General features: G+C 42.2%; 2 protein-coding genes across 2 annotated transcripts; one reads left to right on the top strand and one right to left on the bottom strand.

Moving 5' to 3' along the window:
- The first annotated feature begins 3,944 nt into the window (after positions 1-3,944).
- Positions 3,945-196,968, top strand: vav2 (vav 2 guanine nucleotide exchange factor). The gene is made up of 28 exons (XM_078286765.1): positions 3,945-5,115; positions 57,365-57,481; positions 139,105-139,163; positions 150,969-151,037; positions 157,653-157,758; positions 160,334-160,432; positions 161,743-161,811; positions 162,097-162,197; positions 174,487-174,586; positions 176,275-176,370; positions 180,890-180,958; positions 181,168-181,254; positions 182,407-182,492; positions 182,588-182,720; positions 183,119-183,133; positions 183,447-183,556; positions 183,655-183,756; positions 184,842-184,930; positions 185,062-185,075; positions 185,246-185,264; positions 186,049-186,176; positions 186,748-186,819; positions 187,012-187,073; positions 187,691-187,807; positions 188,098-188,185; positions 188,298-188,421; positions 192,700-192,854; positions 195,440-196,968. Exons 1-28 carry the CDS (start codon positions 4,912-4,914, stop codon positions 195,485-195,487), a joined length of 2,538 nt encoding a protein of 845 aa, XP_078142891.1. The 5' UTR covers positions 3,945-4,911; the 3' UTR covers positions 195,488-196,968.
- A 1,691-nt stretch (positions 196,969-198,659) lies between these two features.
- Positions 198,660-211,649, bottom strand: vsig8a (V-set and immunoglobulin domain containing 8a). Its single transcript, XM_071926289.2, has 6 exons — positions 211,494-211,649; positions 209,532-209,736; positions 205,791-205,943; positions 205,386-205,508; positions 204,086-204,227; positions 198,660-198,861 (listed from the first exon to the last, which is right to left on the bottom strand). Exons 1-6 carry the CDS (start codon positions 211,647-211,649, stop codon positions 198,660-198,662), a joined length of 981 nt encoding a protein of 326 aa, XP_071782390.1.
- Positions 211,650-224,063: the final 12,414 nt, after the last annotated feature.

The following is a 224,063-nucleotide window of genomic DNA, read 5'->3' on the forward strand; positions in this document are numbered from 1 at the left end:
ATTTGAACGGGAATGACCGTTTTATCAATTCAAATTCTATGGCACTGACTCATATTGGGTCATGAGTACAGATAATGGAATCAACTAAGCGTAGAGGCAGGACATCAGGGGCTCAACATTGCTTGCAATTCAGTACTCAACCAAGAGATGGCCACCATGTACCATCTCATAAAGCTTGTTTTTTTTTTCTGTCAAGGTTTTAGTTTGGTCTCAGTGTGTTATTTATTTTAGAAGATAATACAGTGTCCCCACACATTATCCTCATTGATTGGAGAACTACCAAATGGGGGGGGGGGTGTCTCTATGGGTGCACTTAAATCTTCGGGATGGGTCATATACATTTGCATTTTCTTCTCAGGTCTAGTGTACTAGCACATAAATTCTCCAAGTTCCTAACCATATTTCAGTCCCTTTTTTTATGAAGCAATGGTTAAGGGCACACAACTGCTGCAACATTTATCACTTGTGCTGTGTATCAGTGCTGGGAGAGTAAAAAAAAGAAAAAAAAAAAAGAAGGAAGCTCCAACTGCATGCACACTGGGGCTATTCATCATTTACACTTTGTTTCCCAGCCCAGTTCGCTGTCCTTGCATTGAGCATGCTGCAGGGAGACGTGCTCTTTGTGACCCATCTTCCCATCGTGGCATATGGAACATGCCACCCCTCCGCCCCCGACAGCCTTGGGGCATGATGGATCAATGCCACAACTTCAGTGACAACTAGTCGTTCCGGCCTCTTTTGGCCATCACTCACTGTGCATAGATCCATTATAAAAACACCACACACATGCAACGCTCAAGACGGATCGCATGGGAGACTTTGTTAGCTCAGAAAATAAATTTATCAGTTTCACTCGTATTCATTTTCTTTTTATGACCTTGTAGAAAAACATGACTTGGGAACAGAATGTAGAGTACATGGATGTGGTTTCATCGTGTGCAGTTGAGTGAATGCATGTAGTATTCTTAATAAAGTGAATTCTACATGCATGTATTATTCAATAAAAGATATATGCTATACAATAAAAGACATGACATACAGCGAGAAACTTAATTGCAAATGAGCTCATAATACTATTCTCCTTTTGGGGTGAAAAGCCTCTTTTTGAATATACTTGCCCATATCCCCAATTCTAAAGGACATTTTATGGTGCTTGTTAATCTTTTTTAAACCTTTATTTATCCAGGAAGGGATTTCTTTTTTTGCTGAACATGTTCTTTTTCAGCACTGCACTGCATCGCATTCCTATATTTACATACATTCACTTCTGGAAGCTGCCCAGAACCACAAGCTTTTTCTATTACTCAGCAATACTGCTAGAGCAACTGGGGCGTAAATGCCTTGCTCATGGGTTCCTTGATGGTAGTTGTTTAATAAGGACCAAATAGAACTACTCATTCATATTCCTCACCCTGATTTTTGCAGCCAGTCCAGGGATTCAAACTAATGACCCTTTCTGGTCTGTACTGTAACTTTAGGCTACGGATGTCCCCCAATAGGCCCTTTTCACATCGTCACCGGTAACAGCTTCCATGTTGAGAAACAGGTGCATTACAACTATATCTAGTGCTAGTACCCATTACAATTTTGTTGTTTTTGTTGCCTTTGTTGGATTGGTTTGTCAATAAGTCGCAAAAAGAAAGTTGCCATAGAAATTTGTGATGCACCAGTTTCTCAACACGGAAGCTGTTACCATGACGACGTGAAAAGGGCCTATTGCATATGTTTGCCCCCCCTTGCCCCTGACCTCCCTTCCAACTGCACTAATGCTTGATCTGGACTATGTTGCACATGGATATTAACGCACTTCTTGACATTATCCTTGGACTCAATCTGACAAAGGAGTTATTTATTACACAGGACTTAATGTTCAACACCACTTAGACACTTGAGACACTTTTAATAGTTTTATATCTTTATCTTCATAGTTTTATGTGTATTCATATTGCCTTATATCTTTCCTGTACTTTTTTTTATTACCTTTCCTGTACTGCCTTGTCATTGTTCTGCCAATTGCTGCCATGACACCTGAATTTACAGGATCAATAAAGTGCAATCTTATCTTATCTTATCTTTATAAGTTGTTGTGAGTTCTTGAATGTGACCTGTTCATTTAAGATAGCTTTTCTCTAAAGTATATTCAGGAATTCATGTTAAATCGACCCTAAACGGTACTCACTGAGCTTGAAACTTAATTGAAGATGAGCCTCCTTTCTTTACTGTAGTATTAGTGGACTGTCATTATAGGCTGATATGTGCAGTGGTTCAGCAACATAGTTGAAATACATTTTTTTCTTTTTTATTTATTTATTTATCTATCTAGTGGAGCTTTGCAGAGCACACATGCATTTTTTAACAACATGGAGCTTCAAATTCATACAGTCCCACACATTCACACCCTTGAGCTGCAGTGAAACAGCTGGGGGTTAAGTAGGCTATCTTTCTCTAGTGCACCTAGTTGTTGAGGGAAGGGAGAGTGTTACTCATTCACTTCCCCCACTCAGATTTTTCCAGCTGATCTGGAGATTCGAACAGCCAAGTGGTTTCAAGCCCCCTTGTCTAACCTCTAGGCTACTGTCGCCCTTTTATGTATTTTACAACTTGTACTGGAACTGGTTGCAAGGATGTCATCACTTGATTTATAACAAGGAAGTAGCTTTGCATTTTTCACATACTGAAATACTTTCTGGCAGAGATGTAGCTCGTTTCCAGCCAAGAACAGGTGCCATAACAGCACTGTTTCCCCAGAATAGCCCTCCTTAAACATTTAATGCTTTTAATTTAGGTTGATGGGCCTGTTTAAAAGCTCTAACAAAGTTTAAGTGATCACATGGCTCCATCAGCCAAAATCAAAGACCATTTATGTGTCACAGCATGCATTGTGCAAAGGGAAATATCAATAGCTATTCCTCTGGCTCCAGCATTTTCACATGCCCCAAGACCACAGAGCTTTCTCAGGCTTTAGGCCAGGCTTTGGTTATCCATTTAAAAGTGTAGGCCTATAGATCACTTATCATACACAGACTGCAGTAATAGTCCTATACAAATGGTGCAGTAAGACACTACTTTGTCGCTTGTACACTGAATTTTCTTTCCTAGTTTAGTTTGATAGATTTTTGAAATACAACATACACAAATTCGTAAATAGGTATATTTGTTGTCTATTTTTATGTTTGTTGAGGCAACATTAAAACATTGTATATTTGATTCATTCTTATCTCTCTCAGGAGTAGAGCCATGAATATTGTAATTCTGTAAACACTTTAGGTTTACATACCAGAAGATTAATGTTTTATATTAATCATTCAAGGTTTCTGGCATGGCCCACCAACAATGCTCATGTATAAGTGTTTTATAGATCTGATTGTGCTTATTCTTATTTCCATTGCTACAGGACGGGGCTAACAAAATGTTCTCTCAAGGAACCTCATCTGAGACAATTTGTCTTATATATATACAGTATATAGGCTGAATTAGTGCAGAACTGGACACGTGTTTACACTGAATGTAAAGAGATAACGGTGGGGAGAGTGAAACATTTCATCAAAATAATCATTCCTGTATCATTCTCCTAGTGCCATTTCCTCAAATGAAATAAAAGTGACATTTTACTAGTTCTCTTTTTGGTGGAGGACCCCTGGAACCACCTCAAACCTCAGCCGATGCAATGTGCAGTTCATGCGTCAGAGGGCGCATACACAACTTTTAGTTTAAACACACTGTATTTCCCTGAAACGAACGTATTTTGTGCTTACAGACAATTCACGAGTGCAGTAATATATTCTAAGTTTCACTTTTGCATGATAAGGATCATTCCCACACATGAGCTTGTGCAATCGCCAGATCGCCGAGCGCGCGCCTTGACGTTTGCTCCTCAGATTCAGCTCGGCAGGGAGTTGGGACTGCTAAACATCGCCGTCCGAAAGGGAAACGAGGAGCGCGAGAGGTAGAGAGAGGACATGAACGGAAGGGAGGCAGAAATCACAGAAAAACATAACCAAAAACACGCGTAACCCTTTTGTTGGCGTGCGTAAAGGCGCAAAGCAAATCTAACCGGATTAGATAAATGTGAACATAGATTCTTTTTTCCCCTGGACATGTTTCGGCTGCCGGAGAGAGATGTTTAGAGTGTTATGGAGAGACTGAAGGATGATCACGGCGCTGTAGAAAGGCTGGTCTGTGTGATTTTTTGCTCTGGAGATTACTGGAATTGAATATACGCTTCGCGGTTAACTTCTGGGTCTACTTTGAGGACGAATAAATACAAATGCGGTAGGTCACTCCATGCTTAGCTGAACTACTGAACATACCAGACTCGCACCGCTGTATTTTCCACATTGTATCGTATACGTAGGCTGTGCTACTCAACGACGCTGAAATGTGATACAAGACACTAGTTAAGTCGATACAGGACCACGACCTGCAGCATTCAATGGTTTTATTCGTCACTATTATGACCTTATGGTAACGTCTTTTGGATATGCTGAGGAAACTTTTTTTGAGAATGAAGAAAAGAAAATCCCCGTAGCGCACAGGCTATTTTTTCTGCTTACATCGCCGCCGTCTACTACACGGAATATATCGGAACGAGTTTCAAAATTTCGTCTTTTACAAAACGTCAACATTCCCTTATATCCACTGCTACAAGAAGGAGAAGACAGAAGCAGAGCTGACATGAGTTGGAATGGGGATATAGTGCGGCAACCAAGCCCTTTCGTCCATAACGCGTAAAGTTGCAAAACAGCCTACTTGGTTTCCGAGCTGGTTTTAGTGAATGATTAAGATATCCGGCACCGGGAGGGAACGGACTGCCGTGATTGCGCGCTGGGAACCGCGGTATTCAGCCCCGTGAACCAGCTAGTGAACTTAGTGTGTGTGTGAGGAAACGCTCCCAGTCAACCCAAAGCCGTTATGGAGGAGTGGAGACAATGCGGGCGGTGGTTGATAGACTGCAAGGTCCTGCCCCCGAACCACCGGGTCGTATGGCCCTCGGCGGCCGTCTTCGACTTGGCACAGGCCCTACGAGACGGGGTGCTCTTGTGCCAGATGTTGCACAATCTCTCACCGGGATCAGTGGACCTAAAGGAGATCAATTTCAGACCCCAGATGTCACAGGTGAGTCAGTGCAAACTTGAGCCCACAGAACAAGCAGATAATGAATTTGAGCTCACACCTGTATTTATTCCGAGTGAACACACGTGCTGTTTTTCATCCATCCTCTGCTTCACATTCACACCTGGGAGTGCCCACTGCAACCACAGGCTTCTAGTATTGGTCACTGAGGTGTTCCAGCAGTTCGGGGGCCTTGCCTTAATTGTTAGTTGATAGTTGTAGCCTATTTATCATTCTGACCCCCCACCCAGATTTCTCCAGCTGGTCCAGGGACTCTAACCAGAAACCACCCAGGTCACAGAGCCTCTTCTTGGCCACAGCCCACCACATGGCTACCATGAATTCAGCTATGATAACTGATAATTAGGTTGTTACACAGGCGTTCACAATACATAGTGGGTGCTTTAACATGTGCAAGGCCTGTTCAGCTCTTCTCTGTGTCAATAAGCACGTGTCACCACTGCACACTATTGATGGTACTAGTATGCCTATGTCTCTAACACTGGCTTCTTGTAGGCTGCTGTTGTACTCATAGATGACAGTGTTTCATGTTATTACAAACCGTTTCAATAGTGCAGTACCACTCACCTCTCCATGCAGTTTACTACCTTTGTGTGTGCTTGCTGTCAGGTTATCTCTCCAGTGTGGTATATGAGATGTGTCAATGAAATTAACCGGCAGTTATTCAGTGACACTGAAAGCTACAAGGTCTATACAGTGGGTATAGATAAGAGGCCATTCAGTGATTTGTATTGAGCGAGTTCTTCTCCAGTCAGTCTAATGTCAAGGGGCAAAGGTGCAAAAAAAAAAAAAAAAAACGCTCTTCTGCTTGAGCAGGAAGGGAAAATGAAGCATTTTGAGTTAAATCATTTGCGAAGAATTCTTACTGTTTGTTTTGGGAGTACCAGATGGGTGTGGCTCGCTCCATCGTTCAATATAATAAGTGTCAGAAAGTTTTTAGACAAATAAAGGGAGAATTTTTGAAAGTCAGTGTAGTATGCTGCTTAGCGGTGATGGACAGCTTAATTGACACCCGCCAAATCGGTAAACACCTTCCATCTGGTCGCAGCAGTTTAAATCAAAAGCTGTGAATTATTTGCAAATATGATTTACCCCACATCAGGTATCACCATACAGCACAGTAGGGAGGAAAAGACAAGCTGAAGTTGCTCCTCTATTGTGGCCTTAAGTTTATGTCCTTAGCTGAGGTATTCGAGGGGAATCATCGTCCCAGTATATAATTAGACTTTATCATAACATGGGTCTATATGTTGGTAGGGTTGGGGGTTTGGGTCTTATTTGTCATATGTTTCACTGTCTATGCATGCCCCCTCCCCTTCAGTTGTCATCAAAACTGGTTTATGTTTTCAAAGCCAATATGAGGAAGTGTTTGGTGCCATAGGAAGTTTACATGACCGCAGCAGCGGAGGAAAAGTGGGCTGTGGCATACATTTCTATTGACTTTTTATTCATCCTGATGCCTGTCCTAAAATACTTGTGAGCCGCACTATTATGGTGAGAAGTCTGGGAATCGGCGTGATGAATAGATCATGGTTACCCACTCCGCAGAAATAGTTTTCTTTTCTGCTAGGCTCCATTCTCTGTGCCAGTCTCGGTCGAACGCTGCCTTGTTATGTTTCATAGCATGTAAACTAGGCTTAGAAGACAAACTAGCCAGATGTTGCTGCTAAGAAATGTTCAGATGATTATTGTTATGTCCAGAGTGGTTAGAGTGGCTGTCGTGCCAGAACGATTGCCCACTGACAGCACAATTGTCTGATATTCTTGGCACACCTTCCATGACCCCCTTCTGTCATAGTTGTGTGTGTGTGTGTGTGTGTTTGAGTCTGTGTGTCTGTCTGTCAGCCTTCCTTTCAATCTCTCTCTGTGTCTGTGTTGTTGAGTGTATTATTAGGCTGCCCCTTCTTTTTTGTAGACATTCCTTGCTTCTCCTACGTGGTTTCAGTCCTTCACACTCCTTCCTGGTTGCCACCAGTAGCCTTGACTGATTTGCTCCAGTAGCTACTGGCTTCCATGATTACAAGGAGAACGAGGTCTGGATGGCATGCTTTGATCCGCCCACTAATCCCGTGCTCCAGTCCCACTACGTGAAGCTGCAGCGGGGGTAGAGGTGGGGGAGAGGGGGTGTCCTCTGTGACAAATTGGGTTAAACAAAATCCTGGCAGCAGAACAGGGGTTTGTGATTTATGACAAGGAAAAGGTCGGAGCGCATGTGCTTTAACACTCAGAACACACTAATTCACTGGCTCAGCCAAACGAAACGGAGGTGAAGCAGGGTGATTACATTATTTGCTCTGGACAAAAGTCCTCTTCCCTCAACTGCTCCATTTGCTAGGCGATTGATAGTTTCTGAAATTGACTTGTGTCTCTGAACATGCTTTGCTATTAAAGCTTTGGTCATAAGATCCTCAAATATGTTTGGCAGTGAGAGTATGTTAAAATTGGTTGTAATGCTCTGTGACCTGGCATAGGAATGTAGCTTTTGGCGACACTATAACATAGATGATTACATTCAGACAAAATGATGTGGTTACCCCATTTCTAATGACACACCAGTTCTGTTCAGTTACATCTGCTGCTGTTAACACAGCAATTTGTACCGTCTAATTGCAACAATACATGCACGTTTGGCATTGACCCCTGGTTTGTATTCCAGGTCATTATCATGATCCTGTATAGTCAGTGGCATGGCACTAACACTGCCTGGGTTAGGGGTTAGATTCCCGCTGGGGCTACCCATGGTAAAAATGTTTGCACTCACGCTACTGTAAGGCACTTTGGATATATGTGTCCATTAAATGGCATATGTATTCAAACATTATTCTGTCTCCTCTCAACTGGATTTAATGCCACATGTTGAGTACATTCTCCTCACATTAACATAATGAGTTATTTAAGTGAAGACTCCACTAATCTCACTATAAAATGAATAGTTTGAGATTTTGATACAAGGGCTGATAGTATGTGAGAGCTCAACCTGAGTTTAACATGTATTTTGAGACTGTAAAACATTTGTTTGATTTACTGTACATTTGAATACATCACAGAATCAGAATCAGTTTAATCTGCTATCAAATTGAATGTAAAGTCAGTGGTCTTCAGGTCAAAGAAAGCGGTTTGTGACTGGAAGTTTGCTGGTTTTAGTTCCCGGACTGCTTGGGAAAATCTTGCTCGGAAAAATGAATAAGTAATGCTCTCCCCTAGCATGGCAGCATGATCACATAATTTTTAGTATCCTATTCATATCCTAATTAATATTCTAGGTCAATATTAGATGAATGTAAATATGTTAATGTAGTGTCTTGTAAGCCCATATGGGCTGGGCACCTAACTGGTGCATGACACTTAAATAAATCTAAATCAATCAATCAATCATACTAAATGCAATTTGTGGATTTGTACAACGCCTACAGATCAAACATAACTTACAATGGTATAATGTAGCTAGAATGCAGGTGCACATTTTTGTCATATTAATAACGAGAAACAAGCTGTCTTGATCACACACATACAGTACACTTCCATTGTTCTCTGTAGCTTGTGGTTCTAACGTTGAAAGGCTTTAGGGGCGCTCCGCAGGGTGGGAATCAGATCAAAGTAAGTGTGTGAACCGGAAAATGCCGCGGTAAATTCCAGCCCACCTACTATTTTGAAATGTCTGTGGCCTCATTTCTACTTAGTTTGTGACCGATGTGGGCAGGGGGTGCCCACAGTGCCAAAAGGATACAACTGAAATCATGACCCATAAGTTTTAATTAAACAAAAACTGAAAGCCGTAACAGTAAAAGTAGGGTTTTGTTTGCTGCCAAAAGGGTGTAACTGCACTTACGCCCTTTTGACACCAAGCAAAACCCCACTTTTGACACTGAACAAGCATTGTGGGTAGAGGATTCTAACAGCACTTAGGTCAACTCAAAATGCATGCTGACGTAAGTAATGCTAGCATGGCAGCATGATCGCATCATTTTTAGTATCCTATTCATATCCTAATTAATATTCTAGGTCAATATTGGATGAATGTAAATATGTTAATATTCCCATGAAATACTTAGGCCTATAGATTCAAAATGTTATTTTATAATGTTAGGAGTGTGAACTGGTCAAGATGAGCTCTGGTAGTAAGACTGCTGGTAGCTGAAGTTATCCCTCAGTGTTATGAGGAGTTTTACAGGTCTTTGAATGTGTCCCAGGACACATCAATAAGTGATGTGTCCTGGGACACATACAAAAATGTATTATACTAGCAAAAGGAAAAAAAAGTAGTAGTTTAGAATCAAAAGTAGTTTCTTATGTCTATAGAGGTTTATTAAAAAGGTTTATTTAAAGTTTTTAACAGAAAAAATGTATCAATCAATTTGATATGTTCCATGTAGCCTACAATTTTAAAGGCCTTGGTGAAAGTTGCTGAGCATTACTTCAAGATAAAGATATTCATTCTGATCTTGTTTTATATTTCAGTGTTGATTGAAGTGTAATTGCTAGATTTGTATTAAAATGAATGTGTTTTACAATTGTTTACTTACATACGCCCATATTCTGCATGGCTGTATTGGGACAATATTTGTGCCAAAAAGGCGTATTTCACTCTTTTGCCATTTTTAAAAAAGTTAACAAATATAATTCAACTTAAACTGTAGCAGTATTGTTTTTATAGTAATGCTCAATCTAATAGCACAAAAAGTTAAAATATTGTGCTTAGTATGTGGTAACGGCAGCTGATCCAATTTTGATCAAAATTTGTTTTGGCTCTCCTGTAAAATCTACTATAACACACTTACGCCCCTTTGACTCCAAGCCCTCGATATGTAACTGTATGAATGTGAAGCAGGCTGTTGCTGAAATAGAGCAAGCACACTCAGCAATCTCTCATTGAATAAATAAAGGCTAAAAAAATGTGCATTCAAGCAGCATCACATTCAGCACGGTTACAGCTGAAGAGGGAAATGCAGTGAGTGCCCAGTTGTGCATTGGTCCGGTGTATAATGAGGTAGATTTATACCGCATACAGCGAGATGCATTAAGTAAATTATGGGAACTGGTGTATACACATTTCTTAAGGCTGGCAAGTATTATAGTGTGCGAGATCTGCAGTTACAGATATTGTATGTAGTGGAGGTTGTGCAAAAACAATAATTAATATCAGGGGAACAAATAGTTGGTTTACAGTTCTATTAGCGCAGTCCAGAGATTGTGGTTTTGTGTGGGGGGGCGAGTCTTCTAAGTAGCTCTTGGAGAGAAGCTGTTGAGCTGACCTTTATTTAGACGGTCAAATAAATCCCTGATTGTATTTTTAAAGGCGAGGGAGGTATTTGTCTTTACCTCAAGGTTGTGCAAGTAACTGGATGCCTAATGAGCGCTGGTGTTCGGAGATGCTTCTGAACTCAAAGTGTATGTATCCTGAATGCAGCGCCTCAGGCTGTGTCTGAAAGACAAGACTGAGGTGTGCTCTCTGAAGCCTTTTGTGTGTTGTTCTGCAGTGTTTTTTTTGTTTTTTTTTCACTCAGTCTTCCTCGTTCTTTTTTTTTTTTTTCCCTGTTAGTGAGGTAGTTGTGAATGCCTTTGGGATGACTCAGGCGGATATGTATGTGTGTGTTGTGTGTGCTGCCCTGCTTTTGTTTGTGTATGTAGGTGAAGACTTGTTTGTGTATATCTGTAAGTGTGTGTGTGTGTGTGTGATGTACAGTACCTGTGTTTAGACTGCACTGCTGTTGGCTGGGCCCAAAGCTCTCCTGTCTCAGCTGCAGGAGAGTCTCAGCGCTCCGCAGGACTCCAGGACTCACACAGAGACTGCTGCTTCCACTCACAATAATTGAGTGTCTTCCTCTTTGTCCAGCTCCCAGCAGCAATATCGGTTACCAGCAAGTAACAGGAGATGATTTTCCTTTGTTTGGCATTAGCAAGAAAATGAGTTTTTTTATATTCATACTAGAACTAGTACATACTAGCACCCTGCCTCTGGCAACTGAGGTTGGTAGATTCAGAGGTGTACCTGAAGAACAGTGTTTATGTATTTTTCTGTGCGATTTGGGTGTTATTGAGGATGAATTTTGTTTTTTATTGTACAAGGTATAGTGACCTGAGGAACTCTTCGTTTGAAAAAATGCAAGAGAAAATTTCGGATTTATTCTGGTCTTGTGAAGGTAAAATGTTAAAATGGCTTTTCAAAGAAGAGGTCTTTGTTTTGACTACATTTCTAGAGAGAGCGTGAAAAAGAATACTTAAGCATGTGTAAATATTGTAACCTTGTGGATACAGAACTTGGTTTGTTGATTGTATGGTTCGCCATGTTGGACGTATGTAAGTGATGTCCTGTAGTGTCTTGTAAGCCCATATGGGCTGGGCACCTAACTGGTGCATGACACTTAAATAAATCTAAATCAATCAATCAATCATACTAAATGCAAGTTGTGGATTTGTACAACGCCTACAGATCAAACATAACTTACAATGGTGTAATGTAGCTAGAATGCAGGTGCACATTTTTGGCATATTAATAACGAGAAACAAGCTGTCTTGATCACACACATACAGTACACTTCCATTGTTCTCTGTAGCTTGTGGTTCTAACGTTGAAAGGCTTTAGGGGCGCTCCGCAGGGTGGGAATCAGATCAAAGTAAGTGTGTGAACCGGAAAATGCCGCGGTAAATTCCAGCCCACCTACTATTTTGAAATGTCTGTGGTCTCATTTCTACTTAGTTTGTGACCGATGTGGGGAGGGGGGGGGGGGGGGGGGGGGATGGTGAGTACTGTAGAAAACCACCCCTCCTTCCCTCGGGGGTAATTTAATCTCGGCGTTTGGTCTACTGTTGACCCGGTGACCCCGCGCCTGCCGGATGCAGGTAATACTGCTAATGGAGCTCGTTACCAACACTTCCTGGGTTGCACAGCTGAGACAGAGCCGCTGGAAGCTAATGGGATTGACAAGGAGGGAATGGGTCGAGGCCAGGGATTCCCCAACCTTCCCAACCAAGCAAAGAGACCCCCATACTGAGGTCACTAAAATCTTTTTAAGCATGCGAATTGTGCATTGACATGTCTGGAGTCGGCCTATAAAGTAGGGGGGGGGTGTCGAAATCCCTCTTGTGTAAACTTGTCAGTCACAATGCGTAGCAAAGCAGTGTGGCTTTCACAGTGACTTCTGTGCAGTTCAGGAGCTGCTGGCTGCAGTTTTCAATTTCAAAATTAAGATAAGCTATTACACACTACCAGTCAAGTTTGGACACACCTGATTGAATGTAATATGCTTTTCATTATCTTGAAGCCATTTTGATCTAAAGGCTTCTGCTTAAATGCTTGAAATGTGTTTCTTAGACAAATATAAATAGTGAAGTTGATCCTATGTATGAATTTCTTTCCAAAGCCTTTGCCTTTCCATCAAGGCAAAGGGTGGCTACTTTAAAGAACCTAAAATATAAGAAAGTTTTGATTTGTTTAACACTTTTTTGGTCACTGCATATTTCCATTTGCGTTAATTCATAGTTTTGATGTCTTTACTATTACTCAAAAATGTGAAAAATAGTAAGAATAAAAAAAAATGTGTGTGTCCAACGTTTGACTGGTAGTGTAGTGTAATCCCCTCTCATGGGGATTTGCTTGGTCTTTTTAATGAAAACTGACATGGAAATGACTCAATGAAAAAAAAATACACTTGCCAGAGGCTAGGTGGACGCTATAAGTCCTTCTGCTATAGTAATTGTATGCCACAATATTAATGTCCTCCATTCAGTGCATTTACCTGCCTTGATTATTTTCCATATACTCGCTGATGCTCTGGTTAAGGCCATGTTTGCAATAAGATGCTTACATGCCTCTTCATATCCTGTTAGCAAATATCCCTTTATTCATTAATTAACACAATATTTCATTGATCCCTATAGGGAAATTTTAATTAATTTAATCTTCCTCCCCTCCACATGGAGGTCAGAGTGCAGAGCCGGCTGCAGAGCAGCAGCCTGGAGCTGGTAGGGATTCAGTGTCTTGCCCAAGGACACTTCATTAGGGCGGATGTTTGCAGCCGGGGGAGCTTGAACCTGCTCCTCTGGTTGAAGGACAGTCTCCAACCGCTGCGCCCTGTGGCCCGCATATAAATATTCCGTCGGAAACAGAACGGACACAGACTGCAAAACCAACCGTGAATGGGAAAAGGGCTTTTACATGCTTTAATATCCCAGCTGTTAAAAATACAGATTATTAAAGTTTCTTATAATATCGCCTACTACTGTATCATGTAATTTACACCATTCACATCACCTGCATCTCATTTGTTATGTTGATACTACTATGCCATTTTTTGTTATCACTAAAAAAGTGCACAATAAAACATAAATAATATGCTTTGGATAAAATCCAGGCAGGAAATGTATAAGAAACAAAGAAGCTATACACTTAAAAAAAAAAAAAAAAAGTTTGTTATAATCAGTGCTTTAGTACTATGAAAAAAGACCTGAGGTATAAGGTAAGGCCTATATGTCAATTTCCACTTCACTGTATTACAATGTAAACCTTGGCTACAATAGGCTACAACAAATATTATGCTGCTGTCTTTCACATTAAAAATGATTTATTTTGACAATTTACATCAATGCACAGCAATACACAGCCCAAAACTAACGAGACAAGTGACAATTAAAAAAAAAACTTCCAGGTTTATAAAAACTGCCAAAGTGGATCTGGATCCCCAGTGCTTGTAGCCAAGTCTTAACATAGGACTCAGGACTCCAGTGCTTTAGTGGAGTCCATGTTGTTTTATAAACATCAGAGCAGATACATGCGGGATATGAATGTGTGAACAGAATGGAGTTAGAATCAGATTTATGTGGCTGAAGCGGTGCTTGCATTCAGCCAAGTACAGAGAACAGTTGATAAGGAGTTTATGTCCAGATGGAACTTTTTTCCCACTAGAGTCAATGAAGTCTAAATCAAAAGTTTGGAACTAAAAAGTAGAGAGAGCCCCCCCCACTGCATGCCTGCTTATAGCCTAATCGGAACATGAACTTCTCCTGTCTATTATAAATGAGATATGCCATTTACTTGTTCCAACCCTTAACGCAGAATACTTGAGTATGCTGAATAATATCACAAAATTAATTAAACATTGTGGCCTGAGAGCTGTCCCTTCCTGAGAGCTGAGTTTAGAGCAGCTAAGAGGTGCAGTCAGGCCTGTTTCATTCCTCGGTGTCGTCGTCGCAGAACTTGTCTGTGCAGATGTTGCGCGCCTCCCGCAAATGAGGAGGGACTTCTGGGAAAAGTCGGGTGGCCGACCTCACTTCCTGTCACAAAATCACAACAAACAAGCTTGGAGTGCTTTGAAGAGAGATCAGCAGAGGAGATCTGCCGCTGCTGGTCTATGATTCAGTCTCCTTCAAAATTGTGTATGCAGAAAATCTTGTAGTGGTCAAATTAGAAATATATCATATAAAAAATACAAAAAATCTATGCAAATGCAGTTAAGTAAATAGATAAAAATAAATGATTCAGTAATAAAATCATTGTAAAATAGTAAAATAATGATAATATTTCAATAATGGTGACTAAATGCTATTCTTCCGCCAAGCAATATAGTTCTCCAACCAGCATGACTGGTGACTTTTGGTTGGTCCATTCATTCATATATATATAAATGAAAAGTTATGTGATCACTGGTGTGTATTTTACAATGGCTTCACACATGACTCAGCCAATCAGAACTGAACACCGGAACTATTTATTTCATCGTGTGCCTTTAAACACACTCAGTAAAGCCTCAGGAACATTCAACTGTCTGTTCCCTCTTTCTTTCTTCTCGCCACATTCCTAAGGGAAATGCTGCTGCGAGTCTGAAACGTGAGCCCATGCAGTGTGTGTGTGTGTATGCAGTGTGTGTATGCAGTGTGTGTGTGTATGCAGTGTGTGTGTATGCGGGGGGAACTCCGAAATGAACGAATCTTTCAGGCTGTCAGGCAGGGAGAATTCAGGTGATGTCATGTAAAGGCAGCACACAGCGTCTCTGCAAATTCAATAAAGAGCGTTTCCTTGTCAGAGTGCTGAGCTGTTTTTGTTACGGAGGGTACAATTACCTTAGCAACAACACTGTAACTTCTTACAGTACATCCAGTGGATACTAGGATCAATCTGACATTATCCAATCATTACCTGACCAAAGTAAAGGCAGCGTACAAACAGCATTCTGCCACTTTTGCCGCTCCGCCAGATAGACAGACAGACAGACAGGCAGACAGAGAGATCATGGAGCCTTATGGACGCCGTCTGATTTCTAAAGAGGCTCCATCTGTACAGTGGTTGTTGGGGGTGATTAGCACGGGCATGCTGGGGAATGAAGCCTGACTCTTTTTGGAGCCAGCCATGCTCTGCTGGGCGCCGTCATTCCACAGAGAAAATGAGAAAGAGGAGGCTATGGTCCTGTCTCTGAGGAGGCGAGCCAAACAGATGGCAGCATCTCCCCCCCTGCAGTTTCCTCTCGCACTAGCCCGCTGAAAAAACGTATTTCTCTTGTTTACTGTTTTGTTTTTTGGGATTCTGTGGCTCTTTCTTTTTTGGGAAATCGGTAATCGGCTTTCTTCTCAGGTCTTGACTGGCATCCGTCTTCTCCAGCCACAACAGTCAATAATGACACTTACCCTATTACATCAACGCCTGTCATGTTGAGCGGTTGTCAGAACGGTATTGTTGCTGGGAGTCTAATTTGGGTTGTTGTGGTGGTAGACTGATTGTGGCTGTTTCCTGCGGTAGGGGACAGATTAGGATCTGGATTGTGCTCCGGGGAGAGGCACACAGCAGTTCCCTTCCCCCCCCCCCCCGAACACCTCCACTCCCAGCTGCACACACACACACACACACACATAACTAATACACTAGCAGCCTCTTGCTGGGGGAAAGATAAGCAGCTTCATATTTTCTCTATCTCTTTGCCAAAGGAAACAGATATTATTCACTCCTGTGACGCACTGCCTGGTGGCAACTAAAAAACACTGAGTATAGGAGTGTTTATGTGTTGCAGTAGCCATGGATTTTTTGCAGGCCTTGCCATAGCAGCGCCACAAGAAGCGCCGATATCCCATTACTGACGCGTATTGATCATATCACATAATTGGCTGCGGAATAGGAAGGGCACAAAGGTAGGGTTACAACATTAGACACAATCCCGTAAAAGGCCAGTGCTTATTGATCTTTTCCACGGCTCGCTCTCTTGTTAATCATGCAAACAAAGTGGAACAGCGTGTTGCGGGTAACAGAGGGCGGAAGGGATCATTTCCTCCTGCTCCACCTTTAGCTCAGTGTGTGCTGCCTTGTGATCCGTAGATTAAACTCTTCCCAGTTATAGGCTCGGTATTTTTATTGCAATCTCACTCAAACACATCTTCAATCAATTATTGTATTCACACGCGTTACGTTCTATTATTTCAGCCATATAATGTTGTGCTTTATACACTGCGTGACCTCTGGCCCGTGAATTTCATTTTGATGTGTGATTGAATCCGGTTATATCCACTGAATTCTGTAGCTGTAGTCTCTGTGTGCTTATGTACAGTTACACTTAGATTTAAAGGCATACTGAGCAGGATCTTCCCCCTTGAAATAGCATAAACTCATCCAAAAATTATCGTACTCAATCATTACTTATGACCCATTGGTAGTCTGTGACAGCATCTGCTTTCTGCTTGGATTCTCTTATTTCTGAATGTTCGGGACGTTTCTGGGTGTCAACCTTTTAGCAGTGGGTGTGTCCACTTGCAACCAAAACCACTGCTGAATCCTTTTATATCTAAAAGCCACGCTGGCTACTGTAGCGGTTCAAACTGAGTTCTGGTCAGAGCTAGTGTGTGTTGTGAGCTGGCAGCTAGCTTGTTAGTGTAGCTTTGTTGTAGCAGAAAAGCTGATAGCTAAGCTCGCCGGCAGCTACCTTTCCAACAGAAAACAGACCAAATCTGCGCCGCTCTTCATCCCCATCCTCTCCTTCAATACTCACCAAAAGGTGGAAGCCAACCCCAGATTCATTCTCGTTTAGGATCGAGCCTCGTCTGCTTGGCGTTTCACCTCACTGTACTTGCATTTTGTATCATTCTGGTAACCGCGTTCAGGGGGCGTGCGCTTCGCGTCTTGTTGAGCTAGGGAAGAAACTTTGAAAGTTGTGTTTACAAACCACAACCGGTAAAATCCTACTCAGCCTGCCTTTAAGGAAATCCCCACATGAAATTTATCTGAGGTCTCATCATAAATTAAGAAATTATGATAATAATAATGTTATCCTTTATTCATTGATGTAGGGAAATTTTCTTTCCACCCTCATCCCCCCACAGGGAGGTCAGAGGTCAGAGGTCAGAGGTCAGGTACAGAGCAGCGTCTGTGGAGCTGGTGGGGATTCAGTGTCTTGCTCAAGGACACTTCAGCAGGGCAGATGCTTACCAACAGGGACTGACCCAAAGTCGTGCAGTTGAAGGTCTCTCTAATCATTACGCTCTCCTGTTTCCCACAGAACAAAACCACGTAGTTAGGTGGTGCTTTGGTAGAAATAAATCTGTATTCTGGAGGGTGCAGAAAAACCCTGATACCACTCGCCCCCAGAGCCCTTAAAATTCTACGTCTAACTTTTTCTCATTATTGTATCTCTGAAATAAGTTCCCTTCTTGCATTCTAATGAAATTCTAATTGTCACAGTTAACAAAGGCCACGTCAGCTCGACTTCATGCTTTTATTTCATCTGCTTTGGCAGTTAGGTGGCTGACTTTGCCAAGAAATCTCACAAAATCCTTTCTGGTGGACAGGAAAGTCTAACGCATAAAAAGCTGTAGGAAGGAAAATAATGAAACAGGCCAATAGGAAACACTTGATCGCAGCTATAGAAAGCGGTGTTGATGATTGCTATCAGTAATTTTGGCAAGCGTTATACTACAACTGTGCCAGTGCTGCTCCACTGGAACAGTTCTTCAACTTTAAATGTATACTCGTATTGTGTTTATGTTTAGTCTGCTGTCACACAGCATGTCCAGTCTGCACTGCATGTGAGGTCCTGGTATCTTTCGTCATGCACTGAGTGTGTCAGTCCTGCATTGTGTAACTGTCTTGCAATGCGTCAGCACCAATGGACTAGTTCAAATTTCATGTGCACCCCTTGTACTTGGTTGATTACAATGATTCTAATTCTGATATTCAAAGGCAATCTTACATGGATTACATGGGTTAGAACAGAAGAAGCTGAAATTTGATGATGTTTACACCTCATTTCAGCATTTCCAGACAGGAGTCAGGCAAGTCTACTTTGCAAATTTCAGATGACCTGACATTGTTTATTTATTATATGCATGAGAGCAAGCAGGAAAATTGGCATGAGTTCTTGAGGTTTTGTGGCTGAATTTCATTTTTTGAAAGGTGCAATCTGTTGTTGATCATAGTCTTTTTTAGGGGGGGGGCCCATTGATCGGGCAAAACGAGTATCTGGTGCGGATATTGTGTTTTTTCCCCGAGTACAATTGTCATCCACTCATTTTGGGCTTACATCCGTGATTGGAGAAATTACATGTTTTCATTTGGTGTCCCGGGTACCTCTGCTGTTTGACATACAAAATTAGTGTGGAAAAAAATCCACACTGTTACCAAGATAGAAAGCAAAATGGGGATGGATCAAGGTGGTGTGTTCTCATTCTAGATTAGATTAGATTAGATTAGATGTTCTTTATTGTCCACAAGGGAAATTTGTTTTGTTCAGGTCAGTATCATACTAACAGACAAGACAGTAAATATATAAAATAAGTAAATAACATCACAGTAAAAAAGACACCACAGTAAAAGACAGGAGGTATGATTCTAAAAGATCTGCTAATTCTGGGAATGTGTGTGTGTGCGTGGGGTGTTAGCACAACAGTTCTTCCAGGCGGAGGGGGCAAGGGGGTTCCGGGGGGTTATGTTTGTTAAGAAGCCTGATAGCAGAGGGGATGAAGCTGGCCCTGCCCCTGTTTGTTTTGAATACAGGGGCAGCATATCTCCTACCAGAGGGCAGGATCTGAAAGCAGGTGCTGAGGTTATGAGTTGAGTCCCTCGCGATCTTACTTGCTTTCTTCACCGTCCTCTGGTCACAGAGCCGCTGGAGGGTTGAGCACTGCTTCCCGCAGAGCTTGGACCCCAAGGTGATCACCCTCCGCAGTTTGGCTTTGTTGATCTCTGAGAGCCCCTCATACCAAGCCAGAAAAGAAAAGGTGAGGAGGCTCTCTATATGGCAGATGTAAAAGCTAGTCTAGTAGGCTATTCTAGCCCACTGAGGAAGCATTTGGCCAAGTTTTACCATAGGCTACAGGATATGAGTGATAGCACTAGAATAGCTTGATTCAACGATGATGTTTTGTAATGTTTTGTACTGACGATAATGATGATGTTGTACTGCTGCTGCGGTCGCTGAATTGCTTGAAGTAGCTTATGTAGCCATTTAGCTACAATATTAATATTTAGGCAGTCATATGTTGTGAACTTCACTGTAACTCCTGTGTGTAAATGCAACGGTTTCTGATCTCCCATCCCTCTCTCTTCAGTGCATTGATCCATGCAGTGCCTTTCGTTGTCCTTAGGGAATGTAAGCCTTTCTATTTTTGAGAATGTGTTATCCTAACCCAGTCCTTAGAGAACATCCGACCACACAATAACACAAGCCAAAGGTTTTTTATCCATGATCTCCAGCAATCTGAAGTTGTTTTCACCTTAAAAACATCTTGCCACTTCCTAGTGACCAGATGTTTTCCCTCGTCTCCTAGCAACACGAAAGCGCTCAGATGAAACTGTCTGTACGAAATCAACCAATACAATGTACAATTATGCGCTATAATTTAAAGCAATCACATCCATACTAAATTAACTTTTAGGCCTATGTAATGCCGACAACACATAGCTTCAGCAGTACTGCCTATTTACGCGAGTCCAATCATACAATCACAAGTATTGAGACTAATTTTATGGATATGGATCCAATTCCGACTATGACGTGATCGGCCAAACCCTCGTCTTTTTTACTGGATGGCCATCTCACTTATTGTCCTTGTTAAACTGTAGGTGGTTCAGCATTTATCAGCACTCTCACTCCCTTAAGACTTATAACTGAGCTGGTGAGGAAAGGAAAGTGGATTTTTTTTCCCAGACAGTATTGACTATAGCCATGGTTTTCTGTTACACAGACAGGTTGTCCTGTCCGTCTTTGATTGATGGTATATCTAAAACCAATTTCTCAGAAGTGCCAGCTAGAGGAATGCAGCAGGTAAACTTGTGCAATCCCATTTTCCATCTAAAAAGGTGGGGAAAAACGTTAAACCTGCCACCAGTTTGGTGTTAGCATAATGAAAGCAACCAAGTGTGAAGAGAGGACAGCTAAACAATTTAGAATTAATGGTGGAAGCTCCCGGGAAAACAAAGGCAGAAACAAACAAAAAAAACAAAACAGAAGGTGGAGTCAAAGAGAGTCTGATTGAGAGGAAGCTTTTAGTGGCTTTCTGCTGTGAAATTGAGCATGTCCCTCAGACTGACGTACAATGCTCATCTGGTTCTCCACAAGTACTTACCCTCCATTAGCAGACAAGGATTTGCCTTAACTACAGAAGGCCTTGACAACAAGCAGGATTTACCGACACCATGGTGGTCTCTGGGTTAGCAAAGCTGTACACAAACCCACACAAACAGTAGTAGAAAGTAGACTACTTAAACCTTCTTTATGCTAAGTGCTAACTCCTCTATTGCCTATTGCCATTTAGCCTATTAGGAGACAATAGGCACATTGTTTTTACTATCAGTGGTCAATATGTAACACAGATGGACTTTGACAGGTTATTTAAAATGGTAAATAATTTATACACTAATCTCGTTCTTAACTTTGGAAATCAGCAGCAAGCACAGACTCTATCAGGGGCAGGAGGCAGAAACGCATAAGGCGAAGGAACTTTTAAAAACTGCTGAGGAGATTTGGAGTGCGCCCACCTCTAAAATTGATTTACCCTTCGTCAGAGTTGTTGCATCATGGTTGAAAAAAATTAAACAGAGTTTAGCTTATGGGGGGTGTAATATTCGCTTGATGAATGCTGGCAAAAAACCCCAAAACAAGCCCCTAACTGCATTTCACCCTGTGAAATGCAATTAGGGGTGACAGGTTTGATTTATCTGCCATTTTCTATTTCTGTTTATCCAAGTTTTCTGTTTTTTCCCTTTCCCTTGCTAAAGACGTTCACAGCTTCCCACTTCCTGCTTAGCCTAAGCACTTAGTGGGTTGGAGAGAGAGAGTTGTGTAATCCCCTCCCCTCCCTCTCCCTGCGCTTAGCCAGACAACAAGAAACATCTGGACGGAGAACAGAGAGTTCAGAACGCACCCATCCCCACCTTGGATGAGTTCAACAATGCCTGGCTCAAAAATATGCACTTGGAGTCTGGACACCCTGCCGTTATCCCGCCAAACCCACTGCATGTGCTGCATTCTTATCGTGACTTTGCTGGTTTTCAGAGAGGAATGTGTGGGTGTATGCTGTTGTCGAGTGCTCGCTGTGTTGTACAAAGTGCTGATGTGTGTAATTTGCTTTTCTCTGAGTCGGGCAAGGCATTATTTCGCTCTCAAGATTTGCATCATGTGCTATAAAAAGGCTTTCCGAAACTAGTTTTGCCAGGCGTTTTAAAATTTCATACCTCGGAGGAGAGATTTGTTCACAGCAATTGAGTGAGTGTCAGTGTGTGTGAGAGAGGGTGTGTGTGTGTTTTCACTTTCTGACTCTAATTTGCCAATCGTTTCCATGGCCATAGCTGTGTTATATTTCAGACCTAATCAGTTATTGGGTTATTGGGCAAATTCCATCCTTTATAGTGCCACTGGACCTTGCTTCAGATCAGCAACATGTCATGTAATGTGGCAGCTGGAGGATCTCCTCACCAGTTGTTGCCTCTCAGTCTGTTGAATTGAGTTTGGAAAGGCACGGTCACATTATATTTTTCTACATCATTGATCCCACATGATTATGCAATGCAGGTGTGCTGGCCGAAATTAGAATTATGGAAAAATAGAGGGGCAACTTCTGCTTTTATGAGTCTTGTATTTGCGTTCTCATTCAGCTGTGTCTGTTTCTGTTTGTGTTTGAGCAGTATGGTTGTTTCAGGCGAGTCCAGGTGCTCATTATCTATCTGCCATGCCAACTTAGGTTGGTGGTTGGATGCAGTGGAGACATTCCCTCTAAATTCAAGCTGCAAATTATTTAACATTTTCTGTTCTATTGGTGAAAGCAAGAAGCCTGATATTCAGACTGAATGTCCATTTCGTTCCCATTCCATTATTCAGCCTGAGATTGCCTCCTTGTTAGCTGTTTTCTGTGCGGGGGGTTGATTTTCCCCGAACCAATCACTAGTGACTGACGTATCCGGCTGCTCTGATGTTACTTCAGTCACACTGATGCTGCAGCCAGTTAGCCTCTACATTCATGGTTAGCCAGCAGATTTACCAGCTTTACCAAGAATGTTGGTCGATTCTGACAAAAATATAGTTTTTGCAAAGACAACATGTTGGTTAAGGGGGTGATTTCAACAAATCTATTCTGCCGAAACGCCAATGAAAAACCGTTGCAGGAATGGTTCAAACTTCAGCCCCGCCCACAAAGGCGCTGATTGGCTCGATTATTTCTCCGAGCGAGAACAAGCCGTTGAGTAGAGCAACACCAGACTCTCTGAATCGCTCGACAAAATCTGAAGAATGGGCGGGACGCGGTTCAGGAGTCTGGAACCAGGCTAGAAAGGCTAGTGTTCAGTGGTCCTAATTGCACTTGGAGCCAAGACAAACTTTACTAGTTGCTTGAAAATATCATTCCAAACTTACCCAAGCTTGCAAACACAAGGAGCTCTTGAGCCTGGGTGAAAATGTTTTAGTCATGAATTAATGTACACTGAACAAAACATTTTGTTCACAAATTTGTTTAAATCTGTGTTAGTGAGCACTTCTCCTTTGCCAAGATAATCCATCCACCTGACAGGTGTGGCAGTTTTATCTTGAAAAAAGACATTTATTAGGCACTGAAGTATGGATCTCACATGACTAGGGCTACAGATATGCATTTTTTGAAAACCAGTCAGTATCTGGTGTGACCACCATTTGCCTCATGCAGTGCGACACATCTCCTTCACATAGAGGTGATCAGGTTGTTGATTGTGGCCTGTGGAGTGTCAGTCCACTCCTCTTCAATGGCTGTGTGAAGTTGCTGGATATTGGCAGGAATCGGAACACGCTGTCGTACACGCCGATCCAGAGCATCCCAAACATGCTCAATGGGTGACATGTCTGGTGAGTATGCAGGCCGTGCAAGAACTGGGATGTTTTCAGCTTCCACGAATTGTGTAGAGATCCTTGCAACATGGGGCCGTGCATTATCATGCTGCAACATGAGCTCTGACGGACATTCCTGCAGTCAGCATGCCAATTGCACGCTCCCTCAAAACTTGCGACATCTGTAGCATTGTGTTGTGTGATAAAACTGCACATTTTAGAGTGCTCTTTTATTGTGACCAGCCCAAGGCACACCTGTGCAATAATCATGCTGTTTAATCAGCATCTTGATATGCCACACCTGTCAGGTGGATGGATTATTTTGGCAAAGGAGAAGTGCTCACTAACACGGATTTAAACAAATTTGTGAACAAAATTTGAGAGAAATAAGCCTTTTGTGTGCATAGAAAAAGTCTTAGATCTTTTATTTCAACTCATGAAAAATGGGAGCAAAAACAAAAGTGTTGCGTTTATATTTTTGTTCAGTATAATCATTTTGAACCTCCATGGAAAGCAAGTGTGCCTCACCACCACAGCAGTTGAGAGCCACTACTCCGGGCCAGTGTTTTGTAAACTCTGAGCTGTGACCCGAAATGGGTGGCAGGCTTGTTTTCACTGGGTTTCCACATGACTAGAACACGAGTATGTTTTAATGAGCCCGGGTCCCAGGATTTACTCAATTTGTGTACCGGGGTGAGACAGAGCATCTTTTTAGGGCATTCACAGGTTTGTCCATTGTTTTCAGAAAACAACAACAACAACATTTTTGTTCCCAGTCTTTAAATTTGCCTTCGGACAATGGAACTGGCCCTTCCTCTCGCTCTCTCTCGCTCTCTTGCGTTTTCCACCATGTAGTCAGTTATTCACTGACAAAAGTTGGCTGTATCCAATCTTCTCTCAGCAGAGAGGTTTTCATTTCAGGATGATTTATTTCCTCTACTTAAGTTTCCGCTGTCCCTCATCTTCCAGTAACCTCTTCCCCGCCCTTAAACAGTTTCCCTGCTAAGATTGTAGTCTCCGGTATACAGTGTATCGAGACAGATGGCTGTTGCCGCACTACTGGGCTACATGCGGTGGAGTGGTGAACGTATGTTTGAGCTTGACCTCCTATAGTCTCTGCCCTTGGCAGCACTCCCGGCAGGACTCTCTCACTTCTCTCTGTCCCACCTTTTTTTTTTTTTATATATTACTTGACCTTGAAGGAGGAGTGCAGGAGGAGTCTGGGATAGCGTTTGCCCTGACCGCCACCCTCAGACAGCCCCCTGAGATGATGAACTGCAAGGCCTGGCCACATTCATCTTCCCCCCCCCACCACCACCATGCACCTCCTCATCTCTCTCTCTCTCTCTCTCTCTCTCTCTTCTTCTCTTCCTCTACTACAGATTAGATGGGGAGGAAATGGAAACCTTTGAATGGGATAGTAATGGAACATGTGGAGAGATAGGATGCGTATGCGTATTTTGAATTAGAATGAATTGCAATAGAGTGGATACTGTTGGGAACAGCAGGGGAGCGTGACACATGCTCCAATAATGTTATCCAAGAAAAATAACTATTATGATGCTCTCTCTGTGTGCCTGTGTGTGTGTGTGTGTGTGTGTGTGTGTGTGTGTGTGTGTGTGTGTGTTTGGGTTTGTGTCTTCTACAAACATATTCTCCTCATGCAAACAGGGCAGTAAGACGTGATATGATATGATAATGTGCCCCATTAGAGGATTGCCCTCAGTTAATCACCCATCCACACATCATATTTGTTTAGAAGTAGTGCATAGACATATTGCATCTCTTAGGTATTTAATAGTGTTTAAATGTCAGCACAAGGGCTGTTACTATAGGGAGCTCATTATAACCGGCCTGGCAAGCCTAAATGAGCTCACTTTTATCCAGACAATTGACTGGCACTGATGACTGGCTGTTCAGCTGACAGCACTGATATATTTTCCTTGCTGGAATTTAATTTGTGTAATCATGGAAGCAACCTTTTAAAAAATCCACTGCATCGTTTAACACTGATTTGATTAATAACCGCAATCCTGCTTCCAGCTTTGGCCACATCACATGAACCTTCATCTGAAAATGATGTGTAGCTAGTGTGATTTCCCCCCCCCTTTCTAATACCCCTTGGCATGCATCTAGAACACATTGTTTCTCTTTGGACTGGTGGAGATATTGAAATATTTTTTGTCTGTCAGCTGTGCACGCTCCTGTGCTATATTAAATGTGGCTAATGGATTTCAGAGTTACTAGCCACTAGCCAAACCATGTTATTTTCTTACAATATTATCAAAGGATTGCAGAGAATGCAACTGCATGCATTTCATCATCTTTATTAGTAATGATAAGGTCGATTACAGAGTGATATCGGGCTTTTGATGTTGGACTTTACGTCAATATAAAATATTTATGATAACTATGTTTTTGTAAACAAGAACAAGAAACTCTAGGTTTGGATGGCAGCTTAGTGCACCAGAGCACCTGAAATGCATCTTAAAAAAATGTACTTGGACGTCTGTTCATTTTACGTGTGTGTGTGTGTATGTGTTTAATAGCCACCAGTTTGATTTTGATCATGCCGACAGCAAAATAATTTGTTTTAGACAGTGTAAATCTGTCAGTCAATTCAATTCAATTCAATTCAAATATGCTTTATTGGCATGACAGGAAGGAAACCTATGTTGCCAAAGCAATACAATATATGAAAGTCAGTCTCTATTTTGTTGTTTTCTTGGTCAGACACAAGTCAGTTATGACCTGCACACCATTTCAGCCCCAAATTTATATTTCGCCCCCTCCTCATGGTCACCGATAACTTCCTGCTTCCTGTGCTATTTTTGCACCAACAATGCAGCACCACATTCTAGCTTATTGTCTTTTTGTAAACTTTTTTGTCAGATCAGAGCACACACCAATCAGAGGGCGGGGCAGGGCACTTCCTCAACGAAGAACTCCATGAAACCTGACAGCCAGATGTTAGAGGCCTCAGGCCCCTCGCACCCCTACTGACACCCCTGTCTTCTGTGCTTCCACCTCCATTAATTAGAGGAGGCCTGGTTCCCCTTCATTGGCGCTGTCCAGTAGTAGAAAGAGCTGAAATACTTAACTTGAGTAGTAGTACTTGCTGGTTACGTACATCTAAGTGAAGGATATTTACGAATACTCCCAAAAAGATATGTTCTAAAAATCTACTCTTGTACTGTAACTGTTGTAGTTTAAGATTGATTGAGTGAATTTATATCATACTTAATATAACATTTATTTTGTTTTTAAGAATATGGACAGTTAGAGCAAAATAGATGAAACAATAGCATGCATTATATACTTACTGGACTTATCGTAAGTCGCTTTGGACAAAAGTGTTTGCTAAATGACATAATGTAATGTGATGTAATACATTAAAACATTGAGATAATACAATATAGCTCTGATGCTTGACTTTCAGGTGGTCCAATTTATAGCTGTTTTCCCCTCTGGTCTGTCCCAGGCTGAACCACCTGCTGGAAATTGAGCATAACATAAACCACTTTTTTTTGCTAAAAGTTTGATTTACTCTGTCCATTCAGTACTCATGTACTTATGTTCTACTTATGTTATGCACTTATGTATTCAGTGCTTATGCTGTTTATTGGAGTTACCTTGATAGAAGTGTTACAAGTGCATCGTGGGTTGTTCTTGAGGATATCACTCATCAGTTTACAAATAAAGCTTGAAAGCAAGCGGGCCTTCACACTTCTCCCTGATGTCAGCACAGTAAACAAACCTCAGAGATATCTCAAGACCGCTGGCAACACCGCTTCCTCTCAGCAACGTCTTTATCTGTGACAGTTGTACTTGTGTCAAGGTTAGCAGACCAAGACAACAGAAATAGATATCTGACCTACTTTTCACCTTATGCAGATGCAGAGGGAAAAAAACACACAGCGATAAAGTGTGGGAATGCAAACTTCTGCAAAGCCGCTGTAACCTTGAAGAGGTTTTTCCTAATTAAAACACAGTCCAAGGGGCTGTGGGAGCAAACAGGATCCTAAAGCGCAGCAGCACAATCAAATCAGCGGAATAAGAGAAGACAAGAACATTTTCATTTTCTCATCCACTTAACGACAGGTTCCCAGCGCCTCAGGACAAATGCGAGCGTAGTAATGAGAAAAAAAAACAATAGGATGGCTTGTTCAACAACCAAATTTGATGGGAACACGATTTTCTACCATTTGTTTTTTACCACGGACGCAAACTTTAACGATGTACTTGATTAATTAGCTACTTTCTTTTAACACAGTTTTAACAACATCTTTTATAGCAATAGCTTGGGGCGATGCAGTTGAAAACTTCTATCCATTAAGCATATGCTCATGAGAGGTCATACTCGGAACGTTTTCAGGATAGCTATCTGGCATGTTTGCGACAGCTGTATCCCCAAACGGTTGGTTGAACCGCAATGGGGCGAGAGTGGCCGACTAGAAAGTTGCCTTCCACACAACTTTACTCTTCACTACAGCATCTGCTTCTTGAATTATTCAACTGCCTGAGATCATTAGGTCTGTTTTCTGGTTTGCACAACAACAATCACAACTGTCACTCCAGCGCAGATACTGTGCTGTGTGACTTTTACTTGTTAATGGATGTTCTGCAATGATGAATGTGTATTGTTACCACTGGGTTGTTCCCCCACCCAGAGAGAGTCCAGGAAGCAGCTTTATGGATGGCTAGGCACACACACACACACACACACACACACACACACACACACGCACACACACGCCCAAACCCTAGTTTACTCACTACAGAACCGGGCAGCTGTGTGCTGTGAGAAAGAATAGAAGAGGAAAGACAGAAAGACTAAAGTCACAATGTTTTTACAGTTGATGAAGACACTCAGAGAGATAATGGGAGTTCTTTATGGGTTTCACTTTGTTTTTGACTGGTTTTGTTTCCTCATCAAACTGGGAGATGGGTGATGATCTCCGTAACACCTCAAGCACAGCAAACCTGATTCAATCAATCCGTCTAGCGCACTTTGCAAGCCAAAGAGCGAGGGCTGCATCGCCTAGTTTGCATTTCTATCTCATTTGGCGCATCCGGAGCGCTCGTGTGAAAGATCTGACTGTTCATTTGCTGAATATTAAAGCCATCTGTTGGTGTTTGCTTCCTCAGGACATGCCCCTGATGTGTCTTGTGTTTGCCATTCATTACAGAGCATGTAAAGCACCCAACAGTCCAATTAGATTAGGAATACAGACAGACAAGACAATGAGCACACGTTGAACACATCAACGACGAAGGGTGGGAGGAGAGATTTCAGTTGTGCTCACCCATGCACACAAGAGTGTGCACGCAGAGTTGGGCGCTTATGCAAATGCATGCACTCATGCCATCCATAACTCCTGCCAGAGCTAACACATTTTTAAAACCCCTGCCTACCATCTTATTTATCTCATTTATTTTAGTTACTTTGATGTATTAATTACTGTAATGCAACAAATCGTCCCTTCTACTGCAAATTTACCGCATTTGGATTCAAATTTGTTCAGGGAAATACTCTCTTTTGCCAGGACTAACAAAAACACACTGGTGCAAATAAGGGATGGAAATGTTGGTTTGTTTTGCACAGCAGTCGCTTGAAAAACAGACCTTGGACATTCTGTAGCATAAGCCCATTTCAACAGTATGCCGTCATATTTACTGACTATTCTTCTCACAGCCATCTGCATACATTGCCAGATTGTGATGGATAGTTTCCAGGCAGAAAGCAAACATGGTGATTGGTTGTTGCTGGCGGAGGAGGGAAAGTGTGAGTAGACTGATCACGGCACTATTACACTGAGAAATTGATCAGAAAGCCTGAGCGGGTGGATCTGGCTGGAGGTTTAATGAATAATTTAAATGTGGATGATGACTCAGCACCAGCATATGTGTTTGCCTTGCTAGAAATGAATACAATCCAATATGGTGTGTTTTGTTTAAGGGTGAAGTGTCATAAAGGAATGGACAGTAATGCTGATTTCTGTAGTATTAAAATATAGCCATTCCCTTCCCTTTGTGAGAGATTTGAGATTTTACAGAATGAATACTACGCATCCAGTCAACTTGGCTAAGGTGCTAGACGTACAGTAAAGTCCATAGGGGAAAGAAAAACGTCTTCACACTGAGGTCTAGGTAATTATCATATTTGTAACTGAGGTATTGATCTAGATGACTTTCAGCAGAACGTACATACACTGTAATAAAGAATGTTTGCAGTACTTGTTTGAAAAACTGACAGTTAAAATGTAGTTATAAATATTCAAACAGTTTAAATGCATTCGTAAACATTCAAAATGCGTATAAATGCATTGATTTAGCACCATTGATTTAACATGCCCCATTACTCCAGGCTTGTATGGGACGGGATGGTAAAGGGAATTCGAATTCTAAAGGGAATTGCGTTTTGCAACTTCCCCGGATTGTTCCTCCGCTGCTATCAGTTTTATGACCACAGGGATGTTTGGGGAAAAAACGACTTCATCACTCTTCATTGTGGCATTCGGATGTTTTCTTCAGCCTACAAAAAGTGTTATTTATCTTTCCTGGGCCAGATGCTAAAGGAATGTCAGTGTCTTACATATTGCGATGCAGCATGCTGTAGAAATAAATCAACAGCTTACATAACGTCTGCTTGCAGTCGTCGGCCAAAGCAACAAAGCAACTTGCCCAATACTGTCAGATATGTCCAGAGCAGAGAGAGCACTTACAGCTAAATATCAATCTGGCATTCCTGGCCCGCACCGATCCCTTTTAATGAGGGTGACTGCCTGAAAGTTTTCCAGGAATAAAATGGACTTGTGGGCATTACACACCACTCACTAGCGGCTGCTCACAGACTTAAGATCTGGTCCGAGGAATTAGAGAAGGAGCTCGAACACATCCAATACTCTTCCCTGTTCCCAGTGTAGCCTTCCCCCAGGTGTTGAGAGGAGTCAGATCCTTACAGACAAGTGCACAGCCCCAGATCCTTGCATTTCTATTAAGAGCTATGAATTATGGAGTTCCCACAATGCGTCTGCTCTGATTTAATGCTAGGCGCGTAGACGCAGCGTCTATTGGATGTGTGGAGAAAACAATAATTTCCACCTAATGGCCAGGCTTCTAATTTAATGCTAAAGTCACTTTGGCATAGGGGGAGTAGAGATAAAGGCCCTGATTTGATTGGGAGGAGTTTCCAGAGGTTGGTGTATTGTTGCAGGGGCTTGGGATCCCTGGTGACCAAAGGGGACTGCTGACCCTGCCCTCAGGAAGCTGTGATGTAACTCCACAGGGACGAGCACTAACAGCCAATTAGATCTTATGTTGATGAATATAGATCTGAGGGGTTTTTTGGTTGTTAAAAAGAGACCTTAGTATTTTTCTCTTTGAGCTGGGAAGCTGAGATGAGCAGAGATTAGAGGAGACACAACAGAGAAGGTTTCTGGTGTTTTTTTTTATCCTTGGCCAGGAAGGTGCATGTGGTTCTAGAGGTGAGGACTCAACCTCTACACCACCGCAGGGTACAAAAGGTTAGAAGTCTAGATCTGATGTTTAATGCCAGGGCTGAAACTTTGGCCTCATATTGCAGGAGTTTATAGAACTTGTTCGGTGCACTAGGACTCCGGCCAAGTTTCTTTACAGCCCTTTCATGAGAGGTGAAGACAGATTGTAAGTCTGTCCAACTGGTGTTGTTCTTTGCCCTTAGATCTTAGTTCAGAATGTGATTAACCAAGCTTGTCCTCAGAGTTATATAAGTTTATTGGTCAGCCATGATTTTCAGGGCCCTAGACGGGTCTCGTAATACTGTGTTGAATCGGCCCAGAGGAAGTCAGCAGAGCCCTGTTTATTTATAGGGCAGGGAGGTCTTTCCCTGCGCTGTATGACTCTCAGACTCAACCCACAGCCAGTGGAAGCCTCATAAATGATTTAACGTCTAGGCCTATGATTCATTTCAGAGATACAAAGAGTAGCTAGAATAGTAGAATCATGCCAGTAAAGTTTGCATGGCTTCCTAGCTCTGGGAAAACCCCCGTCTACAATTGCGGTCTTTGGCAAATATAGAGAGAAACCCTGGCTGGATTTTCAATTGGCGTTTTGTGATGACACTGTTACAGCTGGCCTAAAATTGGTATCATGTTTTCATGTTTTTAATGATAATGAATTTCAGACTGTATTTGTCATTATATATATAAAGGCCTCATTAAGACTGGAAACGATACCCTCACGTGACTCATATAAAAATATAGCCATCTGCAGTCGTGTGTCCTGTCTGAATTGAGAAGTCTGGAACAGTTACAAGGCAATGAGTGAATTAGATTAGCTTTTTGTATGCAATGATGAGATCAGGGAGTTCACATTGGCAATTCTGCATGTTTAAATTGAGGTTACCACATAGGCAGTCACGCCCAGAGAGGACTGCTCCACAGCCATCACCGTGACAACAACACCCACAATGTTTACAATTAGCATTCAGTCAATCACTGATTAGCGACAGGGTGTGTAGTGGACCACAGAGACCCCTCTAAAAGACAGACAGACAGAAACACACACACAAACACACACACACAAGCACACATAAACATGTATCTGATGGTTTGATTTATTCCCCTCCATGGCATTTTGGTAAAGTGCACTATGTATTGATAAAGCAGGTGTGTGTAGTCTATAAACTAAATCAGGCAGAAACTATTTGAGCATGGCTCCATATTTTGGACCACACTGGCCTTTATTAAACCATTTACTCTGCTTTATTGCTTTGCCAATTGTGTGTTACACACAAATAAACACACACGCACACACACTAATAAATACACATATATACACATGGACACTAATAAACACACATTTGCACAAACACACACATGCACAAACAAACAAATGCTCCATGGGGACTCCTGCCTATGGGATATAACAGATGATATTTACATCGGGGTTTGGATAAGAGAGTAGCGCCATTAGAAAGATGGATAGGTGGGAAGTGGATGGGGGTTTATCACAAAGCCAAAGCCTTGTGTGAAAAATGAGGGGTGTCTCTTTTTCTCTCCTCATCTTTCCTTTCTCTCTCTCTCTCTCTCTCTCTCTCTCTGCATTTTGCATAAGCTTGTTCCTGGGTGTGGCTTGCTGCTCTGCTCTGTCACGCCTGGGCTCGGGGTCCTTCCTCTAGCAGATGGAAAAGCTATTCTATTATCACAGCTCCACCATACCTCAGAGACTCCATCATCCTCATATCTCCTGCCTCATATGGGCTCACACAGCCCCTGTGTTGTGCTGCTGCCAGGCTCTTTGCATCTTTAAGATCCTGTGTGTGTGTGTGTGTGTGTGCGTGTGTGTGTGTGTGTGTGCATGTCTGTGTGTGTGCATGTCTCTCTCTCTCTCTCTGTGTGTGTGTGTGCACGCGTATGTCTGTGTGTCTGAGTGAGTGTGTGAGGTTATCACTCTAATGCTTATCTGGTCGTTTGCATTATCTGGGCACAGCGGCTGCATTGTGTTGGATTTACTGATTGCTGGTAGTGAGATGTTACTGTTATTATTCCACATGGCTGAGTACAGTGCGGAGCGGGAGGAGGGACAGGGAAAGGCCACGCTATTGTCATGGATCAAAGATCAAAGATTGGCTATCCGATGATGGAGACGCAGTAAAAGAAAACAGGCGCATGAAAATTCAGGGAGCAGCTTTGCCTTGCCTGGGGCTTTGACAATACTGTGTGTGTTCTCCTAAATGCATATATAAATCAGGCAGAGCCTCTTCAAATGCTTCTCTATCTGATTTGGTTTTATTCTTTGTCCAAATCCTATTTGCATGGACTGAATGGTCGATTTCAAAGCAGGCTGGTTAAAAAAAAACCAACTGGCTAATTTATTCCCATTACGCTTCACTTGAATCTATTCAGTAGGTTGTTCTCGCCACAGAAAAGAACTAAGTTTATGTAATAGTGTGCCAAACAGCCTTTTCTGGGATAGGAGTGCTTGTTCAAAACGGCAAACATGAGTCAAGAATTCCACGTTTTAGGAAGACAGAAACTCCCAACTTGCTAAATATGCTTCTCCTGCAACCAAGCTGAAAAAAAAAAGCGAACTGTATATTGTTCATGAACCTTAGCCTTATTTTCCCCAGACTAATGGTACGACCGATAGTAATGATGCTGTTGACCCTTGGGCCTGAATTGCTTGCCGATGCTGATCCACCACCCTGTCAATGTGTGTATTGATAACGCTGAAAGGCAGCTCTAGGACTAGATCTATTTTTATTGATCAACCGGTTGAATAGAGACACAGCAGTAGCTTCAGCTACCCGGAGGAAATATAATATGGGAGAGAACAGAGTGAAGGAAATCTCTTTGTTGTAGAACTTGTCATCTTTGCCTGAACCTGGCAGAACCCAGCCAGAGGCAATGAGTTCAGGTCAGGTTGGGCTGAATATACAAATTTTGGTTTTGTTATATAATGTTGCCAAAAAATACTGTTCTTTGCAAATGTTTTTAAGTTGTTTTAATTTTAGATTTGTTTTAATTTCCTAAAGGTTTGGGCTAGTATCCCTCAATCTTGGTTTAGGTTTTGGGCAGGTTTTTTTTTTTTTGGGGTTCAGATCAGTCTTAAAGGCTTAAATCTTCAGCTCTACATCATTCTAGCCCTGCTTTATTTCCATTAACCTCTCTGCTATTTCAGTTGCACTGGGCCAAACGAAGCCTTATAGCAACGTGAACATTGAGCCGCTCTGTGAGTCTCCTCTTGTCCTTGGCCCGGACTGTCATCTTTGCTCATGTCCCCTTTGAGGCGGAGCAGGAATGGGATCATCATGTCCTATCATTTACACAAGCATCACTAAGGAGCGCTGGTCACGTGACGCTGTGTCCCTCGGTGTCAAAAGCCTTCTCGTCTCTCTCACTCTTCCCCTTGTCTCCTGTTCACCTCTCCACACTTCTGGTGGAGTGATGCTGTCAAGAACGTCTCAGGGCGGCAGAGAGGAAAGTGTTCCGCCGATGTTACCTGAGGTACTGAGTTACCCTACATGTGATGGTTGCTATTTTTACCCCCCTACCTCTCAGTGTTCCCGTAGCCAGACAAGAACACTGCCGGAGAAAGGACTTTGACCAGATGGGGAAGATGTGGCACTGAGTTGGCTTAAGAGCCTCTTGGGGGCTTCTTCTTAAAAGCTCTCTGGAGTGAATTGTACAAATTCTCCTTGTCTCTAGAGCTCCTTTGATCTAACGCTGGCTAATCTTTAAATGGCTATAAGAGGTGGATGATGTTGGAAAAAGAATGGGATGAGGCAGGGGTTTTGCTATATGAACACACAGAAATCTATCAGCTTTTATTTAATAACATTGACTAAGAAGGCATTTTTTTTTATAGCACCTGCCTGGGGGAGTTGTTGTCGGGAGGAGGGAGGGTTACACACATTCACACACACACACACACACACACACACACACACACACACACACACACACACACACACACACACACACACACTTGCACGTAGGAGCTGCCCAGTGTGATTGACCACTGAACAGTTCCACTCACACATTAGTTTGGGGTTCAGTGCCTTGCTCTTGGGCACTCTAGTGGTAATCGTTAAAGGAAGGAAGAGTGTCACTCACTCACTTCCCACCGCACCCAGATTTTCTCGGCTTGCCTGGGGATTCAAATTGATAACCTTCTCGTCACACTGCCTTCTTGTAAAAAGCAGACATAGCAGTTAGGGCGGAAAGCACCGGCAGAAAACAAGCTACCAGCAGAGAAGCAGGATTGCCAGCAGAAATCATGCTCCAGGGTAAAAGAGTAAGGTTCTCCGCTGAGTAAAAGAAGTAGCTGTTTGACCAGAACATTTTCCATCGCTGGCTGCGTAAATGCATCAAATATGCCTTTCCCTCGCCCTCTGACACAGGACTGAAGCAGTCCAGCCGGGTGGCAGAGAGAGAGATTGGGAGAGACAGGGAAAGAGGGGAGTCACGGCAGTGCACATGGCAATTTAAATTTTAATTGCCTAGATTTATCTTCCCCATACAGTGTGACGGGCTGATAACTAGGGCTGATAGCTCAGAGAGCCTGTTTGTTAAAGCTTGGCACCATCCAGATATCTGGGCAGGAGCCACGAGGAAGAGTGGAACGGATTTACTGCAACACTTCTTAACCTCCAGCAAACACCCACATTCACAGTACAATGCACCACGCAGCCACGTCTTTAAGTGCCGGCTATCCCCTGAAAGCCTAGCAGATTGGCCGATTTCAGTCTGCCTGTGACAATACATCGACTTCGTACACTCAGGAACATAGTATATTAATGTTTCACCTCTCAGCCCACACAGCAAACGGTAACAGTGCACTGAGGCAACATCTGTCCTCAGTCTGCCCAGTTGAATCTTGTAAAACTTGTCATCAGTCATCGCTCTTTAAATCGAGATAGAGAGGAGGAAGAAGTTTTACTTTTGTTTGTCTGACAGCTCATATAATTTCTGTAATCATGGGAGGCAATTCGCAGTTTGCTTCTCTGTGGTGAAGATCTCCAGTGTAACAGTCAGCTGCAGTGTTGAACCATCAAGTTAACGTCCAAACGAGCTGCCACACTGACCTACATCTCCAACTTCTTCTCAAATGTAGCGTAATTAAACATTAAAAGGTCCAAAGTTTTTAAGTTTTCCAAGTGCATGCCTGCTCCACTGGTTTTCTTAAGTTAAGAGCAAAAAGCTAATAATTTAGTGATCGTATGGCTGCCTTTCTTTCCCCAAACCCTGAGAGCCGGTTAATATGCCGAGGCCAGTGCAGATCCAGTCCATAGTTAAGTGCATGGTGCCATGAAGTACTGAGAAATGGAGATCCACGGCTTGTCACACAGCACAAACTTCATCATTTAGACCCCCCCCGCCCCTTTCATTCCTCTGCCACTTTCACTCTCTCTCTCTCCATCTCATCCGTCCATCTCCCCTTATCATCCTCCAGCCCTTTCTGCAAGTGTCTGCCTCTCACTTATTTTTCCTCATCTTCTTTCACCATGTTCTGACTCTCATCCTTTATTCAGGTCATGTTTTATAATAACTCTACATCAAAATAAAGACTTCTCATCTCCAACTCTGCCTTGCTTATTTTGCTCCTCTCTCTTTCCACCTTTTAATGCTCTATTCCCAACAGCCATTGAGAATCATTTTCAGGCAAACTCGTATCAACAAATGCAATGAAACTGTAATTGAATAATTTTCTTATGGGACACGGCGGCATAATGTGTAATTTCCTCAGTAAACACTGTGCCACCATGCTGTTTTGTAATATGCTAGCGCTCAGTAGGCATCGTGCCCTGGAGTTGCATCTCAAATTGCACAATATGAAACAACACACCCAAGTGGGTGATGGTGATGAATATGAACAAACATATCTGTTGTTTCTCTTCACATCCCCCCTCCTTTTTTACTTCCTCTCATGCCAATATTCTAACAATTAAACCTTACAAATGTACTTAATTAACTACAATAATATGCACTTAACTATCTGTTATTGGATGTTAAATGAACCTTGTCTGTGCTCCAAAAAAGGGAACAAAAGCAGGTCTAATGCATCAATTATCTCCACCTTTTGCTCCTGGGGAGCTAAGCAAGAGGGGAGCGGAGGGAAGCAAAGGAGAGAAGAGAGAGGGATTGTGGCGGGTTCGGATGACAGCTGCATGCGCACGTCTGGTGATTGAGGGTTCATCAGGATAGTTAATTTGCTAGTGAACAGTGGGACTTCCCCTGAGTGATGGCGTTTGGATGATAGCGCAACGCTGAGCGGAATAACGACCATCGCTGCTGAGGAGAAAGCTTGTTATCTGACTGTCACTGGATGGATAGACCTCATTTGTAATTAGAATCGCACTGGAAATTTATGAGACTGCTACAGGAAAAAAATCTGACTAATGTTATCTTGCAGCGCTGGTTGGTACAGTATATGGTTGTGAAGGCCGACTGGTGGCTTTACTCATTACCTTTCATGTGATGGTGGGAGTTTTACTTGCAGAGGGACAGAAAGGATGGTAGGATCAACTTTATGAGGTTAGTATAAATCCATAGAAAACATTTCGCCTCAGGCATCAAAAGATGTGTCTTTTTTTATGGTGCCCATCGGCAGCTCAGGCTCAGCACCACCATAGGAGTGTAATCATCAAAATTTGTTGCCTTGATCCAGGCATTATCCTCCTACTGTTTTCCCTCACACACGCACACACACACACACACACACACTTTATGAGATCTTTGTGTATGTGTGTGCATGCGTGTGTGTTTGTTCGTGTGTGTTTGTGTCTTAAGGAAATAGGAAACACTCTCATAAAGGGCTCAGTGTTTCACTCCCTGCCGTGTGATGGATGACTGGACAGTATATGTCTAATTATCATTAGCCTCCTGGAGAGAAAAGCCTGTTGTAATGGGGACTCTTATTACTGTAACACCTTTATCAGCAAACTTTATCAGTCCTCCTGCTGTTATGCTAAACCAGTGCGGAGATGACCGTCTGTCATTCACAAAAGTCCTGAAACAAGCTTTGCCAGGTTGCTACTCCGTTATTACTCAGTATTTGTTGCTTGTAATATTGCCAATCTAAGAGTTGAAGCTCAATCCTCTGTTGCACTCATTGTTAGTCACTCTGGACAAGACCATCAGCTAAATGATTAAACTGTAGTGTAATATTAATGTGGGTTTGTGTGTGTCTGAGTGTGGTGTTTTTGTTATAAGACTTACAACCACCATCACATACTGCAACTGCCTGTAATGTATCACAGTTTGTAGCTAATGTTTCATTAGCTGCACACATATCGGACACCGAATAGTGCTGAATATTAAGCCAGGAAACCTTGAACTACTAGGCAGGTTTTCTAACCAACCTGTCGTGTGTGTGTGTGTGTGTGCACATGAATGCATGTGTGTTTTGTCTGCCTGTTATATTAAAGTAATAATTATGAGCTTATGAGCTGTCCAGCTTTCTCTAGATAGTTTTGATTCACTTCTGCTGTGTGGAAAAGTGTCCATACCCGACACTAGAATTTCATTTTGCTAAATAGGGCGAATCTACAACGTCTCAATTAGGGGGATGGGACGCTCTTCACTGTTACAGCTCCACTTTGTGATTTAAGCTGATGAGACGGGTGTATTTTTACATAAAAGTCTTGCCTAGTGCAGCTTTAAAATACAAAACTGCTTATATGCTGATCTGATTTGAGGTGATCTTTTTGCAGTATTCTGCCTCCACCTCAGGTTTTGCTCCATTAACTACCAGAGTGAGAACTACAACCCTTAGCGCTGTGTTCGGCATGCCAACTCAGCTCACCTGAGTGTGTGTGTGCCTGCTATATCGACCATTGTATTGAGTCATTAAAGTAAGGAGTGGAGTCGCATTGAGGGTGGAGAGGGGGCGGGGGGGGGGGGGGGGGGTGGTTGTCTAGCTGAATAGAGATAGTATCTAGGTCTTATTTGCCTGTATATATTTTCTCTTAGTGCAATAACTACTGTGATAAGACTAAATGAACTGTTTGTCTCTTATGTTATCTCAGTCATATCAGAAAGGCACACATACACACGTGCACAGATGTACATACAGATACAATCACACACTTGTGCAGGATTAAAAAAGCAAGCACACACACAAAAACAGGCACACACATGTAGACACACCTGCGCACACACCTGTGTTTCTCATATAATGTTAATATCTATAACTCAGGGATGCAGTGGAGGGTAAAACCCCCTTACTCGGTTTACCCACCTTTTTATTTGCATACAGTTTCTAGTGTGACATACATTTTTCTCATCTATATTCATAGTGTATATCATTGTAATCATTGCATCTAATTGATCTAAGTTATATAAGGATAGGGTCTTTTAAAAGGACATGAATTAGTTATTTTCTGAAAATAGAATAGAATAATTTTTTGTTAATATTGGTAGATGTTTGCATTATGATGAACACTGACCGGAGCTCACTGTTTACCCTTTTTATTTACTTTTTTAATTAGCAGAAACTAAATAGAAAGGCCTACTGAGAAGGAAGCTTATTTGTAATTAGCTACATTTTCTTCTGTAAAGCAGTGATAATCAGATGGGAGTATAATAATCAGCTGGTAGCTAATTCCTCATTACTTTATACTAAGTACACTGATGCTGTGCTCGCTAAAAGAAATGCAAATAGCGATTCAGCCTCCAACACCCCTGTCCCCACCCCCAACCCCCCTTCCAACCTGTGGGACACACTGCACACACATAAAAACACACACATGCACACACATATATGCACACACAATATCACACAGAGATACGCAGAAATATGGAAATTCCACCGACTTTGTTGTGAGGGTTGAGGAGATAAGACAGTATGGGAAGAAAGAGATAGGTGTGACTTTAGAAGAAAAAGATCTGTCCTTTTTTTTTTATCCTGAAGAGCCGGAGTTGAGACTTGTGATCATTGGAGAGGCTTAATCTGAATGAATGAATAACTGCTAGTGTTCATAAAGCTATGTCAGCTTGTCCGTATATGTGTGTGTGTGTGTGTGGTCTGTGCATTTGTGTGTGTGTGGTGGGGAGGTGGGGGGGTGGGGGGTGGATGCACTCAGATGGAGTGTGTGTGATTGGAAGCAAACTAACTCTCAGCAGCTCAGGAGCCATGTGCACGGTTCAGATGTTTTTGGACAGCTGTCAGCATGTCCCATATCCGCTGGAAAGAGTCAGAAACAACTTAACTGTCTCTTCCCAGCCCAGTGTTTTCAAAGACTCCCCCAGGATCTTGGAGGTGTGTCCGCCAACATAAATAGTCATATATAATACCGATCATTTACAACATGATTTGGTCCAAAGTCTTAAGCGTTCTTATTACCCTACGGATCTGACCGGGGGAAAAAAGTATTGTTTCTTATTTCGTCATCCTCGTTGCGTACTGACTGTCACATTTATTTTCCCCTTTTCGTCTCCACGTAGCATGCTAATGAAAGAATGACAGTTGACTTGTCTGACATCCAGATATTAGGCCAACAGTGTTTGAGCTGTTGTGTGTCTGTGCTGATCAAATATTCCATTACTCTGCCAGCCTCGCTGCATGTAATAGAGTGGACCAAATCCGTGTCCAAATACTGTTAGATTCCCAGCACTCCCACTCTCTCAACACCATCCAAATAATTACTTTTCCCCACATCTGTTTGCAGCAACTAGCTACAGTCCTGGCCAGCCCTGTGACACCTAATGTGTATACAGGGCTGATAGAAATGATTGTTCCATTCTGGTATTTTTACACAAAGCCAGCCTCCATCTGCCAGAGCCTGAGTAACAACGTTGCATTGCATCATTTCTCCCTTTTTATGATCATGTGTTGACGTTGTGCCACGCGGTTTGTGTTCAAGTAACAGCTCAGAGGGAGCTGCTGTTCCTCGCTGAGGTTTGATCATCACAGTGAGGATGGGACTAAGTTAGGTAGGAATGGGATGATATGCTTATCTCACGATACGATTCGATATGCAATATGGGGTTCACGATTCAATACAACCACAATACAATGTAATAAATAAAAGCTCAATGACAACAAAGTCTGACTGTGCAGAATTATGTTTATTTCTGAGCCACAAATCTTTCTAGCGATGGCATTGGCTTGCCAGAATGTAAACAACAATTTAAAAATGTCATCCCAAAGTGTAAATAATATAATTTCGATGGAGAGCTTGTGAAATTGTGATGAGCAAGCTGTCTCATTTGTGATTACTACAGCAGAATAAAATGTAGCTAATATCGCAATTCATTTTTCACATTTTTGTATTGCAATATATTGAATTTCGATGTATCTTCCCATCCCTAAAGTTGGGATCTGTGGAGGGTGGGCGTCTGTGTGAAAATGCTGTAGTAGTACACAATAATGTGATGCTTTATTGATCTCCGTAGGGAAATCCTCTTTCTCTTGTCGCCCTTAACAGGGAGGTCAGAGGTCAGGGCCATTTACAGAACAGCTGCTAGAGATTCAGTGTCTTGCTCAAGGGGCTTGAACATCGGTCCTCATGTTGAAAGATGGTCTCTCTACTCTGTACGCCACCCTGCTGCCCATGCATGTACATTAACACAACATTATACTGGGCATTACAGTGTGTAAACCTGCCTGCTTGCTTACTGCCTGTTGGTCTCCTGCCTCGGAGAGCTGGTTCCCTCCTCTTTAATGATGATGAGTGGTGTCCTGGCCTCGGAGACAGTGATGTCATGTCACTGGCTTGTTAGATTAGTTAGAGAGGGGAGTTCACTTGGCTCCGTTAGGCCAACTAGAGACAAGCAGCCTGATTTCTCCTCTTCTCCTCCACCTCTGCCCTTGGGTGCACTTTCTTCCCTCCATCTCCTCCCCTTTCTCCTCACCCGTCCCTCTGTCTGACACGCACCCTCTCTCAGCAGTGTCTGACAGTAAAAGCTGACACGCTTTAGTGGTTTTTCGAAATGGACCGGTGAATACATGAGGAAATTCCCATATGGGTGTTAGCGTTGATACCACTGTATGAAGCCTTTGGAGAAGCTGTTAAGCCTATAATGCAAGCCGGCAAACACGTTACAAAAATGCCTCAAGGACATCGGTCATGATGGCTGATCATGTGATTAATGATTGTCCTTGAGGACAAGTTGTTTGTGGCATGATTTAACAAACTCACGCTGTGCATTAGTTGAATTCACAATGGGTTTGCATGTTAATTAATTACAGATAGATTGATTGCAGTTAAGCGGATTGCCTCACCTTGCTTGCAGCTTATAGGATTGCTAACAGCTTTATCAGTGCTGCTTAGGATTGTAAGGTCTTTACAGCAGCGCTGTTTAGTGTGTGTTGGCAATTTCACTTGGTCTGCAGGGAATGTTTACATTGTAGTATAGAGCAGTGGTCCTCAACCTTTTTAGCTCATGACTCCTTAAAATGATGCAAAGCCTACTTGCGACGCCCCATCACAGGCTGCATGTAGAGTGGTGAGCAGTTCAACCAAAGAATGATTTTCCCTTTTCAGGTTGTTTCATTCGATTAAGTATCAGTGGGAGGCACGGTGACTCAGTGGTTAGTGCTGTCGCCTTTGAAACCCCGGTCGTTTCTGTGTGGAGTTTGCATGTTCTCCCTGTGTTTTCGTGGGTTTCCTCCCACAGTCCAAAGACATGCAGCTCAGGTGAATTGAAGACCCTAAATTGCCCATAGGCGTGTTTGTGTGTAGTATGGTATATGATCTAGTATATGATGTAGTATATGATGTGCAGTGTGTATATGTATGATGTAGTATGGTATATGACATGTATATTATGGTATGTAAAGCCCTTTGAGACTTGACTGTGATAAAGGGCTATATAAATAAACTAGACCAGACTAGACCAGGAAGCCTAGAGGCTGAAAACTATTCAAACTATTGCACAAGAAAAATCTAAAATTAGAGAAAAATCAGAAAAAGTACACATGATAATACATTTGTATAGTAGAAATACGTTTTTCTCCTATCCCATAAATCATTTCGCGACCCCCCCTAAAATTATCTTGCGGGGGGTCCTGACCCCCAGGTTGAGAACCACTGGTTTAGAGTTGTATCCTTGGGGCCATTTCTCCATCTCTGCCTCCTTTCCTTTCATTTCAGAGAAGATCTATGATTTATGCCGGGACCCCCTCCCCCTAAATCCCCCAGACAGGCTGAGATGATGAGTGCCTTTAAGGGAAGGGTGGATACACAGACGGATAGAAGTTTTGGGGCAGAGCGATACTTTAAGCGCTGTGTCAAGTGGGTTACTTGCTTTTCTGGTAACCTGAACTGCATCTACTCTAATAACAGTAAATTCCTCAGAATAATAATCATAATTCCTTAAGTGATTTGGCTGTAATCTGCTTCAAAACAACTATCCCTTGACATCTTAGGTCACCCCGCTCTCCAACTCCCACTTCCCTCTGAAACTTGCTCTCTCTCAACTCTGTTATTTAGCAGCTTAGCAGAAGCCCCTCCCTCCAACCCACTCCTTTTTTTTTGCCATCTGCTTTGAAATTAATGGGCATGTTGGAAAGTAGGCTAAATCCAGAGTGACAGCTTTTTCTCCCTCCTATTTTTAAAGAGGTGCTGGAGGCAGTGTCCGACTGCGTGGGAGATGGAGGAGGAAGACCTGGTTTATCAGGCTGCTCCCTCGGCTCCTCTTCCTCTCACATTTTCTCACCTCTGCCTTCTGGGATAGTCCAGAAACCTCAGGCCCGTGGCATCACTTATCTGTCATGTTATTGACCATGTTGCTCTTTCACTGGTCTTTCATGTTATCAGCCTCATTACTCCCTGACTCAGTTGCCACATGTGAATGAGCTGTTGCTGCTGAACCTACAGTGTCCTTCTACAACAACACGGTCTTTGTTGAAGAGGATCACAGCAGAAATAAACCAATAAATTGACTTCTATCCTTAATTAATGCATGCAGCCTGGCTCTGCTGAACTAGCATTTTGCCTGTGCATGGAGCAACATGTACATACGTGTGTTTGTATGTACATGGACTGTCAAATAAAATAATACCACTACCACCTCAGCATCACTGATAGTTGTTAATGACGTTATGTTCCTCTGTAACATGCAGTCTACAGAATGAGAAAGATTCCTGATATAACTGATATACTCTGAGAACTAATGTTGAATGTTTTATAATGTTTCATAATGGAGCATTCCCTGATGATGCTTGACAATGTTCCTGTACTTTCTGTTCTAACCCCAAAAGCCTAGCCAGGGACAGGGGCTGCAAATTTGCCTTGGCTAGAAACCTGCATGCATGGCATCTATTTTGTATTTTATATATGAAACAATGTTAAATGCATTTGTCCCTGTTAAATAAACAAGTAAATAAATAAAAAGATATCTTTGGAATTTGTAAATACACACATTATACACACTCTTAGGCTTGTCTTTGAGGTTAAAAACAAGGATACCCCTGTCCTGACCTGGGTCCCTTTTCTCTGCCAGTGCTTTTTGGATTTGACATATTTTACGTGGGTAAAAGCCTCGAATTATAGAACAAGCAGAGTGTTACATCTGAAAGATATAAGCAGCTACACACGGGCATGTGCACATACGCGCGCACACGCACACACACGCACACAATATACACATACTCTTTCCATGCTTGAGGCTCAGGGCTCTGATCTTTCCTCCTGTGGCCTGTGTGCCAGACTGTCTGGAGAGCTGTGGAGGGGCTGGCGTCGCCATGCCTGCTGGATGAAAAAGCCAGTAACGTCTGCTTTCTGTGGCACAGCAACCAGCCAGGCCCTCTCTCCTTCCTCCTCTCCTCTCCTCTCCTCTCCTCTCCTCTCCTCTCCTCTCCTCTCCTCTCCTCTCCTATCTCCATCCTCCACCCCCCCCTGTCTGCTCCTCTTGTGGATGATTACTGGCAGAAACTGGACGTTTGATCCTGCCTTGCTCTCTTCCACTGCTATATCTGTCTGACAAGGCTTGTTCTATCTGTCTCTCTCCCTGTCGTCTCTCTGTTTCTTGCTCCAACTGTCTTTCAAAGAGATAAGAGTTGAGCCTCTTGCTATTTGCTATTTGATGTACCAGATTTACCTCGAGTCTACCTGTGAGCGAGGGAGGGACAGCTGTGTCACAGATATGTGAGAAGTTAATTCAATTTTGCGAGGAGTGGTGCAGAGAAGATCACAGGGACAGGTGTGGGTAATTTATGACTGTTTCTTCAGATAATGTAAAAGGAATACTGTGAAGGGATAATGGCCTGTCAGGAGAAGATGAAAGGTGTCCACAACCCCCATATGGCACCTACACAGCTCCCTCTACATCTTTGAATAATTGCATGCACACACATACACAACAACAAACACACACACATCAACTTTCTCTCTCTTTCTAGCTCTCTTTCTCCCTCTTTCTTTCTTTCTTTCCACTATGACAATGCTTTTATCTCAACAGTGATTAATGGCAGGGGACAGTGCCAAAAAGCTTTCCAGTGTGATTTGCGGAGGAAATGTAAACAGGAAGTATGCTCCTATGCACAATGTTGTCGACTGTGTCCAAGGAAAGTGACACGGGCCAAAGAAAGGCCTGACAGTGTGATACAATGTGACAGAGGACACTGTTCACTGACCTTTAGCTGTCTTGCCAAAGTGTAAATGTAGTTGCTTCATTTAGGCTAGACTGTTGACACATTAGAGTCAAGGGAACCCATCCAAATAAGACCCCCCCCCCCCCCCCCCCCCAACACAGGGCCCTAATTACCGGAATACAGACAGCTCTGAAAATACCAGCTAGCTCTGACTCATTTGTAATGACAGAGGTCGCATTATTTTTTATTCATCAAATAGTTGCTATGTTGAAATAACCAGCGTGCAGATACAGCTGCTTAATTGCTCTCTTGGATTGTAGTATTATTATAGTATGTATTATAATGAATAGAGTATAGATGTAGTTCATAAGATAGGTTAACATGGACTTAATTGAAGGAAATTTAGGTCATTACAGCAGCAAAATATAGTGGTGTAAGTAGGAGAAGTAAGAATTAAAAAGAAAATAAATTAATATACTATATAAAAAATAGTGTCTCTAAGATGCTAATGAAATGCTTCTAGTTAAGTGTCCTGTGCAAAGAGTGTATGTGCAGAATGTGCAGAGTGTGCAGTGTGTGCAAATGTGGATTGTTGACTATTGGACGTTGTTCAGGCAGTTTCACATGAAATCATATCGCACTGCACATTTACCGGCTGGTGTATTGCCATGTTTTCATATCACAGCCACTCTGTCTGAGTGCTCTTTGTTAAGCCCATGTTCTCCGCTGTCCTGTGTGTCACTGAGTGGATGCAAAGTGTGTCTCACAATAGCCATCCGTCCAATCATTTAATCTGTAAATTGGCTGTTTGCTGTATTGTGTGTCGCGGCAAAGCTGTGTGATGATTGAATGATTGTTTACCCAAGCTGTGCGGATGATGATTAAAGTGGGCCGACGATGGCCCCAGAGCCGGGTGGGTAATTAACAGGCTGTTCTCCATGTTAATAGCATTAGTCACCTTGGAGATAATCTCAGCCATCACTGGGAACGCAGAGCCGCACCCCCCTGTGTACCTGATAGCCTACCTGAACCCACACTTGGCAAACATGGTACACTAACAACACTTTCAGTTCTCTACCCTTATGCTGCTTTTTGTTATAACTGATGTGGACATTTCAAAGACAGTTGGCTGTCACTGTTGTACTTATATTATTTTTTCAGTTACGTCAGTGCCTGTTTCAGGTATAGACTCAAAGATTTACCAGTGATGCCACACTTAGCAGCATAACATATATGCACTGGTGGAGAAACACATTGACATCTTACATAGTTTCACAATACTTACTGGGACACATCGTAGAAGGTCAGTAGGACCTCACATACAGTGCTATTGACACGAGTCTATAGCTACTAGAGTATAAATTTGTTTACATACACTTTCACCATTCTATAGCTATGTGTCTTAGAGAAGTGTGGCATGGGGCTGCAAAGAATGATTATTTTCATTATCGATTAATCGATTAATCATTTAGTCTATAAAATGTCAAAAATAATGACAAATGCCCATCTGCAAGTTCCCAGAGCCGAAAGTGATTCTCAAAATTGCTGATGTAGTCTGACAGCAGCCAGAACACCCCCAAAATATTCATTTTATAATTATATGAAACAGAGAAAAGCATCAGATCTTAACATTTGTGAAGCTGTAACCAGTAAATGTTTGGTATTTTTACTTGATAAGTGACTAAAACGATTAATGGATTACCACTAGTGTGCCATACAGTATGGTTGCAGCTGCAGAGGGAAATGTAGCGATGTGACCAATAGTGCATTGGTCCAGTGTGTCGTCTTCATTACAGAGGACATGGGTTACATGTAGCTGATCAGCACTGGACACCAATATCAGCTAAGTGAAATCAACAACAGGACAGGGCTGCTGTTGATCTTTCACTGAAGTTCCCAGGCAAGATGCCATGAAAAAACACTGTTTTCATCAAATGTAGCCTCAGTTGTTTTATAAAAACCATAACAACCAAACAAAAAAAAATACATATAAATCATATTTGAAGCAGTTTTAACCCAGTCATAAGAAAAGTGGATGCAGGAAATTTGATGTCACAGGGATAGTTTGGTTTGGAGTCATAACTATCAGTCTTTTTGAATAAACTATGTCCGATGAATTAAGTGTTAAGTGAGTGCTGATGTTATTCTTACTCCTCTGTCAAAACACTTAAACCTATTTATATTTCAGTTCTTTATTACGGGCTGTGCTTGTATAAACCCCAAGCTGAAACAACTTTGCAATAGATTATTTAAAACCTAAGATGTTTGGCACTATTGCGATCTCTGTCTCTGTAAGCTTAGAATTATACAGTGTTTGTTTTCCCCTGGAAACAAGTGAACGGTATGCATCTTACATGGGATCTAAATCACTGCAATGAGATATAGGTAGTGAGGGAAAGTCGCTGGGGAAAAGATAGATGCAGTTTTCCTCTCCTCAGTCTGGTGTCATAAATTACCTGGCCATTGATCCATGGGTGTCTGGGATCCTCGTCGGACGCTCTCCTCACATTCATCAAGACTTGATTCTGCAGCTAAGCCTAAGTGGAAATGCCTCAAACACATCCTCCTCTCCTGAGTCTATACAGCATGGCCTGTTGCTTGGATACAACACAGATTTGTATTTACGTCAAGAGCGGGGAGGATTGCACTAATGCACCAAGGTGTGTTAGCATCTAGGCCTATGTTAGATTTTTGGTTTGATATTGCTGAAGACTTGGAGTAAATGGTATTAGATGCAGAGATTCAACTATGGTTGCAGTAAGTTGGAAGTAGATCTACAGTATCTCCATGTCCAGGGCAGGCTAATTTCTAGCTAGCAGGAATGGGACAGAGGAGAGAGACCAGGTCATTCAAGCAGATGATGATGATATTTATTATGAGTCTGTCACTGCCTCCCTTTGATAATGTTAATGGAGATGGAGCCGGTCATGCAAAGGTTAAGGCTCTCCTGCCCAAAAAACCAAACACACCACAAGCAAAAGTAGAAATATTGCGTGTTATTTTCACCAGTCCCAGACGAGGCATTATGAATTATTACTGGCCCACAGTAAAGGGGGAAAAAACCATTCAAGGTCAGCGGAAATTGGAAAATCAGGTCAGATAGAACTAAGGTGATAATAGTGAATGCTTTTTTGTTCACTTTTGTCTTCAAATGGCTGGTATTCTCTCTCCTCTTCTCTCCTTCCCCTGGGTGTCAACATGCTCACTCCTGAGCACACATGTGCACACACACATGCACCAACACACAGACACACAGGCCTACGATTAGACCGCTGGTGGATGACTGACAACTGAAAAAACGGTTGATTCAGCGGTCAAGCTGTTAATTGACAGCAGCAGTGTTGACGTCATCGTGTGACTTGGGCCTATGAAGTCAAGTGTTTTGGGGCAAAAACTATGATATTTTTATTGGTCCAAAGACATGGAAATTAACATTATGAGGTCAGCACCATACGCATGAAGTTGTGGTGAGTGGAGCCGTCCTGGCTGGTATTTTAAAGCAGCGCTCAACTTGAAAAACTAGCCCCTTCCCCTCTCTTTCTCTCCATTATCCATGAGAGCACATCCTTTGTTCCTAGCTGTGGTTTGTTCCGCGTCAGTGGAGAGAGGACAGAGCCGTACCTTGAAGACATATCGCTCCTCTTCCTCTTCACCATTCTGTACACTCTCTCTCTCATACAAAAGCTTTTCTTTCCCGGTAAGGGGGCTCCCTTTTAGCTGGCTTCAAGTTCACTGCTTCTCTGTTCTCATGAGTGACCTATTATGTTTCCATGTGTAGCTGTGTGGCGAGCATCTTACTGATGGCACGTTAGTTCAGCTAATGCTCTCTTTCTCACAATGCATGCGTCTTATCTCAGGTCAGCTCTGCATGCAATTACAGCATGTGCTAGTGTTTTTATGGGTAGCCAGAGCAAAGGTGGACGTGGACTTGCTTCAATTATCTAGCTATGCTCTGCAATAGTGGCGACTTTCTCTCTCTAGAGTCTAGGCTCAGAGCTGAATAATCTTCTTTTGTAATGGAGATTAACCTTACTAAAAACTCCTACTTAGCCTATTTAACTTCCATTTTTTAACAGGCGATGTGGGTCTCACCAGAAAAGCACCTGTTCTGCCTCATCTGTTGAGAGTTATATGTGATTCAGTAGTGTGGTCAATCCATGCCTGCGTATAGGCTTTTAGGGGTAATAGGATCAGATTAACATTGGCTTACTATCGTTATGCATTATTCATGCAGTGTCGGCCTCTCCAATTAGCAGGAGCAGGGCCTTTCTCTTGACTGACTTTAACATCTGGGTGACCCGGATGTGGAGAGCAGCAGAGTGGAGGACCCCCAGCCTCCCATAATCCCCTCTGGGCATCACACAACACATCCCACCCAATCATTCACTAACCTACAGTATCTCTCTCAGTGGGTGTGGCTGGCTTGCACCCACCCACCAATCAATCATGGTAGAGAGGGGTGTGTATGGGCACGTACTGCAAAAAATGTCAGTTGTAACAAGTTTTTTTTAAATCTACTGTTCAATCAAACTCCTAGTAGGGCTGAAAGATATTGACATAAAATCGAATTGGCGAATATTGCAATTACGACTTAACCTGTGATTCATATAATCACAAGTTTTTTCTTGTAAGTTTTTGGGAACTTTAAAATTGTTTAAAGAAAAGTGATTTTGTTAAAAAAAAATAGATGTCAGTGTGCAGGATTTACTGAGTTTGAGTCTGATGAAAGGTTTTTCACCAATATTGTACTTGATTCATAGACCAAACATTACCTGCAGCTCTAAAACACCTTGTTTAGAAATCCATTTTGGACGCCCGTCTCTCTTAAGCAATTAATTGCAGCCTCTGTGATTCGGAAATTGCAGAAGTAAAATCTTTCTTTGATTAATTGTTCAGCTCTAACTGCTAGTTAGATTATTTAAGTCAAATCATTTTACATGGGCCACATTCTCACCGGAAAAGCACTAGGTCTGCCTCATCTGTCAAGAGATGTGCGTCATTTAATAGTTCAACTTTAATAGTGAAGCAGTTCATACATTTTTACAAGTAATGGCATTATTTTGAAGTAAAGCGATGGAAATTACTCCATCAAAATGTTCCAAAGCCCAGAGTCGAGAGCATTTACAGAAAAGAAGAGAGCTTAAGGATGGAATTTGAATGCCAGTCACCCTTAAGTGCTGTGGGGTGAATTAGAGCCAGAGGCACGTGGCTAAGCAGCACAAAGTAGCACTAGAAATCCTCATGCAGGCCAGAAGTAAGAAGAAATAGACCAATGACATTTGAGCAGAGCTACTCAAGTCTCCATCTGTTTAGGTGGGTGGATGGACTGGCAGTCAGTTGTACAACAGGTGTTTCTTAACAGCTTGGTTCAAAGGGTTCACAGGGTTATCTATATGAGTGAAACTGACACATAAATATATAAATATATAGATAAAAATGAAGCTCTGTCAGTATTCAAAACTCTGTTTAAAAGGTTTTAGACCTGAACTGCATGTTGTTTGTTTTCCCTTGTTTTCATCTTAGAGTGCACCAAAATGCTGCATTTTTTTATTGTTAGAAATAAAATAAAAAATCCTGGCTGAGGATGTCTACTGACCCTCCTGTGATGTTTTGGTTTCTGAACATTTTACCTTTATCAACCCTCACAAGTTTGCATTCCTGGAAACATCTTCTTTGGAAATAAATTTAATTATCCGACCCCATTGGCACATTTTTTACAGCTGTCAAAAATTTTTGAGACTGAATGAAAGGTTATATGACTTGTTAAGATGGACATTTCTCTGCAGTGTGGAGCCGCAGCTAGCGAGGAAAGGCTTTGGATAGAAAAGGTTGAGTGCTGATTACACACACCGGCGTATGAATCTCCTCTTACCAGAAAGCAATCAACACTCTGGCTCTGGGATCATTAACCAAGCCAGAGGTTTATGCGATCCATCATCACCATTACCTGGTGTTTCCACGCCCGCGTTGAGTGAGCGTGTGTGTGCGCTTATATATATGTGTGTGTGTGTGTGTGTGTGTGTGTGTACGTGTGTGTGTGGACTGCACCGCCATCCGTCCGTCGGAAGCAGCTCAGCCAGACGTTTCTTGTGGCCATGTGAGCTGCTGTGGAGAGGAGAGCAGGTCTTGCTGCTGCTCCCTCACCTGCTGAGAGCTCCCTTCCTGTTATTCGAAAGGTGTGGAATGATTCACTCCCCCAGACACAACATCGGGGTAGCTGTGTGTGTGTGTGTGTGTGTGTGTGTGTGTGTGAATGACTATGGCTGCCTCACAGTCTCCCAGACAGGCATCCGTCTCTTTCAGTGACTCCAATCCTCTGACTGGCTGTCTAAGTATCTGATCATCTCCCTGACTCATATATCCTGCCTCAGTCTGCTTGTTAAACCCCTCTCTTCTCTTCTCTTCTCCTCTTCTCTCCTCTCCTCCTCTCCCCTCCTCTCCTCTCCTCCCCTCGCTGCAAGACTTCCTTGGTTGCTCTGCACTCATTCATTTTTTCATCATCCGCAGACACGGCTCTCTTCTTCCTCTCTTCATTTCCCCCTTTCTCCCCCATGGGTCTTGTTCTCGCTCGGCTTTCCCCCCGTCGTCAATTTCCCTCTTCTCTGACACCAAAGAGCTTCGGTTTTGGCAAAACAGCCTACTCCTCCTTCTTCCTCCTCCTTCTCTCCCTTCCCATCCATATCCCCGTTCCCCATGCTTTCCCTACATCCCATCCCTTTAATTTGTTGTTGTTCGGGTTTTATGAGGAAGCTCTAATTTGTATCCCCTCAGATAGGAACATGTAGGAGGCCCAGAGGAATAATGCATTATTCTGTGTGTGATGTGGCATAGTGATATGGTAGAGGGGGTTGTCGGGGATTTGACAGGTCTTTGTTACCTGACTATTTTCTCTTTGCTGCTCTTCTCCCCCTCCGTTCCTTCCCTCTCTTCCCCTTCTCAAAACTCTCTCTCCTTCCCCGCCTCCTTGACAAGAAGTCTTCCTCAACTCCTGTTTTTTGGAGTTGTTTGCTCTTAACTCAGAAGTCAAAGTCAGAGCTGTCGCTCCAGTGGAGCACACAAGCCACCCTGTAAAAAGTCTACTGCTGTACTACAGCTGCGACCACCTGCAGGCAATGTTTTTCTATCTTCTCTCTTTATCTTCTCTCTCTCTCTTTCTCTCCCACATACCTCCCTCTCTTTTCCCCATTCTTTCGCTTTCTCTCTCCCTCATCTTCTCTCTTTTCCTCTCTCCACCCTAAAGGGATCTTTTTATAATTTGTAAAAAAAAAAAAAAAAAAAAAAAAAAAAAAGATGAAGCCTGATGTGGTGCACATATTTACAGTGAGGGCTTGATCGGATGAATGCTGCACCTCCAGGCAGAAATAATAACAGTTTCTGGATTGAAAAGGCAAGCCAGGAGGAGCAGGATTCCAGGAGCCGGTGAAAGTGTTAGCTGAGCCGTGATTAGTGGGTTGACAGAATGGTAGCTTCAAATGGCAAACAGTGAGTAGTAAACACACTTGTGTGGGTGCTCAAAAATATACACACAAACGTGCACACACACACATACACACACACACACACACACACACACACACACACACACACACAGTTATTCTACAAAAAGATAAGCCCCTCTGGGTGTTTGCTTTGTTTATGGTCACTGGGTTTCCCAGAGAATAGGCTGAACTTTTAACACCATTGCAGTGTTATTGGAGGATGTTGGATAATAGTGAACTGTCAGTGGGGGCAAATGTCTTTTTATATCGGGCCGGGTCAAAACACCGTTTCCGACATCTGACATGGTCAAACTCATGTCTCCTAGGCCTCATTTATAAATGTTGTGTACGCGCAAAACAGGGTTTGAAAGATGCGCACTACACTTTCCACGCAAAAGTTGGGAGTTATAAAGAACGAGACGTGAAAATGTGCGTACTGTGACGGAAACTTTGACCCATTTTGGACACACTGAGAAATGGAAACTCCAATGGCAAAGCAGTCAAATAAAGTAAAATCTTTTAATGACACTGTCAATCAATTCTTTATGCTCCATATCAAATTAGACTTCTAATAATAATATTCCAAAGGAACAACCAGGCCTTAATCATTTATTTGTTGCTTTAGTCTAATCTAGTTTGCCCAAAAAGCATCTCCCTATCTGCAATGAACTCATTATGGGCTCATAAGTTGTGTGTCTCCTAGTAATTGCTACACATTCAAGGTGTTAAGCAATTGGACTGAAATTAACAAGGTTATAAAATAATTATAACTACATAATAATTATATATACACTGTATACAGCCATCCTCTACACCAGTGGTTCTCAACATGGGGTCCGAGGACCACCAGGGGTCCTTGAGGGGGTTCCAGGGGGTCCCCAGCAAATTGATGAATTGTTAAACTTCAGCATTATTTCATTTACAAGAATTTAACACAGAGAATGTAGAAGAATGATTGTGTTGATCATAGTTTCTCTGTTATCTCTCTACCTACAATACAGATAGTCATGGAGTTCTGGACAAAATCATATCTGACAATAAAAACATTCTCAGATTTGGGTCCGAGAGACTAAATCTCATCAAATGGGGGTCCGTGGCCCTCATGTGGACTAAATTAGGGGTCCATGATATGAAAAAGGTTGAGAATCACTGCTCTACACCACCAGCTGCACCCTCCCTCTGAGTCAGAAAATGACAATAAAAAACTTGTCTAGTCTGTTAAGTCTGTTATGCGTTTTATTAGTCAAATCAAATGAGTGTGAAGTGTAGAATGTGTGGTCCAAAAACAACAGGCACATTTAGGATATCTGGATCAGCCGCAGCGTTCTCATCTTCCTCTGATGTCATGTCGGTGTCATCCTCTTTTTTTGGCACAATGCCACTAATTAAGCTCTCCCCTGTTATCGAGGTGAAACGTCTGTCAAGAGGAGAGAGTCTCCTCAACCTGGCGGTGGCACTGTTGATAGGCGCTTTGCTGCTCAATGTCGGACCATTTCTTTTTTTCTTTTTTTTAATAAAGGGTCTGGTTCTCACAGCTGGCAGCATCAACTGCTGCTGTTACATGTTGCCACTCAACACATTTTTTTGGTGGATGATACCCGAACTGAGGCCACCAATCAATACTCTGACCTCGCCTTGACCTCCCAACAAGCACTTCAGTTTCACACTCTGAAATTTCTCTTTTTAGTCTTGCACTCCGACTTTTCCATTTTCTCACACAATGAGAATGGAACAAGAAGCACATTTACACATATATCAATATTCATGAAGAGCGTTTAATTAACCATTTGTGGGAGTTAACGGGGCGGGACGTGAGCCTCGTTCACGTGCGTAAAATTACAAGTTGTTAAAGGGAAACTCCACACAAAATTTGTTATATGAGGCCCCTGGTCTGGAAACAGAGCAGCTGTAAACCACCCTGTCCCGGTACTTCCAGACAAATTTATATTGTTCAAACAAGCAGTAACTGTGGTTATGTAGTAATGAATTACATGGATGGACATGGAACAGGATTACAGTAATCTGATTCCAAAAATGGTAACTGTAATCTGTTGCAGTTACTGAGAAAACCAGGTTGTAATCAGATTACAGATGCTATTGAGTGTGACCCACTCAGAACACTGTGAAAAATACAGGAATGTGTCTGCCTAGCCTTGAATGTGTGGCAAACCACAGTGAGGTAATCCCAGATGGATAGTATTGAGGGCAGTCGCAGCCTAAGGAGATGACCGCGGCCTGTTTATTCCCAGGTGTGCTCACACTCTCCACTCCAGAAGAAATGGTGTATTTTTTCATCAAGATCATAACAATTCCTCCCTCCCTCCCTCCTGGCTCTCTTATCTCCCAACATACATTAGAATGTCAGACACATCCTCGCCCTCCTGATCCGTATCTGCCGAGCCCCTCTCTGCTCTCCAAACCTCTCCAGCAAATGTTACCTTTTCATATCTGGGCTGGGAAAATAAGCTTTTTTCCCACCACACGTGAGGATCGGCAGACACGATAACCTTAGCCGGTGAACTGCAAATGTCACTTCGGCGAGCCAGCCAATCGCGTCGCTCTTCGCCGGCCAGCGCGGCTCTCTTATGGGGTTCACAGCCATGACACTGGGACTGAGCAGATGTGCACATATGAATGAGAATGAGTCAGCAAGGGCTCTCAGGTGTGGCCAGGGGAGGCTGAGAGAAATACCACCAAATATCAGGAAGCCAAATCAGATGAAACCGCGCTACAGAGGATAAACTACTTGTATTCAAAAATGACTGGAGTGTTGAGGCTCTTGATCCAGCAGTGAGTTGATTTTTGCAGTGTTTATTTGAAGCGTGACAGCCAATTAGTGCGACTGATGCGGATGATGTCTCGCGTCGGTCAATAGTAACGACGGGAAACGCCACGGCTCATCGAGATGTGGTAAAGTTTAACTGAGGTGCGCTTTGCTGTAAAACCTGGGGATACTCTGCAGCACCGCTTGCATGTACCGCGGAAATCTACTGGCACTGTGGTTGCTGCTTTGAAGTCACGCCAACATAAAACCAAATGAAGTCTCATTTGGCAAGGCTGTTGGTTGTTTTACTATTTTTATGTAACAGCCATTACAAGGATGAAGTTGTCGTCAAGCCTTTCACCACATGCACTCAAATATTTTGTTCGACAAAGCCTCTCTAACTCAAATCTTTTGTGCGTGTAGATTCTGTTTCCATGGCCACCAATGCATATTACTCACACAAAGAGAAATTAAAGGGCATATCTGAGCAGGATCTGAATTTGCTGGCTAGGTAATGTCTTCTTCACATATAGAGAGATAGATGGGAGGTGGCTTTGTCTGTCATTAATATTTCAAAATGGCTCTGTGCAGTTACTGATCCGTTCCTGAAGGCTAATAACATTTTTATTATTGGAAAAAAGGTTTATCTGTATGGAGTGATATTCTAGGGATTGAGACAATAAACATTTGTGACCAGGGAACATTTTTTATGAAGGTTGGGCTGGTGCAGGATCACTATTGTATTAACTCCAACTTTACCCCATGTGGGCTACCAAGCTCTCTAGTTTGATGGTAAGCTGATGTACTAGTCAGCTTCCAGACGAGGGTCAAATACTGCAGATACTTTTGTTTTAGCCTATTTAGATGCCAGATATGTGGGATTTTTCACATAGGACAATACAATGAGTGCTAAAAGTGGTCAGGTGTGCTTAAGAAGTTGAGAAAGGTAATTCATTACACCTTTCTGTGATTGATAACCTACCTGCTATCCCATCTGAGTTGTAAACTCCACCCATCTGGTACTCAGCATAGGTTAAAACAAACACTAAAGAGTTATTTGCAAATACTCCTCTGACTCATCTGAAGTATCTGACTTCAGATGAGTATAAAACCCATTTTAAGTGAAGAGTAGGGCTTCGGTGTTTTTCTCAAGCAAACCTGGTGGTCATATTTAACGTTATGAGAATCAAACCTGTGACCTTTTTAGATGTGGCACGGTCTCTCAGACCAATAGGTCACCCTTACCCCAGTGCAGGCCGTTGCTGGTGGGCTTGTGTGGGGGGGACCTCATCTGTGCTCTAATGCCAGGAGACAGGCTCTTTGTGCTGCTAGCTTTCCTTATCTGGATCAGGGAGACGGCCCGTCAGCCCGAGCCCCAGGAGCTCCAATCAGACCGCTCACCTTCTGCTGCTTTATAATCATTCTTAAACTAGGAAGGAGGAAATGGAGAGCCTGCCAATCATCAACCAGGAAATTAAATATTTGCTAAAATACTGTCGCATCGATAAGGAATATTAAACAGTCTGGTGAAGGATGTTTCTGAAGGCAAATACTCTGGATGTTTAACCATGCTGTTACAACATTCGTATGAATCCAAGATGTCAGCCTTTCTCTGTGCATCTGTTGTTTGCAGTTTGTTTGCACGATTCAATTTGAGAGTATGTTTACATTGTTTTGTCTTTTGTCTTCCTTTCCCTCTTTTGTAGTTTCTGTGTTTGAAGAACATCCGGACATTTCTCAAGGTGTGCCATGACAAGTTTGGCCTGCGCAACAGTGAGCTGTTTGACCCTTTTGACCTCTTTGATGTCAGGGACTTTGGCAAGGTGAGTCATTTAAACATTAAACACACCGGGAAGTCTGACCCAGCGCTCGACTGATCCCAGCCTCCAAAATGCTCTGCACTTGAACAGACACTGTGATTGTCTCAAAAATGGGGCATGTCATAGGCTATATTCTCACAACATGAGGCCGCTTAGAGACATGATGCCTCTCATGTTCCCAAAAAACAACATTTAGATGCAACATTTTGCTGCTGTCAGATGAAAACCTTGTAACTTCAATTTTGGTGATTTTAAATTTTTCTTTTACTTGAATGGAAGGATTATATCTTCATCTACGGGCTGAGACCCTTGGGTTTATGATCAAAATACTTGGTCATCAAATTAAAAAAAGGTCATTGGGAAAACTGCTTTCTTTGGAATGTATGCCTACAGTTACATTTTGCCCTCATTTCATTTTAATGTGAAAAGTAAGGGAAGGAATGAATGTGTGTGTCTGTGTGTGCGCGTGCATATGAACGCATCTGTGTGTGTGCTTGTGCCATATCGTGTGTGTGTGTGTGTGTGTGTGTGTGTGTGTGTGTGAGTGCATGCCCACATGGAGCTGTTTGTGTGTGTACCCAGCACAACATGCCTTGTGTGTTATTTTATGTGAACTGCTTGGGTAAAATGTAGTGAAAAGTCAAATCTGTCAGTTGCATTAGCTTCATTATGAACTGGAGTGCCCAGATGAGCATGTGGTGTAACACTTCAGGGTCAGCAGTCTCCACTCATGTCACTGAGTGAGTAGCAAAAAATTCTGCTCCACTTTATGACAGTGTGTGTTAGAATATGCATGTGTGTATTGGCTCAGCAGTAAAGGTGGCTGACTCACTCACACATCAATATTGAGAGGCTTTATGAGATATCCATGTGGATTTTTGTATTTATTTAATGGGGATTTTAAGTCATGCATCATAACGCTTAGGTTTAACTTGAGATTGGAGATGATGCATGTTGGATGTGTAATTAAAGTAGATAGTGAAAGGCATAGGAAAACAGTATATCAAATTCATGGCATTTACAACATAGATGCAAAACTTCTATATTCCTGCAAAACACAGGAAAAGGAACCACAGTGATATTACATTCCCTTTTGCCTGGGACTGAAAAGGTTGTGGAAAAGAGGCTGGGTGATAGGGAAGCAGGGGGCAGGGGGCAGGGATTGGCTGGTAATCCATAGCTAGCATACTGTGTGTCGGCCTCAGCTTCAGTCTGCAGCTCCATAGACTCTGCTCTTGACCTCCGTGACCGAGAAGCGTTGGAGTGTGTGAGTGATCCAGGGACTACCGAAAGTGAATTCCCCTCCCTTCTGTTTCTAATCCTTATGGCTGTAAATGCAGAGCCTGGTCCTCGTGTGTGTGTGTGTGTGTGCGTGCGTGCGTGCGTGCTTAGGGTCTTGCTCGGCTAATGGGCTAAGAAAACAAGCAGCGGGGATAGTGTGGTGTCATATTAAAGTGATGATGCCATTGTGTCAGGATTGGTGTGATGGGTTCTAGTCTATCTTTAATAGTTTTGCAGTTGATTGAAAAATATGGAGAACTTGAACTCCAGTACTGGGAATTTCTGTGTAGAGGTGAGATCTGTTTAAAATGGATTATATGTTATATGCTGTATAATTTGAATGATTGTATCTATTGAATCGATTGTGAATAGGATGGTATTTGTGGAAGGATACCAGCTAATTTAACTAACATCTATCTGATATCTAATCTAATCCAATGCATCCAATTCCATGCGTTCTTCATAAGTAGGGCTGAGAATAAAGGGGGAAGAAAGAGAAGGAAAGAAAAGACGAGAGAGAAAAAAAACGAGACAAGGACTAGGTTGGCATTTTGTAGATAAACCGCAGGACGATGTCTGGGAGTCAATGAGCTCACAGGGAACGATATTAAAATCCGACAGCAGTCAGAATCAATCACATAGACCCTCCACATGTCAATTTGGAAATTGCCTTTGCATGGTCTCGGAGGTGGCGGGCTTGTCTCTTCATTGATTTTCCATTAAGGCCAAACATCACATTATAATATATTGAATTGAGCAGATCCCTACTAATGTGGCATACATTTAAATGGTGAGAGCGGCTCATAAACAAAAGATAAAAGAGGGTATTTGTCTTCCTGCAGAAAGCATGGACAGTGTCTCTTAATCCTTTTATGAAGCCCATCACTGGGTGTGCTCTTTCCTCTTTTGTTTCCTTAACACAAAAGCTTCTTTGAGCGCACATCCCCTACCGAACAATGGGAATTCTGACTTCCATCATGTTTTTCACAGTACAGTATCACTCCTTTACTTTTTTCATATCATTTTTCAATCACTTCTTTGTTTTCCCATTACACAAAGAAAGATGGGAACATTTTCACCTGGCAAATACATTTAGACTGTTGAGTTTTGCTGGAAAGTGAAACAGCTTTGTCACTTGTGCAAACTTTGAAGAAAATAATTCTCCATCCTCCATCCTAGGCAGAGATTCATCTCAAACCTTTATAGTATTTATATTCAGTTTCTTACCCTCTCCATCGCCCTCATTTATAAAAATTATTATGGCAAACATTTTGTGCTAACCAAAGTCAGGCCAAGTTGGCATTTATGAAAAACTGCTACAACTACTCTAAACTAATGCCAAAGCTGCTTTCTATTAATATCTCATTGTACAATGAAATTGCATGTTACAGAACATTTTCATAAATGAGGCCCCATATCTGCTCAATCTTTAAGGATCCTTGGTTCTACCATCATAGAAGAGTAGGTGTTGGTGGAGAGTAGGTGTTGGAAGAGTGGAAGAGTCATAGACCTCAGCTACACTTGTCACAACTTTTATCATCCACTTCTGCCAGGACACATTAACTGGCCACTCTAATGAGAGTTTTTTCTTTTATTGTAATCTGATGAGCCTGAGCAAAGCCCAAAGTGTCATGCTTGCATTGCAATTGGAATTCCAAATAGTCTGGACACAGTCACGCTGAATATATTAGCAATTTAAAGATGGAGTAGCAGAGCAATTAAACATAATATGGACACAAATGTTTAAAAAAAAAAAAATGCAGCTTTGGGAGATTTGTCACGGACATTTTCAGGCCAAGTATGGAGACTGAGAGATGTAGCCTCAACACATCATATCTTCATGGCTGGATCTCAAGAATCACATTGAAGAGATAGAAATACCAAGAGCTCGTTCTTAAGACATATACCATCCTGACATTTTGATGGCCATATCTGAATCACCAGTGGAATATGACATGACAATGTGCTCAGGTGGATTGGCTGTACTTAGAAGAAGAAGAAGGACAAGGAGAAAGACAGATTTCTGAGTAGAAGAAAGGTAGAACTCTCTCAGTATGCCCCTGGTAGCACTCTTCTTATGAAAACAAATGGGGTATTTGTGCAGATAGGGCCTTCTAACTCTTGATTTTTAATCTCTTCCGGAAGAGTGGAATTGAAACACAAGGGTGTGGGGAGAAAATGAAAGAGGGGTGTTTGATAGCAGCTGCATCTATAAACATTAATCAGCCTCTATCCAGCTCTCATGCCCCCACATTGGGTGTCAGGGGGCCTCAGAGTTCATCTCCCCTGGCCTCTGGTCGCCATCTCTCCTTCTAATGATGCCTTCTCTTGGGTCACAAGCAAATGGAGACGGGGCCAACTGGGCCCAGTGCTGGAAAAGGTAATTGCCCCTTCAGACCCTCCTCCCTCCCCTTTCCAGTGCCCCTGGTACTGAAACAGATGGAGCTCACACCCTGCTCAATTTCCTCTACTGATTTTTATTCTCACTACTTATCGACTCAATTCAACCACCCCACCCCACACACACACACACGCACAACCTCCACAGCATCAACTATTGCTCCCTCCTTCCGCTCTCTTCTCTTAGGGGTAGAAACCCCTGTTCCACACATATGGACTCACGCACGTATCGCCATACTTCCCTTCTTTGCCCCCCGCCCCATCCCCCATCATTAGAAATTCATTATGACATCATTAGTCCAATGATATACAGCTTATTACAGTAGACCCAGGAGAACGCTTTTATTTAAACACCTCCCTCCATCTGAACCCAACCGCCTCGTTTCCTTTCTCCCAACCTTTTTTAATTAGCCACCAAAGGAACATTGCTGTCATTTAAATGAACATGGCAATCAGTTTATTTGGCTGTTGCCATGATTAGCATAATTAGCCTGCACCTGTTAACCATCTATCAACAGTTTGGTAATTTTCCGTCTGTGACTGGAGAGCAGTGAAGGAAGGAAGCTTTCTGACAGATTTGCTGTCTTCATTTGCTGTCTTCATTAGAGGGAATGGCATCATTCATTTGAAATGCAGACAGTGTTGCTTGCATCTATTTCTATCTCATCGGTATAGCATTTCAGTCATGACTGACTGACTGGTGAAGTGTCAGAGCCATCCAAATGATGCTCATCGACTTGATAAGATAGTGTCAAGGTGAATGGGTTTTATTTGTGTGCTGCATTTAAATGAAAAATTGGACTTTGCCCTGAGTGTGAGCTCATAGCTTAGATGAAACAGCAATCACTTGCTGAAGGACAGCAAGCAATTTCTCAGGCAAACTGCTATTTGTGAAACACCCCACTTAACAACCAAATTGCCCATCATTTGGTAGAGTGCATGCGTTGCGATTAAATCAGATAATAATATATTTTCAGATATGTCAGACATTTGTTCATCACAGGCCGTAATCCATTTACCATAAAGGCAAATACACAAAACACCCCTTGAAACAGTGCACTATTAGGTCAGTTGCAGTGCAAAATCACTAGTTCCATATAAGTAACAGGTATTTGCGAAAAGGAAAGATGAGGGCGTTGGGAGAGGATGTTTGCTGGAAAGTGAGGAGAAAGAGCGAGAGTAAATGATGTGAAGGAAACCCAACAGACACACACACCAGCTGCATTTCTTTCCCTCTCATTCCCCTCATCCATCTCTTCCTCTCCCTCACTGTCCTTCTACCTCCACTCATTCATCTCGCACCCATTCTCAGTGTGAGTATGTTGTGATAAGACTAAGCCAGCAGCGGGCTAGCCACCATTGTGTCGAGACAGCGTGATTGGGATTGGTCGGCGGTGTTTGAGTGCCTTCTCTGTTGCTCTGAAGCCTGTGCACACTGAACTCTGCTCCTTTCATTTCCTTCCTGCGTCGTGTGGCTGAAAATAGCCAGTTGCTTAGCATCCGCACCCGGTGCTACTAAAACCTGGAACGTGCCTCACTGACTGTTGGCCTGCCTGCCTGGATGTAGTTTGTTGAAGTCGATTTTAACCTCAGCTCTAATTCCTCAGCCTTGCCTTGCCCTCATCTCTTCTCACTGCATTTTCAGCCATGCAAAGTACATCAAATATAAGCCAGGATATATTAGTGTTCTGGCTTCTATGTTCTACTTCAATTTAAGCCATTTAGACGCCATGCAAGACTTCCAAGATGCATATATAGGTTGTCTTTGGTCATGGGTCGAGTTGAGGTGAATGAATGTTTGAATAGTTTGTGAGTGAGTATGTGTATGTGCATGTATCACGGCCTCGCGTCAAGTTCAAATTAAAAAGATAACGTAGGTTAAAGAAAATGATTCCAACAAATTCAAAGTATCAAATCAACAAACGGTAATAAAAGGTAATCAACAAATCAACTTAGGAGCGTGCGGTTCAAAAATTGCCAAACATATATTACGTCATGCTTAAGCTGGTATTTGTCTCAGCCAGTAGAACTATTTTGAAAATATTTACGGTACAATTAATTAAAAAAAACAAAACAACTTAAATAACTACTACTTAAAAAACTCAATTTATAAATCGCAGAGGCTGCAGTTAATTGCGTAAGAGAGTGGGGCGTCCAAAATGGATTTCTAAACAAGGTGTTTTAGAGCTGCAGGTAATCTTTGGTCCATGTATCAAGTACAATATTGGTGAAAACATCTCATCAATATTGGTGAAAACCTCTCATCATACTCAAACTGAGAAAATCCTGCACACTGACATCTATTTTATTTAAAAAAATCACTTTTCTTTTAATTTTAAAGTTCTAAAAACTTTATGACAAGAAAAACTTGTGAGGATGTGAATTGCTGTTTCAATCGCAATTGCAGGATTCTGTCAAATAATCCCATTTTATATCTTTCATCCATAATATTTACTATTATGTTCATTAATCGAAATGGCTCCAACAATTAGGCTACTGAATTGTGTCCATCCATTGAGTTTGGTTAGACATAATGCTTGTTCCATACGATACTGATTCGCACTGTGCCTGTTGGAATGAAATAGAATAGCTTGTAGTAAATTAGACATTTGTGGGACTGATTCATGCCTGTCAGACTCAAGCTGGAGAGAGTGCAGTAAGTGATGGAGGCATGAGGGTCAAGCAGCCGGGGTCGGCAGCTTGGGTCGGCCTCCCCCTCCATTAGTGACCACATCCTCAGCAGCAGTCCGCTGATCTCAAGGCCTAAGTGGATTTTGAAAGCTATGATTCTATTTGCCACCTTGCCCTCTTCTATGTATTGGAGGGGGAGATTACTCGAAGAGATTAATTCCAAAATGGCATATCCACCATTTGAAAAGAGTGACACCTACTCTATGATTGAGAGAACAGATGTTGTCAAAATGATAACAATTTTAACAAGAGCCTCTATATTTATCTATATCTATATGAACTTGATGCCTTGAATGCCTTTGTTTTGTTAACGTGAAAGCATGTGTGGTATATTCCATGTTCCCTCTCCCCTGACATATGCTTTTTTTTTTCACTTAAGCGTTACGATTACACCCTATGTTCCCTCAGAGAAAATTTTTTCTCCACTCCTTACTCTGAAAACACATAGTCCTGCCTTAGTAGACAGTTTTGTGGCCCCTTCTTCTCTCCCTGTCCCCTCTTCTCTCATCCCCTGTCCATCAGGACCCCCCGACTGCAAGTTTTTACATAAAGCTTCCAAGACATAATCAATAATTCATTCCAAATGCCACATTGCTGATGATAATTCTCCTGACATGAATTATAAATGGGAACTTCCTCCACCTTCCTGCGTTTGGACCCCCTTCCCATCTCTCCCTTCCTTGCTCTACTCCCACGACCTCATTATTCCTCGAGCTCGTTACTGCGATACCCGTGGAAACAGGTGGTTGCCGAGCGATGGGTTGTTGTCTGGGATACGGACTGTGTTGGTGCTCAAGGCTCAGGGATGCTGAGTCTTGGGGGGGGATTCGGTATGTTTGAGATGCACTTACAGTGACAATGGAGAGGTGAGATGTGATGGATGGATACGCATGACATTTACAATTATTCAAGCAGTGGACAGTCCGCAGTGTAGTCCGTTATGTGTGATGGATGTACAGAACAGCTGCTCGACGTCCACAAACCCAGAAACGTCTAATTTAAATGAAATCCTAATGCCATTTGGATCCAACTGTCACTCACCCACCTGTTCCATGATTTGACTCATCTTACATGACAAAATCCCATTCTATCAATCCTCTTTATATTAAATTCCTTTCTACTTTTGAAACACAAGAAGCAATATTTTCCCAATTCAGTTGAGACATTTTACTCAGAATCAGCGCTCTGCCTTTATTTCTTTTTTTCCCCCCCTTTGTTTCAGGACCATTTTCCTTCTGACAGCATTCCACAACAGAACCATTTAAATCCACCAGGAGTGAAAAAAGGAAAAAGTGATGAGCTGTATAAAAACCATTTATTGAACTCTAAAAGCCTAGTGCAGTCAGAATCCTATTGTGGAAATAATTGCCTTCCTTTGTTTTGTGTGGCTGCGGATGTTAGTATGTGCTAGTAGACAGACTGATAGACAGAGACAATGGGCTGTAGGCCCAGCCTCGCTCTTTGAGGATTCTCGGCACACTGTTTTGGTGTGCCGAGTCTATCCAGAGCGTTTGGCGAGGTGCGATCACAACCCTCTCTCTTCTTTGGGTTGTGATTCATTGGTCACTGGAGGGCGTGTCCCTGTTGTTGGGGTGGGGCCTTCAGAACGCAGCAGGAATAAAGTGGGGGTGTAAAGAGGAAGGGCCCCCACAGGGAGGGAGTCTCTGAATTCCACGCTGCCAGTGTGAGCTCTCATTATTTCTCCTCCCTCGATTCCTCCCTCCACGGCCCCACAGGCACAGCTATGATGGACAGGTACGTTCTCCAAGGAATCACTGGCATGAAAAAAGGAGAAAATCACCAAATAGGGAGCCTGTCCTCTTTCATTTTTCATTGCATTGGGATTATTCTCATATGGAGCTGAATGGCAAACCCAGTCTGCTCATAAATCATACCCATTGTGCCTGAATGCTTTGCCCTTCGATGGTTTTGTCAGTATACTCTGAATTACGTAATTACAACCTATTTGCCCTCAAAATGAAGATAATTTCCTGTTCCTTCATTTTGTGATTGCAGTATAACAGCGGCCCGCCATCACACAGATGTTATTCTATTAGGAAACATTTGGCACACAGAGCACAGAACGTCGAGGTAGCTTTGCAGGATCATCAGAATAAGCTGCTTTTAGAAACCAGGGTTGAATTACAAGAATTACCAAATGGCACAGTGTGTCACATAAGGTGAACGACCCTCACTACTTGTTGACTAGAAGGATACACTGGGAAAACATGCAGGAGAAGCAGACAGATTACACAGATTTGTCCTTCACTCAGAGTTTCCTGTCTAAACTAAATCAAAATATCCAGTTTTTACTTTAGTTAGCCTGTCATGATGTTAGTTATTGTCAGCGTTTACATATTCAGTTGTCTGCACTGTCAACAATGGAATTACATGGTAAGAACTGACATATTTTTAGTGCTAACAGGCACAAAGAGAGACAGGCAGCAATGCTCTGCCAGTTAGTTGTACCTTACAAGTGCCCACGTGTACACTGACAGCACTATTATTGTCTGTAAAGCATTTTGAACTGCCCTGTTATGAATTGTGCTATATAAATAAAATTTGACCTGACTTGACTTGACTATGAGTCAGTCACTAGCGTATCCCAGCTAGGGTCAACTAGGTGAACATGAGTTAGTAGGATAAATGGGACCATGTGGCTTGTGTAGTCTAGAGCTGAACAACAATATTCTGTCAAATAATCGCAATTTTATTTTTTTGTCAATATCTTTCAGCCCTAGTGTAGTCTGAATGAGGAAAATGGACAAAAATATGAGTTTTACCCTCAGGAATCAGTGGCATACCAAAAGAGGGAAAAAAAAACTAACAAACAAACTGCCATTTCACCCCACAGCCTCAGTCACCTTCAGGATCAAAGCTGCAGATGACCAACAAACACAAAAACAGAACATAATATTATAATCCATTATGCTAGTACAAAGGCCCAGAATGGCCAAATTCCATATCTGTTCACCAGGTTCAGTCAAGCACATAAAAGCGGGATTATTGCAAGCTCTGACCAAAAATGACTGTGTCAGATATGCGTGACTCTGGAAGTGGAAATAACCACTTTATTCAATTGGAACATTGACAGCGCTGTCTATGGCGGCCATTAAATCCGTCATTGCTTTTATACAGTCCAGTTCATCAACAGTAGAACATCAAAGTGCCAGATGACACACACAGACACAGGCAGAGACAGACCCACAGACACACACACACACAAACACACCGATACACACACACTGGAGCCCAAGGCCATAAAGTCAGTGTTGGAGCTAGTGCTCTCTGATTCCCCCTATCAAAGGGCTGTAAAATGGAAATTAGACTGAATGGATGACACGGTCCCCTATTACCCGTGGCATGTATTATAGAAGGCTGTAGTAACACATCAGGCTGTGATGGCGAGAGACTAGTATTAGCAAGATACTCCAGCCCACTTACCTTTTAGGGATTCTATTAATCCTCTCCTCCTCCTCCTCCTCCTCCTGCTCTTCCTCCTCCCCCTGCCAGTTTTAGCAGCATGTGCTGTGAACACTCAATAGGTTAATTTCCACAGTTTCCTCCTCGTCTCTCGTTTTCTCATTTTGTATCCCTTTTCCTCCCACCAGATTTCTTGTTCTCGCTTTCTTTCCATCTCTCTTTCTACCGCTTACCACCCATGCCTCTGGTTACAATTATTGTATTTTACCTGTGGCTGTAGCTTTGCTTTTGCTGTTCAGTGCGGTGTTCGACACGGCACAAGGTAATTCGATATGCCTGATAAAGTGTGGAGAAAGCTAGCAGCCGGGCCCCTTATTGTGCGGTGTTGGATAGCTTGCCAGGTGTTATGGAGGCCCCCTGCAGTGTCCTCTAAACTGATACTCTCCTCCATGCCTCTATTCATTTCTTACCCTGCAGGTGCCTCATAGCAGGTAGTAATGATGCGCAGCCCTGTATGGCCACCAGGGTTCCAGTGCCTGACGCCTGAGCAAAAGCAGAACTTTTTCCACTTAGTCTTGCATCATTTTGGGCCATCTCGGTTGGCAAACAACAGCTGTTTGTAATCAAAAGACAGGTGATTGCACTCAAATGAAACGACCGCAGTCAAAGATTACAGCTGAGAGATTCATGCAGTGACAGGAGAAAGCAGTGAATCCAGCGTTTGAACTCTTGAAGTTCAAATGAACCTCATCTGGAGAAAATGGGAAAAAGTAATGGTCTGATGAGTCAGCTCCTACCATTTTTCCTACATTCGGACAGGTTTGGAGAAAGCCAAGAGATGCCTTCAACCCACGTCTGCCACCTGTTAAACATGGTGGTGGATCTGTAATTGCTTGGCAGCCATCTGTAGGGAGTCTTGTGATTGTTCTGCATGGTCATATACGGTCGTAAATGAGTATATTTCCACTTCTTTTAATCACTCAAAGAACTGGAGGCTTTCTTTATTGAACAATGGTCTAATATCCCATGACACACAGTTTGAGACTCATATGACAGTGTTCCAAGGAGGGTTGAAGCTGTTCTGGAGGCAAACGGTGTCCATACTCCTTATAGGTATTTGTTGGTGATTGCTGTTATTTTCTCCACCCCCTGTATTATTGAGATTCTTCCCCAAATGCCAGTCTTGTGTTTGGCTGTGTGTGTGTGTGTGTATGTGTGCACATACCTTGCCCTCATGCTGTGCCCCGTCTGTCTTGGCCCCAATTACCAGCAGAGAGAGAGAGCCCATAGCTACCTGCTCATCATCCCAGAACCCAGCGCTGGACAAAGCACTCACCACTCCCTGCCAGAGACTGCATTATGGAGATTTTGGGTGAGAGATTGACAAAGCGGTAGAGGGAGGTAGGAGTAGATAGGAAGAAACACTGAGCGTCTACGTTTGGCTCAATGTGATTGGCAACGCTTCAGGGAAGGGAAATTAGTTTGGTGCTGGATGCTCCCCTAGTGAGCGAGGAGGAGGGAAGGGAAAGACAAAGAGAGAGAGAGAGAGAGAGAGAGAGAGAGAGGGAGAGAGAGAGAGAGAGAGAGAGAGAGAGGAAGTCAGACACAATTCACCCAGAGAAAGACCGAAAGACAAAGACAGATTGAAAGACAGAGAGGTGAAATAATTTGACAGGATGACGATTTGACGGGATGAAATAGTTTGACAGGACAAATAATGGTGGTTATACTGTAGTTATATGTAAAAAAAATTCTAGGAAAGAAGCGAGAGGTACAAAAGAGGGGAGAGAAACCAAGAGAGAGAGAGAGAGATACTGACAGAGATAGACAGGCTAGTTGGTGAAGACACAAGCAGGAATGTAGGAAAGAATGTAGGAACGCAAGATGAAAGGATACTTGAGGACATAATGGAGAAGGAGAAAAAACAGAGGGAGAGAATGAAGAGTGGCGTTACTGGTGTTCCTATTGTAGTGGAAGTGTGTTCGCTTTGTTTGGCTCCTCGCGGCCTTTGTGATGAAGGAGAATGGTTTCAGTGCAGTCAATGGTTGGGAGTGGAGCAAGCTAATGGCCAGACTGGACCTGTGTCAGCCTAAATGCCAACAATCAATAATCCCCTCAGTCCTCCTCTGAGAGGGCTGGAGCCTGAGCTGGAGCAATGCAATGGGGGTGAGGTATGTGAGTGTGTGTGTGTGTGTGTGCCTGTACTGTGTGGATGTTTTCGCGTTTTTGGCAAAGATCCCTCTCAATTTGAAGTGAGCTATTATTAAATACCAGCACACTATCGGTTTATAATTCTGCAGAGTCAGACTTTATCGCAGGTTGCTCGGTCTGGTGTAGAAAAGTAGTCATTGTTCAGGTTGTTTATGCACTCCAATTTCCTCCTGGAAAGAGAAACATTTATTTTTAAGTCGAGCACAGTGGGATTTGCACTATGCAGCCCGGGGTGCCAAAGCTATGCACAAAATTAAAAGGAAAAGCCCAAAATCTCTACAACACTGCTCCAATATGGACAGAGAAGTGTTTTGGAAGCTCTCACTCACACTCTCTCTCTCTCTCTCTCTCTCTCTCTCTCTCTCACACACACACACACACACACACACACACACACACACACATACACACACACACACACACACACACACACACAGTGAAGACTTTGTTAGCTGGTTGGCACGGCGAGGCTTCCCAGTACAGCATGTTTCCACCCTCTCTAGAACAGTGTGGTTGTTGTGTGTGTGGCTGCTGCATTGTCAGAACAGATGCACGTAGCTGGTAGTCACACTGGATTGTATTCATTACAGAGAGAGAGAGACTGTATTTCATAAGAGGAGGTTGTCAACACAGAAACGTTGGTCTGCGTGCTTCGCTGTCATACATAAATGAAGAGTTTTGCTCCAAAATGTGATCTTCCGCTGTTTGAAAAAAGTCACACCTTCACTCAAAAAAGGTGACAGATTGAAACAAATCGTGGTACTTTTTAAAAGTTAGTAGGTAACTTGACAAAATAATATCTAAGACTGGGGGATCTTCTATATTTTAGACGTATTGAATGATGAACTTCTGGATATTTCCCCCCCGAAATTGAAAATATAGCATTTTGGAAATACACAAAATACAGGCTTGAGGGGGAGTGTACAGGAACCATGAAAACCATCCAAATAATGCTTTTTTTGTGAGATGGAAACAAAAGAAACTTGCTCTATCGAGTCTTCCAGCATTAGTGGGCACAAAATTATAAAGCATACTAAACCCATGGAGGTTCCCTAAAGCCAAATCCCTGCTGCGCTCCCGTTTTTGTGTGGAAAGAGAGCAAGCTGCTCTGCTACAGTGTTCTGCTGGCAGTTTAATATGTCACCTTCTCCTTCTGGCTTTTCCAATATGACTCGGTTCTGTTGTTTTCAAAAGGGTTTCTGAGCTCATTCTGTGCCGCACTGGCAGAAGACGTGGGACCTCTGTGGGATGTTTAACAGCGTCTAAAATGCCTGGCTCTTTTTTTTTTTTTGTAGACTGTTGTGGGTTGAACTTGGTTCCCAGAAATGGAAAATCATTCTAGTGCTGAAACTCTTATGGACCATAGAGAGTTGTTTCCCCTTTCTCTCAGTGTGAAAGCTCCGGCATTGATCTCTCTCCCTGGGTGTCTGCACTGCACAAGTTGTAGCCGGAGCTGTTGCAGCGGCGATGCTATGCCTCATAAACACCACACACACATACATGCACACACTGGAGGCATAATGTCAAGCGTGCAAACATATACACACACAAATCTACACTTTTAGGAACTTGGCTTCATTTCACACATGCATGCATGCACTCACACATTCTGACTTTTTATGGCCCTTGACACGACTTGATTTGTCTCAAGTGACTCAAGTGAAGAGAACATGATGTCTTTAGGCTCAAGTCCGTGGTGTGTGTGTGTGTGTGTGTGTGTGAATGGCAATAAGCCAGGAAGGGGACTCTTTGTCCCTTCTGTGTGAGTCACCCAGTAATGGCGTTTGGTGAGCTTATGGAGACAGTAACAGACATGGAGTTGAATGCTTTGCCATTTGGCACCCTGAGGCGTCTTGTAGGAGGAAGCATGGACTGAAATAGATGACGAAGGCTGCTCTGACAGCAATTAAAAAGCACATTTACCATGGATTAAAACCTCTTGAACATGATTGTTACTGATGATGATCATACAGTATATATCCTCCTCCAGAAAATACAGCAGTGCAGGAAAGCATAATGAAATGTTCCTCTCACCTAGGATGCAGGACACCAAAGTCTGGAGGCTCCAAACTCCTTACCTCCATTCTTAAAAAATCAGCAAAAAAAAACAGTCTATTGCTTTCTCTCTGTGTGGTTCCTTGGTGTTCATACCCACAAGCTTCTTCTGATACACATTGACTCATATCAAAGCATGGCGCTGCTCAGCTAACCATTTTCATTTGCCCTGAACAACGGCTCAGATACCTTTGTATTACTCAGCACTTTGATGTAAAATGCAGTGATATTTCACTTGGGCTTATATGCCGAGGCAATGCAGGGAAAAGTAATGAGATTTTTGTAGCCTAGGGCAATGAAGAGCTTTCAGGTTTTACAAAGTCCCAACGTCTTGTTTTTGAGTATGTTGCCCCCCCCCCCCCCCCCCCTCTGTCTTCTCCCTATATTCTCCATAACTCTTTCTCACCCCTATCTCCCCACCCTAACCTCCCCTCCTCTCCAACAGTATGTGCAGCTCTGCCAAAAATAGTCGAGTGAGGATTTATTCATGATGGGCTTTCGAGGCGGGCTCAAACTCCTTAACCTTGAAAGACATTTTATTATATCTGTTTTTAACAACCACAACTACTGAATATGGAAATGGGTTTTTTCTTGGTCTTGGAGTTATGAGAAGGTTTGTCACCCTGTTATGATGGAGATGGATCACTTACGGCTCTCTGCAGCATCCCACAGCAGCAGCATTTAGCCGCTTCATCATCAGAGCTGGCTGCATTTCAGAACAAGTCATTATACGGGTGGATGGAAGGGGGCCGACCCGGGTTCAGATAAGCCAAGATAATCTGCCTGCGTGTTTAGGCAGGGGAGAGAGTAAAAGGTCAGTCGTGGGACAGGTCAGGGACCCATGGTAGCTCCACCTGTGTGGGGCACTATGTGTCAGAAGACCCTCCGAAGGGTGCGAAGGGTGTCGCTCCACCCCACATGTGACCTCTACACACGTCAACCATCTGCCACACCTGTGTACCAAACCTGCTACTGTGGATTCAGTGAGATGACAACTTTTATTGGGGATTTACACTACCAGTCAAATGCATTTCTTTTTATTTTTACTATTTTTCACATTTTAGAATAATAGTAAAGACATCAAAACTATGAAATAACACAAATGGAATAATGCAGTGACCAAAAAAGTGTTTAACAAATCAAAACTATCTTATATTTTAGATTATTTAAAGTAGCCGCCCTTTGCTTGATGGGAAGGCAAAGGCTTTGGAAAGAAATTCATACATAGGATCAACTTCACTATTTATATTTGTCTAAGAAACACATTTCAAGCATTTAAGCATAAGCCTTTAGATCAGAATGGCTTTAAGATAATGAAAAACATAGTACATTCAATCAGGTGTGTCAAAACTTTCGACTGGTAGTGTATGTGGGCCAAAATAGCTTGATACTGATATACTGTAGTAATGAGATATATGGCTCAGCCTGATCACTCAGGAGTGGGAGTGGAATGGTTTGTTAAAAAATGACCCATTCAGCACTGCACCCTTGTAACCTAATTCAATTTAATCAAGGTTAATGGTTCGTGAAAGTACAGGCTAATAGTTAAGTCAGTTTACTGGGTGTTGCTACTTTATTAACTGGCTTAATTGTCATGTAGCCTGCAGTGGAGGGTGCAATCACACCTACAGTTTGTTTTCTTTGTTTTCTTCCAAACCGCAGTGGAAAAGTTTACTTTGTTGCATTTTTGTACTTGGTTTGTTTAGGCTCACACTGCCTAATTACAGATCTGACTCGAGTCACTGTGACTTCTCTCTGCTCTTTGCCATAATTTTCCCTCTCTGGTGTTCATACCAGTTACAGACACATGAAGAAATAGCTGAATATGAGCATTAGTCCAAACTGTGATTTGTCCCCAGTTCATTTTTTTATACTACGCTTTCCAAGCATGGGTAACTATCAGATGTAAACATTCAACCCATAAAAGTCTGCATTTTGGAGTCGTTTCCTGGTTCAGATTATGGTCTCAGTCCTAGGAGCTGCAATGCATTTCGTTTGGAAGATGAGCGAAACCCACATTCTCAAACGTCTTGATGCGATTATTTGAGGCCATCTGAGTTAAGCGAGCTAGTGCAACATTACGGTACTTAAGGGCCACAGTAGTCTAGCTGCACATGTAGCAGGCTGCAGTAGCTTTGTTTACTATCCCTTTCTAATTCAGAACTGCCATCTCTAATCTCAGAAAGCTCTTTGAATAGATATCAAAAGAGGATTGTTCAGAAATCTGTGATGGTATTAGCAGGAATGTTTTGTGTGCCTACTGGTATGCCATGATGTAACCAGTGAAAATAGGTAAATTTCCAGCAGGGGAAGGTCATATGTTTTTCATATAAGAACATAAGAAAATAAAAATGTTGTACATTTCTTTTGATGCATTGTTAAATAGGTGTACGTTATGACATGGAAAATTAGCTAACATACACCAAATAGAGGGAGCTGCTAAAACATTTCTCATGAGACAGTAAAAATGAGTAAAATCCAGGTATGAACTTTCTGTCTCAGTTTTATGATGGTAACATCTTCTGAGTCACTTTTTTGTAAGCCTCAAGTGACTGCTTCAAAATCAAAAGTGTGTCATGTTAGAATACATTTTTCTTTAATGAAACTGCTAAATTTGGACAGTTAACGTGTCATTTAGCAAATACACATACAGCAACATTAGATTGGCGCTGACATTTGACATTTTTCCCCTGCTGCTGCACTGAAATCATATCAAACGCCAAAACGGAGGCACGTACTAAATTGTTAATTTCGTGACCCTTCAAACTGTTTTGTAATTATGACAGTGTTTCAACAGCGGGTAATGGATTAGTTACATTTGTATGCTGATATGCTGTAGAGTCATGATGCTAATAATGTCAGTGGTTATCAGCTGTTGCAGTGTGATGGCTAGGAGACGGTTATCTAACTGAGGATGTGGTGCTACAGCGCAGTGACGTGAGCCTCAGTGTGACAGTGACAAGACACAAAGAGACAGCACAGGTCTCACACTGACATAGCTTTACTTTACACTGTTTTTCTCCCTTTATCTCACTTTATTCTCTCCTCTCCTCTCCTCTCGTTTCCTCTCCTCTCTCCTCCTCTCTCTTCCTTTCCTCTCCTCTCCTCTCCTCTCCTCTCCTCTCCTCTCCTCTCCTCTCCTCTCCTCTCCTCTCTCTTCCTTTCCTCTCCTCTCTCTTCCTCTCTCTTCCTCTCTCTTTTCCTCCCCTCTCCTCTCCTCTTCTCTCATCTCTCTTCCTCTCCTCTCCTCTCCTCTCTCTTCCTCTCTCCTTCTCCTCTCCTCTCCTCTCTCCTTTCCACCTCAACTTCTCCCTTTCACTTCTCCATCTCTCTGTACCCCAGGCTCCTGACCCTAATAGCACTCTTTCCTGTATGACTGGGAGATATATAATCCAATAAGCGCAGCACCCTGCCTGTGGCTGGGACCATGACACACACACTCACACACACACACACACACACACACACACACACACACACACACGCACACATGCACACACACCTAAACAAGAGTGTGTATACAATCTCTCATCAAGCTGACGTCTGGGTTGTGTTTGAGTGCTTTTTAAGCGCTGTGTGCATGTCATCTGATGTGAAAGTGCTGCATGTGAGGAATGGCTCTGTAGGGAGGAGGTGTTTCGGGGGGTGGGGGTGGGGGAGGGGGATGGGGGGGGGTTATTTACTATTCGTTAAGCTTTTCAACTCATGCACAGAGCTGCACAGGATGTTGTCTTTGCCTCATATACGCACACTTCCTCCCCAGGGAGGCTTGCTGTTTATTCAACCTCTAGTCTCTGCTACTCTGCGTTTGCCCCCTTCTTGGTCAAGGAAATTCTTAACCTTACGGAGCCCTCTGCCATCTCCCCATGTTAAGGGAATCCATTTCTCACAGCTTGTCGAACCCCTCTGGCATGATGTGTGGTTTGATAGCATCTCCATCCCATCCCCCGGCTACAACTGGAGTGTGAGTCTCCCTTACTGTTCTGTTGTTCCATCTTTTTTTTTTATGTGAGTGTGGTCTAATTCATTACACTCACTTTGCTCCCATTCTGCTGCTGGGGTGTGTTTTCTCAGACCAAGAGAGCCCGTTTCTTCAGAGTATGCAGCGGGCACAGTGGATCATCCCAGCAGATGCGTGAGCTACCTCATAATATCTCTGGCTGGTCTACCAGAACTGAATTAATGTCTAATCTCCACTAATGTCATTCACCCTCAGCTTAATGCCATCCATCTGAATGAAAATTCACCTCCAGAGAGAGGGAAAGAGAGGGAGAAGAGAGGAGAGGAGAGGAGAGGAGAAGAGAGGAGAGGAGAGGAGAGGAGAAGAGCTGGAAAGAAAGAGAGTGATGATTTTGTGTGGGAAAAATATGCATTTCAGTCTTATCAGCCTCATAAGACACTCTCTCTTCACCACCCCCCATCCTCTCTCTCTCTCTCTCTCTCTCTCTCTCTCTCTCTCTCTCTCACACACACACACTCTCACACACACATATACTTCTTGTCTCAGCTGCACAAAGCCTCACACCCTGAGATGAGGTCTCCAGTGGGCTGTTCATGACACAAATGAATTCAAAATCAACAAAAGCTTTCGGTTGTTTTCTAAGGATGCTAGTGTTGGAGGTGGCGTATAGGTTTTTGTCTCCTTTTTGCAGCCAACATCTTTTCCATTGTGCATGGGCGCTGGCAGAAACATCAGCTTGTCACGAAGCAACCCAGTCTGATATTTTGTCATAAAGTAGCAAGATCAGATCTACATTCTTTTTTTTGCAAAGAATTGCTGAGTCAATTTCAACAATGTTATCCCACAGTTCTTTATTTGACTATAGAGTTGTATTCTTATTTTAACAAGGCTGATATTCTCTATCTACATTGCTGACATAGCACACAGTCAGTAGTAGCTGTGAGCTTTAAATCTTTTGTGCTCTGAAACGCCACAAACAATAGGCAAATTTGAGAACACCCCATTTCACAGTGGGACTGTGGTTTTTACCCGCTGAAAAAGAGCAGCAGGGCTTTTGGAATAAGGCGAAGATATCTTTATGCTGCGGCAATCATCAGACACATTATTAAACCCTGCCTTACCCAATTTCAGCTAATCTGGTCTGAATTGGCCAGGTACACTTGGGAATTGATTCGTTGGGCCTGGGAGCTGTCCCGTAAATTGCAATGCTAATGGCGGGACTGAACTGGCTCCTGCCTCTGATAAAGGCAGATTTAATGGAGATATTTAACGCAGAATCATTTATCAGGGGCTGACAGGCAGGCAGTAACACGGCTATCCCTGAAAAATAACACAAACACACACACACACATACACACATGCAGCTAGATAGACATGGGCAGCGTCCTTCTCTCTGTGAGGACTTGATCCGTGATGACACTACTGTACTGTCTCACAGCAGACTGACAAAACAATTTGCTCTAGAATTAGACCAGTGTGTTCAGCTGCAGTTTGGCCCCTCCAGAACAAGAACAACAACCATATTCATATTAGGATGCATCACAGCTCTTTTTGGCCCCGCTGAACCATGACTGTATACAGGCAGTGAGGAAAATGTTGAATGTTAGGGAGGTTAAGGTTGAAGCAAGTCACAGATCACTGAATAAATCCTACAAAGCTGATGGCAGATGAACATGGAGAGACACTGTTACACATGTGCCACCCACATTGTGGCATTCACACATCTTCCTAACCGAACCAGGCCTATGTAATGTTAGATCGTTGTTAAAATAAATGTTAACATCTATTTTGTAATTTTGCTGGCATTCCATAGCCATGTTGACTTTTACAAGATCTCCACTATCAACAGACAGTAAAACGCTGAGAATGAGTAACCTTGCAATGGTAACTGGCATAAAAAGCTGGTAGCAATGGCAGCTAGTTAGCAAGGACCAGCATAGCCTGTGTTTAACTCAGTTAACTGTAACATTTTTCAAAACGGGGTTAAAAAACACTTTATAGACAATAGCAATAAAAAGATTTTAAAAAATGCCTGACCTGAATTTAAAAAAAAAACTGGCTAAAGAATAATAAAACAGGAATAAAAGGTTGAAGGTAAAATCTAATTAAATAAATGCCAAAATGACATTTTCCCACCATAAACTCTTCAGGCAGGATGTTCCAAGACCACAGTGGCCCGATCGCCTTTGGTGTTCAGTCTAGACTTTGAAACGGCCAGGAGGATCCTGCCTGATGATGTTTTTGTTGTCCTCTTCATGACCTCACCTGACCAGAGCTGCCACATCCTCCTTTGTTCATCTCATCTGTCTGTTAATAGTGCTCCCAGGGGACACCACTGCTCTATGTCTCTCTCTCTATCTCCTCTCTCTCTCTCCTCGACCCCCCTCCTGTTTTCACCTCCTCCCCCCCACTCGCTCTATTCCTGGAACTGGTGATTTAATGAAGAGCTGTGGTCACCGCGAATCCCCTCTCCCATCTCCAGTATCCATTCTGTGTGTGTGTGCGCTTGTGTGTGTTCTTGTTTATATCTATGTCTCAGTTTTGATTCTGCAAGACCCAAAACTTTTAGCTTCCAAGCAAAGTTCTGCACTCGCTGCTGCTGTATTCTCATCTGCAGGCGTGGGCTTTGACTGTGAACCCCCAACGCTGCCGGAGAAGCATACTGTACTAAGCCTCATTAAAAGATAGAGGAAAATCTCCAAACTCACCCTCAGTTCATTGCACTTTCCCTCAGAGAGTAATACAGTTACTGTAAGATATCAATAGCTGTCATATTTTTAGAACTTTCCCAAGAAGACCTACTTTACCTAAAGACACAAATATTCCTTTTTGCCTGCTCAACAATCTTATCTCATGCTGAACAAAGCTAATAGGCTCGGACTATCTATCTAATAGTGTTTATCTACCCTCTGTACACCCTTTGAAGCTGGGGGAGCTGCAGTTTCATCTGTAATCTAACAGTAGAGGGGATTTGGCTATCCTGCTGTCAAGGTAATGCCCTGTAATTGGCCTTCTAATTCTGCAGGATAATGAGACTAGAAGTGGAGGCAAAGGCTAGGCTGCTGTATTTACCTACAGCACCAGACAATTAGTACAAATAATGGTAATCACAGGCTGGCAGGTGGAACTTATAATGAGGCTGTTAAAGGATTTGTTCTCACTTTCCACTTTCACATGGCTGGCTGTTGTAATAACAATTTATTATTTAATTACATGTTTTTTTGAAAGGCCTTTTATTTATATTTTGTCACATTCTAGAAATAAACCAAAGATTCCTATTTTAATTGTTGGTGTTTAGGTTTGACTTTGCTATACTAAAAAATGTCAAACACACTAAGACCCTTTTTTTTCATTCATATCGTCCCTGACTGAACTACCTGCTAGTCTGTATGTAACAAAGCCATAGAAAACATGACGTATTCTATAGAAAAGCGAGATCAGAACTACAAAATAATGAATCATGGGTTTCAATTAAAGACATTTTGGCTTGTTTAACATTTGCAATTTGAGACCTTGTTCAACGTTTTCACTCCCTACCTCTTTTTCGATGAAAAACTATGGTAGTTGTGTATTTAGACAGCAGAAAGAGCAGAAAGAGTACTCTGGTTATTCAACAGTGAAACTGTGTTTGCTACAACAACAAAATACCAATAATAGACTAGATGGCACTCAGTAGAGCGCATTCCTGCTAACGCTATGCAATTGTCAATATATGCCAGTTCCACATGTTAGATTTTCACCAAAAGTTAATTTATTCCATGCCCCATTACCAACTTACCAACTGAAATGGGACATGAGATCTGCCTGCCATTCTAGCCACTTTAGAGCATTTTAGCCGATGATCACAACACCACATGGCCAATCAGCACTATATTTGTTCAATGGCTATTAGTGCTGCCCTTCTACCACTGGACCAAGTTTTTGAAAAATTGGCAGGGCGGTTATGTCTAAACCGGAAATGAGTTGTCTAGTGCTTCCATGTTGTTTGATTGGGCCAATAATGGAGGATTTGCCTCTTCTTCTGTCTGCTGATTGGCCACAAAGTTTCATGGTGTTACGTGAATCTGTTCAGAAGTTATATGCCTTTTTTATGAGAAGCCACACCCACTGCCACGCCCTGCTTTGGCCAATTGGTGTGAAAAGTTAATCAGTTCTTCCTTGTCCCATGACCAAACTTTCTACAAAGTTTCATAAATTCTAAAAAAGAAGCACTAGCCCAGTTGGCCAGTGAGATCGGGCAGCAGATTCTCAATCCAATGAATCTACACCAACATTTAGTTGAGGTGTCATAGAAATATCAGTGCTTCTCAGTCAGTTGGCTGTATTCAATTTCTTCAGTTCCACCTTAAAGTCCAAGAGCTCGTCACAGTCTCAACCAGCCTATCAGAACTCTGCACTGTTGCCATGGCGCCAACGCTCAAACCTGAGATGCCAGCGGCAGCTATTTAGCTCTTTAGCTCACTGATAGAGCTGAAGAGCTAAAGACAGCAGCACTGTGAATGAACCTCATCCAAAAATGAAACGTATCAAATTTTGGGAAAATGTACCTCCACCTCTACCACCACCTCTGGAAAAGAAACAGTGCTCAAAACATTACGAAGAAAGAACAGTTAGTATTATAATTTTAAAGCATGATTTATCCTGTTGAACTTGACCATTATATTACTTACACTGAACTAGTAATAATAAAATCTCAAATATACAAAAGAACACGTGTATAGGCTTATGCGTGTATTTGTGCTAGTGCCCCAAATCCTTATATTTCCAGCCGTGGATCCTCCAAGACGCTGGAAATAGGTGCCCTTGACACGGCCTGTCAGTCTTTCTCAGACAACCCACAGAGGGCAAACCTTAAGGGATTCCTGGAGCCACCCACACTCAGCGGGCGGAGGTCTCTCGGGTCGTTCAACACCCCGAAAGGCGGGTGCTGATTAAAGAAAGGCCCTTTCGGTACACAGTGAGCTGTCAGATATGTCAGCGAACACCCACCTCCCTAAATTGCCAGTTACAGATCCTAATTTAGCTGTCTTTAACGTTGCCTACAATTCATCAGCTGGGATCCCTCCAGCGCTCGCCGCTCTGAGGGAGGTTGGAGCAGGGAGGCAGGGTTCGGAGAAGGTCTGGCTGTGGCCCAGAGCAGAGAGGGGGATCTTTTAGAGGAGGAGACGGTGCTGCGGAGTTGCGAGCCTGTCAGCCAAATTCTAAAAGCAAAGGCTATAGGACAGCGTCGAATGACAGGCGTCTCACTGCCACTCGCCCCTCTGGTCAACATATGCTCCCTCTCATGAGACTCACCAAAGGGTCACACACACACACACACACAAACACACACACACACACACACACACACATGCACACACACACACACACACACACACACTTGCACATATTCATACACAAATGCAAGTAAGTAAGCAAGTAAACATGATCTCTCTCTCTTGCCCATTCTCTCTTTCTCTCTTGCTCTCTCTCTCCCTCTCGTTCACACACACACACACACACACACACGCACACACACACACGTATCCACCAGCTATGTGCAGCTGTGCATTTGTCGAGCGCTGCCCAGACAGAAAGCCAGGGACCAAGAACCTGTCACAATCACACAAGAGGGAAAATGATACGACTGAAATATTCATGCATTTTCAGTGTATCCGCGGGTCCTTAAAAAGTCTTGCACTACATTATCTAAATTTAAAGCCTTAATAAGCCTTAGTAAGTTGATTTTTTTTCACTATGAGATTATTTAGAAGGAATGACAGATGCTTTATATTTGGTAATATCTAGTCAAGGCAGAGTTGGAAAGTAAGGCAAACTAAATAGGCAAATACCAAGAATTGTGTAGTTTCACTAAAAGATGTAAATGTGACCGACAGTAGTGTAGTGTTTTATTTTTGTATGTTGTGTGACATTACTTGTACTTACAGTTTGCCACTCTTAGATAAATACAAGACAGGGTTAACACAGGAAGCCAAATGATGCTTTATTTTGGGTGTTAAATTGGTCTTAAATTTGTCGTCTAAATAGTCGTCTTCAAAAGTCTTAAATTGGACTTTGTGAAACCTGCAGATGCCCTGATTTAGTGCCCACCGTTACCACTTCATCATGTGTGACAGTGTGATAAGTTAGTGCTGTTAGGTTTAAGAGACAACATGTTTGTTTTTCTGGTTTCTACACACATTTTTGGCACATAAGTCTATGAAAGGTGCAGCTCTTCACCAAGGGTTTTTGTTTCGAAGATGATTGTCTTCAAATTTTTTGGAATATTTTAGAATATCCTATTTGTTCTTGACCACAATCAGGGCCAACCCAATCCTTATGGGGGCCCATTGTGAGATTTGACTTGGGGGCCCACCATCAGATCTGCAGCATGATTGTCAACCCATTCCAAAATAGTCAGTCAAAAGATTGTTTTACTACTCTAATATGGAAAAGAAAATTAATAACACACAGCATATGTGTACTGAAAATCTAATTCTGTACAGGATATAACCAATAAACCGTCAGCTATGGTTAATAAGCTACTGGCCTATTAATAAACAAACATGATTAATAAGGCTTTGTAGAATTAGATTTTTAATTTACCATTAATGGATTAGACCACAGTTCCACATGCTGTAATTTTATTCAGCTGGCCCCTAAAACATTTTGTGCAATACCCATTTATGTGTCAGTGTCTTGCAGAACCCAAAACGTCTTCAATTTTGACTTCTTTTTCTTTTTTCTTTTTTACAACAATTGACAGCTGTCTCTGTGTAGAAAATGTTCTATGAGCCTGGGGTCAAGGCAGTCAGCATCTTCATGATTTTTTTTTTTTAATTTCCTGAGAATTGTCAGAAGTGGCAGGGTGACGCAACAGTCAGAACGACCCTCTTGTAACTGGGAAGTCTTGGGTTCAATCTCCCATGACCCCAAGTATCCGCTCTGCAGCAAAACCTTGAATCTTTTCTCACCAAAAAAAAAGAAGAAAACACACAAAAAACATGCAGTTTTTAGGTAAGAGTGGCCCTGCCTGCAGGCTCTGTGTGATGTGTGATTTACTCCAACATGTCTCATCACATTGTTTCAGGCTCAGATGACTTTTATCCCGCCGCCCTATCTCCTTTCATAGAAACGTTAGCTCTTGTATGCTTTACTGCCATGTTTATTAAATCCATCATTTAAATGCTGAATGGATTAGACAGCCTGGTATCTTAGAGATTATGAGGAGGTGGAGCAGGTCTCCTTTGTGTGTGTGTGTGTGTGTGTGTGTGTGTGTATGCGTGTGTGTGTGTGTATGTGTGTGTGTGTGTGTGTGTGTGCATAAATTTGTCTGACGTTATGCATTTATTGTATATTTGTCAGTGTGTGTGTCTGTGAGATTGAGGAATGCCCCGTAACGATGAATAGAAATATTTCCCTGTGAAGTAATCACCTCAGGCCTAGACAACACAGCGGACACATTTGTTTTCATTTATTTAATTTATTTATTTATCGTCTCTGGGAAAGGAAGCCGTTGTCAGCGCAGGACTATAAAACGGAAATCAATGACAGCCCATAATTTCCAGCCCCAGGAAAAGAACCTTTAGGATCAGTCTTTTTGTCGCCACCAAGACGGACTGCAGCCGTTTTTAGAGGAGCTGACCGCTGGTTAGGTGTGTGTGTGTGTGTATCTGTTCTCTGTCTTCTACTCTCTATTCACATCACAGCTTCAGATTCATTCTGAAGTCATTCTTCACACTTGGCAACATGCATTCCAGTTTATTACGCATTCATAACACCTAAACAAGCATGGCATCTACATGGCGGCGTGAACTGAAAGACAAATTGAAATTTTTGTACACTTTCTTAGCACGATGAACAGCTCTTATGCTGAAAGGTAAATGTTTTTGTTTGGTTCTACTGGAACAAACACAATGCTGTTGCTCACAATATTTATTCTGCAAAGTTATTGCATTTGGAATTGATCACTTGAGGTATTGGCAGGAGATATTGGCAGGTCTAATATTAAACTCCCACCGCCCACATTGCCAAATTTACAGTCTTTGTGTTGTTTTGCAGTTTTTCCCTCTGAATTCCCACACACCCCCTACAGCTGTATTATTTTCAGCTGTGCCAGGTGCTGCTGTCTCTGTGAACTGTATCCTGCTGCCCTAGCTGAGCCTGACGGTAAACTGTGCTGCTGCCCCAGGTGTACGTGTCAGAGGGATGTGACCTAGCCCGGGGTTTGTCCTTGTCAGGGTGCAAGTGCAGAGTTCACCCACACTTAGTCTGCTGTCTCCAGGGTAACAAGCTAGCAGGAGGGGTGATCCGCAGCACCCATCATGCCAGTGTCATCCCCATCACTGTGACGGCCATCTCTCACCCCGCCTATTCCCTGAGGCTCTAATGTGCCATCATCATGCCAAGCCTCACGATGGCTATCTGCTGACAGCTGGTTTCTAATGGCCGGGCTCACACGGGAGCCAAAATGGTGTTTTCTCTTCAGACCGTCCCCCTTTTCTAACCAAGTAGACAGAGCCACGACTGTAGGCTGGGTGACTCACGATGAGCCTCGGGCCTCATCAGCTCTTACCCCACTTGCTGCAAGTCTAAATGGCCCTCCTTTGTCACACAGGGGGAATACATAAACCTGATGGTTATCTGCTGTGGCGCTGGCCTCTATTCTATGCTAAAGAAGGCACGCAGCCCCATTAAGATCTGTGATAGCTGGTTATTTACACAGGCCATTTTATCATATTTCATAGGAGGGTGGTTGCAGCATCCCTGATACTTAGGCAAGAAAATATTGGCACAAGACTAATTCTTTCTCACAGGATGTTGGTAGCATTCATCAGGGAAGCACAGTAAAGGGATCTGAGTGAATAGCATGACACTGTGCTCAAAAGCCGACAGATAGAGAGCCTTTTTGGTATGCACGTGGCTAGGAGCTAGACTGTCATGGAGCATGTTAGCAGAGTGGATAATGCCTGCAGCCTGAAGCCCCTGTGAAACTAGTCTGCTATTGGTTTTACCCTTCACTGCCTCCTGCCTGTGGACTGTCTGTCTGGTCTTGTGTTGACTGAGGATTAGCAGATAAGTGACCATCTAAATGAGCTCTAATAGCAGAATAATCACTCTGACTTATTAGAGAAATACAGTAAACGCACACTTAAATGCTCAAACACAAACACACCACATGGTTTAATTGATTTTCCAGAGTTATTTGCTTTGTTGCATGCTTATTTAAGGGGCATCGATGTTGTGTGTGCATGCCGTAATGATAATTGACTGTTGAGTCAGGCTCCAGTTCGTGTGTGTCAATGATAATACGTCAAATGGTAACAGTTCGTGTGCGTTTAGATAATTGTATAATAATATTGTGCGATTGGTTGTATGACCGAGAGAGAATAGAACCCACAGATTAGACTGTGAGCCATAAAAGTGTCACACACTAACACTAGCGGCTTCAGTCAATAGCATGTTGAGGGAGATTATGTTGATCGCATCGGGGGAGGGGGAGGCTAATCTCTCCATACCATGAAGCCTTTGACTCAAAGATTACCGGAGCAGCACAGCAGTAGGTCACAAATCCTAAATATTGTAGTAGAATATGGAATCTGAGATGGGTTGAGAATATTTTAATCCAGACAACGGATAAATAAAACTTAATTTGTCCTATCAGAGTAAACAAAACTCTACTTCTTCTTGCTCATCTCCTATAATCAATGAAGTATTCAAGCTGAGATCTCTGTGTTCTTTCAATAAAGGCTATTTATTAGTGGATAGGGGAGGGGGGAGTGTAGTGTAACAATTGGGGTATTATCTGTGAGTTTCACATGTCCTTGACTGTCTGATAAAGACAGAAACGGAGCACAAAGATCTGGTAAACAATTTGCATGAAGTATTCAGTACTTTTTCCACTCTGGAAACAGATACATACTAAATAATTGTGTACTTAATGCTTATGAAATCTTTATTTCTTCCACAGCAACATTAAAGTACCGTGAAGGCACATGTCTTTATTATGGGTGGGCTGAAAGTTCTAGTAGTGTACTAAGGGAAAAAGGACTAAGGTACATTTTAGAAGGAGGTCAGAGACAAAGAGACTCATGGGAGGACAGACCCCATTTGGGAATAAGGGGATAGGAGGAGAGGAGCAGACCTACTGCATTAGTATTTTTTTTTTCTAAATACAAATTGACCTAGGTGTGGAGAGGAGGCAGTGAGGATAATGCGGCTGTGTGTTTGCATGTCTTTTGGGTGGGCTAGGGGCGGGGGTGGATTGTATGCCATTAACCGTGAAGCTAACCAGCCATTACAAAGCAGATTATGTCAAACTAAGAGGCACACTGCTGGACCAGTGCAGATCTGGCTCAGCTGGAGATATGGGGCTCTGTTGATGTTGTTCTAATATTCAGAAAGATACAATCAGCCTCCATACAAAGTCAAAATTAAATGTGTTTCCCAGGTTTTCTTCCCCCCCCCCCTGGTGCTCTGCCTTTCTCAGATATTTCTTTCCATCATCCTGCCCCTCCAAGCATACACACACACACACACACACACACACACACCCTCTCGCTCTCTTTTCTCGCTCTCCCTCTTGATCTCTCTATGTCTGAATTGGGATGAGATTTATCGCAGCTCAAGACCTAGAAGTACCTACTGTGTGTGTGTGTGTGTGTGTGTGTGTGTGTGTGCGTGCGTGCGTGCGTGCGTGCGTGCGTGCGTGCGTGCGTGCGTGCGTGCGTGCGTGCGTGCGTGTGTGTTTGGCGCTTGGCCACTCATGTGTAATTGAGTAGATAGCTTCATTTGATACATTGTTCCCGGTCACCTACTCCGAAGAAGTTGTCAGGAAAATAAGTTTTTGGGTGTGTGTGTGTGTGTGTGTGTGTGTGTGTGTGTGTGTGTGTGTGTGTGTTTGCTTGCCCTATTCGGCAAAGTGCAGTGTGTAGGAAAGGTGGAGTGAGGCCAAATTGAGGCCTAGCTCTTTGTTGTGATAGGCTGGGGGCTCAGTTTCTCTTTTTCATGACCTGAGATTGGCCACTGTGTCAGAAAACAACCAAAATCCCTCCTGTGGCTGACACATCGTCTGGCCCAGGGAAAATACTAGTATACCAGCCTCAGGCACACACCTGCAAGGCTCTCTCACACCAAATAGCCCATGGGCACTTTAGTCATCTTTGTAGTCATATACAGCTGTGGTCTAAATTATTTTGAAATCTCATCATTTAAAATTCCCTTTCTCAAGAATGTATTTATGCTAAATAATGGGTATACCTGTAGGACACTGTCAGTTTAAGCTCATTAATTAAGACTAGTCAGATACACTGTCAGATGGTCATGTTCCTCAGGTGTTAATCACCATGGCGACTGGATGTGATTACAAGCCACCAATCTGCAGCTGCTGAGATCACCATCTTCTCAAATAATGACTCCATTAATTACCAAGCTATGTTAATGTCTGATGGAGCTCTCTCTAAACTGTGGTAATTGAAGGCACCGATAATGGATTTACAGTGGAGTCGCAATACGTGTGTTTTGACTCGTCCCGTCATGTTCACCTAAATCGAGTCAAATCAAGCCAGGCTGTCAGACCCCGTTTTGGTTTGCTGAGGAGAGATGAGGGAGTAGAAAGACGTAGATGGGAGTAAAGTCAAACTAATGATGGAGCATAAAACAGGCAAACTACGTGTGCTGAATGTTAGTTGAGAAACCGGAGAGATGAAACGAAGATGAAAGGATGTAGTCAAGGCAGTTACATAAAGAGAATAGGATGATTAAGCAGCTAAGAGCGAAAGACAGACAGACAGACAGAACAGCAGAGTTTAGTGGAATAAACAAACAAACAAACAAGACAGTGTACACACTTGTACTCACCTGTAGATTCCCATCCAAACCATGCATTTTTAGATATTTGACACTGGCCTCTTAACATGTAAACATCTGGTATTTTAGTAGCCTGTCATCATGTCAGTCACGTCAGTATTTACATATTCGGCTGTCTCTACTGTGAAATAGTAAGACATAATGTAAAATGTGTGTGTGGTTTGTTGTGTGTGTGTGTGTGTGTGTGTGTGTGTGTGTGTGTGTATAGATGGTGGAGGAGGTGGATGTTGCAGCTTCATTCATACTCAAACATCATAGTCCATTATCAGTGTTTTGAGCCTGTATAATCCTTCACATGCACTGAAAACCTGCGTGATGCAAGTAAGGAACTACTACCAAATCTGTGAAAAATCCTGCTGGAGTCTTAAATGTGATGCTGCATGATTCTCAGTCTGAACAGAATCTTAAAGGATAAGGCCGGTGTTTTTTAATGCATTGCTTACCGTCAACAAATCCTATGAAAATAACGAAATCAACAATGCGTTTGCTCTACTCCCGTTACTTTCTGACTTCCCACGTACCGTTTTTAGCCGTCAAACCGTAAGTCATTGGCTCCAATTGTAAGCTAAAAACCTTGAAATACAGCTCACAAAGACATAGTTTCAATTTTAAAAATCGCTAACTGTTACCACGAAAAGTCAGACTGTTGTAGTTATTACCAAATCAAATTCAAATGGGAACAAATTCTTCATTACGCCGGGGACTATTTTCAGTGCTACGGAACTACTTTCCTGAGATCGCAAACGTCTTTACAGCCGGCTTATTAAGTTGTTTGAGGAAAAAGTCGGCCGGCCCGGTGCATCGTGATGATGAAATATGTTGCCCAGAGCAACGGCATGGCTCTTTGACGTGTTTTTAACCGTTTTTTTAATACAATGGAGTTCTATGGCTCCTGGGACATGGCTGCATTGGGCACCGGCTACATGGACAAGACTTGTTGGCAAAACAAAATCATTGCTGATTTTGTTATTTTCATAGGATTTGTTGACGGTAAGCAATGCATTAAAAAACACCAGCCTTATCCTTTAAAATGTGAGCAGCTCTAGGATTAAAAACTCATGACTCGAGACAGATTGTTGTTAAATGTGAGTGTGTCAGACTAAACGTCTTCTAGCCTGCAAATGCCAGGGTGGCCCATGTGCATTTATAAGTAAAATTGAAATGTATAGAAATTATCAAACAAACTTTAATCACAGTTCCATTCTGGTCTGACCCTGTACTCTATTCTGAATCCTATTCATGCGGTGAAGTCTGCGGCTTTCTCAGAGTAACTATTATACAGCTTGTTCAGCAGCACATATTGCCTGGTGTGAAGGTGTGCTAGATGGCATCCTAGCTGTCATTAGTGCTTCGGTACAGGTGCTAATGGAGTGGCTAGCATGCTGTGTCTCTGTAGGCCTTGTCACGTAAAAGCTTTTATACATAGCTCCAGTTATCAGTGTTCAACATTTTCACTTGCACTTTCTAATTTGTCTTCTCTCTCTCTCTCTCTCTCTCTCTCTCTCTGCCTCTCTCTCTCTCTCTCTCTTTTCCATTTCCCTTCTACTTTAGTGGGTTTGTCCCCTTCCCTCACCTCCTCTCTCAGCAATTTAACTTTCAGTCTCAGCCATCTCTGTCTTTTTCTCTCTCACTCTCTCTCTCTCCTCCATCAACTCATGGCTGTATTGATCGCAGAGAGTGTGTGAGATGCAGTGCAAGCTGTCTGCCGTCTCCGCTCGCTCTCGCACAGATGAATGTTAATCAATGTGATGTGTGGTGGAGGAAACACATCAAAACTGGCCGGGTCATCCGCATTCAAAAAGTGTGTCATCTTTTGCCGATACACACATACAGAGATTCATACATAATGACACACATATTGCTGCTCCACTAAAAAGGCTCATGTCAGTGAGATGTATTTGTTGGATTTAGTACCAGACACCAGCAGCAGTAAAGCGCCACACCTACTGGTGGGTTTGTGCCTGTGGTTTCTGTGTATGGCCCAAGAGTTTTGCTGAGCCAACATGCTTTCATCGCATACTAGAAGCAAATATATTCCTGTCCGTCATCATTAGAAAGAGTGATGTCACCTGGTCTGCTGGGCCCAGCGCAGTTGCCAGTGGGATCGGAAACGGGGGAAAACTGAGAACCCTGTGGACCTTTGTGCCTTGAATCTGAGACTCAGAGGGCTGCAGCCTATCCATCGGCATTTAATTCAGACAGATACTGTCTGACATACCTGATTGGATGGTCGATGTAGGTGGGAAAAACCTACTTATGACGCCTTTACACTGTGTATACTCTGTGTGTATATATTTACATTCATTCTCAATAATCTGTTTACGTGAGTTGGCAGACTGAACTACCAAAATGGCAGTGTCGGCAAAGGGATTGGATGATAGCAAGCTAGATTTAGAAATTTCATCAGTCCATAAAAAACGCAACGAAGTGAACGCAGCCGTGATTGCTCTGAGGCGTTTCCAGATTACGTCAATCTGCTTCGCTGCTGTTATTGGTCAAAGATTTTGGTCAACCAACACCAACCAATCAGTTGGGGCGAGAAATTACATCAGTGAATCAGTGGTGGATAGGCTAGGATAGAGTCCAGACTGCTAAGAATCGCCATGCAAATTCAAAAGTCACCATGCGATTCATGGTGGCTGACACCAGGCAACTACAGTATAGTGTTCTCTTTCTATCATGGTGCTCCATTCTCTCTTTCTTTCTCTCTCTCTCTCTCTCTCTCTCTCTCTCTCTCTCTCTCTCTCTCTCTTTCTTTCTCTCTCTCGCTCTCTCTCCCCCTCTCTCTCTCAACTTATGTTGCCAAAGCTTACATAAACAATGCTGACAAAAATGTATACTGATAAGCAAACACAATGATTATAACAAACTAAGAATAGCTGCAAATGAATGCAGATCAAACTGATTATGTAAACATAAAACTCACAGAGAGATTCACATTAATTCTCATATTGGTTCCACTGGCTTTCCCTCAGCTTATGGCAGGCTGCAATATAATTTGCGGATATAATAGAAATGTCTGGAATTTCACCTAATAGGTATTCTAGTTTTTTGTTATTTGATAATGTTTCAAATACACTGCGTTTCTGGATTATTTTGGGGAAAAATATGTCTCATATGTGTTTGTATTTGTCTAGTAGGAAGTGCAGCTCTGTCTCCACTTTCCCTTTTGAACAGAGTCGGCACAACCTTTCCTCCCTGGGCAACCAAGATTGCCTGTAATGGCCTTTTTCTACAGAAAGGTTGTGTTCTCTCTCTCTCTCTCTCTCTCTCTCTCTCTCTCTCTCTCTCTCTCTCTCTCTCTCTCTCTCTCTCTCTCTTTGTTTTATCTGTCTTGTTAACTTTTTCTCTCTCTGCAGTCTGTTTTACTCTTTTTCTGTCTGGCTGTCTTTGGCTCTCTTTCACCTTATCTCTTCCTCTCTTCTTGTTGAAAGGTTTGATCCATTATAGATCTGTGATAAAGTCGTGATTTCCCATTCCCCATGCAAGCCCAAGGCCTCTCTACTCTGCTGTTTCTAAATATCAGCCTGAAGAAGATCAATTTCCCTAACTCAGCCAGGCAACCCTCACTGGTACCTGCCTACCAAACGCCTGCACCAAAGATACTCGGAGCTCGGGGACATTTTGCTCTCACAGCTATGTCACATTTAGCAGCTGTCTCATTTATCTGAATCTGTCTTTCCTCACAGACGAAGACAATATTTTCACCCAGTGTGAATTTATTGAAGAGGCCCGTCTTGATTTGATCTTTAATCAAAGCAGAGGTGACAGCATGAATGTCATCACACAGCGGGAACAAAAGAGCCCCTGACTGCTGCAGTATGGCCTGGGTCATTAATGAATGCTAATACACCCAAATGTGGAGGACACAAAGTGAAACCAGACAAATGAGTTGGAGTGGTGTTTGATGCGGACACCTTTCAGGTTCATTAGGCTGCGCGATTTCAGCTCGCGCCCATCAGAAGTCAAACGGTGGATCGGTGCACATGTGTCCGGGCGCTCGATAATATCACACAGCACAGGTTTTACAATGGTATTAGGAGATTACTATGGGAGAACAGATTACATTTTACAACTGCTTTTTTCACCCATATTACCCTTTATCCTACCGCCCTTCATCCAATCCATCCAATTCAGATAAACGCCAGGTGCAAAAAATTGAGGAGGGCTTTTCTAACGTCAGTGCAGCCATTAGTAAATTATAATCTCAGATTGTCAATCCCTCTTTCCCCCTCTCCCTGCCTCACTCTCTCTTTCTCTGTGTGTCACTCTCTGTTTGTGTTTTTGCCCTCTCTCTCTCTAACTCGCTCACCAATCAGATTATGTTTGGGTCAGGTCTTGGGAGTAGTGAGTAACTGTACTGTCAAACGGAGCAAAAAATGGGGAGGAGAAGGAGGGTGTAGTAATCTGATCATCCACAGTCAAGACTCGCTGTGAGAGAGCAGTATATTGTGTATTGACTTGGAGAATGGATTTTTACTGTAATGGGTCAAGGGTCTGGTGACAGTGATGACATTTAATAAATCAGGGTCAACATCAGATGAAAGCTCTAACCATAATGAGGATGACAGCTAGACCTGGGTCATGTAGTAAGGGCAAATAATTTTTAGCGTTTCTTGAAAACGTTGATGGACAACTAGATGGGAGGGGTTTCCCACTTCAGGACAGTGCAGATAATGTCAGGAAAGTTTACAATGCCCAAAAAGTAGGGATGGGACGATATGCTTATTTCACGATACGATGCAATAAATATAAGTTCAATGACAAGAAAGTCTGACTGTGCAGAATTATGTTTATTTCTGAGCCACAAATCTTTCTAGAAATGACATTGGCTTGCTAGAATGTAAACAACAATTTAAAAATGTCATCACAAAGTGCAAATAATATAATTTGGATGGAGAGCTTATGAAATTGTGATGAGCAAGCCGTCTCATTTGTGATTACTACAGCAGAGTAAAATGTAGCTAATATTGCGATCAATTTTTGTGCCCCACGATACGTATTGTCACATTTTTGTATTGCAATATATTGAATTTCGATATATTGTCCCATCCCTAAGTATACTTAAGTGACTTTCAGATACTTTCCTGTGAAAATACCATCTATGTGGCATCTAAGTAGGCAAAAACAAACCATTTGAAATATTTGCAAGTTCTATTTTACCCGGGTCTGACGACAACAATTTGATAGTCTTATTCCAAACTGTGGTAATCATAGTTGTTAAGATAGGAAAGGATTTTAATGGGGGTTGTCAGTGAATCACAGGTGTAAAATAGACCACTTAGGACATGGAGGGAGATACTGATGTACGTTGGTAGATTCACATTACATGTAATGTGAGAGACAGTAATACCTAATGAGCCTTCTCAGAGTCGGATGTAATGCAGCGTAGAGGACAAACCATGACATCAACGAAACGCCGCACTGAGGCTAATGCAGCATCACATCATCCCATCACAGACACAACACATCAGAGGGACAGGATGAGTCATGGGACAGCTGGGGGGCAGAGGGAGAGACGCAAACATCGCAGTGCCAAGAATTTTAACTTGAACTTTTATCATATTAACATTATAAAATTTAATAAAAAAGTTAATAAAGTTAACACATAGAAAGATGGAAAGAAAGATAGACAGACAGACAGACAGACAGATGGACAGGTAGGTAGATAGATAGATAGATAGATAGATAGATAGATAGATGGAGAGGTAGATAGATAGATACACTAATACTTGCGCGTGTTGCATGTGCATGTGTTTACATTATATAAAGGAAAACAAATACACACAATATGCATTGAAATACATAAGTACAAAACACATAATGCATGTATTTGTACTTATGTATTTCATGTAATTATCTCATTAAAAGTCCCAGCATTACACTGGCTGTCTACTCTTGTTATTTTCTCTCTTCTTTGTACTGCCATTGGAGTTTTATCTCTGACTGACTTTCCTTGGGTTGGATGTGGAGGAAGACGAGTACAGAGAGGCAAGAGAGAAGAGGGGGAGGAGGAGTAGAAGTAAGCGACCACACCTCCCAATCTTTCACACACTGGACAATTATGTGGTGGCAAGACAGTGGAAATGGGAGATAAAAATGTTTTACACGCGCTGCTGTACCCTCAGGCTAGGACTGAGTGTTCCTGTGGCACCATGCCAGCTTACAGCAGAACCAAGCCATTGCCACCCTGCTGCCAACTTGATGTAAGTTAGTGCAGGGTGGCAACGGGCAACATGCTCCGGAATAACAAAATCAATCAACACCTGCTATGATGATTTTTCCCTTTTCTTCTCTGTCTTCTCTTTGCTCTTCCCTTCTTCTCTTTTTGTGTGAGGTACACTGTGTGACTCTCCATTGAAGTCCTGTGTGTTTGAAGTGAAATCTTTTCCTCTGTGTGTGAGCCAGGGTTTTGGAGCCACGCAGCACCGAGTGGCTGGCCTCACCATGGCTGTGTTTTTAACAGCCTCCTCTCACTGTAGCTAATTGAGCCCTGCAGTATTACGGCCAAATCTGCAGACCCAAAATAACGTAGAGATACGGCCTGACAGAAGGAGATGAACAGGAGGCCTTTAGGAATTAATTTAGGAAAACACTCTCGCTCTCTCTCACATCCCTCTGTCGTTTCTGGTCCTGGGCAGTTGTTTCCCTTTGTTCCTTGTTCTTTTTGTTGAGTGTGGTTGTTGGAGAGATTTGCTTGATTAGCGGGGTCAATATTAGAGACAATGAGGAAACTTATGCCGATGGAACAAAGAAAATAGTACTTTTATCAATAACTGTAAATAGGCAAAAAAAGGTGGGAGACAGGACTGACAAAGCAGATTCTGCCAATATATAAAAAATGAGTCTCTCACTTGTTTTCACCTATTTACCATTATTGGTAAATGTATTATTTTCTTTGTTCCATCGGCATAAGTTTCCTCCGAACGGATTTCGGTGTTACACTTGTTCAAACTGAAAAGTTCAATAAACATAAAGAAAGTGATTCACTTAACCACAATTCTGCAACATGACTAGTTTTTTTTATATATATTGTCAGAATCTGCTATGTTTGTGTTCGTTATTGTGCTAGAAGTGTGATTTTGAGACCTGTTTAGCCATACAATGGCAGTAAATGGAGAGAGAAAAAAAACACAATTCTCCAATCGTCTCTACTGGAGCCCCAGAGCAACAGATAACAGAGATTATAACAGAGATATTGTGGTTATATCATGTCCAGGAAGCTACACAACCCAAGGTACTACCAAAGTTTAACATCACTTTAAGAAAAGAGTGATGGGAATTACTTCAGTGCCATGGTGACACATTCAAATCTAGTGAGAATAGAGATATAGCAGGTAAATACTTTAAAGCCAGTGAGCTGTGGAGAAAAGCTGTGACCTGTCAAGGTGGCATATCCCACATAGACTCCTGTCAGCTTGAAAGTCCCACGGTCCCCCTGGCTGCTTCCCCCTGGGGAGCGCCGGGCCTCAGGTGCCACGCTAAAGCTCCCCGCCGACTGTCAAAGTCCAAAGTGGTTGACTGCTGTCTCCAGTCTTGGCACTGAGAGCCACAGTGTCCTCAAGTGTTTGCTGTCCTTTTAGCAGTGAACCTTCGATTACAATTATGTAGGCACTCCGTCAATAAGTCTTTTAGCCAAGTGTCACGACACAACCTAGAGATGAGTCTCTGCTAACACAGAGTATTTCTTCTCTCTCTCTCTCTCCCTTTCATTTATGTCCTGTGGCGCTACAGTTTAACATTCCCCTTGACAGGTCGATCTCAACAGAGCACTTTTCATAAAAGGGATGTGCGCAGACCAAGGTTATTATTGTAAAGTAAAACTGAAATTAAATTATTAGGTGTCAAAAAGACTTAATAACTTAAAAACTAGGGACTCAGTAGAGCGCATACCTCCGCCTACACTGTGCAATTGTCAATATATGCCAGTTCCACATGTCACAGATTTTCACCAAAAGTTAATAATTTCTTCCATGCCACATTACCAACTTTCACATCAGCAGATACACACATTTTCATGACTGGACCTGAGATGGGACATGAGATCTGCCTGTTCAGACTCTAGCCACTTTTAAGCATTTTAGCTGATTATTGCAACACCACATGGCCAATCAGCTCTATATTTGAAATGACCTGAAATGAGCTCTCCTGTGCCTCCATGTTGTTTGATTGGGTCAATAATGGATGATTTGCCTCTTCTTCTGTCTGCTGATTGGCCACAAAGTTTGATGGTGTTACGCAAAATCCGTTGGTACGTTATATTATATATTTTATGAGAAGCCATGCTCACTGCCACACCCCTCTTTGGCCAATTGGCATGACAAGTTGATCAGGTCTTCCTTGCGCTGTGACCAATCTTTCCACAAAGTTTTGTGCATTCATAACTTTTGGAGTTATCCTGCTAACAGACAAACAAGCAAACAGACGGAGTGGGGCGAAAACATAACCGCCATCCAACTCTGTTGGCGGAGGTAATAAAAACTAAAACTGAACTAAATAAATAATAAATGCATTGGAAAAACACATAGTTGTGCATATTTTGGAATGAGAGATAGAGAAAGAGATAAGGTAAGAAAGGTAGACATAAAAAGAGAGAGAGGCTTTAGAGAGAAGAAGTAGATTTAGAGCGGCTGTCAGAATGAATAATTTCCCTTATGAGATCCATCCTGTAAAACCTTGTGGAATAGAGACTTTATTGCACAGTGGGTTATCATTGCACACACACTATAGATAGCCCTGGAATCCCTTATAGACATCGGTAGCCTACTTTCAGCTCTCCAGCAAATCTGATTGTAAAGTTGAGTGGATTCTCTCCCCTCCCAAACGGTTCGACCTCTGACTCGCTTGTTTATGGCCAGGTAGGACATTTCTGACTTTCTGATTGGATTACCGCTCAACAGCTTTTCTCGGTTTGAATGTGACCTTGCAGCATGGCGGTCTTGTTTTGGTGAGCTCCAGAGGCGGGGCTGCATTATATATTAGGCCAGGGATGCTGAGGGTAAAAATACACCATAGTTTGTGGATTTATCCTTCCGCTGTATTCACTGTTAATCCTGACCACTCTCCACCTCTCACTATTGATGCCCATGCCCTGTCCTTGAGCATGTGTGTGTAGAGTGCGGTGTGTGTGTGTGTGTGTTTATCCGCAAGTGTGTGTGTGTGTGCACTGTGCAGGATTCCAGCAGGAGAGGAATCCCAGCGCTCCCCCAGTGGGGCCGGAGTAATTCTGCCTGTAGCTCCAGTTAGTCTCTCCCCTTTCCACCATTTAACAATCGATTCCTGCACACAGCCCTGCTCCCCCCCCCACCCCACCCCCACCCCCTCTTTCATCCCCAACATCATCCCAAATGACTGACTGACTCTCAGGAAGACACACAGAGAGAGAGAGAGAGAGAGAGAGAGAGAGAGAGAGAGAGAGAGAGAGAGAGAGAGGAGAGGCAAGAGTGAAAGAAAGAGATACAGAAAGGGAAGGAAACAGCTAAACAAAGACAGTGAGAGAGAGAAAAAGAGATAGAGTGAGAGACAAAGAGAGGAGCAGAGAAAGAGGAAGACAGTGGAGTGTTATCAGAGACGGTGCAGACTACTGGATCAATGATCCAGCTCTGTGGCAATTCTAATCACTTTCCATACACCGAGAGTCCTACTGTTTCTTGCACACCAAACCACATACACAACAGGGCTGAAAGAAAAAAATCTTATTGTGATAATTTGATTATTTGACAGAATATTGCAATTGCGATTTAAACTGCGATGCATATCATCGCAAGTTTTTCTGGTCATACATTTTTTTAGAACTTTCAAATAGTTTTAAGTTTTGATTTTGTTAAAAGAAAAATAGATGTCAGTGTGCAGGATTTACTGAGTTTGAGTATTATGAAAGGTTTTCACCAATATTGTACTTAATTCATGAACCGAAGACTACCTGTTTCTATTTGTTTCTATTTCCATTTTTTTCTGTTTTTTTTTGTTCAGCTCTAACACACAAACATACAGAATATGCACATTACACACACCGCACACACCAAACCCTCTTTCTATCTACAGCATCTCTCTCTCTTACACTCACACACACACACACACACACACACACACACACACACACACACACACATACCCCTCCGACTCACACTTTCTCCCCCGCTCATTCTCCTCCAGTCCGTTCTTCCATACCTTAACGAGGAAGCTCATTATAGCCAAACAAGCCCTTGCTCCTCTGAATAAACAAGTAGGGCCGCACCGCTGTTCAGCTGACTATGGAGCCGCTGGCTGAATATCTTATTGATCCTGCAAGTCCAGCTGTTGATCTATCTTGTGTACTTGTGTCATTAATATAGTGTTTGCAGAACAAGGCCTTGTGCCCCAGGAGTTCATCAGGTTTCAGTAATTGTTACGGGGCTGCTATGCCGCGCTGTTTGTTTGTTGCTCGTGGGTCATGAAACTGTGTTTAAATTTAAACTGACTGTCTGATCCCTGCAACAGCCTATGTGTCTGTTCCTGTTGAAGTGTCCCGTGTAGAGAGAGACACTGAACACACACCTGATCAAGGTGTGCTGCTCCTGGCTGCCTCTGCACCCTGACCCTTTTTGTGAAAGATGTAGGTGTTTGTCTCAGAACAAATTCCGAATTCTAGACTGTTTCTCATACATGGAGACTCAGATTTCACCGAACCCTGCGATGGAGTGGCGACCTGCCCAGGGTGTTTCCCTGCCTTCCACCCAATGCATGCAGGGATAGGCTCCAGCCTCCCTGTGACCCTGAATAGGAATAATATATAGAAAAGGATGGATGGATGGATAGATTTCACTGATTAGTTCCCCCTCTCTGGTTGAAGGTGTGATAATCAGTGAGATCACCTGCTGATGATCAGTGGCAGTCAGGTCTTCATGCTGGATCATATATTATATTGCTAGTAGCGACGTTGCTTGGTGAGGATGACAGTGTTCTTCCAGTGAGGTTGATGATGATAATGCACTGATACTCTTGTATAGTTAATGTTGATGTACTGTATATTACACTGGCAAAGGTAATGTTGTTTGGTGATGTCGCTGAGTTTAGTACTCCTGTGATGATGGTGACGATGATCAGAATCAGAATCAGAATCAGAATCAGCTTTATTGGCCAAGTATGTACACATACAAGGAATTTGACTCCGGTTTTTCGTTGCTCTCAATGTACTTACACATAATAAATATATAGCTAAAAACAAGGACAACAAGATGAACAGAGGTAAACCTAAACATTTAACTACTATGTACAACGTAAACAACACTAGGGCAATAGTGCAATGGTGCAGAGTGCAAAGATGCTGGAGTAAATATGAGTTGTTGGTGTAACAGGTTACATTATATACATGAGATATTACACATTATACATTATACACACATTATATACACAAATCAGATATTGTACAGATGATGATGATGGGGAGGAGGAGCAGGAGGAAATCCCTGGTCTGGACCTTTCACTCACTATTTTCATGGATCTTGAATGAACTCTTGTGCAGAGGTGTGAGTCACCTTTGTCACTGTTCTTTTGTGGTACTATGTATTTTATGTTGTGACTTGTTTTTCAGATCGCCCATCTGGGACAATAAAATTGACTTGCTGTAGTCTTTGGTTGAAATGAAAACCTGCACACTCTCGGGCCCTCCATGGCACATGATTGCCCATCCATGATCTCTCTTTTGTCTTCCCATTTTCTCTCACTCGCTCACTTTGCTCCTCAACAGTGAAAGATGTGGCTTTTTAAGACCTCACTAGCATCTGGCTTTGAAGATCGCTTTAGTTGAATAGCAAGTTTGTTTGTTTATAAACAGGAATAATATGGCTTTGTATCTACCAAATCTGGCATCAAGTTGAGCTTTGATCAGCCATCTCCACCGGTAACAGACTGGAGATAAAATCTAGTAAGCTACATTCAAAACCAGATTTTGCCTGTTTACAGGACAAGGTGAGTTTTGTTTCATGTAGTCTTATCCAGTTCACTTTTGTTCTTCATTTTTGTTTTCATTTCTATTTATTTTCATTGATTTATTTTTTTATTATTCTGGTTTATTTGGCATTGGCACCATTACAATAATGAAACACAGAAAGAGGAAAAAACTATATTGATAATTTGTGTAGATAAAATGAAAACATGAAGCTTATAAGAATATTTCACCTCAAAATTGTATATACTCACCTCAAAAAATGTACATACTTTTTTCATTTAAAGCTCTCTTCCAAGCCTGACATGACATGAACAACCACATTTTTCCTTAAGTGTGCATATGGCACACATTCTGGATCCACTGATGTGTTTGAGCAGCAGCCTTGTCAGTGTCTGGGCCGACTGGCTTTTGGAACAGTCCTTACCAGAGGGGTCAGTGTTCCTGTACGGGTCAGCGCCCATGTGTGCCTCTCCCCTCCCCGGCCCTGTTGTAGTCACAGGACCCTCGGTCCGTCCCTGTGGCACTCCTGACCTCTGACCCTCACTTCCCCACCGAGCTTGGCACACGCGGTACATTTCTTCATACATGTTTCTGATCCTGTGTGACACTTAATGTACTGTATGTATATGATTCAAGCCTGTGTGTAGGACTTTGTGTTTGCTAGGATCGAATACAAAATGTTCCCGTGCGGTACAGAAAGTACATGATGATGCTGCGCTGAGTCATGCTGAGGATAAGATAGCATGACATGCCGCTAAGAGCTATGCCTCTTTATGAGCTGCATAGTTTTAATCATTTGTGTTTATGCATTTTTGTGATTATGCAGGATTGTACTGTAGTCTGAATACAGTAGGATGGGACAATATATCTAAATTCAATATATCGCAATACAAAAATGCGACAATAGTTGGGCAGAAAAGTGAATCGCGATATTAGCTCCATTTTATTCTGCTGTAGTAATCACAAATGAGACAGCTTGCCCATCGCAATTTCACAAGCTCTCCATCCAAATGATATTATTTACACTTTGTAATGACATTTTTAATTTGTTGTTTACATTCTAGCAAGCGAATGCCATTGCTAGAAAGATTTGTTGCTCAGAAATAAACATACGTCTGCACAGTCACACTTTGTTGTCATTGAACTTTTATTTATTACACAGTTTTGTGGTTGTATCAAATCATGAACCCCATATCGCGTATCGAATCGTATCATGAAATAAGCATTTCGTCCCATCCATAGTAGGTATATTTATTTCTCTGCATATTTTTGTGCATCAGTTTGTACATGTCCTGTAGCCTATGACTCTTCCACTGATCTCTCCCAGTCCTCCACTTTCCCAGCGCCTACTCTCCACTCTCTCCACGCATGATGATATAGTCGAGGGTCTTTTTGAAGATGGAGTAGCAAAAGGATAAAAGGCATGGGGCCTCATTCATAAACATTTCTTTTGACTTTATCCTAGATTATGTGTTTTGATCATTTCAAAGAGAATGCAAAATTATATATATATCTTTTTTTTTTGCCCAAGACAGTGATTGGGAACTAATTTTCACCAACAGTTGCATGAGCCATGAAGCTTTTCACAATTAAACTGTTTCTGAGTGTTTTCCCACTTTGGTTTAGCGTGTGTGTATGTTTCTACGGTTATCTTTCTGTGCTCATGCTGTTTATGTATGGGCTGCTCAGGCCGAGGTGTGTCGAAGCCGAGGTCTAGCCAGCTAATGAAGTTTCCCCCTCTAATATAATTAATTACAGCACTTATCTGGCCAGACAAAACCCAGTTCGATGGATTGAATTAGGAGGCAACGTCTTGGCCCTGGATGGTGCGCTGGGAAATGGATCATGATTATCTTGCAGCTAGAACAACAGAGACACACACAGGCCCAGCGCCTCATATCTGATCAATTAGCAGGACCACTCTCTCCTCTGCACTACTCAATACCAGGATGGGAGCATCCTCCAGTTTGCAACAATAGAGTAATCGGCTACATTTTTTAAATTAAGATTTTGGATGAGAGGGACAGATTGCCCAGCTTTACTCTTAGCTGAATGTCTTGTCAGAAAATCATCAGATGTCGATACCATGTGGAAAGACCTAATGTCTGAATCCTATAGGACTTCCTATTGCATTGTTTTATCATATTCTAACAATCCTACTTGATGGTGGGATCATGTCAAGTCATGTCATTTAGACCCGAGTCTTTTTAAACACCTGTGATGGATTGGTGCAACCAGTAAGCGAACCTGAGGAAGCAACAAGCGAAATGTGTTGTTCGCTGCCTATTTTGCAAATGCAATGAGAAAAATAAAGATGTGAGTATATTGTCAGGAAAGCCTCACAGTGTACGGTTGGATAATTTCTTTATACGGGCTATTTTGTATTCCTGCGACTAACCAGCACCTGACTATAAGTGGCTGTGCACAGGTGTCTCGACTACTCTTCAATCCTATTTGTCTAACAGGACTAAAAATTGAGATTAGCTATAAAATCTGATTTATAGACTGATAGATTGAATTTTTCCATTGAATTGCTGCAGGACTTGGGGTTTTATCAGTATGTAAGTCAGGCATACACATCCCTAGACAGATAGTTGGTTGAAACCATGTTGCATACTTTCTGTATCACTTGCCAGTTCTGTCCTGACAGCTTATGAAGTGCGAGATTTGGACGTTTAATAGCTCTAACAGTATACGGCTCACCAGTCATCACCACCTTGCGTTGGTGAGGCAGTAAACCAAAGCCCGTCTGCGAAAAAGCAATCCCGTCCTTTTCCCCCGTAGGGAAGAGGCTCAGACATCTTTATCTCCCACCGGCCGACGCTCTCCATATTCCATCACTAAATTACTTCTTCTGCCTCTGTGATGGAGAAGTAAAAGAAAACGATAAGTCTGAAGGCGTGAATATGGAATTTATATATAAATGGCAGTTTCTTATGGGATCCTTTCAAGCGGAGGCTTCTGAAGGAGTGGGGAAATGACTCTTTAGAGCGCTGGGAGAGCCGATAGGAGGAGATGGATCTGCACAGGAGTCGGGTGAAAGAGAGAGAGGAGCGTACGCCTTCTGTTTTCTTCATCTGTTATTTTGCCGTACAGCTCAGTATGGCCTTTGAGTATTTGGTTCCAGATCCATATTAGTATATGAAAAGTACTGGCAAATACTGACTGACAGGCAGGTTAAAAAAACAGAAAACAAAATAATCCAAACAGCACACCATGTGACCTTAACTAGGACCAGATACAGAGAAGTAAACATAGTTATGAAGCATTGAGACATAAAGAGTGTGTAAGAAATACACAGTGCAAAAACATTATTCTTAACAAGTCGCTTAAAATCTTAGTATTATTCCTCAATCTATGTATTAAAATATTACTTTTCTTTAAACAAGCAAAAAACAAAAATCTTCCATTCCACCAATCTTGATCTCTCCAGTTGTTTCCTGTGTTTCTCACTAGATTCAGGAAAAAAAACTGAAACAAGTTGAACCAGAACCAACTTTAATGATCTCATCCCATTTACTATCTCCTTAATTGGTTTCAGAAAAATATGAATAACTGAATACAAGATTAAATGACTCGGTAAGATCGATGTTTTTTGGTGTGTGCTACAAGTCAATCCAAAGGGGTTTCCTTCCTGCTTGATTGTGCTGACTTCAATTTTTGTCACCAGGCTTTGGAACAGAAAAATCCAAGTGAAAGTGCCTTTGAATCAAGAATCAGCGTATTCAGTGTGGCTCGGTTACCTTGGTTACCTGTGATAGGCGGCAAGGCAGGCGGCCTAGACAATAAGAAACTTGGCAATCTACTTTCTGATCTAATCATTTCCCATTGTATTCATTTATTTATTTATTTAATTTTCACTCTCTCTTCCACACAGGCACACACACACACACACACACATACAATATTGAAACATAATTTCCAGACAGAAGGCCACAATGCCTGGAAGTCTATACAGGCTTGGATTAATTAGATTAATAAAGCAAGGATCACGGTGTCATATTTCTCTGTTATGTTTTCTCCTTTCTACTTTCACATTGTCACTCTCAGACTAAGTGCCAGCTGATTTTGGATTCAGGGGTTGTTGCGTCGTTGGGTTATTGCAGTTCATTTTAAGTCAACCAACCGTATGTATTGGGAAGCTGTATTTCCCCTCTCTGCTCGTAGAAACACGCCTGAAAGGCATGTGTGTGCCACTAATCGCATCATGCATATTTGGTCTTGTGCTCTTTTTTGGTTTATTTTGTGGAATGACTTGAGCTAATCAACTTGACGTCCCGACAACAAAAATCTAGGCTAACTTCCGGGTAAAAAACTGCGGACACATCGGATTAAGTGTAATTATTTATGTGACTTAGCATGTAAACAAGCCAGTGGAGTAACTGAAATATGAGCAGGATGTCTCAATATGAAGCATTTTATCAAACTGTGTTGTTTTTTCTATCAGTGGTACACTAGTAGCTAGCAACAATGATTTTGGCACCGGCAGCAGCAGTGCAGTGCAAGTATGAATTTCATCAAAGCCAGATAATCCTCCGAAGCCGTGCTTTTGTGTGGGTGAGTCTGTAAGAAAATTAACCTAACTTTGCACAGAAGCTATATCTGGCATTTGTATTTTCTTTTAGATTTCTTTAGATTTTCCTCCAACATGATTCAACAGGCTTTCAGGTTTGTTTTCTAGCCTGCAGAGCTGGGATGACTTTGTTCACAAGCATTCTGATTGAGTCTATATGAGTCACAGATACAGCCTCTAATCCAGTGCGAAATTAAATTATTTGTTTGTTTGTTTGTTGTCTTTGTTTCTCAGAGAAGGTTCTGCCCACATATGGATCCACAGCATGCAGTAAACTATGGCAATACAGTATGTTTAAGGCATAAGAGTGTTAACCTGACTTCCCTTAGTGCTCTATCATTTGAAGGTATTTTTAGGTGTTAAGAGTGTTACCACATAAACATAGGCACACACACACACACACACACACACACACACACACACACACACACATACACACACACACACAAGACACTAAGTCCAGTATCTATAGGCACAATAAATGTATCATTTGAAGATGTTAAAGGAGAAATCTACCCTAAAAGATTGTTAGAAAACAGCTTTTGGTGATGTACCTTCCCTTTCTGGGCCCATTTTGTTGTTTGCTGGTGTATTTTTCATATTCCCATGGATAGCAGGCCAAATGTAGATGATGTGACATTACATTGAGATTTTTCCAGCACAGCTACAATGGAGTTTGATAGCAGAAAAATCACACACTTTCAGCTATCTAAAACATCAACGGTAAACGTCAGGTTTTGATGTCAGTCCCTTAGAATCAAAGAAGAAAAGGCTTCTTTCTATACTCACCATTTTGCGCCGACATTCAACAATCATACAGGGAGAAACCCATTGTAGAAGAGGCAGAGAGACCAATTTCACAGTAGCCTCAATAGACCAGAGTGGAATGCAGCAACAAGACACATTGCGGGGTGCGACTCTCGCTTTTTCCTGACTGGAAAAACTAACTTTCTTGCTCTTACTATACAATTGCTATCTCTATTACTTTCTCCACTTACATGTGTAACCGTAGATGAATGGAATAAGTTCACACCTGTTCTGTGGGGGTTTGTCGAAAGGCATTCTGGGAGATGTAGGAAATCACTAACTGAAGTAGAAGTAGACGAGGCAGGCTGAGGGAAAGCGAGTAAACCAGAAAAGTAAATACTATATATTGTCACAAAATAACTGTTGAAAATCACAAATTGATAATATATAACAGTGTAAGAGTATCTAAGTGTGGAGTTTTCTTTCCTAAGATTGTCACCACTTAACCTGACACACACACACACACACACACACACGCAGACACACAGCCTGCTCCCCCAGAGGTGACAATGATAAGGAACAGCAGTCTCATCCTGATCCCTCGGTGCCGCTGCTGTCCGAGCAGGTTACTGCTGGTCACCACCTTCCTGCAGACACACACACACGCAGGGTGTGAGGTGTAGCATGCTGTGGGCTACTACCCCACACCCTCCTCCACCCCCACACCCCCTCCCTCTCAAATAAATGCCAGCCGATTTGGCCCACCTGAACCTGGAGGCCAGCAGAGAAGGATCACAAGGAAGACGGGACATAAAACATCCTGATCCTGTGTGCATATCTGCAACTCAGATACTGGCCTCACTCACTCCAAAATGTGAAAGCTTGACTGGCAAAGACTACCTCTTTTTTCACCAGTCTTCCCTTGCCCCCTCTTATGTTTTCTGTCTGTGGAGTTGTGAATGTGCGGGCCTGAATTTTCAGCAAACTACTGAGATACAAGAGGTCAGGTTGCGTTAAGCCACCTGTCATCACTTGCTTAGGCCGGTGTTACACGGTCAAACTATTCACGCAACTTGCGAGTTGCATGAGGTTCATACAACTTTACTGTTACACGATGCATTTCAAATGCAATCCAAACTACACACAACAACACACAACACACAAACAGTTTAAATGAAAAACACAGGAGTGACGTACCTCATACACTCTTACACAGGAGGTGTCATTTTGAACACATCTGTGTGTCTTCTTTGGGACAACATGCACTTGGTGTTACTTTTCAACACACCATACTGTATGTCAATAGCAACACGTGTTCAAATGTATTTCCATTAACATACAGTATGTTGTGTGACAAAGTGTGTGTTGTCCCAAAGAAGACACACATACAGACTTACAGAAGAACACAGATGTGTTAAAAATGTGTAGGCATGTTCTCATCAAGGTCAGTGCTTGGAGACACAGGTTCGTTTTTTTTTTTTTGAGTCCCATTTCTATAGGCTAAAGCCACTCCCCCTCCTCGCCACCGGACCAATGTCACCCCACTGCCACTGCTGATGCATGAACTAGCTGGTAATGTGTTTGTGTGTGTGTGTGTGTGTGTGTGTGTGTGTGTGTGTTTGTGTGTGTGTTGAGGGGGTGTGGGGGCATGCTATGGGGACATGACATCTTGCACACGCTGCTTTGCTTCATTTCAGTAGTTTAACCCCTTGGAGGCTCACATGTGACACTTCATTCCCCTCGCAGATGGCTCAGTGCTTATAGGTTAACACAACAGGACTCTCCGGCTCTGCAAAGAATAGGCGTGTAGAGCTATAACGTCCTGACTGTATATCTACCAGTAAACTTACAGCGAGAAAAGTAATCTCCCTTCATTTTCCTTTAAAGTAATTACACTCAAATACATCCTCCGGAGGCCTCCTTAAGGTTCATTCAGGAGATATGTGTATGCATTTCTATGCAGCTCCTCGGCATGTGAGAGTCAATCTGAGATGATGTCTGATAATGCTCTGATTAATATTGCATGGTTCATCTCACTTGACTATTAATGTATTCCTGCTCGCTTGTATGGTATCTCTACGGTCCATCTCTCAGGCGGTTCTGCTTGTTATGCTGGTCCCGTGTGTGTTTGTGTGTGTGTGTGTGTAGGTATGTGTGTGTGTGTGTGTGTGTGTGTGTGCGCCTAGCCCGCACACAGACAGCAGATAAGGACTCATTCTCAGGCCCAGTGTGAGTGGCAGGGAGGAGACAGGAGAGGGATGAGAGAGAGAGAGATGAGCCACCCCTCTTTTCTTATCAGACACTGAAGAGAAAGAGCCAGCTAGATAAAGTAGACTCATGGTACAGTAGGTATAGAGGAAATTAGTTCTGGCTTTATTTATCCAAAATTGCTTTTGTTCCTTGCTTTGTGGTTACATTGACATATTTTTGCCATGAGAGAAAACTCAATCAACTCGCATTTCATGCCTTCGTTGTTGTAGGATTGTTGATGCTATACTGTTGCTTTGGTAGCATCTGCAGTTATTACCAAGCCATGGGAAGGATACATTCAAAATATCATCAAAATGTGATGTATTACAGATGAACGATTACCTGCCTAAAATTGTAATCAGTGATTTAATGCAGTGTAATACCCCAAACACAGTTAAATAATGTGGTTACTTTGTTCCCTATATCTGTAGAATGTGCCAATAAGCGAAACTGTTTGTCCCAATTTACAGACTTTAATTTGAAAAATGTAATCAGCATCAACTAGATGTAATACATAATTGTGCCCATCTTGAATTAATGACTGAGTAGACTAGGGTTAGGCTGATATATTGAGTTGATATTGGTCTTTTATTAAATATAAGATATCAGCCAACCAGTGTCATCCACTTCCACTATGATGGAGTTTTTTTAAATTTATTAATTCTTCATTTCAAGGCTTAATGTATGCCACAGTTTTCCCCTACCATTGAATAGGTACGGCGGGTCATGTTGCCTTAAGGAGCTGCCAACCCAACTAAGATAATTTCATTAGTCACAGTTTCAGTGGAGAGTTTTTGTGTCCCATGATAGTCTTAATGCGGTTGGTTACCTGCTCAGAGGCTTTTTTGCCTTGATAAGAGCACAGCTGTGGGGGAAACACTGAATCTGGCATTTGGCATGAAAATTGGCAAATTTAAGGATATTCAATATCGCTCTTCAAAAATCCATATCCTTTGAACCCTACAGTAGACTATGACTAAGAAACGGCACCAATTCAATGCACACGCCTCTGCACACTAAGCCACCATAGCCTCAGTTATGTCCTTGTTCCTTATTACTCATAACGTGTTTCATGAATCTGCAGACAGTATCCCAGACAGTACAACGACCTCATTGTACACTGGCCCAAAGCACTGCTGGACACTCATCATAGCATCATACCATGCTGCCTGAAGACACAGTGAATGAATCCTGAATGTATATTTTATTTATTTAATTTAATTCATTTTATTTATTTTATTTATTTAACAGGGATAATGGACAGTTATCCCCAGAATTAGCTAGAAAGATAAATTTCATCTGCAGTCCCTGGGCATATTTTAATGTCTATAGTCTCATAATCTGAATGCAATTTTATCTTCAAACATTAATTCAAATAAATAAATAAAAATATATGTAATTTGATTATTGTGTTTTCTTTAGTCTTTAGCAGTTGTCCTTTTTTGTAATTAGATTATTATAATCGTGTTACATGTAATCCTACACACATGTAAACCGCCCAGCCTGGGTTATTACACAGATACAACCACAACTAGACTAGCTATTATTACAAAAGCAATTGCCACCCTCTTAAAAAAATCATTCAGTTGGAAACGGTTGTCTCCTAATTATGTTCTTTCTACTGGAAGTGATAGGTGCGGTGCTGCCGCATATTTCCTTAATACGCAGCCAGCGATCTGCTTGAGAGCACATCAGTCCTGAGGGAAATGTTCCCTCTTGACACCCCCTGTGGAGCAGCCGGGGCAGACAGGAGAGAGAACAGGAGCACGAAGATAGACAGGAACAAACACAGAGATGGACACAGGCCAGACACTCCTCACGGCTGTTTGGGTGCCCTGTCACTCACGCAGATGTCAAAGATCACTGACCCACACGTTGAATTGAATTACCAAGTTGGGTGAAAACTTTTATATTGTTATATAACGTTATATATATATCTATATTTGATTCAAAGTCGTCCATGTATTCTGAGCCTGAAAAGTCAGTTTGGTTGAAGGGAACAGCATGTTAAGAACGTGTGCTTTGAAAACTGCGTCAAAACTCTAATTTCAGGTTCTATTCTGTCCAAAAAAACAAAAATCCAATGCCTTCATAATGAATTCAATATTTTTCTCACCACAATCTGAAATGAAGCATTTTCTTGAGTAATATGTTTTGTTTGAACTCCAGCTGCTCCCAAGCTTCTCCAGTGAGTTGCTCTACTCTCCCACTGTGGATATATTGCCTCTGGAATGATTTCCTTTTCCAGTGTACAAACTGCACAGCCAAAATTGCAATGTGGAGGTCGTCCGGCTTAGTCCGTCCTCTGTTCTCTCCCTCTTCCTGTCCTCCGACGTGGATGGCATTATTTTTTTGGCCCAGTCTGTCCTGTCCGATTGAACTTTTGTCATAACTACTTAAGCGGCAATCTGGGGGAAAACATATGGCGCGAGGATGGATACTTGGCTGGCGCTACAACTCACAGTTCAGAATCAGAATCACAGTGCAAAACGTGCAGGAATTTGTCCTAGTGACATTGTTGGAGAGATATATTGTCAACTTCCAAGTTTCACAGTGCAAACTGGCACACATGGTTCAAGGATAACAGGATGTCACATGTATTTAACATCCTATAGCTGTTTGTCTGATATAATTTCCTGTTCCTTATGTGAGAAGAATGGTCTAAAGTGACTAAAGTTGAAGGCTAATAAGGCGTCTTCAGCCTTTATTTTGCAATTGATGAGTGCACTTAGACCACTTAGTTGTATATGTCACATAGGACAAAATTTTACACTGATTTTACACGTTTCATTCCTTTATGCAAGTGCAACAAGTCAGTTAGATCAATGAGAGCCGAAGCCTCTGTCCTTCCACTGCCACACCACAAATCATCTGCACATGAGAATGAAATCTGTCATGGAGCATTTTCTCTCCCTCCAACCCTCAATCCTCCCCCCTTCTTTTTTCCCAGCAAACTGTTTGATCACTTTGATTTGTTCAAACAGAATAGGGCTCTCTGTGTTTTCCGGGAAAGCTTTCCGCTCCACAGGTGGCGCATCTCAGTGTACTTTTCATTTATTTTTAATGGCGGCCCCTCCAGGCGGAGGAGCCGCTCCTCCTCTTGCACACTCCCGCCTCTCATTGCGCTCTCTTGCTCTGGGGGCTCCCTGATGGTGAGGGTAAATGGCTGGAAGTGGAGGTCGGCCTTGACTTAAGCATGATTCCCTGACTGCAAATGCTGCCACCACTGCTGTGAGGGCAAGATCTATTATGAGTAAGAGTTTTATGTCCATGGTGTCCACAGCAGCAGGACTCTGCACTGAACCAAGTGCCTAATGGACATGGATGTCCCTCTGTGACACTGGTAGAGAGCGAGCCACCCAGATAGAATATGGCAGAGGGTTGTGGCTGTTTGAGAGCCAACTGATGCTGTTCAGAGAGTCCTGTCACCCTTATATGTTACATAAGCACTGCTCAAAACAGTCTGCACAATACTGACAAAAATCCTATTGCAGTTTATTTATCCTTGTTGAAAATGTTTCAATGTTTCAGTGCTTTAACATGTTAACAAAAATGGTGGTGCCAGGGAGAATTTGATATGTAATGCCTAAGATTAGCTACAGTCTGATACACAGCTTAAATTGTTGGGCACGGATTCTGCACAGCATGGGCGATGTATCCTTCCCTGCCAAAGTGTCCTTCACCTTCAGCAAGTACTCTGACGAAATGCATGCATGTGTGTCTCAGATGGATATGCAAGGAAACAAAATACTGATTAGTCTGTGTAGAATTCAGCGAAGAAAGAGCTCTAAAAACTTGTGTAGTAGGTTGGCTGAAACACATTTCTCTCTCTCTCTCTCTCTTTTTTTAAAGATGATTTTTTGGGCATTTTTACCTTTATTAAATAGTACATAGTAGAGAGAGACAGGAAAGACTGGAAGAGAGAGGGAGGGACAGACTCGAACCAGGACAATGCGGTTACATGGTATGCGCCTTAGACCACTGAGCCACCAGTACACCCTCAAAACGCATTTCTCTGCAAGATTTGTTTTGAATAGTTGTGCAACCTTTGTCTGTTACATTGACAGACTGACAGCAGACAAACAGCCATCTTTTTCAGTACAGTAGGGAAACGCCGGCTGGTGCGGCTGCTTACAGCCACATACACACAAAGCTGCCTCTGTCCCCCGCTTTCGCTCTGCCAGGTGGGGAGGGAGGTTGGGAGGGAGAAATAGAGATGTCATACACATATGCTAGTACATGCACGCACATAGACATACACACAAACAAACAGTCTGTACACTGGTCATTCACACGGCAGCACAGAAGCCTAAGCCCACTAGCTAACATGCACAAAAGCACAGTTACACAAACACAGCACACATAGTAGTGAGCTAGGACCTTTCCAGGCTGCAGACCGTGAGTGTGTGTGTGTGTGTGTGTGTGTGTGTGTGTCAAGCTTGCAGTCAGAGGCATGGGGAACAGAGGTAGAGCCATGAGAAGTTGGAACGGAGTCAGTTTGCATAGCTGTGCAGCCCTGTCCGCAGCCTGCTGCCGCCTGCTCGCCTGCCTGGGTCAAAATGAGCCTTTTCCTCAGGAAGAGCCCGGGCTTTATGAGTACACTGCTGAGTGCACGGGCCTGCCAATTAGACTCAGCCTCTCCAACCTCTCTACTCCACAGCGCTACTGTTATTACACCCTTAGGATTCACAGCGAGCCCTCGTCCATTCACAGGCACCTGCATTTGCTCCAGGCAGCTGCATTGCATCCCAGTGGGAGTCACGCTTTGAGGGCTAGGAAGGGGCGATAAGCAATATGAGAGGACTCTGTTTATCTGTGCATGCATGCTGAGAGGAAGCTGTGGTAGGTGATAGTGCCATATGTATGTGTGTATGTGTGTGTGTGTATATGAGACCTTAGTGTAAAAGTATTTGCAAATGTATTGATAGTTTGTTTTAGCTGACGTAGATGCTATATGGGGGTTTGCCACAAAGGACAATACAATATGTGAGTTTAGACAGTAACAGGAATTGATTGATTGCTTGATAAAATGTATCTGACAATTTAATAAGAATACCTACAGTTTCACTTAAAATAGACAAAATGATACCATATATTTAAAACTGGAATTGTTAGAATGACACAATAAAGGCTCTTTAAGACAGGGTGGAGTAGAATTTGCAGTGGTAAAAATGGCATAGAGACACAACAATACATCAATACAACAGTACTTCCCCATGATAGTTCAATAAATACAAACACCCTGGTGTCAGACAACAAAAACTGCCATTGTAAATTACCTTTGAGCCCTTTTTTTCCTACAAGCTGCTGATTGTCTTTAGACTTCCAACTAAGCCGTTCCTCAACCTTGTTGCCCTGTACAGACCTTCCCTTTCTTGACTCTAGGAGGAACAAAATCTGTAGATCTATGAATATTATCCCTTTACTGGCTGAAATATATATATTTTTCCCTTTTCCTTGTTTTCCTCCCTATTTAGTCGTTGTCAGTTCTCGATGTGTAGACTACCGTGTGTCTCCTATTCCTTCAATCAACTCAAATAAGCAACTGTCTGCAAAAGGCCACTGCATTTTATTCACTTGTAATGCTTGCTTTCATATGCTATTGTTTCATATGCTTGCATCTGTCCAACATGTCCAATGCTGTTTATAGTTTACATGCGTGGTCCCCCCCAATATGTGATTGGCCGTCATTGGCTTGTCAACCAAAGCTTTGTTGTGAACAGAAAGAATACACCCACAGTTATCAAGACAGGCGCTAGATGTAATGAGAATGTGGGTGTATAAGAAAGAAGGCAAAGATGTTTTTAGTGAATTTATTACACTTTTAAGGTGATTTGCCAACAGCACAAAATAATTTAAAGTCACCAACATGTCTCTAAAGCATTTAGAGAAAATGGCATGAAATAATTTATGAGTGAATAAACAAAAAAGCAAATAAATAAACAAGTAACTTACCTGAATTTACCTGATACAGCAAGCCACAACCATCCAGTGTTCCAAGCAGACATGTTTATTTGTAAATGCCATTTACTAAAGGTCTGATGCATGCAACATGGCTTTTGGGGTAAATAAGTCAACATATTGTATTATCCCTTTGTGCAGATAATGATTTCAAACTAAAGCATGTAAGGCATCAGGCTTCCTAAAGCTATTACCAAGCACTCTGCGCTTGGATTCAGACAAGCTTTTATTAGTTTATGTCCAACAGTTTTTAGAATCCGTCCCTTTAAATAATTTAGAATTCTCTTGAAGCTGATGGGCAGTTTTAAAAAGCAGGGTCACGTTTCACAACAGTCCCAAAGCTGATAATCATTGGGTTTTTGTATTCTATCAAAGTTATTCATATGAGCTTTTAATAGGAGCACTTGGGTGTATTATCTGAACAAAGCCGCTGTGCTTAGCTCTCTTAATAAAGTATCTTATGGCTCAGAGAAATTGAACAGTGGGAAAAATGGCCTCATGAATGAATTAGTCGTCTGCAACAGATTACTGCTGCAGTAAAAAAAAGTGTGTTTCTCATCTCGACCTCAGCGACCATGCCAGAGTCCCCTTATTACCTTCAGAGCCATGGGGCCATATCCTGAGTGGGATTAAATCTGCTGTGTTTTGTTTAATCCTTCTCATATTGTAGAGAAGAACAAGGCGGGGGGGGGGGGGGGGGGGGTGACATTGCAACCTTGGTAAACCACCATGGTGCATTACTACTTTTTGCCCTTCTTATTCTCTGTCTTGACCTACAGCATGCCTTAAAGTCCCCATGTAGTGAACTCACATTACCTTTACTTCCTGGAAAAAAGAGTACCTTTAATGGTGACATCATGCTGCACTAGTAGGCATAAATACAAATTCCAACCAGTAAAACCATCACAGATTTTTGAACAATCCCGCTCCTCCGCCCCTCCATTAAATAAAACTGCCTTTCTCTCCTTGACTCATATTCCATTGGTTTAGACTTTTGAATGATCCCTTACTGCATTATGTCCCGCCCCAACATCCTGTTTCAAAAGGAAATACATCAAATCAAAGAAGTAAAGATGCCATTTCACGTGGTCTTTAAAGTGTAGCAATGCGTATTATCAATATGTGTTCTTGTGCGTTCTCGTGTCCTCCGTGACGCGTTTTACATAATATCTAACCGCTGAAATACGATTCCAAAACAAAAGAATGACAGGAAGGAGGACGGATAGAAACCCCGGAAGTTTCCTTGCCAACCTCACAATATCGAGGATGCATCGGATGGAGACTTGACCGACGAGAACGAATTGAAAGCCCCAAGATTCATTGCGACAACGGCGAGCAGCGTGTAGTCTGCAGTACAGAGCCGGTTAACAGGTGGGGAAATTAACAGCTGTGTGTCTTAATTAATCACGCATGCGATGTGAAACACACAGTCCATCTCAAATTGCAAGGAAGCTTCTCTGTGTGTACTTTGATGAGAAGAACGTTCTCCCCAAGACGACTTGGGAAGAACGTTCTCCACAAGGACACAAGTATCGACTTGGCGTTCTTGGTTTTGATAATCAGCCTGTGTAAAGCTTTCTCGTTTATCACCCATCGACCATAAACTTTCAGGTTTCTACCTTTGAGCCTTATAACTTTGTAATACATTTCATTACAATGGCTAATACACTTAGCAATCACAATTGGGCAACTTTTCAGAAGTTTACAAGCACAAAAGCAATCTCAAATGCAGCTATACTGTATAGTGGCGGTATCAGTGGGAGACATAAAAGTGAAGTGGAGGACCGGAGAGGGACTGACGTCAAAAGGCAAATAATTAAGTGTGTCAATTTCTATTTTATTGTTTTATTCTTTTTTTCATGCCTTGATTATTGCCGATTATTTTTCACAAACACGTGGGAAAAGTACCCGGGGCTTTGGCTCTCAGTAGCTATGGTAACACAACTGTGAGGGAGACTAGGCAGCTGTTAAAATGGTGACTTTGAATCAAAGCAAGTGCTCTGATAATGTTTCCTGTAGCTAAATCCACAGCACCAACCCCATCTCCCTCCATACCCTCACCACCAGGCATGTGTGAGTGTGTGTGTGACCCGGAGAATCAAAGTCGGATGTTTTAATTATGAGTATGTGTGCGTGTGTGTCTGCAGGAGGCTGAGCTGTCTTTTTTGTGTGTTTTCTGTTATTGCACTCTGAATAAAGCGATCCATCTTTTCCCTTTACGAGTTGTTTCCAAAGGGCCCCGCCACTATAAAGCGCCACCAGCAGTCAACTGTCTCCTATTAAAGCACAAACTCTGAAACATGTGTGGGGCCCTGCCTGGAGCAATTGGCTGTGTGCTGTATGTTTCTCCGAGGAACACAAATGTCACCAAGCAAGAAAACAGCAATCATCTCCCCCCCATGTTCTCTGCTGTGTTTTCCAATCCTCGGTGCAGGTCCAGGAAGCAATGAATAAACAATAGAGGAGCGAGAATTAAATGCGTGCCTAAACATCAAGTGTGGTGTGTGTGTGTGCATTCGCATGTCTGGCTCCTGGGGCCGTCACGTACATCCTGCCTGCCTCCGTGGCCATTTGACAAATCCCATTTCCTGGACTGGGGGCTGCTCTGCCTGATCGGGATGCACCATCTTCCATTATCAGAAGTGTATATTAAAAAGAGAAGGAAAAGAAAAAAGCCCACCAACCGCTTTTATGTTTCCCAGTGGGGAGAGAGAGTTAGAGAGAGAGAGAGAGAGAGAGAGAAGGACAGAGGAAATAGGATGAGAAAAAAGTAATTGAAGCGGCTTGTAGCCCAGCGATCTGGAAACTCTATAATATTGCTTTTATGTTCCCTTCCATCTGCTGTTTCTCCTATGGCACTTCCACCTTTTCTGTTCTCCTCCTCCTCCTCCCCCCTTCCTCTCAGGTACATTTAGGCTAATGTACCATTTAATGGAATAAGAGACAAAAAAAAATCATGCCTCGTCATCATGTCCTTGGCCATAGCAGCTAAGTCATTCAGACGCTCTCACTGCTGTGGCTGTGGGCAGTGCAGCGGTCATGTGTGACAAAAACCCCAGAGCCCAAACTCCCCCCGGCGGTCCAGACATTAACTTTTCGGTCAAGATGGCATCCAGGTAGCCTAATCGTAATACTTTGGCTTCAAGCAATTGTGTTGCACCACAATTGGCTTTTCAATTGAGGGATTGCAGGTCTCCGTTCCAGCTGTTGTTTGCTTCTATGGGGATCTTTGGGTCCTTCTTCTGGGACAATAGCAGGGAAAAAATGCATTATCCTAATGGCTCTCCGCTGCCTTTCTCCTCTCTTTCTGCTCCTTCAGAGAATGGCAGTAAACAAATTACCTCTCATCCCACTAATGTAAAGCCTGTAACAACTGGTAGGTGTATTTCAAAAGGCTGAATCAATTGTGTGGCCTGATGTGTCTGGACCAAAAGGGGGGGAGGTGATGGTAGGGCACAGGAGGACTTTTATAATTCAAGGAAGGGATGGAGAATAGGCAAAGCCACTGCACAGCACACAGCGTCCACAGGTCATGTAATGTAGTGTTATGTGATCAGGAACACCCAAATTGCAGGAAAACAGAGGGAAGATAGTAATCACCCGTTAGAAACAAATTTGAAAGTAATGGAAAGTAAAACCTTAAAAATCACATCCCTGAAGAAGCAACATGTTCTGAAAGTAGGCCCAGTTTAAGAGGCCAAAGTGACGTATAGTGAGGTTTAACAAACTTGTCTGGCTGAAGTTACAAGGCGTCCTTAATGTGGTATATCACTTACTGGAATGCATCTACTGGAATCTATTGGAATGTAAGCTCTTGTCAAGCTAAACATGAATTTGCACTTAGATACAGATCACAGATCAGCCGACTATTACTGAGAGTGCAGTTAGATCAGGTGGTCTGACTGATTTGGGAACGCCCCACAACACCACACACTCTCGTCCACATACAGTACACAAGCTACCTCCTTTCACGCCTGTTGCATTATTAATTTCACAGTGACAGGCCATGTCACAGCCTTGACCTCTGGGCCTCCTCTGTGTCGGCCAGAAGGCTCATGGGAAATGTAGCCGGTGTGTTTGGCGGTGAGAGTCGTGGGAGAATTGTCCAGATGAGATCCGAGGAGAGAAGCTGTTTCACATGCACTCCAAGGCGGTCCTCCAATTTGGTTAGATTAAATGATAGTTAACCTTTAAATACTCGTTCATGCCATGCATTTTGTGAGAAAAGAGAAAAGTAGGGGCATGAGAAAGAAAGATGGAGACTGAGTTGGAACCAGTGGATGGACTACAAGAATATTAGAGGGAACTTCCCAGGTTAGAACTTGAAATTGGGTCGGATTGAGCCAAATATCGGGTTAGGTTGGGTCTTGTATTGAAAAAACTGCATTAACGATAATTAATTTTCCACAGAGTATTATCATTTTCTTTTTACTCTGTCTTGATTTGGGTGTGGGCTCAAATTTTCAAGCCTCAAATCAAGCTCCGCTGGGAACTGCTTACCTCCTTGACCTCTCCATGGTCTCCTGTGGTTTCCTCCATCCCCTCCTGCTCCGCTCTTGTTTTAGCAGTGGTTTCTGGAGCAGTGGGGCGGTGTGCCCGGGCTGGTTTGAGCCAGGCTAATGGCGGTTGTGGTTTTCCAGTCTCTCCGCTGGTCTCATCTCTGCAGGCATGTCGGCGGGCGGCCCCATGGCCAGATTACATCATCTTGAGTGTTTTAACACACTAACCCCTCCCTGCCATAGTGATATGCATATTGGAGTGAGCAGACACACATAGCTAGGCAGACACATTCCAACACACACGTATACACGTGCATGAAACACACACTCACAATCACACATTTGCGCGTACACATGCCCCGACACACAGGAAAGAAATCTGTGAGGAAAGACCTGCTCTGATGTAAGACTGAATAAATAAAAAGGTAATTAATTGCTTGTTTTGATGTTAAGGTTTTCTCCAGAGATTGAATGAAAAGGCTTGTAATTGCATTGGATCCAAGTCGCCTTCAACCCTGCAGAGATGAGAGGACCGGTTGTCACTTTCCTCCATGTCGCCTGGATTCAGGGTTATTTAGAGTGTCATTGTCTCTTTCTGTTTGTGTCTGTGTGCGTGTGTGTGTGTGTGTGTGTATGCGCCTGTCTTAATGCTGCCTGTGTGTGTATTAGTCTGCCTATCTTCTTTCCCACTTCTGTGTGTCTGTATTTATGGGTATTTATGTGTGTGTGTGTCTTGTCCACTCTAGGTTGTTGTGATTTAGGTTACCGTATAGTGACAGACAGGTCAGTGCAGTCCTCAGAGGAATAAGCCATCACATCAATAATAAAACCAGCTGTCAAACTGAATTGTTCTGTGTGTGTGTGAGAGCGACGCGCTCAATGAAATTCCTGACACCAGTAACACCATCAAGGTGGCGAAGCTGGATATTGCCTAGATATTGTTTTGTGTTCATGAGTGTGTTTTATTTATTATTTGGGATTTGGGGGAAAATTCTGACTGACATGCTCTGACAGCAGTAAGCAGGTGTGTTCAATCACATGGCAGCGAGTGGAGATCAATGTGTGTGTGTGTGTGTGTCTGTGTGAGTACATGCCTCTGTACCAATATGTATGTGAGAGTAAGACAGGAGGAGGGAGAGGAGAACATAGGGAGAGAGAAAAGAGAGAGAGAGACTGGTTTTGGCAAGTGAAATTTGTTTGTCATTTTAACCATCCTCGTGAGATGCTCATTCTACAAACCCCAGCCCATCTTCTGTTACACACACACGACAACACACACACTTGCACACACACACACACACACACACACCCCATACATGCACGAGTGAGGAATCCACACACCAAACAATATAATGTCTATTTCATGAGATGGCTTTGTTACCAAGGAGAGAGAGAGAGAGAGAGAGAGAGAGAAAAAGCCTAGTCCTTTTCTTGTGGTAGCGCTGCTGCAGATTGTCTTACATTATTAAGATGTGTACACCTCTTTGTTGCCTAAATGGTGCGAGGCACTGGCAGGAGGTATGGAAAGAAAAGCCAAACAACTGCAAAGTGCTCTGCCATTGTGGAAGGGGAAAAAATGGCCTTATGGAGCAGGAGTGATTACATAGCCTTTCTCGGGCCATCTAGTGTTACTGCCTCTATGGAACGGAGCGCGGTTTAGTAATAAAATTAGACAGGTGAGATGTGTACGGCACTTTCCCTTTGCGTCTCGACAGCTGACATCTTAATGGATTTCCCTGGTTTGAAAGCCCTGTTTAAAATCCCTCCAGCATCACAGTAGGAGAAGAGGGGAAGTCAGCAAACTGAGTAGCGAGCCAGGCTTTCTGCTGCATTTCTGTCAAGTCATGAAATTCAAGTTTCTGCAAGAGCAAAAAGGAGTATTTCTCCGCTTTGGATATTTCTGGGCTCAGGGCTAACGGAGGGCCATTGTACCGCTGGGAGCAGTTTCCTGCATTTTCAACCACGAGAGGAGAGAGAGAGAGAGGATGAGGCCAAGCATGACAGTGGGTCCCATAAAGGGTTCACAGTCACTGTCAAGGTCCCATGAGGAAGCAAGTGTGCTGTGATACACCCAGTGCAGCCATCTGTCGTCACCCTGTCCGTTTGAGAATGGAAGTTTACTTGCCTTATGTTCTGACATTACATCATTCATGCAAAATGGTATAGAGCAAGCTAAACCTGGGCAATTGGAGAATTTAAAAATAACAACAAAATACATTATTATGTAATTGGAAACCTTGGAAATTCTGTTTTTTCTTGCATAAAAGAAGGGGTCATGCTCTGAATCATAGCTAATGTAGCAGTAATGAAAGTAATGAATGTAAGTAATGAAGCAGCATACAGCATTTTTTCCTTTTCATTTCTCATGAGCAACAGCCGCTCTAATGCATACTAAATGTTTTTGAGATGTTTGGCTGTGAATTTCTTTTAAATTAAGCCATATAAGTGTTTTAGGTCACTTTTCTAAATTCTCTTTTTTCTCTCTTGCTCTAGTTGATGCCTTCTTGTCGTTGGCTCCATGCTTATTTTATGGTGACGAGATGTACATATTTCAGGTTAAGGGAAGAGATATGATATGATATGATATGATATGATATGATATGATGTGGCACGTATTATGTGATCGTGACATCCTGGGATTGAGTCCATCCTGGGACCTTTGTTGTCATCATGTCATCCCCCTTTCTCTCCCATCTTCCCTGTCTCTCTAAACTGGTAAATAAAACAATAACGGAAAAAAAAAAATAGACATGGATCATGTTGAGCAGCTGATGCGCCCTCAGTACCTGTCAAGGGTGTGTGTGTGTGTGTGTGTGTGTGTGTGTGAAAGAGAGAGAGAGAGGGAGAGAGAGAGAGAATTTCCACACAATGCCTATAAAGTCTGGTGTGGCATTAGCAGCAGTGAAATTCCTTTATACTAAAATGAGGTCCTCCACTCTTCTTGGCTGCCCATTGTACTCCTCTTTTAGTCCTGTCTCTGATCCACCAAGGACTCCTCTCTTCTTTTCACTTGTTTTTTAGAAGTGAAAAAATTCCAATTGTGGATCCCCATTCCTCCATCCTCTCCCCTCCCCCCTGCTTCTTCTCCATGCTGTCCCTGGTGAGACGGGCAGAGCAGAGACCCATAATGAGTCTGTTCCAGTTGAGACAGTGGGGTTGTCTGTGGCTGTGATGTGTCACTCATTCAGGGCTTCTTCTCCTCTCTCTCTCTCTCTCTCTCTCTCTCTCTCTCTCTCTCTCTCTCTCTCTCGGTATGTGTGTGGAATAAAGGGATTCCTCCACAGGCAGTGAGGGGGATGGAAGAGATTCAGACCTCCTTCAGTGAGGCCCTGTGCCCTAGACTTATGTGACAGGCATCATCACACATCTACACAACAGTCCAGACTGTGGTTTTCAGCTCTGATGTCTAACCTTGCTATTGTTTAAAAAAAAAAAGAAGAAAAATCAGGATTTGAGATTGTGAAAACAGCATGTTAAAGCAATCTTACAACACTCCTGCGGCCGCTGTGTGCCGCCGTGGGGATTGCGTTATGGGCTTACACCCTCCTTATAGCGATCATTGTAAACAATTCAGCATGTTATGTCTCTCTTTCTCTCACTTTCTTGAAGCTGGCTGCCTTGTTTGGTCCCGCCATGCATCCCCGCAAATTGCTTAATTCAGACTCTCAACGCTTGGTCCCTCTTGTGAAAAACAAAGTTTGTTTTTCATTAGGATAAGTGAGGCAGTTGGCGAGAACACATGTGTCTGGCAGCAGCGGCAGCGGGCGCGACAGCCTGTCAGCCCCTGCCTAGGAGTAGAGCGTCTGCCTCTGCATCTGAGGGAGCACACTGACAACCCGGCTGTTTTTATCTGAAGTCACCCAACTCTCGGTACTGTGAACTGTTAAACGGGTTGTGGCGTTGGTAACCTAATGGCTTGAGAGGCAAGGTTGGCTCTGGAAGATCATTGGTTTAAATCCCTCTGGCTGGAGCAAGTGAACCGAACACTCTCTTGCTTTCCTCAGCAGCTACTGTTAAGCTGCCGTCTAGCAAGACACTTAACCCCCACTTGCTCCAGTGGAGCTGCTCAGTAGCCAACAGTACAAAACTGGGGTTGCGTTTGGCAGCCCCTAGGTTTTTAGTGTGTGTATTTGTGCAACCCGTATTCCCATCAGCCATTGCTGTAAACAACAGTGTGTTCTGAGTCGACTTGCCTGGCAAAACGAGAGAGAAAGTTAAGAGGACGGGTAGAAATGTCGACATAACATTGATCATAAGCTGTGAATGCTCTAAAATGTTTGGCTGTGCTGCTGTTCTGCTTCTGCCTAGTTGAGATAAAATAGAGCAGGTTCTGTGTAATGATCAATTGAACATGAAAAGTGTGGTTATTGTATGCTGAAGCACTCGATGATTGCTGTATGATGCACTATACAGTATTTATTGATTAGACACAAAATGAATGGCACTCCAGGGCAGCACAGTGTATATGGAGAATGGATTTTTATGTTTGACCAACATGTCCCAATGGGCTCTTTATATTTGCTGAGACTGAACTGTATTCTGTGACATAGCGATGCAGGGCAAAGTCTATTATTTCCATGTAGTAACAACTGGGTGGATTGTAGTCAACTGACACTGGACACATTGTTAAAGAGCAAACGCTGCAGCTCATTCAAACTAAACCAAAAAGACCCACGTTGACGCATGTGGCTTAAAAATAAAGACGAGCACAGTATGTCATCAGGTTTTTCTTTTTATATCCACCCTTATTTCTCTTTTTGTTTCATATATCCATGATCTATGTTCATCTTGGATGGAGTCTGTATGGGTGTGAGTGAGCGGTTGACCCATGTTGATGACCGTGCTGATTATCCCTCAGAGATTTGTGTGTTTCTGACATGTCGAGCTCTGACTACACAAAAGAGGATTTTCCATAATCCTAGTTTAAACATAAAATGTTTTCTTCGGCAAACACAGCGTACATCATCCTAACCTCTTCAGCCGGCCCCACCCGTCTGAGAGTGACAGGCTGCGGTGGATCCTTTTAGAAGCCTTATCCTCTCTCAAACTCCAAAACTCAGAGAGAAGACACACATATGGAAATTTGCAAGCAGACATTCTGTCACACATGCGTGGGTGTGCACACACACACACACACACACACACACACACACACAGAGATGAAAACGGCAAAAAGAAATGCTTCTATCCATCCTTCCCACATCCTGTTTAGCTCCCTCCCTCCAAACCATTGAGAATGTTTGCATTGCAACCACAGGAGCTGTCTGAGGACTCTCAGATCCCTGTGTTTATCTAACCAGACTCTGCCTAACCTGGCAGCCTCAGTGTGAAAACATTCCCTTGATACAACATTACACCTTCTCTGAGCTCTGCTCCCCAGCAAATTGGGATCAAATGTGGTGCGGCAGATAGATGTTCCGTCCTTTTTCAGCAGCAGAGCGCTGTGATGGAAGAGGTTGTTGATGCCTAGGCACAGTTGGCACAGGGAGCTATATTTGTGGATCCAGGCCTTATCGTGTAGGATTTAGATTCAGTCTAATTGAGACTATTTATGTATCTGCGTATGAAGGGGGATAAAGGCATCTAGGCCCGGCTACACAAATAAGTGTGGCAACGACAAAATGCCACTGTGTTCCTGAGTGACATGCTGGTCCTGGCAGACAGACACATTAGTCAACCTCATGAGAGAGAATTATTTACCGATGTGGAGCAGTACAATGGTGGCCACCTAACTTTCATGCCTCAGCCCAACCCAGCCGCGCCCCCTCATCAGCATGCATTATTCTTTTTTTGGTGTCTTTTCACATTGGCTCACGAGCCTAGTTTGGTTGGCGTAGCCTGGAGCTCAAACCCACATCACACATATAGCACACACACATGCGCACGCACACGCATTTTCTCACTCTCACGCTCTCTCTCAATCTCGCACACACTCGCAGGCTGTTAACAGTGTTTTTGGAGTCGGGGAATGTGAAAATATTCAGCGAGAAGGAGAGCGGGAAGTGGGGAGCAAGAATAAAGAGAGAGAGAGAGAGAGAGAGGGGGAGTGGGCTTGGAACTGCCACACAGACTGCCAGTGTTGGATGACGTGTCTGGCCATCCCGAAAGGTTAACAGGCGCCAACCTCCCCTCTGTCCGATCTGACATGACACTCTCCCCTCAGTGCCCAGTTTGACGTGTGTTCTTTCACGGTTCACAAGCTCAGAGCCATGGGAGGGGCTTTTCCCTCTCTGTTGTGTAGGACATCATATGGAGAGGCAGCACAAAGAGTACCCAATTTAATATTTTCTGGATTTTTGCCCCTTTTGATCTGTCACACACAGACACATGCATGCATGCAGAAACACACACAAACATTTGCACGCGCACACACACACACACACACACACACACACACAGAAGCATGTGCACACAAACACATTCACACAAGCATGTGCAGACACACAAATATACTGTACACACACACACACACACACACACACACACAGACACGCATACACAGCATAATGTATTTGGTCACCCCCTGCGGCAGAGCTGCATTGTCTTTCTTCAGAGAGGACATTAATAAGAAATGAGTCCTTTTGAAGTCTGGCTGTGGGCTGTCAGATCTGAACTGACATAATCATCCCGAAGAATAACACCTCCTCCCACCTTTTAACATATACTCCCACACACACAGCGTCTCTCTCTGTCACACAGCAGCCAAAATGCCTTGCATATGGAGCAGTGTGAGGAGACTCTGTACCCGAAGTGTCCTCTTAACGTACGCCACATGGCCTCAATTCATTTCCTAGAAACACTGTGCAGCGCTCCCCTCACTCCCCCTAGCTGAATTTGTTCCTCCTTTTCTGGCATTTTTCTAGTTCATGCACCTCGGTTATAAGGCGAGGCAGTGACAGTTTTGTTTCCCTTGCATTCCCCTCACCCCCAGCTCCCCTTACTTCTCCCCCCCTTCCCCACCCTGCCTTGTTATTGATGCGTATTTGTATGATGCTGAACTGTCATCTCAGCACCTCTTCTAATGCCGATTACTCCGCTCCCTCCCTCTATTCGATCTCAGCAGCCCCAGTGACTTTTAAGAAAAGTATGACATCTCAATCACTGAAAGGAAGACCTCTACCTCCCAACCCCCTCACCCTAAACTACACACACACACACACACATGCACACATGCACTCAATACCATATTATGCTGTGATGCCGTGGTTACTACCCCTCCCTCCTCCATATTTCTTTTTTTATTTTCTCCATGCCTCCACAGCGTCATTAGGAAGAGAGGGTTTCTAGTCTCCCACATGCAAGTGGCAAGGCCACAAACACACAGTTGCTGCTTTGTTGTCAATTGCAAAAATAGAACTTTCATTTGAAATTCTTAGAATAGACCTAACCCTAACCTTAATTCTGAAGATGTCTCCAGAAAAAGATTTGGAGATTTTACGCTCAGCCTCACCTTTAAATACTGGCAAAAATATAAAACATGCTTTTGATCATTGACTTTTGAAAATGTGATTTTTAACCTTTACAACTTAGTCAAAAATTAAGAACCTGCAGAGACAGTCAAGCTCTCCTTCCTTACTTTTTTTATCATCATTGTCATCATTATTCCATCAATTATTATCAATTATATCAAAAATATCAATTATTCTGCCATTATTGTTGTCAGCACCATCATCTTCATCATTACAATCAGAGTCAGCCCCATCAAAAGCATCACAGTGGCTATAAATAGAAAAACAAAATCACATTTGGGGAGAGATTTACTCGACATGTTGACTGTGTGGATTGTTTGCACTGGAGCCAGTGGAGTGGAGTCAGAGTATTGCAAGACACTGGAGTCAAAGATTACATTTACATTTTAGGCACTTAGCTGATACGCTTATCCTGAGCAGCTTACAAGGAGCCCAGCAGCAGAGTAAGCATTAACTCATATTTCCAACAATACAACCCACCACTGGTAAGGAGTGCATTCTTAGAAGCCAATGGAGCCAGAGTATTGCCTCTAAGACATACTGTGACCACAGTGCGTCACACTGCTCCCTCTGTCTGATGGATGAAGTTGGACTTGGTGTCTCTTCCTCCATCCCTCATACCCTGGGCTCATTTCACACTCTCCAAGTTCCCCGCCTGTCTGCCCAGCATGTCTTACGCTGATGGAGAATTGTCTCTCCCACTCCCTTCTCCGCTCTGTTTTTTTTCCTCACTTTCTGTCTTGCGCTGTCTCTTTGCACTGTGTCTGAGGTCGCGCTGTACTGGGACCATCTGTGTCAGTGTATACTGTAAAAATCTGTAAATTGTCAGTATGTCTTTGCACAGATGCCACCGAGACAAGGTACATTTATTTTGCTTGCTGACTAAAGTGATTCTCATTCTGATTCAGATTTCTCACTCTCCAAGACTGAGTTTAGATCCATTTAGCAGACAGTGTGTCCTTTGTCTCCATGCATGCAGGCAGGTAACACACACTCACTCTCTTGCTCTTGCTCTCGCACATATACAGATGCACACACATGCAACCCAAAGAGGTTGTTGCATGTACAGTTGCACACACACACACACACACACACACACACACACACACACACACACACACACAATCCTGCAGATTACAGGAGAATCATCTATCTTTGCTTTAAATTCGTTCAATTTCTCATCCAAGACTTTTCTCCACTGCTGGTAATCTTCCCCCTGCGCCATGTTTGACACATTCATATACTCTGAGTTAATGTTTAAGTATGTGGATACTGCAGGATGTTTCAGTCTTGAACAGGAGTCTGCTCTTCAGCTTCAGTTGTATGAAGCGTATTTCATAATCTCATGAAAATCAAAGTATTCTTGTGCCTACAAACAGCTACAGTGTACTGATAGTTGTGGGCTACTAGTCTTTAAATGACACCGCTAATGTCATAGTCGTAACATTTGCATACATTCCAGTAAATTGCATTAAATATTTACAAATGTATGTAATATTTATGAATCAAAGGAGAGGGCTCTAGAATCCATACTTTGCATTTTTCTTCATCTTCCCAAATTATGAAATTCTCTGGAACATGTGATAATTGGAGCTACTACTGTACAGCTTTCTTGGCGAAAAAAAAACAGCTTTCTATGGATATCCCAATTTTAGTTCACACATACTTGCCTTCACTTGGCCTTGAACTGTGTTGTTTTGCACATGTAGTGCCCATGTTATACCCTGCCATCTTTAATGTGCAAGTGTTACCCTGTGGTGTTACGCTAGCCCTCATTTGATTTCCTGCTGATGGCTAATCTCTTTGTGTTATAGCATCTCTGGAAGAAACAGCTCCCAGGCAGATAGGACTGATGAAGTCATCACTCTGCTACTGACTTCTTGTGGCCCGCGGCCCAATCTGAGTCTATCCAACAGCCTGGTTTCGATGGTCCTGGCTGTGACTGACACATTCTTCATACTTGTGGACAGTCCATATTGTTCCTGCTGTAGACAGCGTGTCGGGACATGCTGGTCTATTCCACATGTGCATTCACTTGTGAAGAATGTATGTACCACTGACCGATCCTTTCTACAGACAGCTGCTGGAAACCACTCAGTGCAGCCTGTGTATTGTCTGTGTGACTGACACATAGTTTTGAGAAAGTGTATGTAACCTATGTGGACAGCCTCTGTGGCCTATGGGTACCCACAACCACTTGGGTGCAGCCATATGCAGATGTGCAGAATGCAGAGGCAGCAGTCAGACATGAGTCAGCCACACTGTGCTGTCACAGCAATCCTCATCTACAGATCCTCTGACCGATAAGGCAAAGAACTAGGGTAATTGTTCGGGGATTTTTTTTTTTACATTGTTTCCTTGCACACAATGTGTAAGTAATCTTTCCCAATTTGTATACTGAGGCCTATAAAGAAAAAATATTTTTGCACACCTAAAAGTCTTTGAGTGACAGGCATAGGACAAAAACCAAAAAGGTAGATACTGAGACACTGTCTACACTTGCATAATACTTTATTGCGACGTTTCGGTCATGGGACCTTCATCAGGCAGACATGAGTCTGAATATTATGCAAGTGTGCAGGGATTATATTTCTTTCTCAGTATACTGGCACTTGCCTTGTCAGTTTAGGGCTTTGGCACCATGCTTCACAGATGGTCTGGCTATGAAATGTTTGTAAGTGTTTGACCACCTCAGACTGGAAAGTCCCCAATTATAGGCCTGGCTAATAAATTTACTTGAGGAAAATGGTGATACTGAGTGCACACACACTGCAAAATATCACAAAGCATTATGCAGCATGAGAAACTATGATGCAAGTTTCATAAACAAGAATCATAAACAAAATCACTACCACACCAGCCTTATTTTCTTCAATTGTTTGATTTTATGTGGACATCAAAGGGCAGCAATGAATGGAATCCGTCCGCTATCTAGATTGTGCCCTACTGGCTTGTGTGCCTCTCCATCTGTCAGTAGCCCTAGGTGTGCCACAGACAGGGTCTTAATAGTAAGGGAACGAAGGGGACAGGGCCCCTAATGGAAGCCCTTTGTTCAGCTGTCACTTCCACTGCTCCCATGGAAACATCCTGCTGGCCAATCAGACGAGCCCTCTAGGTAGCGGTCACTGTGCTTCTGTCACTACTGGGCAGAAGGCCTTTATCTCATCTGAACTTTTCTCTCTCTTTCTATCTAATTCTCCCTCTCTCTCTCTCTTTTCTCCCTCTGTTTCTCTCTTGGCAGTTGTTTTCATTATTACTGAAGCACAGACATATTCCTGTCTCCTTGCTGCTTGATTGTTCCCTTTGCTGGTTTCCTTATTTCCTTGGCTAAGAATACGCTATAGCATGGACAGCGGCTAGCAGTGATCGTGTTTGACAAATACACATGCTATACGGTATGATATGTCAAGCAAAAAAAGTCATATCAAATCAAATGTCAAATCAAATCAAAGACAATACGACATTTGCAGGGTTGCCGTGACTTTATGTAAACAAAACTGAAAGCAAAACTGAATTGTTGCACTATAGAGATGTGCTTTGGTAAAGCATGAAACAAAAGGTTTTATTCTTTTGAAATTCCTTCATGTTTTGGATGCCAGAGGTCTCAGCTTATCCCCTCACTCAAGTGGCTGTGAATGCCTCCCACTCCACTTTCTGTGAGGTGAATATAAAGGTTGCCCCGTCTGCGTGCATCTCTCCCACAGGGTAAACACTGGGTTGTGTGATAAGGGCTTTTAGAGTGAGGGAATATTGGCCGAGGTGAAGGGAAGTGAAAGGGATCATCTGTATCCTTCTACTCAGCCGCAGCCAGTTGGAATGGAAAGCTCCCTCGTGGGTCGCTGCCGTGTTCAACTTCCATCCGTGCTGCTGCTCTCAAGACGAAGGAGCAGGACTTGAGCAAGATGAGGAGAAAATGATCCATTTGTGTATCACAAAGACGGCAGTGATCTGTGGACTCAGGAGGGGCCTGTCCCTCCGTCTGAGAATGTGGAGTCTAATTGTGCACTTGTGTCTGTCTATGCATGGGTATATGTGTGTGTGTGTGTGTGTGTGTGTGTGTGTGTGTGTGTGTGTGAAAGAGTACAAGTGTGTGCAAGAGTACAAGTGTGTGCAAGTGTATATTCGTTTGTGCATGAGTGAGTGTTTTGAAGGGGTTCCATGTGCAACTGCGCACGTATGTTTGTGTGTATGATACGGGGCTATCCCACCCCACCCTCCCTACACACACACATACACACACACACACACACACACACACACACACACACACACACCCCTCGTGCGCCCCTCCCACCCCCTTATCTTCTTCAGCAGAGGGATGTGGGAAGGCTTTCTCACTCCCATAGGATGGCCAGATTACGCGTGTTGGCCTAATCCCATTCATTCTCTCATTCTCTCAGACAGACACATACTGAACCGACATGTGCCCATCACACACACACACACACACACACACACACACACACACACACACAGGCTCAGGTGCCCCTGTCTGATAAGGGCTATGCGGAAGAATTAGCTTCATCAGCCCAGCGGCCCCAGAACATGGGAAATCCCGTTTCCTCCCGTGCCCCCAGTCTGCCCCTTATCGCCACAACCTGCCCTCTGAAAACCAAAGCCCTTCCCCTCGCCACACACCCCCGACGGCTTTGTGTCAGGGATCATCTCCGCGTCGAGACAGTGCCACGCAAAAAGTGCCACATTTTGTGATAGGAGATGCCGCCTAATATCTGTCGACAAACGAAAAAAAAAGAAAACATCTCTCCAATTCTTCCTCTTCATCACCAACCCATCTCATCTGACTATGAGATGCAAAGAGGACAAGTACAGAGGCATTCCTTAAATGTCTGGGCCCGGCGTTTACCCCGGATTGGGTTTCTTAGTTTATGTATTTATTCCCTTTACTACCAGGAATTCTCCTCCTAAGAGGATAGAGGAAAGAGAAAGGGAAAAGTGAAGAGAGGAGACAGCTTGTTCAGCCTTCATTTCTTCCACCTCCACTTCTGCTTTTAGCACAAGCTGTAGCGGTAAAGCTGTTTTTAATTGGATACTTTATCATGATAAAATCTCTAATTCTAAATATTGGGCCTGTACATGTTTGTAGTCTGAGGGGAATTGGGCTAAATCATAATGGTTTTTAATTTCACATTTTCCCTAGTAGTACATGCAATTTTCTTGCTGTGTTGGCCCACCACTGCTGAAGTAATAAAGAGGAAACACTGTGTAATAACTAATGGATTGGCTAAAGGCAGCAGCTGTTTGCTCGTTGTAATCCCAGCCAGACAATGTTTTGTGGCCACCTGACCGGAACTGTTCTGCAAATAACTAGCGGAGAAACAGATTATGGTCTAACGAGCATAAAAAAATACTACAACAACAGGACGCTCACACACAAACGTGCGGCAACAAATACAACACACAGAGAAACACAAATACTCATATGCCTGGACACACATGCACACAAGCACAAACACAAACAGATACTCAAATGCACACACACACACACACACATTTGCATAGGAACCAGAGGAGAAGTGGGGAATGAGAGAAACAGTGGAACATTTGTCTTCTATTTCCTCCCCAAGCTAAAGAAATAAACTCAATTTTAGCTGTTTTTGGCCTTCATCTGCATGCTTTGTTTTTGGTGAAGAAAGAGATGCTATCTTTTCCCTATGTCTCCTTGTTAGGAGTACTGGATTTTGTACAAATATCTCAGTTACCTAACACTGGACTTCAACCACTTAAAGCTGCACCTAATCATTTTGGTAAGAAAAAAAAAATCACTCAAACTCACTCAATTTCAAATGCTTCACTTGCCCAGGAATTAACCTTTTGATGCAAAATTGTCCGACAATAAGCTCTGAAGATATTTCTTTGTGCTGCTAATGTGATGATGGGACACGACCGCCATAAGCAGACAGTTTCTTTCCAGCTTATGCAACTACAGTGTTCCACAGATGCAGTTTTCAGTTGATTACTAAAGATATTGTAAACATGTTTGTCATTTTAGTTGCTCGAATTTCCATAGAGCAGCTGTAATTCAGACCTAATCAACACACCGTGGAGGACAACACATTAGGTTCTGCCGCACTGCGCCGAATTGCCCCTGAGCATCTTTCCCACAGTTGTTTGTATTATGATATGCTCAACTTAACCGTGAATGACATTAAAGAAATTCGCTCTCATTGACACACTGTCGTAGATTGCACTGTACACTCCTTTGCGCGTCGATGGCTGATGGGAATGTCAATGAGTGTCAGTGGAGGTCCAGTGGATGGGATGGTTCATAGGCTAAGGCTGCCCATAGATGATGAAAGACTTTGAAACATGGCATGACACTCAGGAAATTTCCATCACAGCAGGATGTTCAGTCATTCTAGCATGCAAATGTCAAACACATGTTTGGGAAGAAGCAAAAAACTGGGCCAGCCAAAACACACGCAGTCACAGACACACACAGAGCAGAAATAGACACACACACAAAACACACATTTTGTCTTTTCCCTCTCTCGTCTCTATTTCTCTGCTCGTCGAGCCTTTTGAACACCTGGAGGAGGGGTGTGATTTTCTCAGCGGTGTGTTGAGGTCATGAGTAATAGTGCAAGGAATTGGCCTGCTGTTTTGGTGGGGAAGCAGCAGCGGACAGATTGTGTGTCTGATCTCAGCTCATTCCTAACTGCAGGATAACCTAAAGCCAAAGACCATGGGATCTCCCAATCTGATAACTCACTCTGTAATGGTATTATAATGGAAATTTGCCCTACAGATGAATATAGCAATCTCTCGTATTTTTAATTTTTTCCCCCTCTGTTTCTGCTACTGCACTTTGGAAATGCCACACACTGAGCGCATTCAATTTGTTTCCCTCGTCTCTCTATTCACGGCTGCGCTCTCACTTTCAATCACGGTGCTATTTTCAGCTCATTGTGTGATGATTTGGTGCACTGTGCTCTGCACCCATGTTTCTGTTAAAGCCATTAGCTCAGTTAGGCTTAATAATTCTCTACAGGGGAAGGGTTCTTCTACTTCATTTGTTTTTGATGTTTGTTGTTTGTCAGCTGCCATCATGTCCCTAAAGAGTTGTTTTGTTTGAACATCTGTGTGAATGCAGGGATCATCCGTGATTTGTTGTGTGCAAAGAGGTCCTGTTGCCATCATGCACGCAATCCTGCCCTTGTGGCCAGGTCAGAATCCCTGAAGGAAGGTATTAAGAGATAGAGAGGAGGGATGGGAGGAGGGAAAGAGGAGTTTCATTCAGTTGCCTCTCTGATTGAGCCCCGGGGCGTTCAGCGGCGGTTCGAGGCTTCCTTCTGCCACACTTTCATCCCCATCTGTAAGAGGCAACACGCAAGCTTCGGTCTGACCTTTAATTGAACTCTCGCCTGAGGAATATTCAGGAAATGATCTTTGACGTCTATAGGGTTTGTAACAGCATGGAGAGAACCATGGCGTGTAAAGAGAAGGGGCGAGACAAAGGCAGGTGTTTCAGGTCTTATCTGTTCAAGCATGCGATCCTTTGGAGAATGTTCACTTTTTAGTTTGCATCGTTAGGTGTGTGCTACCTCGGATGCTGGCATGGCAAGATGGCATTTTAGGTACAGGTGGCCCCAGATGCTCACTAATGATACACACAGATGTAGACGCACACAATCAGACAAACACACACACACACACACACACACACACACACACACACACAGGTAAAACATCAACTCCAACACACACCTGGCTATTACGTCGGTCCAAACTTAAATCCATTGGAGGCTGCGCGTTTGCCATAATGACACCCAAACTGGAATAATCTCCCCCCTACTGTTAGAGCTGCAAACTCAGTTGAAAGTTTAAAACCCATCCTTTTATCCTGGCTTTCCATTGATTTTCTTGTTTTTATCGTCTCTGTTTAACTTCTTTCTGTGCTCTTTCACATTGTGTTTATCCTAATATTTTCTTCCATTTTGTCGCTGTTTTTGTGAATCACTTTGCTGCTCTCAGTTTCAAAAGGTGCTGTATAAATATAGACTTACTTACAGAAACTAACTGTAATAAAGCATCTCCTTGCTCTTGGACTCCAACACGGACATTCACACTGAAATAATAACCTGCTGTAGACCAACCACAACACAACTTTCACCGGTTGTCATGGTGAGAACTTTGTTTTGTGCCTGGTCAGCAGAGGTGGAGGCAGCGTTGTCCAACTTGTGCTGCTGAGTCACCAGATGCCTGTGAGCTACTGCCCCCCCGCCCCCCACCCCACCCACCTCCCGTCCCGAAGCCCAAACACCGCTCTGTCTCCCGCTACACTCAACACATAGCCTCTTCATCCATTATGAATGGACTGGCTCGCGACAAATGAGCTGTAATCACAACAATCATATTTGATCAGTTACTCTTGCTGTTTATTCGAGCGCCACACAATGTGTTCTATTGTTGTTTGATCCAGGCTAATTTATAAGGGTTATTAATGCCGTTTGGCTCTGACAGCTTAAATGTAGATTTACTCAGCTACTGTACAGAGCTACTCAGTCAGCAATTCTGTCAGGCTCTTAACTAAACCATTTAGCTGGCCATGGTTTATAGTGAAAGGAGACACTATATCCAGAGAAAGTAAATCCATGGCATGTCCTGCTGTAGTTCTACACTGTGAAGAACCTGGCTTCTCTCATTTTTAGCTGTCTTTGCCATCTCTCTCTCTCTCTCTCTCTTGCTCTCTCTCCCTGTCTCATTCTCTCTCTCTCTTTCTGTCTTGATCCTCTTATCTAGACCCTAGACACCTGGATCAACTTCCCCTAAGCCCTGTCTCTACCAGGTGTCTCTACCACCTGTCTCTTACATGCCCCATAGGCTACTGCACTATTGATCTCTGTGTGCGTGTGTGTGTGTGTGTGTGTGTGTTTTATATGTCTCCGTCTGCGTGTGCTCGTGTGTGTGTGCATGTGAACATGTGCGAGTTTGAGTGTGTGTGTGTGTGTGTGTGTGTGTGTGTGTGTGTGCGCACTAGCTTGTGTGCTGCTATACACATGTATGTGTCTGACATGCTGCAACACACAGATGTGGTCATACCTAAGTGAGCAGGCCCATATGTTGTGATTCAGCGTGAAATGGGACAGGTCATGGACATGACTGCGGCACATTGGCAGGTTTCGATCGGGCCAATGCGATCTATGGAGCACAATTTGCACATATTAGCCACCGTTGCCCTTTTCCTTCAGGCAATGCACAGGTCCAGTTCAAATCAATTTTCAAGGTCCTAAAGCTAGATAAGCTTCGAAATTGATCTCCAGGCAACATATTTACGTCAATAATTTATATTGATGTATGTAGAAAATCTACGCAAATATGCCCAACTATTTGTACACCTTAAAAACTTTCAGAATGATCTGCATTGTATTAAGCTAACCCACATTTTCAGTCATTGGCACGACTACTAACTCTGTACATTCTGTGTTTGGGCTGTGTGCCTTCTATAGGCTTATAGCCATTTTGTCTGGCACTGAGGGTGAATGGAGTCTTCGGGTCAGCGCCGCTCTTTCTGGACCTGCTGGCCCCCCGGCCCGCCCAGAGGCTTTACTTGCCTGGACGTGCCCAGTGAAATCCCCTGTAATCAAGCAGCTGGAAGGGATTTAGTGCTAATGCTAATGTGGCAGGTGCCAATCTGACTGCAAGGCTTTACACAGGTCCAGCTCTTGCCGGCATTCAGCAACCATAACATGAGCTGATGCTCAGAGACTAATCACAGTCATTCATGCGGTTTCTTGCACAGCATGTGCGATATATAATACACAGGGTAAACAAGAGCACATTAGAAACGTACGTGCCATGAAACGTCCCATGAGATTTGGGTTTGTACTGTGTGCTCAAGTACATGTCCCTCTGTGAAACTAAATTTATTATTTATACAGTGCCTTAGTGTGGAGGGAGCATCCCGGCTATGTAGCTTGCGTAGCATGAGGAAGCATTTTGAGAATTTTTGTGTGTGAATAATGTGTGTGTAATACAGAAAGAGAGGGAGAGGACAGAGAGAGAGAGTGAGCATGACAAAGAGAGAGAGAGGGAGTAAGAGGGAGGGAGGGTGAAAGAGAGAAACTCCCGGAGGCAGTGGGACAGTGGGACACACATGGGCTCAGCCGTCTCTACTCTGCCTGTCTATTATTGATGTTGGGCACACCGGGTTCCCACTCAGCCATCTGTTCTCAGCTCTCCCTCTCTATCCCCTTTTGCTCCATGCCTACTAGTTTGACAGGCTGGCATGAGCCGAGCAGCGCTGTCCATTCACGGTATGAACGCATCATAAATATATCACACTACGAGGGAGTTAGTGGCTGGAGGAAAGGCTCAAAGAGAGAAATGCGCAAAGCAGATCGGTAATGCAATGAATTTTGCATTAATTTGTCCTCCGTACTGGATGGCTTCCAACGTATACATTGATTTGTGGTGTGAGATATAATCATGTCATGAATGCATCAAACGTAAATCAAATTGGCGGTTGGGTGTGTTTTGTGATGGTCTGTCAATAGTCCTCTTGTGTGTGTTTTCAGAGGTCTTAATCAGATCATGGCCCTGCCCTCCTACTGTTAATAGCACATGGCTGCAGGTTTGATTGGATTTGACTCAAAACTGATGACCATGCATATTCAGTCAGGCCTGGTTGCCGGGGGATACCAGGTCCTCTGAGTGTCTGATTGGTTGCAGGGTGGTCACATGAGGTTTCATTTGGCCCCAGCTGTGACACTGGCCACATGTGGTGAGTTTGGAGACATGGAGGGTGGCGTGTGTTTGCAAACACTTGGCTGCGCCTCACAGTTAATCCATCTATACAATCCTTGCCCCCTCACCCCCCCTCCCATCCCCCACCCTGCCCTGTCCCGCACACACATGTGCACACACACTTCTTCTGCAGCAAATGAGCTGTAATTGCTGCATGTCTGCCTCATGTAAAGACTGTGAGCATCAGTGAGGCTGGCTGGGTTTAACATGTATCCTCCATCATACTCTCTTGACTGACAGAAAGGGTCAGACGTGGGTAAGGGGATGCTGGGGGTTGCGGGGTGGAGATGAAGGTAAGATATTGGTTTGGGGCTTCTGAAACCTAAGCTATCACTCCATCGTGTGATTTTGTCTTTTATATATTCCTAGAGGGGTGAAAGAAGCTTTATTCTCTGGCTGGCCCCAGAGTTAAGACCCCCTGGGGAGGGTGAGATGAGAGGGAAATTAATAACGTGCAGAGACTCAAAGGCTTTGGCTGAACCAAAGGATCGGAGGAGGGTGGAGAGGCTGTATTAGACACAGAAAGAGCCAGAAACAGACGGAGAGAGGCTGACACAAACAGACAGACAGGCCGCCTCTGAGCAGAGGATAGAGATAGTGCTAAAAGTGAGAGGAGTGCCATTATGAGACAGATTAAAAAGAAGTGAATAGATATGAGCACTTCATATAAAGTGGTTACATAAAATCAGGTCCTTGCACTCATCCACAGGTCACGTCAGCTTTGTCTGCAGCGACTCTGTAGTCTCAATTAAAATGGATAGTTTGGAATTTTCAATTTGCTTTTTCCAAGCACTTGTTACTCACATTGTTAGAAAAAATCTTTCTCAGCTGCCTTAAAAACAGATTACAAGCATTATTAACATTAGAGGGTGTCAAAACCTGCAAGCACCTACAGTATTCAGACATATTTTTCACAATATGACATGTGCCTGAAGTGTAGAAAAGTGAGAACAAAACTCTAAAATGTTAAACTAACTCAGTGTTCGTAGACTTCACCCTGTGGTGTGTGGAGGGCAGTGATGTCATGCTGGCACACACAGTGCTGGCACAGGAATGCCTTGTCTCCCCCTGGCCAAGCAGCCTTGGCCATGCTGTGACCTGTCTGGATCAAAGCCAGCATCGCCACTGTCTTTTGAACCTGGCCAACCTGGCTGCACCACAGCTGAGCCAGCTGCGTCTTACAACCTGGCCAAGGCTGATCACACACTCCAACATAAGATATTAATGGTTACTAATTAGAAAATACAATTGTTCTTATGTTTGTGTCTTGTAGTGATTCTCAAACTAGGTGATTTATGTAATATGTGAAGCAACAACCAATGATATATAGACATTGGTATGCAGTGTTTTTTCAAAGCTATTTATTTTTATGACGTTTGATCTCAATTGAGTTTATATTCTAATCCATTATCATATACATACACACATACACAAATACACTAATACACTAATTTCCTGATGTTCATTGTTCAGTATTTGCAATTGTAATTAATGAGATTTGAATGTAATAACATATGAAGATATAATTCCCTATTGTGATAACTTTATCTGATTAATTTTTCATCCCACCTGGAATATGATAAGCTTACCATGGCCATTGTCTCTGTGTATAAACTAGCTGATGCCAGTGTGTGGGGGGAGTAGGGTAAGTTGAGTAAGTGCATGGGAATCATTGCTCAGGGGTTCGGACTGGATTTATAGTCCTTTATCACACAATTTGTATTTGTTTCACTTACCTTTGTATTTATTTATTTGTTTGTTTATGCGTTTATTTTTCTAAATTATTTCAATTTAATTTCAGTTGCATTATTATTATTTGTTCTTCTGTTGTTTTTTTGTGTATATAATCTCATTATATGTTTACATTTTATTGTCTGTCACCCTTCCGCAAAGAAAATTTTATAAAAAAAAAAATTGATGACAGAAAAGAAAACAAAAAACACAGCTAATGGAGATGAGGCATAATACTGACTGAGACTGGGGCGGCATGCCATATGTGATATTCCCTGCAGCACGCCCAGGAGGGCAGCATGCCACCCCTCAGCACAATGGGTTTAGCCAGGGTGATTTATTAAGCACCCTTACCCAGGGCCAACTGAAACAGAGCTAAATTATCAATCTCTCTCTCTCTCTCTCTCCCTCTCTCTCTCTCTCTCCCTCTCCCTCTCTCTCTCTCTCTCTCTCTCTCCCTCTCTCTCTCTCTCTCTCTCTCTCTCTCTCTCTCGTGTGCTCTCTTGTTTCTTAATCTCGGCCTATCTGCAAATTGCTGTTAGAATATATGTTAAGGAGGTGTGTAATAGTAGACTGGCTCCATATTGGAACTATTGAGGCATGACTGCCCATTACATGGGTCTTTAGCCACACAGAGGAATAACCCCTTATCATCCTGTCTAGCTATGGCCCCATAGTGGTTTCCCCCATAAAGTGGTTAGATGTAAATGAATGAGATGTACACATGCTCATGCAAGCAGTCCTGACAATGCTCTATATAATCACCACGCTCCCCACAACAGCTTATGTTAAGCATGCGGACAACTTCAATAGAGAGAGGGTAAGGTTTTGGTCAACAGGCCTTTCATGTGAGCACTCAGCAGTCCTAAAGTGGCACTCTGCTCTTCACAATAGCCATTAGCACCGTCTCATCCTGAATGTTAAATAACGTAGCGTAATGTTGAGATGCAAGTCCTGCATTGTGTGCTTGGAGAAGAGAGGGTCCGATGAGAGGTGCTGCTCTTGTGTGGATGACACACCTGCCAAGGGAGAGAGGGTGAGATAACAATTTTCTCCTCCCTGATGAGGGGGACATCTGGCTTTGCCACGGTGTTGGAAGCAGAAACACACCCAGGAGTGGGTAATGAGGCATAGAAGAAGGGGTAGCGCTCCGGTGTGCGTGTGAGTGTGTGTTTTTGGGTAGTAGTTCCATCATCTTCTTGTACTAGTCTCAGCAGACCCCTAAGCATACCATCTGTAAGCCTTACAAACAGTCAGCCATAAGCCCACTTGCATGTGACTCACAAGCAGCGTTAAATCAGTTTAAATACAGGCACGGCATTTAACCTTGTTATACTGGGGTGATTTCACCAGAGGGTAGAGAGGGAAGGAAGGGAGGAAGAGAAAGTGTGAGGGAAAAAGAGAGTTACAGAAAGCAAGATAGGGGGGTGAAATAAAGGAAAGAAGGTGGTGGTCGAGTGTATGTGATTCTTGCATGTGTGTGCATGAGTGTGTGTGTGTGGCATACGTGGGTGCGTGCGTCTGTGATCAAACGAAAGTGAAGTGGCACCCATCCGTGACTGAGCACCACATGTCTGTGGATGTCATCATTAACATGGTGGCCTGCATCATGTTAACACACAGTTCTGGGCAGCATTGCGTACGCATGAGAGGGGCTGCTGAGAAACACGCAAATAATCGCCCTTTCAGGACAGTGAATACCTACTGAACTGAATTGAACATTTATCCTTTTAACTGTCAACACAAAGTCTATTAACGGCTACTCCTCTGTGGCAGATACTGCTTTTGTTGTTGATTGCTGGCAACTGACTTGCTAATCTTTTGTTTGTTTCAGGTAATCTCAGCTCTGTCAAGGATCTCCCACCACAGCATCGCACAGATCAAAGGCATCAGGTGGGTGTCTTATTTGCAACTCTTCCTCATTTATCTCTCTAATAGAGGCAGTACTCAAGTCTGTCGAAGTCAAGGGAATCATTTAGAGCAATGTATTCCCGCATTTAATTGTAGATTGAGATGGAAGCGCCTATTTATACGTGCAGCCTATTCAAGGGGAATTTACATTTTAGATTTGTATGCAATTAGCTGCAGCTCTTTTCCAGAAATATCTTACAAGTATAAGCCCACACGCATCATGTTGCCACGAGCGATAATGATTGCCGTAATCATAACACGTGGTATTCCTTCGTCAATCATCACAGTATTATTCCTAATAGTACTGCGTGTGTGCTGAGTGTCTGAGTCAGAATGCTACATTGTATGCCAGGGCGGCCATTTTCCTCAGATAATGGTGAAGCTGAGAAAATCCTTCAAACTGCTTTATCAGGCATGGGTTGGAGTGTTTTTTCTGATTTCTTTTCATTTACTCATTGGAGCTTGGTGGCACACTGGCTCCATGTAAAAAAATTTTTTAAAAAAAAAGTTATCCGGCAGGGTAATGAGTTGATGGAGCGCGCCCATTAGGACCCATGCCAGGAAGTGAAGGGAGGAGAAAGAGCGAGGGAAACAGGGAGAGAGAGAGAGAGAGAGAGAGAGAGAGAGAGAGAGAGAGAGAGAGGAAGAGAGTGACAGAGAGCTGGTCTCTTGCCATTAATAAAGACAACACAACCTGCTGACTGCTGACTATTTCACTGCCTGTCCAGACAGACCAAAGTGCTGTGAGGTGTCTAAAATAATGTTCATTTGACCTCAGAATTCAGTCATAAATTGGAGTAGTAACTTACTTTTTTTTCTGAGTTAATATTAATTAATTTTCATTTGACAGGTATCAAAGCATTCAGTTAAAAAGTTCAGCTTCTTAAACTAAGGGTCAAAGGTCAGAACCAAAATGGTTACAAACCCAGTTTTATCACCATATTACAAGAGTAGTAATATGTTTTCATGAGTCTGGATTCTAAGATAAGATGAGAAGGGCAGCAGGGTGAAATAGTTAGTAGGAGACTGTTCTTCAACTGGAAGACAAGCACCTGACCTGCTGAAGTGTCCTGGAGCAAGACACTGAATACCTACCAGCTCCAGAGGGCTGTTCTGTATCTGACCTCTGACCTCTGACCTCCCTATGAGGGGGGGCAAGAGAAAATAGATTTTCCCTGCTGGGATCAATAAAGTATGACATTATGACATTATTAAGAAAAATTATTAAATATGTGACATTTGATTCCTGGGCTTAAAAAAAAAAGAACCATAGATGCACACACTGCACATTATTTATTATTATTATTTTTTGGAGCGATTCAACCACTGTATTAAACAGAGTGTAATTAGCGAGTTTGTTCTTTCCATATCCATCTGAGACACACATACATCTACGCAGCAGGTAGAGGTTCAGTTCAGCATCATTTTCAACAGGAGTGGACACCACTACACACACACACACACACACACACACACACACACACACACACACACACAATACATTACTGTATTGCAGCCCATGAAGTATTCTCTTTCATCCAGTCCATAAATGATTGTCTTTTTTAACTCCCTCCACCATAGGGTGTTTGCCACAGCGGAGGGGTATATGACAAATGCATGATGAGGTCCAAGGCCATATATGATCTAAGCATGAACATTTCCCAGCCATTAAGTGGAGCGCTTACACTGCATGTATGTTCTCTGACCCCAGTCGGCCCCTCTACAGGGTCTCCTCACCCACTTATTGGTAACTCTGCTTAGGGCAAGGACAACTGCAGTCACCGCAAAGGTCCAAGGACCTGTCAGTCCTCTTCAGTCTCACTTCAGAGCTCCTGTCAACCCTGTGCAGCAGCAGTCACGTAACACAGACACTGTTACTGCTACAGCACATCCCATCATGCACCTCACCACCCTATAACGAGTATATTTATACACGGTTTGGTCATGTGTAGCTCAATAGGTAGAGCATGGCACTAACACTTCCAGGGGTTTGATTTGCATCCATCCTAAAAAAAAAAAAAGTAGGCCTCAGTGATTCTTGTAGAGAGTTTTAGATAAATGTCTTCACCAGATGGCATGTGCTATTGCAGTGGTTCCCAAAGTGGGGTGTGGGGACCCCCAGGGGTCCTTGAGGGAATTCCAGGGGATTCCCCAAAAAATGAGCAATAGTTTAATTTCACTATCATTTCATCTCACCCAATGTCACACTACATTATGCATGCATACTGAATTTTTCCCCATTACATTATGTGTAACTTGGCAGGTTTTATTTCCATATTATGTTTAATTTAAATGTCATAAAACAATGACATTTAAATTTTAATATTTTGTTTACTTGTGCAGCCTCTTGGCTCCCTTGTAAAAAAAAGAAACTTGCTCTCAATGGGACTTCCTGGTAAAATAAAAGTTAAATAAAAAATTTCAGCCCAAGTATGGGAACCCCTGTGCTATAGTCCTGTTACAGCCCTCGTCCCATGCCACCGTGTCAACTCTGTATAGAGTAGGTAAGTCACTTTTGGCCATCCATTTGTTGCATAGAGGTCTCACCATCAGCTGGGATCTACATGGTTCCACACTTTTCATTGTAAAGACGTTTAGTTAAAGCACTGAGGTCAAAGGCATGAGTCTAAATTTGTCCAGTTGTATTTTCCTGATAATTACTTGGACCAGTCAGACATGAGGAACAATGTGGAATCCAGCAGTGGTGTCTGGCAGGAAGTCTTCAGGAAGCAGGAAAACTGCAAGGTTTCCTCTCTTTGTAGTTGTCACCAGCCTCCTTCCACTCTACTGTCACCGCTCCAGGCACAGACAGAAGCCTTGTGCTTCTATTCAGGATGATAATAGGGGCGACCTGGTGGCTCAGTTGGCTAAAGCACATACCATGTAACTGCAACATCCTGGGTTTGAATCCAGCTTTGCATGTCATCCTCCTCTCTCTCCCCCAATCCTTTCTGTCTCTCTACTTTCAACTGTCTCATGAATGCAAAAAACGCCTGCTTATGCTTTAAATATATAATAATTCATTTTATTTATATAGCACACTTTAAAATACAACGAAATCTCAAGGTGCTTCACATGAGATTGAATAAATGTACAAACTGGTCAATAAAACAACAATCATGCAATTATAGGTTTAAACTAAAATAAGAGTTGAAATAAGTTGAATAAAATTAGAGGTGAGACCCAAGTTTAAAAGGAAAAGCACATGGTATGAACAAACCAGTACCCTAGGGGAAAGCAGAGAGGAACAGATGAGTGTTTAGTTCTGATTTAAAAACACAGAGTGAGTCTGAGTCTAATAAACTTTTATTATTTATTCATTTATTTGAGGCATTACAAAGTTATTATTTACTATCAAAACAATGATAAATAAAAGCCAATTATAAAAAAACAGACATGGATTATAAAAAGGGTTCGATAAGAATTAAATAATAAGCGCAGGTAAGCGCAAGAGCATAATGGGTAAACAAATTATATTACAGCCTGTCAATAGACTCGTGTTTCAGAAAGTGATTTAAAAGATGGTGCTGATTTATCTCCCCATTTATCGCCCCATGTTCTCCTATGATTTCTGTACAGACAGATCCAGGCTGTCCACTGAGTTTTAAAGCGGACTGAGAGTTCCTCGCTGTGTTTGATCTCTGGGTAACTGATCAACGGGCTTGTCCATCGACTTACTGTTGAACCCCATTGATCTCCAATTTGATGTGTGTTCACTGGAACTGTCCTATCATCAGACCCCTACAGTATGAACTCTCTGTCACTGTGTCAGCATGTCCACCACACCCGAAAATGGAGGCTTTTTTTGGCTGCATACAAACATATAATTATGCACATTTACCTACACCACTTTGACCACTATAGGCTCAAAACTTTTTTATTCTGCACTGTCTATGCAACTTAACTTCTCCCTTTATGCATTGCAATTCTTTATTTACTCTCTCTTCTTATACACTTTAGCTCTTTTATCTATTTATTTATCTTATCCTGTATTTCTTATCTAAAGCACTTTGATTTGCCTTTGTGTACGAAGTGTGCTATATAAATAAACTTGCCTTGCCTTGCTTTTACACAGACGCACATGTAAACACAGGCATCCGTACACACACACACACACACACACACACACACACACACATACACACTCTTCCTCTTCATTCAGCGTGTTACACTGCACACTCAAAGGTTCCCTGCACACGCAATCACACACATCCACATGCACGATCTCTCTCTCTTCTCCCTTGTTCCCTTGTCCTCTCACTTCTCTCACTCGCCCTCGCTGACACTCCACACTCTCGTTTGATCTCTCAATTCTTCTGTAACATCCACATCTCTCTCTCTCTCTCTCTCTCTCTCTGAACAATCCCCTTCACAAAAGGTGTCAATCAAAAAAACAATTGATAGATCCCGGGTCTCTCTCTCTCTCTCTCTCTTTGTGTACAGATCCATGAATCCTTTCTGCGCCGAGACCTCTTATTCATATTTCTGAGCGCTGGGTGCTGACCTTATGTTCTCCGCAGCTTATCTACGACGTAAGCCCGCGCCATCCTGTGTCGTCTTCGTACTCTCCTTCCTCCCGCTTATCTGAACTGTCCTCAGCTAACCTACCGCAACCTTCAACCGAACCCACTGACACCTCTCCGAGTCGGGACGTGTCCTAGTTCATCACTGATCCCTGTGGCTTGTGTGTGCGTGTGTGTGTGTGTGTGTGTGTGTGTATGTGTGTGTGTGCGTTGGGGCTCAATGGATCAAGGTTGTAGCATGCGTGAGAGCTCAGCGCGGCGGCGAGCAGGAGAGCAGATGAGGAGGCAGCAGTGCACAGCAGGAGTCGGACTCACAGCCACGGTGTCAGAACGCTCCCTATCATCCTCTCATCTCGTCATTCGCACTTTCCCCCCCCACCCCCCCTCCTCCTCCTCGCTCTCCCCCCACTTACCGCCCCTCCCTCTCCTCACCCTGAGCAGCCACATTAGACACACTTTTGCCCCCACTCACGCCACTGAATGACATCAGACACATTAGTCATTCAAACCCTCTCTGCCCACTGTGCAGCCGTTTCATCGTGCATACACTTGAATTTCTCACTCGTATGCTATTTGAGTGCATTGCGTGTGCCAATTAGAAACAACGTACTCACATTTCACACTTGTATATTGTGAAATTGATTCACACACGCATATGAGCAGGGATCCTTTCTCACACTGCACACGCACCCTCCCCAAGCAAGACCAGCTTCGAAATACATAAAATAAAAAGTGCAACGCCACGTTAAATGGAGGGGAAACTAAATGGGAGGTTTATGGAGCTGCAGGGTGGACAGTCACGATACTGTAGGACGCAGAGTGCACTAGCTGGCTTCAGCTCCACTGCTTTATCGATCCCCACAGAAACAAAGCTGTGCTCTGGGCTCTGGGACCTGAAACAACTTACTGCATTGACCATTTGAGATCCGCTCACACCGAACGGCCACGCTGTTGTTTCCTCCCGGTTTGTCAATAGTCGCTCGATGGGACCGGCTCACAGCGGCTGCGTCCGGCGCACATGGGCCAGCGATTCCCTTTACAGCAGCCATGGCTTTGTGAACACTGAAGAAGCACTTTGACTTCATTACAAGCAGATTGGGGTGTACTGACACAATGAAAGTAATCAAGGAAGGGTGGGGCATTAAGAAGGGGAAAAGAGGCTGATTGAAGAATAGAGAGAAAGAGAGAGAGAGAGAGGGAGAGAGAGAGTTTGGGGCATGGAGACATTAGCTCTCATTTATCAGAATCAAGAAGTGGAAAACTAACGTTAAAGCTGAGCAGTTTTGCTGCAATATAACTCTATTTTCTGAGTACAAACAGTCAGTCAGCTGCCTGATGTGGTACGACAAATCTCTGAACCACATCTAAACCACAATGAAAGTACCATTCTGCTCACTTTACCCAGCACCCTCAGACAAATCTAGCCATGAATTGTTGAAAAAAGACAAAAACAATCTTGAATCAACCAGTGTGACAGTAGACTGGTGCGGAACAGGAGTAGAAGTATTCCGGGACGGCCTCAGCTCTCAACTAGGGGTAATGAGAGGTATATGGTTAAGTATAGACCAATACACAGACGTTTTCACTTTTTGAATGGAAAACTGCTTAACCAGCAAAACCTTTGTCAAGTACCACAGCGGCCAGTCTCGGTTTACCAAGGAGCTTAGAGGCCCAAGCAACATAAAGTAACAGGCTTAGAGGAAGGGCAATAGAGGAGTCTTGAATAGCCGAGAGACCGCTTAACAAAGCTGTTAGGATGTTATTATAACCATACATCCAATTACATCTAGCTGCATCATTTAAGAGAAATGAAAAGTGCAGGACTCAAGTATCGGACAGCGCTTGGGTCCGCAAAACAACTTTGAGATGATGCATATGAGTGCATATCTCCACAAACTACTGCGTAATTAAATTTTGCCCTGCGGGACTCCATTAATAGCTTATAATATAATGTGCATTTCATTGGAGGGTACCATCAAATGTGGGTGTGTAATTTTGCTCTTGAGGAAGAAGCGCATTGTGTGTTATGCTCATATCAGTGAGTAAGACAGGAACATAAATCAGAAGAGGCAATTTTTGTGTGATTAGCTCGGCGCTTGAAAATACAGCGGTTTTAATGAAGTGAAAGCATGCAGAGTTACACTATTTTAACGAGGAAAAATGAGTACGGTAAATTTATCTTAAGACTGCGGTGGCAGATAGAGTGTGTGTGTGTGTGTGCGTGTGCGTGTGTGTGTGTGTGTGTGTGTGTGAATGCGCACATGCCTGAGGATGACGAGCTGACCTTTGACTAGCCTAGCTGAGCATTCATTAACCTGATGCCTGACACACTCCTTCAGTGCGACCACTGCTTTAATTACACTGAGGCTAATTGCCGGTGTCACACAGATACACACAGCCTGACACACACACACACACGCACCAGCACATCCGCACTGAAATGATAAGATGAACTTCACTGTTTTTGTTGTTTTTTACAGACTCTTACTTTCACTCAGTGGTGTGATACCCACAAATGGGTCACTGCTGTTCCCTCTTTACTAAGACATGGTAACACAAAAAATATGTCAGGGTCAATTGATACTATCTTGGGAATAACCGCAGCCAAAGGATTAAAGAGCTTAGCACTTACGGAGAGTAAAGTGCTTTTATGGGAGATACAGCTTTGAATGTCTGGTCTCTGTCACGAGGCGATCCAGATTATCTGCCAGCTCACTTCACAGTCAGCCTCAGGTGCCGCACACACACACACACACACACACACACACACATGCACACACACAAACGCACACGCACACACACACACACGCACACACACACTCAGATCGTGTCTCATTCTCACAGTCTTCACTCTAGTCCTTCCTTTGTTAGTACAATGCAGGCCTGTATGGACTGTAGGTGTGAATTATGGGTAGTCCAATATGTAAAAGCAACATGGCTGACAGTATTACAAGCTGACTCTATGCTTACATCATATACCATGATTTAAAAATACATGATTCGGATGAGAATCTATGAGCAAGTGACAAATCATATCAAATCAGCTCAGGCTCATATGAACTGCTTGTACTGTTGTTTGTCCCACTTTGTCCAATGAGTAGTTTCAGTTGATCAATCTAATTGGTTGAATATGCATTCCAACCAAGGGCGTAGGTTTGATTTTGACATTGGCAGGGACACAAATGGGGGAGGTCCGGAGGGGATGTAACCCCCACTGGAAGCTGAGGCATTTTACATTTATGATAGACTTCTGACCGCCATTTCATGTCATCTAGATCAGTGATTCTCAACCTTTTTCATATCGAGGACCCCTAGTTTAGTCCACATTAGAGCCACGGACCCCCATTTGATGAGATTTTGTCTCTCGGACCCAAATCTGAGAATACTTTTATTGTTAGATATGATTTTGATCCAGAATCCCATGACTGTCTGTATTGTAGGTAGAGAGATAACAGTGAAACTATGATCAAAACAGTCATTCTTCTACATTCTGTAATTGTGTTAACTATTTGTAAATTAAATAATGCTGAAGTTTAACAATTCATCAATTTGCTGGGGACCCCCTGGAACCCCCTCAAGGACCGCTGGTGGTCCCCGGACCCCACGTTGAGAACCACTGATCTAGATAGTTATGGTAGCCAATACACTCATTAACAGACACAGGGGTGTAGCACATTAATGAATCTTTTACTCAAATTTGCCAGCTGAATGGGACTTTGAAGAGCACATTTTGTTTTAAGGCAGGTACTGTAGTACTGTTGCCTATTCAAACCAACGATCTGTATTTACATTTAAAATAATAATGATAATAATAATAAGATATTGTAAACTATATCCAAACCCTACATACAAACAGCTGAGTGTCCACTGCCTTGGTCCTATTTGAAGGAGCCAAACACATGCCTACGCCTGTCATTAACAGAGATGAACTGTTGGCATATTTGTTTTACATCAGTGTTGTCCAGTGTGGTACACATCAGCATTGTTCAATCTCACTTGTGACATTGAGGCTACTTACGGTCATCACTCGTCACAGACGCACGCGACACGGTACTTAAATAAACTAACTTTAATGGCTAAACACAACTGTTACTAATATAAAATAGGATGGAGTCTTCACTCGCATGCTCGCCGGTAGGCGGAGCTTTGGCTCTTCTTGCCCACAGCATTTCATACGTTAGCAAGAAATGGCAAAGCCAATCAGCGATTTTTTGGGGGGGTTAGGGAGGCGGTGTCACGCCAATTTTTATCCGGGTGACGCAATAACATTCTAAAACAGCTGTTATACTAAAGTTTCGTTACAGCGTCCGTTGCTATGCATACATATATACACGGGACACCAATGCACTACACCAATGCAGCGGGACTCGTAGTAGAGAACGCGATCTGTTAACATTGACTAGACACTGACGGACAAAACAACGTTTATTGTCAATCAAAATAATTGCTAGGGACATTTCAGAGTTGCTTGATATTGGTAGGGACACGTCCCTACCGTCCCTACCCAATTCTACGCCCTTGATTCCAACCATAATGATGATTCCCAAAATGTAATCGGTTACTATGCTGACTTTTAAGCTGAAGCATTTTTTTCCTTCATTCTTATATGTACACCCTACTTTAAAGGGGCAATAAGTAAGATTTTTACTGTCTCATAGCACAAAATGACCATAATATATCTGCGGGGGGTTAATAGGGTTATTGATCAATACCAATGACTCAATGATTACTTAGTAGGTGCTGATTTCTGGCTTTGAAAACTCAATTTCTGGCCTGTAATCTGTTTTGCAACAAAAAAACACTCCCAATCTCCTCCTCCACTTATTAGTATTGCTGCAAGCAAACAAAACATTTCAGCCACGAAGGCTGAAAAGCCTCATTCTCAAACCAAAAAAATGACAAAGCAGGATTATTTTTACAGTATTCACTGTGAAATATGACCCCCTTCATAGATCTGCTGGGCCTCTGCTCTAATTAGCTAGCTTAATCATCTAGTTTGGAAATGTGACTTTATCGTTTGTGTCACTTATAGGCCACCATAGGTCTCAAGGGGACAGGAGCGGTTGGGGGGCGGGAGCTGTGCCAAAGACTCTAGTTCTGTCAATGTTGTTGCGATTCCTACCAGTTGCAGCTACAGGTTGACAGCGGTCACAGATTAGGCCTACTTAATGCCCCTTTAAAGGACACCTATCAAAGATTGCTTGTGTTGGTATTTCATTAAAATATAATACCTGGAGGTGGTGTCTAATGCGAATGGGTTTGATGTTGCCGTTGGGCTGCGCCTTGTACCTTTCTCCATCACTGTTGTATCTATAATCACAGAAGCCTTTGAAAGATGTAAAATAATCAATGAAGATATCTTTTTGAGAGTGCGGATTGCCCTTTTTTTGGTTACTGATTAGTAGATGAACTCATTGGTACGACTTGCACCTTTCTGTCACCATGAGCCTCCCCATCCTTTCCCCCTCTTTCTCCATCTCTTTGTTGAGTGATGGTAGAATCCTTTTTTGTGTGTGTGTGTGTGTGTGTGTGTGTTCAGTGGCTCTTTGATGGTAGGACAACAAATCGTGTTCAGTGGTTAAATTATACTGTGGGAGTCAAGGTCAACCTTTACGTGGCTGTTTACTGTAGCAGAAGCCACTGCTGTGTGTGGGGTTATTGCATGGAAGCAGGATTGTGCTGCTGTCACGGTGAAGACAAACAAACAAACAAAACAAAAAAAATAAAAAAAAACACATCCAACTGCAATTTCTGCAATTTCTTTCATCCAACTTGTCTTTTTCTTTTCCTTCCTTAAATTGAAAGTTTTCATGGTATTTTGTGTGGGCGATGTGGGTGAGTAGCCTTCAAACCTGATAATAACCAGTTGTATAATTTTACAAATACAATGAGAAAGTACACATTATTTCCCTCAATCCTCCTGTGTTTTGTATTTTTGAAGATACGTTTGTTTTTTTTTATCTCACAGTTGTAATCAGCTCTTGTGAAAACATGGCTGGCCAGCAGAGACCTCATCATGCACTTCAGAATAATATTAGTAGAAATCACATCTCAGTATCTCTCTCTGTCATCTCTAAACAGAACAATGGGGAAAATTGAGTCTGTGTGGATGAGACACTTTCAGCTGAATGGAAATTATTCCCACCAGGCTATCACACATGGATGGCAGTGTAATGAATGAAAATTATTTTTACTGCCTTAAATTGGCCGATAAATTGTCCATATATGGTATATATAATCAGAAATGGCTGATGGCAGGTTAGTGTTCCATTCATTTTCGAGATCGCATTTTGGATTAGGTCTTACTTTTCAAAGATTAACCTTGCGCTCGCACATACTGCAGCACATTTTCCAGGTGCCACGTTCACAAACCAGCAGTATAAACGCAGTTGTGTTGGCCCATAACCACGCAACCAACCAAGCATTCTTCATTTTCAGCCACCGCTCATTTGACCGCAGAGACCGCACATTTCCCCTCCCTCAGCACGTTTTTTTTCCCCGTTAATATTACACATTAAGCATTTCGATGAGTTCCTGAGAGAAAAAAAGATTAGAGATAAATCCACCTCTTTCAGGAGCTAATTGATTAGTCATCCATTTTAACACCCTGCCACTTCCCAGGAGTATCCCATTTGCTGATGCTCCCATGGGTGGAAACGTGGAAATTTAAAAAAAAAACTGGATCGGGATTAATCATTCAGATTATCGTATGACACGGTGACATAAAGGTTTTTTTTGTGGTTTTTTTAAGTTATTCTTAAGGTAACTCGCTGTGTGACTTGTCACTATAATGTTGTTAGAAGAGATGAAGTGCTCACACATTAGTAGAGAATGTCTCTGCTGTTGTGGAAAAACAAATGGAAAAAAACAATTCTGATTTTCATGTTTTTGTCTAATCTGAAGCTTTATTTTGACCTGTATTGTACCTGAGCGTCCATGAAACCGACTCAAAACCCCTGATACAATTTTTAAAATGCATTGTCGTCAATCTGAACCAAAAACAGTATTTGACGATACTAGGTTTTCATGTGTCAACAGCAGTGTGTTGATGTGTTTTGACACTGTGGTGTGTGAGGGACGGGACTCTCTGATGAATACATCCTGTGTTGCTCATGTGATGGAGCTGAGAGTGACAACGTGACAGATAGGACATGCAGTTCCCACTGGTGCTTTATGTACCTGGGACGCTGTTGGATTGATAGCATGTTTTGTACCCTCACTCACTCTGTGTGTGTGTGTGTGTGTGTGTGTGTGTGTGTTCTAGGCCCTTTCCATCGGAGGACACAGCTCTGAATGAGGATGATGTGTACCGAAGCCTTGAGGAGCTGGCAGAGTAAGTATGCATTCCACCTGGCCCTTGGTCAACACACACACAACACATACACACACACATCACACACACACACATCACATATGCAACACCTCTCGAGATGCTTTATAGTGAACTGTCACCGCCGGTCCTGCCACTTTCTCCTCTAACCGTCTGTTTACATAAGCGCCTAGCCCTCTGCCCGTTGCCATGGTGATACCATCAGCGCCCCGGCTTCCGTCCTGGCCGCCTTGTCACCTGCCTTTCTGCCTGCCTTTCTGCCTGCCTTTCTGCCTGGTTCGGTCAGTGGGTGGTTGGTGGGTGTGAAAGAGAGTTAGAGGGCTCAGAATTGGCGGCGGCTCCAGCGGTGACAGCACCCGCTCCTCTCTGATTAATGGAGAATAATTAGGTGCCGCTCCGAGATAGGTGTCATTCATCATAGGAGGAGAGAGAGGGAGAGGGAGAGAGAAAGGAGAGCGTGCGAGCTATAGATATATGCCCGCTGAATACATGATTGTGGCGTTCTCTGGGGGATGAGGAATGTGCTCTTGCTAGAGGAGAGGAGCGCCAGCCAAGCAGACTAATACTGGATTAGAGTGCAGCTTAACCCGACATACAGCGCTGCCAGCTTGGAACAAGGGCCTTTACCTTGAAATATGGCTTGGAAACACACTGAATGTAGCACACAGAGTGATACTAAAAGAGACTAAAAGAGATACTAAAAGAGACACCGATTTTGTGAAAAACAGATATCAAAAACTGACAAGTTCAGTGAACTTAACTTTTAATTAACATTGCCTCTTACCCTTTACTGTGTTCTTTATTCTTCTGTTTATTGTTTGCTTGTCATTTTATAAGTTGATCATTTTGGAATTGCTGTTGAAATTGACAGAGGGTCTTTCCTATGCTGGACTATTTTTTGATTTAGAAATTTTAATGTAACATAATGGTTTACTGTTTCAATGTATTAATCAATGTATTTTATGTAAAACACCTTGAGTTGCATTCTATGTATGAATAGTGCTATATAAATAAATAAACGTAACCTTAATTTAAACTGAAAAACAAGAAGAAACTCTAAGTCACAGAAAGAAAATGACATATGGCTCCTGACCATTTTTCATCGAGCCTGTGATTTATTTCGTATTGTATGGGTTAGTGGCTATCGCTTCATTTTGACCTCAAACCTCTAACCTCCGAACTCCCCTCTGTCCAATAACAGGGTTTTTGCCCCCTGTATCCACGGCAGCTGCTTTGATCAGCCTGGTTGAGTTAATGTGTTTTCTGTAGTGGTCAGTGCAGCTGTTGTAACATGCTGCTCTTTGTTTAACCTGTAGGTGCAGAGGGCCGGGCCTTATTGAATTCATCAAGCCGCACTGCAGCACGGCTGCTCTTGACCTTTTCAAAGAACATATATGCATTTCATTCTCATCAGTGGGCAGACACATAATTGATTCATCAGCAGGTCCTGCGCCTAATGCAGTCGGACACACTTAAGCTAGCAATAACCCTGCACTCAAAGACTTATTAATTAGCCTGAAATATTGATGCACAGATGATTTACGATGAGCGCATGACTGAATTGTGAGAGCGAGGGAGAGGACGATGAGTAGATTTCACCACAGTAGAAATATTTAAAGACGGGACTCATATGTTGGATATTTTATGTTAAAGCTGTTGAAGGCTGCACGGTTCTTTGGCTTGGGAGCAGCTTTGCCTGCGTGAGAGATTGTTTATGGTTGAGTGTAGTTTGTTGGGGGTTGAGTAGAGGTCACTTACCTTGCTAGATGATTTCCATATTTACAGTATCATGTCAGAGGAACTCATGTCAAGATAGGCGGATTGAAGCCTGAGGCTGTCAGTGTGAGCTCACCTGGAAAATGATCGCTGGCAAATGAATGGAGTAGAAGATCCTGTGATAGAGGCAGGCGCACGTGTGTGTAAAGCACGCTGCGCTTTGCATTCTGCCACACCGCGTCTGTTTGTGGAAGTGTCTGTGTTCGGCGGAGGCCTGGCTCTACCTAATTGAGGTCTCCCGGGTTAATATGGTAAACCTGGGCCGCGCCTCCTCCCTCTGGCTGTGTAATGTCAACTCTTCACGTTGCTTAACTCTGAGTCTTCCCCGGCTGGAATGACTCCATCCTGGAGTTGACAAAGCATGAAATGGGGGTGGATCGGCCACAGTTGCCGAGGGACTTTTTCCCCTGTGGAAGACACATGTAAATTTCCATTCTGAAGCGAATAGTGTCACAAACCCTTTATGTCACTCTTCTGCAGTTTATTTTGCTCCATTAATCCCTTGGGCAGGTTGACATGAAAAGTCAATAGCTTGAAAATAGACCGGGCTAAGTTTAGGTATCAGTTACACTAAGGTATAGAGTTAGAGATGCTTTTAATTTTTAATTTTTCCCTGTATGAAAACTTTATTTAACCAGATAACCAGATGGAGATTCACGTATTTTCAGAGAGAGATGGTCAATTAGCACCATCAATGACAAACAACAGTGTACATAAGCAAAAATACTGTCAAAAGTGAAAACTAAAAATCAATGCAGAATTGATGTATTGATGTGTGAAGATATAGAATAAGGAGAAGTAAAAAAAAAAAAATGATATTTTGATTTGAAACATATATTGATTTGACATAAGAGGTATCCATGTTAAAATATAGATGCAGTACATCTGCATATTTACACCCAGAGGATAACACCTGAAAGTTTTAGAAACGTGTGCAACTTTGGTGGAAAACAAATAATACATAATGGTCACCAATAAATAAACACAGATGATACAATTATTGTAAAATAACACAAAGCAATTACTGCACATAACACACACATGCAAGCAAAGATGCACATACAAGCATATTGAAGCATAAGCAAGCAGACAAAGTGCAAACATATATTGCATATAAATGCACATGTAAACAAGCTGATACACTGCAACAATGCACACAGAAAAAATGACTTATAGGATACTATATCAGTGAGCTGATATATACTAAAATGGGGGCAGGGAAAAGGCAAGAGTCCCATCTGATAAGTAAAAAATATGGAGATAATGTTGATTTTACACAGTGGTTGAAAGAAGATCCTCTGGACTGTTGAACAGTTTAATCTCTTCCATTATCTGCAAGCCCAGACAGTGCTATCACACTTTGGCATCACTGCTCATTCACACCCCATACCATTTTTTTTTTTTCTTTGCTTTACATACAAGCTTTTGATAATCAGTGTGGAGTTTCTGAGGTATCCGGGTTGTGAAGCTGAAAGGCGAATCCAGGCATTCATGTGTGTCTCTGCAATAATTTCGGAACAACAATTTAAGCTCCACATGCGTTTTATTTTTAGTATGCATTTTAAAATTTGTTTTAAATGAAATATGGTCCTTTCCGCAGCCCTAGTGCTGTAGAAACAACATCTACAATTTATCTGTCTCTCTCAGAAAAAAAGAGAAAGCTCTTTCCCTTTAATCTTTTTATTTATCCAGTGTGCTAGCCTTAGCCTTATGTTTTTAGAGTGTTTTAGAGTAAAGTACATACACCCATTTGTGAGTAATTGCATCACTTGTTGGCTGTTTGGAATCAAAAATATCTCCCTTTGTGTTATCTTTTTCATGTTTTTCTCACATTCACAATGTAAGATGGTAACAGTAGCTATACAGATTCTTTGTAAATTCTATCCTAGAAAACAACATCAGTACTCTGTGGTTGGCCATTTGATTCATCTGATGTCGCAATTAGCTGAACTCTACTGTAGCCTTTACTCCCAAATGATAAGCAGAGAGGGTTTGTCCAGACTAGTCATTGTTCCAGCCTTGTGATTACGGTGTAATGAACTGATCCTGATAAGCAGGATCACAGTTTTAACTTCTCAGCCTTACACATGCAGAGTGGCAGCAGCACGCAGTCAGGTGGTGATGCCAGAGACTCCCACACATTATATCAGAACACTAAGAGAAAACAATCACAGCATAAAAAAACATTATGTTACTTTGATAGAAACCAGTAAGCCAGCCAAGCCTTGGGGGACATATGTTCAGCAGCTCTGACATGGTGAATCATACCCCCGTCCTCCACTCCTCTGTGGTAATTGTGCCGATGTCAGCGAGGGCTTGGGCAGCAGAGGAGGCAGAGGCTACAGGGCCGATTGCGTGCAAACACACTGGGCCTCCTCTGGCCTGTCACTGTGTAATCAGACAGAAAATTAGACCCCATTCACGAGTCCTCAGGACTCTGCTCCCACTCTCTATCTCATTGATGCTCAAAGACACACTCACATAAATGTGCGCATACATGCACAGATAAAGAGAGGGGCATGAGCATGCACACATACACACATGCACACACACACACACACATTGAGATGCACACACATGCACAAGTACAGACACACACACACACACACACACACACACACACACACACACACACACAAATAAATGCATTTGAATGATTTATTTATGTCCACCCAAGCCCAAGCGACAAAGGGAGATAAATAGTTTCAGTCTTGACAGTTTTACAAGACTGGCCAGAAACATGTCTCTCCCTTACTCTCTCTGTCTCTCTCTAATAGCACGTACACACACACACACACACACACACACACACACACACACACAAACTCAGACTCTCACACCCATACAAATCACAGTGAAATCTCCAGCATATGAAGTGTTTTATTCCAAAAAGAGATTTCTACCAAGCACGCAATTTGTGATTCGTGATGTTATTGTTAGCTCACAATAGTTAGCTCTTACATTTTTTTCATACAGCATGAGGATACATTTATCAGTGAAGTCACTTTGCTTACAAAATAATTCTGCTTTTGATGATAGAATCGTCTGGGATTTTGAGATATGGACTTTTGAATTGAATGTAGCAAAAATTTTACAAACTGGATATACTCATAAATTTTGACTTTCTAATCATATACCATTCCGTAAAGGCAGCGCTCACACTGTACTCCATCTCCTTCCACCTCTCCTCCTCCCTGCTCTCCCTCAGGATCATGTTCCTCTCAGATCCCCACATAGGTCATTCTCAAACCGCTGCACTCACCCTCACTCATCTAATCCTCGTCTCTGAGGGATTAGAGCAGAATAAAGGGACAACATATTCTTTCCCCAAAACTTCCCTCCCATCCAACTCACCAGTCTCTGTGGAATACAGTCGCAGAGTCTCAGAGTTCAGAGCAGAGAAAGTGATGGTGCAGCGTTGGCTGGCAGTTGTCCTCCCACACAGCCTTGTCAGTATTCAATATGAGCCGCTTTCTTTTAATGAAGGAAAAAGAAGCACATAGCTAAGAGTGAACCAAGCCACCTCAATTAAAACTTCAAACAGCCCCCACATAAGCATAAGGACAATGCTGAATATTTGATTGAGGCCAGTGCTCTCCTCTCTTCCCTCATAATTTTTTATCCCCTATTCACACAGACAGTGAAAAGTAGGAATAATTCAGCTATGATGGCAAACTCAGAAAGTCACATGTAGTCAAGCTATAGTGAAATACAACGTTTCTGTATTAATTGGTTTAATGCAATTCCTGCTCAGGGCAAAAATAAATGTTTTGTGTGACTTATACTGTTATTAGGCTATGATTTGAATATTGTTTGATTTTGATATAATTTATTTATCCTCCAAAGGGGAAATTCTCTTTTCACCCTCTGGTTGGGGTGCAGATCAGCCAGGTTGTGGCAGGTGGGGGTTAAATATCTTGAACCCTGGTCCTCCTGTTGAAGGATGGTCTCCGCTACTCACTACACCATCCTCCTGATATAGACTTTCATCATAGACATCTAAAGGATAAATTCGGCGATTTTGGACCTATATATAATTTGTCTCTTACGTACCTGTAGTACTTGGACCCACAGACAGTATTGAGTCCAGATTCAGCTGTTGGTCGAAACAGCGAACTCCGTTGCCTCTTGCTGCTAACAATTTATCCTTTAATCTGTTAACAGTAAATTGACAAACCTTGCACCATGAGTTTTTGAAAGAGATTTGAAAGATGCCACAGAGTTGGCTAGCCTCATTTCCTCAGTCAGGTCGTTCCAGAGCGCCCTAGTGTTCTTAAGGCGATGATACATGAGAATTTTGAGGCAGTGGAGATTGGCAAATCTGCCCGCCCTTATTTTCTGTAAGGATGGCCCACTGTTAATTACCTACATTGATATAGGCCCGTTTGCCAATGCCCAGTCCTGCCGAGGCATCTGCTCTGCCTCAATAAGTTTCCCATGTAATAATTGCTTTTACAGAACAGGGGGAGATTGGAGCGAGCTCCCACAGCTTAAGGAACTCCCCCAGAAGTCATTCTGCTCCACAGTCACTGTCTGTGCTCTGCTGGCTGCTTGCCTAATTAAAGGTCAGTTAGCTAGCTGGGTGCCAACCAACATAAACACATTAAAGGGGAATACCACTCAATAATGCAGCTCAATCGAGGTTTGTGAACATGGGCCGCTCTCTCCCAATGCTGGAACACCAGTCTTACTCTACAGCAGTGCATAATGAGCACCTACCTGGCTGGTTCGACAGCAGTTTACAGAGGCCGTATTAGCCCGCTCAGCTAAAAGGATTCATCCTTTTAGTTAAGATTGTGTCTAGATGAGGCTGTTTATCTAACCTGTGTTTTTGTTCCCCAGTGAGCATGACTTGGGTGAGGATGACATCTACGATTGTGTGCCGTGTGAAGACGATGGGGACGATATCTACGAGGACATCATTAAGGTGGAAGTACGACAACCCATGGTGAGAACAACACCTCTGTCTCTGTGTCACATCTCTGTGTCACGCTCTCTGCCCTTTTACGGTTGTGTGAATTATATTGCTTCCATTAGTATTAGCAGTGATCTATCTGATCAATTTTAACAAGAATGTTAATAGAAAGGTTAAGGGGTTTTACCAGGATGGATGCATTTATTTCGTTTGTGCTGTAGAGCAGTGGTTCTCAACATGGGGTCCGGGGACCACCAGAGGTCCTTGAGGGGGTTCCAGAGGGTCCACAGCAAATTGATAAATTGTTAAACTTCACCATTATTAAGTTAACAAAATTAGAGAATATAGATTTTGGTCATAGTTTCACTGTTACAATGTATGTCTTACATTGTATTGTAGGTAGAGAGAATTCTGAACAAAATCTCAGATTTGAGTCTGAAAAAATCTCATCAAATGGGGGTCTGTGGCCCTAATGTGTACTAACTTATGGGTCCTTGATATGAAAAAGGTTGAGAATCACTGCTATAGAGGATACCATACCCCTAACACACACATACACACACACTTCCACTTACTCTCAAATCACCTTCGATTGTTAATGTACAATATCTGTATGTGAATGCCCGTATTGTAGTGCTTGGCATTGTTTCTAGTTGTATTTGCATGATCTGTCGCTGCATGACGATGTCTCTTCCCTAACCTCTGACGAATCTTCCCTCTGACTTCTACCGCTTTGCCTTTCTCACGCTGCAGATCAGATACATGCAGGTGAGTGTCGCTATGCCTCTGACTCAGCCCACGCTGTCAGATAGCTCTTCCACCGCTTCATTTGAAACATACTCATAGCATCCCAAGAGAATGACCAGCCAATTAGATCAGTGTCCCCCTCCCCCCCTGCGGAGAGGCAGTGGAGACCCCATCTGGTCCAGAGTCTGACTCACTGAAGACGCTGTGACATCAGTGGGATGACAGCAGAGTTAGCTGACGTCAACTAGGACGACCAGATGCCAGATCGAACCTCAAAGCACGAGGCAATTAAACATTATCCACTTGGCCTCCAGCCGTGTCTCCCACTGGCTCTGATTGGTTGATTGTGCACTGGATCGGAGCCGCGGCTGGTCTCGCACCTTTACATTATTATCCCCAGCTATTGTATTATCAGATCTGGATATCAATGGCCAAATCTGTTCCAGATGGCTTGGTCACAGTTCCGCATGAAGCTGCTCCCAGTCACCACCACAGCATAGAAAATTGATACACACTACCAGTCAGAAATTTGGACACACCTGATTGAATATACTATGTTTTTTATTGTCTTAAAGTCATTTTGATCTAAAGACTTAATGCTTAAATGCTTCAAATTTGTTTTTTAGACAAGTATAAATAGTGAAGTTGATCCTATGTATGAATTTCTTTCCAAAGCCTTTGTCTTTCCATCAAGGCAAAGGGCGGCTACTTTAAAGAATCTAAAATATAAGATAGTTTTGATTTGTTTAACACTTTTTTTGGTCACTGCATAATCCCATTTGTGTTATTTCATAGTTTTGATGTCTTTACTATTATTGTAAAATGTGGAAAATAGTAATAATAAAGAAAAATGTGGTGTGTCCAAACTTTTGACTGGTAGGGTAGAAATGATGACTGTGTGTGTGTGTGTGTGTGTGTGTGTGTGTGTGTGTGTGTATGAGACACTCTAAGTCATACTATACTTTGCTGTGGTCACGTGCGTTGCTCACTTATGCATTGTATTGTGATGTGATTCTGTCGAAGAATCAGCATATACAAATACACACACACACACACACACACACACACACACACACACACAGACACACACACACTTACTCACAGCCTTACTCAGACATCAGGTCCCATGAGTAATGCTCCATGTGGCATAGTTGTTTGTTTTCTTTTCCCCACCCTTCCCCCTCGTGTACAAAGCGCCTGCTTGCATGGTCAACTTAACAGCTCTCGGTGCATCTACATATGCCTTGGTCAGCCAGCCAGCCCTCTCCTGGCCGCAGATGTTTGCACACACACACACACACACACACGCACACACACAAAGGTTCACAAGCACACACGCTCACACACTGCCCTTCTCTTTAAAGTCAATGTCACCACTGCCTCACATTACACAAGCAGTGCCAGCAGTTGCAGTCAATCAGGGTGAACATGCTGCTCTGGATCAAGTTCATTTGGAAATCGGGTTTGCTTTAATTAAACGCACTTGTTTAAACAACGTTTTCCGAGCACAGTCCAAGCACCTGAGGGAGAGCATTGCACCACGATTGGAGTCCCGTATTGTTATTAATGTCTGGAGACAACTTTAATTTCGTAACTGGTCATTGTTTCTGCATTGAAGGCTTTTGCCACAAATTTAGATATTGATTTAAATGGAATACTGGCACTGGCTTGAATTTTATTCTTGGGTTTTTTCGTAGATCTTATTTACATGCAAAACCATTACTGGAAACACCAAGTGCCAGAAGGCCATTAGACATACAGTATGGTATGAATTAGGATGAATGAGATAATTGGTGACCCATAATCATGCAGTGTAATTGGTGCCAGGTCTAACTCATCTCATGTCTTATCCTCACCGTAGAAAATGGGCATGACAGAAGATGACAAAAGAAATTGCTGCTTAGTGGAGATCCAGGAGACTGAGGCCAAGTACTACAAGACTCTGGAGGACATTGAGAAGGTTGGTATATGTGTGTGTGTGTGTGTGTGTGTACTAGCGTGTGCATATGTACGCCCATTTGTGTGTGTTTATGAGTGTGCTTGTGCATAATGTGCGGGCATGTGTGCATGTATAGATTTGTATGTTTTGTACGGTGGCACACGCACATTTAAGTGTGTGTCCAAGCGTCTTGTGTGTGTGTGTGTGTGTGTGTATGGGTGTGAGTAGGTGGAGGTACATGGCAGTGAGTTGCCTTTTGTCACGTCTTCTTTGTTGGTCTCTCCGGCCTGCGGGAAGGGGCACAGCATGGAAATGTCAGCTATTGGCAGATTCATTGGGGAGCACAAATGTCAGAGGAGCTGATCGATACGGTTATTATTGGCTCGGTCTCACGCAGGGAGGCTGATCCCCGGGGCTTAATGTGTAGACACACGGTCACAGACACAAGGACGCATACATGTACACACACGCTTGCACACACACGCACACAACTCCGTGCGCTTCCCTTTAAAGCAGCAAAAGGAACGCGTGCACATGCATAAACACACACACACTCACACACACACACACACACACACAGGCAGCTCACTCAGTGAGATAATGAAAATGAACCAGTGTTTAGATTAGTGTTGCCAACACATCAGTTTCTGTATGTTGACAGAGTTATTCTCAATTTGATGGACCACCAGAAATCATCCGCTCCACTAATTTCATTAAAACTAAAAGTGTTGTGTGTTTGCTTCTGCCAGACCAACAAGAGACTAAACAAGAATAACCTCCTTATGATCAGAGGACTCGTTAAGCTTAATTGAGTTGGGGTTAATAAAGCCTGTCATCTCTTCATTGCTTCTTAGTTGATCTATTTGTTACCATTAGGATGATGGAATGTGACAAGCATAAGACAACATTAGTGAAACAACAGGCAAGTGCTTTTTCCTCTGGAAGCGTTAGCACAGCACACACCAGCAGCTGAATGCATTCACGGCACACACGGCGTCCTGGTCTGTGAAATCAAATGACTTTACGTGTCCAGTGAACAGCAGTATGTTGCCGCCATCTTTTACAGTGTAGCCGGTTATTATTGATTTTCTTTGTTGCCTCAGTTAATGACTTTCAATTGCGCTGTCCTTCAAAAAAACTTCTGTTAATGGTTGGAATGGGCAGAGCTTAATTCTACACAATGGCAGTGTGTTGCATCAATATATTTTTGACCTGAAAAATTGACAGCACTGAGCTACAGTAAAAAAAATGCTTTAGATGATCAAATGGGATTGTGATATCCACTCTTGAGAAGCAGATTTTCACTCAACTGTCTTTTGACTCTCTTAAAGAATTACATGATCCCTTTGAAGCAAGTTTTAAGCCCACAAGAGATGGAGGCTATCTTTGTCAACCTTGAGGTGAGTAACCACTCCAGCGAAGAAAATGATGTATACACGCCTGGATGTGTGGCAGACCAAGTGAATAATTGAATAGGTGTATGGATGGCTGAATGAATGACAGGGTATATTTAAGTATATAGGAAGAAATAACGGATGAATATGGATGGATGGATGAAGGAAGTTTGGATGATAGAGAAATGGGGGATGGATGAATGAACAGATTAATAGATTGATGGATAGCATGAAACAACGGATGAATGGTGGATAAATACATTGGTTCCTAATGTTGTTATGTCTTGTCAGGATGTGATCAAAGTCCACTTTGCCCTCCTGAGAGCCATTGACCTGAATATGGTCAGCGGAGGAAACGGCCTGGGAAAGATCTTCCTTGACTTCAAGGAAAGGTTAGTAACCTTTAATGTTTTGTAACCTCTTGTTTTTTGTTGGGTTATGTTGTGCATATTGTGTGTCGATGCATGCATATGTGAGCGAGATCGGTATCCCCTCTGCTCTCGTAAATGCATGGGTCTGAATCGAGACTCGGTATCCCATGATAAGACAAAAGATAGGATTAGTGTTCAAGGAATAAGTCAATTAAAAGAAAGCATGTTAGAGGAAAAAGCTGAGAGGGCATGTAACCAATTGTGCCCCACCAATCAAATCCACTCAAAGTCAATTGTGCCCCACCAATCAAATCCACTCAAAGTCATGCCATGAAAAACTCACTTAAGAGGATTTTAGAAGGATTTCATTGTCTCAGTTTTTCCCCCATAAAAAAACAAGGCCTCTCCTCTTTATCAGCCACATCATTTTCTAGTCTATATTTTCTATATTTTCACAGTTCCTTCCTAGTACCATTCTTAAATTTACAGCATTTTGCAGGATTTCCAGTTACCAATGTCAATCACTGAACTGAAGCATGGCAAAGAGCGATGAACCTCACTTAGGCTCTCTGAACAGCCTGGATTTCATTCTGCTTCTTTTTTGCTGGGGATTAGGAAATGCCATGAGTATATAGGGAAAGCTGAAGTTTTGTTAGTAAACAGGCTTTTCTCTATGATGGAACTGCAAGAGTATCTTCTCCAGCTGCCGAGCAATGTGTGGATAATTTGCATGCCTAAGGGGGAGCGGTGATTTGCTTCCCTGCTGCGCTGAGTGCCGCTGCTTCATAGGTAATGGTAATGATGGTGATGATAGGTTTTGGCCCCAGTCATGATTCTATACACAGTCATGGATATGCCGCTCTCCTGGAATGATACAGCCATTATTTAGAACAGCAGGAGTGAGTCATACACTTCCGTGCGTGTGTGCATCCGTGTTTGTCCGTGTGTGCGTGGCTCGATGCGCGTATTGTGTTTTTGTGTACCTGTTCCTGTATATGTGTGCACATACTGTATTTCTGTGCACAGTGATGCTGGCACCCCGCATCTCTGTTTTTTTTCTGGGTTTTTTTATCTCCTCTCTATCCTTCCAACTCGAAACAGACAGTTACAGTCCTGTATTACTTTGGGGAACGTCAGTTTGCATAGGTAATAGGCTCATCGCAGGCCTCTTCCGTGAGCCTAGAGGGCCACATAACACAAAGTTAGCGTGACATGAGAGACTCTCCTCCGCCTCGTAGACAGGGGCAGGCACAGACTCTCTCTCTCTGTGTCTCTCTATCTCTCTTTCTCTCAGTCTCTCTCTCTCTCACATGCACTCTCTCTCCTCTCCTTCCTTGTTTAGTTCATTTAACTCTCTGATCTGATTGAGCAGTGGTTGGAAATCTTTACTTGCACGCTATTCCAGATAAGGTCCAGCTAGCCAAGTGGTTCCTTCAAAAGGCCTGGAAACATGCCACTGTCACACAACAGCAATAGACACACATGGAAAGGCAGAAACTGGAAAATTTGAATGGGATTGTAAGTAGCAGTGAGTTTGTACCCTGCTACTGTAGATCCTACAGTCCCATTCAAATGAAGTATTTTTACATTGTTGGTGAACCAAATCTAACCTATTTGGCATTATTTGTTTCATTATTGTAGTTTTAGCTGTGTTGACTTTTCTCATTTGACTGTCTCTGCCATCAAATGATGTAATACTGGGTTATAATAAATACCTTGGTCAAGCTAAAGATAAACAGACAGGCAGCGTCACTAGCTGTGATGCAAATTAGCTGTACCCACATTTAATCAGATAGTTTGAGAGTATGGATTTTAACTTTTTATCCCTGACAAACATCCAACATCCAGCCAGCTTTTTAACGCTGGTGTCCTGGCAGCATATAAATAAATATTTATCTTCTATTCATAAACGCATTGAGAGATGACATACGATGTTAATATTTACCTTTAGTGACATTCTCAAGAATGCGACGCAGGGATATTTTGAGAAAACGATTCATTTGATTTGCAGATTCCGTGCGTCACAGGCTTTTGGTATTCTGTGTGTGATTGGCATGTACACCTGCCTCATTATGGGGCCCCGCAGCCTCTTGTCTGTCTGTAGCGACGGAGAGCGGTGACCGGGGAATTTGGTCCCACGCAGAACTGCTCTCACGAGGCACCTCGCCGATGTTCCTGAGGACCTGGCTAGGTGTAATTAATTTGGTTATCTACGCTTGTAAGTCCCGGTGACCTTTGCAACAATGTGCTTGTTTCTTTTTTTCTCACTTCAGTGAAAAAGATGAAAAGCCTTTTTTTTCTCATTTGTCATCGAACTGAATGCCACGCTGAAAATGTCACTGGCTTATCTCTACTACTCAATTCTAAGCCAGAACCCGGCTGAATAGCAAAGTGCACTCAGAGGCAGCTTTGGAAACTAAATAGGCATTTAAGTGCCCTCTTGTTGGTATCCTCTACATATATATATATATATATATATACATCAGACCGTTCACGACATTCCCCAACTCATTTCCGGAGTAATCTCGCTCCCTGATAACCTTGCGATGCCTACTCATGGCCGGACCGCTAGGTGCTTTATTGGAGGTCTTTGCTCTACGTTCTCCTCCATTTGCTGTGTGCTGGATATGTTGAGTGGAGGTGAGGGGGTCCCAATGCCATGTGTCAGAGAATATTAGCTGGCTCCACAGCCTGTCACTTCTGCTTTACTGGGAGATTTCCTCAGCAGCCTGACTTGGCTCCTAGGGCTCCGTGAGGGTGGAGGTGAAGGCCCGGGGAGCAGTTACTCGAAATTGTATTTTCTGTGAAATAACATGCATGACAGCGTCCCCATAATGAAAGAAGCCAGCGCGGCAGGGGTGGTAGGACCAGCACTGAAAAGAAAATAAACAGCAAGTTTAAACTGCAACAACAAACTATTCAACCCGAGGGAAAGCTCACTTTTAAGCGACTCTGCTACTTAGAGGTTGTTGTTGTGTTTTCTTTCCCTTTTTTCCCCTTAAAAATGCCTTTTTACACCCTGCTGTAAGTATTCTTCTGGGCAAAGTGAAAACATGACATTTGGCCCCCATTCATCACTTATACATCACAATAATGACTGCTCTTTTATTTACCAATCAGTATGGCCCTCTTTGGGCCCCCTCCCACTGGTTCAGGGCCTGGGACAACTGTTGTTATCTGATATGGCGGTCTATGGTTTTCTCCCATGACACACATAATCCTCCCTCCTCAGCTTCTGTCTTTTGATCCTAATTCTTCCTTTACCCCTTTTTCCATCAGTATTAATGAGTGGAAAGCCGACACTATGCTGAACTGTAACAATATCAAAAGTGTGTATTGATTATCTCTGAATGTGCCTTTTGACTGTACAGCTCCAGCACTTGTCACAAAGCAGCACAATGCATCTTGATGGGCACGCTACCTTGAGCGAACCACACACAGAAAAACAAAGGTGGGAACTGGAAACCGAAAATTGTTCTTCATAGTGATGCCATAGAAGAATAATTTCTGGTTCCACAAAGAACCTGTCGAGAACCTTTTAATCTCCCAAAGAACATATAGTGGGAGATGAAAAGGTTCTTAATTCTTAGTTATTGGATGGTGGGTGATGGCATAAATGTGGAAAATAACCAAACCCCTCCATAGTATATATTGTGCAATTGCAAATGAGGCTACACAAGGGCAGATAAACAAAAACACAATGCAGGCGTCTAAGCAAAGGAGAGCAGAAATGGTTCTTCTTTGGTCTGAAAGGTTCTTTGTGGAACCAGAAATGGTTCTTCCATGGCATTACTCTGAAGAACCATTTTCGGCACCTTTATTTTTCTGTGTGCAGGCAGTATTTGTGTCATATACTGAGGGGCATTTACTTTCCACTCCAGCACTTTTTCTGTGACATGTCAACCAACTTCAGGCAGGATGGGAAACGAGGGAGAGAGAGAGAGAGAAAGAGGGAGAGAGAGAAAGAGGGAGATAAAGGGGTACAAGCTCATTCCTCAGGGCGGTGGATTTGCCACTGGCTGCATCAGATTCTGATATATGGAGCTGATGAGTTATCTCCCAGCGTCGCTGCTGGACATTAGAGCATTTTTTATTCAGCAGAACTCTCATTAGATGCATATTTATAAAGCTTGTTGTGTAAGCTGTGTATCAGAGAAGTGAAAAGTAATGTTTACTAGATGTTACGCAATAAACATTTGGGCTTTATTTAATACTTACAAGGGCAACACTTTATAATAACTTTCATGAATAAGTCATTAACAAATCCTTAGCTGTGAAACAAATCATTGGTTCATATTTGTTTCATAACTTACAAATGTATGTCATGTCTTTATTCACACTTATAAATTATAGGCAGAGTGATCTCCATAAGCCTGTCAATGTGTTGCTTTATCAATTAATAATGTGTTGTATAAAATTAGTAGACGTTAGCAGATCCTTTATTGGTCTCAAGGGAATCATTGTTAGATTATGTGCAAGACAATGCAAGACTCGTTTATTAATTAGGTGACATATCACAGCAGATGAGTATTTCATGTTTTATAAAGTCGCTATTAAATAGTCGCTAAAGATTTGTAAATGTTTTATGTGATAGCTTTTTCTGTGTTTGTAGCTGAATACATACATGTCTTTTGCATGAAACATGAGTATTTTTGTTCATGTTTATTAAACATTTATTCATCACTTGTAGATCTTTTTTCAGTAGCCTACCTAATCTAGAGTTTAAAAATCGTGCCTTTGTTTAGGTTTGTAGAAGTTCATAAGTCACTAGTTAATATCATGATACATTTCTAGATCATTTATAGACCTTTTTGCAGCACCCATTCTTGAAAGTTGAAACTGTTCATCTTTTGGTAAGTTTTATATAGGTTAATAAACCATTAGCAAATGTTCATCATTTACCAGTCAAAAGTCTGACAGGTGGATATACCATTACATGCTATGAGAAATCAACAGGTTTGATTACAGATAATCCAGAGTGAGAGAAGACAATGCAGCAAACAAAAATAAAAATATATCTTGTATGGTTTTAAGTAGCAGTGCTCACCCAAAGATCAAGGCTCTGAGGTCTCTTGATGTAGTGTCAGGTGCACACGCAATGATCAGGCTGTATCTTCAGTTTCTCTTATTTACTGACATACCAATAAAAGATCACACCACACCAGTCCCGACTCCCGACATTTTGGCGGATGCCTTTATCAAGGTGGCTGATTTCCACCTGGACATCTCTCTCCCTCCCTCAGTTTTCAATATACGTAATATCTTGTAAATAATCCATTACAAAATTACAAATCCCTCTACTTATTACCAGCTATTTAGTTGTTCACCAGAATGAAAATGCACTCTGACTTTATCCAATGAGAAAAAGTGTTCTGATATGCAAATTGATGCACTTTAAATAAATTGAATATTAGCTTATTTGAATATGTTAACAAAATGAAAGTGTCATTTGTGTCCGTATTCAGCATATAAGATTTTATAATAATTTATAATGAAAGGATTTTTTGCAAAATTAACATGTATAATTACTGTACTTTGCATTACATAATAATGGATAACATGCACACTATTCAATGAGAGATGTAATGCTAGATAGATTACAGCAAGTATGCATTCCACTAGATCTCCTTCTTTCAGTGCAAACTTTAAAACTGATCTACAAAAATGTACAAAAACAAGCCATCTCTGGTTCCAAATGGAAGTGAGAACAATTGTTAGCTGCGGACTGTTGTGGACAACAATTTGATACAAGCAGATAATCATAAAATTGCACCAGTTGTAATGTACTAACATAAACATTAACCACCTAATTTGCATGGAGAATTGCAGAATCTGTTTTCCAATGTGCGCTGTAATATGGCACATCAACACTGCAGCCAACATTTTACCACCAGATGGTAGTTTGACGAGGGGTTTCGACATATCACCAGCCTTTCTGGTGGCCAAAAGGAGAATATCAGTTGAATTCAGCATAAGTTGTTTTGAACTTGTTTGGTGGCATTTACTGTCGGGGGCGTTTTCACATTTAAGCCACACCATGGTGCAAAACACTCACTAATTCATAACAATTCAGTGAAAAGTTATGCGTCATTTTTACCCATATCATCCACAATGTATCCACAAGTCATTCCCAGTTGGCTTGCATTGACTTTTCTTGACTTACCCTACTTAAATTGTAATAACACTTTCACTTAATCTTTAGAGAAATAATACACCAGAGACTGACTTACTGTACAGTTCCTTTGAGATGCTACAACATTTTGGAATAGAAGAGAGACTATTGAAATCAGTGGAAACACTAACAAGAAAAAGAGTTTCATTCCAAAATGAAATGGTGATTATTTTGTGACACCTTCTTATTCAGAATGGTTTTTAGCACAAAATCAAAACAGGTTATTGTACTGTACACTACTGTCATATAGAGTTATAGTCCATTTACTACTGTCTACATCTACTTGACATTTACGCTAATCTTTTTGCAATGCCTGCTGTATGAAATTAGATTTTTTTTAACATTTACTTGTTCTTCAATTTTAGAATACAAACGTTATGGTGTCAAACCTGCCTTTAAATGAACTGCTGTCCTGGCTAACAAAGACACCCTAAATAAAAAGACATGGATGTGACAGTAAAGTTTGTAAGGAGACATGTTTCTGAGGGATTATTTCCTGGCTTCCATTTCTTCCTGTGGGTGTCAGGTGACTGACAGGGAGCAGAGCGGAACATAATGCAGCCCTAATATGAAAACACTCAACTCGGACACAATGAAATAACAATAAAACAGAAACTCTGACAAAACCAATTTAAGGCTTCACGTTTACTGTGATGGATTATCAGGCTCTGGCAATTTTTAAGTCTGTGAATGTTGTTTCTCATACTGTACAAAAATGTGAATGGCAGCAAATGGCTTCTTCTGAAGGGAGGAAAACAAACCCTGATCCCTCCAACTATGCTGACTTTGTGCAGAAACCACCAGGAAAAATGTAGAGGAGAAAGGCAAGACTATTGGCACAATCTTAACCCTCATCCTACCAACATACAAGGACTACCGACTGGGGTCCCTGGGGACCCCAAGAATAAACTACTGTAAGAAACACCCATCATAGCAAAATGTTTACTTACTTCTTCTCAAAACATTATTAGTTATGTAATTAATGTCATCTGAAAAAAAAAAAAAACAGATTATTATTATTTTAGGAAAGTTACAGTTAATTAAATTATGTATTGTATTTCTGACTTTGAACATCATCTTACCTTAGGAAGAGCAGTATTTAGGGTCGTCGATAGAGCGCATGAGGAAATCTGTCTGCTGCATCTGTGTCTGTCTCCTTCAAAATGACTGACAGAGTGCCCCTACCCCCCTGATAGTGTGTGATACTTTAAATTAGGACCCATGGCAAACATGAACTCAATAAATAGTTCCATCTATTAAAACTGCATAGGCGGAACTGGGTGCTTTTGACTGGGGTCCCCCAGGACCCCAGTACATTGGTATTTTTAAAGAGCACTAATTAAAACAGAAACAGAAAACAATGATATGAAGTCATTAGGAACAAATTGATTGACAAAGTCATGAAAAATTGGAATGATAGAATAAAGCACCTGTGAGATATGACAAGAAGTATACCTCTGGGGTCTGCGGGTACCCCAGTCAGTAGGATGAGGACACTGGTATTATCCTTTAAGCCTGCATGTGAAAAAAAAACAACTTATAAAACAATGCTGGATGTTTTATGTTATAGAGATACTGAATGCTGAATTGCAAAAAATGGTTTTGTAGTACATATATAGCATTTTAGATTAGAAATGTAGAGACACAAAGGAAAACAGGACATGATGCATGGTGGGTGGAACGTCCTTCACCTCCCACTGTGATGTGTCCAGACTTGGATGTCAAGGAAAGGGGTGGCTTGTCAGTGTGTCAGGGACTAATTATGGGTGACTGGACCAAGAGTGTATGCATGCTCCAGTGTGTATGTGTGTCATTAGCCCTTTTGTTCCACTGCCTGTCTCAGTGTAGAGAACAAAAGCCTCTGAAACTCTCCTCTCAAGCCACAGAGGAAAGGCTGTTATTAAAGGTGCACGCAAATACACTCGGTGTATTTCCACACTTTCTCACTACACAGGGTTGAGAGATTCAGTTTACTGTTCAGACAAATATTAGAATGGGCAAGATGTGTGATCTAAGTGACTTTGAATGTGGTTTTATCATTGGTGCCACAAACGCCAGTTCCTGCATCTCAGAATTGGATGCCCTACTGGGATTTTCATGCACTGATATAGTGCTGAAAATGCTGAAACTTGTGCCACTAGAAAACTGAATTTGAATTATGTGCACTGATTTTTGAATTTGAATTATGTGCACTAATTTTTGAAGTTCTGATTCTAATTTTGAAATTCTGTCATTTGTACCTGAGTTTTTAAGTGAATTTATTTATTTGAAATTTGTTTTCTCAATATTTTTTTAAATTTACTTGAAAAACAATTTATAAAAACAGTCTGTAAGTGCATGATGGCAGTCATATTCATTTGTTAATCGTTAGTAATTAGTTGTTGCTTTAGTGGAATGTGGAGCTATTTGCTCGGCTAGCCGATAAAGTTGCTTTGCTTGTTAACTTCGCCAAGCAAGCTACAGGTACTGTATATGGCAACACCCTGGTACGTGAAGTGTAATGAAACAGTATTTTAAGACAAAAGGTCAATTTTAAGACGCATGAATGTGCTGCTGAAAAATCTGTTGGAACTGCTGCATGACGCTATCAAGTCAGTATGGAGCAAAATCCCTCCTTTTTTTTTCCAATATTTTATTGAAAAGAGAAATGTAACAGTACATGGCGTACAGGTAGACAGAAGAACAAAGTATTTTTTAAGGTTTTGCAAAGAACAACAACCCAAACCCACGTTCCCTCAACCCAGCGCAACCTTAAACCGACCAAATAATCCCCATCCCACTGACCTCTTCTGTACACAGTGAGAAAGTGTAGTAATAATGAATAACAAAAAAACCCAAAAAAACAGGAGGGAGTTGTGAATTGACAGCTCATGGATCAAGATCCTTGTGGAACGTTTCCAGCACCTCAAAGAAATCATGCTGTCCACCTCAAAGAAATCATCCTACCCTGCAGCAGTTAGGTGTACCAAGTGGATACTGAGTACATTAGCAGGGACACAGGGTCTCCTCCTCACGCAGGGCTCGTGTCAAGCAGAGGAGCCATGTCCCTGTTTGTGTGTCACCTTATATACACACGCCTCCTCGCCCTTGTCTGCCAGCATCACGGTGCTGCTGTCCAGCTGGACATGGGTTTGTTTGCTGCTAGTGGAAACTGAAGAAAGTGAGCCCTCAGGCATTTGGAGATCTGGCTGCTTGCTACAGGCAAACACTGGTACACATACACATGAAAACACACATGCACATATTCACAGAAACACACACACACACACACACACACACACACACACACACAGATACACACAAACACAAACATACACACATGCACGCAGACTAGCGGATGGCCTCTTTCTAACCCTGACCAGCTGAGCAAAGCAATCGCTCTTTTTCTCATTCTCATTCTCTTAGTTCTTGCAATTGCTGTGAGAGATACATAATTTAATGGCCCCCTTGAGGAATTTTTGTTTATGGGACCACGCATAAATGAATATAAATGAGCGTGCAAACATAATCCATAAGATCTAGAATTTGCGCATTATTCAAAACGCCCCGTAAGAAAAATGTCATCTCTTTAATGCATTTTCTGTCTGCCTATCCTTTAGACCAGCTAGTTTCACCTTCATCTTTTTTCATCCTTATCCAACTACCTTTGGTGTTTCAGCTCACCATCTATTTCCACGTGTCATCTCGTTTTAAACATTCCTGTAAGCCTATCTGCTCGAGACCACTAGTAATGACCTGCATCACTTCAACTCCTTGTGCAATAATGATTCCCACATTCCCCCACCAGTGGCTCCGGCCCACTGCATCCCTGTCATGGAATAGCCTCATAAAAGAAGACCTTCATGTCCAATTATGTTCTGGTGACATACATTATGACGGGGTGTCTCTGGCACGGGCCCCTGGATCCTCACTATGCTGCACAATCTTCCTGCTGTCTGATAATTGATCAAGGCCCCCATTAATCTCAATCACTTTGCCCTCCTTGAGGAGTAGGAGCCAAGGAGAGCTGAGGGGAGCTGTCTCCCCGAGTGCGGATCAGGTCTTAATCAGGGCCTTGTTAGCCCTAGGCCAGTTTAGCCAGGGTAGGCAGCCTCACTGCAGGGGGGGGGCCTTAGATGGGACTCTGCATGGGCTCCGGGAAAGCAGCGATCATCACTGGTGGATCACTGCGGGACTGACTCTGATGGATCTGACTGAAATGCTGCAGTTAGGGAGGTTAGGAGAAGAATCTGGTTCCAGAGTGAGCTCCACCATTTGAAAGATCTGACTCCCTTCCATGTCCTTCGTTAACAAGATGATCACACATTTACAGACTCAACATTTAGAGATATTGCGTGATGAACCGAAGGTTATCATTAGTTCTAGAATAGAAATCTTCATGTACAGAGAAGCATGCTTGTTGGTGAGGAAGATTCATATTTATTGTATTGATTATTTTGTTATATGAGAGTTTAGGGAGCAGCATAGTCAAGCTGTGGAGTCAATTTAAAATCTATTCACAGTATTAATATATGGAAGCCCATTTCCACCACCTGTTCAAAAATATCTGGCACATAACTTATTTTGTCATCATCAAGTGAGGTTTTTTTCTAATATTATGACTTAGTGACTCATAATAATGAGATACTTTTTTGTCAGTATTTTTTCAAATGTGTTTAACCAGGCGAGTCAGTTAAGAACAACTTCTTATTTACAATGATGATGGCGTGGCACATCACATACACACACACTCACACACACATATGCGCACACACCCACACACACACACACACACACACACACACACACACACACACACACACATTATACTTCCTTCCAGTTATATATAAGTGGAAGCAAGTATGAGCAGGAACCTACCTTTCTACCTTTTTCTTTTTTCCCTGTAGCTGCACCGCTGCTCTTTTGATGTCATATGAAATATCCTCTCTCTCTTTTCAATGCTGCTCTTGTCTCCATCAAAGATCTGTCAGAGGCGTGATTAGACTTCAGGGTGCCAGCGCTCTGCACCGCCTTGCTCTGCTCAAGATTCAGATTAAGAGACTTGAGTGCCAATGCTACCAGAGGGGTTTTGGCACGACCGGCCATGCCAATGCCCTAGTTTAGAGTCAGTGAGTGAGCAAGAGAAATATGTGCCACGTGCGGTGGCATCCTCTAGGCTAGATGACTTTGAACTACATCCAAGTTGAACCCATAGATCTGTGTCAGTGTCCCATTGTAATATCTAATGAACACAGGCTTCATATCCTCGCCAGCCCAAATTAAGAATTTTTTTTTTTTCCTCACACAGAGATAAGAGGAACTCTTCAAAGCAATTGATATAAACCACTATCTTTCATTAGTGCACTGTGATTACAGCTTATTGGCAAGAGAATGCTATAAATCAAAATATTGCCCTGGGATCAGAGTTCATTCATTACTTATTCATGGTATATATATTCCTAATCAGAATAGATGTATTCACATATTCATTTTAAATCTGCCCCCTGTAGTGCAAAGTGGCTCTCACCCCAACCTCTAAAATAATGTTATTAATTCTGTTGTATCTAACAACATTATTATGCCTTACATTGCCTAAAGGCTCAGACATTAGCCAGTTCTCAGCTAATTGTGGGCTCTACCAGCAGAATTTCCCTTTCCTTTCAATAATATATCACTGCTTTTAGGTAACAACATCATATTTCCAAATTACAACTTTTTAGAAATGAAGAAATAGCCTCTTATTTTTTTTAGATTGTCATTTTTCTAAACTATACAATGGGTTTTGAAAGGGTTTTATAAGCCTGAGTGCTTTAAAATGTTCCCAGACCCACAGAGGACAATGTAATCATCCAACAAAATTAAAATTTTCCTGTGATGACAGCAATATATTTGTACATTTCTCTAACAGATATTTATTTGTCACGATTCAGAGCTCTAATATTTGTGAAATGCGTTCGGCTGTAACGGTCATTTTGGTAGAGCGTGTAATTAACTACTCAAAAAGGAAATGGTTATAATTAGCCTGTCAAACATTTCTCCACAATTATCCGTATTGTTTATTTTGCCAACATCGGGTTCATTTCTTCTCAAAAGTAACCTGAAGGATGACAGGCTGTGATAGCGTATTGAGGATAACAGTTGAATCGTGTCTTTCCACAGGTTGTTGATCTATGGCCAGTACTGTAGCCACATGGAGAACGCCCAGAAGACACTGGATGAGCTTATAGCAACACGAGAGGACGTCAAGATGAAAGTAGAGGTAAAGTCCCTCACCCCCCAAATATCTGACAACCCATTCATTTGCTGGACATCTGCAAAAAGACCCAATAATACAAAAAACATACATGTTATACATTGTTATTTGCACTGTGTCTATGGTTGTATATTATGTACATTACCTTTATTTTATTTTAGTACCTATTTTCTTTTATTACCTTCCTGTACTTGACACATACTTGACTTCCTTGGCATAGTTCCACCAATTGCTGATGTGGCATCTTATCGTATTGTAACTTATCTTATCTTATCTTATCTTATCTTATAAGTTCTATAAAAATCGGCTATATGGGAATAAAACCGAACAATAAGAAGTCACCCTTGAAATAACAGGCCATGAGTTACTCAGTAATGACTGGAAATAACTAAGTAATGTCCAAGTGAAATAGATGTAATAACTAGCTATTGCATTAGAATGACTGGTAACTACTGAGTAATATACAAGTAAAAAAGGTGCTGTTACCAGTGATTGTATTAGATACAAGTGGAACTACCACATACTTTCAAAAACTTAGAAAGGAGCTGGAGGTGAAGGAGAAACTAGTTGAAAAAGGAAGAAACACACTGTATCCACTGATCTATCTTCCATTCATTACAGAAAGTGACACCTGTGGAGAAACAATCTATGTTTTTTCATTAGCCATGCACATTCTCATATGTAGATGCTGAATAATGTACTGTTTAGATGTAACTGGAGTATCACTACACATTTTGTCACCAGTAGAGACTCAGAGGACTGTGAACCTGTAGTAATTGCCTTTAAGAGCTTGTTTATCTTTACCTAGTCAGTATCTCTACTTTCATACAGAGACAGGTGTAGAAAGTGTCTGAATTGAATCTGGATGATATTGTGTGCAATGGCTATTGGCCCTGCAAGACCTCCCAGCCTGTGCACTACTATAATTCTCAAATCTTGTTCTCCCAATTCCCAGCTCCAGAATGCTTTGGAAGAATCTGGACTGATGATAGGAGAAGGCTAACACCCTTCTGTAATAGTGGGATTAAGGCAGATCAGCATGTAGCGTGGCCAGAGAATAGCTGGAAATGGGCCTGAGAGCTGTTGACAAAATGGAGGTGATTACTGCCCGGGTAGCTGACACAGAGACACTCTCTCTCAAAATAGAAGAGCTTTGTAACAGGGTAAAATGGCTTCTCACTGTCTATTTACACAAAAACCTTGCTTTTAAAAAGGATTAGAGCTGTCCCCTATTACTGCACAGACACAGAAACACCAGGAATGAACAATGCAAGTCCTATACAGTCGGAGCATTGTGGGAAAGCCTTATAGGATGATACTGACAAAGAGAATGGTTTCTTATGGAGCCAATGCACAAATACAGCGTGTTCTGTGCCCTTACTAGTGGTGGATCCTCTTATAGTCAGTCACAGATTTTGAGAAATTCATCCATTAGTTAGAGGAATTTCTCAGTCAGCATAAATAGTAATTGTTGTGTGGCAAATGTCTGGCAAGACTAGGGGCTTTGTGCCTTGAAAGAACAAACCAGCCTTGTTGTTGTTGATGAAATGCCTCGTGAATCTGTGGAAGCAGTAGCTGGAATGCAACAAGACACAATAAATTAAACAGTGAATGAATGTTTGTTAGCAGGAATGTACTACAGCGCATTATGCAATATGTATTAATGACCTACTGTTGCTGCCGTTGTTTCCTAGGAATGCACTATGAAAGTCCAGGAAGGGAAGTTCAAGCTGCAGGATCTGCTGGTGGTTCCCATGCAGAGGGTGCTGAAGTACCACCTACTACTGAAGGTATGAGGAGTCACAGATCTACAGAACCTAAATTCACTTTCACATAGTTTAATCCTGCAGGGGGTAGACAAAATAAACACCTAACAATACACTACCAGTCCACATTTTGGACACACGCTCTTGATTTTTACTATTTTCCACATTTTAGAATAACAGTAAAGACATCAAAACTATGAAATAACACAAATGGAATTATGCAGTGACCAAAAAAGTGTCCAAACTATCTTATATTTTAGATTCTTTAATGTAGCCGCCCTTTGCCTTGATGGAACGGCAAAGGCTTTGGAAAGAAATTCATACATAGGATCAACTTAATTTATATTTGTCTAAAAAAAACAAATTTCAAGCATTTAAGCATAAGCCTACAGATCAAAATGGCTTTAAGATAATGAAAAACATAGTACATTCAGTCAGGTGTGTCCAGATTTTTGACTGGTAGTATATTAATATCAAGTACCTAACAGTTACTCCTTCTTGGAAAGCTGACATACAAGTCTTGATTTGTATGTAGTGGGATTTTGGATCACTGTTGAAAAAGGAAAACCCCCAGTTCTTTGAGGAATGAAGGAGGTGGAAATCTACTTCGCTCCAGATCTTCCCATAAAGTTTGAATCACGTTAAGATCTGGCGATTAGGGAGGCTATGGAGGGTGTGTGACCTTTATCCTGGTGTTAATGAAACCACTATTGAATGTTAAGCAGCGTGTATGGGGGGAATTATCATGTTGCGAACATCATGAGGAAACAGTGTTTGCACCACAGGGTGCTCCTGGTCCTGTAAATGACCTCATATTCCTTGACTTGCATGAGATGGCTTCCCGTTCCATTACAGATCCAACACCGTGTTTAACAGCTTGCAACAGACATTGTGGGTTGAAGGCATTCTTTGGCTTTCTGAACCCCTCTGAATGTAGGAAAAAATGTGAAAGACGACTCATCAGAACATGTTACCTTGTTCCATCACTCAGGGTTTTGTACTCCTTGCACAAGGTTAAGTGTATTTCTAATCTGGCCTTGGATACAAGCGTTTTCTGAGTGGCATCTCTTCCATAAATACCAAGCTCAAGATGTACAGTTTTTGTTGAGAGTGAGTCACAGAAGTGTTGATTCACTTCTGTGGTAATTTTTGAGGCCGGTGTTTAGCGACTATCCTGTGAAGTGTCTGTGTATCCCTGTCAGTGAGCTTTGACTTTCTCTTTGCAGTTTGTCTGTGTTTTGCAAATGCTGTCGTGATTTTTCCAGACTGTTTCCCTCGCAACATGAAATAATTTCGCAGTTTTTGTGACCACTGCGCCTGCAATTCGGGCCTTTTTGGAACCCTGTTAGTTGCCTTATGTTGCTTTGAAAATTCACATATAAAAGCGGTGATTGTCGGACCTTTTTTAAAGCTGCCACATACTGCTACTTGGCATTCAATCTAATATGACTCGTCTATGTAGCTGCCTTTGTAATTGTAATTTAATTACTTAAAATTCAAAGTTTAAAAGACAAAAAAAAAAAAATGTGAAAGACAAATGTAAAGCAAGGACAAAATATCACACCTTCTTAGATTATGCTGCGTATATTTTATCCATGCCACTTTGCCATTTCAGCTCTTAAGTGACCTTCTACCATAGTTGCCAGCTGACCCCACTTCTCCAAATGTGCAGAACAACGTCTGACCAAGCAACATTTTCTTCCCTGATCTCCCCTCCAGTGTGCTATAAAACAAGCCGGCCACTGTAATACACCCAAGGGTGGAAGGAGCTAATTACATTTACTCCTTATTAATTGAGTAGCTGTTTTGTGTACTTGTATTTTTGTTGGTATTTTTTAAAGTCAGTAATTTTACTCTTAATTAAGTATGCTTTTACTGAAGTACTGTACTTAGTTACATTTTAAATCACATCCATTACAGAGTACAAATTCTGTGGCTCTCAATCAGTGACAGAAGTAAAGTAAATTGGCCAATTCTGGAGCCATTCACAGTGAACAGTCAGTCAGCAAAGAGAAGAGTAATGTGGCTTTACTTTGTGCACTTTATTTTGTAATTTCAAATTTTTCAAATGAAAAGAAGCTTTTACTTACTTATACAAAAATTTCAGCAAGGTAACTACTTCTACTTGAGTAGGATGTTTTAGTGCTCTTCCCACCCCTGAATACACCACATGATTAATTGACTAAGCATCTCAATTATGAATGAGCATGAGTTTATGATGTGGTGCTTAGCGGGCTGGGGTGGAGATGAGCGTTGTGCCAGGTGATTGTGAGGCGACGCAGAGCGGTCTGTGACTTCTCTATTAGTCTGAATGGAGACCCAGCAGGATCCTCTGCAAGGCACTGAGGTCAAATCAGCCGTGCTATAATCAGATTAAATGCACCCCATTTCACTGCTTCCCACAGCTTTGCAGTAAAGGATTAGTATGCTGTGGCCTCGGGGCATTTAGACCGACAAGTCCTGTTTGTGTGTGTGTGTGTGTGTGTGTGTGAGCGTGTGCGCGCATGTCCAATCACGCCTAAGGGCACATCTTTACTTGATGTTCTGGGTGTTGTATAGATTTCACAGTGGTGTCTCCATTTGATCATAGGGTGGAAACTCAACTCACTTCACCCTCTTTGTACTGTAGCACCCATCTTCGTAAACTAAATTCAGCACAGTTATTTCAAAAATAATTCTTCTCAAATAGTGTCTGAATATTTGATGAATTAATAGCATTTTATGAACCCAAGTGTTCATATGCTCCAGCAAAACAAAGGATAATTCTGGTTATTTTCAACCTGGGCCTTATTTTCCTAGGTTTTGCCATCATGACGATTGTGTTCAAAATTTCGTCACTTACTTCACTTTAAGGCCCTGACACACCAAACCGACGTCAAAGAACCAGCGGTGACGAAGGCCGACTGTTGCGTTGCCTCACGTCGCCTGCGTCTGGTCCAAAAAGTTGCACTTGAACACACCGCAAAGACTACAGCCGACGGCCAACTAGCACTTACGTTCTGCGCCTGCGTGAGGGGAAATCTGTATTCGTCATTCAAAAAGGGAAACCGGAAGACCTAGGACTGCGGATATACGAACCGTAAACAAAGCAGCGTTTGCTTACCATTTTCACACCACTCTCGCTCATCACAGACGGTTTCGCCACTTCTAATCGAGAATATGTCTGATAAGAAGTTGCAAATGGCACTGGCATTGTCAGCCCTTGGTCTTTTGGTTGTGGCTTTTGACTTCGTCGTTTGCTTTTGCTTTCGTCACTTCTGCTTCTCTTCTCGTGCCAATCAGAGTGATCTCTCTCACCGACGGGCCCCGCCACCGATTCAACATGCTCAATCGGCCGAAAAGCCACCGACGGGGGTCCGACTAGTGCCGACGGTGCGGGACACACCGCAAAAACTAGGGACACCGACGCTTACCGACGGCCCAACATTGGCCGACAGCTGACCGTCGGCCTGGTGTGTCAGGGCCTATAGAATTTTATGTACCTCCAGTTCACTGGGAGTGCTGCTCTCCAATACACACCCAGAAGGCAAAAGCAATCTCCAACATTTGAATCCAAAAAGTGATTAAAATACACCCTTTCAAGCTCTCTTCCTTTTATACCAGTGTTTTACACTAGTGTTAAGTTGCTTGAATGTGACTGAAGTCGAGTTAATACTGTAGATGCTCTATTCTTGTGCCACCAACACAAGCTGAGGGTATGAGTGAAGAATCACAGCAGAGTGCAGTAGAACTTCACATCTACCAACCGTAATGGAGATTCTTTAATGTTGAGCAAATTTCATTATGACCATTTGGTCTCCTTTTGTTTGTTTGTATTTTTTTGTTTATTTATTTGTTTGTTCATCTATCACACTTGATATCTCAGACACCGCTGATGACATTATGACAAAAGGTGGATGAGCGGTGCAGCTGCACTGCATTCTGCCATTTTCAAAATTACACTAATAGGCCCAAGAGACGTGCTACAATTACAGGTCAAAACAAGGTGACATATTTATTATTGATTGGCCATGAGGGGGATTGCATCATTTATGTGGGACAATTTACTGTTGCTTTTTTACCATAAAGCACAGCTAAGTACTAGGGAAGCTAGTTAACAATCTTTCTGGCTTTCTGTTGTTTTTTACTCTCATGTATGCTGCTGTGGATGGTTTTCAGCTGTGCCTCATTACTAGCCGCATCCGTTTCACACCCATTATCACAGAACACCCCCTCCTGTTTTATTATAAACTGTGCATTTCTCAAAACAAACCCTACTGATTAGAATATGATTAGCTGTTTGCACCATGCATTTCCATGAAGTATTTTATGTGTTTATGCAAACATTATGTTTCTTAAGTAGAAGAGAAGGGGCCAGGAACAAGAAGGTAAATCTCATTGAGTTTGCCCTCTGCTGCTACACTGATAGAGTTAGATGGGATAGAGACATCAGTAGTGTGTTTGTTATATGAGTTGAACAAAATGTAAAAGGCAAGACGTTCTTTCAAAATGCAGAAATGGATTTATGTTTATGCTGTTCTAACATGAGTCTCTTCCTCCACAGGAACTTGTGAGTCACTCAGCTGACCGACCAGAGAGACAGCAGCTCAAGGAGGCATTGGAGGCTATGCAGGTGTGTGTTGTATCATTGTGTGCGTGCGTGCGTGCATGTGTGGCGTGTGTGCACTTGAAAATGACGTAACTCTACAGTGCTCCAAGTCAAAGCTTTGTCAGTTCTTTTATACTGCCACTGTTGCTCAAAGTAAATCTGCCATGATATGACAGATGTCAGAAAGATTTACAGTATGAGGCTGAAAAAACATCTATGCCTTGCTCTCTCAGGACCTGGCTATGTACATCAACGAAGTCAAAAGGGACAACGAGACACTGAAGAAAATTAGCGAATTCCAAAGTTCAATTGAGAACCTTGTAAGTACTTTGATCTCTAACTCCTCTAAATGGTGTCACTTATTAGAATTGTTCTAGTAGAAAATGTATTCCAGGATTATTTGATTGTGTCCTTGGTTGAAAAAACAGCTTGACGTCTTTTTTCTGGATTGGGTATTCTGTTCCTGCACTGGCACTTGGCAGTAGTATAGTCTCACTCCAGCTTAATAGGTCCATTCAAAGCAAATATTGTTTTGTAAGAATTGCATTGTTCATAATCCAATTATTCGGCTTCCTAATGCCCCATAAAATGCCAGAGGATTTCTCTGTGAAATTCAGTTTTTGTTTACACTGCAGAGCTCTAATATGCCAACACTAATACATTACAAGCATGGAATTTTCCACTTTTGACAATGTGATGAGCATCAGAGAGCAGTTACCCATCCTTAAAGTCTCCACAGTTTTTCCTCTGCTGAGAACACTTCACATCATTCCTTGCCTCCTGTCGTCGTCCTCTGCAATCATAATGCCCCCAATACATCATTTAGTCTTCCAGATCATGAACAGACAAGTTATGTGGATCCCGAACCGATGTTCACTTTCCATCTTATCTCTAACAGCCCCCCTCTCTCCCTCTCTCTCTCTCTCTTTCTCTCTTTCTGCCACTCTTTCCCCTTTTCTCCCTCTCTCACCCCCCCCTCTCCCCTCTCTTCCGCTTTCCCTCTCTACTGAGGTGCAAACAGTCACTGGGTTAATTTTTGGGGCCTGTGTATGCGCCGTAGCTGTAGCCCCAGGAACCACCGGTGGAAGCATATTTTTAACGAGCTTTGCTTGTATCCTCATTATATCCCTGACAAAGCACAACCATTGTGGCATTCACTAAAAGGGTCATGCAAATGAGGAAAGGGTCACCTAGCAGCAGAGTTGTAGTATTTTGGATTAAACAGCGCTCTCCGAAAATCAGGGTTACATTCTCCTATTCCTTTATGGGATGAAAAATTTGTAGAGAAATGTATAACTGCCTGTTGTTGAGGCTTTGGATTGAAGGGATTGATTAGATTCTATTTCATAAGAATTGTATTGTTTATTATGAGGATTATCTGCATTGTTTATAATTCATCATTAATAATCATCACATTTAGAAGTTATAGTGTGCAGTGGATTGACCTGGGCATATCTGTGTGACCGAAGCAGCAGGTAAAACTGGAGGAGTATGGCAGGCCAAAGATAGATGGAGAACTGAAGGTGTCCTCTATCGTCAACCGAACAAAGCAGGACCGGTGAGTCCAACCTCTGTAGTATATGAGAAATTCTAAATAATGCAACACAAGCAATGACATATTCTCACTGCCAAATTACTGTGTATTGTCTTTAGGTATATATTCCTGTTTGATAAAGTGGTCATTGTCTGCAAGAGGAAAGGCTATAGCTATGAGCTCAAAGAGATTATCGAACTGCAGTCGTATAAAATGTCTGACGACCCCATGAACAACAGAGACATGAAAAAGGTAAGAAATGCATCCTTTGAGTTTTGAGAGACACAGAGCATACGGTCGCTTATACAATAATATCCTTTTTTTTTAAAGGCAAACCTGCAAGTGTAGGTTATGAAATATCCTGTGCAATCATTATAAATGATGTCCTTGAGCTGAAGGAGTGTGTTGATGGTAATTTCAGATATGGAACCCATGAGTAATGCATCGAAGTGTCAGATATGCATTGTGCTCGTCCATGCTTTAAAGACCATGTAAATGCAATGAAGGTCATTTACGATTCATACTACCTACCGCAGTGCATTCCGCCACCTATCTAACATGGCTTTTTGTTTTGAATCTGCATGTGTGTGTCCATGTTGCATGTGTAACTGGGTCTTTCTCTGGTGTGTTTCTTTTTGCATGCTTACCAGTCGAGTGGAAAAATGGTAAGCTGAAGTGACCCCTTATTTAACTCATCCTGTCATAGTGGCCTATTTTTGGCAATGGTGTGTTGGGTGTCATGCTGTGATTGCATGTGCACCCACTGGCTCTGTGATTGGCTCTCCAGCTTTTGGTCAGATGCATCGCTTAGCATGTGGAGCATCTTTTAGTCCTGAATAAAGTGTTACTTTTTTTAGACTATGTTTTTTGTATAGATTGTTATGGTTATGCAGCTGTCACAGGCCTCTTTGTCTATCTCTTTCATTGCCATCCATGTATCTCTCCACCATCTGTTCCTCACTCACTCTCTCTCCCCAGTGGTCGTATGGTTTCTACCTGATCCACCTGCAAGGGAAGCAGGGCTTCCAGTTCTTTTGTAAAACTGAGGAGACCAAGAGGAAGTGGATGGAGCAGTTTGAGATGGCTATGTGAGTAAGATTACATGGAATCAGCGGCATTATCAGCTGCCTCGACCAATCAGTTCCTTTCATTCGTAATGATTCACTTCTATCCTCCCACCATCAAGGTCCAACATCAAGCCAGAGAGAGCCACAGCCAATCAGCATAACTTCCAGATGCACACGTTCGATAAGAACACCAACTGTCGGGCTTGCAAGATGCTGCTGAGGTAATGATCGTGTTATGTGCATAACACTTAGTACAGTCAGACCCCAGAGTAAATAATAGATCCATCCTAAAATGGGCTTTCCAAGGACATGCACTTTTTATGTGGACTCAAAAGAAAATATTTATTTAATACACCCTGAGGCTGTGTAAAGTGTGCAGAAAGATTTATCCATGTTTTATGCTGCATTAATATACTTTAGTACATTGTAAGTCAATCACACGTCTCAGGGACACAAAGCATGATTGAATAAGAAGGAGGTTGAGTTAAGTGGTGAGCTGAAGAAAAATCCAGCTACACTTGGTGAACAACAAATTAAGAGGCTTAAGTCACAGAGGGAATATGTTTTGGCTAAGATAGCTTTCATCAGGTTTTATTTATTTATTTTTTATTTAATCTGTATTTTACCAGGAAGTCCCATTGAGAACCAATTTCTCTTTTACAAGGGAGACGTGGCTAAAAGAGAAATTGACAAAAACATGAACATGGCTACTTTTAACCTAATGTTAAAAGCAGAACATAATCTACTACATATGATTGATAGATAATATTTTTAAGCATTCCCACCGTGTCTCTGACCACACCTCTCTTCATGTGTGTGCTGCTTAACTTTAGCAGGAATAGCTCAGTGTAAATCGCGCCACTGAATCACCATTTTCACCTCTATTACAGTTAGCTGGGTTAAAATCGATTCTGCGTATTGACCCACAAACTTCATGGCTAGACTGACCTAAATTCACAGCGCTGCTAGTGGAAGCGGGGACCAGCGTTCTCACTTAGTACGAGATGCTAATTACAGCTGCAGCCCCAGTGGATTCCCCAGTGATTTATGGCACTTTCTATTAAACATGGCATTGCGGGATGCATGCAGAGTTATGGTATACGTAACAAATAATGTGCTGTAATATTGACTGCTAGTATGTGGTCTTAAATGGAGTAAATTGATTCTGTGATCTTAAAAAATAAAGAGGAAATGATGTGGGTAGGGATAAGTTGTGTAACTACAATAGCAGTTTTTTAGTAGCAAGCAGTATATTGGCAGTTTCTCTGACTGTTGTTGTGTGTGTGTGTGTGTGTGTGTCCACCAGGGGTATCTTCTATCAGGGCTACTACTGTTCTCGCTGTGGGACAGGAGCACACAAGGAGTGCCTGGAAGTCATCACCATCTGCAAAATCAGTAGGTGTTTCCTCTACTCTCTATAGTAGAAACCCAGACCCAGACTTACTATTTTTTGGGGGGGTCACTAGTATGTAGTCCTGTTGCGATGCCTCTCTGACAGTCTTCCTCCCCTCTGTCTTTTGTTTCAGATCCCCATGACTTGGTGAGCAAATCCTCTTATCAGCAAACAGCAGAAATGACAGAGTGCTTTGTCAAGTGCCTCTTTTATAGATGTTTTTCTTTCATAAAATATTTACCATTGAATGAAGCAATTAAGATTTCAGGTTGCCAATATTGCTACTGATGTAATATTTTGCTTTTCCCCTTTCATAGGAACCTGGGATGTCGTCAGGTAAGTTTGTGTGTGTGTGTGTAATAAAGAAATAAGCTACAAATCATGTTTCACGTTGTCAGCTCAACATGATACAGAACATCTTTGGATAAAGCTGGCTCTTCTGTCTGTATCAGCTGTCATGTAACAAGTTTGTTATGGGTAGAGGTGCAGTTGAGCAACAGCACAGCCCTCTACTGCCATCTAGTGGATAATTCCACTTCATATGAACCACATAAAGATTACCAACCAGGGAGGATGGGTGGCAATTCAAGAGGTGGATATTATTTGACATTCAAAAATTGAAAGCCCTTTGACATAACAAGGATATCACAATTGGTCTACCATGAAGTAATCAATAAGCAATGCAGAGTCAGGAGGTAATGAACTGCAGTTTTGAGATTTAAAGCTGCATTAAGCAAGATTTTTATGTAAATAATATACACCCGTCTTATCAACTTAAATCACAAAGTGGGGCTGCAACAGAAGAGCCTCCCATCCCCCTAACTGAGACCCCATAGACTGTGTATGTACACTTCACCCATGGGACAAATCAAAACTAGAGTGAAATACAAAACTGTCTCCTGAACAGCAGTGATTGCTGCCATTTGGAACCACCAACATGCAAATTTGCTTAGTGCAGCTCTAAAATAAGAATTGTCCCCATTAAGAATTGGCCCTAATGGAGACAAGCTTGTTTTTTAACTTGTGCCATCAAGCTAGCTTTTTCTCCCACTTAATTATAAAACCACAGTTAAGTTACAAGAATTCACTGCACATACTTGATCCTACTGTGTATTTCTAGGTCCTAAGATGGTGGCAGTGAGGAACTACCATGGTACACCGGCGCCCCCGGGGAAACCTCCGCTCTCTTTTCAAACTGGAGACTTCATTGAGCTGCTGAAGGGAGATCCTGACACCTCTTGGTGGGAGGTACAGTAATGAATCACTGGCTGCACTTGTTATTCACGCCGGGGAGCTCGGGCTTGACGTAGGCGAAGTTCGCCACTAAAATCAAGTGCAAAAGGCACCCAGTGGGTGGTGCTTGTATATTTTACAACAGAAATCCTTATTTCAGCAGCTATGCGTGGTGTAAACACAAAAAGAAAAGCATTATAAGCTAAATCACATCTTGAAGGAGAAAGCATCACCTCTCAGTCTGCTTGTGTTTTGTCTGGTTCTTTTTCTAACTCCGTTCAGTATCTCAGCCAATGAGGTTTCGGCCGCCAGGTTGAAGCAGGTCATCCGGCGTACGTCACGGCGTAGCCTGTTTTAATATCAAGTGCTGACTCCACCTACCCGGGCCAGTTTTGGCGTACGCCGGTGGCAATTACAAGTGGACCCACTCCTAACTGAACCCTCACTGACCTCTCAATGCTACTGACTATATATGCTCAGTATCCTCACATGCAGAGTGATGAAAAACATAAACACCTTCATTCTGAATGTCACACCAATAAACATGCTGGACACTGATGTGCAGTGTAACTTCTTTTTCTTCCAGGGAAAGCTAATACAAACCCAAAAGAGTGGCTTCTTCCCCAGTTCATGTGTAAAGCCTTGTTTGGACCCCAAGGTAAATGACCCACATATGCATTTGAAGAGAATAATTATGTTTGAGATCAGAGGGCATAATAGAGTAGTCTTGCTGCTCTAGTGTATACTTAAGTACCTGTGTGGGGTATAAGTATGTAATGATCTGCCTGTGCACAGTGGTTCTGTTCTGTTTATAAGTTCTCTAATGTGGGGTCTCGGTTATTTGCGACAGCCTTTCCAGTCATTCCCCAGCCGGCAGTCCTCAAGGGAAACAGACTACTATGGATATCCCTGGTAAGACGCTATGCATCTGAGGGTTGTGGATTTATTAACGATTATTTTACCCTCATACTAGCACCTAGTTTGCAAGAGCCTGTACTCTACCTGCTATTTCTCTGGTGACCATGTAGCTATTATCCTGTAACACTGTGTGGTGGTCTGTTCATTTTCAATTCACTTGATTCAAAATGTGAACTGAAATGGAAAATCACATAATGACAGAGCCACTATTTGCAACAATTTCTATATACAGTAGATTTTATATACTAACCTCTCACTGGCAAAGGATTTTTAGTTTTTAGATTTTGAACAAAAAATCCACTTCTTGAATCAACTGAATTCAATGAATGAATGAATTAAATATTAATGAATGCCCCAGAGGGAATTTGTCTTAAATTAAAAACAAGGACATTGGGCAACATTAAAACATAACAACGACCAACATTTAGACCAAAATTCAAAGCAAATTGACCCCAAGCATGGCAGCAATCTTAAGTCTATTTTTGTTTTTTTGTTTGTTTTTTTTGGATGATTGATGTCGTGGATGTGTTAAACCTATACCATGTCATCAGATGATATAACTTTGTATTTGTAATTGGTTTACTGTACCCATGTTCTTCGCTCCTCTTCAGGTTTGCAGGGAACATGGAGCGCCAGCAGGCTGACAATCTTTTAAAGTCCCACAGCAGCGGGACCTACCTGATCAGAGAGAGGACAGCGGAGGCAGAGAGGTTCGCCATCAGCATCAAGTGAGTGTTGCACATCTTACAGGACAGAAATATCTCTCGGAGGGGGTTTTGATCCCATGGGAAATAAAATTCTCACGGGACGCCCCAGTCAGCTTTTGGAGCATCTTTTAACTCTACTTAATTACCGCTCCGTAATTGCTTGTTTGATCCTGTTTCTCGTGTGCATTCCCTGTAGGAGAATTCAACAGCTCGTATTGGAGCTGTCATACAGTGATGTGTTGTCATGCGTGTCTATTGGCTCTTCTTCCTGGTGTTTTCTTTATAGTCACTATGCTGTCTGGCTTTTACAGATTCAATGATGAAGTGAAGCACATCAAAGTCATTGAGAAAGACAGCTGGATTCACATCACTGAGGCCAAGAAGTTTGAAAGTCTACTAGTAAGTTATATTTATAATACCTAGAGTACATACCTTTCAATATAAAAAAAAACAAATCAAATGATCACTGTTTGTCACAATGTTTCTCCTTCTCTGTTGTTTTATGTAACAGGAGCTCGTGGAGTATTATCAGACCCATTCACTGAAAGAAAGCTTCAAGTTATTAGATACCACATTACGTTATCCCTACAAGTCCAGAGAACGCTCGCTAACACGGGCCAGTACCCGCTCACCAGGTAAACCCACCAACCATGCCATTTCTCCACTACTCGGCCTCTCTCACCTCACCTACCTCTCTATCCAAGATGTTATGTAACCATAAACATGGACTGTTAAAAACACAACCGTAAACAACCATTGCCATAAACAAGTACAGACAGGAAAAGAAAATCTCCACCCTGAACTTCTGGTATGCTAGTATGAACTGCATGAACACTGGGGGACACTAAAGAGCCAATTATAAACTAAAAGAAAATCCAAATGTAAATTCTCACTTCTCCCCCACAGTCTGAAACACCTTCATTATAAACTACCTTATGCTATGAACTGAAAAAAATCTAACAGATGAAAATTGCAAATGAAATAGCATAAAGTTGTTGTTTTTTTCTGTTTATAGTATGTTTTTGTATCAACCTATTTATAAAATCTTTTTTTTATTTTACCACTCCTTTTTGTTTAATTTGCATATTCTAGTATGAATAAAAATGAAGAAAAATTGAAATCTTCCCTGGGAGGAAAAGCCTATATCTGGCTGCTGTGCCCTGACTCAGATTTCTCAAAGTAGGCTGTTTTGTGAAGACAAGGGAAGATACAACATCCCCGCTGTACTGAGCAGACTCAGAGGACAGGCAGTCTTCATCCACTTCCAGTCAAATCAACTCCGCCTCTCAGAGTCTATCAGCAGAGCAGATCAGACCCGAAAAACCGGCATCCCTAATGTTAAATTAGTAATCAGAATAATTAGACTATTCCTGGAGGAAACACCAAGCATACGAACAAGCTCTCTCTCATTCTCTCTCTCTCTCTCTCTCTCTCTCTCTCTCCCTCTCTCTCCGCCTCCATCTCTTCTGAGTTCAATGATGAGAAAAGCCAGCCATGTAATCAGTTGAATAGGCCGATGTTTTCTCCACAATTATAGGCATTAATATTAAACCATCCGAATAATACTGAAAAAAAATCAGAAGGAAAAAGTATAACACCATTTGTGCTTTGCCGAATATGGTATTCGGATTCGGGAACCTTCCTAGTGTAGAATCCTAAAGGCATATAATATATAACACAGCTTAACTTGGGACACATAACTTGAACCATTCAGCACTCGGATTGACTCTGGAATAAAAGAGTACTTAAATCTGTTTAGTCTACATTGTGTGATCCTGTACCGCCTCCCAGATGGCATCAGCTGGCATAAGACATGCGAGGCGTCACCGGTGATTCAACTTGCCAAGCTCAACATGCTCTTCTTGTACTTGTGTTTGGTATGTTTGTTCAAGAGACTCACCAACAGCCTGTGAGCACACTCTGAGCAGCCTGGTTAGCCTAGTTTTTAAGTTTTTTACCGAGAGGCCATTAGACCAGGCGGTTATTCCATAACCGCCAGCACACTTTGAATTACAGAGCAGCGAGATAAGGATAACAATCTGTTTGCTCGCTCCAAAGGATCTTAGCCCACGGAGAAAATAAATCCGCTGCTTCACCTTGCTACAGACAAAATCAACATGCGCATTCCAGGATGTGACCTGTTTAATTCTCTCAGTGTGAATTCAGATAGGGGAAGCGTCCTCGTCTACACACAGAAAAATAAAGGTGTGGACTGGAACATAGAAGAACCATTTGTGGTTCCACAAAGAACCTTTCAAGAACCTTTTAATATCCCAAAGAACATATGGTTCTTTGGGATATTAAAAGGTTCTTGATTAATTCTTAGTTCTTAATTCTTAGTAATTGGATGGTGGATGATGGCATAAATGTGGAAAATAACCAAACCCCTCCATAGTATATATTGTGCAATTGCAAATGAGGCTATACAAGGACAGATAACCAAAAACACAATGCAGGCGTCTAAGCAAAGGATTGCAGAAATGTTTCTTTAAAGAACAGTTCTTCTATGGCATCACTCTGAAGAACCATTTTTGGTTGCAGTTCTCACCTTTATTTTTCTGTGTGTAATTATGGGCCTCGAGATTGTTTGTGCATCGCTTTGTATTTTGGACGTGCACAACTACACGTTTCAACACAACACAACAATGCATCGTGTTCAGATAATATTTATTTTCTCTGTCCGCTTGATGCATTTTTATGATCTGGATATCTTGGTCCGACGACTGACAGCACACTGTATGTCAACATATGGGCCTGCCTGCAGCCATGAATATTTATGAGAATGCCAGGAGGTCGATTATAACGAATACCGAGACACATAATAATGTGCAGGTCTAGCGCATGCCTTCACCTATTGTCCACGAGTCAGAAATCTAGTCCCTTGCCATGTTGCCTGTGGATACAGCAAGGGAGGGTAAAATAACTGAGACAGACTATTTGTTAGACTGCCTCCCATTCTGTTTCTCTTCACTGGTGCTCTGTTCCCTCCCAGGCCTTTACCTCTCCTGACCCAGACTGCTGGAGGGAGGCGAGGAGGGAGGGGAGAGGGGAGGGAGGCAGAGACAGACAGAGAGAGAGAGAGAGCAGTGAGAGAAAGGGAGAGAGAGAGAGAAACAGAGAGACAAAGAGCAAGATTTTGGCAGCTGAGTCAGAGGCCTGTGGACTGGCCATCTGAATTGGCTGGGCTGGCCTCTCTGTCCATTAGAATCTATAAATAATGGCTGTGGCCCTCAGCTGGCTCGCCTCCCACACTGGCCTGCCTTTGTTGGCCCTCCATTGAGACCCAATTGGCGACTACAACAGCATTTTTCCCTCCTTTTTTGGTTGAATCTGGAAATGGATGGAGACAACTGGGTCTGCACTAATGATGGTTTCTCTCTTTCTTTCTTTCTCTCTCTCTTTCTCTGTGTGTGTGTGTGTGTGTGTGTGCAAACGCCTGCACATTTGTGTGTGTCTGTGGGCTGAGCATGGTTCGATTTCAGGAGACAGGACTTGCTGCGCAGAATGCTGCAGGAGGCAACGCATCAGGCCTTTTCCTTTTTAATTTTCTGCTTCTTGGGCTCCAGCTCTGTATGCATGCATCCTAACGCATTTTCTGTCTTTCTCTTCTCCTCTCTCTTCTTCTTCTCCTCCTCTCAGCAGCCACCTGCGCCTCCTACAACTTCTCCTTCCTCAGTCCACAGGGGCTCAACTTCTCCTCTTCTCAGAGCTCAGCTCCCTTTTGGTCAGGTACTCTTTCTTTCTTTCCTTATTTCTTTCTTTCCTTCTTTCTTTCCTTCTTTCTTTCTTTCTTTCTTTCTTTCTCTCTCTCTCTCTCCCTCTCTCTCTCTCTCTCTCTCTCTCTATCCTGTTGCCTTCCTGTTCCTCGTTGCTTGTAATTTCACAACCTCTCAGCCACTGCGCTCCTGACCTCATTAAATTTTTCTCTATGGTGCTCATTTCATTAATAAGAACATTTAATTCTTTCCCAGGATGACATTCTCTCATTAAATCAAGAAATATAAATCCAATTCTCTCCCCCGTGATGGAACAGCTTGTTGTCTGCAGCTTGTTATTTTCCCCATCATAGTCCCGTTTTTCATTGCGATTATAATGTATCATGCTGAACACAGAACTGGCCATGTTCATTTTGTCGATCCTTCTCAACTATCTGTTATTACTATAAATTATCTCACATCACCCTCCTCTTCCACTTGCATCTGATTTTCCTCTCATCAAACCGAAAGTCTTCTTGGTCCTTATTTCTGCACCTAGCATTTCTCTATAGTGACGATATCTGACCTAGTAGGGATGGGATGATATGCTTATCTCTTGATACGATTTGATACGCAATATGGGGTTCTTGATTCGATACAACCACAATACGATGGAATAAATAAAAGTTTAATGGCAAAGTGTGACTGTGCAGAATTATGTTTATTTCTGAGCCACAAATCTTTCTAGCAATGGCATTGGCTTGCTAGAATGTAAACAATTTAAAAATGTCATTACAAAGTGCAAATAATATAATTTGGATGGAGAGCTTGTGAAATTGTGATGGTCAAGCCGTCTCATTTGTGATTACTGCAGCAGAATAAAATGGAGCTAATATCGCGATTAATTTTTCTGCCCCACGATATGTATTGCCACATTTTTGTATCGCGATATATTGAATTTTGACATATATCATCCCATCCCTATGACCTAGCACTCTTTTAGGGATGATATTTGAATACTCGAGGGAATGTTTTACTCATTCTCCTGTCAGCGCACTATTGTTTTGACCCTTGCAATCCCCATTATTAGCCAAATTGTAATACTGATGATACATAGATTTAAGCATATCCTACTGTCTCACTTATAATTGCTACAGACAAGCGCATCTGTTTTAATTCCTAAAATGTATTGATCTCACATTGTTTCCATGTTCACAGTGTTCACTCCCCGTGTTGTCAGTACAGCAGTAGCCAGGTATAACTTTGCGGCGCGAGACATGAGAGAGCTGTCGCTACGAGAAGGAGACATCGTCAAGATTTACAGCAAGATCGGCGGAGACCAGGGGTGGTGGAAAGGAGAGGCCAACGGACGAGTGAGTAAACCTTGAAACTGTGTTTACTACTGGATGGTAAAACTATAATGTTGGTGACACTTTACTTAGAGTGTTGCTCCTGAGGCATTAAGTCCATTATAAGCACATTATGAGTGCATTATATTCAACATAATCGCAACATGATAAAATATGCTACAACACATCCAATACACAATAACTCTTAGGCGCTGAATACTTTCTGGTGCAAATATGTAGCTAACACCTATGTCATTATGGAGCTGAACCAGAATGATAATGTATTAAATGCATGCTATAATACATCACATTGCATGAAATTTTTAGGGATAATAATTCGATCGATTTAGATCAATTTCTATACATTGACCAACTTTTGATTTTGTGGCAGCCGTGGCGATATTGCTCCAGAGCGAGCCTATGGATGGGATGTCGCGAATGCGCGTTTCGGCTTTCGGCTGCTATTTGGAACACAATTACTCCTATCCCATAATCTCATTTCATATATGAGATTCTTTTGCAATGGAAATGTTACCGCACTACTCCAGGACTAACAGGAGAAGCCTCAATAACAACCCGGCAACAAAGAGGGTTTTTTTAGCTCCAAAACGGTGTGCGCTAGCAAGCTTATTCATGCTTTGCAAGGTCATCATGGTCGTGCAACTTTGCATCAAGAACGGAAAACTTTGTTATTATTCAGTGTGTACTGCCTCTGCATCGGCCCGTGAAGTTCCAAGGACAAAACAGTTAAAACAGGAATAATAATTGCAGTCCTTGTGATAGATAGACATCTCCGATTCAAGGTCTGAGAAATCAGAAATGAAAGTAGCATTATGTCTTGGATGTTGACATATCCATACATAAGGAATTATTTCTTATTACTCAAAAGAGGAGAATTACCCAAATTAGGCAGGGCTACACTTAAATGTTATTCTCATGAATAACTGACAGCATTTTCAACCTTGTCTTTCAACATAAATAAAGGCTATTGAAAGAAACGAAACCATTAAAAACCACTACAACAAAAGACTTGTTGTTCAATGATCTTAAATTATGACCAAACTGGGCTTTTGAGAGATGAGAGTTCTGTTGAAGCCTATTGACAAGGACAACTACTGTGGTGCTGCTGTAGCTTGATTGTCTAATCATGCACCAGTATTGTGAGGATCTTTTGGAGTCGCTGACACAATTCTTTTACTTTCACAAAGCAACAAATGTCAGACAACTTTCTTATATTTCAATGGGCAACACTCCCTTTGCTATAACCTTTGCACTGTAAGGAGTTGTAGCAATATTTACAGGGGTACACCGAGCTTGATGAAATATTGGTGATTGCATATCTAGGATACAGTGAAGTGAGATGCAGCAAGGCATAGAGGGTAAAGTGGGTTAAGGTAGTAGAAGCTGTCTTTTCTGAAAACTGTGTGCTGTCTGACTCGGGATAGGAGTCATACAAGGGACCTGAAAGTTGGGTGGAGCAAATCTGGCAACTCTGGATCTAGGATGTAGGAACTCTGGAAACTCGTATGAGGGAGGGACTTGTTTTTTCTGACAAGGAATCTGACAAGTCTGGATATACAGTAGGTCAGGGACCTGGTATCTCTGGAAATAGAGGAGGAGGGACCTGACATCTCTGGAAAATAGGTGGAGGAGTGTGGGAACTCTAAATAAGGGGAGGAAGAGGGATCTGGCTTCTGTGAAGAAAAGGAGGAGGAGAACCCTGACATGAGAGTGGACAGGAATCCGGGCATTTCTTAGCGGGGAGTGGATAAGGGCAGTGATCTCTGAGGGATGTGGATGCGTCTGACTTCTCTGGTCTTTAGAGAGGTGCTGTTTGCAAGCCCTGGCATCTCTAGAAGAGGAGGATCAATTCCCCTCAGAGTTGGAGGTGGAGGTGAAGGAGGCTTCTGCTCTCTATGGAAAGACGAAATGGTTGGAATGGAAAGAAGAAATGGTTATGCATGATCTTCTTGACCTTCACAACTCCTGATTTATGTTGTTTGGCAGCTTCGCTTTTAAGCCCTGGGTCTGTCTATGCCTTGCCAAAGAGATTAGCAACATCTTCATTCAGATACACGATTCCTTCGTAAGATGAATATAAATATTCTCGTGTGACACCACAGACAAATGAGGGATAAGGGCGCCTCTTTTGCATATATCAGTGCTGTTACCCATGATGATTTGGAGAGGAACGTCCAGTTATGGAAGCAAAGTACATTGTTCTTGCTTCAGGATACTTTTCAGCTGTTCATGCCAACATTGCAGGGGTCTTTTCTTTGGTTTTAAATCAGTACCCACTCTGTGTATAATGATATTAATGATGATATAAGATTGATCTGCACCATATGTGTCAAAACCTTGCAAGCACATTAATTTAGAGCAGTGATTAAACAGTTGCGTCACTATTCTCAGAGGCCATGGTATAATACACTCATAATGCACTTACAATGCACTTAAAATTCACTTGAAGTAAAGTGTTACTAAAAATGTTAATCTTATGTGGCTGCATCTCAGATGTACAGTGATAGGGGAGGTAAAGGTGTCCCAATGGAAACTCCATTGAAACCACTTGCTGCCTCTGATAATTACTATTTCACCTGACGTTTCAGATTGGATGGTTTCCCTCTACCTACGTGGATGAAGAAGGAGTGCAGTAAGCCTTTGGATGTTGCCGGCTCCCTTCAAATCAGAATCCACATCTTCTATCCACAGTCCTCAGAGAAGACTACTCGCTCTCCAGGAGAACGACACGAGGAAAAAAAACACTTTTTTTGCTGGATACTCATTTTTGCAGTGAGCGTTTCTACCCCGTTTCTCTATCTTCGAGTATGCATCGGCTTTGCTTTTGTTTGTATTTTTTGGTAGAATGTCCTGTTTTAATTTCTGTGCGGAAAAAAACTGGCTTACTGTCTGTCAGCCTCTGTGTGCTCTGCAGAGGCTTTATTGAACAGAGAATGCTATACAGAGCCCCAACACACAGCAGAAACTGACTGTGGATAGTTTTACATTGGTAAAGCTCCCCTTTGTTGCAGGTCTATGCAAGGGGAAATAAATGTACAGTATAGATAATTTATTGAATAGAGATACTAATGATTATTGTGAGGAAGTAAAAGTTGATATTAGTAACAGCAAAGAATCAGATGAAGAAAAATAAAAAAAAGTAAGACACAGATGCTCTGTTTTCATGCTGGGAGATTTTTGCCTTAGTTGTCATGGCGACGCCTTGTGGGCTGACACCAGTGGAGGGAAAAGACTTATTGGACTGGATTTACTCCTCGTGTATGCATGTGCCCATGTGCACGCACACACACACACACACACACACACACACACACACACACACACACAGAGACACACGCACACACACACACACACTTACATCCTGACCAATGTACAGTATGGTGCCTTTGAAGAATGGTCATTGCTCACAGAACCTCAACATCAGCCAGTCAAGAACATTGCCATCCACAAAAGACAGCCACTCCCCATCCTTTGGACACTGCTGTACAACATCTAGAGAAGGGGAAGGGCACTTATTGAACATATTTGGGGTCGGTTGTCATTCTGAACCCTTGAAAACAAGATGGCGAAGTATTTAACTCATCCCAACTGGAGACTGAATGGACTCCCATAGACAATGCACAGTTCAGTTGGTGGGAAAAATATTGAAGGGTTTTTGCAGCCAAATATCTTAACAACAATCAAGTACAAAGTTCGGTCTTGGCATCATGAGTCTATGGGTACTTGCAATCAGCTGGATGCAAAAGGGAAACATCAGGATATTCCACTTAACAACCATTTCACACTTTTAAATCTTGGTGTTCGTTTGTTTTATTGTTTTATTTTGCACAGAATCAAAATTTTAAGTTTTGATAACTGGACCAACACCTTTATTATTTGAAGCCAAATTCAACCATGTGTTAATGTCTGCATGGACGTTGATCTTTTGTTATGATTTTGTACCTTGCCTTATTTACAGATGATCAGGTGATGGGATTTTTTTAATGTTATTCATTTTTCATGCGTGAAAGACATTTTGGTGCTGTGCAGACTGAAATTAAACAGTGTCAGAAGCTTTTAATCTGAAGGACAACTTTGTCTGTGTGCTAAATAACAGTAAAATCAGCAGAAGGACCCCGTAATAATTTTGTGATTATTTAGGGGTGCAGTGCTTAGTGTTTCCAATTACTTCCAGTATTTCCAAGTGCCGTCCATTCTTGTCAGAATTGTTATAGCTATCTTGGACTACTTTGCCCGCTCTCAGTTTGTGTAGCACACAGACAGTGTCCACTTATGATGTCATTTTGCCAGATTTCATTAGTTTTAACATTGTGAGGGAACATGAGAAGAGGACATGCTAATTCACTGAACATAAATGTACAGTCAGAAAAAAATACAGCTATTCTGATGTTTACTGACCCAGTCAGCTCAGTTCTTAAAGAGGTTAGTTCAGATATTTTTGATGATAAATTTGATATATTTGACAAAGTTTGCTACGGTTCCCAGATTTATGGGGGCTTACCTTTAAAAACTGGTTATATCACTTACCCACCAACACATTTCTCCATTGATTTGTCAATGGAGACATGGGACATAGAATAAATGCAAATGCAGACCTTTTGGAAAAAGAGAAAATTTCACTGTACAAAAAATGTCAAGACACTGTACCCTGATATGATACATTAAAGCCAAATGCTGGAAACTAACCTTTCACAAAAGTGGAGATATGATTGTAAAAACAGTCTGTATGACTTCTTATTGCTTCAAATAGGCCAAAAAACAAGTTTATCATCCAAAACATTTGAACTAACTCTTTAAGCCCGCATACACCAGTAAGTGACTGAAAAGGAAGATGCAAATATTGAGCACATCATGGTTTATTCACAAAGACTGATGGAACAGAAGATGCTGATATGTTTAGTTTCTAAACTTTGACTGTCTATGATGTGTGTATTGCAAAGGCCAACCACCCCCAAAACACAAGTCCTACCACTGTGTCATGGAAGAACAGGTGAGGGGACAGGGACAGTCGGCCTACATGTTGTCTAAGAGGGAGGGGGGATTTAGTCGCTGTTTATGTAGTGGACAAAAACCCATTGCATGTGGCTATTGATATTTCGACTCCTGTCAGTACATCCTCATAAAAAGAAAAAAAAAGTACTTAATCGTGTACATTTTTTTGAATGGTTGAGCATTTCCAAATGAGGTCTATAATGAAATAAATATTTCTCTTTTGGTCTAAATTTGAGATTGAATTGTTCATTCTTATGATGGATGGAGTTTTGAGTGTTTCATTGCCAAGAATTAACCAACTTCAGACACTACTAATGCATTGTTACCAAAATGAGCACAGCTTTGCAATACTATTGTTTAGGTACAAAACCAGGTAGTACACTGGAATAAAGCCTTTTGTCTGCCATAACAATTGCTTCACATTAAATACATTATGAACATCAACTTCATTACACACAGTGACTTTCACCTGCATGTTGAATGAATCATGAAAAATGGTTATGCTTGCCTCCTACATTGTCTAGTAGTAACGTGAAAAAGCTCAACACATCCTATGTGAGATTAAGTTAAAGCAATTAAGTTGAACAATGCTATCATAAAATCTTCATACTGCACAGCTTTGAAATTCAGGACTTTTTGTGAGAGCACCCTGATCTAATTAGGCTCTGTGTAAGACTGCCAGTGCTCCAAATATTGAGTTTTGAATGTCAGGAGACTTTTTATACAGCTGATATTCAAACATTAAAATGAGAGGTACTGTAACTGCTTGTCAGTCCACTGTAGTTCTGAGAAGAACGACATGCCTACTGTTAATTGTCAAACCGCATATCCAAACTTGCTGTCATATTTGACAGGTGTGCATCCAGGGCTGTTGGTGGAGGGAGTGTATATGCGTCCTTCGTGAAAACAGCTTAGCTCTGACTTGCCCACCTGACTGTATGTCACCTCTGGGTGCTGGCTGGCACTCCGACTTGCTCCGCGGCTGATGGGGCGGCTCTCAGGAGCCGGGGCATCTTCCCTGGAGGGTATCAGTGCATGACAGGGTGAGAAGGACAAGAAAGTTATAAGATTTTCCCACCAAGGACATTGTTTAAAGTGAAAAACCTTAAATGCTATAAAATAAATTGTGACAATGTATTCTCTACAACAGTTTGCACACTTTCATGCAGCAGAAAGGAAATGGAACCACTCGATTTTTGTGAAATTCCATGAGAACTCAAAACTTGATTTAATGGGATTGCCACTTCCTCTGCAACAGCTAGAAGGCTACCATAGAATTTTAATTAATGGAATGAGCATTCATAGTATTCATGAAAATGAGCATTGTGTGTGTGTGTGTGAGTGTTGGAATCAGAACAACTGCTTCATGGAGGGTCAGGGTGATGCTGGCATGACACAGTCATGCACACAACTGTCAGCTATCATTACCACCATTAAGTGATCCATGACACGCACAAATCACAATCAAACACTGAAAATATGTCGATCTACTTAAACTGGCCTGGTTCATACTCATACTGATGCTGCTGCTGCTACTTCTGCTTGGGGAATGAGAGCCTTCTGCCCAGTGCTGGTGTACACTTTATGTAGCAAAAGTAATAAGCTTGTTTTGGTTGCTTCCTGTGTTCCTTGCACTCAATATGTCTCATCTTGATCAAAAAGGATTTTCTCAAATGGATGGATGTATTTACTAAATCAGATGTGCTGCCCAGTGGGGGAGGAGACTGAAAACTCCACGAGCATAAAGCTTTGTTGTTGCTTGCCTAGTTGGAAGCTATTCTCAAGAATCCCTGCTCTCACTGAGATCCTGCCTTTACTGCTTCTCTTCCGCTGAAGAATGTGAGTTCTCTCCGGTGCTGATTCCAACCTGCAAACTGCTCCAAGTTGCATACAATCTTCCCTTGTCAACATGGTTGCCAACATTCAAGCCTTGGAATCTACTTTGCATTCTGCATTTATGTTACTTTGCACTACCAGCTGGGATCTGCTCATCTGTCAAAAAACAGCCGCACAACTGATTGACTTCAAGATTTTCTGCTCCCGCAGCAGCTCAGGACTCAGGATTTTTGCTGGTAAAGGGATTAAATTTGCTATTGTTCAGCTGAAATGGGCAATAAGAGGCCTTGTAATCTTGTAGTGTGGGGCTATATGTTCCTTGGATGTGTGTGTCGCCACACACGCAAGTTTGGAGCCCTGCGCACAAGAATGTCCACAAATTTAGACAAATGAAGCACACCCATACATGAAATACCCATTAATTATCTGGCAACAATTTCCTTGCAGTATTTGTTTTGGATGTTCTGACAATTAATTTCATACTTTCAAAAAATTATCTTCGTCTTTTTTCACATACGTTAGTTACAACCATAGACAGCAGAATGAAACATTTGCCTGCTGGATGGCCATGGCTTCTGATTTTAAACATTCTGTTAATTTGCATCTCGTCTGGCAATTTGTTATACTGTACCAGACTTGGCAAGAACGACATCAAAACATTTGATTCAGCATAGTCATACTTTCTGTACTGCCTCCTAAATAGCTGTACTGTCTTTAGTATCCTTGTGGTTTGTGCCTTGATAATTCACTTTTCTTACACAAACTACTGCCCTCTTCCATTAAGGTACTTTTTGTAGATATTCAGCTGTATGGATTTATCAGTTTGTAGTCTGCTTGGGAATCCCTCCATCTGTCTCCTCTTTAATGCACCAAAGAGAATAAAGAAGGCAATGATAAACCTCTTTCCCTCTTTTTACATTTAGCGTGCAAATTCGTGTCCCCCTTACAGCTAGGTTGTTTTGGTCCTGATGCAGATAGATGGTCGGAGTCTGTTTTTCCTCACTACATTTATAGATTACATAGATGTGGGCGATACAGTACTAGCACTGAAACTATTTTATCCTCTGCAAACTTCATTCTTTCAGATCTTTCCATTGAAGCTGCTATGTTTACCGTTCTCCTTTAACACTCAAAACTGACAGATGCAAAAGGAATTATTGTTGTCACTGCTCAAATTTATATTGCTTTGTCCTCTCTCTTCCATGACCCGGTGTCTACAATGCTATTTTCATGTGGAGAAAGACGAACCCCTGTGCATCATGTTGAGAAGGCCATGTCAAGATTGCAGTTTGCTGCGCCTCTCTGCCTCCTGCGAGCTGTGCACAACAGACTCCTCTCACACTGGCACGACTGCAATTTCAACGTCTACTTTCAAAGCAATGGGTCGTTGGCCTTCAGCTGGATATGAACCCTATAGGTCCCATTTCTTTTGTGATACTCCATTTATTCGCAAAGGAGAAATTCGGTTTGTGCTTACTCGGGTCGGCCACAGAACAGCGACCCTGGATTCAGTGCCTTGCTCATCAGGACGGATCACAAGAGCTTGAACCTGGGCCTTCTGGTTGAAGGACAGTCTCTCAACCTGCCGCACGACCCTGCTGCCTCCAACTTGATCACAAGGAGATGATGTCAGCTTAAAAGGCTATGAGTGCAAATGTGCATATGGAGTTTGATTCCAAAATGAGATATCCAACTTTTGGAAGTTGTGACATCTATTCTGACAAAATGATTAGTGGTATGAAAGTAAAATGATTAATTATTATTATTATTTTTATATTATTGAAGCTATTAGCTGTCTCGAGCCATTTACACAGAATAGTAAAGTTTTAGACAATGTGATGTCTCTGTTCCCCAAATAATGAGCCATGAATCAGGCAACCTTTTCCCTAAAAGGAGGATGTATAACATTTTGGAATGAAATCCTTCAAATGTTTGAAGAGATGGGAGACGCTGATCTGTATCGTTTCATTCTAATAAGTATGTTGCATTAGTAGGTGGCTGTCACTTACATGGATATGGATGATTGTATGTTTGTACCGGTTTTCTTGTATAAAGACACAGTAAGCTTTCATAACTTGCTGTATATTAATTTGAGGGTACAGGGTACATTAATTTGCTTTCTTTGTTGCTCGCCTCAAATGAAAATTCCCTCAAGAGAAGAGATATAAACTTGTCACTACACACGAGCCATATTTACATAATTGTAGAATATTTCTCTTGTATCAAGGTTCAATCAACAATGTCTAACTTACTATATATAAATTTAACCACAGTGTCTCCCTCACTGTGTCTCCCTCTCTACTTTATGATTTTCAGGTTTTTTGTTATTTTTTTGGTTGGGTTTGGCTTGATTTTTATTGCTTTTGTGTGAAAATATCAGTTAGGGTTAAGGTCCTTCTGGTGAAGGTTTTAATACCTGGATCAAACATAGAGTCCTTGTGCAAAAAAAAAAGAATTCTATTGTTTATTTTTGGTGCAATGGCTAATATGGACAATCTTGAAATAAATAAAGATAGGACGCACTCTGTGTGGCTGAAACATCCATGAAAAATAACGAGTGCGGGCTATCTTTGTTTATTTGAAGGTTTTAATACCAAAATGTTGATAAATGTTTTCACCGGCTGTGCAAGAGTGCAGTGTATGGGAGTTTATTTGAAAGTTTGTGTCAAGTTCAAATCGTGTCATTTTGAACTTTTATCTTGAAGATATCAGAGTTCAACAGAGTTTTCGACAAAAAGAAAAGGGGACTTTTGGCAAGTTTTACCATGTAAGGCAACTCTCTCACATCTCACCTTTAGGAGGGAAGCAGTATGAATTTTAGTTAAAGAATACAGAACCTCAGGACATCAGAGATGGGCGCACGGTACAGACGATGTGATGCATATTGTATCCCTCTGTACCTCTGACCCAGACTCACAGCTTGAAATGCTCTGAATGTGCGCAGGATGGAGCTCTGAGAGCAAACACGACAGAGAAAACCAGAACTCCTGCTGTGACGGGAGGAGGGAGATATAATAGACTGGCTGGCCTTGGCCTGGCAGAATGAGGCAGAGGCTGATGCTTGTTCTCAGGTTGGTTTGTGCTTTTCTCTTGATGCATCGGGATCAATAAACCCCTTAAGATACAACAGTTGTGTGCCTGCTTGTTGGTTCTGCTCCTTACAGAATTCACACCGCTGGGTCACATGTAACCACGGTTCTTAATTGTTTCCACTGAATGGTGAGTATGAAACTAAACAAAACAGACAGGTTCACCCAGAAAGGTCTTAAAGACAGATTTACAAGCGGCAGCCTATCTAGAGTGTGGTGCGAGACTCACAAGATTTGTTAAAAGATGCCTTGTGCTATGAAACTTTTCTGATTGTGTAAGGCTAAGACAAAAATAGCCAAGAGTGGGGACAACGCAGAGCCACACATCCGCTGCCAACTCTAAAGGAAGAAATTAAAGGAGAGACAAGATCAAACTGTCACTGTCTTCAGCAGTCTATCATTTTTAATTAATCTTACTCGAGTTTTGAGATGAAGTAGAAGGCAAAACTATATCAATATCATCATGCTTGCATCTATATAACTGAAGAAAATCAGTGTGTTTCTAAACCCATCACATAAAACCTTGTATTTCCAAGCTTTTTGCATCATGTGATTCTTTAATGCAAAATCCATATTACATTGTAGATGAGTCCAATTGCATAAACAACCACCTGTCTAAACACTTTTGCTCTTATTTCTGTTTGGATAAACATTGATAAATCAAGACTATATATGCCGAACCTTTGCCATCATAGGTTATGTTTTCCTCTTTTCTTGTCTTGTTTCATTCTTTTGTAATCCTGGTTTTAATTAAAGTCTAGCATTTATATATTGTTTTATCTATTTTTATCTTATTGGCTTTTATATATTATTGTTTTACATTGTGTAATGCATATTGTAACTCTGTTAATAAAATTGCAATATAAATAAAGTCTATTCTTATAATTAATATGCAGATCTAAAATTCTGCAGAACTGTGCACACAATTATGCTTTATCCGAGTTTCAACTCTGATCTAAACATGCAAGCTGACAAAGTTCTCTATCTTGTTTACTGTGACAACCTGGGGACGTAATTGCAGGTAAATGGAGGGTTAGATGCAAAACATATTTACACCTAGGGATTTACCCAGTAAAAATACAGTATTGTACTGTTGCACAGTCAGCAGCTACACGGGAGTAAGAGAGTGATAAGTCTCTTACTCATGGGAATTTTGATTGCGGTTGTTGAGGATTGGGAGAGACTTGGGTGAGATTTCCCCAGACACTCTGTGTGGATTTGAACCGGAAAACCTTCTAGTACTAGCCCACTTCTCTAACCACCAAGCTGCCACCACCTTTACAGTCTGCCCTGCTGTATCTGCTGGACCTACTGTACCTGATCTCGTTGGAGACCTCCTTCTCATATCGCGGCCTGTCGCTGAGCTTGCAGAGGAGAAGACAGATGAAGAGCAGCAGGAGGATGATGAGGAGCAGAGAACCCACAACGGTGCCGACTATCACCGCTGCTCTGTTCGGAGCTGGAAAATCAGTGTGAATAACAAGTAATTAGTCTCTCTTAAGCGCTGTGGCACTAATTTAAAGGACAACATTACTCAGTGTAAGAATCAATATATGTTATTCCTATGGTCTAGGACAGTAGACTGAACTTGAAACCAAAATGATCGACTCTCCCCCAAAGCCAAAAAGCAGAGCACCAAGTCTGGAAGCTACGGTGTCAACAAGATGTAAGATCTGAAAGACAGACTCATTTTGAGGATCTACAGAGAGCTTGTTTGAATCTACACCCAAAGGAGATGTATTCTATTGTAATGGTATTCTGAATCACTCTACTCCCCCTCGGTGCTCTCACAGTCACCTTCACCGTGTTAAAAAATTAATTCCCTGTGAGGCGGCTCGGATACTTCTCTGGTTTCTGGCTTTGGGATAGAGTTGTTCACAAGTATTAATGGACTGTCCTAGTTTAAAGCAGTGGTTCTTAACCTTTTTGGCTCGTGAGCGCTTAAAACGACGCAAAGCCTACTGCTGCATATGGAAACCCTTATGATTTTCCCTTTTCACGTTATTTCATTTGATTAATTATCAGAGGAAGCCTAGAGGTTGAAAACTATTCAAACTATTTCAGAGGAAAAAACCAAAAACATGATCATAAATTTGCATAGCAGAAATATGTTTTTGGTAGAAACTGAAAATGATGGTGCTATTGTTGTTGTTAGAATTGTATTACCATTCACTTATGCATCAATTGTTTTATAACTGTATTCTCGATGCATGTAAGGGGATCCTTAAGGCAGGTCAACTCATCACTAGGAGTCCAGCACTCAAAAAAGGTTGAGAACCACAGCTATGAATCATCTTGTGACCCCCTAAAATTATCTTGTGACCCCCTGGTGGGTCCCAACCCCCAGCTTGAGAACCACTCGTCTAAAGGAATAACATTAATGGATTCCGGTAGGCATTACTAGAACTGCGGACATTAACCACAATCAGAATCATTGCAACATTATCCTATAATTTCTCTGAGAAGTGGAGCAATGAGGCAGGTTTGGCACAATACAATAATAAAGAATGGAAAATAAAGGGGATGTTTTCGAGGTGTGTGTGTGTGTGTGTGTGTGTGTGTTGGTGCGTGCATGTGTTTGTGGACAGGCATGTTCTGTGTGAGGGTTTGTCCTTACGTTTGTTGGCTCTCAGATTAATCCTGCACTGTTCAGCTCCAACAGCATTGGTGGCTTCACAAAGGTATATTCCTGCAAAGCTCTGCGAGTGGTTACTAATTACCAGCTCTCCGGTCACACTATCTGAGGAGAACAAACAGAACACACACACACACACACACACACACACATCTCAGGGGTTAAAGCGACGCATGTGAAGGAGACATCAGATGAGGATGCTGTGTTCTCCCATAGCCACTAGAATTATTTAACTGAGATATAAATTGAGAATCAAATTGGTGTTGAGGCTTGTTCACACAGCATCACATACTACACACACACACACACATGCACGCACGCACACACACAAACTACGTGCTCTTTGATATGCAGTAGCATCGTGACATCAGCAGAGGTCAGACTTACTCTGTGTGGCTGCAGAAGGCATGGGGCCTCCCCTTTCTCTCCTCCACATGTATTTTAAGGGAGTGGAACCTTGTGCAGACTTGCAATGCAAGGAGACAGCCTCCCCCACCATCTCTCCTCCCTCCACCCAGCACTTAGGCACAGAGGGCTTTGCTGAAATTATATAACATAAATGGATAATTTCGCACTGCCATGTTCATTCCATTCCTTGAAAACAGAATAGCTTTATTCTCTATAATAATACATAGAAAATGGGTAAGAATGAGAGTAGTTACTCTCATTCTGACATTAATAACACATCAACATAAATGAGTGATTCCCACTATCTGATGCTTTTTGGATTTCAACAATTAGAAAAAGGATATCATAAAAATGAAATTGTGTAATTGCATAAAAAACATCAAACATCATTGTAAGCTTGATGAGTTAAAGCTGTTGGGTTTAACCTCCGTATTGAACTCAAGAGGATATTCAAAACAATAATGATCAGGAATAGAATACAGTTCACAGTTATATTGTTAGCTTTGCTGCACAGAAAATAAATTTTACATTTAAAAGTGTGTTCCTTCGCATTTATATTACATCTTAACTAAAAAGTAAAATCAAACATATGCTGGGAATATAAGAAAATGAGTTATATAAAATGAGTTGTTGGTTCAGGGCGTTCTGGGGTGGGGTCATCATCATGAAAGGTGTGAATAGCCTGGCTATTGATATGTGAGGCCTAGCTGCAGACATTTAACAGTTATTTGTTAATGATCAATAGCACACAGGGAGCTGCTAGTTTCCATAATGGGGGAAGTGGTTTCATCTGAGAGAGTGAACAAGCCCAAATAAACACTTTGAGGTCCTGCATCTCAAAACTTAAAGCTCTCTATCCATAGATCAAAAGTAAAAAAAAAAAGCTTCTGCAGTTTCTGCTGCAAATGATTTATCTAATAATATCCAAACTGTAACCCTCTGATACTGGAATATTTGTGTATAGCTTGTTGCTGCTGAAATAAGTCAGGGTGAGTTTCTTGCTGAGAGATGCACCATGTATAATTTTAGGTACACTGGTAGATGGTGATATTTCTGGATGTGTTTGGCAGGCTCAGATATGGCTATAATGTTTCAGTCAATAAGGTTCTGCTGTGGGGTTTGAGTCCATTAAGATAGATACACACATTGTATAATGAATCAATTTTGTGCGGATAAGTTCCTCCCAGTAATAAGAGTCATCAATATTTACAGAAAACTGTTAATTCTACACTAATGCAATTTTACTAGGTTTTGTCAATTACTGATGTCTTGGGTGCCAATAATGTCAAGGTCATTTTTCTCTTTATTTAATTTGAACACTTACTTCAGATTTAAATATATACTTTGTGCTCTGTCAACTTGGAAGTTGAAGTAATGAAGATGATTATAGGTTTTGTGGAAATTCATGTGAAGTGTGAAGTTATGACAGACAGAGGCATTTTATTAATGTTTCCCCCCTTTCACCTCCTCGCTGATTCAGACTCTGACTGTGAAAAACAACAAAATTGCTTTAATGGTCTAGTTACTCTTAATGTTCCATGGCCCATTTTAAAATAAAGAAATGACTAACTTACTAACTAAAAAAAGGGAATGTAAGAGGCTTAGCAATTTAGAGGTCTTGTGTTTTGGAGAACCACATGAAAAATATATAACATTTACTCAATAACACTGACGAGGTTTCATGTGAGTGATATTTGCTTTACTTGATCTTTTATATCCTTCATAATCCCAAAGTGCTGTTTAGCATCATCGATTAGGTTCAGTCAAGCTGTAACATAGAACAGTCAAATAAAATCAATCCTCAGTCAACCTGTAACACTGAAGAATGTGAGGAGTTTCTCTAAGAAAATTCAGAGATCAGACATCAGATTAGCCCTACTGAGAATGACATGATTGTTACCTTTCCTTACATGCCACCCTAAGCTCTTTTAAAACTATATGTGCAGATACTCTGACGGACAGCAAAATGCTTGTCCTGCCACTTTGATTTAGCCTCAACTAGACGACTGAAAGAGGTTTCTGAAACTGTCAAACTATTTGTTCAATCATTAAACGTCTTTGCACTGCAAAAAACGATCTATCTTAAGAGGTTATTTAATGCTGTATTCAGTGTTAAAATCATAAATTAAATAATATTCCAATGGGGTGTCAAACTTTCACTATTTTCCCCAATACATGTCAAGGTTTTTTCTTGAAACAGCTGACAGCATGTTGAAATATGGCAGATTTCTTCATTTGCTTCACAATGTCATCTGATTCAATAGAATTCTTCCAAAAAAAATTCCATTGGATTGGAATTAAGTGACATTACAACATCAAGTGGCTAATTAAGAGAGAGGTGGGCTGCAGTGAAGTTGTCTGCAGTGTCGTTAGAAAGGAGCTTTTGTTCAGTCTGTCTTTAAGAAACAGCCAATCTGTATCCATCAGCCTTTGGACAACCACGGACCTATTTCAAAGCTCTCATTCTTCATTAAAGTGTAGAGAAAATCGGGCACTTAGAACAGATATTTTATTTTTTAGGGAGCCATGACTCTTTTCAGCAGTATAGAATGAGATCTGACTGACAAACAGCCTTCTTACAACCACAAGCACTGGCCAATGCTTCATTTTAGCTCTCACTGACATCATTGTGCCATCTGGCAAAAGTGACCACTACTTTCTCAATAACAGATATAAACAGTGTGGAATCTATGACACCACCCTAACTCGTTTATATCCTACCTTTCAGATGGACTGTTCTTTGTTGATTTGGACCACTTAATTCTCCATATACATGCTTTCTCTGTGCCAGATTATTGCTATACTTACTGTAGCCTATCTACCTGTCAGCCCTCTGCTATATAATTTCCGTGGAATAATTGCCAGTTTATAAAAAGATGAATGTGTCAGAGTTACTTCCAGTTAAATGTGAACAAATCTGTGATTCTCTCGGTGTCATCCTGGGTAATTATGACTCCATGTCTATGACTGTAACTACACTAAAGATATGAGGTGAATGTTTTATCCTAAGTTTAACTTTGAAGAGTATGTAAATATGTCTCAGTTGTGTTTTTACCAGCTGAGACATAGCAATAAAACAGGGCATTTTATTGCATTTGCTGAACTAGAGACGGTGAATATTGACACTGTTAGCAGAAAATGTTTCAAAATGGCATGCTTGTGTTTGGAAATGTTAAGTATATAGAACAGTAGATGATACAACAAGATAGGCAGACAGACAGACAGACAGACAGACAGACAGACAGACAGACAGACAGACAGATAGACAGATAGACAGACAGACAGATAGATGGATAGATGGATAGAGATAGAGATAGAGATAGAGAGAGAGATAGAGAGAGGGATAATAAATGATGGAGTTGCGTGTTCTCTTAGGAGATAAAAGCATTTACTTCTAAATTTGCTTTGTGGCAAATGGTCTGTGGAAAACTCAGACCCATTATATCACTCAGTATAGGGATTTCTTTCAGGTGATTTTGCTGAGATTGTTTTGTGCCATCATACTGGCCTCAGTGGTGCCTTGCATACTGCAGCGTGGCAAGGCAACTTCACCCTTGTCATTTGGATATGCATCCCAAAGTGCGTGTTGCCTCGTCGAGACCTCTGACAAATGGTTTTCACAGCTAATTAAATCTGATTACTGCAAGTGTTCTTGGACATAAATAATGCAGCCCGGTGACATGTGTTACCCCAAGGTTGTAACCCGAAGCCCGGTCTTACCCATTACCACCAGTGACACCTTGCGCATGTCCACGCCAGGTGATTTCTTGACTTTACACTGGTAGGTAGCACTGTGGGCAGGCGACAGAAGAGCGATCGAGAGCGAGGCGTCACCCATCGAGGGGTCGCTGGCAGTGAAGTCGAGCCCTTTTGCGAGAGCGTGGTCGGCGTGGATGTACTTTGTGCCGCTGGTGTAGGACATGAGCTGAAACATACATAAAGAAGCAAAAGTCAACAAATAACACTTTAGGCCTTTAATCAGTGGTGCACAAAGTACAATAGCAATACCATAATGGAAAAATACTGCATTCAAAAGTTTATTTAAGTAAAAGTGTAGAAGTATTAGCAGTAAAATGTATTTAAGTATCAAAAGTACTCATTCTGAAGAACAGAGTGTTAAAGTATTGATGCATTAATCTGTAAGAGGTATTTTAATGTTGTTGGTCTAACTGCTTCATATACTGTTGGGGAGTTTAAACTCTAACAATGCAACATATTTTATGAGCTTATCATATCTTTTGCGTGAGATGGGGAGTGTGTTATATAAAAAAAAATCCATCCTTCCAACACTTTACTGTTAATGAGTCATTTAATTTAAAAGGCAAATGGGAGAAACAACTAATTCCTGGGAAATTAAAAAGGTGCAGCAGTTCATCCACACCCCAATCACCTGCATGCCTGCACTGAATCCTGATTCAGAGGGGCAGAGGCATAAGCACATCAGCCGAGGTTAATCTTTTGGAAGAGCTCCGAAATTTGAATAGAGTGAATCTCTTAAAGTTCCCTGTTCCTGTCATTAAGGATTGTACAGCACGGGTCATGAGACTAAGGGCAGTTAGTGTCCTGGATACATTCCTAACCTTTCCTTTAGCTTCATGCTAACCTAATCATCCTCTGAATCCTAATTTGCTCGATCAGGAGCTTGCCTTAAGAGAACTGATGGTGAAATGGATGCCAAGGGAGTTCCTTTTCAACCCTCTAAAAAACAGAAAAAATGACTCATAAAGCATCCCAAGTGAATCCTGCTTTTACCATCACAGTACTTTTAGACCTTTCATACGCCTACATACACAATAATAATACAAAATGCGATAACACTTTATTTGGATAGTCCAATGTTGATATTCAACCAGAGGTGGAAAGTAACTAAGTACATTTACTCAAGCACTGTACTTAATTACAATTTTGAGGTACTAGCACTTGAGTATTTCCATTTTGTGAGACTTTCTACTTTTCCTCCATTACATTTCAGAGGGAAATATTGTACCTTTTACTCCACTACATTTATCTGTCAGCTGGAGTTACTAGTTACTTAGCAGAATAAGGTTTTACATGCAAAACATACAATAAGCTCATAAAATATGTTGCATTGTTAGAGTTTAAACTCCCCAACAGCATATGGAGCAGTTAGACCTACAACATTAAAATACTTCTTCTACAGGTTAATGCATCAATAATTTAACACTGTTCTTCAGAATGAATACTTTTACTTTTGATACTTGAGTACATTTTACTGCTGACACTTCTACACTTTTACTTAAGTAAACTTTTGAATGCATAGCTTTTACTTTTAATTAAGTATTTTTCCATTATGGTATTGCTACTTAACTTAAGTAAAGGATTTGAGTACTTTTTCCACCACTGTACTCAACTATCAGGTGACAAAAAGTAGATGTTCTAATGTCACTTGCCTACCTGCTGCATCACTACAGACTATCGAACCCTAACACTGACCTTAGCCTAATCCTAAACCCCATTTTTAACCCCAACCCTAAGATTAACCCTAGCCCAGACATTGGGTATCTATAGGCTACTTTCACACAATTCTGAGTATCACCTGAAACTCTGTGGACTTTTAGTGACACGTTATAGTCACGTTATTATCAACAAAGTTAAGTATCAACATTGCACTATCCAAGTAAAGTGTGACTCTTTATGCACCGCTCTCACTGTGGCTCTCACCAGCTGGTCTTTCTGGGTGGTGTCTGGGCTGACCACAGACCATTCAATGTCAAGCTCTCCGGTGTCTGAGGGGCTCGGTGTGTAGGTGCAGCCCAGAGTCACGCTCTCTCCCTCGGCCCTCTGGACCGTCTGGGGGCCTGTGGCGGTCAGCTGCATCCCTCTGGTGCATCCTAATTCTTTAGAGATTCAGACAAAGTCTTCAAATTCATTCAACTGATACTGAATTAAGACATGAATATATCAGCCTTTACTTATTTCCTTTATTTCAGTACCCAAGGATAAGTAATATTCAGTATATTCACATTCAGTGAGTCATATTCACATTCACTGAGCCACATCATGTCTTTTTTTTTGATTCATACGGAGCCCCTAAAGTCCCGAAAGGTGATATATTTTTATCTTGTTAATTATCGTGTTGGAACAAGTTATTATCTTGTGCGCACAAGGTGATATTTCGTAGATTCAGGTCTGTCATTAGTAGATTCAGGTCTGTCATTAGTAGATTCAGGTCTGTCATTAGTATTAAATGTGTCTTGATTTCACTTATATAAAGGCTAGGCCAAGGCTAGATAAAACACAACTATTTTTTCAAGGGAGAACTGGCTAGGAAAGCAGCATAAAGACAAACATAATAGTTACAGAAAAAATATAAAAGAAACAATATACAAAGCCAAAATACATCCCAAATTACATAGAAGGTAATGGTAAATTCAACATTCAAATCAAAAGAGCTCAGAAAGTAATACTACTCTAATAGGAGACGAGCAGGTTCAGGGGACAAGCTGAAATAAGTCTTGACTAAGCAAAGCGTAGACAGCTCTTTATTGGGTCTGCCTCAAGGTTCTCTGTAATCAGTTTAAGCTCACCAAGAGAGACCAGTGCGTTTAGTTTTAAATAATTTTGCAATGACTTCCATGAAGAGAGAGCAGAGTAGAATGAAAGCCCTTTTGCCTAATTTAGTTTGGACCTTAGGGACAGATAACAAAAACAATTCCTGAGACCGTACACAGTATTTTCCACCAAGATCTTTTTTAAAGATATAGGCACAAATAATGTGGAAGCAGACTCATAGACAGGCCTTTCAGCTTTACTTTGTTTACAAGGTGTTGTGTATGTGACCTGGAAGAAAGGCAGTCATCAATTAATATAAGTAATACTTATTTATATTTAATGTATACCGTATAAGTACTTATATATAGTCTCAATTGGTTTTGAAAGTAAGTATGCAATTGTAAAATAAAATAAAATCAGTTAACACTTTACAATGTTCTTTTTCTACTTAATACACTGTTCCACATTTGTTTTAACCTAAGGAAAGGCATTGTGTTTAAAATAATACTCTTCCATGTAATACATAAAAAGCCTCCCACTCACATTTTTATTAATGCACTTACAACGGTTCAAAAACATAATGTAAGTACATAAAGTTCAAGCAGAATATACTAAAATGAGCACTTACTTTGTTGCTAAGCCATGTAAAGAGTTACTGGAAATAGTTTGGCATATGAGATTTCAGTGGTATTTTGAGATGCGGTCTATAGCTCTGTCTATTAAAAAGAGCCACACCCTAATCAGCCGAAACCCCTGGAACATTAGAGGAGACAACAGTGATCTGGAGGCAAACTCAGAGCCTGATTGGACAGACAGTGAGCGCCATGGCAACACACGGGCAGGGTCGTACCTCTGAGGCCTATTGTTCAGCAGTGTTGAACAGAAACACGACAAGGAGATCTTAATGCCTCGCTCGATCGTCATTTACAGTATGTTGAAGGGTTTCGGAGAAATATCATGCTGACAGTTTGCTTTGCAGTTTGCTTTGCCTTTCTTTGTGGAATTCAGAGTACTAAACAACAAAGTGGTGTCTGAATGTGTGCATGTGTATGCTTGTGTATATACTGTATGCGTGTGTGTGTGTGTGTGTGCGTTTTAGTTCATATCCTTACCTGTACTTAAGAGACTTGCTGTGCATAACACAAAGACAGACAGCCAGGGAGGGCAGCTAAGAAACAAACATTACTTCAATTGAGTGCAATTTAGAGCAGGTGTAAACTATTTGAAAAAGCATAGTTTATTAAACAGTACACAATATATTTCACTTATGCTATATTTCATTTCTTTCAACTGGTAAGAATTATTAGAAAATGGTTAAGCTTTTACTCAGATATTTGTATCATATTGACAAATTAAGTAAAACAAGACAAGAGCAGATTCTATATTGAAAATTAATGTGAAAGTTGCTTAACAGCAGTAATAATACCTGAGCGCAGGTGCTACATCCAAAAGTGTGGCCATGGAGCGCAGTGGATCAAGCAGCATTGTGTTGCCTGGTGCTCTTGCTCTCATTACAGTCGGCTTCTCCTTTACTTCCTCCTCATTGCCAAATAAAGCCTTCCCATTGGATGTGCGTTCCACCTGTTTTACTTGTTTACCAGGGGAATAGCTCGGTATTGTTATTGAGCTGTTAACCTGTTGACACTGCTGATCATCTAACTCTTCCAAATACCTCCTCCCATTAAATACCACTACTACTATGTGGTAGTACTACTACTATGTTTTATACAACAGCATGTTTGCTCCTATGTATTTGCATGTTTGCATGTATATACAGGTGTGTATTTATGTGTATATGTATATGTAGGTATTTTTGCATGTGTGCATGTATACATATAGATATTTCTATGTATATTTTTTTATTTTTATTTAGTTACCTTTTATTTTTCACTGTTGTAAAGCACTACGGTTTTAAAAGGTGCTAAATAAATAAAGATTTACTTACTACTATTACTACTACTTGTATTGCACTTCTAAAATATTACAAGATAAACAAGATAAGACAAACAATAAAAATTCCAGACAATTAAAAACAAGATAAAAAAAAAAGAGTACACTAAATGAAACCAAATTACATGGAAACCAATCTGTAAAAATGTGTTCTAAGAAGTGAGCGTCTAAGCAGTTGAATAACAATATCAAGCTATCCCTTGGTATTAAGCAAAGTACCAAGTAAAGCAGGAGGAGCACACATCCAATGGGATGGGTTTATGCAGATGAGGTGGCTGGAGTCATGGTGTGCTAATGTGTTTAGGGTTGCAAAGTACTGAAGGAGAAACCCCCGAACACATTGATTTGTCTACTATTGGCTTTGTCTAACAGTCAATATTATTTATTTGCATGTTTGTTTATTTGGTTGTCTGTCTGTCTGTCTATCGATCTATCTATCTATCTATCTATCTATCTATCTGTCTGTCTGTCTGTAAAAGTCAAACATCCTCAAAAACATACACTTCATAATGAAGAGCGAATCCCCTAACCCGCACACACACAGAAACACACAAGTACACACCCTCTCATTTCTCGCATACATAATGCACCATGAAACTAATCTCCTGTTGAGTTGACACAGGTACATGACAGATTGAAATAAAACCTCATACACTTACATCAAATAAGAACATAAAGCCTAACAGCACAACATCCTGCAGGATGAAAAACAACTTAACTCAGTTTAACACCCTCCGTTTGTCAAATGTCTGTGGTTTCAAATAATGAGGGGGCCAAAGAGACGCGGGGCAGCTCTCAGGTCTCAAGTGACAAGAAACTGGTTATTCAACTGAAAACAACAAGCAAGGTTTGTACACCACCAGGCTGTATGCAACCCAACAAACATATCTTTGTGGCACATCTACAGGGAAACACCTCTTTATAAATGACACAAACAGAAAATGGATTAGTGAAAATGCTGTATCTCCTGTTGTACATGTCATCCTCTGCAGGTTTATTAGACTGGCCTAAATGACACAGAATAAGAACACACATGCATTGGTGGCATTATGGTCACAACAGAAAATATGTTCCTTTGGCCATAGGTAAGAATATGGCTTACTGCAACAGTGTTTTCGCTTCTATGGTATTTAAAAAACTGTATTGTACACAACTTCTTTAAATAATCAACCAAATCAAGAATATCGACTTATTTACAGTTTTTCACAATCACTTACACACTGACACTGCTTCTGTGAACAAAACATCCCAAACCTTTACGTTAGCTATAAGAGTCTCTTCATAAAGTACAGGTAACCCCATGTTTTCATATAGAAACCACTGTCATTCGATATCCAAAACCCCAGTCATTACAACTTAACCCAATTAATACACACAGGTCAAGGTGCAAACACCAACGAGTGTAGTTGTAGAAAAAACCAGCAGAATCTTGGATGAATATAAGAGCCACAGGTGAGTTTATATGTTTTGGAACAATGGATGGTAACAGTGGAGAAAGAGTGTGAATGAGAGGAGGTGGACGAGGAATTTTATTTTATTTTTTTATTTTAAATGTTTCCCCAACGTGTTTCATTTTGTCTTAGAAGTCTGAGGTTTGGCCAGAGCAGTGTGGGGTTTGGTTTTGTGTTTACAGTTTTGGGAAACTTGGAGTATCATTTCAGTAAATGTGTGTAAGCAGTTGTGGAAAAACTGTAATTATATCAGTCAGTGGCACAGCCTGGGTCCTTTTTAGTAGCTGTGTTGTAATGATTTTTGCCATTTTGTGGCCAATTTCCTCCAACTTGACTCAAATCTCATCAGTCCAGTTTCAAGAGAACTTCACGAGGAAACCAACGGAAACACTGGGAGAAAATGCAAACTCTGTACAGAAAGAGCCAGGACTTGGTATCACATGCAGCTCCTTCTTACTTTGAAGCAACTGTGCTAACGACTGAGCCACCATGCCACCTACAATAAAGAGAGTTATACCAATTTAGGAAATATTAAGGCTTCGTAAATGTGAATAGTGAAACTAAAAGTGTCTCATCCAAAATGCTATGCAGAATTTAACAGTGGCCACGTTTACATGGATAGCAAGAATCTGCTATTAACCCAATTAAGACAATAATCTGAATAAGAAATTGGCATGTGAACAAGATTTTCTGATTACCTTAACCTGGATAAGGTCATGTAGTAAGACATGTGGAGTTTTCTGATTTTAGTGGCATTATTGAAGGGCATTTTAGACTTGTATACACTTTAATCCAACTGTGACTCTCTATCGGAGGATTCAGAGCTTTTTGAAATACAAGCAGCAATCCAACTTCAGCTTGTCCAGCTTGACGACAGATGCTCTACATCTTCCAGTGGTTGCAAACTTGTTTACAGAGGAAAAGGATGACTGACACCCAAAAAAAGAAGTCCCAACATTTTTGGGGGTGAGGCTGAGACTGTCACTATGCTGCTCAGGATTCTATTTGCACCTTCAATAAAGTCTTAAACTGTCCGTGTCTCCAGTGATTCTCCTTTGTCCTGTTAATCGGACTTTGCTCCACAGCATGTAAACAGGAATATGAATGGAATAGTTCTATAAGCAACCCATGTAAACAGCTTAATCGGAATATTGTCTTATTGTCTTATGCCAAATTTCCATACCCAGGGAACCAGTAACCTCTTCATCCCCAGTCTTGTGCTTTATCTTTTTAGCCACACAGCAAATTTTATGATGATTGCCCCAATGGTTCTAGAGTTATGATCGTGGCCATGTTATTTATCTGATATTGAGCTATGAACCAATTTTTGTGTCAATAGCTCAAAAATTGACATAGTCTTATTGCCGAAAACAGAGTTGTAGAGCACATCCAGTTGCGTATGTATACCAAGTTTTGTTTCAGTCGGACATAGTTTGTGAGCGTTATGGCCTTTTAAATCTGAAAATATTTGACATTTAAATATAGCGTTACCATCATGTAACATTGGTTTTTGACCTCGCCTGAGCAGTGGGACACCATAGGAGTCTACCTGCCAAGTTTGGTTTCTCTGGGACTCACAATTTCTGAGCTGTAAACACTTTTAGTGGAAAAATATAAACAAAGAAAACAAGCAATTCAAACAAGTACAATAGGGATCCAGACATGCGTTGACAAAATGCACTTATTGTAAGTCGCTTTGGACAAAAGCGTCTACAAAATGATGTAATGTAATGTAATGTAATGTAATGTAAGTCCTTGCTAAACATGCAAGGCCTCATCATATTGTAAGTGCTTTAGATTAAACCAGCCACCTTATAAGGCAGCAATTCTTATTTAAACACTTAGACCACATTTTGTAGTGAATGGTATTGTGCCTCCTACATTTCAGTGTTTACCTGTACAAGAATAATACAATGTACCGTTCCCATTGACATCCCATGCATTGTGGCAGATATAATTTCCATCAGGAGGAAACCTTCTTCATTCTTCTTCTCATTCTTCATAGTCTGTCCTCCAAGACTTGTACCACAAATATATATGTGGTAGCTCACACCACAGACTATTTCAAGGCCTGATATTTCCATTTTTCAATATAATTCAATGTGTCCATATAAATGTCTCATGCAAAACAGAACACTTCAAGTGTAACGGGTCGTGTCTTTCTGTGGACTTATGGTGGATGTGTCCCCTTATGTTTATGGTGCAGGAAGGACGGCGCGGCCACACAGGACTTGCTCTCACTCTGGTTCTCTCTTTATTCTGGTACAAAAATCAGCAACACACACAATCGTCATCAACGGTGTGTTATGCAACTGCAAGCATTAAGATCTCCAGCTTGGAAGTATTTTCTTTTTTTACAAAAGACTAATATAAAATACATTTTTCTATACATTCTAGTATAAAACAAACACGTGATCGTATAGTGGTAATATTATGTATGATTTTCTATAGAGCACCTAAACAATAAGAGCTATTTTCTTTTACATTCACAATAAAAATCCTAAAACATTCTAAATAAACATTTTGTCCATAGACAACAAATGGAACATCAGTCTGAGTCCTATATAGTGCAACATGTTATTGCTGTTGTACAAAAACCTCGTATCAATATTTTAGGAATTAAGAAAAATAAGTTTACTTTTATACTGTTGACCATATACTTCTAAAATTCTACAATGGGCTATAAATGGGATATGAAACACTATTAGCCCATGAAAGACAACAAAAGCCTTCATTTCACACAAAACACAGTAAATCCTAAAGCTGGAATTACGAGGTTTTCATGCAACGACAATATGTGAAACCCACATTTAACAAAGCCTACCTGGTACAAAAATCAGCAACACACACAATCGTCATCAACGGTGTGTTATGCAACTGCAAGCATTAAGATCTGTATAACAAAGAGTAGAAAAATGAATGTAAAATAATTACTAAACATTATGGCCGGGAGCAAGCCAGCAAGTGCATGGCTAGCTAACTAGCATTAGCTCAACATGCAACCAAAAGTGCTACTCGTGGATAAAGTTACCATTCTTGCACATAAATGTCTGTAACTTTCCAATTACATGCTAGTAGTGCTTACAGTCAAAATACATGCTACTGAAGGTTACAAAAACAATTTTAAAGCATTAAACATAGAAATATTGGTTGCAACATTGCTCACGTGTACCCACCTCCAGCTTGGAAGTATTTTCTTTGCTGAGGCACGTACGGTGCGCGAGAAGGAAGGAATCTATGCAGTTGCGCTTTTAACCCACCAGGTGGCTCTAAAACTACCGTATACATATGTAAGAGAAGCATATCAATTTTGTAGAAATTCATAATAGAGGTTATTTCTAACTCTGTTACACCCACCCCCACTGAATTTCGCCCAAAATTTTAGATGTGCAAAGCATTACATTCACCATAATATCTCAAAAGAAAACCTAACTTGACATGGTTATGCAAACACTCCAACTTGAAAAGTATCCCCAAAAGGATGAAGTGGAAAGAGAGAGGCGCCTAACTCTCTACCAGCTTCTGGAAGCAGGATGCAGACTACACCCCACACAAACCTTGTCCCATACATAGAAACAGGTCCCTACACCTGGACTTGGAGTCATTTATGGTGAAGCAATGACATATCAAAACTTTCTGAAGAATACACTAAAACTACAATGAAACCAAGCTACACTTGAAAACCATTGTTTCACTGGAATACTTGAAACACTGACTTAGAGACTTTGTCAATGAGCTGACTGGCATCGCTAACAACACCTTGTTTGGACATCTGGTGCAGCAGACGATTAACTGGCTTCACTATTCGTCCAACACGAGTTCTGACTCTGAGCATGGTGCTTGAATCAGAGAGAATGGAGGGTGTTTTTACGCTGTGTGCATTGCCTGAGTGGACAGAATGTATGGAGTGTGTGTGTGCACTCCCGAGTGTCAGCTGAAGAGGCATGTGTGCAGCTGTGTTCAGAGCTCATCTCTGTCCGTGACTGAGGGTGCGAACCGCCTGCATGCTCAGACTCATCGTCCATACTCAGGACATCCCCAGGCGAACCATCCCCTGCATGATTATCCACACACGCGTTTGTCAGATTGCCGACTCACTCCTGAGTCCTGCTCCCAGCATCCTCCCCCTCCACAACAGAAACCGATCCATCCACGACAGTGACATCACCTGACTCATTCTCACAGGAGGACACAAAGGTGCGATCCGAGAGACTGTCCACATCCACAGGTAAGAAGTTAACAAGCATCAGCAGGTTACGGTGCACGACCCTCTCTTGTCCAGTCATAGGATTCCTGATCCGATATGTGTGAGTGGAGGCATTCACACTCACGACAGTGTAAATCGCGGACTCCCACCGATCCGCTGTCTTTCGTTTCCCTCTGTCACGTTTGTTCGAGACCAGGACTCGGTCACCCACAGTGATGGACTTCCCCTTTGCACGGCGGTTATAGAGTTCAGCCTGACAGCTCTGCTCCTTGTCGACATGTCCTTGAGCAATAGCCATGGCCTCCTGAAGGTCCCTCATCAGAGACACCACATAGCTGTCATAACTGCCGATTTCCGGATCTTTCAGGATGTTCTTGAAAAGGACATCAACTGGGAGACGTGGAACTGAACTGAACATGAACGTTAGGGTTTGGAGGTATCGGGGCCAATTGTGCTTTGCATCAGGCGAGAGGGCTCGAATCATGTTACCCAGCGTCCTGTTGAAGCGTTCCACGCTACCATTGCCCATCGGATGGTACGGAGTCGTCCGGGACTTCCTCACACCAGCAACCTTCAACAATTCACTTATCCAGATGACTTTCAAATGAGGCACCCTGATCCGAGTGGATCCTCTCAGGAAATCCATAAATGCAGAAGTACTTGTCCCAGAGTTGCTTTGCTACCTGTCTAGCGGACTGATTTCGGCAAGGGAAGGCCTGTGCTAGCCTGGTAAAATGGTCTGTCACTACCAGCACGTCAACAGACTTGTTGTTAGAATCCTCTGCAGTCCAGAAATCGATACACACAATCTCTAAAGGTGCAGAGGTCTTTATACTCTCCAGAGGCGCCCTTCCCTCCGGATCAGCAGTCTTGCTGATGACACACCTCGGACATTGGCGGACATAGTCTTTGACATCTCGGTCTATGTGAGGCCAGAAGAATCTCTGACGGGCCAGACTCAAGCTCCTAAACTGCCCCTGATGACCAGCACTGTCATGAATGCCTTTGAGGACCTCAGATTTGAAGGAGTCAGGGACCACAAACTGGTATCTCCTCTTTCTAGAGACTTGGTCCTTGGACACTCTGTAGAGGATACCATTGCAAGTTGTCAATTTCTCCCAGTGTTTGAGGTACCTGATGACCACGACAGGCTCCTTGGGTTTTTCTCTCCTGGACGGACGTCGGCCGCGTTCCACAAAGTACAAAACCCTGGAGAGGACAGGATCACTCAACTGCCCCTCACGCAACTCACTCTCAGAGAACACAGGCAGGGGATCTTCGTCAGGGGGAATTAGCTGTGGAAGCAGCTGGAGAACATCAACAGCTCGCGTCCTGGCACTAGACTCCCACAGGCTGTGTGTCTCAAGGATGGCAGAGACCTCCTCTTTGGACAAGGACCGGTTCATGACACACTCAGACACATAAGGCTCCTCCCTTCCTCTGCTATCGCAGTCATCTCGACTGTTGCTTGATTGTCTGAAGGCCTCCTGGACGGAGTCAGAAGAGATAGGGGTTGCTTTCACGAGGAGCTCACTGTAAGGGTATCGAAGCAACCTCATCCCAACAGCTGACTTCACAAACGGCCGGCGGCTCAGTGCATCCGCAACAATGTTCTTGGAGCCAGGGATGTACTTGATATCGAATACATAGGACGCCAACTTTGCCACCCACCGCTGCTTGCAGGCATCTAGTCGTGGTTTCGTCATGATGTGTGTGAGGGGGTTATTATCCGTCCACACAGTGAAGACATGACCCTTAAGCCAGTGACTAAACTTGTCACACACGGACCACTTTAACGCGAGGAATTCAAGGCGATGAGCGGGGTACTTCTTCTGAGCTCGTGAAAGGGATTTACTGGCGAAAGCCACTGGTCGGGCCACACAGTCACCCTCCAGAACCTGTGACAGAACCACACCCAACCCATCCAAGGAGGCATCGGTGGACAACACAAATGGACGAGTGAAGTCTGGGTGGGCCAAAACTACTGAGGTCACCAAAGCTGCCTTCAGATCCTCAAATGCCTGTTGGTGATCGGGCGTCCAGTCAGCAGGTGTCAACTTTCGGAACTGAGCAGTGCATTTTGTGCGTGGTCTCCCCTTGCGCTTCTGCTTCTGGCCAGCCAGGAGGTCAAAGAGAGGTCTCGCTATAGTGGAGTAATTGGGCACAAAGTGCTGGTAATAGTTTACCATTCCCAGAAATGATCTGACACGAGACTGAGACGGGGTGACTCCATCAGGCTCCATTAGATCTGCAGTGGTCATTTTGCTGACAGCCTCGACTTTGGCAGGGTCTGTGGACACACCAGACTCATCAATGACATGCCCAAGGAATTTCACGGACCTCCTGAGCAGCCAACACTTCCTCGGGGCCAATTTCAGGTTGTGTGGTTGAAGGCGACTGAAAACCATCTCCAGCCGTTCCAGAGCCAACTCCTCAGTTGGTGCGAAGACCAGCAAGTCATCGAGGTAACACAACAGGCTGAGAAAGTTCTGGTCGCCGAATATGCAGGTCATCATCCTCATGAAGTTGGCTGGGCTGTTGCACAAGCCCTGAGGGAGACGGTTGTACTCGTATAAACCCATGGGTGTCGTGAATGCAGAGTACTTGCGGTCCTCTTCATGCAGTGGCATATTATAAAAGCCAGATGTCAGATCCATCGTACTGAAAAATGCATTTCCACCCAGGGCAGCTAAGCAGTCAGCTTGGTGCGGCAGGGGATGAGCGTCCTTCAGTGTTCGTTTGTTGAGCCATCGGAAGTCTGTGCACACCCGCAAGTCGCCATTTTTTTTCCATACAAGGACGAGAGGCGAGGCGAACTCGCTGGCGGACTTCTTGATTATTTCTTTCTCTTCCATCTCATTAAGAACCTGGCAGAGCTTTTGGTATTCGGCAGGCGGCACACGTCGGTAGGGCAGACGGAATGGCCTCTCGTCTGTGAGCCGAATCCTATGCACGAACCCCTTGGCCTCACCGCAGTCCAGATGATGGCGAGAGAAGATGTCCTCATATTTGATCACAAGATCAGCCAACTTGCTTTGCCAATCTGCTGATACATCACAAGACTCGAGGTCCAGGTCTCCCAGGCCGACACGCTCCAGTCTCTCCTGCACAGCCTTGACATCCCCCGTCGGAGCTGATGTTCCAGCAGGCTCGACAGATGTAGCCTGGTGAGAGCTCTTGAGCTCTGGGACCTCCATATCTTCCAGCGCAAGACAGGTGTAGACATCAGCAAGCTTGGCGTTCCTCCGCAGGGTAACAGGGCTGTCTGAGATGTTAAGGATCTTGAGTGGAACCCATCTGTCACCCCAGAGAGGTGTCACCACCCTGGCAACCATGATGCCCCTGGGCGCAGAGTGAGAAGAGGTTGGCTCCGTCACGACAGTACTGCCTGGAGATATCCTCACATTTTTAGGAAGTTTCCCCCACACTAGATACTCACTGCCAGTCGGCAGGGTGACAGCTCTGTTGCATCTGACTGTGCCTACTTTATCCAGGACCTCGTCATCAGACCAACGTTCCAGGCCAGCGAGTAGAGAGAGGAACTGTACAAGTTCTTGGTTACCTGAGCCAGACATCGACACGGCTTCCCAGTAGCTTGCATCTTTCTTGAACTGACGGACTAAATGCCTGATGACATTTGAGCCAACGATCAAATCATCCTGTTGATTCTCCACAACGAAAGTGGGGACTGATACTCTACATCCATAGACTTCCATCTCAAGATTCACCACTGATTTAGGTTTCACACGAACACCACCACATCCGATGAAAACGGCGTTTGACACCTCCTGACTGCTCAGATCAAAAACACCAGCTTCAATAAGCTTCTTCTGCGCTTCTTCACTCAATGAGCAGGCCATCGAACCACTATCTAACATGGCACCAAGAGTCACTCTGTTTCCAACTGCAACAGGAGTGTAAAATAGACTGTCACTGCTCCTGACGTTTTGTGTGTTTTGAATGATAACAGTCTCTGACTCATCCAAATCCTTAACATTGTTGTATAGCCCTGCAGCATCATGTATGTGGGAGATTTTGTCATGACCCGTGTGGCCTCCCTTAAAGCACGGGTCATTTAGTTTCCCTGCACATTGTCACGGGCTGAGGTCCTACTGGGACATGAGCGCCTTG

This window comes from Centroberyx gerrardi, chromosome 2 (assembly GCF_048128805.1).
Source record: "Centroberyx gerrardi isolate f3 chromosome 2, fCenGer3.hap1.cur.20231027, whole genome shotgun sequence".
Taxonomy (NCBI): Eukaryota; Metazoa; Chordata; class Actinopteri; order Beryciformes; family Berycidae; genus Centroberyx; species Centroberyx gerrardi.

What these genes read in the sequence shown, in the direction of transcription:
- vav2 (XM_078286765.1), top strand. Translation starts at nt 4,912, where the DNA reads ATGGAGGAGTGGAGACAATGCGGGCGGTGGTTGATAGACTGCAAGGTC. An exon ending in AGGCATTGGAGGCTATGCAG is followed by an intron (nt 180,959 to 181,167) that starts GTGTGTGTTGTA and finishes TTGCTCTCTCAG; the next exon opens with GACCTGGCTATGTACATCAA. An exon ending in AAGGAGAGGCCAACGGACGA is followed by an intron (nt 192,855 to 195,439) that starts GTGAGTAAACCT and finishes CTGACGTTTCAG; the next exon opens with ATTGGATGGTTTCCCTCTAC.
- vsig8a (XM_071926289.2), bottom strand. Translation starts at nt 211,649, where the DNA reads ATGCAGCTGACCGCCACAGGCCCCCAGACGGTCCAGAGGGCCGAGGGA. An exon ending in GGTGTCACTGGTGGTAATGG is followed by an intron (nt 205,944 to 209,531) that starts GTAAGACCGGGC and finishes ATATAATTTCAG; the next exon opens with CAAAGCCCTCTGTGCCTAAG. An exon ending in GAGGTCTCCAACGAGATCAG is followed by an intron (nt 198,862 to 204,085) that starts GTACAGTAGGTC and finishes GATACCCTCCAG; the next exon opens with GGAAGATGCCCCGGCTCCTG.